Below are 288,358 nucleotides of genomic sequence, written 5' to 3' on the forward strand. Positions count from 1 at the left end.
TTTCTAGTGTCAGGTCCTCAACCTTGCAACTGAATGCATTATTAGGTTGTCAGTTACACGGGAAATTCAATTATGAGGTTATTTGGTGAAGTTGGAATAAGAACAGGGAAAGTCACCTATCTTAATTGTTTTGTATCTACATATATATGAATATAAAGCCCTGTCACCCTCTGTAGGGGTAACCTTGCCTATGGGGTAACCTATGATGCCCATGATGCTTTGCCAAAATTCCTTCCTTAGTGTTGGCCTCAGAGACACTTTTTAGTCCAAGCAGCCTGTATTAGTCACGATTCTCCTAAGAGAACTAGTAGGATAGCTATATCATATATACACACATATATAAACGTACACACATATACAGTTGGCCCTTGAACAATGTGGGGCTTAGGGCTGCCAAAGTCCCACACAGTCGAAAATCAACAAACTTTTTATCTCTGTCTCAAAGACAAAGGAATTGATAGATGACTCACCCAAGGGCAGGAAACTGAAACAGTACAGAACAGATCAGGACTCAAACCCTAGTTGTTTTTTTGTTTGTTTTTTCATAAATTTTTAATTTATAATTTATTTTTGGCCATGTTGGGTCTTTGTTGCCGCGCACGGGCTTTCTCTAGTTGCGGTGAGCACGGGCTACTCTTCGTTGCGGTGCATGGACTTCTCATTATGGTGGTTCCTCTTGTTGCAGAGCACGGGCTCTAGGCGCGTGGGCTTCAGCAGTTGTGGCACGTGGGCTCAGTAGCTGTGGCTCATAGGCCCTAGAGCGCAGGCTCAGTAGTTGTGGTGCATGGGCTTAGCTGATCTGTGGCATGTGGGATCTTCCCGAACCAGGGCTCGGACCCATGTCCCCTGCATTGGCACGTGGATTCTTAAACACTGAACCACCAGGGACGTCCTCAAACCCTAGTTTTTTGATTGTACATACTGTGATCTCTAATTAAATGCAAACTTTTCCCCATCCTTAATTTTAAATATCTGTAAAATGAAACAACAGGTGCTATATTTGTGTTTTAATAATCCACATGCACATGGTCCCATGCAGTTCAAACCCATGTTGTTCAGGGGTCAATGGTATATATATATATATATATAAAAGAAGAGATCTATTATAAGGAATTGGCTTACGTGATTATGGAGGCTGGTGCAAGCCTGATCCATTATCATTCTGTGCTTTCCTTTGCTTATAACTTTCCTGTAAATCTATTCTGAAAATGGATATATGTTCAAAGGCCAAAGTGATGAAATTGCACTTAAAAAAATTTTTAAGGTACATTTTTATGAAGCTTTCTCTCCATAATTTGGTAAAAACCATTTTTCATTTTAGAAGGTAGACAAAACTACCTCTTTTTGGACATACCCAACCAATATTTGAGAAAGCAAGTGATCATCTTTTGACATAACTGCAAAATATTAAACATGTGATTATTTCTATAATTTCAAGATAACCTCAGTGCTGAAGAGGTAAATAGCATTGACTTTTAGTTTCATTCCTCTATAAAAATTGGTCACCTATGACACCTATGATTTTTTAAAAAAATCTATTACATCTTTTCTATCCCTATTTCAAAAATACTAATCTTAAAATGCTAATATTCAACACAAACTTCAAAAGTGGGTTCTTATACTGGTTACTTTGTAAAAAATTTTGACCTTAAAACTGCTACCTTTAGCTGTATAAGGTTAGTTCGATTCCTAGTATTTCACATGTGCTCAGTAGTTTTAAAAATAATGCTGAAAATCTTGGGGTGTAAATTTACATGCAGAGGACTGAGCAACATTGCCCTAGCAAAAGAAACTCGATTTAGAATCAAACCCATGTTCTTCAAATTATCAAAACTTTTATTAATCGCTGGTATTTTAAAATTCATTGCCTGTAAAAATAACCTGATTAATACTGTTCACATGTGTCCCTCCTGAGACCAGAAAATTGCCTTCTCTATATAATTTTGAATTATAAGTGAACAATCAATTTTGAATTTCACATGAAGAAACCAAATTAATGGGAATCATTGGAAAAGAAGGAACTATTCCACTGTCTACCTCTTGATTAGTTCTGAAAGTATTATGCTCTCAGTGATGAAGAAAAACAAGTTGACAATTATCTATGTTTATTTGTGGAAGCACCTTGGAACCCATTGGTAATTGATCAATATTTAATTTTGTATAAAGCTGGGGTATTACAGGGCTGGTATCTGTCAAATATATTCCTCTTTAGGACAAAAGTAACCTATCTTCAAAGCTTTTTGTAAGTATCAATCTAAACAGTTCCCATTAAACCAATTAGATATGTATGTCTTATTGTCAGAACTGTCAGGAAAATAGAGCCTTTGTTTGAGAAACAAGACTGCATTCAGATCATACTTCTGTCATAAGTTTGTGTTTTTAAATATCTGAAAATTAAACAAGGCTTAGAATTGGCAAATTGGCAATCCAAAGAAATAAGTAAAAAAAAGGGAATTAGAGAGTATCTCTATGTGTAGTAAAAATGAACTATGAATCAGTAGTTATTTTAGTACCTAATGGTATGAGGTCTTATGCGTCATTCTATTTGCTTTAAAGGATCACTTAATACCTTAAGGAGGAGCATCTTCTCTTCAGCCTTATCCCAATCGAAAGAGATATAAGTGACTCCAAAGACCCAGTAAGATGAAAGGAGAAATTACCTGGCTGCCTAGATACATAAAAATGCTTATATGCTGTAATAATTTAGTAGTCTTATTCCTTTCTTAACATTTTTTCAGGGAATTCCCTGGCAGTCCAGTGGTTAGGGCTCAGCAGTCGTGGTCTGGGTTCGAACCCTGGTCAGGAAAATAAGATCCTGCAAGTGGCAAGCAAGAGCCATGGCCAAACAAACAAAACAAACAAACAAAAAACACTTTTTCACACTGGCAAAGTCTACATGGATGACTTTTTCTGAAATACCCATGTGAGAGAAAGAAAAATCAAGGCCGCTTCCTTTTAATGGTATAGTGACTCAATTACCCAGTTAACGTTTCTGGGGTCACTTCACACTACCTAATGATGAACTTACAACGAAGGCTGAAGCGTGTTCTAATCCTGTGATCCCATTCCACCGGAGTAGGAACTGAGGTATATAAGGGTAACAGTAATGGTCTCTCACTGCGGTACGTCAAAGTCAGGGCGGGTTTGTTTTTTTATTTTTACTTTTTGGGTGCACCAGGTCTTATTAGTTGCGGCATGTGGGATCTAATTCCCTGACCAGGGATGGAACCCGGGCCCCCTGCATTGGGAGCGCAGAGACTTAACCACTGGACCGTCAGGGAAGTCCCAGGGCGGGTTTTTTTTTTTTTTCGGTACGTGGGCCTCTCACTGTTGTGGCCTCTCCCGTTGCGGAGCACAGGCTCCGGACGCGCAGGCTCAGCGGCCATGGCTCACGGGACCAGCGGCTCCGCGGCATGTGGGATCTTCCCGGACCGGGGCACGAACCCGCGTCCCCTGCATTGGCAGGCACATTCTCAACCACTGCGCCACCAGGGAAGCCCCCAGGGCGGGTTTTTAAGTAGCTACTCCAAATTAGCTAATTTCTCTTTATCGGCCAGTCATTTCATTTGAATATCAATTCACTGAACATTGTCAATTCCTACACGACACCCATCTTGGGCCTACACCTGCTTCTCACCCTTTTATCTCCAGCACCTCCTGCAATTATTTACTTACGGGAGGCGCTTTAGTAAATGTTTGTTGAATAAATTCACTCAAATTCACAGCAAAAACTGACAGTCAGTTAGAAGTACACAGGGGGAAAAAGAGCAAATAAGGCAAAATGGGATCTGACGGCATTCCTAATGAAGAAAACTCAAGGAATTTGGTTTCCTAAGATATCAATGCCAATAATTTGATATGACCTCAAGCAAGCTGGTGAAAAAGAACAGCTTTCCAAAAACTGAGAAGCCACAGACTGAGAGAAAATATTTGCAAAAGACATTATCTAAGACTATCATCCAAAATATACAGAGAACTCTGAAAACTCAACAGTAAGGAAGTGAATGACCCAATTTAAAAAATGGCAAAAGACTTGAATAGACACGATCCACAGATGGCAAATAAACACGGAAAGATGCTCAACATCATATGTCATTAGGGATTGCAAATTAAGACAACGAGATACGACTACACACCTATTAGAATGCCCAAATCAAGACAACACTAAATGCTGGCGAGGCTGTGGAGCAACAGAAACTCTCACTCATTGCTGGCGGGAACGCAGACGAGAACAGCCGCTTTGGAAGTCAATCTTACCATTCCATCCAGGAACCACGCTCCTTGGTATTTCCCCAAATGAGTTGAAAACTTATGCCTACACAAAAATCTACACACGTAGGTTTATAGCAGCTTCATTCATAGTGGACAAAACTTGGAAGCAACGAAGATGTTCCTCAGTAGTTGAATGGATAAATACACTGTGGTGTATACAGATAAGGTGGTATTAGTCAGCCCTTAAAAAAAAAAAAGAGCCATCAAGCCACGAGAAGACGCGTGGAGGAAACAAATGCATACTACCAAGTAAAAGAAGCCAGTCTGAAAAGGCTACATACTGTATGAGTCCAACTATCAGACATTCTGGGGAAGGCAAAACTATGTAGACAGTAAAAGGATCAGTGGTTGATGGAGGCAGGCAGGGGAGGGGGGATGAACAGGTGGATGTTTAGACCGATGAACCTATTTTGCATGATACCATAATGGTGAATATATTTCATTATAAATTAGTCCAAGCCCACAGAATGTACAATCCCAAGAGTGAACCCTGACGTCAGCTACGGACGCTGGGTGAGGATGACGTGTCCATGCAGGGTCATCAGTTATAACAGACGCACCGTCTGGTGAGGACGCCGATGGTAGGGAGGCTGTGGCTCGGGGGGCAGGGGGCACGTGGGAAATCTCTACACGTTCTGCTTCATTTTGCTGTGAACTTAAAATTGCTCTAAAAAATAAAGTCTTTTTTTTTTTTTTTTAAAGAATAGCTTACGATGCTTTAAAAAGAAAAAATAAGTCAGGGAATTCCCTGGCGGTCCAGTGGTTAGGACTCTGCGCTTCTACTGCAGGGGGCCCGGGTTCAATCCCTGGTCGGGGAACTAAGAATCCTGCAAGCCGTGTGGCTCGGCCAAAAAAATAAAAATAAAGAAAGAAAAGAAAATAGAGAAAAAAGTCTACGTAAGACTTGATTTTAGGTGTTTGCAGTCACTCTGCTTAACATAACCATATTGGCCTCTAAAAACTTACAGGAAAAATGGTTCTACCGTCTAGCATCATATTTTTGTGCTTCACACTTTTTTCAATTAAGTTGACCTTCAATCATGCTACTTTATTTTATTCTGCGATAATTTCAGGAAGATGCTGGAGAAAAGAATTAAACGTGGGCGGTAGAGATGAAACATGGTTTTTCTAAGAAGAAAACCACTGAGTTGATTCCAAACTTACAGATTTGGGGGAGGCCTATGAAATTTGTCACGTTTTATTTCTCCACTATAATCAGAGAGGACCGTTCCCCTTATGGAAATTCCTCAGGTCACAAGCACTCGCCCCCATTTACTGACACCACTGCTCACTTCCGTTTATCAAACACCTACTAAGTGCTGGGCTTTACGTCTGACACTCCATATGCATTTTCTGTAGTTCTCACAACCCTGCCGGGACACACTATTTTTGACAATTTATACATTAAAAGCACTGAAATTCGAGAACATTAACTCTCCTGAGATGACTTACCTAGTGTTTCAAATTAGATAGTGGTGGTGCTTGCACAACTTTGTAACTAGTCTGAAAACCACTGAAATGTCCCCTTTAAATGGGTGAAATTGTATGGTGTGTGAATTATATCTCAATAAAGCTGCTATTCTATTTATAGTCTGACTCTTTAAAATGTAATTATATTTACAGTTCAACTTTACTACTTTACTGATGAAAATAGAAATTTAGAGTATATGAAGGATTTCCTCTAACTATATGATTCTAAATTGTCCTATATAAAACACTTTACAATAACGTTCTTTTAATGAAGATAAAAAATCATCAAGGAAACATTACAGAGGAAATAAAAATAACAAAGACAAAATTACATAATTTTGATACTTCATGAGACATAACTAGATTTTTCTGTGAGTTTAGCTAAACAACTATACAGTAATATTTAAATAAATCCATTTGTTTTATACAAAAGAAACACCCTAACACAGTAGAGTCTTGTAATGCCTTCGTGAACACCAATTTGATGCTTTAAGAGTTTAATGTGCTGTTAACAAATTTTCAAACTCAGGCAAGTTTAGAAATGTCTTCATATTGAATTCCTTCAACTCTGCGTCCTTTTAAAGGGCCCTACAAATTAAAATAATTGAAGAAGAGGTTAAGAACACACTTGTACTTACAAGACAAGAAAAGGACACACACTTCTGGATCCAAATTTGCCTTTTTCACATCCCTAAGATACCACTAAGGTAGCTGACAGTTCTACACATCTGTGAATTTTAAAAGTATTCTACGGCATCCTCATCAAGAACTGGCCTTATTTTCTTCAGTGCTACGTGGCATGTGTTATCTCTAGACCCTGTGGCAGAGACTGGCTAGCTGGTCGGTATCTCCTCTGCTTCCTGGATAAAGTCACACTTCCTGGCTCCTCCTGTGGTCAGGTATGGCCGTGAGACGGAGCTCCGGCCCAGGGAAGGGAAGAGAAGAGACGCGGGCCACTTCCGGGCCCAGGCCACGCTCCCTTCCACAGGCAACCCGTCACACTCCCCGCGGCCTGCCTCAAGCCCACGGACGCGGCAGCTTGTCAAAGCCCCGGGTGAAGGTGGTAGAGCCACAAGTCAGAAGGACCCTGGTCTCACAAATCACTCCAAAGAAAAGAGCCATTCCCTGATTCAGAAGACCTGTTCTGGACCTCAAAATGAGAACTTAATGTCTATCATGTTTGTGCCATTATCAGTTGGGGTTTTTTTTTTTTTTTAATAACAAATACTATTTTTTTTTTTTTTTTTTTTTTTTTTTTGCGGTACGCGGGCCTCTCACTGCTGTGGCCTCTCCCTTTGCGGGGCACAGGCTCCGGATGCGCAGGCTCAGCGGCCATGGCTCACGGGCCCAGCCACTCCGCAGCATGTGGGATCCTCCCAGACCGGGGCATGAACCCGTGTCCCCTGCATCGGCAGGCGGACTCTCAACCACTGCGCCACCGGGGAAGCCCAATAACAAATACTATTTTAAGCAATACAAATCCTCATACTGAAACATATTTGTCTAGTTTAGCTGTGACAGGCTGGTCTTGTTACAGAAGAGGAGTCTAAGCTGAAATGTATTTTCTTCTCCCCTTCATATCCAACAAAAAGGGAAAGGGGAAAGAAAACTGGATTAGTGAAAGATGATACCTGTCACAAAAGCTGATACAGCCTGGGAACACAGAGGCTAAGAATATGGGCTCTGGAACCAGACTGCCCAAGTTCAAACCCCACCCTCAGCAGGTGACATAACCCCTCAGTGCCCCATTGTCCCCTAGTGGGGAACAGTAACAGTACCTACATTACTGCCTTGTTGAGAAATATAAATGAGTTAGCACGTATAAAGCGCTCAGAATAACGTCTGGAACATAATATGCATATGAGTTCAATAATTCTTAACTCTTCTTATTAAATCTTTCGGTTAAAATTTGGTCCTCTCCGCTGCAAAATATAAAATGATGACAAAGACTAACCCTGGGCTGAGATTTTAACACTTTTTACCTTCCTTTAAAAAATGCTTTTAAAATCTCTTTCTTTTAATGTACTGTAATGATTACACATAAAGGAAATAAGTTCCCAGATAAAGCATGACCCGGCTTGACTCTTTCATCATCAGATTCAAAGGTGAAAGGTCAATCACACTTCTGTGATAAGAAGGCCAAGCAAGGGATAAAGAAGGGGGCCAGACTTGGGTTGACCAGGCAAGTAGCTAAAAAGCTGGGGCTGGTTTTGAACAATTTGTGAGCTGTTTTAAAAATCTGCTTAATAAATGTGTAAATTTCAAATCTTATGATACTGATACTAAAATTTAAGAGGCCAGGAATAATAAAAATAGGAGAAGCCACTCGAAAAGTTCATGTTGTTCAGGGCGTTGACCTGGAGAAAACATGCGGACGTAGAGACAAGCTGACCGACATGCACAAACCAACACAGATATTTTTAATGGAGGCACGCTGCAAAAGAAGAAGAAAAAAACCCCAAAATTTGCATGTGGGTTTCCTCTCCCAAGAGTACACGCTGCTTTGCAATCAACCGGAAAGGCTGTCCCTGCGGATCACCTCCGAGGTTCTGTCTCGGTCTGGCTCTGAGGGCGATGAAAGCGTTAGAGGGGAAGGTGGAGCTGTGGGTTCCCAGCAAGGCCGGGAAGAAAGCAGCTCTCGAAAATCATACAGACTGGAAACCGAAGGTGTGGATAGAAGCTAGAATATCCTCAACAGTACTGAGTCGTTCTGTTTCCCTTAGATGAAAACGTGAAGCGGGATCTAAGTTGGGTAGTATTAGGAAACTAACAAGTGGAGGAGATTCAACCTGCCAAGGAAATACGAGAGTTTCCATGATCTCATGCTGATTGAATCAGAAAAAAAAAAAAAAAGACTGATTTTAAAAAGAGCTTCAATCTGTTCATGTAGTCAGATTAATAAATTCCCTACTGACAGGTGACATTCCCTGTTCCTTTTTTTCCCCTTAGAGTTTATGTTCATTGGTGATTAGGTTAGTATTTTTAAGGACAGGGAAAAAATGCTTAATTTACTGAAATGTGATTTCTTTCAAATAAGAACCTAAACGGTTTTTCAAGAAAGCTTTCCTGAGACACATATTCTCAAACCAGTTCATAGGTGGGCTCAGGGGACCTACGAACTCCTTAAAGGGAACACATACAATTTGGCAGTTTATGTGCAGCTTCTTGCAGAGAGCCCAAAACTGTCATCAGACTCTTCAGGAAGTTGATTATTCCCCCAAACACTAAAACTTCCTGTACTGGAGATGAAAAAGCCTCTCGTTTAGAGATAAAAAATACACGGTGCAGTAGCGCAGGGATCTAAATAGAATTAGGCAGTTAGGAAAAAACCTGTTTCAGACCCTTCCTTCTGAAGACAGCTCAGGTTTCACTCAGCCTCATGCACAGACCTGCCAGGGGACTATCAGTTCTAAGTCAACAAGCAATTTTATTTAAATGTCAGATTTCTTAAAATTAATTACTTTATTGATCTCTTCTACCTTAAATCCTTTATGAAAGAAAGGAGTACATTAAAAAATATTATTGATCTCTGTGGCTTTTCCCCCATTAACTCTGACTATACATTCCCCACTAATCACACTACGGCAGATTGAGTTTTATGTTAGATGTGGGGGAAAAAAACTGGGATACAAAAAACTATGTGTAATATATACAATTTTATAAAATAGAAAGACTGAAAAAAAACAGACCAAAACATTAATGGAGGTTATCATTTGCCTGGAGGTTTACGAGCAATTTTAAAAATTATTTATATTAAATTGTATTTTTCAGCTTTTATCCAGGAGTGCTGCTAAAGATTGAATGTTTGTGTCCCTGTCAAAATTCGTTCAATACATTCAAATTGTGATGGTATTAGGAGGTGGGGTCTTTGGGAAGTGATTAGGTCATGAGGGCAGAGCCCTTGAGAATGCATTAGTGCCCTTAAAAAGGGATCCCGGAGAGCTCCCTTTCCCCTCCCACCATGTGAAGACACATCAACCAGGAAACAGGCCTTCAGCAGACACCGAATCTGCCTGTGCCTTGATCTCGGACTTCCAGCCTCCACAAATGTGAGAAATAGGTTTCTGTTGTTTCTAAAGCCACCCCAGTCTATGGTACTTTGTTATAGCAGCCGGAACAGATTAAGACACATAAGGAATTTCTTTTGCAATCAGAAAATAAAATACTTTAGTAATGTCAACCACCAGAGAAAATAAGCTTATAGATTTCCAAATATGAGAGAAGGCAAACAGAAAACGCAAACTTAAAACACCAATCCAATGAAAAAGAACCATAGCACATTTTAAAAGCATTTTGAAATTTCTGTCTTTGTGTAAACTATACTTACGGTTTCAATGACTATAGTAGCTGAAAAAGTCTTCTCATTGATGGATTCTAGGGTACCTTCATTTCCTCTGTAGCCTCCATTTAAAACGAGAACTCTTTTTCCTATAACAGAAAAGGGTTAACACTTAATACCAAGAAAATGGCCACTTTCTTCTACTTTCTTACAGCCAAATGCAATTACACTGAATCAACATAGTAGAAAACAAAACTCTTAGAAGTTCTTAATCGTTTAATATCTGTATGATTCTAAAGTACAGTTTGTAGATACTTTGATTAAACATTACAAGACTCCTCATTTTTTTCTACTTATTTGTCAAGGGATGTTTTAATTTTATACCACGGAGTATAAGGTTCTTGGAGGAGATGCCCAGAGCCCAGAAGTAATCAGAAAAGATTCAGCTTACTTTTTAAAAAAAAAATTTATTAATTTGGGTCTTCGTTTCTGTGCGAGGGCTTTGTCTAGTTGTGGCAAGCGGGGGCCACTCTTCATCGCTGTGCGCGGGCCTCTCACTATCGCGGCCTCTCTTGTTGCGGAGCACAGGCTCCGGACGCGCAGGCTCAGTGGCCATGGCTCACGGGCCCAGCCGCTCCGCGGCATGTGGGATCTTCCCGGACTGGGGCTTGAACCCGTGTCCCTTGCATCGGCAGGTGGATTCTCAACCACTACGCCACCAGGGAAGCCCTCAGCTTACTTTTAATCTCTCCTTTTAAGATCACAAGATGGTTGCTAGTTTCATAAAAGCGTAACTACATGCCTGCTATTTGGTTGAGCCATTCTGTCTCTAAGAATTTTCTCAGCAGAAATCATATATCCATACAAAGCTCTGTACGTGAATGTTCATACAGCAGTTTTGTTCGTAAGGGCCAAGAGCTGTAAACAACCCCAATGTCCATCAGTAGGTGACTGGATAAAGAAACTGGCACATCCACATAATGAAATACTTGGCAATAAAAAGGAAGAAAGTATAGATGCACACAACAACGTGAGTGAATCCAAAATGATGTACTGAGTGAACGAAGCCAGACAGAAACACAGCACACGCGGTATGATTTTATTTACGTAAAACTGTAGAAAAGTATGAGCTAATCTACAGTCACAGAAAGCAGACTGGTGGTTGCGTGGGGGACAGGGGAGACAGAGCAGGGAGCGAAGGACTATAAAGGAAGCGGAGGAAACTTTGGGGGTGATGGACACATTTGCTAACTTGACTGTAAGGATGGTTGTCACGGGAGTATGCATGTGTTGAAAACATCAAATTGTATACTTTATACAGATGCAGTTTATGGTAACTGCATCTTACTGCTGAAGCTGAAAAAGAAGTCCACAACTGCTAATCCATAAAATGAATTTTATTTTAGGGAGAAAGAATATAGGATCTGATAAACAGAAGTTTTAGAGACTAACATTATCACCATGCCAGCAATGATACCACCACGAAGAGTCGGGGTCAGAGGCAAACTACCCAACTACAAAAGCATTTATACTAGATATGTGTAAGGCAATTAAGGAAAAGAAAATGCAAAATAATACTGACTTACTTTACCATCTCAAATAGCTAAACAAATATATTAATAATAATCCTAATATGATTGATTTTATCCAGATATGTCTGTGATTTGCTTCTGGAAAGAAAACAGATTCTAGAAAGGGAAAATTTATTTACGCCACAAAATAGCTTTCTCAGAGGACTGGTAAACTACCACCTCACCGAGTCAAACTGGGATTAGTTATAGTGGCGATTATATGTTTCTAAAAAGGAAACTCATACCCAGAACTATCAAGTAACGTCAAAAACTAAGGTTTTAAAGAATGGAATCACTTATTTCGATGGTATATTAAATGGTCTGCAAAAAGATTTACCTGGTGCTGGAATGACTGTTTCTAAATGAGTCTGGTCAAGTTTCAGCTTGTCTCCAGAATCAATCATCTTCACGACAGCTGTGTAATTGTTAATTACTTCCTGCCATGTAAAACCAACACTTTTATCACGGAAGAGAGATGTGAACACAAAGTCCAAAGGACAGAAATAAATGTAAACAATGAAATTCTAACCAAAAGGTAAGAGTAACTTGTTTTAAGAGTAACTCCTTGTATCAAAGGAGTTTATTTTCTAGATGCCATATATGACCTCAGGCTATGGTTCTTAAAGAATTCAATTCAGGGGCTTCCCTGGTGGCGCAGTGGTTGAGAATCCACCTGCTGATGCAGGGGACACGGGTTCGTGCCCTGGTCCGGGAAGATCCCACATGCCACGGAGCGGCTGGGCCCGTGAGCCATGGCCACTGAGCCTGTGCGTCCGAGCCTGTGCTCCGCAACGGGAGAGGCCACAACAGTGAGAGGCCCGCGTACCACAAAAACAAAACAAAACAAAAAAAGAATTCAATTCAAAGCTTAGTTAAGGTTTTCATCTGGAAAGAAAAGGCTGGTGATCTTAGAATAAGGCTTTAAGAAATACATGAGAGGGGTAATTCTGTGTCATTGCAAGCACAGTAGGAGGGTAACTTATGCATGCACAAGGCTGGCTGGGTGCTAGCATGAAACTATACTTAGGAAAAGCAAAAGAAAGGAAAAGACTGGAGCATTGATTTTTTCTTTTTTTTTTGCGGTACGTGGGCCTCTCACTGTTGTGGCCTCTCCCGCTGCGGAGCACAGGCTCCGGATGCGCAGGCTCAGCGGCCATGGCTCACGGGCCCAGCCGCTCCGCGGCATGTGGGATCTTCCCAGACCGGGGCACGAACCCGTGTCCCCCGCATTGGCAGGCGGACTCTCAACCACTGCGCCACCAGGAAAGCCCTGGAACATTGATTTTTAAATTTTAAAATCCTAGAGCAATCAAAAGATAAGTCTCTGAGGCAAACCACAAGGAAGCCCTCCTTGGAGCTCTGGGGCACTATTACATTGCCCGTCATCGACAAAGGGAACGTACCTTACTTACTAGCAAGGTGCACTCACCAAATATTTTTAAGAGGTGCCGATGGGATTTCATACATACCATTTGCTCTAGTAAGAAAGCCGACCAAAGTTAAGTATAAACTATGGTTGGAAATGAAATATTTCTCCAACCATTGTGAAGTCAGCCTTCCTTTCACGGAACCATCAAGAACCTTAGACACACTGCTTCTGTTACTAGGACTTGGTTTTTAAGGAATATCAAAATGGCTTTACTCAGCCACACACCAGCTCCTTCCCCAAATTCCATCATAACTTCATGTTCTTACCTTAACAATCCCCTTTTTCTTATGATATTTCTCTCCAAGTTTTTTCGTTATAATTTTCACTACAATTTCCTGGAAAATAAGAAAAAAAAATAAAGATGGAAGGAATGATATAAATTATCTTTCCTCTTTTGATCCTTCATTTTAAACATTTTCACCGAAAATAATAGTAAAATATTAACTGCTTTGCTAAATAAGACATTTTGGAGTTGGAAGTCTTCCCAACGATGGCAGAACATTCCCTTAGTAATCTTTCATTCCTCTGTCTCTTTTTATTCAACACAGTTGGTTACCAAGAGGAAAAAAACACACATCTCATGGCTGATTTCCATAGTGAAGGTTTCCTGAAATCTAGGACTTTCATCCACCAATCTCAACTCTATTAATTCAGGTCTTTCATAGAGAGCTTCTTTCTTTCTCTCCATTCAAGGAAGAAAAAATGCCAAGGATGTTATATGTTGACGTTCACCGCTGACAAAAAAACTCAGAGAGCAAGAGTCTCACTGGGAACCTCAAGAAACGGCGGCTTTGAGCTAAAGCACAACACTTTCCACAGTGCTCTTTTCTCACGATGTTGCTCTGGATTTCTGATAAGACTGGACTCCTCCAGACTAGCTCCGGCTAAAAGCAACGCTCTTCTGAGCATCTAGTTCTCCACGGGACAGAAATCTGAGTTTATTTCATATTAATGCATTCTGAGTTTGCTTCTTTATCATTGTTTTCCTGATTTCAAGTAGCTAATGGCTGACGATGGAAATTAAATCACCTGACTTAATTCCAGATTCACTACAGCAATTCTGTATTTGCTACTTCAAGTGGATACAGCAGAAGTACTAGATGGTCACAAGTACTTCAATAAGCCAGGCTAAACATTACATTAACAAAAACCTAGTAAGGACTTTGGGGGAGAATATTTAACAGCAGAAAAATATGTTTAAGAGAAGGCTTGAATGTTCTTATTCTTTAAGCCAGTATTCTATTAAGACTTTCTCAGTGAAGCCATATAATACCAACAGCTTCTCTGATTTCTTTTTTTTTTTTTTAATTTTTAATTTTTTTAATTTTTTTATTTTTATTTTGTGGTACGCGGGCCTCTCACTGTTGTGGCATCTCCCGTTGCGGAGCACAGGCTCCGGACGCGCAGGCTCAGCGGCCATGGCTCACGGGCCCAGCCACTCCGCGGCATGTGGGATCTTCCCGGACCGGGGCACGAACCCGAGTCCCCTGCATCGGCAGGCAGATTCTCAATCACTGCGCCACCAGGGAAGCCCCTTCTCTGATTTCTGGGCTAAATTTCTCAAAGGCCCTCATGGGTACACACACTTATAATATAAACTTAATTCATTACTTCATTGTACTACTGACACTTGCTCATAGCACATCTGTCAAAACTTTCTTTTCTGAGTTTAAAAAGTGAAGCTCTCCAATCCATCTCTGTGGGCTGCTGGTTATTTTAACACACATACTGCCCATTTCAAAATGAGACACACACTGAGTCACTGGATCCCTGTTGGCTGATCTTCACTTTTTTTTTTTTTTGGCGATATGCGGGCCTCTCACTGTTGTGGCCTCTCCCGTTGCGGAGCACAGGCTCCGGACGCGCAGGCTCAGCGGCCATGGCTCACGGGCCCAGCCGCTCCGCGGCATGTGGGATCTTCCCGGACCGGGACACGAATCCGTGTCCCCTGCATCGGCAGGCGGACTCTCAACCACTGCGCCACCAGGGAAGCCCTGATCTTCACTTTTAATGTAACATTCTCCAAGAGGAGCTAGGAAGAAAATCTGAATAATTTATTATACCAGAAGATTATCAAACTGAAAATAAAATTTTATTAAAAGTATTGTCCATGCTGGGACTTCCCTGGCGGTCCAGTGGTTAAAGACTTCGCCTTCCAATGCAGGGGGTGCGGGTTCAATTCCTGATTGGGGAGGTAAGATCCCACATACCTTGTGGCCAAAAAACCAGGGCGTAAAACAGAAGCAATATTGTAAGGCGTTCAATAAAGACTTTAAAAATGGTCCACATTCAAAAAAAATCTTAAAAAAAATAAAAGTATTGTCACTGGGAAGAGAACTTTTGGACTAACTAAAAGTGCTTTGCTCTTTTTTTGCTTTTGGTTTGTTTTCTTTTTCCTTTAAACCAATGGTTCTGAACAAAGGTGATTCTAAACATGAGAATCAACTAGGCGGTTAGTGAAAATAGCCATTTCACCCCAGGAGACTGGATAGTGGTAGTATTGAAGAATATATATCTTGGAAAGAAATGGTCTAAATTTTTTTGAATTGTGCTCTGGTTAAGAACTACTGCTCTAAGCAAAATTCTTGATTACACGTTCATAAACAATATATGAAACTACTAATATCAAATGCTAGCTACTCCGACAGGGAAAGCAAACAAAATAATTCATAGATGGTTGCCTCTCTCTAGGTCCTTCCTTTTCTAATCTTGACCCAGACTTCTACTCAGAGACGGAAGTCAGGGAGACTAATGCATCCCAGGAAGTACTGTTTATCAGGGCAGAGTACAACCTAGTGAATCTGACTGCCAGGGAAATCCTAGCTCACCAATTTCTAAATGACCTTGGGGGAATTACTCAAGTAATCTATACCTCAGTTTTCTCACCTATATATAAAAAGGGAATAGTAATAGTAATTACCTTGTAGGGCTGATATGAGAATTAACTGAAATAATTCATATGAAGCACTTTTTAAAAATAGTTTTTCTTTTTTTTAAAAATGAAGTATAGTTGATTTACAATGTGTTAGTTTCAGGTGTACACCACAGTGACTCAGTTATATGTATATGTTTATCTATTCTTTTTCAGATTCTTTTCCCTTATAATTTATTTAAAAATATTGAGTATAGTTCCCTGTGCTATACAGTAGGTCCTTGTTGGTTATCTGTTTTTATACGTAATAGCGTGTAACTGATAATCCCAAACTCCTAATTTATCCCCTCCCTACCCCCCTGCCTTTCCCCTTTGGTGACCATAAGTTTGTTTTCCATGTCAGTGGGTCTATTTCTATTTTGTAAAGAAGCTCATTTGTATCTTTTTTTTTAGATTCCACATATAAACGATAACATATGATATTTGTCTTTCTCTGTCTGGTTTATGAAGTACTTATTTTATATTTAATACAGCAAGGATTTTCATTTTACATAACTTATTTCATGATCTTTCATGTGATCACCAGGCAAATGTTTCCCATTGTATAAGGACATAAACTAAGACATGGAAACAAAATTATTTTTAAGCTCGTGAGGGAATAACTATGAAGATTTAAATTAGAACTTTATGCTTTTTGATTTTCAAATTATTAATAATAATAATAAATCAGAAATTTTCAAATCAGAAATTACCCAAATAATTACTTTTCACTCTCGTGTTATTATTGATCAAGCCAGCTTCCTTAAGGATAACTAAGATACCCTGAAGGTTTTATGAAAACTTCATATTCCAGTAAGTTCAAAACTGAGCAGCAATAAATAAAAAATATTTAAAGTACTGAAATGTTTAAAAATTATTATGCAATTATTATCTTAAAAGAACAAGAAATAAAGTGAAAAAAGTCAGAGAAAGATAAAAACTATGACATCACTTATATGGGGAATCTAAAAAATACAACAAACTAGTGAATAAAACAAAACGAAGCAGACTCACAAATACAGAGAACAAATTAGTGGTTACCAATGGGGAGAGGGAAGTGGAGAGGGGCAATAAAGGGATGAGGGAAAAAAAAGTTATTGCGGGCTTACATGAAATCATGTGTGTGAAACTTCTGAAAACTGGAAAGCACTACAGAATTTAAAGAATCTTTCCTTCAATAAAAAAAATTTTTTGAAGACTTTAGTAAATTAGATTAAGAAAAAATGAAAAAAGACAGAAGAAGCAATAATAAAAAAGCAATAAAAAACAAATCTTTCCTTGAACTTATATAATTAAAACCCGTTTTTAGAAAAGCGAACCCTCTTGCACTGTTGATAGGAATGTAAATTGATACAGCCACTATGGAGAACAGTATGGAGGTTCCTTAAAAAAACTAAAAATAGAACTACCATACGACCCAGCAATCCCACTACTGGGCATATACCCTGAGAAAACCATAATTCAAAGAGAAGAGTCATGTACCACAATGTTCATTGCAGCTCTCTTTACAATAGCCAGGACATGAAAGCAACCTAAGTGTCCATCGACAGACGAATGGATAAAGAAGATGTGGCACGTATATACAATGGAATATTACTCGGCCATAAAAAGAAACAAAATTGAGTTATCTGTAGTGAGGTCGTTGGACTTAGAGACTGTCATACAGAGTGAAGTAAGTCAGAAAGAGTAAAACAAATACCGTATGCTAACACATATATATGGAATCTAAAAAAAAAAAATGGTTATGAAGAACCTAGGGGCAGGATGGGAATAAAGGCACAGACCTACTAGAGAATGGACTTGGGGACAAGGGGAGGGCGAAGGGTAAGCTGGGACAAAGTGAGAGAGTGGCATGGACATATATACACTACCAAATGTAAAATTGATAGCTAGTGGGAAGCAGCCGCATAGCACAGGGAGATCAGCTCGGTGCTTCATGACCACCTAGAGGGGTGGGATAGAGGGAGGGTGGGAGGCAGGGAGATGCAAGAGGGAAGAGATATGGGGATATATGTATATGTATAGCTGATTCACTTTGTTATAAAGCAGAAACTAACATACCATTGTAAAGCAATTATACTCCAATAAAGATGTTAAAGAAAAAAAAAGCTGTTTTTACAACAAAGTACCTAACTGGGTATTCTTATAGCAAAAATTGAAAATAATTCCAGGCTTAAATTCAAGGTGTCCATACACAAATTTGGCATTAAACTCAAGAAACACTACTGGTCCATGAACATGAAGTAACCCTCTAATAACAATACAACCAATACTTACAGAGTAGATGCAAAGACAAGTCATTAAAGTTATAAATCGATCTATAGAATTTACAGATATTTAAGAAATTTAGCCATTTATACCAAATGCCATTTAAATCATTTGCTTAAAAGCACATTTAGAAGTAAGAAGCCCCAGAGGGATACGTACAGGCTGGAGCCAGTAATCTGTTCGGGCAGCTCTTTTCTTCTCCTCTTCAATCTGGAGGACGCATGAGACATTCATAAAATTACCTCTTTAATATCCTCAATTTATTTCAAGTAACATTCAATTTAGCAAAAGAACACCATAAAACACACTTCACAGAAGATCGATATAATTTGCAAGCTCTGATAAACACAAATCTTTTTTGCAATTAGTTTTTGATTGAAAAAAAAAAGCAACTTGGATTTACATTATAAGTGATAGGCAAGTCAACTGACCAAGAAGATAAACTCAAACAACCTCTACTGAGTCAATACTGCAACGCCACCTGCCAGCATTACTCTGCCCTATCCCTGCTTCCTCCCCTGGACTGTCATGAGCTGGACAACAGGCGATGTTTTCAGGGGGGAAAAACATCACTCTTACAGACCGATTTAGCACAGCATAGTTGGGTATACAGTTTGATGGCAAAGAGGAGCTTCCCTGTTTGATAAGGATAATAAAGCCTGTGAATGGAGGGGAAGAAAAACACAACCAGGAGAGAAGTAACTGAAAGGGTGACCCAAAGGAAAAATGTGCCGACCAGCCGACCTGGCTGTATCTCACACCTGTTTCCTTCTCAACTGCTCAGTTAACCATAAGTACCTACTTTCAAAGGGACTGAACAATGTCGCTCTTTGGTTGATTCAAAACCTCATCTTAATTCCTCCAACTTTCCAATATGAACAAAAAATATTCTAAACTTGGCATGCTTATATTCTAAGCAGGTAGATCTGGCTTTCCATTTTACTCTGAATTAAATTCAAACTGGCTTATAAGACCTCTGTGGTGTTGCCCGTTTCTCTCTCCAACCTCAAATGCCACCACTCTTGTGCTTACCAGGCTCTAGCCACCTGGATCTTCCCTTTGGATGCTGAACTAGAGATCTCCCCTGCTAGGGCAGGGGAACAAGCTATCTCCCCACTCCCTGCCCCCAGACCGCCTCAGCACACAGCATTTTGTAATTACTTATCCACTGGTTCACTTGGTCGTGGAATGTCTCCTTCACTAGGGTGAATGCTCCATGACATGCAGGGACTGTGTTTGTCTCCCTACTCTACACAGGCAGGACCTCACATGATGCCCAGCACGTAACAGCAACTCAGTATCTGCTGAATGATGGAATGACCACATCTCACAGCGTACACACGGTATATTATACTCTCAGCTTTTCTAACTGTCCTGCGTTGTGTGAGGACTCAGTAACAGGGAAGACCAAACAGTTACCCCCATCCCTTCACAAATGAAGAAAAGGGATGGGGAGACCAGAGGAAATGATGTTACAGGGAAAAACGTTAGCTTCTTGTATCCACTTATTCTTTCTCCTCGCCTTTTCTACTTATTTCATAAATTTGTTGATAAGGGAAGGTGATGTATTGGAAGGGAGAAAGGAATATTTAGGAATATACTAAGGACCTTCTGCAGAACGGCTCTAGAATTTCAGGTAAATTTAGAGCAAAAGTATAGCCCTAGATCCAGATAATCAAAGGTTTTCAATGATTCATCATATAAACTTGGCCATCAGGTTAAATCAAATTAAAAATATGTCAGAGCTTTCTCTCCTGGCTAGGAGGTGGTAAGTGGAAGTCAGAGGCAACAGGAGAGCCCAGGTTGGTGGAGGCATCCATGGAGGATGCCAATTTCACGAAGCCACCAAAGGTGAGCAGAGCTTTCATTTCTGGCTTCAATTACCACTGAGGTTCTCCTAAACTAACTCTATTGACCGTAATTTCATGGAGTGTTTTGAAGACAGCACTTGAGGCAAGAAAATAAACCTATCTAAGGAGGTTCCAGCTCCATTCAGATGGAACTACATCTAGGCTCTTTCTTCCTAACCTGGTAATGAGCACATTTTTCTCACTTTATATTGATCTCATAATTGGTGAAACTATTTAACTTTCCTTGGTTGGAATCACATAATTCCCCTAACAGCTAGAGTTGACAAGCACTTCACAAAGCGTACCTCCATGATTTCATCGAGTGCAGATTTCTTCTTCTTCTTTTCTTTTGACTGAGCTGAGCTCTGGGAAGATTCCTTCCGTTTCACCGATGCTGCGTTCCCTATTGTCTTCAGAGCACTTGGTCCCAAAGAACTGATGGGAAGAGGAACGGTGCTGTTAACAAAAACTGTGCAAAGACGTAAGCTTTATAATGTGCAGAAGGAACAACACAGAAGAAATCTGTTATATGGTTAGTTTCCAACAGATGAGTCAAAACTACGAAGGGCGTGTCTATCACTTACAGGACTGGGGGCTCCATGAGAACATGGAACCCTTCCTGTCCCTCCCACCTTCAGCTGGTACCACTCTATCAGTGTGGCTGCGTGAGGGACGACAGCATTGGCTTCAGGGTTGGGGCCACCAGGGTTTGATCCTACTTCTGCTGGGACCTTGAGCAATTAACTTTTCTAAGCCTCATTTCCTCACATATAAACAGGGATAATGACGTGACCCAAATCGAGCTCGACCGGCAGGATTAAGTGAGATGTTTGTAAAACAGCTGGTAGAAGTCCAGCACATTGTTATCAGTTCTATTTCTTTAAAGCGAAGATCTCAACATTCAATTAAAATTTTTTTTATCGTCCCCAATTGCCTAACAGCATCAGTGTACATTGTAAATTCCTGAGTGCCATCATAAAATTGTCACCACAGGCCCCAGGATGCCATCCCTGATTTATTATGTATACTTGTCATTCTGAACAATTTGCTATTGACTGAGCCATGCCCTGCGCTTCAAGCTTTTGCAAATCTGCACATGCCTCTTTTATACCTAAAATAGTCTCTCCATTTATCTCCATTTGTTGAACTTCTTTAAGAACCATTCTTCATGAGGCTTCTTGGAATTTGTCATTTTTGAACAGCCATAGCACTTTGGGGCAGGCATCCCACTCCACCTGGTATATAATCATTTGTATAGATGACTCCTCTCTCACAGCAGGGGAGAGAATATATATATCCATATATATATATATATATATATATATATATATATATATATATATATATATATATATTCCCCCCCCGTAAAGTAGCAGTAACTATCTTGTGACTCAGATAAAATAGATGCTCCATTAATATTTGCTAACTCACTGAATATTATCAGTCTAGTTATTTAATTTGTCATACTTGTAAAATACAAAGAACACATATTTGCACAAAGCTACCATGGAAACAAGAAAAAAAAAGTGTGATTAATAGAAAATACAGTAGAGTTAATATTTCCCACTATTTGGACCTTTTCCTTTAGGCATTTAAAGGCAGCATTAGCTTTAGTAGCAGCCAGACGACGGTAAGGACTCCCAGTGGAGCCTGCAGTCAACTGAAATCCCTGCTTCTTACATGGGGAGGCTGCAGGTCAGGACTCGCCCACCCTGTCTTCATGGAAGCTGTTCTCTCTTTATCTAACTGGAAGGCTTTAAATTTACCCTGCGACATTTCACTTACTAGGTTTTGTCCCATAATTCAATCCTCCGACATATTTTTAAGTTCTAAGGTTTGTGACAACTGTAAATAATATATATTGGTTGTGAACAGATTAAGTGCAAATAAAGATAAACTCTTCAATGTGCTACTCCATATAAAGATTCTTTAGATTTAAATGTACTTTGAGCTAGGAATCCACTGAATTTAGCAATGATTCCAGATCATAAACAACCACAATATGTCTATATAAACAGGCACTAATAATCCCAGCAGAAGGGCAGTTAGGATTATATGGTCATTTTGGGGTCTAGTAATTACTTCTTCCTTACATGTTCACAAACCACCTATTTCCTACTATAATCACTAGAAAAAGCTAGCTACTATTGTGTTCTGAAGATTTTTCTCCACTTTTAGAAAAAACATTTGCTTAATTTTCTGCTTTCTGCGTCTTCTCACATTCTCCGTGTTTCCTCAAATGTTATCAACAGTTGAGTCATCAAACACATCTATAAATTATTCAATATTTTGGTATTTGTTGCAGCTTGGAAATTTAATCCAATTTAAAAATGGGCAATAGACAATTCTCCAAAGATCTATAAATGGCCAGAAAGCACATGAAAAGATGCTTAACATCACTAATCATTCGGAAACCGCAAATCAAAACCACAATGAAATAATACCCACACTCAGTAGGATCGCTATTATAAAAAAATACAGAAAATAACAAGCACTGGCAAGGATGTAGAGAAACTGGAACCCTTGTGTAATTGCTGGTGGGAATGTAAAATACTGCAGCTGCTGTGGAAAACCTTTTAAAAGATAAACACAGAATTACCATACAATCCAGCAATTCCACTTCCAGGTAAATACCCAAAGGAATTGAAAGCAGGGACTTGAACAGATATTTGTACACCAATGTTTGGAAGAGCATTAATCACAAGAGCCAAAAGGTAAAGACAACTCAGACGTTCAGTGACAGATGAATGGATAAACAAAACGTGGTCTATATATACAGTGGGGTATTATTATTCAGATTTAAAAGGAATGAAATTCTGATCTATGCCACAACATGGGTAAACCCTGAAGAGCTTATGCTAAGTGAAAGAAGCCAGACACAAAAGAAACACTGTATGATTCCACTCAAATGAGGCAGTCAAATTCACAAAGACAGAAGAGTAGAACAGAGGTAACCAGAGGCTACGGGGAAGTGTAGTGGGGAGTTATTTTTTAGTGGGTTCAGAGTTTCAGTTTTGGATGATGAAAGGATTTGGAGATGGATACCCGCAATGGTTGCACAACAATGTGAATCTACTTAATGCCACTGAATTGAATACTTAAAAATGGTTAAAATGGACCATCTTATGTTACGTATATTTCACCACACAAGAAAACTGAACTGAATAGGAAAAATAAAGTTTTCTATTTAGAAACTTTATTCAGCATTACTAAATGATTAAAATGTGAGAATCACTGGGGAAAAAAAAGATGGACAGAATAGCCCATCAGGATCTCATGATGTAGTGGGAGAACAGATACGGAGGGCATTCCAGGGAGAGAGAACAGTAGATGCAAGCGAGAGTGAGACCACAGAGTGCTTAGGAGACAGATGGCTTAGCGGAGCTGCGGTGCAAATGGCAGGTGGTACACCTGTAAACATAACTAGAGGTTATCATTTAGACGATGGCTTAAATTGCCGAAAGCCTTTAACAAGAGAAAGCCATGGTAAGATTTGACGTTCAGAAAGATCCTTTCTGCTTGTGATATCAACAATCTCTTAGAGGGACTTCCCTGGTGGCAGAGTGGTTAAGAATCTGCTTGCCAACACAGGGAACACAGGTTCAATCCCTGGTCCGGGAAGATCTCACGTGCCGTGGAGCAACTGAGCCCATGCCCCACAACTACTGAGCCAGCGTGCCACAACTGCAGAAGCCTGCACACTTAGAGCCTGTGCTCCATAACAAGAGAAGCCACCACAATGAGAAGCCCACGCACCACAATGAAGAGTAGCCCCCGCGTGCAGCAATGAAGATCCAACACAGCCAAAAATTAATTAATTGATTGATTTTAAAAAAAGACTCTCTTAGAGCTAAAATGAATAAATGAAAAATATAAAGAATGTTGATGAGACATGATGAAGGACAGTATTCTAAAAGATTAATAAAACGGATAATAAATTTGAATACGTAGTTGAAAAGAATATTCTAGAAAAACAAAAATTATACAAATGATCAAAATTGACTCAAGATTAAATTGAAAAACTGAATAAACTAATGACTGAAAAGAAACTGAATCAGTAAAAATTATTCCTTCACCTGCAAAAGACACTAGCACAATATCTTACAGAAAAGTTTTACCTTTCAGGAAGTGATGATTCCATCTTAAAAATACTATTTAGAGTAGTCAAAAGAGAATATCTAAACAAATCATTTTAAGAGTTTACTATCACCAGGAGCACAGAAAAGAAAATTAAACATCAATCTCACTTCTGAACATGAAATTAAAATGCAGAAGAAAATAGCCAGTTTGGTTCCAGCTTTGCTTCGTATGATATTTAACCTTACACCAGCTGCTGTACCAATAATGCCCCTCCAGCCCCAAAAAAGATTCTAGTAGAAAGGTGAGAGATTGAGACAGGGTCAAATGAGGTTAAAATCAAGGCAGGAAATGAACAGTAACAGACTGGAAATGGAATGGAAGGCTTCTAGAACAGCCCTAGGATTCTGCTTTCAGTAACTGGAGTGGGCATGTGTGCAATTAAGAGACAGGGAAGCCACACCAAAGTGGAGTTACTGAGCTGATGAGTTGTGGCCCAGGCAGTGTCATTCATGTGTATGAACACAGCTGGAATCTTCATCAGTTACCTGTCAGACCGGGCCCAGTGCCAAGCCTTCCTGGAGACACGGAGGTGTGTGGAGGCCAGGCTGTGCCTGGAGACGGAAAACCAAAGATAGCGTGTGGCTGATAGGGTCTTGGTGCTCCGGTTGGGTGTCAGGCCTGAGCCTCTGAGGCAGGAGAGCCGAATTCAGGACTTTGGTCCACCAGAGACCTCCCGGCCCCATGTAATTTCTAAAGGCGAGAGCTCTCCCAGAGATCTCCGTCTCAACACTAAGACCCAGCTCAACTCAACGGCCAGCAAGTTCCAGTGCTGGACACGCCATGCCAAACAACTAGAAACACAGGAACACAACTCTACCCATTAGCAGAGAGGTTGCCTAAAATCATAACAAGTTCACAGACACCTCAAAACACACCACCGGATACAGTCCTGCCCACCAAAAGACAAGATCCAGCCTCATCCACCAGTACACAGGCACCAGTCGCCTCCACCAGGAAGCCTACACAAGCCACTGAGCCAACCTTACCCACTGGGGGCACACACCAAAAACAACGGGAACTACTAATCTGCAGCCTGTGAAAAGGACACCCCAAACACAGTAAGTTAAGCAAAATGAGAAAACAGAAATATGCAGCAGATGAAGGAGCAAAGTAAAAAACCACCAGATGAAACAAATGAATAGGAAATAGGCAGTCTACCTGAAAAAGAATTTAGACTACTGATAGTAAAGATGATCCAAAATCTTGGAAATAGAATGAAGAAAATGCAAGAAATGTTTAACAAGGAACTAGAAGAACTAAAGAGCAAACAAACAATGATGAACAACACAATAAAGGAAATTAAAAATTCTCTAGAAGGAATCAATAGCAGAATAACTGAGGCAGAAGAACGGATAACTGACCTGAAAGATAAAATAGTGTAAATAACTACTGCAGAGCAGAATAAAGAAAAAAGAATGAACGGAACTGAGGACAGTCTTGGAGACCTCTGGGACAATATTAAAAACACCAGTATTCGAATTATAGGGGTTCCAGAAGAAGAAGAGGAAAAGAAAGGGACTGGGCTTCCCTGGTGGCGCAGTGGTTGAGAATCTGCCTGCCAATGCAGGGGACACGGGTTCGAGCCCTGGTCTGGGAGGATCCCACATGCTGCGGAGCAGTTAGGCCCACGAGCCACAACTACTGAGCCTGCGCGTCTGGAGCCTGTGCTCCGCAACAAGAAGGGCTGCGACAGTGAGGGGCCTGCGCACCGCGATGAAGAATGGCCCCCACTCGCCCCAACTAGAGAAACCCCTCACGCAGAAACGAAGACACAACACAGCTAAAGGTAAATAAATAAATAAATAAATTTATTTTATTTATTTTGCGGTACATGGGCCTCTCACCGTTGTGGCCTCTCCCGTTGCGGAGTACAGGCTCTGGACGCGCAGGCTCAGCGGCCATAGCTCACGGGCCCAGCCACTCTGCGGCATGTGGGATCTTCCCGGACCGGGACACGAACCCGTGTCCCCTGCATCGGCAGGCGGACTCTCAACCACTGTGCCACCAGGGAAGCCCAATAAATTTATTTTTAAAAAAAAAAAGAAAGAAAGGGACTGAGAAAATATCTGAAGAGATTATAGTTGAAAACTTCCCTAATATGGGAAAGGAAATAGTCAATCATATCCAGGAAGTGCAGAGTCCCATACAGAATAAGTCCAAGGAGAAACACACCAAGACACATATTAATTAAACTATCAAAAATTAAATACAAACAAAAAATAATAAAAGCAGCAAGGGAAAAGGAACAAACAACATACAAGGGAATCCCTATAAGGTTAACAGCTGATTTTTCAGCAGAAAATCTGCAAGCCAGAAGGGAGTGGCAGGACATATATGAAGTGATGAAAGGGAAAAACCTACAACCAAGATTACTCTACCCAGCAAGGATCTCATTTAGATTTGACAGAGAGATTAAAACCTTTACAGACAAGCAAAAGCTAAGAGAATTCAGCACAAACAAACAAGCTTTACAACAAATGTTAAAGGAACTCCTTTAGGCAGGAAACACAAGAGAAGGAAAAGACCTACAAAAACAAAACCAAAACAATTAAGAAAATGGTAATGGGAACATACATATTGATAACTACCTTAAATGTAAATGGATTAAATGCTCCAACCAAAAGACATAGACTGGCTGAATAGATACAGAAACAAGACCTATATATATGCTGTCTACAGGAGACCCACTTCAGACCTAGGGACACATACAGACTGAAAGTGAGGGAAGAGAAAAAGATATTCCACGCAAATGGAAATCAAAAGAAAGCTGGAGTAGCATTTCTCATATCAGACAAAACAGACTTTAAAATAAAGACTATTACAAGAGACAAAAAAATAAAAAATAAAAAAATAAAAAAATAAAAAAAAATAAAGACTATTACAAGAGACAAAGAAGGACACTACATAATGATCAAGGGATCAACCCAAGAAGAAGATATAACAATGGTAAATATTTATGCACGCAACATAGGAGCACCTCAATACATAAGGCAAAAGCTAACAGCCATAAAAGGGGAAATCAACAGTAGCACAATAATAGTTGGGGACTTTAATAACACCCCACCTTCACCAATGGACAGATCATCCAAAATGAAAATAAATAAGGAAACAGAAGCTTTAAATGACACATTAAACAAGATGGACTTAACTGATATTTATAGGACATTCTATCCAAAAACAAAAGAATACACTTTCTTCTCAAATGCTCATGGAACATTCTCCAGGATAGATCATATCTTGGGTCACAAATCAAGCCTTGGTAAATTTAAGAAAAGTGAAATCGTATCAAGTAACTTTTCAAACCACAACGCTATGAGACTAGATATCAATAACAGGAAAAAACGTGTAAAAAATACAAATACAATGAGGCTAAACAATACACTACTAATTAACCAAGAGATCACTGAAGAAATCAAAGAGGAAATAAAAAAATACCTAGAAACAAATGACAATGAAAACACGACATCCCAAAACCATGAGATGCAGCAAAAGCAGTTCTAAGAGGGAAGTTTACAGCAATACAATCCTACCTCAAGAAACAGGAACAATCTCAAATAAACAACCTAACCTTACACCTAAAGCAATTAGAGAAAGAAAAACAAAAAACCCCCATAGTTAGCAGAAGGAAAGAAATCATAAAGATCAGATCAGAAATAAATGAAAAAGATGAAGGAAACTATCACAAAGATCAATAGAACTAAAAGCTGGTTCTTTGAGAAGATAAACAAAACCATTAGCCAGACTCATCAAGAAAAAAAGGGAGAAGACCCAAATCAACAGAATTAGAAATGAAAAAGGAGAAGTAACAACTGACACTGCAGAAATGCAAAGGATCACGAGAGCTTACTGCAAGCAACTACATGCCAATAAAATGGACAACCTGGAAGAAATGGACAAATTCTTAGAAAAGAACAACCTTCTGAGACTGAACCAGGAATAAATAGAAAATATAAACAGACCAATCACAAGCACTGAAATTGGAACTGTGATTAAAAATCTTCCAACAAACAAAAGCCCAGGACCAGATGGGTTCACAGGCAAATTCTGTCAAAGATTAGAGAAGAGCTAACACCTATCCTTCTCAGACTCTTCCAAAATAGAGCAGAGGGAGGAACACTCCCAAACTCATTCTATGAGGCCACCACCACCCTGATACCAAAACCTGTGGCGAGCATTGCCCTCTGAGGAAGGCGCCATTAAGACCCTCATAAGCCTCAGGGCCCGATTGTATTCTCCTTGGTATGCATCCTGGACTTTATGGTATGAATGTAAAAAAGGAGATGTGGCCTTTGGCCAAATCGCTCCAGGGACCTGCTCAGTTACTGGGAGTCCCTGGTTCTTCCCTAAAAGCTAGGAAAAGCAACCCTGGAGGGGAAATTGGTGCCTTTGAGGGAGAAGCCGAGAAGCCAATCAACCAGCTGATGCCGATAAGGCGTGACTAAGCAGAGAAGCCAATTAACCAGCTGATGCCGATAAGATGGTGACTAAGCAAAGTCCCTGCTTTAGGGGTATATATATATCTATGCTTTGTTATTAAACTTGCCTTGCAACCATCAGTTTCTTGTGCCCCTCTGATCCCATACCTTGGTGCGTTCAGTTCCCTACCCCCTCTCGCCGATTGTTGCTGCACTTTGAGGACCCGCCGCGGCTGGCGGCAAGTGGCGCCCGAACAGGGACCTGACAAGAGGGACATCTGAATCTCGGTAGGTGAATCCCCGGAGTGAAGAGTGAAAGTGTGGCCACATAGTAAAGTTGATAGTAACTCGGGGCAATAGTCAGAAGTAAAAAAATATGGGACAAGAAGTATCCAAGAAGCGACCAGAGATCACTGATCAAGAGAAGGAGTTGTCCACCAGTGCTTTCCAGGCTTTTACAGCTGGAAATTATGATGTCTGTCTGCAACATCTTGCCTGCCTACAAAATATAAACAAAGACGATTATAAAATAATTTTGAATACTGCAGTAGCTGAGTTTTTCAAAAGTAACCAGACAACAACAGATAGTTTAAGACAGACACTTAACCAATTGAAGCATCAGGTGCACTCGGCTGTTGAAGAAATGGATGGACTAGATGATCTTGAAAACAGTATGTTGTATTACAATCAAGCAGTCATCCTGTATCATGTCCGACAGTATACAGAAGCCATATCCGTTGGTGAAAAACTTTATCAGTTCATAGAACCTTTTGAAGAAAAGTTTGCCCAAGCAGTGTGTTTTTTGTTCGTAGACCTGTATATATTAACCTACCAAGCTGAGAAAGCTTTACATCTTCTTGCTGTTCTAGAAAAAATGATTTCACAGGGCAACAATAACAAAAATGGAAAGAATGAGACTGGTAATTACAGCAACAAAGATGGGTCTAATCATAAAGCTGGAAGTGGAGCTCTAATAGAAGCTGCAAAGTCAAAGATACTATTTTTGTGTTGAAGTATATGTAGGAGGACAAGGGACTTTACTGGCCGGCCATAGTTTAAAGCTAGTTAAAGCTGTTACAAGTTTGAAGTTTCCCTCCTTTTTTCCTTCTGATTTTCCCCAATCTGATTTTGAATTCTCAAATCTGGTGCACCTTAAATTATAATAATGGTACCATTTTAATTTCTTCAGTTTCTGTTACTAATAATAGTTTGGTTTTTTTATAAGCATTGGGATTTTGGGAAGTTTGCATTGTCTTATTATCAACCGGTTATTACTTGTGTTACACCCTCATATGCCTTGCTAATAGGAGATTTACAGATTGAGTTTACTTCTGGTTCCTTAGGATATAATATAACTTGTCAGAATTGTATTTTTAGTACTTGCATTCTGCCTATGAAAGGAACATTTTCTGTTATGATGTTAAAACAACCTTCCTATGTAACGCTGCCTGTAAATATTTCTGAACCACGGTATCATAGTACTAGCATGCAAGCTTGGCTAGAATTATCTGAAGCTTTAAAAAGACCTGAACGATTCATTGGAATATTAATATGTAGCATATTAGCCTTAGCCGCTTTAACAGCTACCGCCGGTTTAGCATCAAGTAAAACTGTACAACAAGCATATTATGTTAATCAATTGTCTAAAAATACCAGTATTGCATTAGCATTACAAAGTCATATTGATACTCAACTAAAAACTGAGGTTGATGAGTTAAAAAATGCTCTCATAGGTTTAGGAGACCAAATTATGGCTTTAAAATTGAAAATGCGTTTGATTTGCCATGCTAAATATACTTGGATTTGTGTGACTCAACACACTTATAATGAAACTGACTGGGATTGGAACAAAGTGAAAATGCACTTTTTAAGTGTATGGACTGATGGACACATTAGTTTGGACATACAAAAACTTAATGCGGAAATACAAGCAATTTAAGAAGCTCATCTACAAGAAGACAGGCCCCAACAATTAATTCAAGGACTCTTGGATCAGCTTCAATGGTTAAACCCAATGCATTGGTTTCAAAATGGACTCACAGGATTGATTACCGTGGGGTCATGCGTATTGTTGATGTTAATTGCATTACCTTGTTTATCACGCTTTATTGTTGGCCGTCTCGCTGCTCTTCGTCAGGAGGTATATGGGTTAAAACTGCATTATCAAGCTTAAAAAAATAAATTAAAAAGGGGGAAATGTGGCGAGCATTGCCCTCTGAGGAAGGCGCCATTAAGACCCTCATAAGCCTCAGGGCCCGACTGTACTCTCCTTGGTATGCATCCTGGACTTTATGGTATGAATGCAAAAAAGGAGATGGCCTTTGGCCAAATCGCTCCAGGGACCTGCTCAGTTACTGGGAGTTCCTGGTTGTTCCCTAAAGCTAGGAAAAGCAACCCTGGAGGGGAAATTGGTGCCTTTGAGGGAGAAGCCGAGAAGCCAATCAACCAGCTGATGCCGATAAGGCGTGACTAAGCCGAGAAGCCAATTAACCAGCTGATGCCAATAAGATGGTGACTAAGCAAATTCCCTGCTTTAGGGGTATATATATGGCTATGCTTTGTTGTTAAACTTGTCTTGCAACCATCAGTTGCTTGTGCCCTTCTGATCCCATACCGTGGTGCGTTCAGTTCCCTACCCCCTCTTGTCGATTGTTGCTGCACTTTGAGGACCCGCCGCAGCTGGCGGCAAAATCCAAAGATGTCACAAAAAAAGAAAACTACAGGCCAGTATCACTGATGAATACAGCTGCAAAAATCCACAACAAAATACTAGGAAACAGAATCCAACAGCACATTAAAAGGATCATACAGCATGATCAAGTGGCATTTATCCCAGGAATGCAAGGATTTTTCAATATATGCAAATGAATCAATGTGATATACCATATTAACAAACTGAAGGAGAAAAACCATATGATCATCTCAGTAGATGCAGAAATAGCTTTTGAAAAAATTCAACACCCATTTATGATAAAAACTCTCCAGAAAGTAGGCATAGAGGGAACTTACCTCAACATAATAAAGGCCATATATGACAAACCCATAGCCAACATCATTCTCAATGGTGAAAAACTGAAACCATGTCCTCTAAGATCAGGAACAAGACAAGGTTTCCCACTCTCACTGCTACTATTCAACTCAGTTTTACAAGTTTTAGCCACAGCAATCAGAAGAAAAAGAAATAAAAGGAATCAAAATCAGAAAAGAAGAAGTAGAACTGTCACTGTTTGCAGATGACATGATACTATACACAGAGAATCCTGAAGATGCTACCAGAAAACTACTAGAGCTAATCAATGAATCTGGTAAAGGAGCAGGATACAATATTAATGCACAGAAATCTCTTGCATTCCTATACACTAATGATGAAATATCTGAAAGAGAAATTAAGGAAACACTCCCATTTACTGTTGCAACAAAAAGAATAAAATACCTAGGAAAAAACCTACCTAAGGAGGCAAAAGACCTGTATGCAGAAAACTGTAAGACACTGATGAAAGAAATTAAAGATGATACAAACAGATGGAGAGATATACCATGTTCTTGGATTGGAAGAATCAACATTGTGAAAATGATTCTACTACCCCCAAACAAGCTACAGATTCCATGCAATCCTTATCAAACTACCAATGGCATTTTTCACAGAACTAGAACAAAAATTTTCACAATTTGTATGGAAACACAGAAGACCCCGAATAGCCAAAGCAATCTTGAGAACGAAAAATAGAGCTGGAGGAATCAGGCTCCCTAGCTTCAGACTATACTACAAAGCTACAGTAATCAAGACAGTATGGTTCTGGCATAGAAACAGAAGTATAGATCAATGGAATAGGATAGAAAGCCAAGAGATAAACCCATGTACGTATGGTCACCTTATCTTTGATAAAGGAGGCAAGAATATACAATAGAGAAAAGACAGCCTCTTTAATAAGTGGTGCTGGGAAAACTGGACAGCTACATGTAAAAGAATGAAATTAGAATACTCCCTAATACCATACACAAAAATAAACAAAATGGATTAAAGACCTAAATGTAAGACCAGACAGTATAAAACTCTTAGAGGAAAACATAGGCAGAACACTCTATGACATAAATCACAGCAAGATCCTTTTTGACCCACCTCCTAGAGAAATGGAAATGAAAACAAACATAAACAAATGGGACCTAATGAAACTTAAAAGCTTTTGCACAGCAAAGGAAACCATAAACAAGACGATAAGACAACCCTCAGAATAGGAGAAAATATTTGCAAGCCAAGCAACTTACAAAGGATTAATCTCCAAAATATACAAGCAGCTCATGCAGCTCAATATCAAAAAAACAAACAACCCACTCCAAAAATGGGCAGAAGGGCTTCCCTGGTGGTGCAGTGGTTGAGAGTCCACCTGCCGATGCAGGGGACGTGGGTTCGTGCCCTGGTCCAGGAAGATCCCACATGATGCGGAGTGGCTGGGCCTGTGAGCCATGGCCACTGGGCCTGCGCCTCCGGAGCCTGTGCTCCGCAATGGGAGGGGCCGCAGGGTGAGGGACCTGTGGACCGCAAAAAAAAAAAAAAAAGCAAAAATGGGCAGAAGATTTAAATAGAAATTTCTCCAAAGAAGATATACAGATTGCCAAGAAACACATGAAAGGATGTTCAACATCATTAATCATTAGAGAAATGCAAATCAAAACTACAATGAGGTATCACCTCATACAGGTCAGAATGGCCATCATCAAAAAATCTATAAACAATAAATGCTGGAGAGGGTGTGGAGAAAAGGGAACCCTCTTGCACTGTTGGTGGGAATGTAAATTGATACAGCCACTATGGAGAAAAGTATAGAGGTTCCTTAAAAAACTAAAAATAGAACTACCACATGACCCAGCAATCCCACTACTGGGCATATACCCTGAGAAAACCATAATTCAAAAAGAGTCATGTACCTCAATGTTCATTGCAGCTCTATTTACAATAGCCAGGATATGGAAGCATGCTAAGTGTCCATCGACAGATGAATGGATAAAGAGGATGTGGCACATATATACCATGGAATATTACTCAGCCATAGAAAGAAACGAAATTGAGTTATTTGTAGTGAGGTGGATGGACCTAGAGTCTGTCCTACAGAGTGAAGTAGATCAGAAAGCGAAAAAGAAACACTCCATGCTAAACATATATATGGGGGCTTCCCTGGTGGCGCAGTGGTTGGGAGTCCGCCTGCCGATGCAGGGGACACGGGTTCGTGCCCTGGTCCGGGAAGATCCCACATGCCACGGAGCGGCTGGGCCTGTGAGCCATGGCCTCTGAGCCTGCGCGTCCGGAGTCTGTGCTCCGCAACGGGAGAGGCCACAACAGTGAGAGGCCCGCATAACGCAAAAAAAAAAAAAATTAAAAAATAAACATATATATAGAATGTAAAAAAAAAAAAAAGGTTTTGAAAAATCTAAAGGCAGGACAGGAATAAAGATGGAGACATAGAGAATGGACTTGAGGACACAGGGAGGGGCAAGGGTAAGCTGGGACAAAGTGAGAGAGTGGCATGGACTTATAAATATTGCCAAATGTAAAATAGATAGCTAGTGGTTAGCAGCTACATAGCACAGGGAGATCAGCTCAGTGCTTTGTGACCACCTAGAGGGGTGGGATAGGGAGGGTGGGAGGGAGATGCAAGAGGGAGGAGATATGGGGATATATGTATACATACAGCTGATTCACTTCGTTATACAGCAGAAAGTAACACAACACTGTAAAGCAATTACACTCCAATAAAGATGTTTAAAAAAAAGAGAGAGAGACAGGGAAGCCCAAAGGAAAAACAGAAGTGAGAACTGAGCAATCTTTGTTCCAGCAATGGGGAAGCACGGCTTATCTTTGTGCCTCGCACAGCCTAAATTATCCATTTTTGATATCTAGATCACTTAGTTAATTCCGGGTTTTAAATATATAAGAGATATAAATCAACAGGAAAATAAATCCCAACCTCTAAAAAAATATACCACAGTTTCAGAAAAAGAAAACTTAGGTAGTGTCTCCACTGTATTATCTGTGACACTATTTTCACATTATTATAGACAGTTGAGACTGAAGTCACAGAACTTGGTCAAATAAAACTAATGTTTTTACTAACAAAATCAGTTTGGCATAGGGATGTAATAGGCTGAATAGCACACCCCCAAAGCTATCAGGTCCTCATCCTTGGAACCTACAAATGTTACCTTAGTTGGAAAAAGGGTCTTTGCAAATGGGATTAAGTGAAAGATTTTAAAATGAGATTATTCTGGATTATCTGGGTGGGCTCTAACTGCAACCACATGCACCCTTTAAGAGGGAAGCAGGGACTTCCCTGGTGGCGCAGTGGTTAAGAATCCACCTACCAATGCAGGGGACACGGGTTCGATCCCTGGTCCAGGAAGATCCCACATGCTGTGGACCAAATAAGCCCGTGCGCCACAACTACTGAGCCTGCGCTCTAGAGCCTGCGAGCCACAACTACTGAAGCCCGCGCACCTAAAGCCCTAGCTTCGCAACAAGAGAAACCACCGCAATGAGAAGCCAGCGCACTGCAACGAAGAGCACCGCCTGCTCGATGCCACTGGAGAAAGCCCACGTGCAGCAACGAAGACCCAACACAACCAAATGAATAAATAAATAAATAAATAAAATTTTTAAGTAAATTTTTTTTAAAAAAGAGGGAAGCAGAGGGGGATGACACACAGAGGGGAAGGGGATGTGAAGACGGAACACAGATAAACTTGAAGGGATGCAACCCAAAGCCCAGGAATGCCTGCAGCCGCCAGAAGCCGGAAGAGGTGAGGAACAGATTCTCCCCAGAGACTCTGGCGGGGAGCACAGGCCTGCAGACACCTTGATTTTGGCTCAAGGATACTGATTTCAGAACTCTGGCCTCCAGAGACAGAATAAATTTCTGTTGTTTCAGGCCACCTAGTTTGTGGTAACTTGTTACAGCGGCCATAGAGAACTAACATAAGGGCGATCAATTTGGAGCCCAGTGGGACCAATCTCAACATGCATCTACACTTAGGAATAACAAATAATAAAGGAAAACAGAAACACATAAGGGTCCAAAACTATATGGCATGTGTTAAGATATACTCCAGCCTGTCTTCCTGGTCATATCACAGCAATATTTTGAAAAGAAATTTTCTTTGCAAATGTATCATATGTAGAACCCAATTAACCAATTTCTTCATGATATCTAATATAGATGTTACTACTGAAACACTTTGATAAAAGTTAAGACAGTTGGCAAGTCATCCTGAAGCAGTTAGGCATTGCTGACTCAGACTGCCCGTTTCCTTCAATTCTCCTAGACACTTATTTAGCTGTGCAAATAACCACTAGCCTGTAAACTAACCAAAAAAAAAACAAAAATAACCTCCCACAAACAAACAACTGAGGTTAAATAAGCACCATGTAGAATATTAAGTAAAACAGCAAATCACCCAGCTTAAAACTAAATTCCAGTAGATACTGAATATACAGTGCCCTTCTGAATATCCTGTCTGATTTACCTTTTCACCTCCATAACCAAACTGAATGCACTGCACATCACAAGTACTGCACAGATTTTTTTTTTTCCCTGCAGTACGCAGGCCTCTCACTGCCATGGCCTCTCCCGTTGCGGAGCACAGGCTCTGGACGCGCAGGCTCAGCGGCCATGGCTCACGGGCCCAGGCGCTCCGTGGCATGAGGGATCCTCCCGGACCGGGACACGAACCCATGTCCCCTGCATCAGCAGGCGGACCCTCAACCACGGCGCCACCAGGGAAGTCCTGCACAGATATTTGGTGAAAGAATATATGAGAACTGCAAGAGAAGAGAACATGAAAAGTAGATATAAATACCTGACTACGTGCCATACCAGGGCTTGAAAAATTGCAGTTGAGGGCCAGATCCAGTCTGCTGCCTGTTTTTTATAAATAAGATTTTATTGGAACACAGCCAAGCTCATTCACTTATGTATCATCTATGGCTGCATCTTCGCTCTGAGAGCAGAGTTAAGTGATAACAAAGACACATGGCCAACAAAGTCTAAAATATTTACTCTGTGGCTCTTTATAGAAAAGGCTGGTCAAGTCTTGCTCAGTACCACACCATCTAGAAGGGAAGGCAATTATTACTGAGTGTCTACTAATGCACTTATATTCCACCAGGTGCTAAGGAGATAGTTGAATAAGTTAGTCTCTGTCCTCAGAAAATCATAATAGAGCAGGTAAAACAACAAGTGTGTACTCCAGCTAACAAACTTGATAGTGGGCTATGACAGAAAACTGAATAGTATTGCCATAGCACAGAAAGAACTTTTAAGTAGAGAAGCTTTCAGGGAGAAGCTAATGTTTACCATGTGAAGTATTTAATCAAAATGAGCTTTTCCTTAAAAGATAGCATCAGCTCATCATAGGCAAATAAGAAAAAAACCAGTTCCTAAGAAAATAAAACAAAACAAAACAATCATTAAACAAAAAAGAAAAGGAGATGAAAATAACAACCAGAAAAAAATAATTCACAGTACTGCACCTTTTAAAATGTAGTAATCAACATTTCATCAATATTTTCAGGTTCTAAGATACCTGTTCACATAGCTCACCTTGATTTGGAAGATGCTCCTCCTGAACTACATGCTCCTTTATTCAAATTAAATGTAACTGGAAGAAAAGAATTGGTATTCCATATATATTTCAGGAAAATTATAGTAAAACATCAGATATAATAAAACAAAATTATAATAAATATCACAATGCAGCTATGTAGAAATTCATGGACATTTGGAATACATGAGAGCTGGAATGCTCCTACCCAGAGATCATAAACTCCTGTAAAATATACTGGACTGCTGCTTACAGAGCTGGGAAAGACCATCATATGACATAGCAGACAGCCTTGGCCACTTCCCCACCCCACTGCCCCTCTCCCCTTGGTAACAGGAATCCAATTTTGTCTGGGTGTCCCTACCCCTCAGGTATGGCTTGGAGGACGCTCTGGTCTGAAGGTTTGTGTCCCCTCCCAAATCCAAATGCTGAAAACCTAATGCCCAAGGTGATGGGACTAGGGGTGGGACCTATGGGAGGTGATAGTAAGGCTCTTTGGTCTAAACCAATCAAAATAATTCCACCTTCATTCCAAGTGACTGCTTTTGAGGTGGACATGTGATACTGTCTGGTCAATGACATTCAAAAGGAAGTCTGCTGGTGGGAAGAAGGTCTTCTAGGAAAAGTTTCGTTGCTCACAGGGGACTCCAAAGGAGAGAGATGCTCTCTGTCTTCGTCTGGACAATGCTGGGTCTGCATATGATGGCTGGACTGCCGGCAGCCATCTTGTGTCCAGCTGCTGATAGTGAGGCATACGGAACCATGCTACCTCTGGGACTCTTGATATGGCAAGGTATTTCCTTATTGTTTAGGCTCATTTTACTCAGTCTGGTTACTTGCTGCTGTAGGCATTCCATCCAATTCATTGTTATCACCTTTTCATTTTACTGAGGTGAATAATTCAGACAGATAACACCTCTTGCTCCCAAACATGTTGCTAGTTTTTGGCAGAGCCAATACAAAAGCATCCATATTAAGAAAGGAAGGAAGAAAAGTAAAACTACCTTTTTCTTCATCATTTTCTCTGCTTAATTCCGTAAAAACAGGGACTTCCTTTAAAAAAAAAAGTTTGAAGGTTTGGTTCACAACTGCATTTACCATCAATATTCAACAGTCCTTAATTATGACTTGCTACCTAGAATGGTTAAGATACTAACTAAGAAATTGTATGTATTGCAAATATTCTCCAATAAAGAATTATTCTACTGGGGGAAAAAAGTAGCTTTTCTGTACCAAACTGCAGAAGTTTACCTACATTTTTATTTCTATTACAATTTAAGCAGGAAACAACAACATAAAGCAATAAACTCTAGGAATCTTAGCTAGAAGATTACTTCAAACAGCAAAACCTTTCTCTTTTGTAGTACGCTTTAGTGTAATGATAAGGGTCTAAGACTAACTCGAAGAAGACTGTGTATAAAATCCACCTCTGCCACCTATGAGCCTTGTCATCTCGGTCAATCTCATCATCTCCCTGAAGGCTCAATCATTACATCTTTAAAGTAGGGATAACCTACATATTTAGAGTTATGATAAGGGTTAATTAGGATAATATAAATCAAACACTTAGCATAGTGCTGCTGTAGTATTTGATAAATGTTAATTGTTGTTACTACTGATAAATAAGAAGGACGACCTTGAGATCTAGCTAAAATATTTTTGTTAGGTAATGTCCATATAGGATTTCACAAAGGAACACAAAAGAACATGATCTTACTTTGAAAAAATTGATATGTTTAAATGTAGAATGAGGAAGCACTGATCAATAGAATTTCCCCTGCTTTTTTGGGTAAAGATACTGTTTACACCTGAAAAGTACAATTAACTTGAAGGTTTTAGCAATATTAAGCTAAAATGTTACAGAGCAATAATGTTATTCCAAAAAGTAAACCTCTTTCCTCAGTACAAGATGTGAATCCTTTGTGATTTCCACGATAGGAAGTTATAATTTTTTCTCTATTGAAAATGAAGATTTAAATTTTTAAAAAGCAAGAGAATAAAAAGCTTTCAGTTTTAAGGAGTTTAAATTTCACATTTACAGCAGTTTAAGCACTGTTCCTGTTTTAATTTAATGTAGAAAACTCCTAAAAGATTGTGTGACAATATGCATGTTAATGTAAGTAACGTAACACACACTCACTCTCTCACTTATCAGAGTTCAATCAACATGGTACAAAAGTTGATTCACAAAGTGATCCTCACGGATGTCTTAATTCTCATCGCCTGCTACTTCCTGCAACACTCTGTATTCAATGGCTTATACAACACGTGCTCAACAATGATCAGAGCAGCTGTACTCATGATAGCTAAAAACTGGAAACGAGCCACATGCTTCTCAACAGGACAATGGATAAATAAATTGTTTTATATTCGTTAAATGGAATACATCAATCAAAAAAAAAAAAAGAGTGAAGCACTGATAGGAAAGGATGCAGACGAACTACACACACAGAACATTACGGTGAGCTAAGGAAGCCAGACACAGAGAGAACAAACTGGATGACTCCATTCCTACGAAGTTCAAGGGCAGACTAAACTAACCAACAATCAATAGTATATCAGAACAGTGCTTTCTTCGTAGAGGACAAGGAATATTAATTGGGAATGGGCATGAGGGAACCTTCTAGGACACTAGAAATGTTCCATATCTTGATCTGAGTGGTGGCCACACGGACTACCTATCTTTTGATCCATCTATCCCTCCATCTAAAGACACGTACATATGTGAAAGATCATCGAGCTGTAACCTTGAGATTAATGCACATCACCACTTTACTTCATGTGTGCTACACCACAATAAAAAGTTTTTAAAAATCCTAAATGGCTAGTAGTTTCACATACACACTAGGCTGTTCTTTTTTCCTGCTCACACACAACTTCTAGTATGTAAGCTCCTTGAGGGAAGGGATTTTTATCTTTTGTCCACTGGCTGTATCTCCAGTGCCTAGAAGAACGCCTGGCACACAGGAGGTGACCAATAAACGTCTGTTGACGTAAATGCCTTGACCTAGCTACTCTGCCACCTGAACCGACTTTATCATGCTTTCCCTCCCCCATCTACCTGGATTTTACCCATTAATTCCTCAGGACTCCTCAGCCTAGGGGACGTATCTACCTCCAAATATTCTAGGTCCTCCCCAGGCTGGAGCAAGTGCCAGCCCTCTGTGTTCTCACACACTGTGTTAATCCCCAGCACTGCATTAATTATAATCAGTTGAAACGTTCTGTTTATGTCTTTGCCACTAGCTACTGACTCCATTTTAGAGATGAGGAAACTGAGGTTTAGAAGATGCCATAATTACACAAACCTGTGCAGTCGGTAAGTCAGGAATGGACCCAGGTTTGTCTCAACTCCACAGCCTGGACTTTTATACCTGGCTATGCTCTTTCTCCTACAAAACTCCTTCAAGGCTTAAACAAACGAGCCATTTTGCTTCTTCCGGCCTTTATCTATTGCCTCTCTTGATGATGCCCACCTGCTCTCTCCCCTCCAGGCCTCTTCTCACTTGTTCTTGAATAAATTTGGCAGTTTTTTCCTCATCATCAAGGTCCTGCTTCTTCTTCTTCTCTAGTTCCAGCTGCCGGCGGATCGTCTCGGGGTCTCTATCTATATACTGAATATACCAGCCTTTCGGTGTTTCGTCCACTTTGCACAAGCCTTAAAAAAAGTAACGGACACTATAATTTTGAATACAATCAAAGCTGAAAGTACATATAATTGTGGTCTCTCTCTGCAGCATTTACTCATTTCATTCAAATACTCTCATTCAAACACATTCAAATACACAAACTCATACAGCACGTGAATTCTCCATATTTACGGTTAGTGACGTTTAGACTTTAATTGGAATATTTTATCTCTTTAAAGAGGAAAGAAATATTATTTTGATTTTTGACTAGGTTGAGGCAACACATTTAAACAAGGAAAACATTAAAAAAAAGCATTATCTTGCTTAGCAATTATTCAACTGTCTCTAAGTACTTAACATCCACTGAGTACAGGATATTCTGCTAACTTAACCAAGCAGAAATCTTCCCCCAAATGGAATAAAGAAACACACTGAATAACTAATACCTTGACACAAAATTTCTTTCTCTGTTCTCTTCCTGAACTTTCCATCCTATTAGAAATGGAAAAAGAGGCAGCAAATTTAAAAACTGCCTTAAGAAGGGGGTAACAAAAGTTTCCAAAAGTGCAATGAATGTAGGGGGAAAAGTGGAAGAGGACGGGTACTGATCCTTAACCTAACGAGTGGATGCTTCAGTGATATACCTTTGCACTGCTGCAAGAATCACTCCGGCAGCGCGCAAAATCAATCCTGGAAGATTATGCTCCTCTCCACCAGCTTCTAATTGCCCTACTCATCCTCTTTCTCATAAATTTACACAGAAAATATGATCATTCTCTCCCTCCCTGCGGTGCAGCCATAGAACAACTGTTCACATCATGTCTTGCTCTTACCTTCTCTGCCCAGCCACTTAGTAAAATCTGTCAGCGTCTCCCACTGTGTGGCGTTCATGTGGATATGCTCTCGGTGGCTGATGTACTCATTGTAAACGATGTTGTTGTGAACCCTCTTGGTTCCTAAGAAGAAATTAGGACACTGCTGACCCTGAGCAGATTATGAGATTATAAAGTCATTATGTGCACGAGACTTAAGATACTTACCAAAGCGTCTCCTGAGAAGTTCTAGGAAGTCATTTCGGAATTCCCTAATAAAGCAGGGAGGGAAAGAATTAAGGTAATTTCTACAAATACACAGCATCACCTTCCTGAAACTTAAGCCATCGTATAGTTTGCATGAGCACATGATATATAAAACATCTATGTGAATATCTGTTCCGAACCTTTAAAATCTGAACAAGGGAAAAATCCTGAAAGATTATAGCTTTCAAGAATTAAAGTTAAAAGTCAAGTTCGAGCTGGAACTTTTTGTCTTGGTAAAGGTGGCACAACAAAAGTGACCACACATCTTTGGAGAGGATTCTTCATGGAGTCTCAGTGCTACTGAATGTGGCATAATCATCCCATTCTATTGATAATAACACATGAAGTTGGCACTTAATGTGTCCCTCTGAGCTGAGCACACTGTGTTAAGTGACAGATAACCATAGGTGAATAAGATATACATTCTGATCAAGATGTTTACAGGTGAAGGGAAAGAGAAGGTTGTTCCCATCCGGCACAGAGACATGAAAGCATCACTTGATATTTGAGAAATGACAGACATACAGACAATAGTTATTTCAAATTAAGTATTCAGTAGGTATTTTCTCAAAAATAAACAAAGTGAGCCTGTCAGGTCAAGAAAAACAACTGACGGTATTTGTTGCCAATGATAAAATTTGAGCTTTCAAGCAAAAAATGTGAATTCTGGTAAACTAGTATCCGCCACCATGAGTTTGACATACTTCCCAATACTTACAGATGTTTCTGACAGCACTGAGTTGACATTAGTGAATATGATTTTATGATATTGCATAATAAAACGTATCACCATTCAGAATTTCAGAATACCCGGGTAACTCAATGAAGCAATATTTTCCAAATGACTGATGTGTGATGTTACAAAACCATGCATGGGTACAAGATCCACTTAAAGTAAAAGATCACATGGATTTTAATGTCATAGAATACAAAAGGTTTGCTATATGGTTTCTGATTCCACATTGCAACTAATCTTTAAGAAACTACCACGCCATTGTGTTTCAATGTAGTATCATAGAAGAACAGCCAAAATGATGTGAAAAGGCTATTAAAATACTCCCCCCACTTCCAACTACACATATGTGTAAAAGCTGGACTTTCTCTATGTATTTCAACCAAGCAACATTTCAGAAGAGAATGAAGGTAGAAGCAGATGTGAGACTACAACTGTGTTCTATGAAGACAGACACTGAAGAGATTTGCAAAAATGTAAAACAACGCCGCTCTTATTTTTGCGTGTGCTTTTTGTGTGTTGGAAAATATAGTTAATTTTCATGTAAAGATGTTATTTTAACTGTAATAGTCTTATATTGTGATTTTAAATGAATAAATTTTTTTTAATGTCTGAGTTTTAATCCCTAACTTACAAGCTATAACCCACATACACAAAAGTCTTTGGGGTTTAAGACCAAAAGGTCTAAAACCCTGGAAAGAGAGAAAGGGATGGAGGCAAGACTAAATATTAATTGTAATAATAATAATTAACAGCTAATATTAATCGAGTACTGACCACTCTTCTAAACACTTTCAAAGCATTAACTCATTTAATCTTCGCATAAACCCTATGAAGGAAAGACAATACTTGAAGGGTACAAAACCTACAGATGAGGGAACTAAAGCACAGAGAAACTAAGTAAGTTCACCCAAAGTCACACAGCTCCTGAGTGGAGAAGCCCGGGTTTGAAGGACTTAAAGACAAGCAGTCTGACTCCAGACCTGTGCTCTTAGCCACAACTGTTTTAGACTGAGCGATGGTTTTTCACATGTTTGAAGTGAATGGAAGAAAGACTGATTTGTGAGACATACTTTTTTAACAATTCCACACAATGATAAACTGTCAAAACAAAAACTGAGCACAAAGATAATACAGCTATCACATTAATATGTAAGGAATAAACAGAGCTTCCAATATATTAAATATTAAGCATGTATTAAATATCCAACTGAATAAAGTTTACGATATAAGGATGGCTTTGAGTTACTTACTCTGAAAAATAATCCATAAACTGCTGAGGATTTTCTGAGGCCAGCAATAGTTGTCTCTGATGAGATTCGGACATACAATGACACTTAAAGCCATTCTACAAAAATGTAAAGGTAGTGGTTAAATCTTGATTTAGTTCATTATAATAGGCCTTAAATATAAGTTTTTAATTAAATCCTAAAAAGCTGTTCTTTGATGATAAATTGTAAAAAATAATCAAGTCACTGGCTGTAGGCACCCTATCGTTCTAAAAAAATTTTTTTATAAAGTTGAGTTTTGCAACCCTGCTAATCAAAGAATCCCAGAAGATTAAAGAGACAGAAGAATACTCTTTAGAAAACAGACATTAGTAAGAAACATTACAGGGCATAGTAAGAGAAGAGTGATTTTATTTTTTGACGCAATTTAACAAATTCCTATTGGGCACCTACTTCATACAAAGTGTTATGCAAGCGATTCGAGGCGTATAACAAAGTAAAATGGGTCATTAGTGAATTTCCATTAAGGAAATTATTTTCACTCACGTTCCTATGCTTTAGCTCATTACCCAAAATACACTTGCATTTTATACATAAACCTTATTTTATCATACTAAATCTGTATCTTCTTCAGATGATTGTAAAAAACATGCAAGTTTGACTTTGTGTCTATTCTACTTAACATTTGAACCTGATTCTCAACTAGTAAGAGAAATGAAAAATGTGCCTCTCCTCTGCCTCCCCCATCTTGGTGAACAGCACTGTGCTGTACCGTCACCCAGGCCAGGACCGAGGACAGCATTCCAGAGTCCTCCACCTCCACTCAGCACTACCTCTACTCCACCGTCCTAATAACTTACCCAGTCCCTCAGCTCAATCTCATTGCCACTGCCCTGATTTCAACACTCAATCTTGCTTAGAGCACTTTCCTAATCTTCAGGCATCCACAGATGCCTACACAATGCTTGCCTCTTCTGTGCCCTGCCTATGCATTACTCTCCCTTAACTGCGTCTTAAAAGGAAACTTAATATCAGTCTCATAAACGAAAAGCCAGCACCACTTTCCATAAATTACAAATAAATCAGTAGGATGAAAGCAAAATAATGTTATTAAATTCTAGAAACTCAAGGCAGTAGATGGGCAGGAGGGGAATACTCTGGATCTGACCTTCCTCCCCCCAATCTTCCGGTATTAGAGACAGAGACACGGGAGGGGGCTTGTAGGGGTCAGCTTCTCCTCCCCCAGGCAGGGAAGGGCAATGAACAGATGTGAGGGCAAACAGCTCAGAATCACCCCAAGTGTCTTACTCTGAAAAGTAGTAATTAAAAGAGAGAATCAAACGTGTCTTCTTTTTCCCTGAGGAATTCTATTTTAGGATAACATTTGAGGATAACCAAATAACCCTAGTTAATGAGAAAAAGCTCATTTTTACAAAACAATGGTGGTCAACAATAAATGTAAAAGGAACTAGAAAAATAACCACTTTGCAACTTCTAATGAAATAAGTGACTCAAGCAAAGATGTTAAAACACATGAGTAAAAGGCTGATGGGAAATTGGAGCTATGGGCACAATTCCACACTCCACTAGTATTTGTTACTGGTTCCCCCATAGTTACTTGCTCTTGCAAAGGGGAAAATATTACGTTCCAACATTACTTTACAGGCTGTCAACTGTACTCAATTTTCGTAGCACTACCAGACATCATGGGCTTCCTTATTTGATGCAATGTGATATACACAGGGTCACCTATCAAGGATTCTGCTCCCAAATATTTAACCTGAACCTAATCAAGCCTTCAGACCTAAGTTCCAGTTTACAAAAACTACAAGAGTTAGAGAAAGAAGACGAACGACAACCACAAGAAAAGTTAATTGTTAAAGGGGGAATCCTCTAGGGTCATTACTGGCCTAGCCTCTTCAAGTCAATGTCAAGAAAAACAACTGAGGGGAAGGGAGGGAATTCTATTTTAAATTTAAAATTCAGAGATAATTAAAAGTCCTAACACCCGACACCACAGAGATTTTTAGGGCAATGAAACTATTCCATATGATACTATAACGGTGGATATTTGTCATTATCCATTTGTCCAAACCCACAGAATGTTCAACACCGAGTGAACCTTAATACAAACTATGGACTTTGGTGCTAATGATGTGCCAATGTAGGGTTATTGATTGTAACAAAAGTACCATTCTGGGCTTCCCTGGTGGTGCAGTGGTTGAGAGTCTGCCTGCCGATGCAGGGGACATGGGTTCATGCCCCGGTCTGGGAAGATCCCACATGCCGCGGAGCGGCTGGGCCCGTGAGCCATGGCCGCTGAGCCTGCACGTCCGGAGCCTGTGCTCCGCAACGGGAGAGGCCACAACAGTGAGAGGTCCGCGTACCGCAAAAAAAAAGAAAAAAAAAAAGTGCCATTCTGTTGCACCAGGTTGGTGGTCAGGGAGGCTGTACGTGTTGGGGGCAGGGTGGGTAACGAGAAAGATCTGTAGCTTCTGCTCATTTTTGCTGTGAACCTGAAACTGCTCTAAAAAACAGTCTATTTTTTAAAAAGTTCAAATAACCAAATCCAATGCATAGCTTTTGACTGGATCTGGGTGGTTTTTGTTTGTTTGTTTTTGTTTTTACTTTATTTTATTCAGGTATAGTTGATTTACAATGTTGTGTTAATCCCTGCTGTACAGCAAAGTGATTCAGTTTTTTATATATAAATACATATATACATATATAATTCTTTTTCATATTCTTTTCCATTATGGTTTATCACAGGATATTGAATATAGTTCCCCGTACTAAAAAAAACCGTTTTAAGAAGCATTAATGAGAACAATTGAGAAAATGTGACTATGGAGTATGCACCAGATGATATGAAGAAATATTTATTAATTTTGTTATGTGTGATGACATATATTGTGGCTATATAGAAAAACATCCTAATATTTTAGAGGAGCGTATTTAAATACTTATAGGTGAAATATCCTGATGCTTGTAATTTACTTTACATATTTCAGAGAAAAGGAAACATGGCAAAGTACTTAAAATGTTAAGTGAAACTTAAAGCATTAAATCTGGGTGGTGGATATATGGGTGTTCCCTGTACTAGTTTCTAGTTTTCTGTGTAAGAATTTTACCTTGACTAGTAGTAAAGAGAACTAAACAGAAATGAAAGAGAATAACTGTATCAATGTTATTCAACGTGAGGCCCACCTAAAGTATCTCATCCCTCACTTGCAGAAACACTGGATTAGATTATTCCAAGTGACCAGTGTTCTTCCTTTCCTACCCAATTCAATCTCCAGAGAAAAATGTGATCCTGTCACTAGCCTGCTCTCAATTTTTCCAGGTGCTTCATCACCCATCTAAATAATGGGGAAAAGTGTAAACTCCACAGCACAGCAAAGTTTTTTCAAGATCTGTTCAAACACCCCTTGAGCCACTTTACACATAATTCACTCACTTAAAACTCACAACAATCTTACAAGTAGGGCCACTTACTATTCTCACTTTTCAGATAAGTAAACAGGCAGAGAGAATGTGACTTGTCGGCTTCCTAATTCTGATTCTGACTCCAGAGGCCACATCTCACTCGCAGTAACATCCTGGTCCTGGCACATGGCGGTGCTCGATAAATGCTTGTTAGGTAACTAGTGTGCAAGAGCTTAGTTCTCCTTTTTCATCTGATCCCGAAAAGAGGTGTACACCCTGATCATGTCTAAGAGCCACGTCAAGTCAGAGACGCCTGTTACTGTCACTCCCCGGCGTCTGGCTCGGCACTGTTCACCCCGCGTTTCTTTACGACTTGAGTGGGGTCACTTCTCCGAGGGCTGCAAAACCTTTTCTTACTTCATTTCTTTTTTGGGGTTAGACTGGGGAACAATGAGGTGTCAAAGGCCATGGGTTCCCCGCCAGGACGGGGGCTGAAGGGAAGGTCGGGCCTACTGAGTTGAGTCCTTGACTCACCCTGAGCAGCCCCCACGACTAGGGAGGCAGACCCAGGCCCTCACCCCGGCGTCAGGGACCTCAGCCTGCATCTCCAGCGGGGTCCCTCCGGGGAGAGGGGGTGGGTACGGGGCCGCCCCGGGCACGCTTACCTCGTCCCGGCACTGCTTCTGGCACATCTGGCAATACCAGCGCAGCTTCTGAAGCCCCTTGGACTTGATCCTGTTGGCGATGGCCTTAGGGGTAAGAAAGTCTGATTTCCCCATCGCGCCCTCCGCAGCAACAACTTTCCGGAGCCCAGCGCTTGGTTGACCGGAAGCGGAACAGGCTGGCGGGGGTAGGCTGGACAAATACCCTCGACTAGTCAGAAGGAGGTGGGGCTTCGGAAGCCTGGGCCCCAACGCCCCCAACGCTCGCGAGACTTCGTTCCATCCTGCGGGAAAAAGCGAGACTGAATGAGACCACAGGGTGGGCGGGGCGCGTGGGGCAGCTTCCGCGCAGGTGCGGTGAGGCCTGTCTGACCGACCTTCAGCAGGACTGGTATCACCATGTTTTCTCCGGCGGGCCTAGCAGGGTTGTCGGCCTGGGCCGTGCAGCCGCAATGGTATGGCAGCTCGCGGTGGGAACGGGAGGGTTGCGACGGATGGAGGGGCTCAGGCGGGGGGCAGGGGAAGCGGGTGGAGGCGAGTGGGACGGAACCGGGGTCGCAGGGCCGGCCAGGCCCGGGTCCTGCAGAGGCCCAGGAGCCCGGGCTGCAGTAAGCGCTAGGAACCGGGAAGGGCGCGCCACGTCTCCGGAGGCGGGCTGGGGCGGGGTGAGGGCTACGAGGAGTGCTCGTCTGGGCCCTCGAGAGTGGGGCCTTGGGCCCAGTTAATTTCAGGGCAGTCTTGGATCCCCTCAGCTACTAAATAAATGCTTAGGGAGCCTCTCCTGCGCGCCAGGCGGCGAGCCTCTGGGAAGCCTTACCTGGACCCTCAAAGTGGGGGAGGGGAGGGCCCCAGGGAAGGTCCAGAGGAAGATTTAAGGTGTGCTTTTTGTCCTTGACGCCTTTTGAAACTCTCCGGTGCAGAGCGCAGTAACGCACAACGCGAACTAAGGAACGACCTTGCAGCAGGCGCTTTGCTGGGCCCAAGTGAATAAAATAAGTGCCCTCGTGGGTTGCAAAGGGGACCTTAAATATCTGTTGGCGAGGAAGGGGAAGAGACCTTGCACTGTCTCGAAACCGTTGTGCTGAATCAGTAACCCTGCAAGGTCATGAATCGTCCCAAGGCCCCGAGGAGGAGGAGATAGATGGACTTCTTTGCGTCCTCTGTTCACTGCCATGCAAGTTTTAGGGATTTTAAACATTGGTTTCCCCCCACCCCCAGAAAAAGCATCTCAGAAGGCCTAGGAATAGGCAGACAAACGTTGGTTTGTATGGTACCCTATAATAGGATGAGATGTGTTGAAGCTAGACAGAGTCTGGAAGAATTTCAGATACAGTGCTAAAGGGTTAGCTATAGACTGTAGCACTTTCCCGGTTTTACAGTAAAGGAGAATTCTAAGGAGCCACCCCACTAAACTAGATTTTTGTACCTAATTTATGAGAAGGGACTAGAAGGCATTAATTAAAATAGGTATGTGTTCATTAAGCAAAAAATTTATAACAAAAGATTTTCAGCTTAATGAAGTAGTTAAATCTGACGTGAAAAACCTACATACAGATGTTATTGGATTTGCCTTGCAATTCAGTTTCTTTCCCCTAATATTGAAAGAGTATTCATGGGAAGTAAGAAGTCACCTTAGTTGGATTCTCACTGGTATAGGTTGTCCCATTTCTTCTTTTTTTTTTTTTTTTTTTAAATCAAGGCATCAGCAGGGCTGCATTCTTTTTTTTAGATGTTGGGGGTAGGAGTTTATTAATTTATTTTATTTTATTTTTGCTGTGTTGGGTCTTCGTTTCTGTGCGAGGGCTTTCTTTAGTTGTGGCAAGCAGGGGCCACTCTTCATCGCGGTGAGTGGGCCTCTCACTATCGCGGCCTCTCTTGTTGCGAGCACAGGCTCCAAACGCGCAGGCTCAGTAGTTGTGGCTCATGGGCCTAGTTGCTCCGCGGCATGTGGGATCTTCCCAGACCAGGGCTCAAACCCGTGTCCCCTGCATTAGCAGGCAGACTCTCAACCACTGCGCCACCAGGAAAGCCCAGGTTGTCCCATTTCTTAATCACTCAGCGCACATTGTTGGGTGCTTGCCCTGCGCCAAGTTGGCACTGTGGAAAGTGCTAAAATGTGGTGAACAACAAATCGACATGGTCCGGGTGAGCTTTGTGGGACAGTTCCTCACATGCAGTGGTGCTCTGCAAACATGAGCTCTCCTTCCTTGCTTCCTTCCCATCTTGCTGTGCATTAATGTTACCTGTAAATATTTTTAGAACTTTAAGTTATCCAAGTTGATCTTTAAAAATGGACAGTTTCTGAAATGAGGACAAAATACATTACATAAAATTGTAAAAATAACTTTTAAAAAACCTGTAAGATCTTTTGAAGATCTTAAAGAAGCATTTAAGCGCTCGCTGGGTCTGAGACCAACTACTGCGTGGGGTGGGGCTTAAACTGGAACCTCAGTCAGCAAATAAATGTCGAAGTCCTGACCTTACTCGCTTTGGAGTGTTGGTTTTAAATTGTTAGGTTATGAATATTCATCAAACATCAGTTCCACCTTGGAAGGCATACTCTGTCCTCTTCCTTTTCATACATTCCATCACTCTGGGTGCCTGCTGTCTTTCCTGCCTTTTCCCTCCCACTCCCTATAATTGCCTTTTAAATTCAGAAACTAAAGCCATCTTAATGTTTCACATGCCACAGAATTAATTTGGAAGGGAAATATCTTATACTTTTGTCTTTGCAGAACCAGAAAGAGGCATTTCCTTGGTTGTGGTTATTGAAAGCTTTTTAAAATGCAATTTGTTGTTATAGTTTTGGTTTCAAGGAGCTCAGCATACCAACATTAAACATTAGGCTTAATTAAACTTATAGTGAAGTTGTTTTAATTGTTCAAGGTGTCAGTAAAATACCCTAAATTTTTGGAAATTAAACTTTTTTTAAAGTAGTGTTTAAGAAAATGGAAATAAGAAATTTGGGGCGGGGGAAGAGTGATTTTTCTATCTCAAATCAGGAGGAAATACATTTCTATTTCCTAGTGTTCCACATTGTCTAAAATGGAACTATTTTATAATAGGAAACCAGTAGGCCGTAAATTGAACTATGGACACTGAAAAGGGAGAGAGATGGCACTCCAGGGGAGAGAAGAGGCCATCATCTCAGGCTGAGATAGAAGATATTTACTTTTAAATGTGAGGCAGCATCCTGTAGTGTACCCGATGGAGTGGTGCCAAACTGCCCGGCTTTGAATCCTGACCACCGCTCACCTGGCAGTGTGGCCTTGGGCAAGTTACTCGGTGTCTCTGTACCATTTCCTCATCTGTTAAATGGGGGTAATGCTAGTACCCCATTCATTGGATTAGTGTGAGGATTAAGTGAATCAGTATTTGTAAAGAACCAAGGACAGTGGGAAAAATGTGAGGATCCAGATGTATAAGTTGAAAAACGAAAACGCATTTATACATACACGTTCTACATAAAATGTAACGTGAGAAGGTTAGAAGCCTAACAAGACGGGATTGTGTGTCGTGGTTGGTGATAAAGTTCTGGAGAGTCACTTGGTGGAGAGGCTGGGGTCCCACTTTCACCCAGGCATTCGGTGTTAGAATTAGACATACTTCATAATTTTCTTTTCCTTAGGAAAAGAAAATTATGGCTGCTTCTTCCTTAATTTTTATATTATTCAGCATTATACACTCCTTAAAATTCATTCAAGCTGTCTGTAATTTCTTTGAATGATGCATAGTTCACCCACGAACCTGCTGTGTGATCATAGTAGATCATGGTAATCCGCCATCTATCTGTGCGATTTGCCCTCTGCTGTACTTGACGTGTTTCTAGTTTCTCAGATAATCTCCCCAGAATTTTTCAGGACATGATGCAATTTTCCAGAACACAAAACTGACACAGAACTTCCTTTATCTTCTCATTTGCAAAACCTGTATATTCAGTAGAGCAGTCTGTTGCTAGAGAGAGTGCAGATCAGCTCGTGGTTATTCTGCACTCAAATTGCACTTAAAAAATAACTTTGTAACACAGATAGACATGTTTAGAATTAAATGAAGTCTAAACATGAGAGTGCTTCAGAATTGGGGAAATTAGGGTGTGTGCACAGCAGAAAGAATCACAAAAGATCCTGTATCTTCTTGCATACCTCTCACTTGGGATACGTGTGGAGACCCGAACATTCTGTGTTCATCCAGATATGGGCATGCAGTTCAGATTTTGTTCCATATGATGTGCTCTGACTAGAAACCTGTGTCAGTTAAATTGGAGTGCATGCCTAAGACCATACTGTCCCAGTGTCACTCTTTATAGTCTCTAGAATGTCTGGGCAAAAAAGTTGTTATTCTAAAAAAAGAAAATCATCCCCAAAATATTACTTTTCAAGTGCCATGATGAAAAAATGTTTATGGGATGGTCATTATGTCGATAAGTCCGCCCTCTGAACTAGCAGAGCTTGTCAATGTTTGACAGATTTTATCTTTGCCTTTGGGGGATCCACTCTTAAAACCAAACCTAACGTTTTCCAGGTAGTCTCCTTCCTCTTATTTTCTTTATTTTTCTTTCTCCATGGCTGAGTAATACCAGTAATACTTATGTAGTAAGATACGTAAGTCCAGAGATTTTTTAAAAATAACTGTTCTGGTTATGAACTTTCAGACTTACTTTTGTGCACATAAACACATAGAATCGCAAAAATGGCATCATATCTTATAGCCTGCATTTTTAAGTTATTATAGACCTTTTTTAGTCTATTTTTTAGTACAGTTTGAGATTTATAGAAAAATTGAGTAGCACAGAGAGTTGCATATACCCACACCCCACTCTGGACGTTTTCCCCAGTCATCAGCATCTTGCATTAGTGTGGAGTGTGTGCTACAACTAATGAGCCTGTGTTGATGCATCATGAACTAAGGTGCATAGTTTCATTAAGGACACTCATTTTGTTGTATACGCCTGTGGGTTTTGACAAATGCATAGTGACGTGTCTTCCATTACAATATCATGCAGAATAGTTTCACTGCCCTAAAAAATCTCTCCCTAAAATCCTAGCAACCACTGGTATTTTTATTGTTGCTATAGTTTTGTCAGTTCTGGAATGTCTTATAATTGGAATCATACAGTATGTAGCCTTTTCAGATTGGTTTCTTTCACTTAGCAATATGCAATTAAGGTTCCTCTATGTCTCTTTGTGGCTTGATGGCTCATTTATTTTTATTGCTTAATACTGCTCCAACTGTATGGATGCACCTGTCTGTTTTTCCATTCATTCATGTATTGAAGGACATCTTCATTCATTCCAGTTTTTGGCAGTCATGAATAAAGCTGCTAGAGGAATGTGAATGCAGGTTGTCATGTAGATATAAGTTTTCAGCTCAGTTGGGTAGGTATCTAGGGGTATGATTGCTGAATCATATGTTTAAACTACGTTTAGATTTGTAAGAAGCTGTCAAACCATCTTCCAAAGTAGCCATACCATTTTGTATAACCACTGGTGATCAGTGAGAGTTCCTGTTACCCCACATCCTGTCGTCTTTGGTATTGTCTGTTTTTTAAAAAAATTTTAGCCATTCTTTGGGATTTTCTATGTAGTTGATCATGTCATCTATGAACAAAGACAGATTTATTTCTTCCCTCCCAACCTGTATACGTGTTGTTTCCCTTTTTGTCTTATTGCATTAATTAGGACTTCCGTACAATGTTGAGTAGGGGTGGTGAGACAGGGCATCCTTGTCTTGTTCCCAGTCTTAGGGGGAAAAGCTCCTAGTTTCTAACCATTAAATCTTAGGGGGTTTTTTGTGGATGTTCTTTATCAGGTTGAGGAAGTTCTCTTCTATTCCTAATTTGCTGAGAGGTTTTTAATCATGAACCGGCATTTGATTTTGTCAGATCCTTTTTCTGCATCTGTTGATGATACAATTTTTCTTCTTTCGTGTGTTGATGTGCTGGATTATATATTTGAATTTCGAATGATGAACCAGCCTCACATACCTGGAATAAATCCCACTTGGTCGTAGTGTATAGTTGTTTTTAGTACATGGTTAGATTGCGTTTGCTAATATTTTGTTGAGGATTTTTTGCATCTATGTTCATGAGAGATATTGTTCTCTAAATTTCATTTCTTATATAATGTCCTTATCTGGTTTTAGGGTTATGCTGGCTTTATAGAATTAGGACGTAGTCCCCCTGCTTCTCGTTCTAATTCTCTTGCTTTTTCTTTTTTTCTTTAATTTTTTTTTTTTTTTTTGGCACCAACTACCGTGTCTACTGATAGTTACAAATCTGTCTCAAATTCTCAATACCTCATATGTTTCCCGGACCTGGTTAACATTTCCACTCAGTCGCATGGTTTTTTAAACTACATCACATTCAGAATTCATTATCTCCAGGGAGATCTTCCCCACCCAGTTTTTCTCTCTTGGTTAAATGACAACACTGTTCATTTAGGTCATTAAGTTAGAAACCTTTGGGTCAGCTTGCTCTCACATGTGGTCTCCTGTTGCTTTGCCAACCTCTCAGTCCAGGTGCTTGCCTTCTCTTGTCTGGAAGCCCCTTGTTTGGCCTCCATGTCATCAACATTGGGTATAATTTTGTGCTTTTCACTGCCAGCCGAGATACCTTACTGAAAAACTGAACTGATTTGTGGGCTTAGAAACATTCATCATTTTCCCAGTACCTATAAAATAATATTTAAACTTATTAACCCAAGCTATGTCTCCAGCTTCAAAACTACATCCAGTTCATAGAAATGCCCTCCTTAGGCCCTCCTTCTTTATGCACAAATTTATCAATTCTTCATTTCTCCCGTGGAGCTTTCCAGGCCAACACAGGTAATTTATGGACTTAAGAGCTAAAAGATAATGTATATTCAATAACATGTCTTCACCAGTAAGAGGAGGATCCTCTCGTAATTTATCTTTCACCAACATTACTTTTAAGTCATATCATTTTGACTTTAATGCATCCACACTTTAAAGACTGTAGAAAATATTTAATGTAAATTTCATGTAAATCTAAATTTGCATAAATCTTGTTTATGAGATGATAGTATGCTTCTTGTGGTCAGAGACCATGTCCTGGAACAGAGTAGCTGCTCAGTAAAGAACTTACTGAATTGAGTTGAAAAAGTTAAGAATTGGCTTAAATAAACTGTACTTTGACACCGTGTGGTCATATTAGAATGTGTAGTTGACCCTAACGGTTATTTGAAAAGGTTTCGGTGAACTGAGGAAGTCAGGAACAATATAGGCAAAGACATAGGGGTGGGAGTAAAGCATGTGTGAACGCTATTGTGACTTCAGTGGAAGCTTTGTGTTAGATCGAATAGAATGAGATCTTTGATGATACAGGGTTTGGTATCAGTATTGAGGAATATATGTATACACACACACATTCAGAGTCTTATAGATCATTTCTTTATGGGATACTCTTTAAATCAGTTTATCAACTTTGAAAGTTTTTCTCTGAGCTATTTTTCAAAAAACTAAAATGTTTTTCACTAACTTTATTCTCAGGATCCAAGTTCGAAATATGGCAACCTTGAAAGATAGTAAGTACTTTATCACAATATGTGAATTAAGAAAAACTAAATTTTGACAAATAAAAATGTGCTGCTTTAGCCCATTTACGTGTTTGGTCAAAATGGACACAGTGAATCTATGTCATCTGTGTGTGGCATTGAACTTGTTTTGGAAAAGACCCATGTGAGGTGACACATGGTTGTTGATTCTGTTGTCTGTAGAATGATAATGGTATAACTAGAAAAAACTACTGTGTGTGTGTATAAAATGTTATGGAATATGTGGCTAAAGGCCATTTTCAGTACCATTTAGTGTTTTAAATACATAATTTATTGATACTATTATGTTGCTGTTTTGCTTGTCCTGTCCAAGTAGTGCAAGGTCTGAGTTATTGGTACTGTAACATTAAGCCTAGTTTAGCAGCTGCTATTAATTGAAGGTCTAACTGCTAATTATTCTACCTTGCAGTTTAGGAAAATATTTCGATAAATTTACAAATGAAATGATAACTCCTTTATCTTAACACAGCACTTCTATTTTTCAGTTACCAGGCGACTAAAATCAATCAAAAACATCCAGAAAATTACCAAGTCTATGAAAATGGTAGCAGCAGCGAAATATTCCCGAGCTGAGAGGGAGCTGAAACCAGCCCGAGTGTATGGAATAGGATCCTTGGGTAAGAGGAGAGTACAGTCACAATTACGAAGTACCCTTTAACCTAGAGATCACTGCTCATGACTCATCTGTCCTGAGTACTTCCAGGCCCCCATCTATCACAGCAGCCCTGTGCGGGTAGGGACCGTCAGAGCTCCCGCTTTGCAGATAAGAAAAACTGAAGCCCAGTGCAATCATAACTACACCTCTATGACTTGGCATCTGAGCCTCTCTATTTGTTAACCACTGTATGTGATCATGTTCACTTTTAAGATACTCTGAAAAATTTCCTAGATTATTAAATATACCATCAAAAGAACTTGGAAGTTTAGTGCATCAGACTCAAATGCTTGATTTCTTCCTGTTACACTGTGATGTGATCATTTAGGACTGCAGGGTGGGGAGGGGGTGCCCTTCATGGAAAGTGACTGGGTAGTCATGGATATGACTCTGAGTACATGAGCGGAATGTTTAAACATCAACTGTAAAGAGGGAGAAATTTGCTTATTTCCAAATTGAAAAAAGATGTATCTGTATCATCTGTGTGTTAATACCTCTGTGTATTACATATAAATTACCTTGTGCAGTAGTTTTCTTGTGCTCTTCATATTTTTTAAGCATGCATTTATAGCATGCCTTTTTTTAATCAGTGTTTTGTTTTGTTTTTGGCTGCATTGGGTCTTTGTTGCTGCGCGCGGGCTTCTAATTGCAGTGGCTTCTCTTGTTGGGAAGCACGGGCTCTAAGCACACAGCCTTCAGTAGTTGCGGCACACGGACTCAGTAGTTGTGGCTCACGGGCTCTAGAGTGCAGGCTCAGTAGTTGAGGCACACGGGCTTAGTTGCTCTGTGGCATGTGGGATCTTCCTGGACCAGGGCTTGAATCTGTGTCCCCCTGCATTGGCAGGCAGATTCTTAACCACTGCGCTACCAGGGATGTCCAATCAGTTTTTCTATATATAAATTTATTTATTTTATTTATGTTTATTTTTGGCTGCGTTGGGTTTTCGTTGCTGCGCGCAGGCTTTCTCTAGTTGTGGCGAGCAAGGGCTATTTTTTTTTTTTTTTTTTTTTTGGTGGTACATGGGCCTCTCACTGTTGTGGCCTCTCCCGTTGCGGAGCACAGGCTCCGGACGCGCAGGCTCAGCGGCCATGGCTCACGGGCCCAGCCGCTCCGCGGCATGTGGGATCTTCCCGGACCGGGGCACGAACCCGTGTCCCCTGCATCGGCAGGCGGATTCTCAACCACTGCGCCACCAGGGAAGCCCAAGGGCTACTCTTTGTTGCAGTGCGCGGGCTTCTCATTGTGGTGGCTTCTCTTGTTGTGGAGCACGGGCTCTAGGCACACGGGCTTCAGTAGTTGTGGCTCACAGGCTCTAGAGCTCAAGCTCAGTAGTTGTGGCACATGGGCTTAGTTGCTCCGCAGCATGTGGGATCTTCCCGAACCAGGGCTCAAACCCGTGTCCCCTGCATTGGCAGGCAGATTCTTAACCACTGCGCCACCAGGAAAGCCCTAGCATGCTTTTTTAAGCATGCTCTAAAGAAACTTTTGTATGAGAAAACGATAGGGCACTAGGCTTCAGTGGAAATGGCTCCTTGCTTTAAAAATGCCATATTTAGGGAATTTCCTGGCAGTCCAGTGGTTAGGACTTGGCACTCTTACTGCCAGGGTTCGGGTTAGATCCCTGGTTGGGGAACTAAGATCCTGCAGGCTGTGTGGTGCAGCCAAAAAAAACCCAGCCATATTCGGCTTTTCCTAGGAGGCATAATGGAGACTTGCTAGGTTAGGGTTAGCAGTCATTAACAGCCCCAGCCGTTTGCTCTCCTGAGTCCTGTTCTCTAACCAGTATAATACTGAGCACCTAGTTAGCGGCCCAGTAGAGGTTGATAAATTACTCTAGCCTATTTCTATGAAAAGGTGAAAGTCATTTACTGTTCACCTTTCATGCTGAAATGAATAAGTGTAATAAATTTGTTTCCCCTCAAAACTATAACCACAAAACTATTGAATAAGGAAATTGGCTCTGATATCTAATTACAGTATTTGTGGTGTAATATTAAAAATTCAAGTCAAGGCTGCCATTCAGCTTCTAAGTCCTTCAAACTAAAAAAATACTAACTGCTAGATATTAAATGGCTAATCATTTAAAATATTTAATAACTTTAAATAGACATTTTATGCTGTACAATATAAAACATAAAAAGAGACTGAAAAGGAATATTTTCTCCACTTCCCTAAACTTTCAAGTTGAGTATTTACTTCTCTCTGCTTTTTGTGGAGGGTCCTCAGGTATTGAAATTTGAGAATCACTGATCTATACTGAAAAAGGCAATAGCAGGAATTTTGTTGGAGTGGGGAATGTGGCAGCCATGAAGATGTACTTTGTAACTAGAGTGAGCACAGCTGCTGAATCGTCCTGTGTTTTTGCATCTAAGCCGTGCTTCCCACGGGCTGCTCCTGGCCAGCACCTGAGCACAGGTGGGATACTCAGGCGTGTTCTTGGGAGACTCGGGGCTCTCTGACAGCCTCGCTGAACTTTCCCTCAACTGTACAGCGTTCCAGGAAGCTGCCACCCCACCTTTCTTCCCACTGGTCAGACTGGCATCGTGGTGTGATGGCTGTTCTGACCTCCTTCCTAGTTTCTCTCACAGGCATTTCCCCAGTGAAATCCATGTATATTTTACCCTATTTAAACACCTCTTGCCTTCTGCGTCTTGGAAGACCAACAAAGCGAGGTTGTTAGTAATACCAAAAATAGGGACTTCCCTGACGGTCCAGTGCTTAGGACTCTGCGCTTCCACTGCAGGGGACACGGGTTTGATCCCTGGTCCCGCAAGCCACGCAGCCCAGCAAAAAATAAATAAATAAAAAATGAAATGGCATCCATCATTGTAATGTCAACAGTTTTCATAAAAGCTTGCTATGTAGATTACATGAGCATTTCCGTAAATATTTGTTTTCTGCTTTTTTGGTTGTACACTGAAGATCTGTGTTCTTTAGAAATTTGGCAAGTCTAGAGAAGTTGGTACTTCTATAAGTCTGGCCTTTTTTACAGGTTCTCTAAATGTGCTAGCGGTTTCTTTTATTCAGTATTTAAGATAACTTGGCCCTTAGGAATCTTTGTCTTAATAGAGATTTAAACCTTTATGGTTTTCAGCCTGATCGTAAATGAAATACGTGCACAGACACTTGATTATATTGAGGCATCATTTTGTAAATTAGGGATTATTGCTGTATTTAGTGTAATTACACATGCTTTTTTTTTTTTTTTTTTTTTTTTAAGCTCTATATGAAAAGGCTGATATTAAGGTGCCTGAAGACAAGAAGAAACATCTCCTTATCGGTGTGTCCTCAGACCGAGGGCTTTGTGGTGCTATTCATTCCTCGATTGCTAAACACTTAAAGAGTGAGGTGGCCAATCTCACAGCAGCTGGGAAAGAAGTTAAGATTGTTGGAGTTGGTGATAAAATCAGGAGTATACTTCACAGGTAATTTAAGTATATATTGTTTATGTTTAAAAGGCTGCAAGAATGAATAAAGGGAAGTTTCTTTGATAGTTTATTTAAGCAAGGTGTCTTTGTTTTGTTACCATTTTATACACAGAGGTTTGGTTTGGGTTTGAATTTTTTTCCAGAATATAGTAGAATGGATAGATTTCCCCTGTTTTCTATTTATCTTTTGTCTTTCCTTCTTCCAGACCATAAATGGAATACAGTAGGAATATCAGAAGCTTATGGGTTCTCGTTTTTGGGGGCGTTTTTCTGTTTTTTAATGAGGACCCTGAGGAGCTCTCACAGCCTGGAAATGGCAAAAATGAATGACAGTTGACCAGGACTGGAAGGAGGGAAGTAAAGGCAGAGAGAAATGTAAGACAAGAAAGGCCTGATGTTAGTCCTTAAGTTCTTGGCAGGTGCTGAAGGAAAGGGACAATCATCATAACGTAGGGGCACCTTAATTCAGTGAACGCCCCCGGCCCCCCCCAAAAAAAGCTTGATCCATAGTGAGAGTGTTTTTTCCTTGTTCTCTGTTCTTTCAGCAGAAGTATTCTGTTAAACTATTTTATGTGACCTCTTCATTTTCTTGTAGGACTCATTCTAACCAGTTTCTGGTGACATTCAAAGAAGTGGGGAGAAAGCCCCCTACCTTTGGGGATGCATCGGTCATTGCCCTTGAACTGTTAAATTCTGGATATGAATTTGATGAAGGGTCTATCATCTTTAACCGATTCAGGCAAGAGAAATGTTGAAATCCAAGCTTTTTTATGTCTGTGTTCAGATTTCTCAATTAAGTAAATGTCTACTTAACAAGTTTAAAATTATACTTTTGGAATTTACATTTGCTTTTGCCATTCCTAGGTCTGTCATCTCCTACATGACAGAAGAAAAGCCCATCTTTTCCCTTGGTACCATTGCAAGTGCTGGTAAGTAGGTTTTGTATGACAAGTATTTTTCCTATAGAAAGGAGAGATTTGTACATTTTGGAAAACAGTGATTGTCAAGGTGGCTTTTTTTCAGCAGTAACAAAAATGCCGTTGGGCTGTTTCTCTCACCGTCTGTTAGTGGCTTCCATGAAATCATAAACATTTATTGTTTGACAACTCTTACTGCATTCTTTCATTAATTTAATAAATAAATATCCGTTGAAGGCCATCATTAGATATGATTTCTGTCCTTGGAGATTGAAGAACTTAGCTAGAATGATCTATTGGCTTTGCAATCTGTGTGTGGGAGCCCTCGCTAACCACAAAACAGACGCTCTGGAATAGAGATTTGAACACTATTCACAACTAGTATACGTTGAACAACTCGGTTCTCTTGTTTTGCTGTTTAAACAAAGTGATCATTGCTCAGTGATGCATCCTGGAAATAATACTCAGGAACTGATTTTATTTTCCCTTTCTGTATATTATATTTCTCCTGTTCTAGGTGTATAACTTTTACATTTTTAAAAATAAATCTATTTATTTTTTGGCTGCGTTGGGTCTTCATTGCTGCGAGTGGGCTTTCTCTAGTTGAGTCAGGCGGCAGCTACACTTCATTGCAGTGCATAGGCTTCTCAATGCGGTGGCTTCTCTTGTTGCGGAGCATGGGCTTAGTAGCTGTGGCTCATGGGCTCTAGAGCACAGGCTCAGTAGTTGTGGTGCCCGGGCTTAGTTGCTCCACGGCATGTGGGATCTTCCCGGACCAGGGCTCGAACCTGTGTCCCCTGCCTTGGCAGGTGAATTCTTAACCACTGCTCCACCAGGGAAGTCCCTATAACTTTTACATTTTAATGTCTTAGAAGTTGGGATGCTTCTACCAGTCTATGGCATGTCTTTTTTTTTTTTTTTTTTTTTTTGCGGTACGCGGGCCTCTCACTGTTGTGGCCTCTCCCGTTGCGGAGCACAGGCTTCGGACGCGCAGGCTCAGCGGCCATGGCTCGCGGGCCCAGCCGCTCCGCGGCATGTGGGATCTTCCCGGACCGGGGCACGAACCCTTGTCCCCTGCATCGGCAGGCGGACTCCCAACCGCTGCACCACCAGGGAAGCCCTGGCATGTCATTTTTAATTAGCTGTGTTATTTTCTTTCTTCATGGTACATAAAATAGGAGTTAGAATCCACCACATCTTAAATTTGATGAAATCCAGTACTGTCTCAGCACTTTACACTAATGAATGAAGTTTGAAGTCTGCTGCTATGTTTCCACTGCCTAATTACTAAAACCCACAGCAGCCTCTTAACTCTTCCTCTCTTCCACATTCTCAAAAAAGCTTTTCCTCCCTTATTTTCCTGACACTTTCAGATTTCCCCAATAATCAAATGGGATTTTTATATTACACTATACGAGTCTCAGTTCTTTCCTTAATTTCTTTATTGAAAAACGCAGTCACTGACTGTTGGGTGGCTTTGTGCCCAGCACGCTGCTAGAGACCATCCAAAGGATTTGTATCTGTGAAATGTGGTGCTGTTACTTTAAATGTGGACTTCTTGAGTTTTATGAAGTTAAGCCTTTGAAGTAGAATATCAAATGCTTTGTTTACACATCATATTTTGCTGAAAATCTGCAATTATCTGTAGTATGGAAATAGATGAAGCTTTTAGAACTGAGTCCTTGAACCAATCTTACATTGACTTCTCTGTAACTATAAAGAGTTTTTATACTAGGAAGCTCTCTTGATTAAATCAGTCTTTGTGCTGTATCACTTCAGAGAAATCCATGGCTTGTTTTAACAGAGAGCATGAGTATCTATGATGATATTGATGCTGATGTGCTGCAGAATTACCAAGAATACAACCTGGCCAACATCATCTACTACTCTCTGAAGGAATCCACCACGAGTGAGCAGAGTGCCAGGATGACGGCCATGGACAATGCCAGCAAGAATGCTTGTAAGTGCTGAGCAGGTTCCTGAGAGAGTTCCCTTGCGGAAAGCAGCGTGAAGACCCTCACGTCAAAAGGCATTAGCGATTCTGGAAGTGGACCAGGAAGCAGGAGAGCTTGGGTCTAGTCCTGGGCTCTGCCACCGATTCTGTGAGGATAGAAAAATTATATTCTCTGCCTTAAAGGACGTAATATCTTACTTGGTACGCAGTAAGTGTGCAGGTACTTTGAAAACGTATCTCGTGGAAGAAACAAAAATACCTTCATAAAATTTTTTGAGTGGCCAGTTTGGGTACCCAAAAGGAAACAGAATCTTATTTTTGAATTAAGCAACACACGTCTATAAATGAGTTAGTGAAAAAGGTATTCTTTTCTAGTTTTAGATCTTCTTCTCTAATCTTTTGTTTTGTTTGTAGCTGAGATGATTGACAAATTGACTTTGACATTCAATCGCACCCGCCAAGCTGTCATCACCAAGGAGCTGATTGAAATCATCTCCGGTGCTGCGGCTCTGTAAGTAACCGTGCGTCACCCTCAGACTCCTTGTCTCATCTGTGCCTGCTAGCTTAACCTTTGCATGTTGAAGTTTTCCGTTTTTTGTCTGTTAAAGATGAAATGATCCATTGCTTATCTTGTTTCCTTAATCGTAGAACATAAAGTTTGATGAAAATGAGATCTCTGGTGTATTTTGATTGTTTCAGCTGAAATATTCAGGCTTAGTTTCTTTTTTAGAAATTAGTATATTGCTAGCTTTCACTTTCTCTGAGTTTTAGGAATAAGGATGTGAATAATTCAGTGTCATTTATAAAATCTGTCTTTGAAACTTAAAATATTATAAATCAGGCTTACTGAGTTACAGGACTGGTTTGGGGTTTGTTTTTGTATAAATCTGCAGATCACTGAATGGTAGTAAGGTCCAGGAATTTTTAAACTAAGTTTTCTGTATCAGTACTGTCTTACAGTAGTTCTTAAAATACCTCTTTCATCAAGAAAATGTCCTCCGCAACAGGAGAGGCCACAACAGTGAGAGGCCCGCGTAACACACACACAAAAAACAAAAAACAAGAAAAGGGCTTCCCTGGTGGCGCAGTGGTTGAGAGTCCGCCTGCCGATGCAGGGGAGACGGGTTCGTGCCCCAGTCCGGGAGGATCCCACATGCTGCGGAGCGGCTGGGCCCATGAGCCATGGCCGCTGAGCCTGCATATCCGGAGCCTGTGCTCCACAACGGGAGAGGCCACAACAGTGAGAGGCCAGTGTACCGCAAAAAAAAAAAAAGTCTTGGTTGTCTAGCTAGATATGTTAATGTTTGTGAAACCACAGTTACGATAATGGGAATTCTGTTTTAAAAATTATTAAATTGAACACCCATTATATGCCTCATACAGTGCCAGGCACGGTGTTAAAGGATGTGATCCTTTCTTCCAAGGCATTTACGTGCTAATAGGATAAGAAAAAATGCAGATAATTGTGCTGAAAGATAAAATGTGTCATAAATTATCTTTGACCCATTCTCCCTCACCTCCTGCTAATTAGTCACCAGGTTCTGTAAATTTTACCTTCTAAATATCCCTTGACCCTTTCCCCTTTATGCCCTCTTCATGCAGATCCTTGTCATTTCTCTCCAAATTAAAAAATATATTTTTTGAGTGGCACATGTTTTTTTCCCTGAAATGCCATCCTTCCCCTGCACCCTTGATTGTACATCTGACTCTGTTTATCCTTCCTAACGGAGCTGGGGTAATCCTTTCTTCCAGAAATCCCCCCTTCTTGGTTTGAGTGGGGCAGCCTCCTGTGCTTCCCTTCATCATAGCACTTACCCTGTTTTACTAGGAATTCCCCTTTTGTTTGTCTACGTCCTCCTTTGGCTTGGGACAGGGAGTGTCTCATTCAGTCTTGTAGCCCCATCACCTGGCACATACTTCCTCAGTAAATATTTGTAGAGTGAATGAATGACGTGCCATGAATATATATATATATATATATATATATATATAATTTATTTATTTGTTTTTATTTTTGGCCGTGTTGGGTCTTTGTTGCTGTGCACGGGCTTTCTCTAGTTGCAGTGAGCTGGGGCTACTCTTCGTTGCGGTACACGGGCTTCTCATTGTCGTGGCTTCACTTGTTGCAGAACATGGGCTCTAGAGTGTAGGCTCAGTAGTTGTGGCGCACGGGCTTAGTTGCTCCACGGTATGTGGGATCTTCCCAGGCCAAGGATCGAACCCCTGTCGCCTGCATTGGCAGGCGGATTCTTAACCACTGCGCCACCAGGGAAGCCTGCCATGAATATATTAAGACCTGGAAGTTCAGCAGAGAGAGAAGTAACATTTTATTGGGTATGTGAAAACGTGAATCCAGGTTTAAGAATCAGGGAAAGCTTTATCACTATGATGACATTTAAGTTGGTCCTTTTGTCTCTGGAGGGTAGAAATGGGCAGATGCCAGAGACACAAATAAACTGGTTGAGACTGTTTTATAAGTGTTGTTTGGATCCAGCAGCCTTCCTTCTCTTATTTTGCTTTCAAGCGTGAGTTTAAGACTAATCCATCTCTCAGCCTGGTCACTACTGCTCTATTAACATCAGAGTCCAGTGCAGTGATGAGCGGCCCTGCCATTTACCGGCTTGATAGACGTGGTTAAGATAGTCTCCCTGCAACGCAGTTGTTCTCTATGACATGGGGGCTAATACAGGGATTAAATAAGTGTATTATTCATGTCCTCCTTGCTGTACTTCCTACTGCTGGAGCCACGCCGACTTCTTCGGTGGCGTGCACACAGAGGCCTGGGGGAAAGTTTTGACTGCGCTCTCAAGGTCCGGGAGCTGTGAGATGTGGAGAGCCAGGGAAAGAGGAATGAATGCTTAGAATAGACGGAGGCTACAGCCTCTGCAGAATTGAGGACCAGGCTCTTTCTTGATTAGGAACGCGGGGACTTGGCTGAAAAGTAGCAAAAGGAGAGAAATGAGGAGAGGGAGATAGGGACATGAAGACCAAGAATTTTTAAAAGAACTCAAATAACTGCAAATTGACTAGTTTTCGCTTTCTAGAAAGGCAGTCTAAATCCTTTATTGCAAGTTAGCTGTGTAGCCCCAGGGTGGATTATTTATATGAATGGACTTGCATGCTCTGTAACCTGTCAGCTCTTCTGCTTAAAGCCTTTAATACAAACACATTTGGCTCTTTGGTAACAATATAAAAGGCATGAATAAAGCATAATATTTGAGGTACCAAATATTTAGTTGCTAGCCTAAAATTTTTTAATATATTGTATGCTATTTATAGAAAAGTTATGGTTTACAGTATGCTTTCATAGTCCTGCCTACTTGCATGAACATGGTTTTATTGCTTCTAACCAGATTAAAGTCTATGGCCTTTTATAACAATCATTGAATCTGTTTTAAGGGAATATTTTGGTAAGTATTTATGTGATATACTCAAGGTAGTGAGTGAGGAAGTGGGCTTTTTTAGTCAGAAATTGTAAATGATTAACCAGCATGGATTGTTTCTTGACCTACTTGTTTTGTGCTTGTCTTTTTCTTCTAATATAATAACCCAGGGAGTAATGAAATTCGAGTTTCATCCTCAGACAAGAGGTAAAGTGGTAATATTTCACACACTCTCCCCTACCCTGTCAGAAAAGAAACCCAGTCAGATGGAATTGAAGGTAATTCAGCAACAGTGAAACTGATTCCCTGAGAGATGAGATGGCCAGGCCGTTAGAGCAGCAGCCAGCTTGTGGGAGTATGTGGGTGGTGCTAGTGGGCTTTTTTTTTTTTCTTTCTTAGATATATTAAATAAACTGTAAGGATAAAGAATTAGCATTCTTGGGACCTCTCTGGTGGTCCAGTGGTTGGGACTCCACGCTTCCACTGCGGGGGACACGGACTTGATCCCTGGTCAGGGAACTAGGATCTCACATGGCTCGTGGTGCGGCCAAAAAGGAAAAAAAAAAAAAAAAAGAAAAAAGAATTAGCATGCTTTTGAGTTCTTAAATACAGGCTGGTGAGGAGCAGTGGCTCTCAAACTTCCTGGTCTCAGAATGCTTTGATATCTGACTTCACACAGGATAGCTCGGTTCTCTCCATTTCTATATTCATTCTGTTCTGATATTGCATGTCACATAGGCTCTGGAAAACTCTGCCATGTGCACCTGAGAATGAGAATAAAATAGGCAAATGACATTGTTATAATAATAGTTTTGCCCTCACGGACCCCGTGAAAGGGTCACCAGGCCAAAATTTGAGAACCACTGGTGTAGAGTAGCATTTTATTATGTAGAGTCAGTTCTTTAAGTCCCACTGAAATATGTATTATCTCTTGACATGTTTATTTTTCAAAAAAACATTTTTTTTTATTTGTTCTGTACTTTTATTTTTCAGGTAAAGAGGATTCAGCCAGCTGATTTTGTTTTTAGCTTACTGCTGTCCTTGTCAGAAGAAATTGTTGGTCCATTGTTTAAATTAGTAAAGACAGGGAGATATTTGTAAATTATCTTACAATAAATGACTCACCATAAGAAAATCACTGTCTTTTCTTATTATATAAGAACAGCAGTTTTCCAAATGAGATCTTAAAACACTTAAAAATATTAACATGCTACTATTAAGAAGATAGTTGAAGGCTTCCCTGGTGGCGCAGTGGTTGAGAGTCTGCCTGCCAATGCAGGGGACACGGGTTTGAGCCCTGGTCTGGGAAGATCCCACATGCCGCGGAGCAACTGGGCCCATGAGCCACAATTACTGAGCCTGTGCATCTGGAGCCTGGGCTCCGCAACAAGAGAAGCCGCGATAGTGAGAGGCCCGCGCACCATGATGAAGAGTGGCCCCTGCTTGCCACAACTAGAGAAAGCCCTCGCACAGAAACAAAGACCCAACATAGCCATAAATAAATTAATTTTTTAAAAATTATTTTGAAAAAGATAGTTGAAGAGGCTCCTCTGATTTTCTGGTTGCCTAACAGCCATGGAAAGCCTGGCCTCTGTGGGGTCAGATTGGAAGGAAGAGGCACCAGGCCACAACCCCAGCCCAGGCACCCAAGCGCCACACCTTCATAGAACAGCCAGCACAGGGAAGCAATCGCGCTGTCCAGGTCCTCTGCTGTTTCTCACATGCACGGTGTAGAATTTCAGGCATATACTAAATCTAAATAAATTTTTTTTAATCTTTTCCAAGGACTGAGAAACATTTCAGTAGGATATGTACTCCATATTCGCATTTAGATAACCATTAAGATTGGGCACGTGAGCTATTCCACACAGCGAGTTGGCCATGCCAAAGTGTCAAGGTTTTTTCCTATTTATTTAAAAGAGGACTTAGGGTTTTTTGGTTTTTTTTTTTTTGCGGTACGCGGGCCTCTCACTGCTGTGGCCTCTCCCGTTGCAGAGCACAGGCTCCGGATGCGCAGGCTCATAGGCCATGGCTCACAGGCCCAGCCGCTCCGTGGCATGTGGGATCTTCCCAGACCAGGGCACAAACCCGTGTCCCCCTGCATTGGCAGGCAGACTCTCAACCACTGCGCCACCAGGGAAGCCCGACTTATGGGTTTTTATTGCAAAAGTAGTATAGGAATTACAAAAAACTAGAACTATAAAAAAATACAAAACCCATTCTCACTTAACACTTTATATTACTCTTTTAAAAAACATTAAATACATGCATATGCTATTATTTTACCAATAACTTCATAAAAATGAAAAATAAGTAATATAAAAATGGATTAGCAACCACAAACCTGTAAAGGGCAGTGTTGCCACTTTAAGAAGGCAGCCAGGGAAAGATAAACTGAACAGAATCTCAGGGTCATTTTCTAGCTTTCCTGAAATGTTGCAAGAGGCATTTTGATTTCTGAGCCTTTGTGACATTTTTCTGTGAAAGCTCATAGGTCTTTACCTGTGTTGCTCTGAAATGTCACAAGGATAATTGTTAATAAACATCCTTGGGGAAGTCTTTGCACACTTGGATGAGTACTTCTGTGTTCTTAAATTTTGGAAGTGGGATCGATGACTCAAACTGTACATTTTCTAATTTAATAGACACTGCCAAATGGCTCTCAAAACAGATTGTAAATTTGTGCTAACTGTATAAAATTGATTTCCTCTACTCGCTGAGACTTTGTCTGCCTTTTAATCTTTAATGATCTGATGGGTGAAAAAACACTACTCATTCATTGCCCATTTTTTAAGTGAGTTTTTCTCTTTTTTCTCATTGAAACATAAGAGTTCTTTGCATATGAGTGACATCAGCTCATTTGTGTTGCAAATTAATTTGTGTTAGAAAGTTTGCACTTCCACTTCTTTCTTGCAGATGCAGCATGGGGTCTTGAGAAATAAAACTAAACAAGGATTTAACTTTACCAGCCACACAAGTGTTTGATGCATAGAGCAGTGGTTAAGAGCATAAACTTGGGGCAAACTGGGTTGGAATCCCAGTTCAGCCCTTACCAGCTGTGTGACATTGGGCAAGTTACTTAATCTTTCAGTTTTATCATCTGTAAAATGATTAAAATAGTACTTAACCTCATAGAGTTGTTATGAGGACTAAATAAATCAATATTTGAAAAATACTTAGAAACTGATGTGGGACGAATGCTGTATCTGTGATTAAATGTTGCCTGATCTACGTAAGTGACCATCGGTTCAATATCGTGTTTCTGATGTTTGTGTGTGAGCACTCTTAAATTCTGAAGCTACGGTGGTAATAATTACACTTCCCTATAGGAGCTTACAGTCTGGAGCAAAGACAAGCAAATAATGAAGAAAAACGTGGTATGGTTTTTTGGTAAACTGTTACTGAAGTATAGTATATGTATAAAAGAAGGCATAATTCGTAAGCTTATGCCTCAGGAAAATTTGCAAAGTGTAAACACTCTATCTACAATCTAGATGAAGATCTAAAAGGTCCTGTCGTTACAGAAGCCTCCCTTGTGTCCCTGCCCTTTTTGTTATCTCCACAGAAGTACCCACAATCATGACTTCTATCACCATAGATGTGTTCTGATTGTTTTTGAAATTTAAGTAAACAGAATCATACAGATGAAGCCTTTGGGGTCTGCTTTTTCTTAAAATTCAACATTATGTCTGGGAGATTTCACTCACATTTGTAGAGCAGTTTTTTTCATTGTTTTATGTTACCACACATGTTAAATATCTTAGAGTTTAGTAATTCTGTTGATGGACGTTTAGGTTATTTCCAGCTTGGAACAATTATAAATGCTTCTCTAAATTTTCTGTGCACCTCTCGGTTTAAATTTGAAAGAATTTCTGTTATGTACATACCTAGCAGTGGGATTGCTTGGCCATAGGTTCTGTAAATGTTCTGCTTTGGCACTGCCAAACACTTTCACAGAGTGGATGTATTGATACCAATTGATACTCTTTGGCAGTTGTCTACATCCTCATCAACACTAGGTATTGTCACCCTTTTTCATTTTGCCATCCAGGTAGGAGTGTAGTGTTATTAATATAATAATACGTTTAACTTGCATTTCACTGATGGCCAATGAGTGGGGTTAATCATGCATATTGGTGGTTTGGAGCTTAGATATTCTCTTTCCAAAAGTTTCTGAGCACTGTGTGTGTGATTTTTGCTTGTTTTCTAATTGAACATTCTATTGAGATAAGTATAGATTCACATGCAGTTGTATGAAATAATATAGAGCGATCCCTTGTACAGTTGCCTCAATTCCCCTCAATGGGGGCTTCCCTGGCGGTCCAGTGGTTAAGACTCTGTGCTTCCACTGCAGGTGGAGCAGCCAAAAAAATAAGTAAAAATAAATTCCCCCAATGGTAATATTTTACAAAACTATAACATCACAACCAGGATATTGACATTGATAGAATCCAAAAATCTCATTCAGATGTCCCCAGTTTTGCTTAGAGTTGAGAATCTGAACTCATAAGGACAACACTTGTTTAGATAACCTAGGAAAATGGGAGGGGGGAGAATAGTAGCTTAAAATGTTGGGTTAGATTCCCTGAATTCGCTTTTTTTTTTTTGTGGTATGCGGGCCTCACTGCTGTGGCCTCTCCCGTTGCGGAGCACAGGCCCAGCGGCCATGGCTCACGGGCCCAGCCGCTCCGCGGCATGTGGGATCTTCCCGGACCGGGGCACGAACCTGTGTCCCCTGCATCGGCAGGCGGACTCTCAACCACTGCGCCACCAGGGAAGCCCCCTGAATTCGCTTTTTAAAAAAAGAAAGAAAAAAGCCCTAGAATGGCTAAGATAGAGATGATTATATCAAATATGGACTTAAGTCCCATACATATACATGCTGAGAGTTTAAATCAGGATAAACACCTTGAAAAACTGGTCGGCAGTATCTGTTGAAGTTGAACATTTGTATAGCGAATGATCAACGATCTAAAATATATACTCATCAGAAATGCATGCAGTCACATGGACAAGATATTCATAGCAGCGCTGTTCTTAGTTCAGATAACCATGCTTTGAAAAGGGGAAAGAAAGATTTACTTAAAATGTCATGGTAATTAAGATAGTGTGGTGGTGGCTCAAGGATAGAAAAATAGACTAATGGAACACAATAGACTAGAAACAAATACGTATACAGCCACCTGATTTATGAGTCACTGTAATTCAATGTGGAAAAGAATATTTCCAGTAAATGCTGCAGGATCAGCTGGATAGCTCTATAGGAAAAATCCCTGATCCTTATCTCATAGCATACACAATTTTAATTTGAGACCGATCATAGATATAAAAGGTATAATACAGCTTTTTGAAGAAAATAGGAGAAAGGCTTCATGATACTGGGAATCGCAAAGATTTTTTAAACATGACTCAAAAAGAACTAATCGTTTAGGGAATTCCCTGGCGGTCCAGTGTCTTAGTGCTTTCACTGTCACGGGCCGGGTTTAATCCCTGGTCGGGGAACTAAGATCCCACAAGCCACCCAGTGTGGGCAAAAAATAATCATTTGAAAAACATTGATAATTGGGCTTTATTAAAATTAATTATCAAACGACTGAGGGAAGATATTTACAATACAAATAAAGCTTGTATATAGAGTGTATGTTTTCTTAAACATCCACAAATCAGTAAGAAGACAGAAAATCCAATTCTAAAAAATGAGCTTGGGACTGCCCTGGTGGCGTAGTGGTTAAGAATCCGCCTGCCGGGCTTACCTGGTGGCGCAGTGGTTGAGAATCCGCCTGCCGATGCAGGGGACTTGGGTTCGTGCCCCGGTCCGGGAAGATCCCACATGCCGCGGAGAGGCTGGGCCTGTGAGCCATGGCCGCTGAGCCTGCGTATCCGGAGCCTGTGCTCCGCAACGGGAGAGACCACAACAGTGAGAGGCCCGCGTACCGGAAAAAAAAAAAAAAAAAAAAAAAGAATCCGCCTGCCAATGCAGGGAACATGGGTTCGAGCCCTGGTCCGGGAAGATCCCACATGCTGCAGAGAAACAGCCCGTGCGCCACATGAGCCTGCACTCTAGAGCCCATGAGCTACAAGTACTGAGCCCTTGTGCCACAACTACTGAAGCCCACGTGCCTAGAGCCTCTGCTCCGCAACAACAGAAGCCACCGCAATAAGCCCACGCACCACGACAAAGAGAAGCCCCCGTTTGCCATGACTAGCGAAGATCTGCACGCAGCAACGAACACCCAACATAGCCAAAAATAAATAAATAAATACATTTTAAAAATGAGTTTGAACTACTAATAGACAGTAACAAATGAATTTCCAGGGAATTATGCTGAAAAAAAATTCTGAATATATACTATATGATTCCATGTATATAATGGTTTTTATGTGACAAAATTTTAGAAATGGAGAACAGATTAGGGGTTGCCTGGGATTACAGACTGGGGTAGGGGAGTTAATAGGAAAGCTGGTATGGTTATAAAAGGGCAATGGGCACAGATCAAAGTGCTCAGGATACTGAATGTGGTGGTAGATTCTTTTTTTAAATCTATATAGGTAAAAAAATCACAAACATATACACACATAAATGAGTATAAGGAAAGCTGGGGACATCTGAATGAGATGTGTGGAAGGTTATAATTGGTAAGCATGTAGCCCAGTTTGGGTGAAGATGACCAGACTGAAAAGGCATCCTAGCCTGGAGGAGGCGAGGTTTAAACTAGCTCACCAACCGAAGGAGCAATAACCAACAGAAATTAAACGACTGGGGTGACATAAATCTGGAAAGGTGATCTGAGGCAAGACCGAGCACCCGTGCTACGCAGTTGAGACCCATAGAAAGGAGTCCTACAAAGCAAGCTGGAAAGTCTCCCCCCAGGTCACACCCCTCCTCCTTTGCTAAGCATCAGATCCATGCAATAACAATGACAAATGCTTGCATTAGTAAGGTTTACTACATAACATTTCTGAGACCTGTCTAGAGAGTATCTGAAGGGCTAGACATGTTCATTTTAATATTCCGAGATTGGGTTTCCATTGTTATAACTTCTTTTTTGTAATAATTTGTCCTTTAATGAACATTTGTTTCTCTTACTATTTAATATGGGATATTTGCCACTTTCAGAAACATTATTATTACTATTGTTATCGCTGGAAACTCTAAGTTAAGTTTGAAAACTGCAGTTCTGAGCCCCTGGCAACGCCAGCTGAATAAAAAGTGATGCCATTGCTGCGTGGGGGCCCACAGTCCTCACCTAGAAGACCCATTCTCTGCACCGAGACTGAAGCCAGAAAATGAGCCATGGTGGGCCCCCAGTTAGGGTGGGGTCACGGGAGGCCAATAAATGGAGCCTTGGCCCAGGTCCGGCTCACACTGGGTTCCCTGGATTGAGGGGCCCGCTGAGGGTCAATTCCCTGATTCCTGAATATGTAAGTAGAACACACATATGGGGAAGTTGGTACAATCCCCACGCTGGTTCCTTGGCCTCTGGGGTAAGAACTATGGCCGTGGGAAGGCTGAGCACAAACTTTTGAGATTGGCCCTCCAGCTTGGGGAAGGCGCAGGGGGGAGGGGGAGGCAGAAATCAGGGCACCCTTAAAGACCTGAAGAATGCAGGGGTTGGGGGAGGGGCAAGATAGGGAAAAGGGATTCGGAGGTACAAACTTGGATGTAATATACAGCACAGAGAATATAGCCAATATTTTATAAATAATAACTGATGCCCAGTGTGACAGTGTTATAAGGTGGGGCCTTTGGGAAGCAATCAGGTAATGAGGGTGAAGCCCTTATTAATGGGATTAATGCTTTAAATAAAAGAGATCCCACAGAGCTCCCTAGCCCCTCCCACCTTGTGAGGATACAACCTGAGAAATCTGTGCCCCTGGAGAGGGCTCTCACATGACCGTGCTGCACCCTGATCTCAGACTTCCAGCCTCCAGAACTGTGAGAAATAAATGTCTGTTGATAAGTTACCCAGGCTGAGTTATGGCAGCCAGAAGGAACTAAGACAGTACACACTACCATAACGCACTGCTCAGGATTAAAGGCTTCAGTGTTGTGTGGAATTGCCCCTGGTGCACTCAGCTCCTTCGCCCGAGATCACACACCCTTTCCAGGAAAGCCCTCAGGCAATGACTTACCAACAAGGGTCCAGCCCCCTTGTCCCAACTCAGGACAGAGGTGATAGGCCATCCCCCAGTTACAGCTCCCTATGGGATTGCCTGAGGCCCTCCTTGAAAATGCAGTGCCAGCCCCTTCCCTTGCACAGGTGTGGATCTCAGCAGCACTCAATAAACCTGCAGGTTGATCTCCACCTCAGAACTGGAGAACTGAATCTGCTGCGACACATGGTTATGTAGGGGAATGTCCTTGTCTGGGTATATACATGCTGAATTGTTTCTGGGTTAAATGTCACGAAGTTTGCAACTTATTTTCAAACTGTTCTGGAAAAAAAAAAAAGTGTGTGTGTGTGTGTGTGTATGTATACATAGTAAATGTGGCAAAATAGTCAATATTAACAATTGGTGAATCTAGGTTAAGTGTGTACCTGTGTTTATACTTGTTTCAACTTTTCTGTAGGTTTGAAATTTTCCAAAATAAAAGATTAAGGGGTAAAACACACACACAGAGGCAATATAAGAGATGTAAAAGAAGCCTCCAGACCTATTGGAACAGTAGAGAGCAGGGTGTTGTGAGATCCAAGGTACAAGAGTTTCAAAATTAAGGTAGTGTTCAACATTATCAAATGGCTACAAAATGGTCAAGCAAGTCTAGGACTGAAAAGTGTCCCCCAGATTTAGCATCTAGAAGGTCCCTGATAATCTTGAGGACAGAAGTGTCAGTGGAGAAAATATTATAGGCACCCTGCCACCTAGTACCTTGCTCCTTGTCTACAGATTGTCATTTAGTGGAAGAATCATATTTTCCATTTTACTGGGTTTCTGGGACTTCAAAAAAATTGAATATTATGTTCAAAGTTCTGGAATGGTCCCTATAAGGAAAACGTAGAGCCATGCAGCAACTCACAGTTTATTAGAGAAGCATGTAAACTCAAATACCACTGTGATAGGTGCAAGAAGAGGGGAACACAGGAGAGAGAGGAGGGGAAGGGAGGAACACTCCAGAAGCTTTTAGAAGAAAAAAGCACAAAAGGATAGACTGAGTAGGTGAGCCACTGCAACCTGGCTACCCATAGGCTGAATCTGGCTTAACCGTGGGATTAGTTTGGCTTGCAAATTAAAATTTAAAAAATGTATTTCCAATAGTTAAAAATATTGATCGAGCTATTGATCACAAAATCTCGGTGTCCCGCATCTGGTTAAGATCTGGCAACACTTGGCTGGAGTGAGGAGAAGACTGGGGCAGGCAACAGTTCTCCACACAGACTGCTTCGCTGAGTTAAGGACTTTCCGCAGGCAACTGAGTCCTTCCTTTGACAGATCCCAGAGGCTGGTGAAGGGCACATCGGCAAACTCTTGCCCACAAGCATGCCACCCGTTTTTGTAAATAAAGTTTTATTGAAACCAGGGCTGGGATTAGAAAGAAGTCAGTGAGGCCGGAATTCGGGGGCAGTGGTTGGATTTTTTTAAAATTGTATTAAAATATTATTGATCTTGATTACGTTTTCTGCTGCCCCCGTAAGTTTTGCCCGGAGGTCAGTGCCACGCTGGCCACACCCTGCACCCCGCCCTATTGTGAAGGGTTTTGAATGGCATGCTTAACAGCTTGGACCTGATTTAATCTATACAATGGTAAGCAGCTCTTTTTTTTTTTTTTTTTTTTTTTTTTTAGCAGAGGCAAGCAGAGGATTAGATCCGAGTCTGGGAGAGTCCTTAAGTTTCCACGCCCCAAATACCACCCCTGCACTCACAGCCTCTCAGGTTCCCACTCTTCTCTAACACCCTCATTTCAGTTTCTTATCCAGGCTCGCTCTTCGGCCCCTGAACCACTGACGTCCCCTCCTCCTTCTTCTGCGAGCGAGCACCCCGGGAAGGCTCCAAGCACCTGCCTCCTCCGGCGCATCCTCCACAGGCGCTCCGAGCTGCCGTTTCCGGCATCCTTCCAGGCCCGAGAGTCGATGCCGGGACCACCGCTCTGCTCCAACGGGGCGGAGCTTCCTCATCGGCGCGCTCCGCACTCGGCTAGTGCTGCCTCCCCCCGGCGACCATCCAGCGGGAGGCGGAGCGAGTCCAAAATGGCGGCTCTCAGGCTGGCGCGCTCCGTGCTGCTGAGGCTTTGAGGTGGTCGCCGGGGGTCGGGGGGGACGATTTCCCCGCCGCGGGGGCCCTAGAGGATGAATCAGGGGCTCTTCTAAGGTTAGGCGGCGGGGGTGGAGAGAAGTGGCAGCAAGGACTGCAGTGGAGTCCACGGAGCGGGATGTGCGAGAGTTACTCCAGGTCGTTGTTGAGGGTCTCGGTGGCGCAGATCTGCCAGGCGCTGGGCTGGGACTCGGTGCAACTGAGCGCCTGCCACCTCCTCACGGACGTGCTGCAGCGCTACCTGCAGCAGCTGGGACGGGGCTGCCACCGGTACTCTGAGCTGTGTGAGTACCGGGCTGGGTGCGGGAGGGCTGCCTCTGGCCAGTCACGGGTGACACCTTCTCCTTCCCCTTCGCTCTACCGGCGTCCAGGAGGTGTTGGTCCTTCACCCCCACCCCGCGATTGGGTGTCTTCTCGGCCCCTGACGCCCCTCCGCTTCCACTGTCCCTGGAAACTCGAGTCATCCCTTTGGTCCCTCTTCGTCAGCCGCTAACTTATCCCGCCCGTAGCCCGAGCCCTGTCCCCGCTCCCAGCTCCACAGCCTCTGCCCTCCTCTGTGATCTGATCATCAGTCTTAATCATCGTCTACTTTTGGCTGCGTGTAGAACCACCTCCAGAATGTCTTACAGCCTCTGTTACTTTGGTCTTTTTCCTCCCTTGCCCGCAAACTACTACAACTAGTTGTCACAGGCGCTCCGTCTACCGGCCGTTTCTTACAAGCCTGGCCATTCTTCAGCTCCTGACAACACATACTCGTTGACAGCTCTGCTCCGTTAGGGACACTGCCTCTTCTTTCTGTATGTGTTCGTTTCATAGATAGCATCTTTGCTTACTCCTTCCCAAGGCCGACTTAGTCGGTTTCACTTAGATTAACTGTGGCTTACGTCTCAGCCACCCATTGATTTCCTCCTCTTCTATATTATATGTCAGTGGTTATCAAAGTGTGGTAGAGGGATCTTCGGCAATTTACAAGGCTCCCCAGGTCATCTGGGCTACAGTACATGGTTTTTAAGCGAATGTCTGCAAGTATCTATAGCTGGTGGCATTTACTAAGTTGGAATATTTAGTAGAAACAGCACATCATCTCATTGATGGGAAGTCTGTGTGTGCAGAGGGGGAACTACCCCTCATTTAAGTTTCGGGGCATTATTTTCCAGGTGTTAAACTGGAAAACTGGGTGAAGTGTTTCATAGGATATTTTTTGTTAAAGAGGTTGCTCCACTGAAAAGGTGAGACCCATGAACACACTTTATTCCTTAGGCCCCAAATTCCATTCCAGCGCCATAGTGCTGCCAGAATAATCTGTTAATCTCTCCATCATGCAAATCTGGTTTTGTCATTCTTAAGGATATTTCAGTTGGCTACAGGCTTTAAAATCTAAGCTCTCAAGCAACACACACTTCCCTTTGTGAGCTAGTATTTTTCTTATCTTCTTGCCATTCTGTCATCCTAAATCTGCAACCATGCTGAGCTACCTGCCTTTTCCGAAACACTTTAAGCCATCCATTCCTGCATGCATGCTGTTTCCTAGCGTGTCCTTGGCCCCCTGGTCCACCAGTAGTACGACTTCTAGTTTGAGATTCACTTATCACTTGCTTTAGCAGACTCATGATATCTGTTCTCCTAATTCTGTGCATATTTCTGCTATGTTATTGAACACCTTGTTTTGTAATCATCTGTGTATATCTCTCACCCTCCCCTCTTCCTTCCCCAGCAGACAAATTTATTATATTTGTATTCTGTAACCTAGTACAGTGCCATAATAGAATAGGCACCCAGGAAATATTTGTTGAATAAATAAGTGAACTGATAATCTACCACCATAATAACTATTTAGTCATTTCACCTTTTGAGTTTTAAAAATGTGTATTTTTAGGCAGCTTGATTTCATGGATACTTCTAATCTGAATTTGGAACTGCTGAGTAGCTCTCATTCATCTTGATCTTAAAAGTACACCACCAGCACACCGCTGTCTGCTTTTACTTCTCTTCCCTCTATCCTCCCTTCTGGTGCTTGACTATACTGTTACAGCATGCGTAGTCCAGGTTATATTTTTGCTACCAAGTTCCCTAAATGAGGACAGATGTTCTGTACCTTTAGGTAATCAGAATAACCCTGAATAAATAGTTACTGTTCCTGCCTTATACATGGAACCAGACAGGTGCTGGCACTCCAAGCAACCAGGTATTCTGGAGTCATCGGGTGATCCCTGTTTTGTGTTAATGTGAACCTCGATAATAAACCAATTTCTGTAATGATTTTCTTGCTTTTAGTGAGAATAAGATGATCGGGTTCATTATGCTCCATTGTGGTTTGGTGACTTTTTGAAAATGCTAATTCCTGGTATACTTATTAGTCATACACTATTTTTTTTTTTTTTTTTTTTTTTTTGTGGCACGCGGGCCTCTCACTGTTGTGGCCTCTCCCGTTGCGGAGCACAGACTCCGGACGCGCAGGTTCAGCGGCCATGGCTCACGGGCCCAGCCGCTCCGCGGCATGTGGGATCTTCCCGGACCGGGGCACGAACCTGTGTCCCCTGCATCAGCAGGCAGACTCTCAACCACTGCGCCACCAGGGAAGCCCCATAGACTTAAAAATATTCTTTTCTCTACACAATTCTTATTTTGAACCGGAATACTGTAACATCAGGTCACCACTATGCAATCTTGTATTCTGTTTCTTTATTTCCTTTGTCTTTCTGACGCACGTTTATTGAGCACCACTTATGATCTGAGTCCTGTGCTACATGTCGGAGACATAGGATTACTTAGGCACAATCCCTGCCCGTAAGATGTGTAAAAGGGTGTCAAAATGTCAGTAAAAACAAACTGATGGTATTTGTTCCTTTTAAAAAAAAATGCTCTAAAGTTAAAGCAAGTATCAGAAGTTACTATCAATTCAGCACATAATGCATTTGAAAATTTCCCTAAGATAAACGATTTGCCAGAGCATTCAGAGGCAGAAGTTTCTGTAAGCATTGTATTATACATTAAATAACGTGTGTATACACTAAAAGCAGTACATGGTATAGGTATAGGCAGTAAATGCAAAAGGAATACGGTGAAGGAGAGACACATGCACACTCTGGGTTCCAGGGCAGGATTCACTGGAAAGATGAGATTTGAATTGAGCCGTGAAGCAAGGTTGTATAATGTAAGGAGCATGCCGGGTAGAGAAAAGCATAACCTGAGATAACCAAGTGGGAGTAAGTGAGGCGGCCAGCTTGGCATATGTAACCAGTTCATTTGGAAGGTGCTAGAGGAAAATGTTAAATGGAGTGAGATCAGATTAGGGAGGGACTTAACAGAGAGAGAAATTAGAACGTGGTAGGAAACACTGCATACTCTTACGGAGGGGTATTGCGTGGTGAAAGTGATGCTTCAAGACAATTGTGCTGTCGGTTAAGTACAAGAGAGGCGCAAGTGGGGAGAAGTTGAAACTAGGCTGAGACAGAGTAGGAAGAGAGAGAAAGGAAAAATTCTGAAAGCCGAGACCCAAAAGGTTGCAGGGGGAGCACCAGAGGTCTTGGGTTGAAATTGCAAAAATGTGGAAGAATTCAAGAGGACCACATTTTTAAGATTGAGAAAAGAATACTGCTTTTAATAAGAATCGAAGAGTTGAAATGCCTGTCTGTCATTAAGGGAAAGAATGAGTATTCATTTTATTTATCCTCTCTTTTTTCTACATCAAAGAAGTAACCCATACTTGTATAAAAATTCAGACTACAAAGTCTTTGAAGTTAGAAACGAGTCTCCTGCTACAACTCTGCCCTTCCCCTTTTCTGCAGCTTTCAGCCCCGTAAACTGTTACAGTTGGATGTGTATCCTTCCAGAATTTTCCTTGTGTGGTTGTGAGCAAACGTGTCTAATTTTTATGAACTTTGGATTATTCTTTTCCATTTTACATCATGATTTAATTTCAGACAAACTGAGTTTGGTGTGATCATAGGAGATTATAGTTAAAAAATAAGCTATTTATTGGAAATCTGGAACTGGAATTTTCATAGAAATTTTAAAAACTTTTTTTTTTAAGTTTTAAAAAAAGTTTTATAGAAGTTTTAAAAGATGTAGAGACCTTAAGTTCTGCTAAGGGCAGGCAGAGGAGAAACTTCCTTTTGTAAAGAGAATCTCACTATCTCTAATGTTTTATCATTTTATCTCTATCGATTTTATACGGTGTCTTCTAAATACATTTAAAATTTATATGTAAATTACTTTTATGGTCTAAGCCCTTTCAGCATATTTTCTTGGATTTAAAAAATTGATTCAGTGGTATAATTCATTTAACAAAGGTTTATGGAGTGCCAACTATATGCCAACTGCTGTTGTAGTTTTCAGAGTTGTATCACTGAGCAGTAGAGAAAATGGAATGGACATTTACCTAGCTCAGCATTCTATCAATACTTATTTGATAAAATATAATAGTAATATTTATTGGGCATTTACTTTGTGTCAGCCACTGTTCCAGGTGCTGTTGACCATCTATAAGTTACTTTTGACATTAGTTCTGTACCGGCTGATTGTTAGTATGAATTGTCTTTGGTGTTCTGGTTGGTTGTCAGATCATATTTAAAATTGACTTTCAGAGTCAGCTTTCTAATATTTAAACAATATGATGTTCTATTGAAAATCTATTCAATTTTTTCCAGTAACTGGGTCTTAAGTATATAGTATATTTGATTCTGAGCTGCATATTTACCTAATACTTTTTTCTTAATATTTTAAAAGATATTCATGGAATTTGCTTAAAATAATTTGCTTTGCTTTTGACTTTGTTTCAGATGGCCGGACAGACCCAATTTTGGATGATGTTGGTGAAGCTTTCCAACTTATGGGGGTTAGTCTTCATGAACTAGAAGACTATATCCACAACATTGAACCTGTCACTTTCCCACATCAAATTCCTTCATTTCCTGTTAGCAAGAACAACGTACTTCAGTTTCCTCAACCCGGAAGTAAAGATGCAGAGGAAAGAAAAGAATACATCCCTGATTACATGCCACCCATTGTGTCTTCTCAAGAAGGTTTGTGGGGTTTTCTGTTTGTTCCTTGCTCATGTATTTGTAACTATTTTAACGGGTTTTTAATCTTCTTAGGTTTCCTAACTGAATTACATAAAAAGTTATGCTAACATATAAATTCTAGAAATGCAGTAAAAATATTGTAATACTACTTACAAATTATTCTAACCTTTAAGCCAACAAACTTGCAGCAGGCCTCACCAGGCAGAGCCATGGAATCAAGGGTATGTCTGATGAGGCTTTGATTTCCTTTGTAAATTTTAAGTAGGGGAGAACAGAATGTGGCCACAGAGAGAAGTCTGTTGAAGATGTATTATATGAGAATGGGATATTAAGTAAAGGAGAAATCCTTTGAAACAAAGAAAATTGGGGTAGCTCTCCCCCTTCTCCTCTTATTATAAATGTGAGTTGGATAATACTGGAAACAGTGAGTGAGCGAACATTCACTAATATTATGCAGATTTATCTATTTATCTGTTTTGCTTTTTTTTTTTTTTGGCCGCGCTGTGTGCCTTGTGGGATCTTAGTTCCCCGACCAAGGATTGAATCTGGGCCATCAGCAGTGAGAGCGTGCTATCTGCATTTTTATGATGAGTAGAAATGTTTATGTTTGGTCATATAGAATTTTTATTGTAAAATAATACCTAATCAGGCATAGTAGTCAATCCATGCAGAGTTCCTTTTTTCCTGCATGGTTTTACATGTTAATCATTTAGGTTCACTAAGATTCTAAAGAGATACATAGTAATTTGTGGTCTTTAACGCAGGTACAGCATATTTTTTCTTGTTAAAAAATGGAAAAGCTGAAATCTCTTTATTTTTAAAAATTCTAAAGCCATAAATGTGCTTCAGGATAATGCCAATGATGGCAGAAATAACTTTCTAATCTTTTTATTGATGTACAGTTCAGTGGTATTAAGTACCTTCACATTGTTATGTTACCAACACCACTGTTCATCTCCAGAACTTTTGAACCTCCAACTCTGTAACCATTAAACAATAACTCCTCATCCTCTTAGCCCCTGGCAGCCATCATTCTATTTTCTATCTATGAATTTGACTACTCTAAGTACTTCATATAAGTGGAATCTTACTTATTTTGTGTCTGGCTTACTTCACTTAGCATAATGTCTTCAAGATTCATCTATGTTGAAGCAGGTGTCAGAATTTCTCTCCTTTTTAAAGGGGAATGATACCTCATTGTGCGTATTAAACCACATTTTGTTTATCTATTGACTTGTTTATGGATACTTCGGTTGTTTCTACCTTTTGGGTGTTGCATATAATACGGCTATGAACGTTGCAAATACCTGATTCCCTGCTTTTCAGTTCTTTGGGGTCTATACTCAGAAGAGGAATTGCTGTATCATATGATAATTCTATGTTTAATTGTTTGAGGAACAGCTATACTGTTTCCACAGTGGCTGCACCATTTTTCCTTCATTCCCAAGGGTCCCAGTTTCTTGTGGTTCATTTCTTCTAATCTCCAGTTGCACTTTATTTATTTATTTATTTATTTATTTTTAAACATCTTTATTGGAGTATAATTGCTTTACAATGGTGTGTTAGTTTCTGCTTTATAACAAAATGGATCAGTTATACATATACATATGTTCCCATGTCTCTTCCCTCTTGCATCTGCCTCCCTCCCACCCTCCCTATCCCACCCCTCTAGGTGGTCACAAAGCACTGAGCTGATCTCCCTGTGCTATGTGGCTGCTTCCCACTAGCTATCTATTTTACGTTTGGTAGTGTATATATGTCCATGCCACTCTCTCACTTCGTCACAGCTTACCCTTCCCCCTCCCCATATCCTTAAGTCCACTCTCTAGTAGGTCTGTGTCTTCATTCTCATCTTACCCCTAGGTTCTTCATGACATTGGTTTTTTTTTTCTTAGATTCCATATATATGTGTTAGCATACGGTATTTGTCTTTCTCTTTCTGATGTACTTCACTCTGTATGACAGACTCTAGGTCCATCACTAGAGTGATAGACTCACTACAAATAACTCAATTTTGTTTCTTTTTATGGCTGAGTAATATTCCATTGTATATATGTGCCACATCTTCTTTATCCATTCATCTGATGATGGACACTTAGGTTGCTTCCATGGCCTGGCTATTGTAAATAGAGCTGCAGTGAACATTTTGGTACATGACTCTTTTTGAATTATGGTTTTCTCAGGGTATATGCCCAGTAGTGGGATTGCTGGGTCATGTGGTAGTTCTATTTTTAATTTTTTAAGGAACCTCCATACTGTTTTCCATAGTGGCTGTACCAATTCACATTCCACCAGCAGTGCAAGAGGGTTCCCTTTTCTCCACACCCTCTCCAGCATTTATTGATTGTAGATGTTTTGATGTTGGCCATTCTGACTGGTGTGAGATGATATCTCATTGTAGTTGATTTGCATTTCTCTAATGATTAATGATGTTGAGCATTCTTTCATCTATTTGTTGGCAATCTGTATATCTTCTTTGGCGAAATGTCTGTTTAGGTCTTCTGCCTATTTTTGGATTGGGTTGTTTGTTTTTTTGTTATTGATCTGCATGAGCTGCTTGTAAATTTTGGAGATTAATCCTTTGTCAATTGCTTCATTTGCAAATATTTTCTCCCATTCTGAGGATTGTCTTTTTGTCTTGTTTATGGTTTCCTTTGCTTTGCAAAAGCTTTTAAGTTTCATTAGGTCCTATTTGTTTATTTTTGTTTTTATTTCCATTTCTCTAGGAGGTGGGTCAAAAAGGATCTTGCTGTGATTTATGTCATAGAGTGTTCTGCCTATGTTTTCCTCTAAGAGTTTGATGTTGTCTGGCCTTACATTTAGGTCTTTAATCCATTTTGAGCTTATTTTTGTGTATGGTGTTAGGGAGTGTTCTAATCTCATACTTTTACATGTACTTGTCCAGTTTTCCCAGCATCACTTATTGAAGAGGCTGTCCTTTCTCCACTGTACATTCCTGCCTCCTTTATCAAAGATAAGGTAACCATATGTGCGTGGGTTTATCTCTGGGCTTTCTATCCTGTTCCATTGATCTATACTTCTGTTTTTGTGTCAGTACCATACTATCTTGATTACTGTAGCTTTGTAGTATAGTCTGAAGTCAGGGAGACTGATTCCTCCAGTTCCGTTTTTCGTTCTTAAGATTGCTTTGGCTATTCGGGGTCTTTTGTGTTTCCATACACATTGTGAAAATTTTTGTTCTAGTTCTGTGAAAAATGCCAGTGGTAGTTTGATAGGGATTGCATTGAATCTGTAGAATGCTTTGGGTAGTAGTCATTTTCACAATGTTGATTCTCCCACTCCAAGAACATGGTGTATCTCTCCATCTATTTGTATCATCTTTAATTTCTTTCATCAGTGTCTTATAATTTTCTGCAAACAGGTCTTTTGTCTCCTTAGGAAGGTTTATTCCTAGATATTTTATTCTTTTTGTTGCAATGGTAAATGGGATCCAATTGCACTTTAATAGCATTTTGAAGTGTTACTTACTTGTTTCAGAGACTAGCTTTAGACATGAAAGAAGTTGTTTTACAATCAGTGTGTCAGTGTTTCCTCATCTGAAAAACTGGATGAACACTGGCCCTAAGTTGTAGAGATTTATTCTGGATTGGTGCATGGCCATCAGACACTCTGGATCTCGGGGCAGCGGGCTCTACTGAACAGTGCTGGTGCTGTAATCAAATGTGCTGAGGTGATGTGCTGTGTTCATGCTTGGTGATAGGCGCCATGGGTGTGGAAAAACTCACGGTAACCTTTTGGAAAGTTGTCATAGCTTTCTGGTTTGAGTCCCTTAGAAAAAGACTCTGCTTGACAGCTTAGCACTTTTCTGCTTAACATTCTTAGAGATTATTCCTGACTGAAGGCATCAATCAGTTTCACCAGTAAATGTGATACAAAGGGTGCCTTCAGTAAATGTTCTTGAACTCAATTCAAATAAATGTTGTTTATAGGATCTTGCCTGTATAGGTTCCTTGTTTCTCCATTTCTGGCCTAATGGTACATGAACAGCAGGACTTGGAAATCTTGGTCATCCCCAACTTTCCTTAGCAGTTGCTAAAAATCTGTCTCCTCCCCACCTTTGAATTTATTTGTATTTGTAGCCTTCGTTACCTTGGAGGAAATCTTACTGTTTGTAAATCCCTATGTAAAATCATTCTCTTTAAATCCCTCATTCCCCAGTGTCAGTGTTTTTGATCTTAAAAACTTATATTTGTTACAGCATCTCTAAGCATATATTTATTTACTTTAAAAATATAACAAATACGTTCAATATTAAAATCATCAAAGGAGGGTTTCTTGGGCAGAGGCCTGGTAGTAGTTGTATTGAAAAGAACTCCGTTTTCTCGTATAAACAGGTCGAGACTGTCAAGTAGGCCTGGAATGTCCTTCTTTGCTGTTGTCATTGGATGTGATTTATTCAGCATCCTGGACCTCTTCATGAAAGTAGTGCTAAGTCAGTCTGTGATCTGTCCTCTTGTTCTTTAAGAATAATCTTTGTATGGCTCTGAAATTTTTAGCTGAAAGTCCACTTAGAAGTACACAAAATTTGGAATTGTGCTAAGAAAACATGAATGGTAATCAAATGCTGGGGGGAAACTGAAGGCGTTACGTAGGAGGAAACTAAAGGAAAGGCACTGTATATAACTGGCACATCAGTGATCTCAGAAGGATACGAGTTTTATGTCAGTGGGTTAGACAGTGGTAATGTGTAACGGCCAAGACTTATATTTGTTATCAGTTGGCCTGTGATTCAGTCAGAACTACTATCTTCCCGATGTAGAAAGTTTTAGTCCATTTTCTCCGTGTGCTTTGGAGCTTTCTAAATCTGTTTTGTAGTTTTCATTTCATTTGTCTCTTGTTACACCTCCTGTTTAATAGTTATATTGTTTAATTTTTTTCTAGTCTTTTTGAAAATTTGAATTCATATTTGATTAATCTCAGTTCCTGGTTCACGCACAGGTTCATCTCTGGTCCATGCATGGCCTGCATTTATTCATTTAGAGAGTTATTTAATTATTTTTAATAATGTAATAAGCCCTAATGAACTCATTACTCAAAACCAAGGCTAAGACTTTGATTATAATCTATGCTTAACCCTTTTGTTTCATTTTTATGGCACAGTGAAATTCTCTCCAAGTGATACGGTTATCATGTTTAAATACTGCCAAGGAAATGCAACTGAGATAGTAGTTTATGCAGGGTAGTGAAGGAAGTATGAAAAATAATTCAGTGATTTTAGCTAATGACTTCTGTCTGAAATTACAATAGTAAATTTTTCAGTTTCTCTTCTGGATTATTTGAAGCAAAAGAAGAATCTTATTTCATGTTTTCTTCAATAAAAATTATAAACATTTTAAGAGGAAAATAATGTAAGCCTTGACCACTTCTCTTTTCAGCTAACACTTAGGGATTTTCTAAGGAGCAGAGATACTGCTGATTCATACAATATGCATATGGTTCATAAGGATGGTACAATAAGACACTTATCAAAAACTTTTCCCCTTATTCATGGAAAAGGACATAAAATATAGTCCTGTGTACATTTTTAAATATAGCCACACAAGTCAACTTAATAAATCATTTACAACCTGACGTCTTTTTTTCCACAGGCACAGCATGTTAGAAAGTATCTAGTATTCTGGTTAGTGGTGCACAGTGTGGTACAGCTTTGATAATAACACCTGTTCACCAAGCTTTTTTTTTTTTGTTTTTATTTTCCTAAGAGCCACGGACATGGTCAGACTTTGGTCATAACATTTTGTTCGCAAGTACTGTCATGGGACTACCCTCATATCAATCCTTTGTCTTGGTTCTCATCAAAAAAGCATGTGAACGTCTTCTCCACGCACAACAGTCTAAGTCATCTGGTGGGGGTGGAAGCCTAGAAGGCCTGAAGGGGCAGCAGGCTGTAGCAGAAGAAGCTTGGGCTTCGTGGAGCTGTTCAGACGTGACTCAACTAGTTACTGAGTTTACAGTCTCACCAAGTCACTTTACTTTTCCGAACGTCATATCCATCATCCATAGGATAGGTATAATAATACCTGCCATGTGAGTGATGGTGAGGACCAAGTGAGAGATTTTGTAAGACATTTATATAGAATAGTACGGTGCTGAATGCATAGGACACGTAACAATGAATGTTCCATCTCTCTTCCTCTTTTTAAAAATATAAATTTATTTATTTATTTATTTTGGGCTGCATTGGGTCTTTGTTGCTATGCACGGGCTTCCTCTAGTTGCGGCGAGCGGGAGCTACTCTTTGTTGCAGTGCGCAGGCTTCTCATTGTGGTGGCTTCTCTTGTTGCAGAGCACGGGCTCTAGGCATGTGGGCTTCAGTAGGTAGGTGTGGCACGGGGGCTCAGTAGTGTGGCGCACAAGCTTAGTTGCTCCGCAGCATGTGGGATCTTCCTGGACGGGGACACGAACCCGTGTCCCCTGCATCAGCAGGTGGACTCTCAACCACTACGCCACCAGGGAAGCCCTAAAATATTTTAAATTGACTTTATTTTTTAGAATAGTTTTAGATTTACAGAAAAATTGAGAATATAGTACAGAGGGTACCCTTATATCCTGTACCCAGTTTCCCATAGTGCTAGTATGGGATGTTTGTTATAGTTAATGAACCAATGTCGATACATTATTATTAACTAAAGCCCATTATTTTTAGTTCTTGCCTAATATCGTTTTTCTGTTCCAGGATCCCATCCAGGATACTCATTACTTTAGCTGTCGTGTCTTAGGCTCCTGTTGGCTGTGACAGTTTCTCAGACTTTCCCTGTTTCTGATGACCTTGACAGTTTTGAGAAGTATTGGTCAGATATATTATAGATGCCCTTCTGTTGGAATTTGTCTGAGGCTTTTCTTATGATCGGACTGGAGTTATGAGTTTTGGGGGAGGAAGACCACAGAAGTAAAGTGCCATTTTCATCACATCATATTAGGGAAACATCCTATCAACGTGATTGATCAGTATTGATGTTGACCTTGGTCACCTGGCCGAGGTCGTGTTTCTCAGGTTTCTCCACTGTATAGATACCCTCTTTCCTGTCATATTTGGAAAGAATTCCTTAACTGTACCCCACAGTTAAGGAGCGGGGAATTACATGCCCCCCCTTTGAAGGTGGAGTATTTCCACTCTTCTTCAGAAACTATTTGAAATTCTTCTCAATTTGTCTCTTCTCCCCCAGGGCTTATATTATGAAGCTCTTTTATTTATTTGTTTGTTTATTTATTAAATATTGTTTTGTGTGTAGTTTTTTAAAAAATAATTTTTATTATTATTTATATTTTATTTTATTTCGCTGCGTTGGGTCTTCGTTGCTTTGCGTGTGTTTTCTCTAGTTGCAGCGAGTGGGGCTACTCTTCATTGCAGAGCTCTAGGCGCACGGGCTTCAGTAGTTGTGACATGGGGGCTCAGTAGTTGTGGCTCACGGGCCCTAGAGCGCAGGCTCAGTAGCTGTGGCGCACGGGCTTAGTTGCTCCGCAGCATGTGGGATCTTCTGGGCTGGGGATCGAACCCGTGTCCCCTGCATTGGCAGGCAGATTCTTAACCACTGTGCCACCAGTGAAGAAATAGAGATACATGTTTGACTGACAGAACTTCACGTCTTTTTTTTTGTTTATTTTTCGGTACGCGGGCCTCTCACTGTTGTGGCCTCTCCCGTTGCAGAGCACAGGCTCTGGACGCGCAGGCTCAGCGGCCATGGCTCACGGGCCCAGCCGCTCCACGGCATGTGGGATCTTCCCAGACCGGGGCACGAACCTGTGTCCCCTGCATCGGCAGGCGGACTCTCAACCACTGCACCACCAGGGAAGCCCCACATGTCTTTTAAAGTTTCTTTTAATCTACAAGTCCTCCCTGTATTTCCCTGCCCCCACCAAATCCCTTTTTTCCCTTACAGTGTATTCATAGAGGAAGCTGGGTGGTTGGACTTAACAGTATTTCCCACAGTCTGGATTTTGCTGACTGTGTACTCATGGTGCAGCACAATGTGTTTCTTGGAAATTGGCAGCAAGATTCTGAGGAGTGATCAGTACCTCTGGCAAGATAGATGCAGGGTCATTTTCCTTCATCAGGAGGCAAATGTCTGGTTTTCACTCTTTTTTTCTTTGGCTGTGTTGGGTCTTCGTTGCTGCACACAGGCTTTCTCTAGTTGCAGCAAATGGGGGCTACTCTTTGTTGTGGAGCTCGGGCTTCTCATTGCGGTCGCTTCTCTTGTTGCAGAGCATGGGCTGTAGGTGTGCGGGCTTCAGCAGTTGTGGCACGCGGGCTCAGTAGCTGTGGCTCGCAGGATCTAGAGCGCAGGCTCAGTAGTTGTGGCGCAGGGGCTTAGTTGCTCCGCGGCATGTGGGATCTTCCTGGACCAGTGATTCATGTGGGATCTTTCCAGACCAGGGATCGAACCTGTGTGCCCTGCATTGGCAGATGGATTCTTTTTTTTTTTAACATGTTTATTGGAGTATAATTGCTTTACAATGTTGTGTTAGTTTCTGCTGTATAACAAAGTGACTCAGCTATACATATATATATGTCCCCATATCCCCTCCCTCTTGTGTCTCCCTCCCACCCTCCCTATCCCACCTCTCTAGATGGTCACCACCTAGAGGAGTGGGATTGGCAGGCGGATTCTTAACCACTGTGCCACCAGGGAAGTCCCTGGTTATCACTCTTTTTGATACTAGGAGTTTCAGTGCTCAGTACCTAGGTCTATTCATTCGTTGGGGTCACAAGGTACTGATATTCTATTGTTTTGTTTTTATCTCATTCTTTTTTTTTTTTTTTTTTTTTGTGGTACGCGGGCCTCTCACTGTTGTGGCCTCTCCCATTGTGGAGCGCAGGCTCCGGACGCACAGGCTCAGCGGCCATGGCTCACGGGCCCAGCCGCTCTGCGGCATGTGGGATCTTCCCAGACCGGGGCACGAACCCATGTCCCCTGCATCGGCAGGCGGATTCTCAACCACTGCGCCACCAGGGAAGCCCTACCTCATTCTTTAATTGGAATAATTTTGTAAAGAAATCCTTTCCCTCATCCACTGTTTAGTTACTTAGTTCATACAGCAAAAGCAGGATAAATTATTGGTTCTTTCATTTTATCTCCCTAGTCTTTGAGATAATGAATTGCTTCATTGTCATTCATAGGTGACTATTTTTTAAAAAATATATCATTATGAACTCATAGATTTAAAGATGTTTGTTAGATTTCTGTTATTACAGTTCTTACCCTTATTGCAAACCAGATCTTCCCATCTTTTGGCCAGTGGAGGCTTCTTCAGTCTGGCTTCCGAATCCTTATGACATGATGCTAGTGGTCTCTGATGGTGCCCTTGCTACCTGGTGTCTCACAATGTCCTAGCTCATCTTGTATATTCTTGTGCCACACTCGCAATCAGTCACTTTTCCAAGAAAGCCTTGGCTTCTTGGGAAATGGCATTTCCAGTTTACAATCTGGGCAGTTGGGGTACTTACTACAACTGGGTTGTCATTGTTTCTAGGCAATAACTAAATAAATATCTATATCATGTATATACATACAGATGTGTGTGAATACATAGACAGTTAGACAGACAGATAATAGATAGGTGACCTCAGGAGTTTATACAGATATTTCCAATTCAAATTCATGACTCTAGGTGTTTTGCTTTTCATGTTATATCAGTAAATACTTTTGTCTCTAACAAGAATTCTGGTTCCCAGGGATAAAAAGATGATAGAATTAGAACATTCCATAATTACTCATTTGTGCCATATCCTGGATTACACATACAGTATTAAAACTATCATTCATGACTCATGAAACAAGTAAAACTTTTTTTTTTGCTTATGCTATCCTATTAGTCCTCACCCCCAGTTTTCTATGATTGTACCTTGTCAGACCATATAGCTACTTTCTTGAGTTCCATTACATCTTTTGAGTTTTCCTAATTTTGATTTATGCTCTTTCATGCCTTCTAGACCATCTTCAAATAGAACATTACAGTTTTCATCTGTTTTTTGAGTATGTGTTTCTCGTGTACTCTCGTTGTCTGTAGGGATGTTATTTTGGTATTTCATCTCCTTTTTCTTATAGAAATTGTGCAGGCGAGTGTGGGCTTTCGGAACATCTGGAAGGAAGTTGAGGGAGGCTTTTCCAGCTTTACGTGCTCCCTCTTCTGCTGTTGCGGTGTAATGCGCAGACATAGCTTGCTTTCTAAGATTTTCTGTCTCATTTTCTTCCAGCACTTGTATCTGGATCTTCTCTTTCCTTCTTGCCGGCTTGCTTTTCCTTTTCTGCTCGGCTATGACTCCAGGCCCAGCAAGTTTTCTTCTCAGTGGGCTCTGTCCTGGGCAGAGGAGCCAAGGGTCAGGTTTGAAAGCTCGGGGGGCTTGACCCTTCCACCCTCGACATCAATCTCCCCCACCCTCGCTTCCCCTGGCACTGGAAGTGGTCAGACCTTCCCAGCCTCAGCCCCTCCTCTCGTGTGGCCTGCCTGGCCGTCAGTCAGGACCTGCTGGGGTTTTAAGGCTCTCCTTTTTCAGGAGAATCTTCTTTCAGTCTCCCCGTTGCTTCTCACCGTTTGCCCTGGCAGGTGGGTAGTACTCAGGGCTCGTGGCTCTTGGTGATTGGTCCTCACCCCCTGTGTTTTGGTGTCGAGGGGTGTACTTTGTCACCTCATTATAGTGGTTGCTCTATTTTTATGTGGCAATTTGGGAAGATCCCCAAACTGCACTGCCACTGCAGCCACTTTCTTCTAGGATTCCCTTCATTGGGCCTTCTTGCTGCTTTGGTCACTGTTGGGCACCTCTTGAAACGTCTTTTCTTCAGTGACACCGTCCTCTCTTAGTTCTTTTTATGTGACTAATTCACTCTCTGTGCTTCCCATGGGCTCATCTCCCGTGGCTCTTCTACCTCCAGAATGTTGATGCTCCCAAAATTGTATCCTTGACCTGCTGCTTCCCACACTGTACAGCGTTTCAGTGTGTGATCTTCTCTAGTCTCCTGGTCTCACCTGTCATCTGGATACTGATGAGTCCCCACATTTTCCCTTCATACCACACCTTTGAGATTCTATATCCAGGCGTCAGGCGGCCATTTCCACATTTCCCATAGGTACTTCACATTGGCACGTCAAGGGCTACACACAGTATCTCACCCTTGATAACCTGTGTTATCTGTTTCGTTGGTGGCACCATCTGATATCCAGCCGCTCAAGCTAGACGTGTGAGCGTTGTCTTTGGCTTGGCCCCTCTGCTCACTCCGCTCCTTCAGTCCCATAACCAATTCTGCTAATTTTCTTTCCTCAAAATTTCTAAAACACTACCCCAAAATTCCCTTTGTTTAAACCTTTATCTCTCTCCTGAACTATCCTTATCTTCCACGATAAGCTGCTAAATAAAAGTTAAGTCTATCCCATAGTGTAAAACACCTTATTGGCTCTCCACTGCTTACAGGTACAGTGCATGCTCCTTGTTTCTCAAGGAAAACCAAAAATGTCTGTGGAGAGCAAGTTCTTTTTTTCATGCAAGATAATTATAGCTTTAAAAAATTTTTTTGTTGGTTTTTTTTTTTTTTTTTGCGATACGTGGGCCTCTCACTGTTGTGGCCTCTCCCGTTGTGGAGCACAGGCTCCGGACGCGCAGGCTCAGCGGCCATGGCTCACGGGCCCAGCCGCTCCGCGGCATGTGGGATCTTCCCGGACCGGGGCACGAGCCCGTGTCCTCTGCATTGGCAGGCAGACTCTCAACCACTGCGCCACCAGGGAAGCCCCTAAAAATTTTTTTTATGTAAATGTAATTTGATTTCCACTTGGGCCTCTTTTTTAAAAAATATTATTATTGTATTTAATTGAACATTTCCACTTTTTTTTAAATGATTGCTTTTATTTATTATTTATTTATTTATGGCTGCATTGGGTCCTCATTGCTGCGTATGGGCTTTCTCTAGTTGCAGCAAGCGGGGGCTACTCTTTGCAGTGCACGGGCTTCTCATTGCGGTGGCTTCTCTTGTTGCAGAGCACAGGCTCTAGGTGCACGGGCTTCAGTAGTTGCAGCACACGGGCTCAGTAGTTGTGGCTCGCGAGCTCTAGAGCGCAGGCTCAGTAGTTGTGGCACACGGGCTTAGTTGCTCCACGGCATATGGGATCTTCCCGGACCAGGGCTCGAACCCATGTCCCCTGCATTAGCAGGCAGATTCTTAACCACTGCATCACCAGGGAAGTCCCTAATTTAAAAAAAAAAATTTTTTTGTTTTAAATTTTGGCTGCACTGGGTCAAGATAAATGTAGCTTTAATCATTCTAAAGAAAAGACGTTTATTCTTCCAACTTAGATTACTTACTAACTGAATAGAAGAGCGCTAATGAGGAAATTTGAACTGCTTTTAAGTCACTAAAATATCAATATTTGTTTATTTGAAAGTAGAGATACAAAAGTTTGGCAACACATGGCAAATTTATAAATATTATTTCATTTAATCTTGAAACAACCCTAAGGGCAGATGCTGTTATCACTCCCACTTTACAGAAGGAGAAATGAAAGTTCAAAAAAAAATGTTTCAGTTACCTTGCCTTGCGTTACGTGGTGCACTGGGAGCAGGGCTGGATTCGGGTTTTGGTGATACCATTCAGTGCTGCGTGCGTGGATGCCCACAGTGTCAAGTCCTACATGGGGAAGTGGGGTTGACAGTAGAGAGGAGAATAAGGCGTCCCCTCTCCCCACTCTTGGGCTTTCCTTCTGTGGTTGTTGGAAATCTCAGCCTGGGCAGGCCTTCCTGAGTGGAGCAGTACCGTCATCAAGCCCGTCTTCTCAGCGGAAAGGCTTGCGGGAGGTGTCCTGGCCCCAAGTCCAGCCCAGCGGCCAGCCCTGCCCTGGACCCTCTCAGGGTTTCCCCTCCTGACGTCCCAGGGCTGGGGTGTGAAGGTCTGGGCAAAGTTTATTCTGTGTATCCTAGGTGGTTACCTGGAGGCATCGTGTTGTTTTTCTTAATCCTACAGTGTTTAAGCCTAAAGGTTACATCTGAAGTGATATGAAGGGTTGATATGTGGTGACTTGTCTACGATGTTAAGGACAGATTTCTGAGTGTGAACCTTCAGGGCCCTCATGATGAGACTTCTGTCTGCGTTTTCGTATTAGTTTCCTGCCCCTCATTGCTTCAGGCTTTAATCTCCAGAATCATTAACTTGCTTATGTTTCCCCAAATGAACCATGCACCTCCATATCTTTGCTCAGGTTCATCTGGAGTCCCCTCCTCTGCCAGGCTCCTTTAGGCGCCATGTGATGTGTGTCTCCATCATCACCGTCAGTATGTCTTGTTCTAATGATTGGTTTTGTCTCCAGAACTTACACTGGTCTTGCTTCCTCTGCACTCTCTCTCCACTCCTTTTGTGCAAAACCTAAAGCCCTTTTACTCTACCTGAGCGGTCAGTTCGAGACACAGAGAAAGGTACTGACCTCTGTCCTTAGGGCAGTTTGTTCAGAACGCTGGGGAAGCTGTCTCAGAAAGTAGCTTGTCCAGAGTGATACAGCTGCTGAGTGACAGAGCTGGCCCTCGAGGCCCAGCATTGGTCTTAGCCCGGTGTCCTTTGCATTACTTATCACCCTGCTGTTATTCTCCAAGTCCAGGTGTGAAACAGAGCAGCGTTTATCCTTGGGCTCTTCCAGTGTTCTTCTTTTCCTTTCAGATTGACTCTTTCAGTGCAGTTACTTGAAAAAAAAAAAAATCACATTTGGTAACATCTTATTTGATTCTTTCACTGGTGTGAGTTTCTGCTTATTATTATTGTCCCTTTTTTTTTTTTTTTTTTGCGGTACGCGGGCCTCTCACTGCTGTGGCCTCTCCCGTTGCGGAGCACAGGCTCCGGACTCTCAGGCTCAGCGGCCATAGCCCACGGGCCCATCCGCTCCGCGGCATGCGGGACCCTCCCAGACCGGGGCACGAACCCGCATCCCCTGCATTGGCAGGTGGGCTCCCAACCACTGCGCCACCAGGGAAGCCCTATTATTGGCCTTTGAAATGGATTTTTACCTACAGCATAAGTTTTTAAATTAGGTTTTTTAAAAATATGGGTATCTCTTGCTTTGCATTCAGACTAGCAGACTCAGCCCTTAAGTAGAGGTGTATACATTTCACAATGGACAGTAAAAGTACCAGCACATTCTGATATGATAGACCACAGTTTATAGTGGACCAGGCCAAAATTCTCTTCCTTGTTGAAATTTTTTCCCTTTAATTTGTCTGGATTTATAAAAATAAGAGAACACTTCCAGTGTTACAATAAAATAGTTGGTATGTTTCTAAATCAACAAAGTAATATCAAATGCCTTAGAAAAGTTAAGCATTTTGATATTTTACATATTACAACCACCAAATTTTGTCTGTTTCTCCCTTCCAGGCATCCATGACAGAAAAAAATATTTTGTCAGTTTTTTATCAAATTTTAAAAATTTCAGAAGTTAAACATTTCTAATATCCACAGTTAGATTTCTTGGATTAAATTTCCCGGGTGTGTGTGTGTGTGTGTGTGTGTGTGTGTGTGTGTGTGTATGTGTGTGTGTGTGTGTACGCGCGTGCGTGTAGGGAGGGAGGTTGAGGGGAGTAGGGAGATTGTTGTTACACAGTTGACTTGGGTTAAGACCCCAATATTAGTGTTTTTATTGTAGTTAGGATTTATTCTATCTTGCTTTGCTGAATTTGAATCTTATCTGGGACAGTGCAGTAATTGCATTTTATTTAACTAATTATCTGCTATGGCTACATAGAGCTTTTCTGTTTCAGAGAGAATAATATCAAGTTATTTGCTTCAATTTAAAGCGGTTATATATTTATCCTGTACCATTGGTGCTAAAGGCAAATTCAGAATCATGTTTTCATCTATTTATCAAATAGCTATGGAGAGCCTACTGTCAGCCAGGCATGCTGCTTATTTATGGAGATACAGGGGTGAATGAAAAAGAAAGCGCCAGCTTTGCCTTCCTAGAGCTTCTAATCTATAGGAAAGAAGAAAGATCAGACTAATATTTATAGATGATTTCAAATTATTATTTGAGATATTTACCTAGTGTGCTGTACGGATGAGGGACTCGATGGCTGTTAAGTGGCCAGGATAAGATGATTCCATGAGTAAATCTCATGGTGAAGAGGAGGATGGCCTCGAGAGAGAAGACTTGGAAAAGAGCCTGGGTGGAGCATAGTGTGGTCATGCAAGGGGGAGGTGATGGGGACTGAATTCTGACTGTGGTGAAGCGATCAGAGGAAGGACCAGATTGGAGAGGTGCTGAGTGGACAGGATTGGGTGGTAGATAATTATAGAGACTGTGTTAGAGAGAGTAGTGGGGCTTCGTGCTGGGGAGGCTGGGTGGTAATCTCAACATCTAGGTGTCCTGATCTTAAACAGATTGGCCTGATCTGGAGATTAACCTTAGAATGGACTTTCTATCCATCAGGCAATGCTCTAGCATAACCTGTATTTAATTTTTAAAAAGAGGAATCAGGTAGAGTTCAAGATTAAATAATCCGGCATGAACCTGGGACGCCGAGCAGACTACGTTGCTTGTTAAGGGCAACAGATGCACTTGCTTTAAAAAAAAAGGCCGGGTTTGCATATTGTTATCATTGTCATTTTTACTAGTTTAATTTTAGGGCACCTGCTTTGTGCCAGGCCCTGTGCTCCATGTTGGGGGTGCAAAGGCTCTCCTTTCATTGACCTCATGGTGTAGTGAGAATTTTTTTTTTTTTTTTTTTTTTTTTTGCGGTACGCGGGCCTCTCACTGTTGTGGCCTCTCCCATTGCGTAGCACAGGCTCCGGACGCGCAGGCTCAGCGGCCATGGGTCACGGGCCCAGCCGCTCTGTTGCATGTGGGATCTTCCCGGACCAGGGCACGAACCCGCGTCCCCTGCATCGGCAGGCGGACTCTCAACCACTGTGCCACCAGGGAAGCCCTGTAGTGAGGATTGTTGAAGATGGCCCTGTTTGTCATTGTAGGACACTGAATTAATATTCTTTGAGATTTTAGAACAGAAACTGCTCAAAAACACCTCATGTTAGTTTTGTTACAAAAGAGTAAACATTAACCTTCAGTTTATTAGTTTAGGGCTTAAAGTTATAGATAACGCTCGTGCTGCGATGCCTGATGGTTGTTGCTATAGTCATGTGGTATTTGACTGCCAAAAATTGTAGCTTGGCATTTCATTGGGATTTGATGATTTAAAGCCTTTCTTTTTTTTTTTTTTACTTTCTCCCTAATATGGTTATGTCTACTCTTTCCTCTCCTAAGCCCCAGTTCCCACATTTGTAGAACGGAAATAGTAGCCTCCATAGGGTCATTATTATAAGTGAATGGGGGAATTCCCCGGTGGTCCAGTGGTTAGGACTCTATGCTTTCACTGCCATGGGCCTGGATTCAATCCCTGGTTGGGGAACTAAGATCCCACAAGCCACGTGGTGTGGCTGGAGAAAAAAAAAAAAAAGTGAATGAGATTAATGTCATCTATTATTGTAAGTCTTCAACTTGGTCTTTGAGAGCAGGACCACATTTACAATTTATTCCTGAAAATCTCAGCACCAAGTAAGATGGTTGTCATACCATTATATCCTGAAGAAACACGTACAGTACCGTAAATGTACACGTTGGTAATAACACCCAGTCTAATTCTTTCTGATGTGAAAATTCTGGCGGTGTGTGAAGTGCTCGGCACAGAGTAGGTTCTCATCTGCTGGGGTATTTTACCGCCTTCTGGTTGATGGACTGTCCTGCCTTTCCTGTGTGAGCTGCACTGCCAGCCAGCTCAGGTCCACAGACTCACACCTGAAGACCATAGCATCCCTCAGAATGTTACCTCGCTGGTTGGCTTTGAGAGAAATAAATTGAAGATGTGTGAATGTGCAAGTTGTTTGGGCCAGATCTTTCCAGCTACCTTTTCTATTTCTGCATGTCTCTTTCATTGTTTTTGGGTGATAGACTTTAATTTTACTGATCCACTTTCAATAACTTGTAATCAACTTTTGCTAACCCTTAGACATATTTAAGAATTTTATTTTACATAATATTTAAAGGTAGCTATTTGCATCTAATTTTACCACAGAAAAGAAGCAATACTTTCTTTTTTCTTTGTTGTGAGCCTTGTGATGTTACGTTACAGTGTTGATTAATTGTTGATGTTTTGTGCTAATACACTGCCATGTGCACAATTAATGCATTGATTGATTGTTTTTCCTGCATGTAATCAGACTTGGTTTAAAGTTATTATTCATTTTTATCAGGTATTATGTAGTAAAACTGTAATGTTTAAAATACGCTGCTAGTTCATAATGTTTAATTATCCACTTTATTTTTGCTGGAGACTTCAAATTCTGCAGTCTAAATAGGAATATTGATTTCTTTTTTTACTGTGGAGGGGATTACAGTTCAGTAGGTGGCACTCTTTCCTTTTCTGTTAGTGTTAATATCCAATCAAATGCCAAGAAAAGTTTTTAAAGTCTTAAGAAAAAGCATACAATTTAACCATAGATGGCTTGTTTTAGAAAGAAAAACAGCAACATGGTTAATAATTTAGTGTCTCTGGAACTTTGCTAGAGCAGTTACATAGGAATATATTTAAAATTTATTTTCCTTAAGGAAACTTTTGCATCTAGACAAGAATTTGCTTTATCATTTAGCAAAGGCCTATGTTATCGTTTCTGAAACTCTAGATTTTCTTTTCAAAAATTGGAAATTATTATACATGAGTATCTACTTTTCCCTCCGTGTTTTGATTTTTAAACATTATCTTCAAAGTCCCATTAGAAAATACTTCAAAAATGAACACATTTTCCCCACTCTAACATAACAGTCTTCCTTATTTTTCAGTGTGCCCATCCCTTTTTCATTTATGAAGAGAAGTTTTGGTTAATTGACATAGTTAATACAATTTTTAAACCCTTTTAAATTCAACAGTATTTATATTCTGCTTTTTTAAAAATAAATTTATTTATTCATGTATTTAATTTTTGGCTGCATTGGGTCTTCGCTGCTGCTCGCGGGCTTTCTCTAGTTGCAGTGAGCGGGGGCTACTCTTCGTTGCAGTGCGCAGGCTTCTCACTGCTGTGGCTTCTCTTGTTGTGGAGCACGGGCTCTAGGCATGCGGGCTTCAGTAGTTGTGGCTCGTGGGCTCTAGAGCGGAGGCTCAGTAGTTGTGGCGCACGGGCTTAGTTGCATGTGGGATCTTCCCGGACCAGGGCTCGAACCCATGTCCCCTGCATTGGCAGGCAGATTCTTAACCACAGCACCACCAGGGAAGCCCCTGTATTCTGCTTTTTTAACTTAACATTTTTGTCATCTCTTTTCCTTGTTCCTGTGTATCTTATATTTACTCTTTTTATTTTATTTTATTTTTTTGCGGTACACGGGCCTCTCACTGTTATGGCCTCTCCCCGTTGCAGAGCACAGGCTCCGGACGCACAGGCTCAGCGGCCATGGCTCACGGGCCTAGCCACTCCGTGGCATGTGGGATCTTCCCAGACTGGGGCACGAACCCGTGTCCCCTGCATCGGCAGGTGGACTCTCAACCACTGTGCCACCAGGGAAGCCCTATATTTACTCTTTTTTAAAGAGTGTATCAGAATTTACATAGCCATTGTCTTATTTTTAGAGACTTTTAATGTTTTTCAGTATTACAATGTTGCACCGAGTATCTTTGTGCACATTTTTCTTTTATATTATTTCTTTATGATAAATTCCCAGGGTAGGAGTTTTTAGATCAAAGGTATAAACACATGTATGGTTTTTGACATGTATTACACATTGCTTTCCCAAAGAATTGTATCATTTTGCTATGCTGTAATAAATCTGTGATTATACCAATATCCTAGAAGTCTCACTGGAATTGAATTTTAAAGTATATATTTACAAACTTAGGTTAAATACATTTGAGGGGGCATTTTGTTTTAAATTTTTTAGGTAAAAATTGGGAACTAAAACCAAAAATCTCCCACTGGAACATAACCGCTCTTATTACTGTGATGTAGTCCTCAAAATAATTGTGTGTGCGCGCCCTGTTAGTTGTGATAGGGTGTGTGTAAGCAACAATGTGTTTGGAGTAGGGTGTGGGTATGGAGGTGCTGCAAGTGTGTTAAAGATTTTGATTTGCAGTACTTACTTAGTGAATATCTGTTGAGTATATGCCTCATAGCAGTTAGCTGTTCAGCTACAGAGTGATGTTTGAGGGGTCTCATCTGAAATAAAAGATGAAGAATATTATTCCATGTTCCTAGATAGTCTTAAAACCGTCATTTTATTTTATTTTATTTTTTGGCCATGCCATTCAGCTTGTGGGATTTTCAGTTCCCCTGATCAGGGATCGAACCTGGGCCCCGGCAGTGACAGCTAGAAGTCCTAAGCACTGGGCCGCCAGGGAAGTCCCTATAACCATCATTTTAATGACTGTATGATAGGCCATCCCTTAGTCTTGAAGATTTAGGCCTCTTCTAAGTTCTAACTTATATGAATACCACTGCAATATATGCTTTCATTCATGCAGTTTTCTCAATATTTCAGATTATTTCTTATGATTGAATTTCTGAAGTTTAATTACTGAGTTAAAGACTATGGAAGTTAAAAAAATTTTAATGAAATTTCTCTTAAACTATTATATTAGTTTACAGTACTGCTAGTAATACAGAATACCCATTTTATTCCATCTTTCATTTAAAACTGTTTCTAATTTAATAGATGATTTTATTTACATTTAAAAATTTTTAATTTTTCTGGTATTAACATTTAACATAATTTGAGAAAAAGTATTTTTAACCTTTGGTGTATTATTAGAGTTGATTGGCTCTAATTTTGTTTTTGAGTTTTGAGCAGTTCTTACTGTCTGAAAGGATTGGCATTTCATGATTTTTATTCTTTCTTAGATGCTGTCAAAGCACAAAGAGAAAATTTATTTAATTTTTAAAAATTGAATAAAACTCGTTCTGCCTTGCCATTACCATATGGGTCCATTGCACCCTTTTATAAATCTAAGTTACATTATGAGATCTTATGGATCATATTTTCCAGTATCTTGAAACATCTTGCTATTTTATCATTGTAGGTATTATTTTATTATGACTCATCATTACTCATCAGTTATTCCCAAATATGCTTTTAAAAAAAAACTAATAAAATGGAAGAAGGATGAAATCACCTAGATAAGGATGACCCAATAGTGAAATAAATTGTCACCCTTCATTTTTCTAATTTTGGGACTATTTTCTAATTCTGTATTCTGTTTCAAGAATGTATGTAAGAAGACGGGAAACATCATTGTTTACTTTTAGGGTTAATTGAACATAGTTGAAAATGCAGAATTTTTCGTTTTCCCCTTGTAATGGAAAAGAGAAAAAAACTGACATTTCATAATTATTAGACAAATCACAAATAAATGCAGAGATAGCAACATTTCTAGCCTTGTTTTCACTATTCTTTTATTCATATTTCTGTAAATTATATATAAAAATAGCTTTAAAATATGAAGGTTCCATTGAGCCCAGATGTCAAATGGTAATAGCTATTTTTCCCGATATACTGAGGGTGAAAGTAAAAATTATTTGTTGGATTTAATGGCACTATTACATTTTAACACTTCCTTTTTAGTGTGTAACCCTAATTATGTCTGACAGACACAATTGGGAATAGTTAGAAGGAAACAGTAGTTCTGGACCAATCAGTAATGGAATGGAAAACTCAGGAAGTCCCAGTGCCATGGTAAAGGAGAAAAACTCACTTTTCATTTCCTTTCATGTGTGGTGTGTTCAGATTAACTTTAAAGGAGACTGAGGTGTAGGTTGGAAGATTTTGTCTGCAATTCTGTGTTACCTGTGTGTGGAGCCCATCTCAGCAGGCATCGCGCCGTCAACTCACAAACCTTGCCAAGTCCCCTGATAGTGGCTGGGTATCCTATTGCAAGTTAAATGTGAAACAGGGATACACTTAGTTTTGCATTTAAAGGGTTTCTTAAAGTTCAACTTCAAGTGAAGCTGGTAGTGCCTTCATTTTTATTAAAGCTGGCTTTGTTGGGAAGGAAAGGATTGCCAGAACTGTCCTCTGTAGTATTACCAAAAATGCTTTGGGAAAAATTGTTTTAAATGGCATAGAATTCTGTACCTTTACATATCTGTACAGTAGACATTGTAAGTCTTCTTACAAATGCTGTGCAGTTGTCGAACCTGCCGAAGTGGTATTTAACCTACCATCGCAGTGGAGCCTATCAGTAAGCTCGTGTTTATAGTTTAACAAATATTAAATGTGTCAACAAATGTGTCATGGCAGGGTTTTTTTTTTTGAGACTTTATTTTTTCAACCGTTCTAAACTTTAATAGCAAAAAGGTGTAACGCACGGTGAGTTTATATCACACCTTGAGGGACAAGAGACTTAATGCTGGATTTGATGAAACTTGGTGAAAAACAGCAGCACTTAGATGCCCTGACTTAGGTGCCACACACTCTTCTGAGGGCTTTACACATACTAACTCATTTAGTCCTCATCATAACCCTATGAATTAAGTGCTGTTATTGTCCTTATTCTGTAGACGAGCAAACTGAGGTGTAGGGATGGTAAACTTTTAAGATTATGCACTAGTAATTGGGGGACCCAGGATTTGAATCCAGACAGCCTGACTCCAGAGGACTAGTTTGTTTTTTTTTTTTAAGTTACTTGAGCTTTTTTGTGCTTAAATTTATTAATGTGATATTTCCATTTATAAGGTTCAAAGATCCATAATGAAGATTTTCGATACTTTGTGCCACTGGTTTCATCCTGTAGATCTTGGACTTCTGGGAAGACTTGCGGTTATTGCCTGGGTCGTGTGAAATTATATTGCGTAAAGCATCGTATCTAGGCTGAGTAAAAGCACTTATGTGAACATACATGTAACTATATTTTAAATGAGTATAACAGTTGTGGTTAATAACATAGTTTCATTTAGTTCATAGCCGTTTGTTATTATGTATTTCCCTAATTAATGTACACTCAAATTACAGCTGTATTGTTGTGGGCGTTCATATCTTTTGATGTTAAAAAAGGGGGCATTATTTAGTAGAAACGATTGGGAACCATCAAGTGACAGATTTCAGGATCTTCACGTCCTGATGAATCCTCTCTGTCTGGGCCAGGGTGAATTGCTCGGCCAACAACAACAAAACCCGGTGTTATTTTCTATTCTCAGTGATGTAACTATAGATTCAATGTTTATGGTGTTTTAGTTAAGAAGCACACTTGATGGTTACTATTCTTTTCATCGATTTCATTCATTTTATTTTGGAATTGTAGGGCAACTCTTGCTGTCAGTTTGGGGAAGTCACGTGGGAGGCAAAATCCATACCATACGTAAATTTAAAGTTAAAAATGGATATTATTTAAAATATTGGCCTTGTAATACATATTCATTTATTGAATTCATTCAGCACATACTTACTGATCTCTGGTTGTGTGTGCCAAGCTCTATTATGAACACAGAAAATACATGTGGGCAGAATGGACAATAGTCTTCGTCCTTGTGGATTTTACACTTTAGCGGTTAGAATAGACAGGAAATGAAAATAACAAAAATAAGTAAATTGTATAGTATTCGTGGAAGAAGGGGAAAAGTACTATGAGAAAAAGCAGAACATTATGAGGGGTAATGAAAACGCTAGGTTGGGGAAGAAAGTTGCAATTAAAAATGTGGTAGTCAGGGGCTTCCCTGGTGGCGCAGTGGTTGAGAATCCGCCTGCCGATGCAGGGGACACGGGTTCGTGCCCCGGTCCGGGAAGATCCCACATGCTGTGGAGCGGCTGGGCCCGTGAGCCATGGCCGCTGAGCCTGCGCGTCCGGAGCCTGTGCTCCACAACGGGAGAGGCCACAACAGTGAGAGGCCCGTGTAACACACACACACACACACACACACACACACACACAAATGTGGTAGTCAGCTAGATATCATTGAGAAAGGGACATCCGAGCAAAGACGTAAAGGAAGGCAGGGAGTTAGCCATGCAGGACATCTGGGGAAAGAGCCTTCAGCAGAGAAATCTAGTGCAAACACCCCAAAAGGTCATGTGTCTGGTGTGTTTGACCTGCGGGTGAGCATGACTGGTACCGAGTGATGATAGAGGGGCAGAGTGCTAGGAAAGGAGGTCAGGGTGGGGAACACCAGAAGGGATCATCCTGGGAGACCTTGTGGTTGGAGTCTGCCTTTTATTTTTAGTAAGATGAATAGCTATTGAAGTATTTCAATATTTAAACTTTTTTTTCTTTTCCTTTCTTTTTTTTTTTTTTTTTTTTTTTTTTGCGGTACGCGGGCCTCTCACTGCTGTGGCCTCTCCTGTTGCGGAGCACAGGCTCCGGACACGCAGGCTCAGTGGCCATGGCTCATGGGCCCAGCCGCTCCGCAGCACGTGGGATCCTCCCAGACCGGGGCACGAACCCGTGTCCCCTGCATCGGCAGGCGGACTCTCAACCACTGCGCCACCAGGGAAGCCCTCAACATTTTTTATTATAGAAAAATTTCAAACACATAAAAGTAAACAGACTCCAATAATTAAATTCCATGTATCTATTACTCAGCTTCAGTATCTACTCATGACCTGTCTTATTTTATCTATACTCCCATTCATCTCTCCCCCTTCCATATTATTTTTATTTTTAACATCTTTATTGGAGTGTAATTGCTTTACAGTGTTGTGTTAGTTTCTGCTGTATAACAAAGTGAATCAGCTATACATATACATATATCCCCAGATCCCCTCCCTCTTGCATCTCCCTCCCTCCCACCCTCCCTATCCCACCCCTCTAGGTGGTCACAGAACACCTACCTGATCTCCCTGTGCTATGCAGCTGCTTCCCACTAGCTATTTTACATTTGGTAGTGTATATATGTCAGTGCTACTCTCTCACTTTGTCCCAGCTTACCCTTCCCTCTACCGTGTTCTCAAGTCCATTATCTACATCTGCGTTTTTATTCCTGTCCTGCCCCTAGGTTCATCAGAACCATTTTTCTTTTAGATTCCATATATATGTGTTAGCATACGGTATTTGTTTTTCTCTTTATGACTTACTTCACTCTGTGTGATAGACTCTATGTCCATCCACCTCACTACAAATAACTCAGTCTTCCATATTATTTTGAAGAATATCCTTGACATCCTATTAATTTGCCCATAAATGTTTCAGGATATCTCTAAAAGATAAGAACTATTTTAAAGCATAACTACAATAGTATTATCACACTCTCAGAAGTAATAATAATTCTGTTATATCAAATAACCAGTCTTTTTTCAAATGTTTGTCTCATAAATGTTTCTTAGATTATTATTTAATGTTTTTTTTGAATCAGGATCCAAATAACACATTGTCATTTGTTGATGTCTCTCTCTCCCTCCCTTTCTTTTATCTTTCTTTCCCTTTCACACTTGTATATTTGTTGAAGAAACTGAGTTGTTTGTCTTATAGAGTTTTTCACTCTGAATTTTGCTTATAGCATCCTAATGGTTTTGTTTTACATGGTCCTCTCTATATCACATAAATTGGTAGTTGGATCTAAAAGCCAGATCATTGTCGGGTTTGATTGTTTTGTCAACAATATTTCATAGTTGGGATGTCTAATTCCATCTGAGGACATGTCTTTTGTGTGTGTGTCTGTGTGTGTGTGTGTCTGTGTGTCTGTGTGTGTGTGTGAGATTTAGCAAATATTGAACCTTTAAATCAATAGAAGTTGCAAAATGGTGACAAATTCTATCCCTCTTTCTTCTTTTGTTAGCTGAAGTACTTCTATAAGAAAAACTTTTGTTCATCTATTGTTTGTGTACCTAGTGGTACAGTTTATATAGGATAGGCTAGATAAGTGTTTGGTCTCTTTTCTTCATTCATCAGTTTTCAAAATAATGACTTGGTTCTCTGGCTTCTTCCAATGGTCAACTAGTTGTGCCTGTGTTTTCCTAAGTTCATCGTGAACTTATTGTGAGCTCATGGGTTTAAACAACTGTGACGGGTGTCAGCCCATGGCAGCTGTCATCCTTACTTGTATTCAGATTGTCCAGTCTTTGGCACATAGGGCCAGTGGTAGGCTGGAGCTGGCTCATACCCACCTGCAAGAACCGATTGTTAAATATTCAGGAAACTTGTGGGTTGGTTGTTTAACATAGCCTTTATTAAAAATAAAATCCTATACACTTACAATTACCTAAATTGTATTAAATGCAAAGGAACTCAAGATTTACCACATCCTGGTGACTTTACTCTCAAGGTTAAGTTTCTTGTATCTGTATAGTGGAACACTGTCTGATTGTGTGCTACTGTATGTGTCCTCCCAGCTGCACATCCACAGACCTCACATTGGTAGTTTGAAATCAGCCATGACAAGGGTAGTTACATCAAAGTGGTGGTGAAAAGTGTTGAAAATATAAATTCACTTCAAAATGTATATTGCCTGTAACCGTTCCACTGAATGGTACCAAAAAATGAAAACGTATTCTTCCAGTGTTCTAAAATGAGTATATATGAATTACCTAAGAAGTTGCTCACACAGCTGACAAACAAGTGAAGTTCTGACGTAAGCCCCAAGCCCCACTGACATACTTAGAGCTCCCAGCTGTCTTTTTAGCTCTGCTCTTAAACATGAGCAGATCACCAAGGATTCCCAGACAGCGGAGAAAGCTCCTAATGTGAAAGAGAACAAAACAAACAACAGAGCAACCTGGAGGACACAGAATCATGCGAGAGGAAAAACCGGAAGTCGTTCTGTACTGATATCCGAAGAGAGCTAAAAGAACCTATTGTAGTGGTGAAGCAGGAACAGAATACTACTCTGAAGAAGGAGATGGAGGAGAAGTAGAAGCAGCAGAAGCAGCATTCATTCTGAGACTGAAAGAGCGCTTGGAAATGTAAAGTCATGGTATCGGGGACAAAAGAAAAAAACTCAGTAGAGAATTAGAAGATAAAGGTGAGGTAATCCTACAGAAAGCAGAACAAAGAACGATTTTGAAAGAGAAAAGTTTTTTTTACAAATTACAGGACCAGTCCAGGAGGTCCAATATCCAAATGCCGAAAGTTCCAGAAAAGAGGCCATGAAGCCACCACCAGCCCACTAACATCGAGCACCACTAGAACCAGACTGTTGTCTTGAATTTACTTCTCTCTGAAAGCCAGGGCTCCTCAGGAAAATGGCTGTTTCCTAGTCTGGAGTCTTAGTTGCAGTACACAGGATGTTTCGTTGTGGCACGCCGGCTTCTCTCTAGTTGTGGCGCTCAGGCTCCAGACTGCGCGGGCTCAGTAGTTGTGGTGCGCACGGGCATAGTTGCCCCGCAGCACGTGGGATCTTAGTTCCCAGACCAGGGATCTAACCCACGTCCCCTGCATTGGACGGCAGATTCTTAACCACTGTACCACCAGGGAAGTCCCAAGCATTTATGACTTTTGTTTTTATATACTTTAATCAGTTGCAAGCTTATAGGATCTGATTTTAATTAAATTAATTTAATTTTCTCCCTTTTTGTAATAGATGTATATCTGAAAAAAAGATGTCACTCAAATTTTTAAAAATAGAATTTAAAATAAAGCCAAAATGCTCCCTACTTAAAGAATACTTGCCCCTAACCCTTTATAAAGTGATGAATCCTTCTGAAAAGCAAGTAGTGATCTCACTTTCAGATTAACTCTTTGAGGGACATCTATCTGTATATATAATTCAAACCCTAAAAACCAAGAGAACTCTCTTAAACTTTTAGCTCCCTGGAAGGAAGATGGATGGTGCTTTGTATTTAGAATATTATGATAACGATATTACAGTTCCATCACAAAAGACTACGAGGACCCCCGTTAATGTTCTAAAATTTCTTTTGAATTTACTTCTTAATGGAATCGAATCCGCTTCTCTTTTTGTTTGAGTAACGATCAGTGCAAGTAAGCACTTTGTTTCTAAGGCGATATTATTTGGGTGGTCATGCTGGTGCCTAAAATAAATAAATGTGAAAGAAAAGAAGGAAGATAAAGGGAAAAACAAGGGTTAATTAAAATGCAGGATCTTCAGCGAGCCACACGAACTCCTTTCTGATGGTGTCTCTCCTATCACAGGTACATCATTTCATCCCATTAGCAAGTTAGAACTGTTTCTCACCACTGCTCTCATAGGTGATCTGTGTAGGGGAAGGTTCTTTGGAATTGGAGGAGAAGCTGGCAGGATGCCTGCGGAATAGCAATGGGTACTCCCAGAGAGTCGGGGACTTGGTGCCGGAAAGTCTTTGGAACATTAAAGTAGACACTGGATAGTGTATTATTTGGGGGACTGTCACAGTACTCTACTCAGACTTGTTCTAAAGTTTTAAAAGGCATTTTGATTTTATGTTGCTTGAATTCTTCATCCTATTTGTGAGTTATTTCATGAAAGGGTAATTGTATTTTGATTTGAGGGAATAATGACTTTTTTCTTTCACACGGGTATAAATATCATCCAAGGAAAGCTCTTAGCTTCCTCGTAGCTTTTTTACATGATTATTTACCTCAGCATCTTAAGCGACGTTTTGTTAAGGTTAAGAAAGAAAACATAGGAGAAAATTAGAGAAGTTATGAAACTACTATTAGCTTTCTAAATTCATTAGGGGAATACTCTGATTTTCCACCATACCACACCCCAGGGTCCTTTTCAGCATTTCTGAAACATGTTTTTTTTCCTGCCAACCTTAGGGATTTCTCAGAAACTTTATCTACCTGTCAGCTGAATTATTTGGGGGGAGGTGGGAGTAAGGACGAGTGGAATTTGAGGATTTATGGGGTTGACAGATTACGAATAGGTTTAAATGGCCTCAGTAGCATATTAACTGTTGAGCTCTGTTTTATTACAAATGGGGATGTGAGATCATGTAACTCTCCCTTATAGCCTGTCCCCTCGCAGAAGAACTACTCTTTCAAAATAGTAACTGACCTGGCTGTTAAAAACTGTCTTTCCCAAGGAATTTTAATGGTAGAATAGTAAGCTTTTCATCTTTATTCTAAAGCCACTAGTTTAAAAATCATCAAAGAAATGAGTGATATTACAAGGGATTTCCAGTAATTTTGTGTAATTTGGACTTGGATTCTAGTTCCTTCCCTGAATTTTATATTCAGTTTTTTTTTTCCTGGCACTTGGTGCTTTAGAACCTCCTGTATGATGTGATCATTTACGTCCGTGTCAACTGAAAAAAACACACAACCTGAAAGTTGAGAATTATGTTTTATTCGGCGAATTTTCTGAGGACTTAAGCCTGGATGACAGCTTCTCAGGTCACTCTGAGGGACTGCTCCCAAGAGCCCAGGGAGGGGCCAGGATATACAGGAGTTTTGGGAAAAAAGCCAGGGAGTGGGAACATCAAAAGATTACTATTAATTAAAGAAAACCAGACATCTCAAGTTAAGGAATTTAGCACTTTTCTGTGTATGGGAAGACGCAGGAGCCTGTGTCTGGGCTCATTGAAATCGTTCCTTTGATAAGCACCTGAACTGTCTAGGGCCAGTCTCCTGCTTTTCTCCAGCCTGAAGAACCCCCTCGGGGTGCACAGGGTGGCTGCAGTAGCTGGTGGCTTGCTGGCTGCAGCATCCTTTGTTTTCCTGATATGGCAGGTGACCTTTTTCATCCACACCAGCCAAGCTACAATTAATATCATTAACAAAGTTGATTTATTCTTGGATACATACTTAACTAGTTTTTCACGAGTTCTGGTCATTCCTGACTAGTTGGAGAGACTCCAGGCTTTCTTATTCGAGTGTGGTGCAGACTGGAACACAGACCTGGGAGTCAGAAAGCTCTAACATTGACTCCCCAATTCCTAGCTTCGTTATGTGGAAAAAGTCTTAGGTGGTTAACTGAGTTCTGTCTTTTTATTTGTTTTGACCTTCAAAGATACATCTGTTGTTAACTAGAAGTTACTGTAGGGTTGCTGTGAGTTTAATGCATGTGACACACTTGGAACACTGCCTGGAACTAGTCAAGCACCCAGGTCATTAATTGTTTTAATGTCAGCATCATTGCCATCATCATCAGATCTGCTGGTACAGTAAAGGTTTTCTTTTTCACTTTTGTTTGTTTGCTTGTTTAGATCATCCAAGGTACTGCCTTACTTCATTACTTGTAGGACAAAAAAGTGAGAAAGTGTGTGCAGAGTTGCGCCCCTGGCTCTGCTGCCTCTCTGGAACCTGTTCTCTTCAGGGTGGAGAGAGGTGGAGAACGGGGTGTCCTCAAATAGGAAGGGCTGAGCCCTGAGCAGCCTCTTCCCCTGACTCCCCAGACAATGAAAACAGGCTGCTGTCACTGACTTTACAGAGAAACATTCTACCCCCTCCCTTCCTTGTGACTTCTGTTGATAATACTGTCTGACCAAAAATGGCCAAGCCCTTCTGGCCCACTTGTTTCAAGAAATATGACAGCAAAATGCCAGCATTCGCACAAACTTTCCTTAGTCGCTTATGGGTTGTTGTAATAAGACTTTGACCTGCTGTGCCTTCAGCCAGCACTTGATCTTGAAGGCTTGGTCTATCAGATTTCAGGCCAAGGCAGCATCACCCTGTTGCTGCAGCACTTGTGGCATCTGCTCTGTCAGTGGAGCCGGAAGTGGAGTTTCTGTGTCGACAGTTAGGAACTAGCCAACTTATTCTGAGCATCCACCGTCTGTGCTCATTGCCTCAAATACAGCGTCTATTTAATCCTCGTAGCCACACTGTGCGGTAGGTCTGTAATCCTCATTTTAGATGAGAAACTGAGTCCCAGAGAAGTTACTTAATTTCTAAGATGGCAGAGCCAAGTTTGAAAGCCAGGTTTGTAGGACTCTTCATGTATCTGTTTTTAATTGTTTCTTAGTTAATCTTTTATCAAACAAGTGTGAATGATAATTGGGGATGCATAGGGATTCTGAAAGTTATGTTCTTTCTCTCCTGTTGAACTTCAGTGACCTGAGGCTTGCTGATGGGGATGACAGCAGAGCCTTTGCTGTATGTGTGTATATATATGTTCTGTTTTTGTTTTTGTTTTCGCCGCACAGCGCAGCATGTGGGATCTTAGTTCTTTAACCAGGGATTGAACCTGCGCCTCCTGCAGTGGAAGCATGGAGTATTAAACACTTGACCGCCAGGGAACTCCCTATGTGTGTATGTGAGTATGTGTGTGTGTGTGTGTGTGTGTGTGTGTGTGTGTGTATGTGAATGTGTGTGTATGTGAATGTGTGTGTATGTGATTGTGCGTCCTACTTTACCCCTCGCATCCTTACCTTCAGGTCTTTAGTCACATGTCATGTTATTCTTGAGACCTTTCTGGAGCACCTTGTTGAAAATTGGAATCCTCTTCTATACGTACACATCCTGTCTTCAGATCTTACTGTGTGGTTTCTGGGTTCCACAAGGGCAGCTGTGATTTCTGAAACACCTGACATGGGCTTTTCCTGCAGCCCATTCCAGATTGGGCTGTGAGAATAATGGGGACCCGTACTCCAACTTCCCCACTTCCTGACACTGTGTCCAGGGAGAGACTGCTGTTTACTGGCCTGGTCTCACCTCATTCATTCCTTTTCCCATGTCTTTGCCCTTGATAGAGACAAGAACTTGAGACCATCCTCAGCTGAGAATGAGGTAAAGAAACAGAAAGGGATTCGCTTGTGTTTTGCTCCATTTTTTTTCCCCTGTGGTGCATTATGGCTGCACTTTACATGTTTTACCCATTTAATTTGTCTGCCTGCCTCTACCAGAATGTAATCCGTAAGAAGGTGTTTTTGTCCCTTGTATTCACTGTTCCATTCCTAGCGTATCCCCTGGTTTGTTGAACAAATGGCTGTTTCCTAGAGAATTTATTTCGTGACAATTATTGTGTATATTGCCCTAGCATTGTGGTTTTGTGTCTCCCCATCCATCTTATACTAAATATGGTTGATAATGGCAGATACTTAGTCTAAATTCACCCTTTGAAATTTTATTTTAAGAAATGAACTCTTAAGTGTTTGAAGTTTGTTGTTTGAAAAACTGATTTTTAAAAATGGTTGGTGCAGTAGGGAGATATGATCCATGATGCAATAAAATACTGCTTTTTAAAAAATTAAATTGATTTATTACCTTTAAAAGTATATATTAATTCCTATAACTAATTGATAACTAGTAAGAGTAAGTACACAGTGGACTAGTCATACTGTTGATAGCTCTATGCTGAGGCACCCTGGGGTGACACAGTGAGCTCACAGGGGTGTGAGGGGTGCCATAGGATATTTTAAAGTTTCAATGGAAAAACAAAGATACTTAATATCTGTGGGACACTTGCCAACTACTAGCTCAAGGTAGTTTATAGTTTTAACATTAGATGACGCTAAATTCTTCATAATGATGTCATGTATTTACAAAACTAGATTTTTAGTGGTTGCTGTAATTAAAAAGCAAGAACTGTATGAAAACCACTGTAAAACAGCTGAGGGTGGCTGGGTCCAGTCTGCAAGGTTAGAGAAGTTGTGCAGGACTGACAGGTACACAGCCAGTTAGAAGTGACTGGGTTATTTAAGACTAAAAAACAAGTTCTAAAAGAATGTATGTTATTTGATTTAAGTAGCTACTAGGTTGTTAGGATGTAAATACTAACTATTGGTACTTAACAAATGGAATGGTTCTGTACTTCTCTTGGCTCTGGTGGACTGTGAAAAAATGACTGAGACTTGCTAAGGGCACTGTGAACTGAAAAAGTTTGGATACCTCTGGACTAGTCTGGGAAGAGGTAGTGATGCCATCAGCAAGTTTTTTCTGGTTGTTGTTTTTTGTTTTTGTTTTGTGGGGGAAGCAATGGAGAGATTGTATAAGAAGCTTGAAGAATTTAAACAGTGGATTAGATTTAACCAGAGGTCCCTATCAACCTTAGTTTCTATAATTCTATGAACATTTCATATATATATATATATATATGAATTTATATATAAATAATGTTTATGTTATGTATTATAGTTATATTATTGTATTTTAATAATTTGTATTATATATTTTATTTTAAATACATTTAAATGTTTACATTATAATATAATATGTGTAATAAATTTATGTGTATGAATTTATTAAGCTTTGGTTTAAATCTTAAGTAAATCTTTGGTTTAGTGAACTTTTTCCAAGGAGTTTTACTTTATTTTTTTATTTTTTTGCGGTACGCGGGCCTCTCACTGCTGTGGCCTCTCCCGTTGCGGAGCACAGGCTCCGGAAGCACAGGCTTAGCGGCCATGGCTCATGGGCCCAGCCACTCCCCGGCATGTGGGATCTTCCCGGACTGGGGCACGAACCCGTGTCCCCTGCATTGGCAGGCGGACTCTCAACCACTGCGCCACCAGGGAAGCCCAGGAGTTTTACTTTAAAACTGTTCTAGAATCATTTGTAGTTAGCAAACATATGGAAGCCATGTAGATCTTTAGGTCACTATTGGATTCCTTCAGCCAGGTTTGTGTTTTTGTCTTTTGGAAAGGTTTTGCTCTGATCAAGCATTCAAATTTCCATATCCCAGATAAGGCATTGCTAGTGCTGATGTTTTTAAATGGAAAGCTTCTATCTACCTATTTTGAAAGTAGTCTTAGAGGTTTAGAACTGAGAAATTGAAATGACCTGTTAGGTTATCTTGCCCCATACCAATCGCAGCCTCTTTCTGCTTCCAAAGTAATCTCTACATTGATTTTTGATTACATCATTGGAATTATTTTATAAGGAGACACTTCCTCTCATACTATTTGGTTACCCAATGGGATAGTATAAAATATAAAATAAAAGAATAAATGCTTGCTTTTAAAAAAAATATACTCTGTTTTCAAGTTGACAAAGTGATTCATTGTTACCTATGAGGTACCAATTAACGTTTTATATTATTGTGAGCTCATTGATTTAACCATATATAATGGATTTTAATCCATTTCAGTTCTTATCCTTACTGGAGCCCAGTAGCCCAATCTTTTGCTAGCAGAAGTCTCTTTATATTTGCTACTTATTCCTTCTGACTTATCCTAGGGATTTTTGATAGGTTCCTTGCTGTCTGATATGTTAAAATGTTACAGGCTCTTAGGGTAGGTCTCAGTTGACTGCCATTTCTCTTGAGTATGGATCAGATTTTCCTGTTTTTCATACGTCTAATAATTTTTTATTATTTTCTTGACCGTGCTAATGATCCTTTGTAGAGTATGGGTTCTGTTATCCTTTGAAGAGTGTTGATTTTTTGTTTCAGCAGGAAGTTAACTTGGTTCAACTCAAACTCCAAACTGTGTCTCGCATATGTTGGGCAACAGCTGAAATCTGTTTAGTGTTTGATTTTTTTTTTTCCCCCTGGATTATTGTCTTAACTTTTTTTCCAGCTTAATTGAGGTATAATTGATGTGCACTAAGCTCCAAAAGTTTAAAGTATACATTTTGATAAGTTTTGACCTATGTGTATACTTGTGAAATCACTGTCACAGTCAAAATAATGAACGTGTCCATCTCCTCCAAAAGTTGCCTTAAGCACTTTGTAAACCATCTCTCTTCTGTCCTCCCTAACTCCCTCCCCAGGCAACCAGTGATCTGCTTTCTGTCACTGTAGGGTAACTTTGCATTTTCAAGAATTTTATATAAATATATAAATAGTATATACTATTTTTCTGACTTTTTTCACTCAGCATAATTACTTTGAGATTCACCTAGTTTTTGGCAAATATTCATAATTTACTCCTTCTTATTGCTGAGTAGTATTCTATTATGTGGACATATCACAGGTTATTTACCCATTCACCTATTCATGGACATTTGGGTTGTTTCCTGTTTTGGACTATTTTAAATAAAGTGGCCAGGAGCGTTTATGCTTTCGTTTTTCTTGGTTAAATACCCAGGAGTGGAATGGCTGTGAGTAGTAAACGGTTCATCTCTGAGCCAGGAGTCTGGTGTCATCTACCAAAATCCATGAAACTGTGGCAGACTAACTTTTTAGGCTGAAAGTACAGTAGCATTTCAGATGCTTTATAGTACTTGACACTAGATTCTTTACAATTCCATATAAAAGTTAGGACCAGCCTATAAATTTCTACATGAATTACTGTAGGAATTTATATTGGGACTGCACCCCATCTATAGACCAATTTGGAGAGAATTGAAACCTTAACACTATTGAGTCTTTTGATCAGTGAACATGGGATAACTCTCCATTTATTTAGACCTTCTATAATTTTTCTCAACAATGTTTTATAGTTTTCCGTTTACAGCTCTTATACATATTTTGTAAACTTGTATTTGCAAAAATAAATGAGTATTTCACATATTTGATGCTGTTTTACAATACATGGGATTTTTAAAAAGACTTTATTTTTTAAAATAGTTTTAGGTTCAGAGCAAAATTGAGCGGAAAATACAGAGTTCCCAGTTGTTACCTGGGGAAGGCTTGTCTGACATGTGCTGTTCTGCCATTACTGGAAGTTGAACTCCAATCACCAATTTTTCTCTTGGGAAATGGTATTTCAGAACCACAGTCTAGGCTCTGGAATGTCCTTGCTATTGGGTTAGCCTGTCACTAATGGTCTTTTCCTTTTTAAAATCATTTGTTCTTTTTACTTACACGCTCAAAGGATTTTTTTCTTTTTCCTAAAAAGTCTGCAGATTTTATCAGAATATCTTGGCATTGGTTGTTCTGGTTGATGTTCTCAGGTACATTGTGTCCTCTTTCAATATGTAGTTAAAATCTTCAGGAAAATTTTCTGGAAGTATTGCCTTTGTGTTTGTTCTATTCCTTTAGTTTGGTTTTCTTTTTCAGGACTTAGCGTTAGCTATATGTTGGGGCTTTTTTGCCTTTCACCAATATTTGTCTTTTCTTTTTAATTCTTTCTAATCTTTTAATTTTGATTTATAGAATTTTCCTTTTCACTTTCTATTTCTCTTCAGGCATTACTGGGTTTATTTGCTCTTTTCCTTTTTCGAGTTTGGTCTTTGTTTCTAAAATGTTTCTTAAAATTTCTAATTATTTTGCTTCTATCACCTCATTTCTGAATTTTTCTTTCTCATTTATGCATTTTTCATAGCTTATATAATTTTCCAAGTGTTCTTTAGCTTGTTTTTAAATAGTATGTTTCAGTGCTGAACAATTTCTGTTTTTGCCATGTGTTTTTCAGTTTTGCTTTCATTTTTGATGGAGTGTTAATTTGTTTCTCCTTTTTTCACATAGTAATTTAGTTTGGGTTTTGACCTTGATAGTTCTCTGATGCTCTTTTTTTTTTTTCTTAACATCTTCATTGGAGTATAATTGCTTTACAATAGTGTGTTAGTTTCTGCTGTATAACAAAGTGAATCAGCTATACATACACGTATATACCCATTTCTCCTCCCTCTTGCGTCTCCCTCCCACCTTCCCTATCCCACCCCTCTAGGTGGACACAGAGCACCGAGCTGGTCTCCTTGTGCCATGTGGCGGCTTCCCACTAGCTATCTGTTTTACATTTGGTAGTGTATATATGTCCATGCTACTCTCTCACTTCATCCCAGCTTACCCTTCCCACTCCCCGTGTCCCCAAGTCCATTCTCTACATCTGCATCTTTATTCCTGTCCTGCCCCTACGTTTTTCAGAACCTTTTTTTTTTTAAGAGTCCATATATAGGCATTAGCATATGGTATTTGTTTTTCTCTTTCTGACTTACTTCACTCTGTATAACAGACTCTGGGTCCATCTTCCTCACTACAAGTAAGTCAGTTTCGTTTCTTTTTATGGCTGAGTAATATTCCATGGTGTATATGTGCCACATCTTCTTTATCCATTCATCTGTCGTTGGACACTTACGTTGGTTCCATGTCCTGGCTATTGTAAATAGTGTTGCAGTGAACATTGTGATACATGACTCTTTCTGAATTATGGTTTTCTCAGGGTATATGCCCAGTAGTGAGATTGCTGGGTCATATAGTAGTCTATTTTTAGTTTTTTAAGGAACCTCCATACTGTTCTCCATAGTGGCTGTATCAATTTACATTCCCACCAACAGCTCAAGAGGGTTCCCTTTTCTCCACATCCTCTCCAGCATTTACTGTTTGTAGATTTTTTTTTAACATCTTTATTTGGGTATAACTGTTTTACAATAGTGTGTTAGTTTACAACACACTAGTGTGTTAGTTTACACTTTACAACAAAGTGAATCAGTTATACATATACATATGTTCCCATATCTCTTCCCTCTTGCGTCACCCTGTTTGTAGATTTTTTGATGATGGCCATTCTGACTGGTGTGAGGTGATACCTCACTGTAGTTTTGATTTCCATTTCTCTAATGATTAATGATGTTGAGCATCCTTTCATGTGTTTGTTGGTAATCCTTATGTCTTCTTTGGAGAAATGTCTATTTAGATCTTCTGCCCATTTTTGGATTGGGTTGTTTGTTTTTTTGATAATGAGCTGCATGAGCTGCTTGTATAATTTGAAGATTAATCCTTTGTCAGTTGCTTCGTTTGCAAATATTTTCTCCCATTCTGAGGGTTGTCTTTTCATCTTGTTTATGGGTTCCTTTGCTGTGCAAAAGCTTTTAAGTTTCATTAGGTCCCATTTGTTTATTTTTTGTTTGTTTTTGTTTTTGTTTTTTTTTGCGGTACGCAGGCCTCTCACTGTTGTGGCCTCTCCCATTGCGGCTCCGGATGCGCAGGTTCAACGGCCATGGCTCACGGGCCCAGCCGCTCCACGGCATGTGGGATCTTCCCAGACCGGGCCATGAACCCATGTCCCGTGCATCAGCAGGTGAACTCTCAAACACTGCGCCACCAGGGAAACCCCTATTTTTGTGTTTATTTCCATTTCTCTAGGAGGTGAGTCAAAAAGAATCTTGCTGTGATGTATGTCATAGAGTGTTCTGCCTATGTTTTCCTCTAAGAGTTTTATAGGGTCTGGACTTACATTTAGGTCTTTAATCCATTCTGAGTTTATTTTTGTGTATGGTGTTTAGGGAGTGTTCTAATTTCATTCTTTTACATGTAGCTGTCCAGTTTTCCCAGCACCACTTATTGAAGAGGCTGTCTTTTCTCCACTGTGCATTCCTGCCTCCTTTATCAAAGATAAGGTGACCATATGTGCATGGGTTTATCCCTGGGCTTTCTATCCTGTTCCATTGATCTGTATTTCTGTTTTTGTGCCAGTACCATACTGTCTTGATTACTGTAGCTTTGTAGTATAGTCTGAAGTCAAGGAGCTTGATTCCTCCAGCTCCGTTTTTCTTTCTCAAGATTGCTTTGGCTATTCAGGGTCTTTTGTGTTTCCATACAAATTGTGAAATTTTTTGTTCTAGTTCTGTGAAAAATGCCATTGGTAGTTTGATAGGGATTGCATTGAATCTGTAGATTGTTTTAGGTAGTATAGTCATTTAAACAATGTTGATTCTTCCAATGCAAGAACATGGTATATCTCTCCATCTGTTTGTATCATCTTTAATTTCTTTCATCAGTGTCTCATAGTGTTCTGCATACAGGTCTTTTGTCTCCTTAGGTAGGTTTATTCCTAGGTATTTTATTCTTTTTGTTGCAATGGTAAATGGGAGTGTTTCCTTAATTTCTCATTCAGATTTTTCATCGTTAGTGTATAGGAATGCCAGAGATTTCTGTGCATTAATTTTGTATCCTGCTACTTTACCAAATTCATTGATTAGCTTTAGTAGTTTTCTGGTAGCATCTTTAGGATTTTCTATGTATACTATCATGTGTTCTGCAAACAGTGACAGTTTTACTTCTTCTTTTCCAATTTGGATTCCTTTTATTTTTTTTTCTTCTCTGGTTTCTGTGGCTAAAACTTCCAAAACTATGTTGAATAAGAGTGGTGAGAGTGGGCAACCTTTTCTTCTTCCTGATCTTAGTGGAAATGGTTTCAGTTTTTCACCGTTGAGAATGATGTTGCCTGCGGGTTTGTCATATATGGCCTTTATTATGTTGAGGGAAGTTCCCTCTATGCCTACTTTCTGGAGAGCTTTTATCATAAATGGGTGTTGAATTTTGTCAAAAGCTTTCTCTTCATCTATTGAGATGATCATATGGTTTTTCTCCTTCAGTTTGTTAATAGGGTGTATCACATTGATTGATTTGCGTATATTGAAGAATCCTTGCATTCCTGGGATAAACCCCACTTGATCATGATGTATGATCCTTTTAATGTGCTGTTGGATTCTGTTTGCTCGTATTTTGTTGAGGATATTTGCATCTATGTTCATCAGTGATATTGGCCTGTAGTTTTCTTTTTTTGTGACATCTTTGTCTGCTTTTGGTATCAGGGTGATGGTGGCCTCATAGAATGCGTTTGGGAGTGTTCCTCCCTCTGCTATATTTTGGAGGAGTTTGAGAAGGATTGGTGTTAGCTCTTCTCTAAATGTTTGATAGAATTCGCCTGTGAAGCCATCTGATCCTGGGCTTTTGTTTGTTGGAAGATTTTTAATCACAGTTTCAATTTCAGTGCTTGTGATTGGTCTGTTTATATTTTCTGTTTCTTCCTGGTTCAGTCTCAGAAGGTTGTGCTTTTCTAAGAATTTGTCCATTTCTTCCAGGTTGTCCATTTTATTGGCATAGAGTTGCTTGTAGTAATCTCTCATGATCCTTTGTATTTCTGCAGTGTCAGTTGTTACTTCTCCTTTTTTATTTCTAATTCTGTTGATTTGAGTCTTCTCCCTGTTTTTCTTGATGAGTCTGGCTAATGGTTTATCAATTTTGTTTATCTTCTCAAAGAACCAGCTTTCAATTTCATTGATCTTTGCTATTGTTTCCTTAATTTCTTTTTCATTTATTTCAGATCTGATCTTTATGATTTCTTTCCTTCTGCTAACTTTGGGGTTTTTTTGTTCTTTCTCTAATTGCTTTAGGTGTAAGGTTAGGTATTTTATTTGAGATGTTTCTTGTTTCCTGAGGTGGATTGTATTGCTATAAACTTTCCTGTTAGAACTGCTTTTCTGATGCTCATTTTTGTTGAGGTTAGTTTTCTTGAAATTTTAGGAGAGGGCTTGGTTTGGATAGCTTTTCTTTCTTCCCAGAGCTCCCTCTTTTGGCCTCTGCATGTAGTGTTAAAATATACTGTCATACAGAGTGAAGTAAGTCAGAAAGAGAAAAACAAATACCGTATGCTAACACATGTATATGGAATGTAAGAAAAAAAAAAAAGGTCATGAAGAACCTAGGGGTAAGACGGGAATAAAGAAAGACACAGACCTACTAGAGAATGGACTTGAGGATATGGAGAGGGGGAAGGGTAAGCTGTGACAGAGTGAGAGAGTGGCATGGACATATATACACTACCAAGCATAAAATAGATAGCTAGTGGAGGGAGGCCGCATAGCACAGGGAGATAAGCTCGGTGCTTTGTGACCCCCTAGAGGGGTGGGATAGGGAGGGTGGGAGGGAGGGAGATGCAAGAGGGAAGAGGTATGGGAACATATGTATATGTATAACTGATTCACTTTGTTATACAGCAGAAACTAACACAGCATTGTAAAGCAGTTATACTCCAATAAAGATGTTAAAATATATATATATATATGCTGCAGATTGATTTCTGAGGTCATCTGGCTGCTTCTCCTCATCCACTTTGTATGACTTCATCCTTCTTCATCCCTGTTGTCCCTGTTCTGTTCCAGTTCTGGTACCCATCCCAGGGGTTTCTCCTGGTTATGGAGCCCTGTTGTGGGAGGGTGCCCTGGCCTTCACCAGCCCCTTCAGACTTCACCCAGGGACTTGTCTGGTTTGGAGCAGCCAGAACCTCTGCAGTTTTGGCCACTGTTCTCAAAGTGGCCCCTGCACTTTCCTGTGAATGTCTGTTGGTTATTATTAAGGTTCTTCTCTTCTCAGGTTAAGTCCACGGCTCTGTTGCTTTCTTCTACTTTTTTCATAATATCCTGATGATTGACAGGTCATGTGTCTCTTGTTTTTTTTGTCCACAACTGCTTGTATATTGGACTTGTTGGGGATACCTTATCCCTTAGTTTTGTTGTAAATATTATCCATGGGTTTCTGATTTTGTATCTCATTGTTCTGGTGTTATCATGTGGAGATTCAGAGAGATCAAAAAATTATGCTGCTACTGCTTACCACCATTTTCCTGGAATTTTCAAGATAATTTTTAAAAAATGTGAATCATCGCAGTAAGTTTCTTGTGCCCCTTTGTAATCAATTTCCTCCCTTCCCTCCATACCCCACCTTTACACCCCCTCCCCCACAATCACTGCTCTGTTTTCTATCCCTGTGATTTTTCCTTTTCTAGAACATCATAAATGGAATAGTTCGCTATGTAACTTTTTGATTCTTCTGTTACTTAGCATAATGCTGTTGAGATTCACTCATTTTATATGTACCAGTAGTCATTACTTTTTAATGCTGAGTTGTAGTCCATATTATGAACATGTCACAAGTTTTTTATCCATCACCAGTTGATGGACCCTTTAAGAAAAGTTTTCGGCAATTACGAATAGAGCTGTTACATACATTAACATGTAGGTTTTTGTGTAGGCATGTGTGTTCATCTCTCCCGAGTACGTGTCTAGGAGTAGGATGTCAGAGTCACATGGCTTATTTGTCTTTTTATTATTGAGTTCTTTATATTTTCTGATCACCAATCCTTTATCATATATGCACATTTTTTTGGAAAATATTTTCTCTCAGCCTTTGTTTTGTCTTTTCATTTTATTAACAATGTCAAGGAGCAGACATTTTAAATTTTGATGAAGTCCATTTTATCTTTTTTTTAATACTTTTTGTACTTTTTGTATCTTGTGAAATCCTTGCCTATCCCAAGATCACAAAGATTTTCTCATATGTTTCCTTCTAGAAGTTTTATAGTTTTAGGTTTTACTTTTTTGTGTATAGAGTGAGAATAGGTTGAGGTGGTTTTGATTTTTTTTGTTTAGTTTCTTTGTGGGGTTGTTTTTGTGTGTGTGTGTGCATGTGGGTGTCCTGTTGTTCCTGCACCATTTGTTGAAAAGTAACCCATTCTTTATTGAATTGCCTTGAGTCCTTTGTTGAAAATCAGTTGACCGTATGTGTGTGGAGAGATGGTCTTTAATAAGACATTTCTCCACTGTTATGGGAGAATCCTGTAGAAATGCAGAGAGATTCCTAGATTTGGTGAGAGGCTGGGAGGGAGTTCCCAGTTCTTGACTTCTGAGTGAAGCGTGATTCAGGGTGATAAGCGGAGAGTGGTGAGTCGGGAGTGAGCATCGGAAGGTTGAGGAGAGTGGAGACGTAGGAACAGTGGTTCAGAGAGAAGGAAAGCAGGCCGACCAGAAGGGTGCAGTGCGATTGTTGAAGCTGGGTTGAGGGCCTGCTTTGAAGCTGGCAATATTAACAGGCCTGCCTGTGTTGTTTCACTTTTGCTGTCTAGCAGTTTGGTTGCAGGCCCATGGAAAGTGGCAACTGGGCTCATCTAGACTGAGGGGTTTTCACAGGCAAGAGTGAAAGAGAAATAGAAAGGTTAGTAAAGGTATTTGTCTTGAATAGGTGATACTTTCACTTAGCTCGAAAATCAAAACAACATAAGAAAGTACACACTGAGAAGGTTTCTCCCCTGGCTTGCCCTCTCCATTTCATTCCCTTCTGTTCCCTGTAGAGCACTTTTATGTTTCTCTTTGCAGTGTTTATTTATGCAGATAAAAGCAACCGGTGACTCTTGTTTTATCCTCCCCCCATCATTTCCTACACAAAGTGCTGCATTCAGGATACACCGTCCTGCGCCCTGCTTTGCGCTTTGCTTAACAGTATAGCCTCTTGCTCTCTCCCGATTGGTAGTTAAGAACTCTTGAGTCATCTTCGTGATGGATATGCCAAAATATTAATAGCAGTTTTGTTTGGAATGTAAAATAATTTTTAAAATGTTTTTTTTGTATTTTCTAAGTTTCTTCAGTGTGCATTTGTCACCTTTATGATTAGTAAACTTGGAAAACTAAATTTAGCTCTGTCAACAGATGTCTCCTTCATGCCATCACTTTCTGAGCACTGAGGATGTGGCAGCAAGTAGAATAGGCAGAGGGTCCTGCTTCCTGGTGGTTGGGTTCTATCTCGTGTGGCCTAATAGTCACCAAAGAAGAAAAGAGGAAATGATGGCACGTGTTATGTGTGTAGAGATTTAAAAGAAGGGGTATAACTGTGATCCGCCCTGGGATGTCAGGGAAGGCCTCCTTCAAGAGGGGAGCATTTAGGCTGATGTCTCGGTGACCACAAGGAGGTCGTAATCGGGGAAGAAGAGGTTACGAGGCAAGAGCGAGCCGGTGCCAGAGCACGAAAGTAAGATTGGGATTGTTTTCCAGACCCAGAAACGAGACCAGGGCCTCTGAGAGGTAGAGGGGTAGAAGATGCAGCAGGGGTCAGTCCTGACCTGGTACTCAGGGAGAAGAAGCAGGATTTTATTTTAAGTGCAACGGGAAACCCTTGAGGAGTTTGAGAAAGAAAACAGAGCTATAGAAAAGGCTGCAGTTGACAGATGAGTCGGAGGAGAACCTGGGAGGCCCAGTTGGAAGCGACTTTGAAGAAAACCCTGCGGCGTTCAAGGCATCAGGCGGATGCCGAGGTGGAGGGCTGCAAAGAGTTTATTCATTGTTTTTCTGGTGCGCTCTAAAATGTAATCTACCCAGAATGGTAACTCCAGATCTAAGAGATAAATTCAATTTTAGATCAATATACAGTTTAAATTCCAAAGTGAGGAATGCTATTTTTAAAGATGTGATTTCAAGTATACATTTAAAAGCTATTTTATATTTTAGAGTAGGGAACTAGTTCTTAGTTAGTTACTTCTTTGAGAATTATTATGCTGATACTGAGGGTGAAATGCAGTGTTTAAATTGGAGCTCAAAAACAAGTATTTCCTGATTCATTTTTAAAAAATCGCTCTGACTCCAAATTAGCCAGGATATTTGTGTTTTACTGATACTAGAACCACAGTGTATGAGAATATATAGAGAGATTCTGAAGAAGGTACATGCTCATTCCATATGGAGGAGATAGGGTGGCTACTAGAAATTTAAAGGAAAGGGATATAGTCTTGCACTGCTCTGAATAGGAAGGAAGATTGGTGTATTTGTTAGTCAAAATGAAGAGTTAGATTTTTATTATATTGTTTGACAAGTGAAATATTCTAAAATAAAATCATAGAAAATCATGGTCCAATAGTAGTAGGAAGAACAACAGTAGCACAGCTAGAGTGACCACTGAGGGACAGAGGCAGTAACACCGTGGTTAAACCCTAAGCCTTGTGGGCACGCAAGTCTTAGGTTCAAATTCTGGAGTAGCTCTTTGTAGCTGTTTTATTGGATGAGATGCTTAAACGTTCCAAGTCTCATTTCCTCAGTTGTGAAATGTACACCACAAATATACATACCCTACCTCATGGGGTAATGGAGAAGATGAAATGGTAGTCTGGGTAAAGACCTTAGTGCCCTGTCTTCTGGCCCCTAGAAAGTGCTGAGTAATCAACAATAATATAATTAATAATCACTATAATTTTGTTATCTGTTTACTCATAACCCATAAGGAAAGTATTAATACCCTTATTTTTCTGATGAAAAACCCACTTTGAGAATTTTAAGAAATTTTCCTAAGGTCACACACCTAGGAAATGCAGAGGTAGAATTTAAACTTAAGAAGATCTGACTTCAGAATTCATGCTTTTAATCATAACTCCATATCATCTTCTAAAAAGATCCTTTTAAGATTAGAATTCAGATCATTGGATTCAGAGTTGATAGTGTAAACCAACACATCACAGAATGATTCCCCTATCTTGTTTGTTAATCTGAAGATTTCATACTATATTCTCATGTCCTACTTCTATGTTAAAAATAAAAGCTTTATTATATAAGAAAGATATTAAGTAAAAAAACATTTTTTTAATCCATATAGGAAAAGACATCACTTAAAATCACACTGCATAATGGGATCCATCCTGATTTCTCCCCCCGGGTGTGTGTATGTAGGTATAGTTCTTATTGGTTCTTTTTTTCCAAAATAAGAATACACCATGCATACTATGTTCTGATTTGGTTTCCTTCCCGCTTTCTTATTTTATTATAAATGTCTTTCCATGTCTGTAACCTTATCCTAGTGGCAGCTTACATTATTACATTGTTGCATTATATAGGTATGCCGGAATTCATTTACCTAACTCCTTGTTGTAATCATAGGTTGTTTAGAATTTTTCATCATCTTAACAATTCTTTCATGAACACCTTTGGCCATATGTGCTATTTGCACTTTCTAATAATTTCCTTAAGAGAAATTCCTAGTAATAGCATCGTTGGATTGATTAAAGGGTTGTCACATTTTTAAAAAATAAATAAATTTATTTATTTATTTATTTTTGGCTGTGTTGGGTCTTCGTTGTGGTGTGTGGGCTTCTCATTGCCGTGGCTTCTCTTGCTGCGGACCACGGGCTCTAGGCGCGCGGGCTTCAGTAGTTTTGGCTCGCGGGCTCCAGAGCACAGGCTCAGCAGTCGTGGCACACAGGCTTAGTTGCTCCGTGGCACGTAGGATCTTCCCGGACCAGGGCTCCCTGCATTGGCAGGCGGACTCCCAACCACTGCACCACCAGGAAAGCCTGGGTTGCCACATTTTTAAGGATACATGTTCCAAATTGCCCTCCAGAAAGGTCACACCAGTGTGCTCTCCTGTGGCGGCATGAGACTGCTTCTTCCCCGACACTCACCTCTATCCTGGGGGTTATTTTTGATCTTTGCCAGCCTGGTGAAAAGGGCTATATCTTACGCCTTTGATTACCAGTAGGTGTGTTTATGAACTGTCTGTTTTCTTTTCATTGTAAATTGCCTCTTTTTATCCTTTGCCCATTTTATCATGCCTGACTTCTGAGTTTTGATTAGTCCAAAGAAACAATTTTCAGGAGTTTAAATTCTTGGGTGGACTGTATTTGATTTCACTTTACAAATAGTTAAATTTAGGGATTTCAGGTGCACACCCTTTTTATTTTTTTAAAGATCATGAGGAGAAATGACAGATGGTCTATAGTAATATAGGTATCAGAAAAGGCCAAACAACTTGCTCTCAGGATTTGTCTTCTTCCCTCCTACATGTTAAACGGAGACATTACTTTGAACGCATTCTTATGAGTAGGAACTTTAAAAACTCTGATCCCAAGAATGATCGACTGGATCCTTTCCTTTTTGTGATCCATAACTCCTTCCTTAATTTTGAAGATCTTCACAGTCATCGTTGTACTGTTGTGCTTTAAAGTACATACTAGTTCTGACTCTTTCAGAAAAAAATCCTTAGATCCATCAGGATATACTCACTCCATTTTCACGTCTAATGTAATTCTCTGCTGCTTGCATAATTATTTCTGTTTCTTCTCTTCCAGTGTTCAGTTTGAATGCAGTTTCTTTCCTAATTGAAGATATTTTCTGGTGGTTCACTATAAAAGCAGTATTCATAATGTAAATTGTATTTTTCTGTTGACATCCATTATAAAATTAAAAGTTAACTACTACTGAGAAATGGGGGTCTTTTGTTGAAGAAGAGTCCAGTGGTAACTGGTTAAACCATCAGCTGAACTCTTCTCACTTGAAAGTTTTAGCCCTTGCCCAGCAGCACAACTGGAGACATTTCTGCCTCTTCCTCTTTTTCTCAAAGTCTGTTCCTTGAACCTCTCAACAACCCTCCCCCTCTGCCCCCACCACAGACTTTACCCTCTTGCCTGACAGTTTCCTGCTTGTGGCTTCCTTGTTCTCTATCCCTTCCTCTACCCCATTCTCCCTCCCACCTGGATTTAAGTTGCTGAAAGACTGTATTCTGGGCAGCACCTTTCTTGAGTTTCATGTTATATAAAACAAATTGGTTTCCTACACAGTTATGAAGTTCTTGTACTGCTTTTTAAATTACAGTTTCCATAACTTAGATTGTATGTATCTGTGATAGAAATAAATTGTTTATAAGGAAAAACAACAGGAGAGTTTCTTCAGCTCTAGATATAAGGAATAGTTTATTTTTGCTAGATTAAAAATCGTAATACTTTGAGGTCAGTTGATGTACTTGTTCTTAAACTCTTTTTTTAAAGTTTTCTATCTTACAATGTAAGATTCAAAGATTTTAAAGTACATGTAACTTTAAGTCTCATACTGTGATTTCTTGTAAATCAGATTTCATGTGTGGTCAAGTTTTTTACTTCAAATACAAGAACTATAATAGTAACGATGGTTGTTTTGTTATTGAGATCCATGTGCTAAAAGTAAGCATAGATTGTTAATTGTTGCTGAAACCAAGGGTATTCTTACAGAAACACTTACTAGTTTAAGAAACACTAGCTGTTTAAAAGAAATAAGTACGAGAAATAAATTTTCTCTGAATCTAAGTTGATTACTAATAACTATTGTTATCTTGATATTATGACATTTTATGCATGATGGACAGAATTAGGTAAAAATTCATAGAGTGAAAATTTAGTTTATTGTACTAAATATGCAAATTTTAGATTAAGAAATATTATTTACAAATTATCCAAATATTTCTAATATTTATCATTAAAAAAAAACCCATTGTCTTTTACCCAGATGGTATAGTCGTAAAGCTGTATTGCTTAAATTTAGTTATTTCAAAACTCTAAATTTCATTAAGAAGCTTTTCAAATAAGTTAAATATTGATTTGGGTTTCAAGTGACGCAAGTTGAATTTGATTATTTATATTAAAAGAAGGCAGCAAAATTTTCAGTAATTAAAGTTCGCTCCGGCTTTTAGTTTCTGAGTAAAATGTTGTTTTTCTCTGCAAAGTTTGACACTTACCAGTAGAGGGCACTGTTGTAACACGGTAGATGTGTTTTAGTGATTCACTAACTCCCCGGTCTGCTTTTGCAGTTTGGAAAGTGTTTTTAAAAGCAGTGTTCTCTGTGTAATTAAAATCAGTTCCCTATATAATTAGCAATGGAGCCTTATTCTTTGTGGATGGTGGTGTTTTTTTTAGCCTGTACTCTTCTATAGCCAATGCCAAAAACTGTCACCTATTAAAATGCAGAAAGTTATATTGTGGTTTATCAGCACTATATTGTAGATGGAAATATATAAAATCACAGTGTGTTTTATTTAGGTGCTCTGAGCAAATTATTTGATAGGAAACGTTTAAAATTCCTGGTTCTATCTTGAGAAATAGCAGAGTTAATGTGCCATAGTAATAATATCTTGTGTTCAGGTGCCCTGAATAATAATAGAGGACAAGGAATTCTTGCAGGGTTTTAAAAAATGTATCAGCATTAGTGTGCTGCTTTAAGAAACCACTGATCTACTTAGCAAATTCTCTATGTAATTTCTTTTTCGTGCCTTTTTAAAATCAAACTACTGATGTAGATATTTAGCTACTGAAATAGTGAATATTAAAGCACAATTAAAGTTAAACCTCTCTTTCTGAAAGGAACATAAATGTTACATAAAGCGACAGTAAATGTGCATTCACTGCCTGGCTGCCTTGGGAAATGGGGGGGGGGGCAGGGAGGTTAGAGAAAATCCAAGCCTGAATTTGAAGTTGTCAGGGCTGTGATTCATAAAGTCATAATTCATCCATAAATCCCAAAGTAGCTTAAAACACACAGGAATCTTATTTGAAATCAAATTATAGATTACTAGTGATATAATCTTCAGGAACTTAAAAAATTAAGTAATAATTTAATGTGTTTGAAATTAGTTTCATTCTATGCTTTAATATTTGTAAACGAAAAGTATTTGAGAATTAAGACTCTTAATGGTTTAGTTTATTTTTAAATCTTTAGTTGGCAGCCATGTGAAATTCTGGAACTAACTAGCATTTTCTTCAAGTTTTGGGTTTTTTTTAACTTTATGTAATACTCTAGTTAGGGGTCTAATCGACTGTTGAAATTGTGTTTATCTCAAAACAGGCCTTTGTTTTTAAAAGGTGAAGAAGGACTTGCATTGCCCTACTTTATGTATCACAGACTTTGAAAAGCTGAATAGGTGATTTAATGTTGATTTAACCATTCACTCTGACAATAAAAATGCAGGGTAAAACTTGAGAGAGGAGTAAGACGGTTGAGGGGAGCTACCAATGTAATTTTAAAAAAAAATTTAGAATTATCTTTTATGCATTTTGTGGTCACCATATTAGAGGAATTGGAACAAAGCGTGAGCTGAAGATTGGAATGCGCCTTGAGAAAGCTCTGTCACTTCCCCCTAAATTCCCCTGACGTTACAGATGTCAGAAGACCTTCTAGTTTTCTCCCCTTCCTCCCATCAGTCCCACACTCTCTGTGCTTTAGGTGCGTCAGGAGACAGATGAGACCAGGTGTTTTGAAGAAGCAGCCACATGACAGAGGATATATAGAAACTGTAGTAGATTCTTGTTAGGCAACTAAAATACGTTAGGTCGATTAAAGGAAGTAACTTAATGCTATTTATCCATAGATATAAAGCTGTTGTCTTCTCATTGCTTATGACCACAGTGAGAGTAAAACAAGTGTTCATTTTGTGGAAGCCTTTGTATCGAGTGCTTACAGTTCCCGTATCATCCTGGTAATGATTATTGCTGTGTTTTCCCCCTGGAGAGGCCATCACAGGTTTTAGTTGAGGCTATTTGTATTCAGCAAGGTCAAGATAAGTTTTATCTCTCCAGATAAGTCAAGTGCATTAGGATCGATAAGTAATTGTAAAATGCACTGAAAATATTATTGCCACGCTCTTAACGAATTTGTAAAGCTGTAAGCTTGTCATATAAAATATACCTCTTACTGTTTTTATTTATTTGTATGGAGCTCATGAGTGCAATTAATTTTACAAGCATTTTAAAGAAGAGAAAAACTGAGGAACAGATTAATGTTTTTAGAAGTCCTTAATTGCTCTAGATTTAAACCTGTACTGCCGAAGTTTTAAGAGGCTAATTTTTTTAAAGAAGTGCAAAAGAATAAGTATTACAAGGCATTTATAAATTACATATATTAATTGAGTTTACTTATTAAGATAATCATTTTTATGAAGTTATATATATCTTTACCTCTGGACTTTCCTGCAGAAATCAGATTTCTGCTTCCTTGGTTGGGGGATGGTGGTAGGAAAAAAAGACCTTATACTTTTCAAGAGATGATGGTGAGTATTGCATTATTTTGGCACTTCTATTCTAACCCAAAGATATAAATAAGCTCTACGTGTTTAAAGACAAAAAGGATTTGTTGTTGTTTTTTGTTTTCTTTCTTACAGGAATACTTTTATGACATGTTCATGAATATATTAGAAAACGTAGGCTCTAAAATGTTACGTTTTGTCTTAATATTTTTTTTTCAGTTAATTTTCTATGGGAAACAAGACTACGATGTTAGCAGAAATGTCAATTGAAGTAATTTTCTCTCAAGGTGCAGATTACTTGGAAGAATTTTCCCCAGATTACTTGCCTACAAATATCACGTTAACTATCGAGAACACGTATACTAAAGAAGTCATATACTGAACTCGAGTTCCTTTTCCTCTTCAGTAGTCTTATTAAAAAGTAAGCCTTTCTGAACTTCATGGGTTTATAGTTTGGAATCACGCTGCCCCTGCTTGCGTTCATATTTCTTAATTCTCCAAAATGCACTGATTTTCCTTTAGCACTCAATTAAAGGTACCAGTTTGTAAGTTTTCCTTGTTTTAAATGAAGCTTGCTTATCTGAGCCATTAATTGAAATAAGGACTGAAAGCAGCCTTCATGTTGATTTTAGGTATTATTTATCAGTCGGTATTTATATGGTAGTAAATAAAAAATGCTATTGCTGTCATAATTGTCCCTCCTTACTTTTTCCCCATCTCTCCATACTTCACACATTGTTTATTTATTTAACCATTTAAATTGAAGGTAATGTAAACATCTGGCACCGTTTCTGGAAATTGTAACCATTTTCTTTGAAAGTTCCTATAAATGATGGTCTCTGAGCCTCACATTTATTAATCTTTCTAATATGGGTCTACATTTCTACCTACTTAGCCATTTCTCCTTCTGGCTGAAGAATGACACTTTTCCCTTAATGTTAGGTCGATTTGTTTTATTGCTGGACTGGCTAGATTGTGTTATAACAAAGAGAAAATCCAGAGGTGTGGAGGAAGGTATGACCAGCTCCACTGAGAGCAGACAGGCTGTGTTGTAGGGTGAGTGGGGCCAGGACAGCGGCTGGCCTCGAGGGGAAAAGCAGTTTGAAATAGAAGTTGACTGTTTCTTCAAAAGTTATCTTTGTATGGTGTTCCTAATGCAATATTAAGAAAATTAGAGCCTTAAAAATAGAACAATGGTCCTTTTAAAATATATCTAATTTAGTAAGTTTGCCCCCATCTCTGGTGTCTAATTACTCCAAACAGAAGAGAAAAAGGAGAAATCCTATCTACTGACAGAAAAGTGCATTGCAAAAAGTGGCACGTTTTTACTTCTTTTCATGGAGAACATTTTAATTCTACTTTAATCAGGAGGGCAATAAAAGCAAACTTGGTTTCAAAAGCAAATAAATTTTTTTCCCCTCATAGAACTGTTTTACTGACAGAATATAGTCAAACTCCAAAGAAGTGATGGTAATCTATATTACTCTTAAACTTTAAAATTTATATTTACAAAAAAAAAAAAAAGTTTTTTTCTTCCTTCTTACTTACCGTTTGTTTCTCCTGTATAATGAAGGGAGACACCTAATGACCAAAAGGTAAATGTTACATGTGTATAAATTAGTTGGTGAAGTGATTGATATATTTCTTTTCTTTGTTTCTAAATAGTCAAAACAGAAAATTTCAACAAGAGAAAGATGAGACTGTTGCTTAGGGTTAATTTCCTAAAATAATGTAAAGTGCTTTTTTTTCTTTTTTTTTAAATTTAGAAAGATTGTTACTGGAAAACAGTGCTTTACCCACAATGTTCAGGAATCTCCGTATTCCTGATTGTGGACCTTGTCATCTCTAAATTTAATCATGAACAGTCATCTAGAGGTATTTTATTTTGAATGAAATGGGCCATGTGCAGGTATTTTAAAGTGCAGATTGCTTTCGAAAAGTTTTCCTGTTGGTTGTGTAAGAATTAAGTTTGAGGAACGACTTATTTATTGTCACAGTAGCTACTGAAATGCTGTTTGTCAGAAATGCGTTTATCGTACAGGTGGGAGGGAGAAGCCAGTGAGAGTCTCACATGTTCATGAATGTGCGAGCTGTGCACAAGGTCATGGGTATTAATTGTTACATCATGTTTTGTGCATTTAATTTTAATTAGCTTATTTGAAAATATAAATGTATTGTCCTAAAAGTTGTAAAAGCTCTTTGGTTACTTTCTTTACCTTTGGAGTATAGCCAAAATCAATTATTTTACTGAAATCTTTATCTACACTTTAACTTTTCTGCCACCTATTAAAACTATTTTTTCACCTCCCCCAACAGCTTGCTTAAACGTTGAAAGTGCATGATTCTTCCTCCAGACTTTTTCCTTGTACTGGAAGTAGGACGGTGCTAAACCTATCACTTTTACTTTGATTTGCTTCCTTTATCTTTAGCAAATCTAAATAAAACTGTCATCCTGATTTTCAGATCTCTCTTTGAACTTCCTTTACCCAAATTGCTCCCTTTCCTATCGGCTCACTACTTTTTTTAAAAAATGGAGATTCCACATCCGATGTTTATTTTTTCCTGTTACTATCCTTTTTTGTTTATTTTTAAAAATACTTTTACTTTATAACTTACTACTTGTTACTTCCTTTTTGTAACAACAAAATTCATTGAGAATCTTACAGAAAAATGAGAAAATTATCAGCCTCTGAGTCTTTAGGAGTAATTATTACTGACTTTATAAATGTTTTAACGGTACCTGAATTTGTAACCTTAGAATTCATTGGTAGGGATTGAGGAGGTGGTAAGGGTGTGGATACCTAGTAGGTTTTTTTTCCCCCACATTTGAATGTTTTTTAAGTAATTAATTTCTCAGTATTTTAAAAACTTTCAGTAAAGTAGGTATACACACTTATTAGCCCAGAATAGTCAAGAAAAGTTTTTTTTTTTAAGTTGGAATTTCTTGCTCAGTTAAGACACACAGAAAAAAATTAAACTGCCTGTTTACTTAATTCCTAAATATTCAGAATATGAATGAGAATATAATGAGAATATAGCACAATGTATTATTAGAATTTTTGAATACTCTTAATAAAAAATAGAAATACCTTTCTTTTATCATTATTATCTTACAGTAAGAGAGTCTAAGAATCATAGAACTGGAGAGACCTCTGAGATTACAACCCTTCAAGGTAAAAAATAAGGTGGTTCAGGCTCATAGTGATAAAGTGACCTGACTAAAGTCTTAAAAGCTAGTTAGTGACAGATGGAGATAGAATGAGGTTTCTTGGTTCTTACTCCACTTTGTAAAACTGCATGATAAATTCAGCGTCCCTCTTTCCCCTTCACATGCCCCTTATACACCACGTATGTTGTTTTGAGAAGGGCCTGGCTAGAGAGGTAGTGCCCGTAGTGTGATGACAGTTCAAATGTGAAAAACATTTGAGCTAATGTTTCTGTCGTCTTACCTGTCACGGTTTCCTTTCAATGACTTTTATTGTACTTTCCAATTTGGCATTTATTCAGTAGACATTTATGAGTACATACCATGTGCCACTTTACTGCAAAACGACAGGTCACAGATAGTGTGCCTCTGACCTTACCAGGCTGTTCGTTGTTCTAAAACATGCCTTTAAGAAGAATACAAGACCGTCCTATGGATATACCCAGGAGCAGATCTTGGTTTTGTGAGGCTTAAAGCTTATACAACTCCGGGAGCCTTCTTTAAGAAAGTAATATAAAATAACAAATACCAAAAAGCAGATTCAAATTCCTATTGATGGTGGAATACATACACGCGCGCGCGCGCACACACACACACACACACACACACACACACACACACCATGTGGAATATTATATGGGAGTGAAAAATGATCTCCAACTACAGACAATATAGACAAATCTCTCAAACATAGAGTCAGTGAAAGAAGCCAGACCAAACACAGCACTGCTTCTGCTCTTAAAAGAGCGTGTGATGGTGCCCTTGTAGAGGGTAGGAGGGACTGGAAGCATAGGATGCTGGTAATGCCCTTCTCTTGATCTGAGCAAAAATTCATCAAGCCATGTGCTGTAATATATGTACTTTTCGTATACTTACTATATTTTAATAAGAAATTTAAAAAAATTAGATATACAGCCTTAGGGAAATCCAAAGGCCATTAGCTTCATGGTAAACCCCCCTCTAGATACATTGTAATAAATTCAACCAATTTACTTTTTTCAGACATTTAGGCTGCTTCCAATACAGATATCCTTGTGAAGTTAAAAGTTTAAACATTTATAATTTTATGAAATGTTAAATATGTCCATGTTTGGGTTTTTTGTTTAAGTACTGTTTCCAAATAGCAGAGTAACAAGGAACTTTTATTGCCTTTCTCCATTGTCATCCTTTTTATTTTAAGAAGTTATACCTTCGGCATAAAATTACCTTGACCAATTTTAAACATTAAAATGTACAGTAGATAACTACTTGCAAACTTGTCTATGAAAGATTTTTGGAATTATATGCTATTAATGAAATGCAACCTTGCATTTCGCTTGGTTACATACTAATACATATTTGATTATATATATTTATCTTGTATAGTTTTGAGTCAGAACTACTTTCAGTTTATATTAAGTGAAATGACGATGCTCACCCTTATCTTTGTCACAAGATTAAGATGAACAACAACAAGGAACTGTTTTATTTGGAAAATGGCACAGTTATTATTTTAGATGATATTTAGAAATTTATTGTATTAACGAGCCACCAAAGGGACTCCTAAAAGAAATACGGCGTGTAACTACAGGCTTTTAAAAAAGTAAGGTAATTCAGACAGCATTCGAAATAATGGGAGGTGTTTTCAGGATATTTAGTTTTCTACCTCTACCTGTTAGGTAACTTGCTTTGTCCATCTAATGGACCATAGTTATTTACCTTTCTGGCTTTATGTGTGGCTTTTCAACTATTGTTTTAATTCTGGTTTTGTTTCTTAGTTTTAGTCTTACCAACGTGTATCATTACAGATTAAAAGGCATGTAAAGAAAAATACATACTTGGATTTAAAAATTTTATTCCTTCTCCTTTTAGGGAAAATAAAACCTCAGTTTCGGAGAGTGCCTTCATTTGAAACATTTTTGCACATCTGAAAACAAAAAATATTTTCTAGTTAATGTGATCATCTGTATATGAGGTCTGGTGAGGGTCTGGAGGGAATTAGTGGATGTGGGAAATCAAAAATATACAGTTATTCCAACCAATACCCCTAGCACTATAAAGCAATGCTTAAGAGAACTTAAGTAAACAGTTGAGTAACAGAAGCTATGTCAGAATTTTCCTATATTGCCCCACCCTCTTGGATTGTATGATAGGTATCATCTTGCTGCCATTAGTTGCCTTTGAGAGCAATTTCTTATAAATGCATTCATGTTTCTAGAACAAGCTATTCTACACAGAACAAATTGTTTCTTCCTGTGCTTTAAGTCCCTCTTCTGTGTGCATTTTCTGAATGGTTTCTGTTCCTGCTAGCAAGGTTACCAGAAGCAACTCCTTACTACTCATCACCGAGCTATTTACATTGTAATTTGGCAAACATCATTGTTGATGGTGAGTAATATAGAATGTCTAACGTTTCAACTGTATAACCCATTCATATTAACTTATCTACATTTCTGCAAATCCAGCATATCAGTGTTCACAGGGACAAAGATAAATTAGGGCGAAGTTATTCACCTCACCAAAAGATTTCCCTTAAAAAGTTAGGTCTTTGAAGATACTATTTTCCCACCATGTGTTGCAATACTGTGGCGTACCTTAAGAATCTTCAGTTATATTTTAATACCCTGGGTCCCTAACCTTTAAGAGTTGCCTTTAGATTCCATATATATGTGTTAGCATACGGTATTTGTTTTTATCCTTCTGACTTAAAAAAAAAAAAAAATGCCATGAAGAGATTAGTGGTAGGATGGGAATAAAACACAGACCTACTAGAGCATGGACTTGAGGATATGGGGAGGGGGAAGGGTAAGCTGTGACGAAGTGAGAGAGTGGCAGGGACATATACACACTACCAAATGTAAATTAGATAGCTAGTGGGAAGCTGCAGCATAGCACAGGGAGTTCACCTCTGTGCTTTGTGACCACCTAGAGGGGTGGGATAGGGAGGGTGGGAGGGAGGGTGACAAAAGAGGGAAGAGTTATGGGAACATATGTATATGTATAACTGATTCACTTTGTTGTAAAGGAGAAACTAACACACTATTGTAAAACAGTTATACTCAAATAAAGATGTTAAAAAAAAAAATAAAGAGAATAGAATTGCAGTTTGAAAAAAAAAAAAAAAAAAGAGTTGCCTTTAATTAGCACCTCTGTGTCAGCAGTATATAAAAATTCCAGAATTCCCTTTTAAAGAACCATATGTTTTATAAAACAGGGTGATCTAATAATTAAATTAGGAAGGAGATAAACAAAAGACTCTTGTCTCTCAAACATATAAAATGGACCCAAAAAAAGAATAAAATGGACGGTGGGTTTAATGCAAAATTTAGCAATGAAGCATGAACTTTATAAATAATTTGTTTTTTATATCAAATATGTTTATATATGTTTTACAAATAAAGAGAGCAAGACACACCCCATTTCTAGAGAGGTCGTCAAAACGTGGTAGAGTAACAACTGTGTGTTTAAATGTAATGAAAAAATTATCCTCAAGGAAGCATTCCAGGATCAAGTTGGCAGAGTGATAGGATACAGTAGAAAGAGCTCCGACCGGGAGTGGAGGGGAGTCGGGGGCAGGTTAGGCTTGAGTTCTAGTTCCAGCTTTAAATCTAATTCACTGTATAACTCTGGATGAGTTCCTTACCTCCTCTGCCCTAGTGGACTTTTTTTTTTTAATTACAGAACTGCATTTTGTGATTCTTAGGCAGAGAGATACTATCACTAGGGACTGTTTATATTAGATGTTGATTGGCTTCCATAGGAGTTGTTCCTGTAACTTCACAGGTGTGTCATAGGATGAATAATGGAAAGAAATAGTAAGGTCAGTCAAACAGCTATCGATTGGGTACTTACAGTGGGTTCAAAACTATAAATCAAGCAGGTTTGATTTAACCACAAGTCTTCACAAAAACAGCTATTTCCTAAAGTGGTGGGTGCATTATATATTTTACTGGATTGCAGGGAAACAAAAATTTATTCAGATTTTGGAAAATTAGATATAGCGTGTGGCATTGCGCAGAGATCCGCTTACTGGAGAATATCACAGAAACATTGGCCTTAGCATGTTGGATTTGGAGGTTTGGTGAGTCCAACATGTGCATTCGGATATACCATGTGTCAGTGGCAGGCATACAAATACTCCACAGTCCTTGCCTCTAAGAAATTCACAGCCTTGTGCTAGGATCTGAGAGGCCATCTAGTCCACCTGCTTCATTTTATAGTGGAGGAAATAATATAATTAAGAGACTGAGAAAAGAAATCTTCAAAAGCAAGAAAACGAGAGCAAGAAGTTTGGTCTCGGAAAAAAAAGAACATGTTACCATTAAACCTAGAGTTGGTAGAAAGCTTTTTAAAGGATTTAGGGAAATAAGACTGTAACCACAGGAAAAGGCACATAGGGTTGGTAGGTGAAAAATACACAGGGCCTAGATTGAGACTCAGTATAAGGAAGAACTGTCTAACAGTTACAGCTGTCTGAAGACGCAGTGGCGAGTCACCGGTGGGCTTTTGGGAACTGCCCAAGAGAGCACCTGAGGTTCTTGCAAAAATATTAAGCAATAGCTGGTTTAATACACTGCATGATTTTGTTTTACTTTCTACTTGGAGATAATCTTGGACTTACAGAAAAATTGTAAGACTAGCAGAAAGAATCCCCCATATAGTCTTTATTTATATTCCCTAAACATTAACATCTTACTTCATTTGCTCTGTCATTCTATTTCTGTATGTGTATATATATATATATATATATATATATATATATATATATATACACACATGCTTTCTTTTGTCTTTTCCTGAACAGTTTGAAAGTTGCCAACAAGATGCCCTTTTATCCTTAAATATTTCACTATGTATTTTCTAAAAACAAGAAATTTCTTATATGTAACCCCAATACAGTCATCAGAATCAGGAAATTAACATTGATATAATGGCATTATCTAATTTACAGACCATATTCAAATGGCATCAGTTGTCCCAATAATATCCTCTACAGCAGAAGAAAACAGAAACGTTTCTGGTCCAGCATCCAGTTAGGAATCACAGGTTGCGTTTAGTTGTCACGTCTCTTTAATTTCTTTAACTTCGAACAGTTCCTCAGTCTGTTTTTGCCTTTCAGTGACCTTGCTGTTTTTGAAGAGAATAAGCTACTTATTTTGTAAAATGTCCCTCGATTTGGGTTTGTCAGATACTTCCTCCTGAGATTCAAGTTATGTGTTTTGGTCCAGAATCCCATAGAATAGTGGTGGTGTGTTCTTCTCGTGGGCCGTGTGAAGAGCCCGGTGGTGTTGATTTCATGTTGACTTTCCTTGGTTAAGGCAGTGTCTGCCAGGTTTCTCCACTGTCAGGTTATTATTTTTCTCTTTGTCATGGCTAACTTTCTTGTGGGGAGATGCTTTAAGGTGATGTAGACATTCTGTTTTTCACCCAGTTTTATCCACCACTTTTATTATCCACTGATGATTTTCACCTGGACCAGTTATTACCATTATAGTTGCTGGATGATGAATTTCTAATTCTGTCCTTCCTTCTACATTTATTAGTTGGCATTCTACTCTAAGGGAGCTTTTTCCTTCTTTCTCACTCATTTATTCATGTATTTATATCAGTGTACACTTGTGGATTTTTTTTTTTTACAGCTGTGTTTTATTTTATTTATTTATTAATTATTATTATTATTATTTGGCTGCATTGGGTCTTTGTCGTGTTGCGCGGACTTCTCATTGCATTGGCTTCTCTTATTGTGGAGCACAGGCTCTAGGCGTGTGGGCTTTGGTAGTTGCGGCACGTGGGCTCAGTACTTGTGGCACACAGGCTCTAGGGTGCGCGGGCTTCAGTAGTTGTGGGTCGCGGGCTCTAGAGCGCAGGCTCAGTAGCTGTGGCGCACGGGCTTAGTTGCTCTGTGGCACGTGGGATCTTCCCGGACCAGGGATTGAACCCGTGTCCCCTGCATTGGCAGGCGGATTCTTAACCACTGCGCCACCAGGGAAGTCTCCACTTGTGGATTTTTATCTTAGTCAGTGGTTATACTCCATGACTGTCGTCATTTATTTTGGTACTTAAATTGTCCCTGATTTGGCCCGCGCAAGCCCCTCAAGCTGCCTTGGTGTTCTTTGGCGTGTTTCCATCACTCTCGGAGCACTTCGTTACCCTCCGGCCCCACAAGGTGATCCATGTCTTCTTGTACTTCCCAGTTCTAGCCCAGTAGCCAGCGATTTCTCCAGCGCCCTGGCTCCTTTTTTGGAAGAATGGAATTTAGAACCCAGGATCTGGGCACTAGGCCTGACCACTGCTGCTACGGTGTCCTTGCTATTAGGTGCTCTTAGCAGACAGAGCTAGGAAATACATTCATGTGCGCGCACAGACATCTGTATCTGTTTCCCTAATTCTCTCTTCAGAGTAGTAAGAGCAGGAGTTTATACTGCCAACTCCAAATTGGATCCAAAAGCACAGAGTTTATTCTCTTATTTGCTTAACTCTAGAGTATGTGGAAAGGAGCTTCAGAATTGCTGACCCATAGCAGTGTGGGAAACAATCCTACTAACTAGATTTCAGTTTTTGTTCACAGTTATTTTATTTTTTTAATCTTTAGTTTGAAGGTATGTAGTCAAAATTTTGTGTTAAAAGTTACTGGAAGGGCTGGAGGGTTATTGCTTGTTTACCAGCTCTAGAATTTCTGTTTGGGGTGATGGAAAAGTTTTGGAAACAGATAGTGGTAGTGGCTGCACAACATTGTAAATGTAATTCATGCCACTGAACTGTACACTTAAAAATAGCGCAAGTGGACTTCCCTGCTGACGCAGTGGTTAAGAATCCGCCTGCCAATGCAGGGGACACAGGTTCATGCCCTGGTCCGGGAAGATCCCACATGCCACGGAGCAACTAAGCCCGTGCACCACAACTACTGAGCCTGCACTCTAGAGCCTGTGAGCCACAACGGCTAAGCCCATGTGCCACAACTACTGAAGCATGCACGCCTAGAGCCTGTGCTCCACGACGAGAGAAGCCACCGCAATGAGAAGCCCGCGCACCGCTGAGAAGAGTAGCCCCCCGCTCGCTGCAGCTAGAGAAAAGCCCACGTGCAGCAACAAAGACCCAACAACGCAGCCAAAAATTGATTAATTTTTTAAAAAAGTACCTCATATAAGTGGAATCATACTTTAAAAAAAATAGTGCAAGTGGCAAATTTTATGTTATATATATTTTAACACACACACATCGCTTGGATTGGTCCCCTTTTCTCCTATCAACAGTACAGATATGTGTGTTATTCATTGGAAATAGAGTTAGGTTCATTTGTTTCTATTTATATTGCTTTTTAGGCTTTTCCCCCATCCTTGAGGGTTTTTTTCCTTATTAAAATATTAACATGGCTCCAACAAATTGGAAGTGTCCTCAGAGAAGTGTCGCTCCCTCCTTTTATCTGCCCCGCTGCCCCACCCCCCGTCCTTTCCTCTTGTTGCCACCACCCTGTAGGTGACACTGGTCACTCATCCCGTTGGTGACCATTCTCGTGAGCTTCTGGCTTACCCTTCGTGTCTTGCGTGTATTCACTTCCTCCTTTGTGTCTCCGCCTTTGCTCTTGTTCCTCCCGGTGCTGTATCCACTCTCCCCCAGATGACCCACCTTTCTTCCCCACGAGGAGAAGCGCACCTGTGTTCTCTCCCATCAGCGGGCGCCCCACCTTCATTAACACCTTTTCTCTACGAGGAGCCGCTTTGAGCTGAGCGCTGTCATGGGCACTGCCCCAGTGATTATTTCTGATCACCTGTCCTCAGGTTTTAAGTTTGAAGAACCCCGTCTAGGCCAGATCTTCCCCCCGTTGATGCTTTTGGACGAATCGGCCACATTCAACATGACCAGCCGCCCCTCCCCTCCTGCCGCTGCCCCCTCCCTCCCCAAGTGCTGGCATCACCTGGAGCTCCGGTCCAGCTTCTGTTTCTCAAGCAGTTTCTTTGCTTTCTCCTGCCTCTTTCCTTTATTACTGTCCTGGCATATAAACCTTTTAATTTTTTTCTCCCGAATATGTAACTATTCCCGTCTTCTTTCCTCACCATATATAATAACCGAAGTAAAGTGTGGGCTTTGCACTCCTAGACCTGGCCGAGAATTCTGGCCTTGGCCCCTCAATAGCTGTACGGTTCTCTGAGCCCCTGTGAACTCAAGCTTCCTTATCAGCAAAATGAGGGTAATCATATCTCACAGAGTGCTCGTAAAAGTTAAATGAGATAACGTATACATCATAGCACATAGCAGACATCCAATAAGTGTTCATCTCCTTCCCAGTTCCCCATCTTAACACTAATATTCACTTTACTTTCAACACTTATAACCTGATCTCTGCTCTCGAGTAACTTCTGTCAGTCTTATTTAGGAAGTGAAACTTACACTCATGACGTGAATAGGAAAATAATATAGACCGGAGTAGTCACATATTGAAATTATTTTAAATATGTTCTTTAAGAGTATCTTTAAATTTTGTTTGAAATGTTCTCTTTTCTGTAAGGGATACAAGCTGATGGAGGAAATGATTAGGGAAACAGAATCTAAAGCAGCTTCTGGACAGATACCATTGTTAAAGGGGTGCTAAGGAAAGTGAAGTTACACCGGGACTTGCCTTCTTATGTAAAATACTGTAGCTCTGAGGCTGGCATGAAATGCTGCTTACAAAATTGTTGCGAGTGTGGAGAGAACTTTTTGTGATCGCACAGAGTCAAGAAAGGCTTTATCCTCACAGTGAAAAGACTCCGTGTGTAGCTCTTCTCTCTTTTCCTCTCTCGCTTTCTCTTCTTTTTTCTTTCCCCACTTCTGTTGCTTACAGGGAGAGGAAGCAGGAGATCAGAGAGCAGAGTAGATGAAAATGCAACATAAGACTTTTCCCAGTGATAACTGTGAACTGTTTAGGAAGATGAATTGACTGCCTGGGACTGAAACAGATAAGAACCCCAGGAGCGTTTTGATGCTGAATCATCTGAAGTCTGAGAACAAACCTCAAGAAAGGCTTTTCAATCCACGCTAGAATTGGGGGTGATAAAGACAAAGTTAAGGATTAGAGAGGAAGATACCTGATTGTACCCTTAGGTTATTAAAATTCTTTATAATTTTAATTGGCCATTGAAAACAGAATGCCAGAGGAAATTATAGAGTTGAAAAGTGAAGCATTTAAGTCTCAGATACCAAATCCTCCATGTGAGCTCTTGGCCAGTGGTGCCAGCTCCTTTCCACAGAGCCGTAATAGAGTAACTTGGGAGGCCTTTTTATTTTTAATTTTTATTTATTCATTGAATTTTTAATTAATTAATTTTTGGCTGCATTTGGATCCTCGTTGCTGCGCGTGGGCCTTCTCTAGTTGTGGTGAGCGGGAGCTTCTCTTGTTGCGGAGCACGGGCTCTAGGCCCTTGGGCTTCAGTGGTTGTGGCTCACGGGCTCTAGAGCGCAGGCTCAGTAGTTGTGGTACACGGGCTTGGTTGCTCTGCGACATGTGGGATCTTCTCGGACCAGGGCTCAAACCCCGGGTCCCCTGCATTGGCAGGCGGATTCTTAACCCCTGCACCACCAGGGAAGTCCCTGTTCACTGAGTTTTAAAATTCAACATCTGTTATGGAAAATTGTTATGAAAAGCCAAGTAGACTTAACCGCATTTCGAAATCAGATTCGTCTCATACATCTCAGTACTAGACAGGCCTGCAAACTTTCAACTTTTACATTTGTGCTAGTTTGGGGGACTTTTTTTTTTTTTTTTTTTTTTAAATTTTTATTTATTTATTTTTTGGCTGTGTTGGGTCTTCGTTTCTGTGCGAGGGCTTTCTCCAGCTGCGGCGAGTGGGGGCCACTCTTCATCGCGGTGCGCGGGCCTCTCACTATCGCGGCCTCTCTTGTTGCGGAGCACAGGCTCCAGACGCGCAGGCTCAGTAATTGTGGCTCACGGGCCTAGTTGCTCCGCGGCATGTGGGATCTTCCCAGACCAGGGCTCGAACCTGTGTCCTCTGCATTGGCAGGCAGATTTTCAACCGCTGCGCCACGAGGGAAGCCCTGGGGGACTTTTTTAAATAGAGATTTCTAGGCCCTCGAATCCACCTTTTAGAATGCTGATGCTGTTGTGGTGAACTGACTCACCTGGCCAGCGTCAGGTCCGCTGTTCTGCATCCTGTCACCTCTCGTTTCCAACTCTTTCTCTCCATCCCCCCTTCCCCAGCCTGCAGACACGCTCAGATCTCTCCCACCTTAAGAAAAACATTGAAAGCCCTTCTTCAGCTGTCTTCCTCTAGTCCGAGAGCCATGCCGCTTCCCTCTGGGTCTCCCCCGTGTCCATGCTTGTTCAAGGGCCCCCATCGTCCATCTCATTCCCATGGTAGAAGCCCGTGGGGTCCTCATCTTCTCTTTCGCACTCTTCTCATCAGCCCTCTCTCGAATTCTTGTCATTTCTACCTCCTAGACATGAAATCCATATTCTTTTCTGACCCCAAGGGCTCAGTTCTAATTTCACAGCTACCCTTCCTCCCTTCTCTGTCCACCGTACTGGGCTAGAGCAGTATTTCTGAAATAGAGTTCTGGTTACTGGTCTACTTGAAGTTCTTCAAATTATTCTGCCTTCCCGATAAAAATCAAAGCCTTGGCCGTGGCAGGTAGGATGAGCCTCACCTTCCAGCAACCCCCTTTGCCCTTTACTCACAAGCCTGCAATGCACCGCCCGCCTTTGTTTTCTCCGCTCCAGAGACCACTTCTTTTTATCTGCCTGCTGAACTTCTATATCCTTTTTAGGATTTAACCCCTTTCAAGTTCTCTTTGACCTCGCCTTGCTAGCCAGGCCTGGCTGGGTGCACCGAGCATCCTGTTCCTGTGCCGGTGCTGGTGCCTTATCACTCATGAGTGAGCTCCTGCATCTGTGCTCCAGGTCCCAGCTGAGTCCATAGAAGCTCTTATCAGACCTCAGCTGGTCAGTTCATCACAGAAAAGAAGTTAAAGCGGAGAATTGTTTAAAGAAAAGATTCATATATAAAAACCGTAACACTGGATACTCAGTTGAGACATGTAAATGTCCTTCCACCTGGCTCTCTCAGTGAGGTCAAGGCTCAGTGAGTGTTGGTTGTCTGGTTGGAATTTAACATGACTTTTCTTGCATCAGACACCCTCTGGTACATCATCTGTGATCTCCAGTTTTACTTTCTTTAAACTGAAGTTAGAACTTTAAAACCTTGCAAAGTAATCAGTGCAGAATCCTTCTGGATTTTAACTTCTAATGCTTCTAGTTTGTTTTTTATTTTTTTTTTTATTTTTTATTTATTTATTTATTTTTGTGATACGCAGGCCTCTCACTGTTGTGGCCTCTCCCGTTGCGGAGCACAGGCTCCGGACGCGCAGGCTCAGCGGCCATGGCTCACGGGCCCAGCCGCTCCGCGGCATGTGGGATCTTCCCGGACCGGGGCACGAACCCGCGTCCCCTGCATCGGCAGGCGGATTCTCAACCACTGCGCCACCAGGGAAGCCCTAGTTTGTTTTTTAAATCCTTGCCCACACTTGTTATCAACAGACATTTTCCCCCCAGTGATGGGTCTATATTGAGTCTTCCCGAAGCGTTCAATTTAGTTTTTGTTAGAAACAAGACACTTTTTGCACTCATATCTCCTCGGTTAATATTCAGTCAAGCAACATAGCTGCAGTAACAAGTACAACTGGCAAGAACTAGTTTGAGAACAGCACAGCTGATTTTTGGTGAACACATAGCTCAACTAATGGAGGCCAATAATTATGGGACTGATGGAGAGTAGCTCCAGGCTTTATTAGCTGCCTGCTTTCTGCAGACTGGGAGTGTCAGCAGATATGTTTTAGAGGAAAATTGAAGAGCATTAGTTAATCTAGTGAGTCACTTAAGTGAAGGTTGCAGGCTTTTGGTATAAATGAAGTTATTTTTCTTTGGTTGGTTGCTGGTCATAATTTGTTATTTTTTAGCTGCTTTTATGGTTTTACCCATTTTGATACGTTGGCATAATTTTGTGAAGAGCTTTAATCTTTCATCTTCTATTTATTATTTGTACCACTAATTACTTTTAGCAAAGACTTGAAGATGCTTATTGTAAAAGAAACAGATACAAATTACATTTTGTACATGCAACTGTTTAGAAAAAAAAAGGCCCAGCAAATTATATCAGTTTCAAAAAACTTAATATAAATTTAGTTATTTCTGATTATTTATGTGCTAACTGGTAATGCTGTGAACTAACCAGTAATGTATTGAAAGGCATGGTTGATTCTTATGGTGTACTACTTACAGAAGAAGTTACAAAAACATGTTTTTTTCCCTAAAAATATCAGGAAGCTTAAAAAAATATTTTCTTTCCCCTCTTTTTTCTCTTTACCCTCTTCTCTATATTCTTGTTAAAAAGTTTTTTCCTTAAGATATTTGATTATGGTATAAGGCAGCTAATTTAAGCATCTGTTTATCACTGCCTGGCTAGACTGGATGTAAAATTTCAATTGAATTACCTCCCAAGAGGGCTTTGAGCTCTTAGGGTATAAAACACATCATTTTCTCTTTTCTCTCCCGGGATTTTCAGCAGAAAGAATTCATCTAAATAGTTTACATGCATTTTGAAAATGTTGTATCTACTGGACTTAGCTCTGTTGTTTGCGGAACATTGCCAACATAAATGGAATAGCTACTTTGCTTGTTAACTCAAGCACAATGGTGTTATGTGGTCTTACAATATGCATATAAATTGTAGCAGTGAATGACTTTTGCTGATAGTTAACTATAGCCAGTTTTCATATTAACAAAGAAGAGATTTTCCTCTTTTAACAATTTGTTTTCAAAACTGGATTGTTTTGAAACATGGGTCATTCATTCAGTCATTAAATATTTATTGAGCAATTTCCATGTATACAACTTTATATATTACAAAATTCAGATATACATTGTAAATGCTTATTTTGCCACTTTTCTCTGAAAGTTTTGGGTTTTCTGTGCACTTTCATCTGTTTCGTAAGGGCTTGGTTAAGAACTAATTGATTGAACTGAACTAAACATATCAATAAACAAATTCAGTGTATTCTGTCTGTCAGCAACTATAGCACAGACAGATGTGTCAGCTGCTGAGCTTTCAGCTTGGAGAACTCTTCATTCCTTTTTTCAGATACTACTTTCATAAGAAAGCACCATAATTTTCTTCTCTTTATTCTACTTGATTGCAAAAATTTTGCAAATATAAAAAAAGCAGATGAAAACTCGATTGCTCCAGTTTTTCTTCTTTTACAATAAAAATGATTATTTTAAAAAGCAGCACAGGGCTTCCCTGGTGGCGCAGTGGTTGAGAGCCCGCCTGCCGATGCAGGGGACACAGGTTCGTGCCCTGGACTGGGAAGATCCGCGGCTGGGCCCGTGAGCCATGGCCGCTGAGCCTGCGCGTCTGGAGCCTGTGCTCCGCAGCGGGAGAGGCCACAACGGTGAGAGGCCCGCGTACTGCAAAAAAAAAAAAAAAAAAAAAAAGCAGCACATAATATTTCAAAAATTTAAAAACTGTGTTAAAATATTAAATCTTAACATGGTAAAATAGACTATATTGTCAGATTAGTAAAACAAAAATATTTGTTATCTCTAATCATTAGTTCTGCTATAAAGTTTAGGTTGGTTTTTGAAACACATTGGGTTTTTGTTAGTTTGTTTGTTTTTACAAAATTCCAGCAGAATATGTATCTGGTGGTTGATCCTTCAGTTGGTCATTTATCCATCTTTGAAATGTCAAAGAATCTAAAATGGAAATCATTCTTTATTACATTATTTCAATATATTAAAATTTATTTTATAAGTAGGCTTTAAAATACACTTGAGTATTTGAGATGTATATTGAGAAAGTTGCTAATTATTTTGTGAACTCTCTATCTTTTAAGAGAATAATGTCAAGGCCTAAATTACTGAAAGAAAGCTTTGTTATTTAACAATGAATTAGTATAGGCCTTAGAGGAGGTTTGTCTTAGAATGGTTTGTCTTTGGTTTTGAATTTATCATTTGAAATGTATATGCCCTTTAAGATGAGATAAACATGTAAGAAGTAGGGAGGAGCCATTCAGTGTGTAAGTTTCTGCAAGTTGTTCTGTGAGGTGACCCAGCAGAATCCCTACAGAGCCAGGAGTTCACTTTACTGGACCAAACTTTCATCTTCCCAGGTGTTTTCCTCTGTGCTTTGTGTATCTCATCTGGCTTTTGTGCCTTAGATGCTTGTTTCCCTTCATATCATTGATTGTATTTGTCACTTCTTTTCACTCTGTAGCCGGGTCTTTCCTGGTCGTCTTCTGCTCTGACTGCTTCCCCGCCTTCTCATTGATCCCCTTGCTCTCAGCACTGTCCTAGCCTATCTGATGTGAGTTTACCACAGTCATCTCCTGCCCGTCCGCCTTCAGCTGCTTACCTCTCTTTTGCCCATATCAACCTTTTATCAGATATTCTCAATCCTTCTTAGGAGCTTTCTTATATAAATTCATCCTCATAATTAAAATACCACCTCTTTTAATATTCCTGTATACCCCATGCCTATTTAATCATCCTTCTCAAAAGAACTCTTGAAGAAAAACAGAAAGAAACAGGGTCAGTTGTCTTCTATCTGTAACCGAATGTTTTGCCCAGCAGAGTAGGTACAAAGGCCAAAATACATCTCTTCTTTCCTCCTGTAATTGTCTGCCCTGTATCACCAAAGGAATCGCACATTTTATTTTATTTTTATTAGGCCTAAATCCTTACCCTTTTCCATTTTTATGTTGTCTTGAAGTAAACTCTCAGTTGACAATGAGCTGTTCTAATGGAAGCAATGGAATGTAATCCAAAGTTGTAGTTACAGCTATATTTGCCTTGGGAATGTTGCACATTTTAAAAACTTTCCCTTTCCCTAACCAGTACACACTCTTCAATGTCATAAATACTGTCCCTACTGCCAGCAGGGGGTCTTAGCCTTCAAGGTTCATAAGAACAAATAAGAAGAAGATGACCATATAGGGTAGAAAACAGTAAGAGAGAAAAACAAAAACAACCAGGTAATTGTTGCCTGTGTCACATCTCAATGCTGTCTGGTTTCACACGTAGGAGAGGAGGTATCTGGTCATCCTGGCAAGTGCGGTGTGGTGTGTGAGTGAGCTCCTTGGTTCCTGTTTGGCGAATGTACATTGAACTGTTGAAAGTGGAAACATGATTTTCTGTTGGTCAGTGTTTTAAATTGGAGTTCATTTCCTGGAAACCTCTTTTCTATTCATTTATTCAGTCACTTAATGTTTATTGAGCACTTACTATAAAAATGTCAAAATCATCTATGAACATTTTATATATGTTTATTGAGTATATAAAATCAAATATTTAATATGGAACTATTTTAGTGTATTTTTCTCTTAGAGACTTTTTCTTGATGGGCTGGGATATAAGCTAAGACTATTTAAATATGAGCCTGATGATGTTTTAATCAAAAATACCTTCCTCTTTTGCTCTATATAGGAAGCCTTCATTGCTCCAATAACCTTCAGACTGTACTCAAAGTAAGGTCTTTTGCTCTTGAAACATTTCATTCTTTCTTTGATATGCTTTTAAGCTCCTACCTTTCTTCACATGGTAAATCCTAAACAAGGGGCGGCTTCCTTGGTGACTGCTTCAGTGAGCCCTTGCTCCCTGTTCTGTCGGCGCGTTAGATATCTGCCCAGAATATTTGTGTCTTCCTTTTCAGCGATGTAAGCTGTTTTGGAAAGTTCTTGATATATCTGTAATGGCTTCAGTTTCCCACTAAAGTTAGAGTTTGTGACAATTATTTCTCTCCTGAAGCTAGCAGACAATTCGTACTTGTTTCTTAGACATTTCACAGCTCTGCCTTAAGCATTTTGAAGAGATGCTTAAGACAGATACTTTTCTTAAAATCAGTGCATCACATTTCTTACTGATCATTGACCGACCTGTCAGCAGTCATTACTTTAGGAGTCTTATTTACAATAAAAAGGAAAAGAGGATAAAAGCAGAGGGTTCCTGGTTGAGTCTTGGTAAATTGGGCCATGATTCTAATTGGGGAAAAAAAAAAACAAATGGGCTTCAGAGTGAGATTTTTCCAGTGCATACATTCTTTCACTAATTGTGTGGCCTGCACATTGTATAGAACCTGTGCTTTCTCATCTACAAGATGAGGATGACAATACCTCCTTCGTAGGCTTGAGGTGAAGATGAAATGAGATGATTCGCACAGGTTTCCTGGCATATGGTGGACATACGCGGCGTTGGTGTTGCAATCACAAGACAGGGGCCGACAGTGCCTTCAGTGAGTGTGCGGCTGACTGTGTGAAGGTGGGAATATCCAGTTGGGCTAGTAACTGGACTAGTAAAGGAGTCGAGACTTGACTTGGGCTTAGTGGGCATGGAAAGCAGAACAGGAGCGTCGGGGCAAGAAAAGAAGAGGCGTGAGGTTGCTGATGGCAGATGAAAGCAGGTCCCAACTGTTGCTGCTGATGGATCCTCGTGCTTAGTTTACCTACCCCTGGAATCCAGTGTGGAACCTTGCTCTATTCCATTATGTTATAATATAAAGCCTTAAAGCTGGGTCAAAAGCAAGTCTGTTTCAACCTTCCGACTTTCTAAGAAAGTAATAACGCTTCTCTCTATTGTTTCTCCCAGATCTTTTAATGTTGTGCTTTGGTGAATGGGGGCGGGGGGGTGAAGAGCAAAGCCAATTCTTGCTGAACCCAGCCTCATCCTTGGTATGGGGCTAAGCTCTCATGCTATCCTGTGACTGTTCCCAAGGAGGGACTCCTAATACCAGGGCGCAGGCAAAGAGGGGGCTCATACAACATTGCATCTTAGACAGTTTCTCTAGGTCAGAAGTCAGCTTGGTTTTCTCCTCAAGCTCTTACAAGGCCGGAGTCAAGATGTTAGGCAGCCTGAGCTTGGGACCCCTTTTCCAGTTTTTCTGTGCTGGCAGATTTCTGTTCCTTGCAGCGGTAGGACTGGGGTCCCAGTTCCTAGCTGGCTGTACTGGAGGCTGCCCACGTTCCTTGTTCCCTCCCCTCCGTCCTCCGGCCGGCAAGGGCCCATCAGATCCTTCTCATGCTTTGAACCCCTGGCTTTCTTTTCTGCTACCAGCCAGAGAAAACTACCCTTTTAAAGGCTCGTGCCATTGGGTTAGGCCTCGCTGGCTCCCCTCGGTTTTGCGTAATCATAAGAGCGGAGATCTCCTCGTGCTGCCCGTCTCGCTCACACTCAAAGCGGAGGGCGCTGGACACAGCGAGAGTCACTTTCAGAACTCCGCTTACCACAGGTCGTTTGGTTGAATTAAAAGTTCTAAACTGATATTTATTTTCCTATGGAATTTGGAACAAATGACTCCATTATCTCAGAGTTAAAAAATATAGTCAAGAAATCCTGTACCATTGGGAATCCCAGTCATGCAGATCCTATCAGTATCTTCTCTCTAGCAAATTTAGATTTTAGAATTTCACTCGGATTTGCCTCCGTGGGGGTCTCTTTTTTTTGCTTTCATTGTACTGCTGGGCACTTGGTGGACTCTTTTAACCCCGTTCTCTGATGAGAAACCTCACGTCTTCTGCCAGAGTGAAGAAGGAGTAGGTGCCTGGACGCTTACGTTGGGAAGGCCATCCGGGGGCTGACTTGTAACCCATTCGACCAGCCCCCCTCTGGTAGCCCCCTGCCCGTCCTCCAAGGGCCCTGGTGCCTCTGATTCCCCAGCTTTGCCCTGTCTGTCCTGGGGAGCCGTGGGTTCACTCATTTGCATTTGCAAGTACTTGAAATATCAGCTTGTCCTTTCCCTGCACCCGGCCACCCCTTCTCCATCTGCTAAAAACAGCGACATCTCCACCTGTTATTTTCTCTTCTCCTGCTTTCTTTAGCATTGTAGGTTTAATACCGTTTTAAGTTTCTTTAATAACTTTTTTGGGGGGAGGGCAGGAGAATTGGATAAGAACAGAAATGAATCCCCTCTTTCATTCTACCATCTTGCTTCAGAAATTCTGCCTTTGATTGTTTAATCGTGATTATTTGTCTTGCTTTCACTATAAAATTCAGTTTTGTGACACAGAGGACCAGCTTACAACATAGTTCTTTTTAAAGTTAACATGTAAATGTATATTCCGTGTGCAGCAGCGGGCTAAATGTTGGGAAGGGAAAGCAGACAAGAAAGGCAGGCTGTGGCCTCAGGACGCTTCCGGTCCTGTCGATGTTGAAGAACACAAAGGAACACAGAGGGAAAAAAATGGAGGGAAAACCTAAATGCTCAGCGGTGGGGACATGCTCTGGACTATAGCGTTAAGTGAAAATGGGATGTAAACTGTTTAGTATGATTTCCGTTATACAGGAAAAAAATAGAAATGTGTGTAGAAAAAAGTAAGAGAAAACGAAAACCCTAATTATATTAACAGTGATTTTTACCCCCTAGATTGTGGGATTTGGGTAATTTTAAAAGAAAAGTACCTATAATTAGGATTCCCTTTTCCCCTCATTTTCTTCAACTGCCATATTAACCAGCATCTACTTATGTTAGTGCTTCTTTGTTTGCCTCCCCATTAATTGTCTACTAGAATATTTTGGAGAGGAGTAGGTATTTGTATGATGGTGTAAAACTTACTGCCAGAGTAAAATCCACTGACTGGATAACTTGGCTAATTATCCCTGCACTCTTGCCTTTACCTAAGGGTTTCAACACCAGGAATTTAGCCACTGCTTCCCATTTTCCCCATTATTTCTTATTGCCAAAGTAAGTCTTCTGTTCTTTAAAAAAGCCAAGAAATGATGAAGAGTACAATAGTCTTATATACACGTTGATGAATTTACACTTTTAAGAGAGACATTTGTCTCAAAATCATGTTAATGGAGAAATAACTAGAATACTGTATCATTTCTTGGGATTTTCATTGATTTGAGGAGCTAGAATGTTGCTGATAAAGTGCATGACTATTTTATATGTAACTGCTTGGAAGGCTGAACAGGGAGCCAGGGAGCCAGCTGCTATTGTGTAACTCTGCCAGGAACCGGGAAACAAGCACAAACACTGTATAACGCTGGGATCATTGAAAACCTGTGCCATGTGGACCATGAGATCCAGTCTTGGAAAATAGAGTAGAAAGTTCTGGAATGGTTCAGATTCTTTGAATTACTACAACAGGAAAACTTTTTATGGAAATTGTTACATATAGGATATAGTTAAGAAGCAATTTTCCCGATTTTCAGAGAGATTTCATAAGGAAGGTGTTACACAAGCAAGGCACACCTACTTGTAGGGTCTTGTTTGTTTTTAACTTATTCTGACTTACAGAATTTTTTTCTCTTTAGGATTCATATTAACAAAGATTTTGATTGGGAGCATGTGAATTTTATCCTAAGTTAGCAAGAAATCATAAGTTTTTAAATCATAGCAAATTCATCACAAAATAATTCACATTTAGGATGCCATATTAATCTTTAAAATTATTTCTTAAAGTCGTGCTTCATAAAGTAGTAGCGTATATAAATATTTATAGTTTCTTTCAGCAGGCTTATGGAAACTTTCCACATGTTCAGTTTTTTTTTTTTTTTTAACCCAGGACAATCATCCCAAAACAAATTTTTAGCTTACACATTTAAAGTTACTGAGATCCATTACATTTGATTATAATTTACTTAAGAATGCTTCATATTATATAAAACCTGTTTTCTTTATGAGGATTTACTTAGGCATATACTGTCAATGATATTATTAAAGCTATTTGTAATGGAGTTTAAATACTATAACACTTAATGTATATCCTTAAGGTAAAGAAAAAAAATACTAGAAGAAGCAAAATTTTAAAACAAATAAAAACATTCTTGGAATGTTTCCAAACCTAAGCATAGTCCATGTCACAAAAGTAAGAAGTCTTTCTGAATGAAGTTAATTACCCACAGGGTGCATGTTGGTCACTCTTTAAAATTCTTATAAAAACAAAGAAATTAATTATCCAGTATAAAAACGAGTCATACTCTTCCTGGCAAACATTCAATTAACTTTTTAGTGCTTGCTACTTAATGTTGTTTTTGACCAACCAACCATTGAAAACGACTTTCCTTTGAAATTGGGCTTGAGTGGAAAACAGTGTTGCATGTAGCTGTTTAGATGGCCGGTTCCATCGGATTGTCAGCTTCTTTCCCATGATCTGAGAATTCAGTGGCTCGTTATGTTTTAGACTCACTGTGAGGCTTGCATGGAGCCCAGTTATTTTGTGTGTTTAGTGTTTAACAGAGTTAACCTCTATAATCTATTGGGAATAATCAGGAAAATTCCTAAATTACTATTTCATATTAGAACATTCCAAAAATGTCATAGCATTAAAAAATTTTCCATCTGATCAACTAAAGCTGGTAAAAGTTACATTTAATTTTTTTTTCCAGATAATAAGTGCTTGCATTGCTTTTCTTTTTGATACTTTGACTGATAAATACCTTTTGTTTTTAAAAGCTATATTGCAAATTTGATAATTTTAACAGTTTGCCACATTGGCTTTTTTTTTTGAACACACAGATAGGTACGTGTGCACACACACACACACACACACACACACATACACACACACACACACACACACACACACATACACACACCCCAGGCTTTATTTTCTGAACCATTTGAGAGTGATTGCAGATATTATGACACTCATCCCCTGTGTATTGATACTTCAGCATGTTTTTCCTAAGAACAAAGACATTTCTCCTACATAAACACAAGTTAACACACTTAAGGAAATTTAACATTGATGCAATATTATTGTCCAATATTTTATTTTCCCAATAATGTTATTTGTAGCTATCTTTTTTTACCCCTTAATTCAGGATCCAGTCAGAGATCACACACACTGTATTTAAGTTCTATCTTTTTAGTCTCGAACAATTTCTTAGCCTTTTTTCCTCTTAAATCTTTCACTGTAGTGATATTATTGAAGAGTCCAGGCCAATGTGGATTGTTTCCTCATGATTAAATTCAGATGGAAACATTTTGGCAAGGATACCTCATAGATGATGTTGATTCCTTTTCAGTGTGTTACATCAGAAGATGTATAATGTCTGTTTACCAGTTTGGGGTTTTTTGGTAATGATGCCGGATGCTTTTCATTGTAAAGGTGACTTTCCCCTGATGAGTGTTAGGGGGAAGAGTCTGAGAGTGTGTGAATTTTCTCTTCCTCAGCATTCGTTTAGCATTCATTGATGATTACTGCTTAATCAGTTATTATAATAGTGGTTGTAAGGGTTGATTTTCTGTTGTTTTCATTTCTTATGCATTGGAATTCTGTCCCTCTCCCAGTTTTATCCCCCTTTTAAGTTATTAGGCAGGACACAGGATTCTTTTTTTATTCGATGTGTGATAATCTGTTCCTGTCATTATAGCTCTATACAGTCGGCCCTCCATATCTGCGGGGTCCATGTGTGGGGATCCAACCAAACAAACATTGAAAATACTTGGGAAAAATTTTTTTAGAAAGTCCCAAGAAAACAAAATTTGAATTAGCTGTACACTGGCATCTATTTACATAGCATGTACATCGTGCTAGGTAATGTAAGTAATCAGAGATGTTGTAAAGCATAGGAGGAGGTAGATTATGTGCAAGTACTGTGCCGTTTTCTATAAGGGACTTGAGCATCTGCAGATTTTGGAGATGGGGGACGGGAGGTGGTTCTGGAACCAGTTCCCCTCAGATACCAAGAGATGACTGTTTATCTTCTTCCCCTGTGAGCATTGGAGTTTGAGGCCCCTGAGGTAGACAGTCCAGAGCTGACACCTGTCAGGTGAGGTGATAGTTGGGAAGAGGAAACGGTGACAAGTACGCCCTCAGAGAAGTGGGAGAGTCGAGAGAAGCGTGTGGTTAGCGGGGAGCCAGTGATTTGGGTAGAGTTTTTCCTGATTTTAACTCAAAGCATTGATTATTGTCTCTCTTTTAGACAGAATCTGTTTATCTTCATATACAATGAAAATATATAAGTATCCCTTACGGTCCAAATTCATTCACATTTTGAATTGTGTTAGAAAGAGTTCATATAGCTAGAGATGCTTGTGTTGCAGTCTATTTTTGAATGTTTTTATGAAGTTTACAACTCAAGGGGTAAAACTATTGCAAGGCAATAACATTACTTTAGAAACTTAAAATTACGCAAAGATTCTGCCTTATAGAGTTTGTACTTTCAAAAGTTGTGGTAAAGGCTCCAATTTTAGGTAGAAAGTTATATCCCAAAAGTTTTTTGACAACCGCAAATCAGGCAAAAGGGAATTTAATATGATGGTGTTTAGTGAACTACATCACAGGTCATTAAAGATGCTCCCAGGATAGGAGCTGATGCTCTGAAGAGACTCTTCTTTGGCTGCTTGAGTACTTTAGAGTATATATGTTATGCTTCTCCTCTTGCTGTCGAATTCTTTTCCCCCAACTTTCCTTTAATTTTTCCTACTGAAGTTATTGTTTCATGGTGTCTTGTCTTTAATTTGAATATCAGATGGTAACATTCCTCTCCATTGCTGGCACATAACCAAGAAGTAGAAAAAAGCAAGATACCTGAGAATGCCCATGTTTAAATAGAGCAGGGTTGGATTAGTCGGTACCCCTTCTGACAGAGCTAGCAGAGACAGGTGGTAACCACAGCTACACGATTCTTATTCAAAGGAGAAACCTTATGTTTGCCGATTAAGATTACCATTCTGAAGTTCTTGTCTCCTTTCAGAGGTAAACTTTGAAAAAAAACAGTAAAGTTTGGAAGGATTTAGGAAGGTGGCTGTTTTGGGAAAACTTAAAGATTTCTGCTGAGCTGCTTTTAATTTGCCCTATGGAACCAGGATGGCACCAACAAAAACATGGTATTCTTTTGTGGATCTCTTATAGCTGTTGACACCCCTAATCTAATAGCATGTTTCATTTCTGACACTGCACACATGAAGTCTAGCCTTTCTGACACTCTGGACTTTCTCCCTTTCATCTTGGGCTGGAATTTAGGTGACTGTCCTTGGGCAAACAGTGTTCATTGGACCAACTGGCTTAGCCTTCTGTAGACTCGAACAGCTTGAATAACTGTTAGCAGTCTTGGCGCTCTGAACCCCAGGCTCTGGCACATGCAGGGCACCACCAGTGCACACGGAAGCTCTGGGGTTAACGCCGAGGTACATCCACATCTCTGGTCGGTCGTCGTGTTGTTGCCTTAGCACTCGGAGCACCCGGAGACCCAGCGGTCCTTCAGGAGGTCTGACACTGAGACCTGACTTAGAGCACAGAATTGTCGTGCTCGTGAGATTGTCTAAATCCAGTGTTTCCCGAAGTGTGCGGTGCACATCCCTGCTGGCAAACAAGGTGATGTTAGGTGACAAATCAGCGTTTAAGTTTACTTTTTGTATTTTAACGTATACTACAAAAACATAATTAACACAAGGATCTGGTGATTTCACAGGTATTATTGTTTAGAACAAGGGTAAAATGGGATGTAAGTTAACAATTACCTGAATTTTAAGAGAAATAAAGGGATAATAATCCACACTTTATGCCAATATTGAAAAAAAATGGTAAAGGTAAATATACAAATGCCAGAAGCTTGGGAAATACTGCCTCTGTTGAACCACAGAAAGAAAAATGAAAAGTGAAATGTCTTTCCCAAGGTCAGGTGGATGATTTGTAGTATAGCCTTGTAGTGTCTTATCTTTTGTATTGCCTTTTATTTGCTAATTATACCTCAGGAGAAAAAATACAGTACGTTACTAGTACTGCCTGTTTTTTCGGAGTGCTGCTGTTTCAGACAGCCTGTCAGGTTTCCGTCTCTCTCTCTCTTCATGAGAGGAATACTAGTTTTCTGTTCCCCACACTTTATACATGTTGTTGTGGTACATGTTGGTACAAGTTCCTTTATACATGTTGTTGTTGCTGTACTGTTTAAATTAGAAAATGGATTGCAGTCAGCCTGACCCCTGGTTGAGTATCTTCTTAACACCAACTCCTTTTCTTTTTCCAGAATATTCAGCATGTTAATTATTTTTTGTTAGTTTGAGTATATGGGTGGTTGTTTTAGTTTTTTGTTACTTTGGGGAGAATAGAATTTTCCTTGAACTTAGTACGTTTAGTTTATCACTGGCTTGCTTTCTAAAAGGGTTATAAGTCTACATTAGAAAAAAAAATAAAACACAAATCAAACTGTATTAATTAAAGATAAGATTAAGCTGCAGTCCTACAAAGGCCAAATAAGCAGTGGCTTCAATAAGACAGTTCAGTCCTGCAGCTACCAATGTGGCTGGCCTAGGCTTGCAAGACAGCTGTCTGCCCTGAAGTCCTTCAGGGACTTGGGTTTTGCCATCGCGTTGCTGAGCTGTCCCCTAGAACTGTCCCAGTCTACTTGGGGGAAGCAGACTTCCTGCCAGCTGGTGTCGCCGAATCCCACGAGGCTGTTTTGACTTGGAGGTGACCCACGCGCCATTCGTACCCACTCGGCTCTCCTCTGGCACACGCCATACCTGGGTTCGAGGGAGGCTGCGAAACGGCACTTCTAGCTGGACCACCCGGGAAGAAGGTGAGAACTAAATTGTAAGGGACAATTAGAGCAGTTTCCATGTTCATCTTTTTAATATATTTATCGCCCAGGTAAGCTTTTTCATTAAAGAGAAGGTTCTGTGTCTTAGTTTGAAAGCTGCTATTATAATAATGTGGGACCATGAAAGGTTTTTGGCAAGAAGGCAGAATGATTAGATTTGTATTTTAGAAAGAACATTCTTAAGGCAGTGTGGAGGTCGGACTGAAGCTGGAAAAGACTGCAGGGAGGGCTTCCCTGATGGCGCAGTGGTTGAGAGTTCGCCTGCCACGGAGCGGCTGAGCCTGTGCTCCGCAACGGGAGAGGCCACAACAGTGAGAGGCCTGCGTACCGCACACACACAAAAAAAAAAAAAAAAAAAAAAGACTGCAGGGAGGGAACTAGTGCAGTGAGTTCTGCAATGATCAGCAAAAGTTGGTGGAGACTTAAACTCAGTCAGTGGCAACAGGAATAGACAGAAGGCGATCGGTTCAAGAGATGCTTAGGAGTTAGAAATACTAATGATTCACGGTCATCTCTAGGATTTGCCCTGTGCCCACACGGGTTGATGATTCTCCGTCAAAGCCTTTATTTCTGTGTCCAACCTGCTTTAATTCCGTTGTTCCCTTTCTTCCCCGTCCCCATCCCCTCTGTATATAAATAGACATATACTTTTTTTTTTTTCAAAGCAGGTGCCACAAATTCATGCCTTCCAGTACCAGGAATTAATGAAAATGATGAAGGAGCCTGGGGGTCGGGGCGGAACCTTTGAACTGGAGGGCACCTTTCCTGTCGGAAGTGGGTGGCCTGGGCTGCTGCTGCTTATTAGCCCAGCTGATTATCCTTGGGCAGGAATGCAAGCTCTACATTGCAGGTTGTTCAGTTTTAAAAGTAGAAACCTGAAATGTCCTGATTTTTAAATGTTGGTAACTTTAAATACTCTAAATTCTAACAATAGCGATGTCATGGGGTGGCCACAGAGATTAAGTGGGTTCATAAATAAGATCTTAGAATAGTACCTAACACCTTGTGAGTGTCACCTGTGCAGCATCACTGTCTGCATCCCCATCTTCACGTCCACCTTCTCTCCTACTCCTGCGTTACTGAGAGCTGCTAAAAAAAAGTAACAGTAAAGCATCCAGGCTACTCCATGCTTCCAGAGTCACAAAGCACATAATGAGACAGAAGGGAATATCAGACGTTTTTCAAGCCGCGGAACCCTTTCTTCGACAAATGCTTACATGGAAACCTGGTATATAAGAAAGATTAATTTAGATATGTTCTGTTTGAAGTGTTTATGGGGAACTGAATAGCGCAGTGGTTCTTCAACTCTAGTTTAGGTCAGAATCACTTAGAAGGCTTATTAAAGCACAGATTTCTGGGCCCTAACCCCAGAGTTTCTGAGTCAGTGGGTCTGGGATGGGCCCAAGAGTTTTCTCTTCTAACAAGTTCCCAGGAGATGCTGCTGTTGCTCGTGGTGTTCTAGGGGGACCACACTGAGAACTATGCTTGGAGGTTACATGTTTTACATCACGAGACTTGCTTTGAAAGGAGAAGAATCTGAGGAAGGTGTGTTACTTCTCAGCCAGGGCTGTGGCCGTCCCCTCTTCCCTGGATGCCTGTGGTCCAGAATGTGTCCAGTGGTCCTGACAAAGCCTGGCCCACTGGCCAGCAGCATCAGCATCCCCTGGAGCTTTTTAGAGATTCAAGTTCAAGGGCCCCATTCCAGACCTGCTGAACCAGAATCTCCTGGGAGCCCAGGATCTGTGTTTTTTAAAAGCTTTCTGGTTGATTCTTTTACATGCCGAAGTTTGAGAACTGCTGGCCTTACTCAGGAGTTGGGAACAGCTTACAAAACGCCCACGGGTAGAACTCTGTTCACCACTTCCACGACTTGGCCTCCACCACTGTCTACCCCTCAGAGCAGCGCTTGTGTTAAATGAACGGCCCTGACTCCCCCAGGAGCTTCCGTGGCCTTCACTGTTCTGGTGTCATTGGCTAAACTGCTGCCTCGGTTCACAATTTAATTTCAAAAAATGATTCAAATTGTAGGAAATGAGATGGGATGACAAGCCAGTTATGTAGAAAGGGTGATGAATTAAATTTTAAAAATATTATTTGTGGTTGATGGCTGCAAATTTAGGGCAAAAGGAAACTAACATCGTTTATTAGTCTAACATATGCCAGATGCTTTACTAGGCCCCATTTAGTTCTCATAACAGCGAAGAGAATTACCACTGCAAAGCAGGTAAGGGTGTCTTCATTTGCAAGAAGAGGAATCAACTAGGAATTGGCAGAGGCAGGATTTGAACCCAGGTATTTATGGCGCTAAAACCTATGCTCTCGGCACTCTGAGCTCCCAGAGCCCTTAATCTCCTCCTTGTGCTGAGCACTTACAATTTGTAACCACAGAATGTTTCCTGCTGTATTTGGCAGGACCTATCTAATAAAAATCTAATGTGTAGTACGATGTGTTGCAAATAGGCAGCACTAACTACTGCAGCAAAAACATTCCTGAATATCAGGGCTTTTGAAATTACTTCTGTATTTTATAAATTTTAAACATGTTTCTGAGTATAATAATTCAGTTAAAATTACTTTTCAGGAACATTAACCTAACTGCCAACCAAAAGCTAGGAATAATTTGGTGGATCCTGACCTGAATTTAAATATCTGTTTGTATATGGACTCATGAGCCGGGCCAGAATTTTAAAAATATATAGCAATAAGTTCAAACCAGGAATAATGCATACTTTCTTATGTGGGACATGATTTTCATTCATCCTGCAGATATGTGTTGTTGGACTTCCACAGTGTACTTAAAATCTTTTCTTTTGTTGCCAACATTTTTAATTTGGATAAGTTTTCCACACCAAATAACTGGTTTTTAGATCATTCCTTAAAATTTGGAAGATTTGGGAACACTGAGCTTCCGTCCCTAATGGCCACAATGACCTGGAGCAGAGACTCCCCTCTCTAGTGTGCTCTGCGGTCTGCAGCGCCTTCATGTGGTATATCCGGCTTGCTTTACTTGTAGACCACACTTTCCTGGCCCCTAAAACATCTGGGCTTGGGACCCCTACTTTAAACAATGCCTAGGCTATTACAAGGAGTCACATTCACTCTAATAATTTTGTCATCCAGAATTCTGAGATCAGAATTATTAGTGATTTACGTATTCTTTTTATGTACGTTTGTTTCGGGAGCGCTTCTTTATATGTGATAGGAAAGATATTGCGCTCATTACCTCATCATTCAGGAAACATGTGTCTTTGAGGAATTGAAATGGAAAAATAGAGAGCCCGTAGATGCAATAAAATTTGAACTTGAGTTTATCTATGAGAACCAAGTACAATTAGGAGAAAAATTCTTAAATCGTAATTTTTATGAGTAGGAAACAACATGGTGTAGTGGAAGAAAGGAACAACACTTTGGGATACTTTCGTTCTGGGACTAATTAGTTTTATAAGTTCAGTAACTTCAGTAGATCTTGATTTCATCTGTAAATTAAGACTGAATAACCTAACCCTTCCAGGTGTGGAAGTTACGGTTTTCTTAAATTTGGAAATACATGGTCATTCCGAGGGGAAAATCTACCTTCAGCTATCTTTGGGTATTAGCAGGTGCACCAGTCAGAAACTTGAGCAGACAGTAGAGTTAATACAAGTAGATGAGTTAACATTTTCCCCCCAATCCAAATCCCATCCCGCAGTTACTTGCCAGTGGCTTGACCTGTCAGCCCAGGTCCTCTGACCTGAACAAATACTCATTGGAGAGTGAACTGCATCCAGGTGCTTTTCTGTTCCTTTCTGAATTGGACCTCAGGATGCCCTCTGCTCGTTACTTTTTCACCTATTGGGTTTTTAGATAGAAATGAAATAAGAGTAAATAAGGGGTTTCTTTTAAATGCGGGTTAAAGGTGAGAACGTCACACAGCACTACTTACGCTATTTGTCCCTGCTGCGCCAGGCAATACCTGGCACCCCTTTTCTGCCTTTTTCTCTCAGAAATAATAGAAAGAGAGAAATCAGAAGCACTTCCCACTTCTAAAAGGTTGCCAACCCAGTTATGCCATAGGTTTTAAGATTAGTGTTTAAAATCCTTTTCAGTGAGGAACTCACCACCCAATTTACAAACCTATGTGTATAAATGCATCTTCTCCATCTTTATCTTCCAAAGAGTCTTCCTTGCCTCTTACTTTCAATTCCTCAACAACACACGGTTGCCCCTATGCCAGGGACACTCTTCTTCCCTCTCTTCACATCCTCCCAGTGACGAATTGTGACCATACTAAAAGTGGGACAGCCAGACATACGTGCCTCTAGTGTGACACAACAGGAAGCACACTGCATCACCCATGAAGGGCTCCTGCCAAGCAAATTGAACTTGAATGTAATTAAGACTTTAGATCCAGCTACATGCTTACAGGAAAAACAGAGGGTAGAGGAACAAGTGAAACAGTACCATGAGGAGGGAAGCAGCTGAGCCCAGAGTGGGACATTCTGCCAAACGAACGACCCAGCAAATGAACAGCATGAAAAGGAGAGGAAGGCGAACTGATATTGCTCAGAAGAGACTTTATGGGTCATAGCAGCTAATTGCAATGCATGGTCCTGTTTTAGATGCTGATCAGAGAAAGCAACTACAAAAACACATTTTTGCAATTTTTGAGGAAATTTGAATATGAACCATGCATTTAAATTCTTACTATTTTTTCTAGGTGTGATAATGGCAGTGTGGTTATACATACTTTTTAAATGTCTTTTCTTTTAGAGATACGTATGGAAGTAGCAATGTTTACTGGTGAAATAGCATAATGTCCGAGATTTACATTAAAATACACAGGGAGGGGAGAAGGGAGGTAAAATACACTGGTTAGTTCCTTGTCCTTTAGGTCTTGACTTAACGTTACCTCCTTGGGCATCCTTGGCCAGAGCGGGTGTTTGCCCCATCCCATTATTTTTGACCATGTTGTTTATTTCACCGCATTTATCATAAGCGGTAATTAAGAGTTTGTGTTTATTTACTTATTGTCCTTCTTGCCCCCAGACTATAGACTCCAGAAGGACAGGAACCATCTCTGGTTTACCACTGTATACTCAGAATGGCACTCGGTAGGCAGTCAGTGAATATATATCAAAAGAATAAATGAAGGAAAATCTGATTTCATACAATGTTTGCATTTGAGTGTTTCCAAATTTGGTCTTGCACTGTAGTTTGTTATAGTCTATTGTAAATGTCTAAAGCCTCTTTGCTTACCTTTTTTTGTTGAGGGTGGGGAGAGACAGTAAGTGCTGCCTAAGCTTTTGTACTTAAGAACTCAAATATGAGATAAATATGGACATTTTAAGTAGTAGTCTCTTTAATAGTGGGCACCTTGTCGTTAGCATTGAAGGTGGAGCAAAAACTTTATCATTAAATCATTGACCCATTAGTCCTTTCCATATATGTGATAAACATGTCTTTACAACATGTACCTATCATACCTGTGTATCTCACGCTTTCCCCACTCCTCAGTGCTTTCACGAGAACGCTGTTGCTCTTACCTTTGTTCTCACTTTCCTACAGGAGTGTGAATTCCTGTTAGAGTATAGGAAGAGGACTTTTTAGGCTCCTAAAGAACTGTGTCATCCTAAGATTAACGCGGTGTAGCTTTTAAAGCCCCAGTCTCCTTAAGAGTCTAAACGGTCTACTGTATCTGTTGTATCTAAGTAAGTGACCAGTTTGTAAATTGTTTCAGTGTAGTTCTTTCACTTAACCTCAAAGTGTTTAGTTTGGATGCTACCCCGTAGTTACTTGTTAAAGTACTACACAGAATAGAAACCTTGTTTTCAGCCAGGTAGCTAGTTGCCTTTGTTAATGGATTATTACATTATGTCTTTGTCTTCAGGTAATTAATGTAGGTATTCCAGTTTTGACCGTGTTTTTAAGTTGTATGTACACGGAAACTAAGTATGGAATATTCAAAAAATTTTAAAAGGTTTTTTGTTATGGAAAATTTCACCCGTATACAAAAGTAGAATAGTGTAATTAATTAATTTCATGTAACCATCACTCAGCTTCAACTCCCATCAACTTCATATGTGGATCTTAGCTATAAAATGTGATAAATATAAGAAGTTAATTAATTTTAAGAATATAAGAACTGGATTAATTCTAAAAATGTCAGTGTATCTGTTGATATATCTACATGTATCTCAATTTTAGTAGAGTTTGTTTTAATAACGAACACCACATCTATTACGTAATTTTCTATTTAACATAACCTCCCAGCTAGCTGAGCTTGTAAAAGACATGTCTTTCCTATCAGGTGAGATTTTAAAGTATGCAGATTTAATTTGTAAATCCCAGTTTAACTGCAATTAAAGGAATCTTTTAAAAACTCAGTTTTATTTTTGTATTTATAAATTTGAACTGTCATGTATCTTGTTGCTTTAAACCAACCCAAGAGTGTATATAGTTCTCTTTTTTCAATACTGGTGCCTTATCTATGTTGTTTACTATTTGAGGTATATTCTTTATCTTAAAACATCATGAATAATTTTGAAGTAAGTTAATGGACTGACAAAAAGTAACTGAATTGGGCTTATACTTATTTATCTAATTTTCTTGAGAAATATAGGCAGTATGTTGTATCTTAGAAAGAACTTAGGCTTCAGAACGATAGGGACCTGGGTTTGAAGCCTCTCTGCTACTTACTGAGTTCATTCATTCAGCAGATATTCATTGCATACCTCCTATGTGCTCTACACACATAAGCTCATTTTTTGACATGGGAAGTATATACATCAATATACATACATCAGTGCACAAAACAAACAGGTAAATCCTCTAGTTGTGCCCGCATTTTAGTTGGGGAGACAGAGAATATAAAAGTAACTAAATAAACATTTGACAAAATTTCAGATAGTCGTAAGTACCGTGAGAAAAATAAAGCAAGGAAGGAAAGAGTGCGGATGGGGAATCAGGCGAGGCGGTACTTTGGATGGAGCAGTCAGGGTGGCATCAGAGCAAACCTGATCAAAAAAAACCCAGGTGGATGTTCCCCCCACCAACCTTGTGTATGTTTTAGGTAAAACTATTTCAGGCAGAGGGTGCAGCAAGTACACATGCTCCCACACAGAAGCAGACTTCACACATTTTCTAGGCATAACAAGGTATTCTGTGGCAGCACAGGGCCTGGAGGAGACGGTAGGAAATGAGCGTGGGGAGGTACGGGGATTTGAGAGGCTGGTAGGCCTTGGTATAGAAGAGTTTGGATTTGCTCTAATCTAAAGGGGGTTTTCATCAAGGGAGGGGCGTGATCTAATTTGTGCTTTGACAAGCTCCCCGTGGCTGCTCTTTGGAAGGCTAGCAGGTAGGGGTAGGGCCAGGAACCTGTTACCAGGCAGTGGGAGAGTTGGTTTGCATTACAGAGGTGGCGGTGGAGGCGCCAACACAGGGACTCAATAATGGATGGGGTGTGGGGTGTGGGGTGTGGGGAGAGGAGAAGGCGCAGATGCCAGTGAGGAAAAAGGCAATTAAGAAGGAAATACTTTTGAGAAGTTACAGAAGAGGAAAACTGAAAATGGCCCCGTGGCTTTGGCAGGATAGAGGCCGTTGTTGGCCTCTACGAGAGCAGTTTTGGGGGAGGCTTGGGGCTGACAGTCTGATTGGAGGGGTTTGCAGAGCAGACGGGAGGTGGGCAGTGGAGACGGCGAGCAGGGCAGTGTCAGAGTGTGTAGACAGGACAGAGCAGACACGTGGGAGAGTGGCGGGGCCGAGGAAGGGTCTTGTGTTAGTCTAGTTTTGCTATTCAGATTGGAGATGGCATGGTGTCCGCTACTAGGAAAGTTCCGCTTGAGAGGAGTCAGCTGCTGGGTACAAGAGAGCCTCAGTGGAGGAGCGGCGTCCTCGAGTCAGCCGGCCGATAGAGGGGCAGCAGGCAGTGCTGGCTGCTTCCACTGGAGGCACAGCAAAGTAGGAGGCCGTTAGGGGCCAGGAGGGAGAGAGGGAGAAGGGGGATGTTGACAATTTGATTAGAGAGGAGAAGGCCTGAAAGAGTCTCCAAGAAAGATAGGAGAGAGAATTATCTAGAGAAGTGCAGGGTTGCCAGGCAGTGCTCTGGGCCCATTTGAAATGAATGTTTCTGTGTTCAGAGAGAGTCCAGATTTAGCCAGTTGGGTAGAGACTTAGGCTAAGTGAAGAGCTGGATTTAACCAGGACTGGGACTTGGCCAGGTCCACACCATGATGGGAGAGAGGAGGAAGAGTGTCGAGAGACTGCAGAGCGATTCAGGTTTGGTCTGAGGTGTCCAGCCTGGGAAAAGAGGGGACTGAGAGCAAGGGGGTGTGTTGGGTGCCGAATCTGTGGCGGGCCAGACTCTGTGATTGTCCTCCTGCTACAGACAAGGCTCCGGGGTGGTCAGGAAACACGCCCACCAGGAAGGGGTACACGGAGCTCAGCTCTTGGCATTCAGCCTTTGAAACCACTGCACTGCTATTGTTTGGGTCACTTGAGTAGAGGTGGAGAGAACAGGAAACTGGGGACTAGAATCTTCCACAAACGAAGAGGACTAACCCCTTGGGCCAAAGATGAGCGCGGCGAGGAGAGCGGTAGCGATGGTGCCCGCTGGCGCGCGCGTCACACGGAACACAGCAGAGCGGAGGGTGGCCGAGAGCACGACGAGGAGCAGGGGCTAACCTCCCCTCGGGACGGCCTGGCACGGGGTACGTGGGGGAGAGCGGCTCCAGTGGAGGGCTGTCCTGGAAGTAGTATCCTCAGAGGTTTCACAGAAGGGGAAAGGAGGCCTTGGCAGAAGACCCCGGACACACAGGTTGTGAGTTTCGGAGGCAGGTTCTGGGCAGACGGGGCTGGAGAGCCGTGCGGGAGTGAGGCGCCTGGTGATGATGGATGGCCAGCCTGGGAGGCTTAGCTTCTGCGAGGAGAGGAGACGGGTAATCGGGGATGTCCAGTGAGGCATCAGCCTTGCTCTCCTCTGAGCAGTCATGTCTGCTCTGTGATGGGGCCCTCCTGGGGTTTGCCTTTTCCGTACCTGGCGGCAGCGAGGTAGACAGTATTGAGCCTGGGAGGGGCGGCCCCACCAAGAACGCAGTGGTCCTTGCTTCCCTCTCGCAGAGTGCGCGGTGGTTACTTGGATTAATTGTACACGTGAGCAAGTCATATGGCCTTCCCAAGCCTCAGTGTTGTCACCTGTAAAACGGAGATACGTCCAGGCTTGCAGGTATTTAAGATTTAGAGATAATGTATATGTGGAACCCCAGTAAGGTCTGGGGATATAGCAGATGCTTCATGACATTTCCCCCCAATATGTGCATAGAAAGTTATATATATATATAAAATGCCTGGGTCATTTGTTGGGTTTTCTCCCCCACTAGATGAATGCTGTGGGAATTGTGTGATCCCAATCTCTGTTTATAATGTTGAGGTTTTCATGCTGTCCATTTTGTTCTGAGATATAAATGATAAAGTGTATTTCTAGCAGTCTTATCCTCAGTAAAGTCATATTGATTTTTGTGTAGCATATAATGAAATAGAAAATAATCTCCTGGTGTCTATTCTGTATTATTCACAGAAACAATTTCTAAAGAGCAAGTCTGCATTTGTACAATATGAATGCCTTATCTTGTTTACTTGACATAAACTGTCATTTTTGAATTCAGAACAGAGGTAAAAATCGCAGTTAATTGTTGTCCTTCTTTAACATAATATGGCTCAACCTGAAAAGCTTTTTGATTTGCAGGTAAAACATTTCTGAAATAAAGTTTATATTTTTGCCAAATACTTTAAGGAAACTTGGTAGCACTGAAATAGAGTGAAACTGTTTTGTCAGTTTAGCAAGTTAATAATTTTGTTAACAGTGATTTATACTGTAGCTAAAAAGCTCTTGGTAGTTTCCCAAATCTTAAAGCTAACTGACCTTGCATTTGAACCCAGCTGTAATGTAAACATTTTCTTGAGATGGTGAGGGCTAGGGCCAGACAATCTGGAGGATATTAGTGGTATTCTGTTTGAGGGAAGTTGGAATCCCCAGATAATTCTCAGGAGCCCTTTTTTAGGTCAGAAGCTGTCTTAGACATTATATATTTCTTAATTCTTTCTTGGTCTTGTTAATAATGCATACTGTTCCTCTTGGAAATCTAATTAGTAAAAGACATACCTTACGCTGAAGTAGGATGGTAAATGTAGTTTTATCTGGTAGTTTTTCTATCCTTTCCACATTATTTAGTTGCTAAAAAAATATAGTATTGAGGTTACCGAGCTTGAGGTTACTGCCCTACTACCTTTAAAAATTCTTACTTCTTAGTATTCGGTTACTTATCCAAAATATTTTGTTCAAAACTAAAACCTACATCAGCTGCCTTTGACAGCTCCCCCCTTTTATATATTAAAAAAAAAGATTTCCAAGATGTACTGAGCAGTGTTTTTCCAACTTCAGGTCATGACTCATTAATGATTGTTAAATCAGGTTAGTGGGCTGAAAACAGCATTAAAGTTTTTTAAAATAGAATTCGTCACTCATAGAGAGGTTAGGTATTGTCTCATGACACTTTTGTTGTACTTACACATAGATGTGTGTGTCTATGTATAAGTATGAAAATGTAAAGTATTTTTTACTGTGGGCTGCTGTCAAAGTCTGGAAACATACTACAGAGAATATTTCAGGTAAAGGTTTTATAGTCTTTCTATGCAAGTTTACATTTTAAAATCTTGAGTTTTCAGCTAAATGGTTGATACTGTTGTTCGTTGAATATTTTAGAAGTTTAAAAGAGAGCACAGTTTTTTTTTTTTTTTTTTAATAAATAAATAAATAAATAAATAAATTTATGGCTGTGTTGGGTCTTTGTTTCTGTGCGAGGGCTTTCTCCAGTTGCAGCGAGCAGGGGCCACACTCTTCATCGCGGTGTGCGGGCCTCTCACTGTCGCGGCCTCTCCCGTTGCGGAGCGTAGGCTCCAGACGCGCAGGCTCAGTAGTTGTGGCTCACGGGCCTAGCCGCTCCGCGGCATGTGGGATCTTCCCAGACTGGGGCTCGAACCCATGTCCCCTGCATCGGCAGGCAGACTCCTAACCACTGCGCCACCAGGGAAGCCCCCAATTTTTTTTTTTTAAGTGATTTTTATTTTCTAATTCTGACATTATCATATGATCAGAAGCTGAAATGCCAGAGCTAAGCAAAAACCATGCTTCTCTTAATTCAAGAAACATTTAAGGATCTCGTGCCAGGTAATAGACATATTTGAACTATATAAGGTACAGTCTTCCGTCTCCAAGAAATCACAATCAAATTTTTGTCAAGCCTATGTTGAAATATATATGTGTTCATATTTGTTTTATTTTTTCTCTTTAAAAATGGTGACCTCTTAATAAATTCAACTCTTCAGCATTCAAACTCAAAGGAATTTTTAAAAGGACTATTTGCCTCTGGAACCTTGTCAGATTTCTCCAGGCTCTAATTGAGTACTTCTTCCTGCTTGAATTTTTTTTTCTGCTTATTAAATAAACTATCATTGAACTAATGTTAATTGTTAAATGGTTTGGACTAGGTTTGTATTGGGGTCCTAATATGGTGGATATCTTTATTGCTTTTTCTGGAATCAGGGGAGGACCGATTTGTGAGTTTTAAACTTGTGTGATTTTTCCATTGTGATATTTGTACTATCTAATCTCATCCCTTAATTTCTCCAAACGTCTCTTTCCTCTTCAGTAGGCTGTAAATGATAATCAAGTTGTACTCCAAATATCAAGCAGATGCCTCAATATCTAATTTAAAATAATCTAATACTCAAATCCCCAAGACATTACAAATGACAGTGTGCTGATTAGTAAGAGGGGGGCTTGGTTTTTTTTATGTCAAGTACCTTTTGGATAAAAGTACAACATAACTGAGATAATAACTGAGCCAGGCAATTAAGACTTGATTGTTGACTCAAAACAATTGTACTCTGTCCTCAGATAATCGCTTTTTAAAGCAGATGGCTAGCAATCCCTCGATCATGGTTTATTACTTAGTTATTCATGTTTCAATGTGTATTTTGACTACTTACTGCCAGTTTTATGTACTGGCACTTATAAAAGGTATTCTATTTTAAAGCAGTGTTACAGAATAATAATGCTACTCCTTGAAACATTAAGAAACCCCTAGGAGTTCATTTTATCTCAGCCATATATCGCTTTAGAGAAAACAGAAGCAGATTACAGTTCATAATTGGGGCACTGTATTGGTCTGCCATAAATAATAGGTTTATTAGAAAACTCGTGTCTCCTAGCTTATACATTTAAACTACTTAGTAACATTAGGTTCTTTTAATATGTATAATCTTCTATATAAAGATTTCTGGTCAGCCTACCAAACAGTTAATTTCCCCATACTATCTTTATTAAAAGTTTTTTCTTTCTATGTGAGTAAACCCAAATCATTAAAATGAGCAGCTATGTTTAAATCCTGTTATGATTATGACAGAAATCTCCAATAGCAAAAGAGTTCAAGTCGAAGGCTGACATTTTATATCCGTGATTCATGGTGTGTGAACAAAAATAGAGAGTCACAGGAGCAGAGTATCAGATGTAATTGAAAATTGCTTTGTGTCACATCTTAAGTAATAATATATGGTTTATGTGTCTGTTTATTAACCTTTTTGTCATGGATTTTGTGTGTATATGTCATGAAAATGGACCCCTGTGTACTTTGGAGGAGGGCTTTGTTTATTATCTGTAATCTGTAATTTTACTTGCATGAAAACTAATGCTAATTTTAATTTTTCCAGTGTTTATCACATCTTTATGTTGAAAGAAAGCAGTCAAAAGGAGCTTAATTATTCTGACTTTATTTTTGAAGTTAATAATTACTGTGTTTGCTGTATAGTAGAAACAAGTCTTTTCTTTTTTTCCTTCCACCTCTAGTTGTCACTTAGTCCCCAATTGTCTTGATGTTCATCCTGAATTAAATACCGTAGTTGATGCATGATGACACTTTTTTTTTCTTTTTAGTGAAAGGGCTACTTGATTGATTAACTGATTTTTAATTTATTAATTAATTTATTTTTGGCTGCGTCGTTGCTGTGTGTGGGCTTTCTCTAGTTGCGGCAAGCGGGGGCCACTCTTCGTTGCAGTGCGCAGGCTTCTCATTGCAGTGGTTTCTCTTGTTGCGGAGCACGGGTTCTAGGTATGTGGGCTTAAGCAGTTGTGGCTCACGGGCTCTAGAGCGCAGGCTCAGTAGTTCTGGCGCACGAACTTAGTTGCTCCACAGCACGTGTGATCTTCCCGGGCCAGGGCTCGAACCCATGTCCCTTGCACTGGCAGGTGGATTCTTAACCACTGCGCCACCGGGGAAGTCCGATAAATATTTTTTAAGGAGTACCTTCCTGCTTTAAATATAAACAAAGCATGGACTCTGTTCCCCAGTTTTTTGGATTCACTGTACAAATACTGCTGTAGTTGACGGTCCATTGAATTTGAATAAATGGGAAAAGAATTAAATTTTTGCACACATGATTGACTATATAAAAACCAAGGTTAGATATCTTGAATAAGAAATTTATAGAGCTAACATTTGAAGTGAAGTAATAGCGAAACTTTATTTTCATTATGAAAATAAAGGACTTGGGCTTCCCTGGTGGCGCAGTGGTTGAGAATCCGCCTGCCGATGCAGGAGACACGGGTTCGTGCCCTGGTCCGGGAAGATCCCACATGCCGCGGAGCAACTAAGCCCGTGAGCCATGGCCACTAGGCCTGTGCGTCCGGAGCCTGTGCTCCGCAACGGGAGAGGCCACAACAGTGAGAGGCCCGCATACCGCAAAAAAAAAAAAAAAAAAAAAAAAAAAATAAAGGACCATTCCAAGGTATAAAGTATATTTCATACTTGAATTTTATGAAATTTGTTAGAAACATTAAAACTAGGACAGTTGGGGCTTCCCTGGTGGCGCAGCGGTTGAGAATCCGCCTGCTGATGAAGGGGACATGGGTTCGTGCCCCGGTCCGGGAAGATCCCACATGCCGTGGAGCGGCTGGGCCCGTGAGCCATGGTCGCTGAGCCTGCGCGTCCGGAGCCTGTGCTCCGCAGCGGGAGAGGCCACCAACAGTGAGAGGCCCGAGTACCGCAAAAAAAAAAAAAAAAAAAGCAAAACTAGGACAGTTGAACTATGCAGTTCACAGTATTTAGGCTATAATTTTATTTTAAAAATTCTTTTTGAGCAGCCTCATACCATTAAAAAGAGAACGTTCAGCCCTTTCCCTATCAACATGAGTAAGTATGAGTAGCTCATCCTTAGACAGTGTTTATTACTTCCTGTTTTGTACCTGGTGCCAGGATGTTTGAGAGGCAAGGAGAAATGGAGAGCCAAAGCTGATTTTTTTGGTACACACAGTCTGTTTCATTTTGTGCTGACTTGATGAGAAAATATATTGGTATAAAAACATCGAAGGAAGTGACAGTTCTCTGCTGGTGTGTTCTGATTTTAAAGTACATCGGAGCAGTCTGAGCGTTTTGTCCTGTCAGGAAGCCAGTGTGACTTAGTGTCTGTGCTTCATTGAGAAGTTTGAAATTTCCTGCCTATCAAACCATAACAAACACAGAAGTCAAGCATGTAAGTCATTCACACGGCTTCATGGGACTACATCTTCCCTTTTCTCTTTAACCTTTCTCAACACAAACTTGTTTCTTTTGGTGGAAGTTATAAGTTCACTCTCTTGGTGGTGACCTTATAAGTGATCAAGTGTTCTTTAAAAATCTATTCAGGTTTTTTTTTCTTTTTAAATATGCACAACATTAAAGAAAAACTGGAGAGTAGAAAAGAAAAGCACCCATAACCTCACTACCCCAGTGCAACTATCTATGCTTTTGGTGGGGCAAGAGGGGCAGAGGAGGGAAATCACTTTTAAAACTTTGAGGAAAAGTCCTAGTTCTTTAGTTGTCACATTCGTTTCCTTCTATCAAAGGACACGAATATGTCCAAATCTCACTTAAAAGATATGTTACTCAGAAATCATAGGTTGCTGAATAGTCTGCTTTTTGAGTAATCATGTCAGTTTACTTTCCTGATACTTTTAACTTACTACTGTTTCACTCAAACTATATAAATAATTTTTTCAAAATTCGCTTGTTTGAATGTGTAGGGCATCCAGTTTTACCCCGAGGAGACCACCAAGGTATTAACTAATACTGGCAAACTAGCAGGCTTCCTGTGAAGCTTGGGGTAAAGCACCTCTTATTTTTGATTCATTTTAAACTTCATAAATGTATAATTAATTGCCTAGAATTGTAGTTCTTTATTGATCTTTGGACAAATTGTGTTCCTTATACGTTTGCTCTTATAAGGTTGAACAGGAAGGTCCATGTTTGCTCATGTGTGTGACCCTGTGGGTTGCAGGCCAGGAGAGCAGCCACATGTGTCCTCTGCTTCTTCACCGTTATGTCCCCAACACCTAGAACAACAGTGCCCGGTATGCAGGAAGCGCTCAGGTGGTTGTCGAACGAGCTAACTAAAATAGTTACAGGACAACAGAATTACCCTTGCCCTACATCTTTAGGTAACTGGGGGAGTTATGGATTTTCTATGAAATTTTACCTTTCGAGTCAAAAATGCCATTTTAATGCATTATGGACATTTTCAAATTGTGTCATCAATTTTATTAATTTCTTAACTGGAGTACTCCAAACATACTTCATCTACTGACATCTACAAGGGTGTCATTATGAATAATAATTGCTGTAATTCCTATGTGGGCAAGTGAAGCTTGTGGGACTGCCTTTGTGTTAATAACCATGAGCTATTGTGCTGGTGATTTAGAACAGATAAAAACTAATATTCTGGGGCTTCCCTGGTGGCGCAGTGGTTAAGAATCCTGCCTGCCAATGTAGGGGACACGGGTTCTAGCCCTGGTCCGGGAAGATCCCACATGCTGAGGAGCAACTAAGCCTGTGCGCCACGACTACTGAAGCCAGTGTGCCTAGAGCCCGTGCTCTGCAACAAAGACCCAATGCAGCCAAAAATAAATAAAATAAATTTTTTAAAAAAACAACTAATATTCTAATGGCTTTTATAAGTCCTGCCTACCTACAGTTATCTAGGTAATAGCCTAAGACTGGCTCCCTTTCTCTTATCAAGAAATGCAAATGATCTTTTTGGCAGATAGTTATTATTTAGTAGCTTTTGTTTTCAGGTTCAGAGAACTGTCTGGAAAATCTGGAATATCAAGAGTTTTTTTGATGCCTGACCTCTAGAGAAGTAGGCATATTATAAAACTAGGTTACACCATGTAGTTGAGGGCATGTGCTTATGATAAAATTCTCATCTTCAAAGCAGAATTGTTTTTTAGTGTTTCCCATTTGTTTGCACTGTTTGAAATGGTTAGTTATCATAAACAATCTTTAGTTACCATAAGCAAAACTCTCATAAACTTGAATTTAATGTAATAACAATATTTGTTCCGCAATGCATAGTCGTGTTTTAAGGGAGGTTTTTTTTTGCCTTTCAGATTGTTCTCTTTCTGCATTTTATTCCACTCAGAATGATTTAATTTCTAAACGTTAGAAAATGTTTTATACAGAGACAGGTCTTCCTATAACTAGAACTACAAGAATCTCTTCATTTTCATTAATTGAGAGATGTAAATTTTTTCTCTGTTTTTGATAGCAGTCTTCCACAATCTCTGTTACTGTCATCAATTCAGTGCTTTCCAGTTGAGGATGATTGTGCAGATTCATATGAGGACAAGGAAGCGGCTCCTCCGGGACCTGTGTTATGTGTGGCGTTTTGTTTTGCTTTGTTTTGTTTTGATGTTCCACATTGCTTCTCTGTGTTCTCTACTTTTTAAAAATAATAACCCTGTATTATTTAAACAGCATTACCAATAAATAAGAAGAGGGCAGAATACTGTTTATGTTCATTTAAGAGTTGGGCTTTACTCCAATTTTATAGTGGTTCTGAAGTAGTAAGATGCAAAAACGAAAACCAGAAATGACAAGAAAGGGGAAAAATAAGTCAGAGTGATAAACCCAAGTAAGAAATTAAATTTCTGTGTAAATATAAAGGACACAGCTTAAGAGAGATCCTAATAGGCAAGATAGATTTTTAAGTAGGAGGTGGGTAGGTAGAAAAGAAGACAGACAAATATATACTTATCTGAAGAGATACTTAAGGTAAATATTTTATTATCAAATATATTTTTAATACATTAGCTTTAATTAGACTTCATTGGCATATTTATAAGTTCACCTCTGGTAGTTCAGGAATTTTTTTCAGCTGAAAATTATAATACTTTTTTTTCCCAGCCAGAAACATTTTTAAATGTATTTATGTATTTGTCTGATACTGCTTCTTGTAGATAACAGTACCATAAGACGTTCTTGTTGATGCACCTATAAAACCATAAGCTTTGCCTTTCTTTAGTTAAACCAAGCTCCAGAGAAAGCTTTAGGGAATCTAACCAAATCCTAGGTCATCACCGACTGAGAAGATCCTGGGGTAGGTCTGTCTCAGACTTTCCAGTGAGGGTTGCAGACGCAGATCCCGAGAGGAGCTGGGGGACATGGTGACAGTAAAGTGCCCCCCCCACCTCTTGTGGGCAGCCTCACTCTGCCCCAGTGGGTTCTGGCCTCGTGGGAAGGTGGCTGTGGAATTTTCGATCTTCTGATGTTTTTTTAGTAAAGGCAGAAATTTTAGATTTTTAGATTTTTATTTTTTGACATTTCTGGATTCTTAAATCCTGGCAGTTAACTAAAAATGTTGAAAAACATTATGCACCACCTCCTGTCTACTGTCCCCCTCAAAAGACACTTCTAAGTCTTGGGTCGCCGGTTGGAATCTTCTGATCTTAACAGGAATTTGACCACCTCTCACGGTCTCCCCTGCCTGGTGCAGGCCCCAGACACCTCTCCCCTGGGCCACTGCACTCACCTCCCATCTTTTCTCTGTGCCCCTGTTTGCTCCCCAAAAGTCTGTTCTCAACCCGGCAGGTCTTGGGATTCTGCTGAGATCACATGTAAGTCAGGTCTCATCCTTCCTTTTTGCCCCACAGGCCTGCTGAGCCTGCACTCAGGCTCTGGGCCACGGCTTTTGCAGGCTCAAATGTCAGGCTCACCTCTTGGTTCTTCTTCTGGATCATGCTCCTACAGTGCAGGCTTCCTGGTGGCTCTCTGATGCCGTCAGAGAGATGGAGAGAGCCGGAGAGGCGAGGCGGGAGGTGGAAGAGGCAGGGAGCCAGTGCTCAGGTCTTCTCGTCATTGTGTGCACGGGCTCACCTGCAGCAGCCTCCGCAGCCCAGGCCCGAAGCAGGCCTCCTCCCTCGGGTCCAGCTGTGGTCCAAGGTCACTTCCAGAGCCTAGAGACTTCCTGAAGGGGAGAAAAACTGGAAGGAATGTATATAAGAAACATCCAAATAAAATGTTGACTAGAAGGAAGGTATGATGATGAAGGTAAAGAAAAGGTGGAGAGAATTCAGATGTCCTCCCTCAAAAAAAAGGAGAGAAAGAAAGACTGAAAAGAGTCCCAGCATGAAAAGCCTTAAATGCGAAAACTGTATTGCCACACACAGAAGCTGCCACTTAATGTCCCTTAAGCTAGAGTGTCCAAATGAACCATCTTGAAGGTATCGCTTACTCAGCAAGTAAGGCCTCCCTGACAACTTAACATTTATTGCCTGCCTAGAAATACAGAAAAGACGCTTCCCCGCCTGTGGGCCTGCCATGTGACACAGGCAGCTGGAAGGAGGAGAAGGCAATCAAGTTGGCTGAAAATGGATGGACTACTTTGCTTTCTCCTATTTCTTTCTCTCCCTCTCTCTCTCTTTTTTTCTCTCTCTCTCTTTGTCTCTCTCGTTCTCTCTTTGTCTCAGCTGAATTCCCTACTCTACTGTTTAGCCACAGCAGTATTCAGAATATAAAATCCATATGGTAATGATTTTAAAAAGTTATAATCAAAAGTATTTAGTGATAAAATGACAGGAAGACAAATATTTTAAAAATAATTCTCTTTAGTGCACCACGTTAGGTCTTACAATGAAGGATAAACTCTGGAATTCTGTTAGCACAGGGTGTCTGGATTCCCATTCTCCATTACTATCTAATTATTAAAACACCTGAATACAGGTGTCCGACACATACACATGGTCTCTGCTGTACGTGGATGAAAACACCCTTGTCACCTCTTCCCCATTTATAGCCGCATGCCTCGTCACTCTGTCCCTTTATCCTGCCTTTGTAAAAAAATATCATGTATATTTGAGTTTTTTGCTCTCTATCCCAGTGAAGGCAGGAACTCTTTCCCAGTGCTAAGAGGAGTGCCAGGCATACAGTAGGCATGCACATGGTTGTTGAGTAAATGATTGTTGTAATGTAATAATTTTATTGAGAGGTAATTCACACATCAGGCAATTCACCCATTTCAAGTGTACACAATTCACTGGTTTTTAGTGTATTGTATTGTGCAACCATCACCACAATCAATTTTAGAACATTTTCACCTTCCCCCCAAGTAAACCCCATTCCCATTAACAGCCACTCTCCATTTCCCCCCAGCTCCTACCAGTCCTAGGCAACTGTTAATCTACTTTCTGTCTCTCTAGATTGCCTATTCTGGACATTTCATATAAATGGAATCATATAATATGTGATCTTTTGTGACTGTCTTCTTTCGCTTAGCATAATATTCAAGGTTCATCCGTATTGTAGGATATATCAGAACTTCATTCCTTTTTGTTGCTGAATGATATTCCATTGTATGGACATACCACATTTTATTTATCCAAGAATGAATGACGTTTAGTAGCAGGTATAGCATTCCAAGTTGATGTCTCCTACTACAGAGCATATTTCTGACCAGTGTACCCCCCCCAACTGCCATATAGTGAAATCTCAGCAGATACAAGTAATTTTCATATTCATCTGGAATAAACATAATTATACTTTGCACATCCTGGGAAAGTGTGATTCATTTTAATTCAACAAAGATTTGTTGGACCTGATGCCTGTTATGTCTCAGGTACTGTAATCCCATTATGTGGCTCACATTTTATTTCTATTGGATGGTGCTGCTCTTACTATTTGTTTCTGAGAGCCTTAGCACTCTGCCCTTTTTTTTTTTTTTTGCGGCAGTGCCGTGCCCGGCTTGTGGGATATTAGTTCCCTGACCAGGGATCGAACCCAGGCCCCCAGCAGTGAAAGTGCAGAGTCTTAACCACTGGACCTCCAGGGAATTCCATCTGCTTATTTATTATTATTGCAAACTACCTCATTTTTTAAAATAAATTTATTGTTTTTTGGCTGTGTTGGGTCTTCGTTGCTGTGCGTGGGCTTTCTCCAGTTGTGGCGAACAGGGGCTACTCTTCATTGCGGTGTGCAGGCTTCTCACTGCAGTGGCTTCTCTTGTTGTGGAGCACGGGCTCTAGGTGCGTGGGCTTCAGTAGTTGTGGCACATGGGCTCAGTAGTTGTGGCTCGTGGGCTCTAGAGCACAGGCTCAGTAGTGTGGCGCATGGGCCTAGTTGCTCCGCAGCATGTGGGATCTTCCCAGACCAGGGCTTGAACCGGTGTCCCCTGCATTGGCAGGGTGGATTCTTAACCACTGCGTCACCAGGGAAGCCCCAAACTACCTCATTTTAAGTGATACATGTGTTTTTCAGTTTGTAACTTTCCCATAGGTGAGCATTTTGAGGGTCTTTTACTTATTTGAGTCCTTAGCTCCTGGTGCCCAGCACATAGTAGGTGCACAACAAACACTGTTGGAATAGAAGCCCCCCCTTTTGTTGACCTTCTCCACGTAGCTTCCAAACCTTACTCTAATCTTCAGTGTCCCTGCCAACACCCTGCTCGCTGCCGGGGGTGTCTGCAAGCTACCAAAGTTGGACACTGCCAGACTCAAGCTTAATATGGCCACGAAGATTAAATACTTCCCAGTTTTCTCTGAGGTCAAAGCTGGCAGATGGTAGGTGCTCAGTAAATATTAAACGCACAATTTGTGCCTCTTGGTTTTTTTTTCTTTCTGGTGCCAGCTAGAGTTCTAGAAGGAGCTAAAGGTAAGCAAAAATTAGCTCTGTAGATTTTCAGCTTTCTTTAGGATGCATTCCAAAGCAATTTCTAGTGAATTTGGAATCACTATCTCTGTCATTTCCATTTATTAGCAAGAGAAGTCAAGAATTGAGGTAACTGGTTTGCCTTATTTGGAGGATAAGCAATTAAAAAAGAAAATACATTCCCCCTTTATAGACTGTGTTTGAGCAGCTGACTGTCCTAGGGTTCTTTGTACTTTGAAAATGGGATGGGTTTTCTTGTTTTGTCTGCAACTGATATTAAGGGGAGAACAAAACTATGAATCCATTCATGAAATGTGCTTTTAAAATTATTCATTCCTGGGCTTCCCTGGTGGCTCAGTGGTTGAGAGTCCGCCTGCCGATGCAGGGGACGCGGGTTCCTGCCCTGGTCCAGGAATCCCACACGCCGTGGAGTGGCTGGGCCCGTGAGCCATGGCCGCTGAGCCTGTGCTCCACAACGGGAGAGGCCACAACAGTGAGAGGCCCGCATACTGCAAAAAAAAATTATTCATTCCTTTTTTTTTTTTTATGTTGGTGTGTGTATGAGAGAGAGAGAAAGAGAGAGAAGACAGAGAGGTAAAGAGAGAAACTAACTTATTTAGGCACGATTGTTAATTTTCTTTTATTTTCTGTCTACTTACTGCTTTGGATAAACAGACTGGAATATTGCCAAAATTCAGGTGGCTGAATACTAATTTTGCTGAAATTGGCAGGAATCCCCTGCCAATTTTCTGTCTGAATTATGCAGAAATCTGACTCTTGCAAGACGTAAGTCTGGTCAAAAATAGAGTCCTAATTTTCTAGTTAGTCAGTAACACCTTCAACTGACTAATTCTTCTTGTTTCAGCTTTTACTTTTCAGGTAGGAAAAGAAATCCAAGAAAAATGAAATGCAGTGAAAGTTCCTGGCCATATTTCTCATGTGACCCAAATGTAGATTTACAGTGTTAAAGAACATGACATGCACAACTTGTCGGGTGCAAAGCAGGAGTGAGCCTCAGAAAACAATTAGTGCATCTTTCAAATGTACGGTAGTTATTGAATAATTACTCAAATAATGGTCAGTAATGGAATACAAAGGGTTATCTCTTAGCTAATCCTCAAGTAATGGAATTGGTGTATCTCTGATTTTTCTGTTAGCCTTCCAAGGTTTAGAAGAATGAGACAAAAGTGATTGTGGGAACTAGTGGAGCCACTGGAGGCCAGCAACGAAAAGGAGACCTTATCTTAAGCAATTAATCAAGAAACTCATATTGTGGGACAATTATTCAGAGCTAATTCTAAAAGAGCTTTAGAGCCCCAGGTCTTGAGATATTTTTTCCAGAATTTTGTCAAGGTCATTTCGAGCATGGTGACAATCCTACATGAGAATAAAGGTTTGGTTAAAAAGTATGTATACTCTGTACCTAGAAGTCTGTGCAATGTAAAAATCAGTCAACTTAAATGTAGTTTTTTACTTTATTTTTATTTTTATGGTAGCAAACTGCGCAAAACAGAATAAAGTATTATCCCAAAGACAAATGTCCTATCTCGATCCACTTAAAGTGTGTTGCCCTCTGGCACGTGTCTGCTTCACTGTGTAAAAGTGGGAGAGCAGTGCCGATATGCATGCTCAGTGACTTTTTATATGTGTGTAATTTCATATAATAATTGATTTCCTATTGGTGTGGTTGTGTTAAATGAAGCCAGTCCTTTAATTTCTTTCCCCATGAGTAGACTAAAGAACTGTTACTTTCTGGTTCTTTTGTTCGCCTTACCTAATAGCTGGTCTTGTTCACCCATCTGCACAGTGAGCATTTTGAGACCTCTCTGTAGCAATCTTTCCTACCTTCCTCCGTCTTTTCCACTCTTCTGATCACGCTTCCCGTTGAGCTCAGACACAGTCCTCCACGCACTTCGACTCCAGCCAGCCGGCCTTTCCTCCTGTTCCCACGGCATGGCCTCGCCCTTGCCCTCTCTTCCCTGAGATGCTTGTTCAGAAGATCACCCCATGCCTCTAGCTTTCTCACGAACCTGGTCTCAGCTGAAACATCACTTGCTCAGTGAACGTTCTGTTTAAATTAATAGCCCTTTCCCTCCCCAGATAGGCGATCTTGTTTTATTATCTTCCTAGCACTTAATCACTATTAATTATCTTTTGTATATATCTGTTGCCTGTCCACCCTACCAGCGTGTACAGTCCATGAGAAGGGAAACCTTGTTTTTTGTTTACTTAATCTGTATGGCCTGTTGTATATAGATCGTAATAAATATTTGGTCGGTGAATGGATGGATGGATGGATGGATGGATGGATGAATGGATGAATGAGGCGGTCTTTACTTAGTGATACTTTTCCTTACCCTACCGCCCTCCAGCTTTTGCCTCCACCACTACTAAAGCTGTTTACTCAGCTCACCAATAACCTGACTAGTATTCTTTACACAGCCGCTGGAGTCATCTTTTTCAAGACAGATCAAACTATTTTAAAACTATCACTGACGTCCCATCAACCTTTCAGTAAAGCCCTGTCTGCCTCTGCAGCCCGTCCCATTCTGTCTCCCCCTCCGTGACTCACTGTCACCACACAGGCTTCCTGCAGAGACCCCAGCACAGAAACACGGCTGCTCTCCGTGCCGTCTCCTGTGCCCAGGTCGCTTTCCCCCTGGCCTGCTTCTGACTAGCTGTTCTAATTAGTCACATCTCTGTTTAATTAATCAGTGTTTAGATTGTTTCTCCATTCCGTCTAAGGAGGCAGCATTGTACCTTACACTACCTCCCTGGTTGTTATTTTCTATTACTTTATCCTGTTAATTATTTCATAGCTCTTATCATGGATCATAATAATACTTTTCTTCTGGCTTATTTGATACTTTTCTGATCTTTGGCACAGTTGAATACTCCCTACTTGTTAAACATTCTTACGCTTCCTTCTACATTCTCCTCTTCTGACTTATTGGCTAATTCCATCCCATTCTGCTCTGCCGCTACTTTACATTTTGCTGTGTCTCAAAGTGTCAGTTCTCTGCTCTTCTCACTCTGTGTGTTTCCCCATCGGCCTTTCTTAAACCCATGGCCTCAGCCACCACCACAGGGAGGATAGTGTGCTCATGAAGAGCTGTTGCTCAGCAAACAGTAAGGGCCTTCCCTGGGTTAGCTGCTGTTTTAGGCACTGGGAATATAGTCCAGAAGATACAGTTCCTGCCCTCAGAAAGCTTACATGTTAGTGGGTGAGACCAAAAAATAGCTAAGCAAATCAATAAGACGATGTTAGGTAGGACTGAGTGCAGTGGAGATAAAGCAGGGCATGGGAGTGTTGGGGGACAGGCAGGGCACAGGGGGCTGGCATCAGAACAGACCTCCTTGCCAAGGCGACACTGGAGCTGTGAATAAACTGAGAAGAGAAGCAGAGAGAAGACCTGGAGGAGGAATATTCCAGGGAATCAGCTTGGCAAGTTTGAGGAACACTGAAAGACCAGTGTGGTTTGAGAAGAGGAGTGGTGAGTGAGGGCCGGGGAGATGGTGTGAGACCTGATGGGCCACAGCGAGGGTAGGATTTTACTCTAATTGTGATGGGACAGGACACCATCGGAGGCCCTCAAGCAGGGAAGGCTCTGGTTTAGCATTTGGAGTTGGAGAGAGTCATTTCCAGCCTCATCCGACCCGTGGCCTTGATAGAACAGACAGCTGTCTGTATCAATTTACATTCCCACCAGCAGTGCAAGAGTGTTCCCTTTTCTCCACACCCTCTCCAGCATTTATTGTTTCTAGAGTTTTTGATGATGGCCATTCTGACCGGTATGAGATGATATCTCATTGTAGTTTTGATTTGCATTTCTCTAATGATTAATGATATTGAGCATTCTTTCATCTATTTGTTGGCAATCTGTATATCTTCTTTGGAGAAATGTCTATTTAGTTCTTCTGCCCATTTTTGGATTGGGTTGTTTGTTTTTTTGTTATTGAGCTGCATGAGTTGCTTATAAATTTTGGATATTAATCCTTTGTCAGTTGCTTCCTTTGCAAAGATTTTCTCCCATCCTGAGGGTTGTATTTTGGTCTTGTTTATGGTATCCTTTGCTGTGCAAAAGCTTTTAAGTTTCATTAGGTCCTATTTGTTTATTTTTGTTTTTATTTCCATTTCTCTAGGAGGTGGGTCAAAAAGGATCTTGCTGTGACTTATGTCATAGAGTGTTCTGCCTATGCTTTCCTCTAAGAGTTTGATAGTGTCTGGCCTTACATTTAGGTCTTTAACCCATTTTGAGCTTATTTTTGTGTGTGGTGTTAGGGAGTGTCCTAATTTCATACTTTTACATGTAGCTGTCCAGTTTTCCCAGCATCACTTATTGAAGAGGCTGTCTTTTCTCCACTGTGTATCCTTCCCTCCTTTATCAAAGATAAGGTGACCATATGTGTGTGGGTTTATCTCTGGGCTTTCTATCCTGTTCCATTGATCTATATTTCTGTTTTTGTGCCAGTACCATACTGTCTTGATTACTGCAGCCTTGTAGTATAGTCTGAAGTCAGGGAGCCTGATTCCTCCAGCTCCATTTTTCGTTCTCAAGATTGCTTTGGCTGCTGGTGGGAATGTAAATTGATACAGCCACTATGGAGAACAGTATGGAGGTTCCTTAAAAAACTACAAATAGAACTACCATACGACCCCGCAATCCCACTACTGGGCATATACCCTGAGAAAACCAGAATTCAAAAAGAGTCATGTACCAAAATGTTCATTGCAGCTCTATTTACGATAGCCAGGACATGGAAGCAACCTAAGTGTCCATCAACAGATGAATAGATAAAGAAGATGTGGCACATATATACCATGGAATATTACTCAGCCATAAAAAGAAACAAAATTGAGTTATTTGTAATGAGGTGGATAGACCTGGAGTCTGTCATACAGAGTGAAGTAAGTCAGAAGGAGAAAAACAAATGCCGTATGCTAACACATATATATGGAATCTAAGAAAAAAAAATGTCATGAAGAGATTAGGGTAGGACGGGAATAAAACACAGACCTACTAGAGCATGGAATTGAGGATATGGGGAGGGGGAAGGGTAAGCTGTGACAAAGTGAGAGAGTGGCATGGACATATATACACTACCAAATGTAAATTAGATAGCTAGTGGGAAGCTGCCGAATAGCACAGGGAGATCACCTCTGTGCTTTGTGACCACCTAGAGGGGTGGGATAGGGAGGGTGGGAGGGAGGCAGATGCAAGAGGGAAGAGATATGGGAACATATGTATATGTATAACTGATTCACTTTGTTGTAAAGCAGAAACTAACACACCATTGTAAAACAGTTATACTCCAATAAAGATGTTAAAAAAAACTGAATCCTTAAATTTCTTAATAAGATACTATTTTTTGGATACAAAAAAAAAAAGAACAGACAGCTGTCGTATTTAGCCTTTTCTTAGTCAAAACTATTTCTTTGTAAAGTCACACAAGGGCAATATTGTAATGACATTCATCCCTTAGGCGCTGGGACTCCCTGACACGCCTTTTACCGAAGAAAATTTAAATGACGTTCCAAGTCATTTCAGTGTTAAAAATCAGTACCTTTTGCTTTTGATTTTTAAGAATTTTTTAATCCGTATCTCATGTGTGTGGTAACTTTCTGTTACTCACAGACTAGTTAACCTCCGTGCTCCTCCCCCTACTCCCTATTCATGCCAGGAAAGAGTTGATTGTAATTTCATAGCATTTTCTAGTAATTTTTATGCCGTTGTGAATTGCTTGTTTTGTGGCTTGTATGAGAATGGATTCTTAGGGTGTTTTTTTGTTTATTTTGAGTCACCAAAGTTTGAGAGGCCAGCAGCAGATTTTACAGGCTGTCTTGTAAATACGAGGATCTTTGGAGTTAACAGAGTGAGGCAAGGATAGACATATAAAAATCCGAAGCTTAAATACTGAGTTTATTTCCCCCTATTAAATTTACCATTTGGTACTGAACTAATTAATGTTCCTCTTACCATTTCAAACTAGAGTCATCTGAAATTTGGTCTTCTTTCTAATCTTGCTTTGATAACAGCCATTGTGTAATTATACCAAGCTTTCTTTTGAAATGATTTTGCTAAGATCTCTAGGATTATACATGCATAGTTGGGGGGAGCTCACTGCTGGAGCAGCTCCTCTGGGGGATTGGCTCGGCAGCCAGGGTGGGCGGGGCTGCTGGTTGGGTGGAGGACGGTGGCAGTGGAGGGTCTCGGCTGCTGCTGCCGCCTCTGACACCAACTTCTGTCTGAACAGTTTTCAAAATGATTTCACGTTGAGCTCGTGCTGACTGCGCACGATAACCCCGGGAGGTAGGTAGGGCTGGCATTATTTTGTGTGTGTGCAGATAAAGAATCTTGTGCTCATTGTCACAAAGGAACGTGGAACCCGGGTCGTCTTCCAGTCCATTGCTGTTCACGCTGTAATGAAACGCTGCCTTGGTAATAATGTGTGGCTTGGAATAGAGCCTGCTCCTAAACACTGTCCCCAACGCAGAGGTCACGGGGCAAGTTAGTCTCATAGAAAGGACTGTATGCACGATCTAGTTGATGGGGGGGAGGTCTTATGTAGGTGGGCACAAGAAGGGGAGGAAAATGGAGAGCCCTGGGCGACAGCCAAGCTACCACTTACCTGAGCCATTCCCTCTGAGTCGCAGTTTGCAAGTTCTCGTGGGTCTTCGTGGACCCTTGGATTTCAGGTGTGTCCAGTTTAATGGTACTTTAATAACTAAAACAATTTCTCTGTATTATATAGTAAGGAGCATAGTAAACATTTAATAATAATTTGGAACGGCTATCATATTTCACTGATCTTAAGACACCATCAATCCTAAGAAGCACCATTCTTTTATGTGCCACTAGGGGAAAAAAAACATGCTGCCAATTAGTCTTATCATACAGATGTGTTTCTTTTTTAACTGCCCAGAACTGAAGAAGAATATTTCTTCTTCATAATTTTAAATTGTTTGTTGACTGAAACACTGATGTCCAGTCATGCTACCAGGAATGATGGTCAGGTTCACCCAGGGGCAGGCAGTGACTCCATCACTACTGTCCCTCATCCAATAGAGACAAGAAGATGCTACTGATTGTTCTAAAAATAGCACTTCAGAGACAGACACTTCTTCATATTTTGACGACTTAGAATCAGAAAAAATATGGTAAAATAGTTTTTCTTACTCTTCTAATAGTAATGCTGCTGAAGGAAATATTGATTATTAGCCATGGGTGATTGCTTTGCAGCCAAGGGAAAACATGGTTAGTGAAGCTTAGGTGGGGAAATAGATTTTTAAAATGCACTAACAATGAAGCAGTTACAAATTGTAAGTCATTTTGGAGATAAGGCATGACCAGGGGATACTTCTTTGAGAAGTGCTTAAGCTTAAGACTTAAAGGGGGAGAGACGAGCATGGAAGTAACAAAGGGAAGAGTGTTGCTAGTGGAGAGGAGCGGAATATGTGGGTATAAAGACCCTGAGAAGGGAAGGAACTGGGTATGTTCCAGAAAGTCAAAGAATGATCATGTGGCTTGAGCAGAATGTTCTGCACATAGCTGCTTCTTTGAATTTCAACTGAAATACGTCCCAGTTTGGATTTGGGAAAATGTCTTGCCAGGTATAATCACAATGTTATAGTTCATAAGGCACTTTTCATCTTCTTATTAAATACCTTCTGAGGCCTGGAATTACTTTTCAAGTAAAACCTTTTCTTTTAAATCAGTTGTTCATAAACATACCTGACGTTGATAGGTTTGTGTCCATTTAATTATATGTAGCCGACCCTCATTATGCGCTGGTTCTGTATTTGTGATCTCGCCTGCTGGCTAGAATGTACTTGTAACCCCCAGAGCAGAGCGGTGCTTTCACAGTCATTCACGGACAGGCGCAGGGGGGCGGGAAATTTGAGTTGTGCACATTTCTAGCTGAGTCTAAACAAAGTGACACTCTGCCTTCTTATTTCAGCTCAGACTGTCGACAGGTGTATTTTCAGTCTATTTGTTGCCATGCTTTTTGCATTTTTTGCTTTTTTTTGGTGATTCTGCTATCTAAAGTGCCCCCCAAGTGTGACGCTGGGCGACGCTGGCTGGTGTTCCCAGGTGCGAGAGGGCTTGATGTGTCTTAATGGAAAGAAGAGAGCAGCTCCGTGCAGTACTGTTGGCCGTGAGTTCACTGTGAATGAATCAACAGTATATATTAAATTAGATGTCTTTAAGCAGAAGCACACATAAAACAAGATTCTGTATTGATCTGCTGATGAAAATGTTGTGACCAAAGCCTCATAGGAACCTAACCTTGTATTTCCTTTGGGAGCAGTGGTTTTCACTGACTCGAGTGTTTGCAACCCCTTTATAGAACATGATCACTCCAAATAACATGAATCCACTGTACACGTACGTGTGAACACATGGTTAACATGTTGCTGTGTAGCAAGCCACCCCAAAGATGAGTAGCTTAAAACAGCAACTGTCTACTGGCTCATAATCCTGGGAGTTGGCATTTGGGGTTGGCTCAGCGGTGCAGTCCTTTTGCTGGGTCTGGCTGGGCTCGGTTGGACATTTGCCATCAGCTAGTAATCGATGGCGTCACTCATATGTCTGACGGTTTGGCTGGGGCTCTGAGCCACGCAGTTTTCATCACCCAGCAGGCTAACCCAGGCCCTGGGGTGGTTGCAAGTCTCCCATGAGCAGCAGGAGGGCAAGCCCCAGTCTGCACGTGGTTTTCCGTCCTGTGCTTGTATTGCTTTTGCCAACTCTGACCCATCAGCCAAAGCAAGTTACCCGGCCACCCAAATCAAGTAGGCTGCACCTCTTGCTGAGATCTGGTGGAAAGGGCATCGATGCAGGGAGGAAAAGGATTCCTCTTACTGTTACTTAAAAGCCAGAGAGGAAGTACTAGCTGTTAGCCCGAATGGGCATAAAAGGAAAGGAAAGTTCAGAAAGATTAAGCAACCACACAGCCAGTAATTGGCAAAGGCGGGTCACACATGTCTGCGTGATGGCAAAGTTTTTATTCTTTCTCTACTGTTTTGCCTTCTGATACACGAATGGCTAATTTGCCTAGTTTGTCTAGTTCTGGAGAGGACAAAACAGCAGTAAGATTAGTCTCATCAATACAAGAGAGAAACAACTGTCATGTCTGTCTTGGAAAAGAAACCGTATTATCCTATGTGCAGTCTTACTGCTGTGGTGAGTTTAAGAACATCATGGTGGTAGTGATTTGTGAGTGTGTGGGACTCGAGCATGAATTTGATTTGCACAAAGGACTTACATCCTGGATATGGGATCTTAGTTGTAATAGAATTTATTCTGAAAGACTTAAAGGAAGATGATTAAAATATTAGAGATATTGACATTGTCTGAAGAGATCTCCTTGTATTTATTTCTTTTAAAAAATCCACAATATTACCATAGCCAGACCCTATTATGCTATTGTAATCATAGTTGAACTAAGAAGGGTGATTAACGATAGCAATTTATTGTATCTGAGGAGGAGAGGAAATGGGAGATGTTGTTGTTATCATAAATCATATCATAAATAACCAAAAAGAAGCACTCAGAATGCTCGTGTAGTGTCAGCAGCCAGCCCTTTCAGGCACGCCAGCCCAGGATGTAGCCATAGAAACCCCAAAGTCATACCGTTATCTTAGCCTTGCTGCAGTTATGTGATACAACAATATTAACATATAGATTAGGCCATTTATAATACTAGGTGTCATTTCAGGTTGGCTTGCTTATATAGCATTTTAGTTTTTTATTGTGCAGAACGTTAGTGAAATGGTGCTTTTCTGCAGGTCAGTGTATATATAGGTATTTATAACACATCAGCTTCACTCTATTAATTGTGTTATTGATTGGTTGTACTGTATGAATTGTCATTGCCTAATTGTCTTGTCTTTGCTAGTCATTTCATTTTTTTAAGTAAATAGGTTTGTTTAGAAAATACCTACACACTTATACATGTTGAGTTGTGTTTCAAGGGTCTAAAATTTCAGTCCCATTATAGACAGGACAATTTTAAAAATATTTTATGAAGGCATTTAGATGGGATTCGAAAAAAAATTTTGGCCTCATTTGGAACTAAGAGATAAAATGTTGGAATGGGTTGTTTTAATATTGCTGCTCTTCCTGCATTTCCCAGGCATCCAGTGTCTGCCTGTCATCCTCCAACTGCCCTAGACACGCCCCCCAACAGCAAGCAGCAGCCCACCAGAGCCTCCCCCTCTTGGCAGCACCCTGGGTTCCAGACCCAGGGTGCTGGGTTCCAGACCCTCTCCATCCTCAGCATTTCGTCAAATTACTTCACTGAAGTACCATTTACTCAGAGTCTCCTTACCTCGAAAAGTAGGATAGAATCATTCACAAGTCAGCTTTACAGTTTTAAAAATATTTTGGCAGCAACATCTTAAAGATAGTGCCCTTATCCAAGACATAAATCAAGTGGTCGGAATGCCAAGCACTGTAGCATGTGCTCAGTGAGATATTTAGGGGCAGAAAGAACTCTGTCCTGCCCTTTCGATCATCCCCCAGCATGTGGAGATGGCCCTAATATTAGAGACCTTCAGTTCTTCGAAGCAGAAGTCAGATGTCAATACGTGTGTGTGTGTGTGTGTGTGTGTGTGTGTGTGTGTTTTACTTTTATTTTTAAAATTTTTTATTGGAGTATAGTTGATTTACAGTGTTGTGTTAGTTTCAGGTACACAGCAAAGTGATTCAGTTATACATATACATATATCTATTCATTTTTTTTTTTTAGATTCTTTTCCCATATAGGCCATTACAGAGTATTGAGTAGAGTTCCCTGTGCTTTACAGCAGGTTCTTATCAGTTATTTATTTTCTATATAGTAGTGTGTATATGTCAGTCCCAATCTCCCAGTTTATCCCTTCCCACCCCCTTCAACCCCCAGTACTTCTGTTTTGCAGATGGGGAAACTTAGGTCTGAGAGAGTAAATGGGCTATGCTAGGTCGAACTGTGGCTCTGGTAACAGACCCCAGATATAGTTTCCATCCACTTCCTCTCTAGTTGACTTTGGGATTTCTGTCCTCGTATCCCTGGATATGGCTACGTACGTACCTTGTACCGACCCTTGCCACAGCACTTGAACTGATGGCCGCCAAATGTAGTTGATTCTTCAGGGTAGGAAGTCATGTCTTATTTGACCGTATGTTCCTAGGATCTAACCTGGTGCTCCCTGCACTGGTGTTCTCGAGGCACTCGGTAGGTGAACGAATGATTGAATGATGAGTGAGGAGTGAACGAATGAATGTAAGTAGTATGGAGTCACTTAAAGTAAGTGGTTGTAATAAACATACCTAGTATAGAAAGATGTTGTTTGAAAAATGTGTATTTTAAATGAATCCTTTCATATCTGTTATAAAAACATCAGTGTGCATAAACTAATAAGACAGTAGGAAAGTTCATGTCATCATTGCTAGAAATTAATTTCTGTATGTGCATTTCCAAAGAATTACAGGAAATCTAGTTTTAAATACATTTAATTTTTGGTGAAATATATGCAGTTAGCATTTTATTGTCCCTACAAAGTTCAGTAGCACAAGTATATTTTCTGCTTAAGATCATGAATCCGTGTAGTTAATAAGATAAAAAGCTTTCATGCCTTTGCAATTTCCTTTTTTTCCTAATGTCCATGAGCTTTTTAGATTATAGTGTTTCTTTTCTTTTTTTTGCGGTACGCGGGCCTCTCACTGTTGTGGTCTCTCCCGCTGCGGAGCACAGGCTCCGGACGCGCAGGCTCAGCGGCCATGGGTCACAGGCCCAGCCGCTCCGCGGCATGTGGGATCTTCCCGGACTGGGGCACGAACCCGTGTCCCCTGCATCGGCAGGCGGATTCTCAACCACTGCGCCACCAGGGAAGCCCGATTATAGTGTTTCTTTAAAGGCATTTATTATTCTAGTTAAAAAGATTTTTTTTAAGATATTTTATTCTGAGTCAATATTTACAGTAGCTTAGAACTAACCCCTAAAAATCCTGTTGGTGTGTTCAGACCATATTGCCTTGTTTCGGTTTTGTTCGATAAGTTTGGTAAAGAAGTGTGTTTTGCTCATTACTCCTCCGGGAAATGTAGGGAGTGTGGATTACTTATTTGTGTCATTAATGAAGGAAAATTGGAATGGGGTTTGTATTGTCTCCCTCCACTCCTCTCAATATTTGTGAAGTTTTAAAAAAAGATGGACATGGGACTTCCCTGGCGGTCCAGTGGTTAAGACATCGCCTTCCAGTGCGGGGGGTGCAGGTTCAATCCCTGGTCGGGGAGCCAAGATCCCACATGCCTCGTGGCCAAAAAACCAAAACATAAACCAGAAGCAATATTGTAACAAATTCAATAAAAACTTTAAAATTGGTACACATACAAAAAAAATCTTTAAAAAAGTAAACATATTTAAACAGTAGAAAATAATTTCTTAGTTCTCTGGAAATAAAAAAAATCTTTAAAATACTCCTCATATTGTAACATCACTCTTTTGACTTTCGAGCACAGCTTTTATTCTTGTGTCTATATTTGTGTTAAATTAGAAAGAGTTTGTGACTCAAAAAAATTTTTATACTATTTTTTACACCTTTATATAATAACATGTCAAAAGATCAAGTATCTTTAATAGTAAACTTCTGTTAACCAAATTATATGCTATTTTATAGTAAAACTGTTTTCATGGATAAGTATAGGAAAATGCTAAAAACCATTTTTAGGATATTTTACAGATTTTTGGTGAATCGTGCTCATTATACACATACACACAAGGAATACTTCATTGCTGTTCACCTGTAATCAAACTGAGATTAACCTTCAGGTGGGGGTTTGGGTGATGGTAAAGAATAAACCATTCAGTAGCCATCACATATTTGTCTTACTCCAAACTCTTAGAACACAGAATTAAAATAACTCATGTAATAGAAAGCCAGACACTCGTTATGCAAAATCACCAATTAAGTCTGTGTTTGAGCAAGCATAAGCTAGATCAGTTGTACTCATGTTTGCATTTTGTAATATTTTAAAAATAAAATATATTCACTCAAGTGGAAAACTTTAATACTGTGGAGAATGGATTAATAAGCGTGGTACATTTTTACAACAGTGAAAATGAATGCACTGCAGCTACCTGAATGGGCATAGCTGATGCTCCGAAACATAATGTTAGGGGCAAAAAAGCTGAAGAACGTTATAGTATGATACCACGTATATAAAGTTCAAAAACAAGTCACTGCATGCAAATGTGGTAAAACTGTACAGGAAACAAAGAAAGGAAAGATATGAAAAGACGAGTAGTTACCTGGGGGTGGGGGTGGGAGTGGAGAGAGGAGAGGATGAATCGGAAAGGAAGCACGGGGAGCTGTGATGCTGCCGCTAATGCTGTCTTCCGCAGTCGGCAGTTGTTTTACAGGTGTCCATTCATTAGTATGCTTTATGCCCTACCTGCACATCACTTACACGCTCTGCAACGTACCAGATAATTTCTAATTCAGAAAATTGTTTTAAATATTTTCACACTTTAAACATTTCTCACCTGTTCTTACTAAAGCTTAAGGCTCTCTCTTCCAGCAAAATTCCCTTTTCATTTTGATTAATTTTGATGCTGCAATTGAAGCTTTCTTGTAAAATCTTTAAGCGTAAAAGAATTGTAAATTAGAAGTAAACATTTGTATATTTAAGTATTCCCAAAATCAGCTCTTGTAATAGTTTATTTTTATAATTCATTTATATTCCTCCAAACCACATAACGCTTCTTGAGGCATACAAGTTAACAGGGACTTGAAATAAACAAACAAAAAAAAAGAAACCGTAAAAATAAAATAACAGAAATGGAGTAATCCCTCCTAGCTTGTGGAGACCGCTTTGAATTAAGCTTTATGTTAAATTTTTCTCACTTAAATGTAAGCAACAACCATTAATTTTTAAAATATTTTTCTGAGGTACTTGAGCTCCAAATTCTAAATGAATCAGTCTGTTTTCTCAAGTGTTTGCTGGAAAAACAGTCCAGTTTTCCAGAGCCCAGTGTGACACACATCCTGCAGTTCAAATGCCCGTGTGGTAGTCATCTTGCCGGTTCAAATTTGATAGAATTACACACTGGCGAAGTGGTACAGTCTTGAACACGACGTGCAGAAACCCAGTGCTGAGTTGAGCTAACAGTAGCGATGGGGAAAACACATGAAGGGAAACAGAATAGAAAACAGTTCACAAGTCTGATCTGGAGAAAGAGGGGAAAGTACAATAGCAGCATGGAGTGATGTTTCTCACTTGGGTGACTGGATGGATGACAGTATTATTCTCAAGTAATGGTAGCAATAATTGTGTCTCCAGTTTGTCTTGTTCTCTGTAGTTCACAAAGCGCTTTCACGAACACTGCGTCTTCCCCCCTTAGTGTTTCTGTTGGAGGGACTTCCGCTGTGAGCCTTTGTTCTCGCTGCCCTCGTAAGCATTTGACTTTGTTCCTGAGTCCTCCCCTTGAAAACTGTTACCCCCTTGATCTCTTTGACATCTCCTGATTTCTCTAGTGCCTCCTTTTCTCTTTATCCTTAGGATATCTAAACCTGACTACCCTGATTGCTCCCTTGCTGACATTATCCATTATTGTGATTTCATTGAGCACAGCAAAGATTTCTCTAACACCCTGTCCTGTTTTCTGAACTTTAGTGTATCTCAAGGATTGAGCTAATTCATAATCATCTTCCTTCTCTATTTCTTTACTTCCTGTTTGTATGAATGACTGCATTTCTCACTCACCAGGGCTCAAAGCCTTAAACCTGTGTTTGAATCCTTCCTCCACTTGGCTGTCCTCAAGCCAGTGGAATAGAAGACATAAATAGGGTATGAATTGTGTCCAGGTTGGAGATTTACATTTTCCAAACTCCAATAATTAAAATATGTTATGAAGATTCTTTTTAAAAGTATTCTTTTCTGTCATTTCTGAGGAAAGTAGTCATATAATAACCCATCTCTTGATTTTTAAAATATTTATTTTATTTATTTATTTGTTTATTTTCCTTATTCTTTTGGCTGCGTCAGGTCTTGCGGCACACGGGATCTTTGTTGAGGCATGCAGGATCTTTCATTACGGTGTGTGGTCTCTTTGTTGCAGCACACAGGCGTCTCTCTGGTTGTGGCGTGAGGGTTTTCTCTCTCTAGTTGAGGCGTGTAGGCTCCAGTGCGTATGGGCTCTGTAGTTTGCGGCACGCGGGCTCTCTCATTGAGACTCGCGAGCTCAGTAATAGTGGCGCTTGGGCTTAGTTGCTGTGCGGCGTGTGGGATCTTAGTTGCCTGACCAGGGATTGAACTCGCATCCCCTGCATTGGAAGGTGGATTCTATACCACTAGACCACCGGGGAAGTCCCCCATCTCTTGGTTTTTAGAGGTGTGTGTGTGTGTGTGTGTGTGTGTGTGTGTGTGTGTGTGTGTGTGTGTGTGTGTGTGTACGTACGTACACGTGTATGTAAGAGGAGGGGGAAAACAGAAAGGCAGTATTTAGTCAGGTTAGGAAAAGAATTAATTAAGGAAGCAGAGGGCAAATGGGAAATCCTTAGCAAACTCCAGATCCTGCATTTAGAGCCACACCACTAGAAAGGAAAACAGTTTGTATATCTCCTGTCACTGGTTGCCACTCTTCAAAGCACGACAGCATGCAAGTTTGGAAGGTTCTAGAAAACTTACCACTTTACTCTCTAACAACTGTCAATAATTTCCTTTCTTTCTTAGAAATCATGTTTGAAGCATTGTTTTTATTTCTTAGGTTTTATATATATGTATATTCTAATAGCACTTCATTTTTCATCCTTTACCAGAAGAAGAAGAAGAGCAGGTGCCCACCGATGGGGGCACATCAGCAGAAGCCATGCAGGTTCCCTTGGAAGAAGATGATGAACTGGAAGAGGAGGAAATTATCAATGATGAGAACTTCTTGGGTAAGAGACCGCTGGACAGTCCGGAAGCTGAAGAAATGCCCACGATGAAGCGGCCACGCCTGCTAAGCACTAAAGGGGACACCCTGCACGTGGTGTTACTGGAGGCTCGAGAGCCACTCAGCTCAATAAACCCCCAGAAGATCCCACCAATGCTGTCCCCCGTCCACGTCCAGGACAGCACGGACCTAGCTCCTCCGTCACCAGAGCCACCAATGTTAGCTCCAGTGGCAAAATCACAGCTGCCAACCGCAAAACCGTTGGAAGCAAGGTCGTTTACACCTAAAACAAAGACTAAAACCAGTTCTCCAGGGCAGAAGACTAAATCACCCAAAACGACTCCGTCACCAGCAATGGTCGGAAGTCCTATTCGGTCTCCAAAAACCATATCCAAAGAAAAGAAGTCTCCTGGACGTTCGAAGAGCCCCAAAAGCCCCAAGAGTCCCAAGGTCATCACTCACATTCCCCAAGTACCCATCAGACCCGACACCCCTAACAGGACTCCTTCAGCTACAATAAGTGAAAAAATTAGCAAAGAGACCATTCAGGTGAAACAAATACAAACAGCCCCCGATGCAGGGAAACTGAACCATGAGAATCAGCCGAAAAAGGCCGTCGTGACTGATAAGACCATAGACGACTCTATTGACGCTGTGATTGCACGGGCTTGTGCCGAGCGGGAGCCAGACCCTTTCGAGTTTTCTTCTGGATCCGAGTCAGAAGGAGACATTTTTACCAGCCCTAAGAGGATTTCAGGTTCAGAATGTGCTACCCCAAAAGCTTCCACTTCCTCCGGCAACTTCCCCAAGTCCGGGTCCACCCCTCTCCCTCTTTCAGGCGGAACTTCAAGTTCTGACAATTCCTGGACGATGGACGCATCCATCGACGAGGTGGTCCGGAAAGCCAAGATGGGGACCCCTCCCAGCGTGCCCCCCAGCTTCCCTTACATCTCCTCCCCTTCAGTCTCTCCTCCCACCCCTGAGCCGCTGCACAAGGTATATGAGGAGAAACCCAAAGCGCCGACCTCCACGGACGTCAAAAAGAAGCTGAAAAAGGAAATGAAGACGAAGATGAAAAAGAAAGAGAAGCAGAGAGATAAGGAGAGGGACAGGGACAAAAGCAAGGAGAGAAGCAAAGAGAAGGAGAAAGGGAAGGAGACCAGCAAGGAAGCCAAGTATCCCTGGAAGGACTTTCTCAAAGACGAAGAGGCAGATCCCTACAAGTTTAAGATAAAAGAGTTTGAAGATGTGGATCCAAAGGCAAGATTGAAAGATGGAGTGGTGAGAAAGGAAAAGGAGAGGCACAAGGACAAGAAGAAAGATAGAGAAAAAGGCAAAAAGGATAAAGAGAAGCGGGACAGAGAGAAAGCGAAAGAGAAAGGCCGAGAAGAGAAGCTGAAGGCTGCCCCAGCCCCCCTGGTCCTGCCCCCCAAGGACGTGGCACTGCCCCTGTTCAGCCCCGCGGCGGCCGTGAGGATCCCAGCCATGCTGCCCTCCTTGACACCCATGCTTCCCGAGAAGCTGTTCGAAGAGAAGGAGAAGCCCAAGGAGAAGGAGAGGAAAAAGGACAAAAAGGAGAAGAAGAAAAAGAAGGAGAGAGAGAAGGAGAAGGAGAAGAGGGAGAAGGAGAGGGAGAAGGAGAGGCGCGAGAGAGAGAAGAGGGAGAAGGAGAGGGAGAGACACAAGCATGAAAAGGTAAGCACTGTATCCTTGGGGGCCCTGTCTGATCCAAGTTCTCTTGAAAGCGCAGGTAAACACAGCCAGCAACTGTCTGTCTTTTTCGGATGTAAATCACCCACAGCTTAACTGGAAACACGTCTGTAATGTGTTTACAAAATTTAATTTTAATTCTCAGACCCATAAACTTGTCATCAACCCCCTGATACACTGGAAAACGTTAAAAATTCATAGCCTAAGAGCAGTCTAATCACAGACCATCAACTCTCTGTTAACCACACTAATCTCTGGCAGTTTGAAAAGATCTGTAATCTTCAACAGTGAATAATATTTCTGTAATTATCAAGTCTGCAGCATACTAATTTGTACCCAAATATTAGATACCCGGGAAAGGCAGCACCCAGTTTTCTAAGAACAGGTAAAACCATGGCGCTGTCCTAAGAGGACAGCAAGGCCCATGGAGTCCTTGCTCACTGACTCAGTTTTGTTTGGTGAGCCAGTTTTGCAAGTATTTAAGGTTATGCCTGTCTTCTACTTTCTGTAGCATCTCTTATCCTATTTTCTGCTTTTTTTTTTTAAACAGGATTTTTTAAAATTAATTAATTTATTTATTTATTTTATTTGTGGCTGCATGCCGGCTTTCTCTAGTTGCGGCGAGCGGGGGCTACTCTTCGTTGCGGTGCACGGGCTTCTCATTGCAGTGGCTTCTCTTGTTGCGGAGCATGGGCTCTAGGCATGCGGGCTTCAGTAGTTGTGGCACGCGGGCTCAGGAGTTGTGGCTTGCAGGCTCAGGAGTTGTGGTGCACAGGCTTAGTTGCGCTGCAGCATGTGGGATCTTCCCGGACCAGGGATCGAACCTGTGTCCCCTACATTGGCAGGCGGACTCTCAACCACTGCACCCCAGGGAAGTCCCTCTTTTCTGCTTGAATAAGATTAGGACATGTCTCTGAGTATCTAGCTCATCTGGCAGCCTGATTGGTGGGTAGAAACTAATTCTAAGTATTTTCCCATGTAAGTAAATCAGGCTTCCGTAGATTATAGCCAAAGAAACTGATGTTCATCATGCACTTTGTAGCAACCAGGACCTCGATCCTTTGGGCACAAGATGCGACCTCTGCTTTTATAGCTTTGCTCTCTGTCCACAGTTCTTTGGGTTATAGTGGTTGACTTGTTGATGGAGAAATTTCTTTTAAACTTTCTTAAAAAGTGTCTAAGTGTCTGGTGCCATATATACAGATCCTCAGATAGCCTTTCCCTGCCCTCTGGAAGCATTCCTCTTTGAGGGTGGCTACAAAATCATACCTAGTAATTTTTTCCACATGATAAAATACGCTGTATTTGACCTACAGCAACTCCATTATCCATACTTTTGCAGTGTTTTCCATTTCAGACTTAACTGGGAAGATTAGTTTAGCTGACGAGCTAGCTAACCTCTCACATTTTTCTGCCTAACTTTTTTCTTTCTCTGTCCCCCTTGGCTATTATTCCAAAATACAAGGCAGTAGAATGGAAATTCTGATATTAATAACTGAACATCAGCAAGTTAACAAGACACAGAAATCCAACTCTTTTTTCCATTTTTGAAATCACTTTATCATTGTGTTATTTTTCCATGGTACCCGAAAGATTTTAAAGCACTTCCACGTACCTTAGTTTCTCCCCCGACACACCCATGACACAGGTCCAGCAGGTATTATTATCAACCTTTATGGATGAGAAACAGCCTGAGTGACTTGTCCAGGATCAAGGTCACACAACCAGCAAGAGGCGGGTCATTTACACACAGACTTACTTCCCGTTTTGAAATGTTTATGGCTGGTGATCCTGCCCGGCAGCGATTAGCCGCTTACCCATCGGGTACCTAGTAACTTGGCAAATGAGCCCTCAGCACATCAAAGTACTGTTGCTTTCATCACCATCTCACCTCTGGAAAGTCAGTCAGAGGCCACTGTGAACTTCAGTAAAGCCCATCCATCAGGTTAGCTGGTGACAGCGGCCCATGCTTTTCCTCAGCACCTACCTGACTTTGGGAAGGACATGTCTCCCAGACCATCTTTTTTTTTTTTTTTTTAAATTATTTATTTATTTTTGGCTGTGTTGGGTCTTTGTTGCTGTGCGCGGGCTTTCTCTAGTTGCGGCGAGCGGGATCTACTCTTCATTGCAGTGTGCGGGCTTCTCACTGTGGTGGCTTCTCGTGTTGTGGAGCACGGGCTCTAGGTGCACAGGCTTCAGTAGTGTGGCTCACGGGCTCTAGAGCGCAGGCTCAGTAGTTGTGGCGCACGGGCTTAGTTGCTTCGCGGCATGTGGGATCTTCCCGGACCAGGGCTCGAACCCGTGTCCCCTGCATTGGCAGGCAGATTCGTAACCACTGCGCCACCAGGGAAGTCCCCAGACCATCTTGGCTAGAGGCAAAGGGTCAGTTATGAGTCACACAGATTTCACCTAACAAAGGAATACAAGTCCTTGTATCAGTTTTGATGGTTATGGATCAGTTTTTAAAGATAAAAACTTACAAACGTCAGCCATCAGGGCTCTAAAAATAATAAATGTTATTGTCTCTGGAGTTAAACCTGAGTTCCCATCCTGACTTTTTCAGCCCTGTGAACTTGGGCAAGTGGCTTAGGTGAAGATTAAATGAGATAACGTCTGAGACCTGCTTAGTACCATTTCTGGCACATAAGTAAATGCTGAATAAGTGGAGAAGGCGGTGATGGTGATGGCGAGTGTTATTATTCCATTTTGAATCAACCCCTAAAACACAGACACCTGAATAGAGGCGGCTGCTCCATGAGACCCTGGTGACTGACCTGTGTGTGACAGGGTGAGTCAGCTGTGGTTCCAGCGTTGAAAAATTATGTCTGCTTCCTGGGCATTCTTTTAAATTTTAGCCCTTTGCTCAGCTAGGAAAGGGTAAATCTATTGTAACCCGTGGGATGCCATTGACAAGGAGTAGAAATTGAGATATTAACTTAAACATTAGGACTTCTCTTTTTTCAACCCCACTTAATCCCCCTAAGTATCAAGCCATATGAGTAAATGAAAATAGACCTGAAATTGGGTTGCATACGATCTAAGAATTTTCTTACATATGCACAGAAGACAAGAGTAAATCAAAACAAGGTGTATATAAGCTGCCCCGAGAAAAAGTCTGCAGTCAGAAGGCCGAGGGCCGTAGTTTCCTTCCTCTCGCTCCTCCTCACCAGCACACAGAAGCAACTGTCCTGGACATTGACCTGGACCAGCAAGCAAGGGCATTGTTTTTAATTAAAAGAAAAACCTCCCCGTATTTACTTTACCTACCTATAGAGTTTTTACCAGTCATACCCACTTTATCAATACAAGAACCAATAATTAAACGGGAATCTGCATGGTAGTTAGAAGGAGCCTTGGGCTTTGGAATCGGGCAGATCTGAGGCAGGTGTTTTAGTTCTTTAATCCGTAGGCATTTCATCTTTATTTTTCATTTTATTTTAATCTTTTTGGCCGCACCGTGCGACATGCGGGATGTGCCCCAACCAGGGATCGAACCCGCACCCCCTGCAGGGGAAGCATGGAGTCTTAACCACTGGACCGCCAAGGAATTTCCTGGCATTTCGTCGTTAAAGTGGGATATGATAATAACACTTTTTAAAAAACTGCAGACAGTAATAGTTAACATTTATTGAGTATTTACTGTATGCTAAACACCGTATATAAGTTTACTTCCTTATCTCAACTCTATCAGGTAGGTAGTGTAATTATTGTCACTTTAAGATAAGAATCTGAGGCTTAGAGAGATGAATAAACTTGCCCAGGATCACACACCCAATAAGTGGTTGAACGGGAACCACAGTTTCAACCCAGGCCATCATCAACTGCTATAACGAATGTTCTTAACCACTATCCTTTCCTACATTTAAATTAAAAATGGATTAAGTGAAATAATTTATGGCACCTGGTTCAGTGATGCACCCTCAGAAGGAAAAATCGTTTTTCTAGCAGTGGTAATAATCCAGAGCATGGCGATTTATGCACAGTCCTCTAATTCCCCTTTATGGGCAGTCATGTGCATCAGTCAGGGTTAGGAGTGTGGCCTTTCATCTGTTTCAAGTAGAACCAAAGTAACTCTTTATGGAAAACATACTAAGAGCAACGTGTTAAACGGTCACAAACGTGGCCATAATAGCTTTAGCTGTGATAAACCTAATAGAAAATGTCAGAGCAGCTTAAGTTTTTATTATAATTTTGTGTTTGTGTTTGTGTCGATGTATTACATGACTTTATTTCAAACCATGGCTCTTTTTACTTGTGGTATTTTCAGTAAAAAAAATAAATAAGAAAATGTCTTGTTTATGTTAGTGGAATTGAAGGTTCATATAACCTTGTATAGAAGACAAGGCAAAATCCATCTGTCGAACTTGGAAATATGTCTTCATGCTCTTATTGGAGTATGATCTGAGAAGACCTGGTAGAGTTTCACCCCAAAACGATGACGTCACAGACTGTAGATAAAAAGGCCCAATACTGGTCCTTGAAGAGCCTGGGCTTTGGCAGTCAGACTGACCTGGTTTTTTGTTTGTTTGTTTGTTTGCGGTACGTGGGCCTCTCACTGTTGTGGTCTCTCCCGTTACGGAGCACAGGCTCCGGACGCACAGGCTCAGCGGCCATGGCTCACGGCTCATGGGCTCATGGCCCAGCCGCTCCGCGGCATGTGGGATCTTCCCGGACCGGGGCACGAACCCGCGTCCCCTGCATCGGCAGGCGGACTCTTAACCACTGCGCCACCAGGGAAGCCCTGACCTGGTTTTTGGTCTCAGCTCTGCCACTTCTTAGTTACTCGCCAGCCTCTCCTAACCTCTGACCCTCTGGTTCCTTCCCTCTCTCCCTCCTCCCATTCGACACCGGGAAGAGACTGCATCATTATAAAGTATGCTTTCCCTCTGTTTAAAAACAATAGTTTTATGCGTGCTCTAAGAATATTTTGGCTTAAAAGGCTTTCTCTTCTGCCTTCTCATAGGAAACACTGAGTGAAGACTAGTTTGTGTCATTTAAGATACACGGACTCCGACAACCCAGTTTCTTTACAATAACCAATAATGCTGATAATCAACCCAGAGATAATTGGGATCTGTTTATAATGGAAAGCTCATACTTCTGTAATGGAGCGCCCCCCACCCCCCACCCCCCACCCCCCGTTTTTCTCCTGTTGGCTGATGAATTGTTTTATTTGAGCTAACATTGGCAATTGAGTGAACTAACCCAGATGGTAAATGACATCAGCACACACTTGGTATTTAATGAGTGAGAACGCTTGGTCCTTGTCAGGCCTGGCCGACAGCTCTGACGGGGTGAGACCGTTGCTCCTGTTCCTTAGTTGAGAAAACTGCACAGGGAGGTAGGGTACCTTGCGGACAAGCTGTGACATGACCCAGGCCTGTCTGGTTAAAGCCCGTGGGCTTCTCAGGCCCACGATGGAAGCTGGTGAGGGGGATGAGAATGGCTCACAATCTAGAGTAAAGGGCCCTTGTGATTTTTAGAAAACTTTAGTCCCTGATCAGCCCATAGGGAGCTCCCATTCAGCTGCCATATTTTAAAGGACAGGCAGTGGCGGTCCTCAAAGCTTGAATGATTTCAGTCATCAGAGCAATGAAAACGTCTCATGTTTCTCCAGTCTATCCCCAAATCCCTTAGCATCTGCCCCGAAATAATCTTTTATTGAACTTAAACAGTTTGTTTTTTAGAGAATGAGAAGTGGTCTTCCTGGTTTGTGCCTTTGACAGGAGGTCTCCATCGTCTTTCCTTTCTACGTAAAGTACTGTTGACTCGTTTCCAGCCTTTTCTCATCAGCGTTCATGATTAACTAGTGAAATGAAGGGTTTTCAGTAAATAAAATAACCCCAGCAAGAAGGGGGAAATATTCCCTCCTGTTTCTTATAACTGTTTGTTCCAAGGGGAAGCCAGTAACTTAACGTTTAAGTGGGTATGTTTGAATTCATCGAAGTTTCCTGAAGTCCATCCCCAAGGCTTCAGAGGAATGAACTGAACACTTACCGAAAGCCCGAGTTCTGTTTCATTGTCCTCGCGGCGTCCCACTTGTTATACTTCACCACAACCGTACGTCTTCTGTCTGTGGAATGTTTTAAACAGTCTATCAGTGTTAGACCATGTTTCTGAATGGAAATAATGTACAGACATTCATCATCAAGAAAGACAACAGGATGGTTACCATCTGTCATAGTGCAGCATCTCAAATATTCGGTTTTTAAATTCAGCTTTTCACCAGTAGTATTTCTGGGTGTTTTTCTGACATATTAGCATAGATAGACATCTGAACTAGTGCTGGCTGAACTTGCTGCCACCCTACTTAGCACACATACATAGGTTTTTGTTGTTGTTGATGTTGTTTTAATGAAAGAAGTTTAACATTTAAAAAAATAGAAAGTAAAACTTGGCCAGATTATATTGACAAAGCTGCCCATTACCTTTGCAGAAAGTCCCTGTCAGAAGATAAACTTTAAAGCTGGAATGCATGAAAGAGTTCCAAGATAGAATTTAAATTTAAACTGATTCCTTATAGATAAGCTTTTTAAAAATCCACCTCTTTGCTTCAAGTCAGGATTTTAAAAATAAATTTCCCCTTTAAATCTCTTGAGCGATTTTCATTTTTTGCAAGGCCGCACTGCTGGTGTCCCGGAAAAATGGAGAGTTAGAGCTTTATCAGTTGGTGCCCTGAGGTATGTGGCAAAGAAGCTAAATCCTTGAAGATTAGCAAAAAAAATGCAGCACATGGCAATAAGGGGCTTATATGACTACTAGTATTAGTTCAGGTGAAAGAAGTATTGCTTATACATAAAACTGGACAAATCCACTGACAATGTATTTTTAGTTAGCTACAAAGGAGTCTTATATTACTGGACTTTGCCTCTTTGGTGAATTGGGAAGCTTAGTAATCCACTGTAAATGCTCTTCTGCGTGCCCCAATTCTCAGCATCGCTCTAAAGTACTGTTCTTTTATTTTAACCCTTACAAGCTCGTGTTTCCCCCCAGATTTTTGCTTCATGCCATTAAAAGATGGCGGTAAATAATCAAAGTCATTGTCATCTAGTTTGTTGATTGCTGGGATGGACACATGGGAAATTATTTCATGATTGTAGGAAACATCCCTGTGTTTTTATTTGGGTGGACATTCAGATAAAGTTAACATAAAAGTCTGGTGAGAAATTTTTATTGAGAAACTGTACTTTCAATATCTACATTGTTAGCATCCTTATTAGTCTTTTTCTATGCTTGCTTGAATTTTATCTTTAAGTTAAATCAGCTTTAGCTTCTTTAAGAATGAAATTAAAGTATTTAACTATTTTTACATAGGGTTGCAATATGTCCTGGTTTTGCCTGGGACAGTCCAGTTTACACCTGTTATGTGGTGTAAATAACACAGAGAAAAAAAAATATACTTTACAGTGTACCCTAGACATCTCACAAGTATATGTCATTCATCATAAAAGACATTGACAAAGAAACTAAATAGCTCCATGCAAGACATCAGCATTACCAGAAAAAAGGACTCAGAAATGTTTGGCAAAGAGTCACGAGTAGTATGGTAGAACGGAGGATGAATTTGGTGCCAGGAGAACTGGATTTCAGTCATTTACTTACTAACTTTGTAACTGGCCAAACCACTTAATCTTTCTGAGCCCTTAGTACATGTGAGTAATAATAGCTTCTACACCTACCCTATAGAGCTGTGAAGATCAAATTGGACTATGTATATGGGACACACTTTGTGAAGTGCTATACAGGTAAGTTATAATTGTGTAGTGTGGTAATAGCAATGGACCAAAATACAATGTGAAGCATAATAATAGTGAAGAAGATTTTTTGAAAGTTAGGGCAAACAGCTTTATTTTTTAATAAAGCTTAAGAAAGTTTTATTTAAGTGCTTCAATAATATTATTGTGGGTTGAAGGAACATGGAATATTACTCCCAGTACTCAGGCCAATTAGGAGTGTTTGACCCTCAAATTTTTTAGAATTGAAGAAATATCGGAACTTTATATAATTTCTCATTCTCTGAATTAAAAAAAAATTGTATTCAGTCCTAGTTTTGCTATTTTTGTGACCTGAAAACAGAAAAGGAGAAAGAAACAGGAAAGAAAGGAAAAATGGTTGCTTCATGTATGATCAGTTTCTCTGTAAAATGGAAACCATACCCCCACCGGTTTGTTAAAGAACCTAAATGAGAACATCTGGAAAATAACCAAACACAATGCCTGGCAAACATTAAGTGTTTTATAAATGTTTGTTTTAGATATATTTGTTTATTTTGCCACAGATACACAGAATGGTGAGAAAAATATAGAAGCCTTAGTAGTTTACAAAATAGGCTAGACCACTGTTTTTCAGATTTGTTTAGATATGGAACCCTGTGTTCAAAAAACAGAGGAGAAAGTGAACACAAAAATTTTCCACGGGTCTGGCTCTGCCCCCTCCCCAGTGACCCTTGACCCCCGAGGCCTTGAGGGAAAACCACTGGACTAAGAATTGGGCAAATAAAAGAGACATCTGCCAAAAGTGAGACCATTTAGAGGAGCAGGTTTTCGAGGGGGAGTTGATAAGATTTAGATGCAATGAGATGAAATCCTTATAGGATATTTAGCTGGAAATGTTCAGTGGGCAGCATTATGTTTTGGTCTTAGTTCCAAACAGTGCTGGTCTAGAGAGGGAGATTTTGAAGACATGCCATATTGAAAACTTAGGGTTGAGGGAATTCCCTGGCGGTACAGTGGTTAGGACTCGGTGCTGTCACTGCAGGGGGCCCGGGTTCGATCCCTGGTGGGGGAACTAAGATCCCGCAAGCCACGTGGCACGGCCAAAAAAAAAGTTAAAAATCAAACAACTTAGGATTGAAACCATGGACATGGATGAGGTCAGTGGAGAAAGCATGGGATGACGAGAGGAGAGGACTTTGCTAGGGACAGGGAAGGAGCGTGATGAAGACCTCAGTGAAGAAACAGACGGGACATTCAGAAAGATTGAGTGTCTAGGAGTGGTTTAGTGGCGTGGTTGGGCCAGAAAGTAGAGTGGAGTTGGGTGAGGAATGAAGGAGAAATGGAGAAATGCAGGCGATGAAGTGAAGACTAGAAAGCGTTGAGAGGTCATCAGCAAGAGGTTGAAGGGGAAGTAAGTTTTTTAAAGGATAGAGTTGAGCGCATTTGAAAGCTAGATGAAAATAATGAGTGGAACTGAGAAGTTGAAGATGCTACAAATAAGGAGGAAGTCTTTCGAAGACTGGAGGAGATGGACTCTAGTGTAATTGTGAGTGCAGAGAAGTTTGTAGGGAATTGAAGGAATTCTGCTTAGTGGCCTCAGTATTTTTTCCTGTGGGGTTTGAAGGGCAAAAGAGGAAGGAACTCATGGGATGGGTCTTAAAAGCTGTAAATAATCGCTTCCTATTAATTTTTGAATATATCTTTTTTTTTGCGGTACGCGGGCCTCTCACTGCTGTGGCCTGTCCCGTTGCGGAGCACAGGCTCCGGACGCGCAGGCTCAGCGGCCATGGCTCACGGGCCCAGCCGCTCTGCGGCATGTGGATCTTCCAGGACCGGGGCACAAACCCGTGTCCCCTGCATTGGCAGGCGGACTCTCAACCGCTACGTCACCAGGGAAGCCCTGAAATATATCTTAAGCACTTAAGTGTCAGACCCGACAGTAGGCACTGGGAAATAGCAACAAACGGAACAGGCATGGTCTCTGCTCTTAACTAGTTTAGCTGGGAATCCAAATAAGCAGATAGTATTAAAGGCACAGTTGAAATTGGAGTTTTGATGGCAGAAGTTTGTACAGTTTTAAATATTTTCTTTGGAATTACTCTGTGCCCTAGAGAATGATTTTAGATTGGTCCTGGATGAATGGTGAAATGACCGAGAGGCAAGGGAGTTGAGGGTGCTTGCAGGATAAGTGGTTCATTCAGCAGACATTGGTTGAGTACCTCCTGCGTACCATGCACTGTTCAAGAGAATGATCTAAGTCATAGATCTTGATGTGATGATGGGATTAAAAAAAAAAAAACTCAAGGGGGGACAGGTAAAAACATATGAAAAAAATGATAGATTTGATCAATGTGCAATGTATTGATTATATGATATACTGTACTGAGCACTACATTATAAATTCCTTCTCCTTTAGAACCACTGCAGTGTTCTGTTATGATTTAACTCATGAGCTTGAAATATATAAATCAGTGGTTTGCACTAGTTGTCACGGTGACTAGCAGGCCTACTGGCATGTAGTTGTACCCGAGCCAGGGATGTTAGACATCTGGCCGTGCCTGGGACCACCAAGGAACCGTCCCACCAAAAATGCCAGAAAACTCTGATGTAGATAATAATTTGAACTGCACATCTCTTGTTCATTTTGTTCACTCAAAATGTCAATTGTTCTATATAGGATCTTCAAGCCAGAAATTGTGGAGAATCCCTTTAACACCATACTTAATTTGTGTATTCCCTTTCTGATTATTAGCTCAGATATTTGTGAGATCTTCAACTTATTCAGCAGTTATTGCCTTTGCCATACATCCTTTCTAAATAAATATGTTTTGTCTCATACAATATTTTAGATCATTTTTCTACTAGCCAAAAAATGGAACAGTTCAGTGCTGTAATTACACTTGGTGTGTTGGTTTTCTTTTATGACATTGTAAACATGAGATGAGTTTAATGTTTTTCAAGACCCATAAGTAGATTCATTTTATCTTATAGTGAAGCTATGACTGCATTTTTTTCTGTTTTTGTGAAGTCTGGCAGTTACTTAAACGTTCCAGTGAATGACCCAGGTGACAGTTTCTGTTTAAAAAGTCTAACAATAAAATCCAAGAAATTAGTCAAAACTAAGAAAATGCAGAAATAACTCCCATATTTACCAGAGTGTTTAAAGTTTATGGAATTTCCCATGTTGCCTGGTAGCCTTCAGTTGTTGGGAAGCGAAAACAAAATAGCCCCGTTTATCTTTACATCTAGCATTTTAGGCACATTTGAAACTTAAAAGCTTATCGAGTTTGTGGAGATGAGGAAGTGAGAGAAAAGGGAGAAGGTACTTTTGTTGAAAAAAATGTATTTGACTCTAACGTACTATCTTAACAGATAAAAGTGGAGCCAGTGGTCCCAGCCCCAAGCCCAGTGATCCCCAGATTGACCCTCAGAGTTGGAGCTGGCCAAGACAAAATGTAAGTACAGACATTTCCAGTTTGAGTGCCATAGATGGAACTTAACCTTCACTGCTCTTTCCTAGTGGATTTAATTCTGTAGAGCTTTTCCCAGTGTGAATATGTAGTAGGGTCAAGCTGTATTTTGAGAAGTCTTCATTTTCAAATTTTTATTGGTTTCTTCCTCAGAGTTAATACTTACTGCTTTATTCAACATATAGGATACTTTGTTTTGGGGGGGTTTTTTTCTGGCACTTTTTCTTTTTTGTAAAGACTAGCACAGGACGTTGTTTCTGCATAGTTTGTAAGGCTCTGGTCATCTGAAAAATAAGAAACTGTGTATTGAATGGACTGACTGCCATGTGACACCCAGGTGGATGTAACGTTAAACCTTCTCAAGTGTGTGTCCTCTGTCACCAGGACAACAAATGAAGATTCTCTTCTTGCTCAAATGGCACATGGTTTTATTCTGTGCATGTAAAACAAGGATACTGCCAGAGGCTTGGTGAAACAGTATATAATAGTAACAACTGAAGTCTGAATTGTCTGCTCTTTTTCTTTTTTTAAAGAGAGAAGTGGAAATGTAAACCCCATGTTTACTGTTTATTTTCTTAATTTTCATGGAATCATCACATCCACCCACCCTTCTTCAAAGTAAATTAGTTGGCTATGTTTCTTTTATTCATTTTGAGGGTATGAATTAAGGCCTACAGTGCTATTGTATAATCCTAACAGGGTAATGAAGCATTGATTTTTTTTTTTTTTTTTGTATATCATGTTGAAAATCATTCTTCTAAAAATCATATTATACATCATTTAAATGAATTTTACTAGCTCAAAGTACAAGTTTACAACCTTATTTTTTACCAGTAAGCCTGAAAAAGGATTAGTTTACATTGCAAACCATCAAATATTATGTAGAAAATAGGCTTACAAGGCATTTAACTTTCATTCAATTTTTAGCCATAAAAATGAAAGTAGTAGCCATGAACTTATTTATTTAGTAGGTAGAGTAGACAACAGGAAATTTGCTTTGCATTCTCATGGCTCGTTCCATCTTAAAGTTTGTGCGTAGCGTGTATTTTACGCAGCCGCTGCTTCTGTTAGTTCTAAGTGTAATCAACGAAAAATCCCAGCATCATTCTGATGAGTGGTGGTGTAGGGCAAATGTGGCCTTCTAGGAGAGTGTACATTCTTCTGAATATTGAAAGAAGAAAATCCGAATAGTTTGTGCTTTTCTAACCTAAATTATCTGCGTAATTTCCACGTTACTCGTTTTGGTTGTGCCAGTAGAGGCCTAGACAGTAGGCGGTAGTATTGCTGACAAGCTTAGAAAACGTAACAAAAATACTGTAGATTGAGCTCTTTTTAAACCAAATATTGGTGCTGGTGCCCTCTATCTTACCTACAGAAATTTTAGTAACATCCTTCTCCCTCCACCCTCAGAGGACAGAAGGCTAGTTAACAAAGAGACCCAACCAAAATAACTGTACCTACCATCTCCCTGGAAATCCTGTACTTGGGTTCACTACTCTATAAAGGGAAGATGTTCTTATTTATCATTGGACAACTCCTTTTCTCCTACCCGTTCGTATTTATTCCGGTTTTCTCATAACTCACCATTATTTCATCTTTCCTTTCACACAGAAGTTTGGCTTGCTTGTTCCTTTAGAGAAGTAAGGTTTGTAAAAAGGCACTGATAATCATGTTCATCTCATCTACCCTTAAGCGTCTTTCAGTTGTTCTGTTGAGTAATTTCTTTTCCTCTCGATAAATCACTCATATACCTAAGATATTGGAAGATGTGAGAAATAGATCCTATGACTCTGGAACAAAATGTTCAGTATTATGGAAATTATAGTACCCAGACATTCTAGACAAATTGTCCTTGAAAGTATAACTTTATGTAACATGTAAACTTTTTGACATTTAGGTAAATAACTCCCATATCATATGAATAATTAATCACTTGACCAAAGTCAGACACAAGGAAATACTTATAATGAACAAAGGAATAACTTAAGTGAAATATATTACATTTTAAACTTAAAAAATGAGAGAAAAAGAGGCCCAAGTCACATAGCAATAGGATTTTATATAAAATATAAGTTAATGAGTAAGGGGTTTGTTTTTTTTTTTAACGTGTTTGTTTTCTGTTTTTTTGTTTTAAATCTAAATCAGGGGTCAGCAAACTATGGCCATGGGCCAGTCCATCCCACTGTCTGTGTTTTATGACTCACAAGCCAAGAATGGTTGAAAAAAAATTAAAAGAAGGATGATAACATTTTATGAACATGAAACTTACATGAAATTAAAAGTAATCTTTTAGGGCTTCCCTGGTGGCGCAGTGGTTGAGAGTCCGCCTGCCGATGCAGGGGACGCGGGTTCGTGCCCCGGTCCAGGAAGATCCCACATGCCGCGGAGCGACTGGGCCCTTGAACCATGGCCACTGAGCCTGCGCGTCCGTAGCCTGTGCTCCGCAACGGGAGAGGCCACAGCAGTGAGACGCCCCTGTACTGCAAAAAAAAAAAAAAAAAAAAAAAAGTAATCTTTTATTGTCGTAGCATAAGGATATGTGGCTTATTCCTTGGCAGTAATAGTGGGAAAGAGATGGTAGATTCATATAAATGTGCCTTTACTTAGTTTGTATACAGCCGGGGGGTGTAATGATGCTCTTTTGAAGTGGAATTAATGAGCAGACTAGCATTGAAATGGGGGAGTTTGAATAGTCTAGGGGGAGGGGTTGTTTACTGCTAAAGAACAGGCAGAGAATAGAGTCTTTTGAAACTACAGGAAAATGAAAAAGCTTTACAGGGTTCAAATTATACACTCTTGCTGGAAGATCTTTAAGACAATATTTAGTTTCTAAATCTTATAAAGAAATTATGCCTTTGACCCGTGATCCAGGAAGGTACTTTGAGGTTAGATTATTTCCTCTATTCTCTATTATTGTCCCTTGAAGCCAGACAGAGGGCCCTTGTTTTCCCCTTCATTTAACCTGCCTGGAAACTGGATTCTAAAGGGTCTGTGGTCAGTCCAGTGCCTCCTTCTGATAGTGTTAAAATTCAGGGTGACTTTACAAGGACCTCAAATTCCTGTACTAGGTCTCCCAGTAATGGGGACCCAGAGTTCCTGTTAGTCTGTATTGAAGATGAAACGAAAATACTAACCCTGAAGTTGCAATCTCAACATCTGTAGTTTGTGGGGGTGATATGAATGGGGAGAAACAACACATTCAAATAAATCATTAAATAACTGAGTCTGGCCCAGCCGTCCAGTTTTGCCTTGATGCCGAGAAAGCGGGCAGGTCTCAGCTTGCCCAGGAGCAGCACCTGGAGCCATATTGATCAGGGTTTTGAGGTCCCCCTGGACTTGGTGACAGAGTCCAGCGCATGTAATGTCCACTATGGGATGGGCAAGTGGCAGCACAGTCGCCAGTTATTTGTTATCCCAGTCTTGCCATCCCTTTATTTTGAGCAAGTGTAGGAAAATTGGGCTAACTTTGGGCATTTGTTCATTTATTCATTTCTATGAAGGATATAAATAGAGCAGAGTAACGTGAGGAAGGGAGTACCGTAGGGGTGGGACTGTTTAGATAGGATTGTTGGGAAAGACATGGCAGAACGTTAAATGTGTGGTTATATTTATAAAGCTCAAAATTCTGTTAAAGGAGCTTCTCATTGAAAAAGATAACTTTAGGTATTGGTAAAGTATTAAGAAAAAAGGTCAAGGTTTGTAAAGATTTGGGGGTGAATAATGGTAGTGCTTAGGGGGTTAAGCATTCTTTCCCCCTCACATTGCTCAAATGTGTCTTTAATGCTGTCGTCTCCCTGGCACTGGGGAGGCAGCTCTGTCCTTTTCTCCATCTGTTCCTTGGCTCTTCCGAGGGCGGAGTGACTCTCCCGCCAGGGAGCTTTGGTCTGGTCGCCAGGGTTACTGTATTGGAGAAGTTGGGAGCTGGTCCTGCTCTCAGGACATTGCTGCCCTTATTCAGTGAGCTCGCCAGGGAGGGGTTAATGAATTGGGCCCCTCCAAAAATCCAGTAAGGCTCAGTTATTGTCCCAGTTAGATACTGTATTTGATCAAGTGACACAGAATCATCTATGGTACCTTTCAGGAAGACAATATCATTATCATTAATAATCCTAAATTTTCTTTTGTCTGAGAGGTCACAATAAGTATTCTCTTTCACAAGTTTAATCCTTTTCCCAAAATACACAAGTTACGCTGAGGTAATTTTCAATGGCCACTTCACTGCTGGAAATTACAGTTTTCTTTCTGCTAACATTTTATCACCACAGCTATGAGTATTATAATACTCATGGTATTATGTATTTCTTAGAATTCAGGATGTTCTTTCATTAATCTGACCTCTCTTAGCAGAGGTGCTGAAAATTGGACTCTTTTTTTTTTTCATGTAAGTAATTCAGTTTTTTTATTGCAGTTTATAGAGTTTAGTTTATGCCTGGGAGGAGCCTTCTTAATACTTGTAATTTCTAAATTATTTATATATGCTATAAAAATGGGAGTTAAAACTTCGCTCATTAATCTGGAAAAATAATGTTCAACCTTTAAAAATGTAAAATAGGTACAGGTATTTGTTGTCTTTTTTGTGATCCAAACTTTTCTGATTAACTATTTTTTCTATTTGACTGTTTCTTACACCAACCCCTGATCCAAGGATGTAACATAGACGCACACTCAGTGAAGGTGCCTCTGTAAGGAGTCTTCCCTTCCCTAGTTGAAACACTCACGTTCTCTTTGTATTAGTCAGAACTGTTGGTTGCAAGTAGCAGAAACCCTAATCAAACTAGCTCAAAGAAACTGGCTTTAGGCAAAGTGGTAACAAGGGTTCAGAAAGCGTCATTAAGACTCTGTTCACTTTGTTTTTCTCCGTCTAACCTCTGTGTGGTGGCAAAGATGGTACAAGTTGCTCTTGGCTGGTGTGGTCCTTAGCGCTCACAGGCTGAACTGCCCACCCCCCGCTCTTTCACAGCATCTGCTGTGGGTTCCCATCCAGGAACCAGCCCCAGTGGGAGCGGGGAGAGCCCTGTTGGAAGGGGAAATGTTAGGTTCCAGAAGGAAAGAAGGACTCTCCTACCAGAATAAGGGATGAGGGGCAGGCAAAAACAATTGATATGTTTTTATTTTATTTAGGGAAAGGCAATCAGATTCATATTTTTATAAAAGTATACTGAGGAGGCAGAGCAAGGAAGCTTATTGGTTAAAAAAAAAAAGATCCTTTAGAAATAAAGTTTAGGAACATTTCAGACCATCATCCTGTCAGATTTGGAAGGGCTTTTGTTCTTCTATTTTTAATTTGTTTCTCTTCTGATAAAACTGTCTGCTTTGATGTTTTTTAAAAAAGAGAGAGAGAGAGAGAGATTGAAAAGTGTTGATAGTTTTCTTTGTTTTGCCCTGGTTAACTTGCCACTGATGCTGAAACATTTCCTAGGTTATTTTGCCTATATTAGAAGCTAACTAACAAGAACAGTGACACCCCCCCCAAAATAAATAAATAAATAAGAATAAAAATCTTCAGTGACTGTATTTAAAATTTATGGCAAATGACTTTTTTTTTTTTTTTTTTTTTTGCGGTATGTGGGCCTCCCACTGTTGTGGCCTCTCCCGCCGCGGAGCACAGGCTCCGGATGCGCAGGCCCAGCGGCCATGGCTCACGGGCCCAGCCGCTCCGCGGCACGCGGGATCCTCCCGGACCAGGGCACGAACCCGCGTCCCCTGCATCGGCAGGCGGACCCTCAACCACTGCGCCACCAGGGAAGCCCACAAATGACTTATTTTTAATGCTAGTGAAAGATGGTAACATTACAAATGAAACTTCCTAGCAGCTGAACAATGAGAACACAAATTGTGGGTGGTATACATTATTCTTGCTACCTTTTATACTTATAAGTTCAACAGACCCAAACCCATATATCTCAGTTATAATTCCAAGAGGAAGCAGGTGGTTAAAAGTTTTCTTACTCCGGTCTTCAGCCCTTTACTGATTTTTCCAGACTAGGATATCTTAACCTCCGTATATCACTCTCTCATTTTTACTGAGCTAAAGTTATGATGGAATCCCCGAGTTTAATTTCTTCCTCTGGCACATGATGGTTTGTTGATTAACACCAAAGATGCAGTGTATTTAAGAGAAGAAAATAGTATGCTGTCAGAAAAACTGGCTTTAGGTTTTGGGAAATGTTTTTACTACCCAGTAAAACAACTGGAAAGATTATAATCAAAGCATTTCCATCTTACTTGTAAACAATTACAGCAGTCCTTACATGGATGCCACATTACAAGACTGGGGAAAATTTACTGGATTCCATTCTAATGCAATTAGAGCTAATTTTGTTCTTTAAATGAATAAAAGGTCAGCTAGTAAATCTAGCTTATCTTGAGTCCAGACTTCAATAAATTGTTTTATTTAATTTGTTGTAAAAGATCTTATCCTTAATGGGTCTAGGTCTTATTAGTTCACTTAGGTTTTAAAATATTTATGACCACCTTTTTAGATATGATTTGAATGATAGTTGGAAAGTTTCTCCCTGCAATGTTATCAAGGCCCAAGATCACTAATTGAGTGAATATAGGAAGGTACTTAAGATTTGTTATCTACACAAAGCTGATGCGGACTTCCAGAATTTAAATGTTCTTCAACCTGTGACAGGCAGAGGTAATTTAGCTATATCGTGGTAACCTTTTGGATACTATCTGACTATAATTTCCCCTAAAGATCAAACTACTCACACTTCTAGTGTTTAAAGAGAATGTATACCTAGCGATGAGAACACTCTTACTAGTACTGACACAGCAACATAGAAAATTTAAATTCTTTGCATTCTGTTGTTCCCTGTCTTTTTAGGGGCTATAACATTAAAATACTTGCACAGAGACCTTAGAGGCGTAGTGTGATGCTTCTTCCTCCCTGTTGCCACTCCAGCCTTCGTAGCTCGTGAGATGGAAATTTGTGTCACTGCCCGACCTCTGTGATTTAGGACAGGGGTCCCCAACCCCCAGGCCGCGGACTGGGACCAGTCCACGGCCTGTTAGGAACCGGGCCGCACAGCAGGGGGCGAGTGGCGCGCGGGCGAGTGAAGCTTCATCTGCCGCCCTGCATTGCTTGAACACCCCCCCCGCCCCCCCACCCCCCGTCTGTGGAAAAATGGCCTTCCACGAAATCAGTCCCTGTTGCCAAAAAGGTCGGGAAGCGCTCACTTAGACTATTGCAGCCTTTTTCAAATGTGGCTGCTGTAGTCTGAACACGAGTTGGGTTGAGGGACACGTCACCATGGGGACTGACTAGCCACGTTACCCCATTTGGATTTACTCTTCTGGGTTCCAGAACTGCATCTGTCCTCACGGCTTGTCCTCCAGAGTCCAGCAAGGAGCCCAGCATCCCTCCTGATCTTCAGGACCAGCTCCTTCTCCATCCCCGCCTTTCCTGACCCCGCCCCCCCGCCCCCACCCCCACCCCCGGACCCTTCGTTATCTCTTCTCCTCTGTATCTTTCTCTCCTTCCTTCTGGTATCTTCCCTTCAGCCTTGGGTTCTACCATCCTAAACCTTCCCACCTTCACCAGCCTCCCCCTCTAGATGAGGGAAAGGCCATGTAACTTCCTCTTCTCACTCTTTGCTTCTCAAAGCATATTCCTTGTATGTACGTTCTTCCAATTTTTTTTTCCAGTTTTATTCCTAAACTCCCTACGCTCTGGTTTCTGCCCTGGAGACTTTTCTGAAGCTTCTCATTAAGATGATTAAATGCGTCCCAAGGCGGTGCTGCAGGCCTGTGACTTCATCCTTCCTGCTTTTCAGATAACCTTTGTTCCCACCAAGCTCTTTATGAAACTCTCTATTCCTTGTTTTTCTTGATACTACATGCATCTGATTCTCTTTCTCCATCGTTGCTTCTATCTTTCTTTGATCACTTTTTCTTTCTCTTCTTGCCTTTGTCCTACTACTCTGTTCTTTCTCCCTAAAGTTTCTTTTTCACTCTTTTCAAAATTAGGTGTTGGGGACTTCACTGGTGGCACAGTGGTTGAGAGTCTGCCTGCCGATGCAGGGGACACGGGTTCGTGCCCCGGTCCGGGAAGATCCCACGTGCCACGGAGCGGCTGGGCCCGTGAGCCATGGCCGCTGAGCCTGCGCGTCCGGAGCCTGTGCTCCACCATGGGAGAGGCCACAGCAGTGAGAGGCCCGTGTACGCAAAAAAAAAAAAAAAAAAAAAAAAAAAAAAAAAAAAAAATTAGGTGATGATGATTCCCAAATCTTTACTTCCAGCTCAGATTTATCCCCAAAATGCAGACTAGTCTGCCCAGTTACCTGCTCTAGCAGGTAAGTCTGGAAAGTCTGGAAAGACCAGGGGCACCTCAAACATGGCCTTTCCAAATTGAATACACCACTATTCCCCCAACCTTGTACTCCTTACGCTTTTTATTTGTTGATGATGAGATCAGAGCCTCCATTTTCAAGCTGTCTGAATTTCTAGAGTAACTTGAAATTAGACAAACACACTCTGACTGGGAGAATTGGGAGATTTTATTTATGTCATATCACCAGACAGGACATCTGAAAATTAAGACGTGAATGTCTCCCAGCTCCAAAAGTGTTGTTTTGAACAAAACTTAAGGAAAGAGAAAGACCCTTTCCTGTGAGGTCTCCTTTGAACGTCACCTGAACTCTCATACCTCCCAGTCACCATCTTCAAATTTGTGTCCTTCCTCCTTGTCTTGACACAAGTAGTCATCAGCACCAGAGGAGGAAAGATGTTGCTGCCTATTTACAGGCCTCTGGAACTGCCCCGCCCCCGTGCCCCACCCAGCAAAGATGCCTTCGGCTCGGAAACACAAATGCCCTTAGCTACCGGAGCTATTTTGCCTCCTAGAGAGAATAACGCATTTTTCAGTTTTCCACTTTTCAAATCAAGTACCCAGCGCCTATCACCCTACACCCATCTGAGCTCTAAGCTCTACCCTCTAACTGTAAAAGCTCCAGCATCATAGAAACCCAAGGCAGGGGGATACCTCCCTCCCTTACTCCCAACCCCTCACCCACCCGACAACCAACCAGTCCCCAGCCCCTCCCCGCCTTACCGACAGTATTTGTCAATTCCTTACCCTCTTCTCCTTTCCTGCTGCTTCTCAGAACTGTTCTCCATACTTAGTCCCTCCAGAGCAATCTGTCCAGTACACTTATGCTTTATATGTTGTGGCGCTTCCAAACTGCTTGCGGTTTCCCATGCAGAACAGGATGCTTTGCATCTTTATTCCTTTTCTCAGGTTGTCCCATCTGCCTCAAATGCCTCCACGCCCTGCCTCTTCATCGGAGTCACTCGTATTCATCTTTTTTTTTTTTTTTTTTTCGGTATGCGGGCCTCTCACTGCTGTGGCCTCTCCCGTTGCAGAGCACAGGCTCCGGACGCGCAGGCCCGGCGGCCACGGCTCACGGGCCCAGCCGCTCCGCGGCATGTGGGATCTTCCCGGACCAGGGCACGAACCCGTGTCTCCTGCATCGGCAGGCGGATTCTCAACCACTGCGCCACCAGGGAAGCCCTCGTATTCATCTTTTAAAACTGTCACTTGGGGCTTCCCTGGTGGCGCAGTGGTTGACAGTCCGCCTGCCGATGCAGGGGACGCGGGTTCGTGCCCCGGTCTGGGAAGGTCCCACATGCTGCGAAGCTGCTGGGCCCGTGAGCCGTGGCCGCCGAGCCTGCGCGTCCGGAGCCTGTGCTCCGCAACGGGAGAGGCCACAACAGTGAGAGGCCCGCGTACTGCAAAAAACAAACAAACAAACAAAAAAAACCTGTCACTGGTCATTAGGGAAAGTGATCACAGCCCACCTTCCCACCCCTACCCCAGGCTAGCCATCCTTCTGCCAAGTGCCCAGAATACGCTGTTCTCATCCAAATTGTTCAACTTCGTATGCTTTATCGATCTACCTTTATGTGACTGTCTTCCCCCGTTTCTTGGAAATTGAGGGTGTGCCCCATTCACTTTGAACCCAGCCACCCAAGGGTAGGAGACGTAGTAGACGGGCGATAAATACTTGTTGAGATGGATTCACGGACTGAAACAGTCTCTCATCTGTTGAACCATAGCACTGATTTTCACTGTTTGAACAAGCTTTCATAGATTTGAAGTGGTATCAAAATAAAGTTTAATTGAGTTATTTTTCCAGAATGGCTGTAACATTAGGAGTTGGTTTTATCAAGTAAAACCCCTTAAGTAAAAGGGCTGAAGGGGATAGAGGAAGCTTAACGTTAGCCCTGGAGTACAATGGGAAGGCTACGTTTGGTCTTGAAATCTTCTGTCAGAGATTGCTTCTCCTTCCTAAACTGTGACTCTTGGTATTCTGCCTCACTTTAGAGGTCCTTTGAATAATAAGAGGATGCTGAAAATAAGTTGCTTAAAGGAATTGGAAGATCCTACAGATGGAGTGACTAAGTTTCCAAATGTGTTTTATTAAATAATATAAAGCCGGTCATTCTGTAGTCTATGTAAAAGGGAAATGTGGATTTTTTTTAAGACTTGCATTATCTATCTAGTAACAGATGCACCTCTCATATACTCTGGATAGATGAAAAATGACACCCCTCAATTTGAATCTACTTTTTTTAAAATCTGGGGGTAGCTTTTCTCGCAGAGCACACTCACTGATTGACCATCCTTGGCTCTCTATGCCATATGTACTTAGGATTTTAATCAATTACTTCTGCTTCTTTAGTCCACAAAGGTGAAAAAACATATATGTGTGTGTATACATCTCTCTATATATCACATGCTATAAATATTTTTTTTCCATGCTATTTACTGAGGAAGATAAAAATTCATGTTAAGCATGGTGATTTTTGGTGAAGACACAGCAGCTATTATCAAATTTTAATATATTTTAAAGTAGTAGTGTTGGGTTTTCCAAGCATGACTTCAGTAATAACTGAATATTATAACACTACAGTGAGATACAAATCTTAATCACAGTCCTGTTCATTTTTCAGGTTCACTGAATATCATCTTAATGCTTTTAATGTTTTCAAATAACTGGGATGTTATTTAATCCTAAAATGAATGAATGAATGAGTGAAGGTTTATCTTTTATGGTTAACTTGCAACTTTAGCATATGTTCATATAAAAGCATCTCATCCTCCTCTGTAGACTCCAGGCTCAGAGAGTATTAAAAGTGAAGTTTCATCAATGTTGAATGTTCAGTTTCATTTGGTTTTGCTTTTCCTTACTAAATGTACCCTTTCTTTGCTGTAGAGAAGCAGAAGCTTTTCTAAAATCACAAAATCTTTCAGAAGTTCTGACTCCAGGGAATTTGGTTTTTGAAAAGAACACTGACAGTGCTCTAGACAACACCCTCATGGTTTTACATTTTTAAAAAATTGTTTTGCATTTGAAAAATACTAATTTTGATTATATACATAGTAAAACTGTGTCGAAGGAGATACACTTGTGCAAATGGTAAATTTGAATCAGATGTTGGTTCTTCTCTCAGGAACGTAGATGTAAACAATCATAATAGAGGCAGAAAGTGTTCAAGTCTATAAGAGATCCATCTCAGATGATGCAGAAGTTCAAGGTGATTGCTCCCAGCAAGGAAGGACCAGAAAAGACTTGGGTTGAGCAGAATCTGAGGAGGTCCAAAGTGCTGACCTCCTGAAGTCACCTGAAATAATTCTGTGTGTGTGGTTGTGTCACCAACATGATATGCATTGAGGTTCCTTCCTTTCTGTTTATTTTTGACTTGTAGGCAATTTTATATATTTAATTTTCTGAATATGTAAGACATTTACTTGCCCCCAAAGTTGAAACTATGTAATATGTTCAGAGACGTCTTGCTTTCCACCCTTTCCCTCTACCTTTATCCTCCTCGACCTATAGGTTACCGTCTTTATTTCTGTTTTTTAATTATCCTTTTGTATATCTGTTTGCAGAAATGAGGAAATATGCATTATTTATTATTTATCTAAGTATTCATGCCCTTATAGGGTATTTTACAGATTTTGAACATTTGACAATAGAAGTCTAATCATTTGGGTATCTTCTTTGGAAATGAAGATTCTACAGTGGCTATATTTTCCTCTAATTACTTCATGCAATCTGTTTCATTTTTCAAATAGGTCATGCCTGAATTAAAAGACAAAATGTTTGCTACTTGGTATGTACTTGGGCTATGACAAGATAAGATGATGTAAATATTCAAGAGGCAAGCCATGAGCTTGAGGAATTAAATCCATTTACAGTTATGTGCTAATTATATGAATGCTGAAAGTCGAGCTGTGAGGCTCAAGAAGAATAAGGATAATGATTGATTTGAAGAATCAACATAGCACTGATTCTCATAATTGTCTTTGTTATTTGTTCCTTTTGATCACATGTGAAATATGGAAATGACTGTGTTACACTTTGGCATTTTAAGTACCGATGCTCTAAAGTATAATTTCTCCTAAATTCTGAATATTTGTTTATGTACCTAAATGCGATAAATTAAATACTTGGTATATTAATTTTGTATTCCCACATATAACAAATGACCCCAAAACTTAGCAGCTAAAGCAATAAACGTGCTACTTCCTAGTTTCCCCTGGGTCAGGAATTCAGGTGGTTCTGACTCCAGTCTCTGTCAAGCTGCTGCCCAGGGCTTCAGTCACTGGAAGGCCTCACCAGGGCTGGAGAATGCACTCCAGGCTCACACATGGCTGTTGGCAGGAGGCCTCAGTTACTGGTCACACGGGCCTTGTCCTAAGGCAGCTGCAATGTCCTCATGACTTAGCCTCTGGCTTCCGCAGAGCAACTGATCCAAAAGAGAGCAAGGCAGAAGCTGCAGTGTCTCTTATGACCTAGCTCGGATGTCACACACAGTTGTTTTCATGATATCTTGTTAGCTGTCCAAGTCAGAGCCCACCCAGGCTGCGAGGACACTCCACCAGGGTGGGAGGAGGCTGCCTGACATGCTTGGGCTTAGTATTTCCAGGACTTTTACAAGAAAAGTAAGAGAGCAAAACTGTGATGTTTTAGATAACCACAGACACAATGATCCGGTTTTATAGTAATATATAGTGAAATCTTAGTTTACAATACAACATGGGAATCTGTTTCATGTGTATCTCAAAAGGTGCATGGTATTTCTGAGATTGATCAAAGTTCTAACTCTGAAGAAGAAAATCAAGTTGTGGCTTGAATATGTGTGTGTGTGTGTATGTATATATATATTTTTTAATCAAAGTAGGTTTTCTCCCAGACATCAAAGAGCTTCCCTGTTGAGAAGTTTATATAACATTCATGGAGGTGCTTACAGTAGTCTTTACCTGTGGCATCTTTTTGTCACCATTTAAAAATGGCTGTTGGCTTTTGAGGCAAGTAAGTGAGCCATGTGAGGGAACTTTTGAACTTTGTGCAGTTCAGTAGCCAGTCATACGGACTTTGATAACTTTGATGGCCGGCTTCACAGTGTTTGCACACAATCGCTGACTAATGAGGATCATTAAACTCCCCATGTAGACATATCCAAATGGTGTTTGCCTCTAACCTCCGAGCCTCTGCGTGGCTGGAGAGGTGAGGACGGGCCCTTTGTTGACTTGTCAAGCTGTTGAGTTTGCATTACAGGCCAGGCAGCGCATGACCCACTCTATTTATTTCACTGTTTTGTGCTGGGGAAACAGGTAAAGAAATCCTGCCAAAAATCCTCCTTCTGCATGTTTTTATGAATAACACCAGTGTTTATAGCAGCTAGAGCCCTCTGATCAAATCCTCCAAAAGATGTAATGTTAGCAGCATGGAGCCATTGTGAGACCCAGCTGTGGGCGGTGTTGGTTACTCTGAAGACATTGCTTATTCAACAGAGAGCTCTGGAGGAGAGCTTACTATGCAGTTAAAGAGGAGGGAAAGTGCCACTAAAGGGAAGAAGTACAGAGAAAGTGCTGTTTAGAAGTAGGAAACAATAAAGATCGGCGGTGGAGGCCAATAGGAATCCAGAATTATTTTTACAATGATTATATTAGGTTGAGTAATGATAGTTTATCTCACAAGTGATGAGAAATTAAATCATGTGATACTGTTTATGTATTTTTTCTGTAATGTTCAAAAGTAAAGAGATAATAAAATAATTCTTCTCAAAACTGTGCCTCCAGTTACCACAGAAGTAACTGAGCAGGTAGAATCAAGTAACTTTCAAACTCTGTGAATTTTCTGGTGAAATTCAAAAGAGTTGGGAAAGACAAGTCACTTTAGAGCCTATATAATACCAGTCTAATCTCTTGGAAGCAGAAAATTAGGACATGTTTTGTCTCATCAACACTGAGTGCCCACTTTTATTTTTTTTCCTTTTGCTACTTAGAAAATTTAAATGAGAAATACAAATATATATATCAATACATACCAAATTTAAAGGGGAAATTTAATTGAACTGGAGGAATATTTGGCATTTTGGAAGTATTATCTTTATTATGTTATTTTCATTAAAAGACCATTTCTCTGAATTGAAAAATAAGATTTGTACAAGTAGGTATATCTGAGATTTCAGGTACTGCCCCATAAATTGATCAACAGTCTGTTTACGTCCATTGGCTGCACTGCTAATGCTAAACCATTCTCATGGGCACCATTCACAGGCCTTATAGGAAAGGGAGAAATCTAAGAAAAATAGAAAGAGAATGAAAGGGGATTGAGAAAGAGGCAAGGCAAATAATATTCATTACAGGTTTGGTATAGCTTAAAACAATTTAAAAGCATTTCACATAAAAGAATGAAACCTTCATGATGTGTTTGTACCTTGCATTGGTGTCGTGATCATTCTTGGTCTAAGAATGAGTAGACAGATGAGGAATTAGAATCCATGTTGGCAAATAGAAATCTCGGTGGTCTTGGGACTCATTAAGTAGTGTGGAGGGAAGGTAGGCAGGAAGGAAAGAATAGAGGAAACTGACCTATTTTTAAATATTTTAAACAGGCAAAAAATATTCAAAAGTAAAATAATTATTCTATAGGAGCATTCTTCCTGTAATATTAGGCATTAAACGTATTAAAGTTGATGAATATGTATCAAGACACTGTGTTTAATACTGCAGATAATTCAAAGACAAATAAATAGTACATACCTTACTCCTAAGGAATATACCACCTAATTTGAGTGATAAAGACAGATACGCACACAATTAGGATACAAAGCAGCCATGGATGTTGTATATTTTTGAGAAGGCCCAAGACTGTTATTTCAAAGAAAATACCTGAGAGCATTTGTTATAGATGATAAAATTCAAGCGTTTACGTGAAAGTTAATTTTGGAAAACATATTATTACAAATTGATGGCTCCTCAACAATTTAAGAAATTTTTGATGAGATGGATGGTAACACCAACAAATACGATTTTTTTATTTTTTATTTTTTTTTAAATTTTTTTGTGGGCCTCTCACTGTTGTGGCCTCTCCCGTTGCGGAGCACAGGCTCCAGACGCGCAGGCTCAGCGGCCATGGCTCACGGGCCCAGCCGCTCCGCGGCATGTGGGATCTTCCTGGACCAGGGCACGAACCTGTGTCCCCTGCATCGGCAGGCGGATTCTCAACCACTGCGCCACCAGGGAAGCCCCAAATACGATTTTAAAAAATATTATGTAATGTATAAATATTTGAAAGATCTGCATAATTCAGTGAACCAATATTCCAGATCACCAGTGCATGATGTTATAAAATCATGCATTGGTAAAATATCTATTCAAAGTGCCAGACAGATCAATGGACTTTAATATAACAGAATATGAAAATAGAATTTCTTTTAGTAAGGGTCCACTGGTGGCAAATTCTCAGATTTTGCTTGCTAGAAAATGTCTTTATTTCATCCTATTCTTGAAAGATGTTTTTGAAGACAAAATTTATTTGCCTTTAGCATATTGAAGATGTTATTCCACTGTCTTCTAGATTTTAGCATTGCTGTTGAGAAGTCAGCTGTCACCTGTTTCTTCTTTGAAAGTAATTGTCCTTTTTTCCTTTGGGCTCTTTTCAGACTTTTCTCTTTGCCTGTGATATTTTATCTTTTCACTCTTATGTGTGTATGTATAGATTTCTTTTTATTTATCTTGCCTGGGATTTGTTGGGCTTCTTAAGTCTGTGGATTAGTATCTTTCATCAGTTCTGTAAAAGTCAGATATTCTTTGTTAACATTTTACTCTGTTTCATTCTCATTACCTGCAGATAATTTACAGTTTTGCCTTTTATTTTTTTAAACACTGTAAGCAGAGTTGTTTTGTAGTTGATAATTGTAGTGTCTGTGTCTTTATGGGTCTCTTTATACTGTCTGTTATTTCTTCTAGTTCTCCCTGTTGCAGCCTTGCTTCCTTATATGTTTATCTTTGATTCTGTGCTGCTTTTTTTCTTAAATAATTGTCTGTATTAATAATATGAAGCCTAGATTTTAAGTTACTTCCTATCAAGATGATTAGTGCTGGGTACCTAGGTGCATTACAAGTCCAAATTACTTTAAATATGTTGTCCTGGACCACCAGAGTTGAGAATTCATGAGATCTGATTCATTCTTACCTAACTGGTGTAGCCTGTTGGTAGTCCTTAATGTGGGGAGGGAGTTCTATTAGACTTTCCACTTTGACAGGCCCTGGGCTGTGAAACCTGTCCCCTGCATCAAAACCAAAGATCAGATTCACCTTACACACAAATGCCCTCAGAGGGAAACATCTGTGTTCTACTTACCTCTCCGGGTTCCTGCTTTTCCTTTAGTTTTGGTTCCAGCACCCTTGTTTTATTTTATTTTATTTTATTGTTAATATCTTTATTGGAGTATAATTGCTTTACAATGTTATGTTAGTTTCTGTTGTACAACAGAGTGAATCAGCTATAAGTATACATATATCCCCATATCCACTCCCTCTTGAGCTTCCCTTCCATCCTCCCTATCCCACCCCTCTAGGTGGTCGCAAAGCACTGAGCTGATTTCCCTGTGCTATGCAGCAGCTTCCCACTAGCCATCCATTTTACATTTGGTAGTGTGTATATGTCAGTGCTACTCTCTCACTTCATCCCAGCTTCCCCTTCCCCACCTGTGTCCTCAAGTGCATTCTATACATCTGCATCTTTATTCCTGCCCTGCCACTGGATTCATGAGTACCATTTTTTCAGATTCCATATATGTGCATTAGCATATGCCAGCACCCATATTTTAAACCATTATGGGAAACTGCCTCCCAGAACAGTGTTTTTAAATTTTAGTCTAACCATAAGAATAAGGAGTGCTTGCCCTATGGATATAAATGCCATAGTGATAACCTGGACTTCTCATCTTACGTGTAAGGCAAACCTCACTCAGTAAGCACTGAGAGACAGCAGAGTGTAGTTGTTAAGATCACGGGTTCTGGAATCAGGCTGCCTGGGTTTAAATCCTGGCTCTGCCACATGGTAGTCTGTGAACTTGTGCAAGGTACTTAATCTCTGTGCCTTGGTTTCTTCCTCTACAAAAGGAGGATAATATCAGCACTTGTTACTTCATTTGGTTGTTATGAGGGTCAAGTGAGATAGGCAAGTAAACATTCAGCAGGTGCTGGCCTGCACTTGGCTTTCCAGCACTCACAACAGCTGGGAACTTGGTTAGTACTGGATAAATATTCACTATGAATTACGTTAAGCATCTATTGAGTGTCTCCTAGACAAACAGCCCATGTTAAATTCTCCTGGTCTTTGGCTACATTCGAGTTAGGAAGGTGATCACACTCACGTGAAACAAGTGGAGAGCAAGTGACAGCACTGTTTCTTTGCTTGTATAATGATGGAATTTTTGAAATACTGTTTTATAGTCTTCTGACCAGAATAGCAAAGAATCCAGTGCTTTGTAGGGGAGGTGTTTTTCTAAACAAGGACTTTGAGAAAGAGGCCCTGTGTGGATTGGTCATGACAATGCTGAGGATGACATGAGCAATGGCCATGACACTTCACATTTGTACATAGTTCTTGATGTGTTCCTCGCTATTCAGGTTCTCCCCATAGCCCGCACAGGCAGCTATCTTTATTTATACTTTGTTGATCAGAAAAGCAAGGTCTAGGAAGGTCAGTGAGGGATCGTAGGAAGAGGTAGGTCAGTGCAGCCTATTTTAGAGAGCAGCTCCGGATTCCTAATAAAGGTGAAACTTAATGTCTAGGAATATAGCCCAGGGAGATTCATCACCATATTTACGAGTTAACATGTAACATTTACAAGGTAATATGTACAGTCAATAGGGCAATGGGCAAAAACCCTTTGACTTATTCATACTATGGAATACTATATAGCAATTAAAATAAGTAATATATATTGATAAATCAAGAGCATAAAACTAAGCGGGCAACTAGTAAACAAATAAGTTCTAGGGATCTGATACACAGCCTGGAGATTATAGTCAACAATACTATATTACAAATGTCAAGGTTGCAAGAGACTAGATCCAAACAATTCCCTTCAAAAAAGAAATGGTAATTACGTGGTGTGATAAAGGTGTTAGCTAAGGCCACTGCAGTAATCATTTTGCAGTTTACAAATGTGTCAAGCTGACACATTGTGCAAACTTACACAATGTTGATTATATCTCAGTTACAAAAAAAACTAGGTGAGGAAAGCTGGTTGCAAGCGATAAATATAGTGTGAATTCTTTATATACTTGAAACACATAAAACAACGGTACGATATGCATTGTTTATGGGTATCTGCAAAGGCAGAAAAAGTTCAAAGAACAAAAATTTAGAAACACAGCTCCCAGCTGGAGGACAGTGGTTCCTTCTGGAGGAGGGAGGGAGGGAGACCAGCAAATATGTTTTCTCTAAACTTGAGATGATTTACTTTTTTCCCCTCAAATAAAGGCACTTTGTAAAAAGAAAAGAGTTTTAGAATTAAACAGACCTCGGTTCTAAGTCTGCCACCCATTTACCCAAATTCCTTTCTCTCTCTAATCCTGTTTCCTCATCTATAAAACGGGGTCACTATAACTTCTTTGAAGTTGTTGTGAGGACCAGATGAGGTGATCTGTGGAAAGCACCTAGTATAACACCAGCTGCTTAGAGGCACACAGTAACTAGTACTTTTATTTTTTATTTTTTTTAACATCTTTATTGGAGTATAATTGCTTTACAATGGTATGTTAGTTTCTGCTTTATAACAAAGTGAATCAGCTATACATATACATATATCCCCATGTCTCTTCCCTCTTGTGTCTCTCTGCCTCCCACCCTCCCTATCCCATCCCTCTAGGTGGTCGCAAAGCAACGAGCTGATCTCCCTGTGCTATGTGGCTGCTTCCCACGAGCTATTTATTTTATGTTTGGTAGTGTATATATGTCCATGCCACTCTCTCACTTCATCCCAGCTTACCCTTCTGCCTCCCCGTATCCTCAAGTCTGTTCTCTAGTAGGCCTGTGTCTTTATTCCTGTCTTGCCCCTAGTTTCTTTATGACCTTTTTTTTTTTTAGAATCCATATATATGTGTCAGCATACGGTATTTGTTTTTCTCTTTCTGACTCTGTATGACAGACTCTATGTAGGTCCATCCACCTCACTACAAATAACTCAGTTTCATTTCCTTTTATGGCTGAGTAGTATTCCATTGTATATATGTGCCACATCTTCTTTATCCATTCATCTGTCGATGGGCACTTAGGTTGCTTCCATGTCCTGGCTATTGTAAACAGTGCTGCAGTGAACATTTTGGTACATGACTCTTTTCGAATTATGGTTTTCTCAGGGTATATGTCCAGTAGTGGGATCGCTGGGTTGTATGGTAGTTCTATTTTTAGTTTTTTAAGGAACCTCCATACTGTTCTCCATAGTGGCTGTATCAATTTACATTCCCACCGACAGTGCAACAGAGTTCCCTTTTCTCCACACCCTCTCCAGCATTTATTGTTTGTAGATTTTTTTTTTTTTTTTTTTTTTTTTTTTTTTTGTGGTACGCGGGCCTCTCACTGTTGTGGCCTCTCCCATTGCGGAGCACAGGCTCCGGACGCACAGGCTCAGTGGCCATGGCTCACGGGCCCAGCCACTCCGCGGCATGTGGGATCTTCCCGGACCGGGGCACGAACCCGTGTCCCCTGCATCGGCAGGCGGATTCTCAACCACTGCGCCACCAGGGAAGCCCTGTTTGTAGATTTTTTGATGATGGCCATTCTGACCGGTGTGAGATGATATCTCAGTGTGGTTTTGATTTGCATTTCTCTAATGATTAATGATGTTGAGCATTCTTTCATGTGTTTGTTGGCAATGTGTATATCTTCTTTGGAGAAATGTCTATTTAGGTCTTCTGCCCATTTTTGGATTGGGTTGTTTGTTTTTTTGATATTGAGCTACTTGAGCTGCTTATAAATTTTGGAGATTAATCCTTTGTTAGTTGCTTCACTTGCAAATATTTTCTCCCATTCTGAGGGTTGTCTTTTTGTCTTGTTTATGGTTTCCTTTGCTGTGCAAAAACTTTTAAGTTGCATTAGGTCCCATTTGTTTATTTTTGTTTTTATGTCCATTTCTCTAGGAGGTGGGTCAAAAAGGATCTTGCTGTGATTTATGTCATAGAGTATTCTGCCTGTGTTTTCCTCTAAGTTTGATAGTGTCTGGCCTTTTGTGTATGGTGTTAGCGAGTGTTCTAATTTCATTCTTTTACATGTTGCTGTCCAGTTTTCCCAGCACCACTTATTGAAGAGGCTGTCTTTTCTCCATTGTATATTCTTGCCTCCTTTAACTTTTAAACGACTTACCCCCGGTCACATGCCGGCCTGTGGAAGACGTAGGGTTTGAACTCAGATGTCCTGGCTCTATGCCTAGTTCTTCTTCCCTGGCATGGGTTCTGTGGGTAAGACAGTGTTAATGAAGAGAGCAGCGCGCAGCTCTAATCACGACTTGGCGACATCACCAGGGAAAGAGCTGGAGCCTCACCCCCCTGCCTGACATCTCGGCCAGCCGTGACCGTGACCGAGTAAGTGGAGAAGCAGGTTGGGGAAGGGCCTGTAACCCTGAGCTCCGTCGCTCTCTGGACTCTCCAAAGTCTTTTGCTGCTAGAAGAACCAAGTGATTGTGCGATCATGTTTTTAGCTACCTGGCTTGACTCAACTATGTGTTTTGACTTTTCCTTTTCTCTCTTTTGTTGACAGTGTCATCAGCAAAGTGGTCCCAGCCCCCGAGGCTAAGCCGGCACCTTCTCTGAACAGACCCAAGACGCCGCCGCCCACACCGGCCCCTGCCCCTGTCCCCGTGCACGTGACCCCCGCCCCCGTGCCTTTGCCCCTTCTGGCCCCTGCCAGCACGCCCCTCACCGGGGTGCCCGCTCCGGCCGCCGCCACCTCAGGAGCTGCCAGTTCCAAAGCCCCCGTCCGGAGTGTGGTCACGGAGACGGTCAGCACTTACGTGGTGCGCTACTTTCTATTTTTGGAGTATTTAAGAAACAGCCACTTAAGAGCTCACTCTTTCCTCATGAAAATGTTTTCAATTAAAAATGCAGTGTCAGATGAAGCATTATTGAATTTCAGAGGCAATTCTTGATGACTGGAAAGGCATTTTCAGTGCACTTTCAAGCTTTCAGCTGAAAAGTATCGTTAGGATGTTTGCATATTTAGTCTCCATAAATAATGTCAGAGCATTGTTTTTTCTTTATTCGCATTGTTTTGGAAGACGACTGTATACCTATATACAGCACAATCAGTGTATAAATATAGAGGTGAATAGTGATAGTTAAACCCCTCATTGACTTTCTTGATCAAGCAGTGATTCACTTAAGAGTATAATTTGTGTGATATACACACGTCTGGTGGGCCATCTGCTGTTTCTGAGCAGCAGCTCTAATTATAGTAACTCATTGGCTAAGGTCCAGGACATACCAGGGCCTGCAGACTGAAGGGAAATGAACTTTTAGACACACAGCTGCCTGAGCCCAAGCCTGTCTTCAGGTGGAAAAACTCACCTTGATGAATGAGTTCGCACGGTTGTCATGGAACCGTTTTTACGTGTTCTCCCCATTCTTACTAGTATCAGATCTTACTCAGGCCCTGAATTCAATCAAGTAATAAAGCACTTACATAAATATGTTCCTTGAGCTCTGTAGAGTGACACATAAACAGGCGACAAAAAGATATCAGGCACATGGAGGTCCTAGCTGAGCTGGCACAGCCGAGATCACCAGTATGTAGACTGAGATCTGTCAGCCTAGTGGTGGTTCGGGACTTTCTGAATAGATGGGACTGGAGGGTGGGGGGTCAGACTCCTGCTGTTGTTATAAATCGTGCAAGTATTACATCTCTATAAAGGCATTTGGGAAGGAAATTTCAATGAATCATTAAGTATTTGAGGCACTATAATGATACGAAGGATAAGAAGAAAATCTCAAAAACCTTCAGAGAGGATATAAAGGCATGAAATATTAACAGGAAGAAAAAAATTGGCCATTCAAGACAAAAATAGAAGACATGATACAAAAATCTGTGATCATCAAATCAGTCCATTGAAGGACCAGTTGCTACGGGTGTTTAAATTGAGGCCGCATCACCCCAAGATTGGTTAATCGGGGAGGATTTTACACTTAATCTCCTCGGCCTCCATTTCTTCAGGTGTAATTAGGGGGTTGATAGACTAGGTGGTCACTGATTTCTGATTCTCCAGTGGATTTTTGAGTTAACTCCCTGGAGATGGATCAGATTTGCATAGACAGCATGGATGAAAAGCCTTCTGTCTCCTCGGAGACACTTTGTAAACAGAAGACAAAATGTGTGAATTGAAGGAAAGACACAGGCTATACAGCAAAAAGGCTGATTTTGTCACTGCCCAATCTGTGACATTGGAACTGTCACTGACATTCCCTTAGCTCCAGTCTCCCCATTTCTAACCTAGCCAAGCGTTGTTTTAGGATGATGAAACCAAGTAAGACATTTGAAAGAACTTAGTAAACCGTGAAGGGCTGGGCGTTAGTTATTATGGGTGCTGTGGCAGATTTCTCATGTCACAGGGTCACGGCCTCCTAATTTCAAGAAAGGTCAGCCAGCAGCAGGACTGGCCATGCATGTCAGCTTCAGGGCCCAGGGCGCTGGGCCAGCCTTCGCCCCAGACAGCTGGCACGTGCTAACTGGTGGTCTCTCCCCTTGAATCTAGAGAGGACCGAGTCAGGGATGTAGCTGCCCACAGATTTGTTTAGCAAGCCTTCACATCAGCATCCTCTGCCTCTGTAGAGACTGTTTTGAGAATGGTCAGCCTTAAAGTAGCGCATCAGTGGAATGAAATATCTCTGCCCCCCGTACACCCATCACACACAGAGAGAGCCATCTCTCCTGCACATCTCGTCAGTGTTGTGTTTTAACGTACCAGAAGAGGCTATAGCTTGCAAAATAAACTGAATGAAATTATATGCTGTGTGATTGGAAAAACTTTAGAAAATTATCATTCGTGGTTTTGAATGCCCATCATAGAATTGTTTCTTCCACATCGGTCTCGTTCATGTGGAACTTGAGGAAGTTGTTCAGTTAGGGATGATTCTTATTTGGAACTGCTAAGTTAAGTAAAGCAAAGTTCAGAGCACAGTGTTATTTGTTGCAAAATAACATGAAAATGTGTGGCTCTTTGGCCTCCCGCGCGTCCCTTATTTCATTTGCCCTTTAGTTGATTGTACTTTACTGAAAATGTCATAAAGGGAATGGAAAGTTACTTAGTAACAACTCTTTTATATCCTTGATCTTATCAGCTAGTTCAGGAGAAGGGTTTGGCTAATAAGTAATAAGGTGATACATGCACATTGGCCGTATTTATTAATTCCAGGCCTGTGAATGCGATGGAGGAAACAACATTGAGTTGAGTTCAATAGCTTTCAGAAATATTCGTCATTACTTCCATGAAAACCCCAGTCATTCAGGATGTGTGTGTTTACAGTATTTCTTTAGATAAAAATGGCTGTAGGTCATATGGCTCACAGAAATGATTATTATAAAAGGGTTTGTTTTTATGAGTTACAAAGGAGAGTTTAAAATATTCACTAGAAATGTCTTGGGAGTTCCCTGGTGGCCTAGTGGTTAGGATTCTGGGCCTTCACTGCCGGGCCCTGGGTTCAATCCCTGGTGGTGAACTGAGATCCTGCAAGCCGAGGGCCAAAAAAAAAGAAAAAAGAAATGTCTTATCATTGAACACTTAGTAGCCATTTGCTTTTTCAGGTGATCCCAGGATAGTGATGACCATGATCACAGCTTTACTAAATTGCTAACTACTGGGTTTTTTGTTTTCGTTTTTAGTTTAATCTGTCGGTGTATTAGCTTCGCAGTGTGAAGTAATGATCCTTATTGTGCCCTTTTTTGGGTACTTCTTCCTCAAAGCATCTCTGTTTTGCTCCCTCCCCTGCAACCCCAGATCCGAGACGAATGGGGGAACCAGATCTGGATCTGTCCCGGCTGCAACAAGCCCGATGACGGGAGCCCCATGATTGGCTGTGATGATTGTGACGACTGGTACCACTGGTGAGTCCCCATTGTGGCCCTGGGGGGAGGGGCTCTGCACGCGGGGTGTGGGGATGCCCCTGGCCCGTCCTGGCTTTTCTCCCCGGGCAGTTCCTCTCCGGAGAGCAGTGTGCGGAGCAGAGTCACTGCCAGGAGAAAGGCGTCCGTGTGAATTACAAAAATCGCGAGTCTTGGGACTATCATTATGCAGCCTAAATTCCAAATGTGTTGCTTAGCTTATGACACTCCTGCTTTAACAAAGGAAAAGGAGCTAGAGGGCGTTCCCTTTCCTCTCTTGCCAGTCGTTTTCTGTGGCAACCGCAGTGCTTGACGGCATCGCTAAGGGAACCCCCGTAAACGTGTCGCACGGTGCAGAAGTGAAGGGACAGCTTGTGTGGTTTCTGCACCTCTTCAGCGCCCCCCGCGAAACCGAAGAAACGCCATCAAAATGCATGCAAACAGCCTTCCCGTTTTATCTTGAAAATATCAGATATAAAAAGATAGGAGTCCCCTTAGTCACGTGCTATATGATATCTCTGAGATAAAAACAAAGCCGTGGCTCAGAAGCATTAGACTATTTCTGGCTGAAAGGATGAATGAGCTAATTAATTTCTCCAGTGGGGCCTGGAGAGGGGCTTTGTGTAAGGTGATCACCCACACGCCCAGCAGTAGCGCAGCATCCGTCAGAGCTATGTGACTTGGATTTCTGGTAAATACACCACAGGCTTAGGACATTATTTAATGACTTGAAATTCTTTAAAAACACAGGAAAGGAACGTGTGGATAAATAAAGCTTGTTTGTCTGAAGCCTTTTCTTCCTTGGTAACCGTGCAGGCCTTGCGTCGGGATAATGGCTGCGCCCCCGGAAGAGATGCAGTGGTTCTGTCCCAAGTGTGCCAACAAAAAGAAGGATAAAAAGCACAAAAAGAGGAAGCACCGGGCGCACTGACGCCCCGGGGGCCCCTGTCCTGACGCCTTGGGGGAGGTGCCGTGACCCTGCCTCCATGTCACCTCCCACCATGTTCCTGCAGTTTATGAACCTCGCAAGACTGAGGACAGAAACACACCACCCGCAGGGATTTTCCTTCTGGAACACCCCGGCCCGGGGCCACGTGGTCGTGACCGAAGGAAAACACGTGGAGGCGGGGCACCGGGGCCACCTCGCCTCCATTTTCTATTACCAGTGACAAGTATTACTAATAAAAAGACCATAATCTTCCCTTTCGATTTTCTTGATTCTCTCCAGGGCCTTTTCCTTAAGGTGTTAGATGAGGAGATGGCGTGTGGCCTGCCTTGACTGTGACTGAGGGTGACGTTGGTAGTCTGTCTGCGCCTCCAGCCTCCTTCCCTCTCTAGTGAGATAATCATAATCACATAAACGAAAACTCCAGGTGGAGTGTCGGTAAATATTTTTGTGATGAAAAATATATGAAGCTTCCCCTCCCTCCCTGTTTTTAGTACTAACATGTAAAATGTTCAGGCTTTTTGTGAAATACCTTATATTTTTTAAGAAAAAGGTTTCTATCATGTCCTGTTGGCTTTTGTGCAAATTATTTTTGTTGACTCTCACCTATTTTCTGTCTCTGTTGCCTCCCGACTTTGCCCATTTCTCTAAACTGCTGGTGTTCTTCTCACAGCTTATCCATTTCATCAACTTGTATAAAAACTCTTCAGACCAGAAGATCTCCCCTAATGTAAATAATAAATATTTATGAAGTAGTTATTTTTAAAATTTTTTTATCGTGTTTAATTCTGGCTTTCTCTGAAATCTGCTGTGATTTCAGCCATGTCTGTAATTATTGCTGTACATAAGCAAAGAAGGCTAGAAAAAAAGAGCCATGCATAGTTCAAAGTTACCTACCTTGAGCTTGAACCCATGCAGTACCCAAAACACTGGGGGAAAGGACCCGAGCAGTTGGAAGGAAAACAAGGCAATTTAAATCTATGGTTTATGATTTGAAATTGTTTTGTTATCTCGTTTCTGTAAATTTCTTTGACTTCCTTTTGTTTCAAAGGACATGTAGATTCCCCGAAAGTTAAAAAAAAAAAGAAATATATATATATATATATATATATATATATATATATATATATATATATATATATACTGTAGCATTTTGTGTTTATATTGTTTTATTTCTGCAAATCTGTTCATTGATATTGTGGTTTAAGGCTGAAATGAAGTATATTACGAAATTTTTTTTTAAAGAAAACTCATCAAATCTCCGGGTATCACAAAACTTTATTATATTACTATACTGCCCACTATTTATTATATGTTATAGATGTCTGAGAGATAAACCAAATATTTTATTTTTAATGTAAAACATCAAATTTAATTTTATTAGCATATTTTAGCAACTTTGAAATAAATATGGACTTTTACTTGATTTTGAAGTAATCCCAACTTGGGCCAGTGTAATGGATATCTTGAATACTAGAATATGGGCTTTGAACCTAATACAAATATATTAATAGAAATTGTGATTTTTTTTTTAATGGCAAGTAAATTGATTAGTGTATGAATCATATTTTAAAACATATTATGTGGTTAGAGAAATGAGGCTTTCTGCCATGAATGTTAAATTGCAAATCAGTGGAAATGGAGTTCACCCTTTCAAGACTGCAGTATTTCATTGCCCTCCTTGTTCTAGAAGTCAAAGTTTTTCTATCCCTACAAAGAAACAAAGCATCTATGTTGAGACACGTGTTTTTTGTTCTATTAATTTGAGATCACCCTAAATACTTTATACAATATTTTCACATGCACAAATCTACCCATTAGTGCTTTTTGGAGAGGGATGGGGGTGGGGAAGTGCAAAATAAAGATTATTGGCTGTTTCATAGTTTGCTTTTCCATTTTCTTTATTTAGGATTTAGTTCCTCGAGGCATGGTCAGTGTATCTGACGTTGCCATGTCTAAGTGACCTGGTCATGCCACTGAAATAAGAATGGAGGTGCCGATATATAACCTTCCCCCAATCCTACTGTCTGAGAGACTTCAGCCCAAATGACATTGAAGGAATTTCAATCAGTTTGTTGTCCCTTGCTATTTCATGGTTGCTTTCCTAAATCCAGTTCATGATTTTATAAATGGCCTTTGCAATAATAAAACCAAAGAATCATTTTCAGGGGGCTGGAGAGCTCAAGGGATTAGTAATGGAATACAGAGCCTTTCACCTCTAGGTCAGTGAGTTGAATCCAGTTCAGGTCACCAGAGACCCAAAGTTGTTACCATCTTCTGACTGTTCAGTGGCCTGTATGAAACGGGCTGGTGGTCTCGGTCTCTACTGCATGCCTGTCCGTACACCAACCAAAGGAAGTCCGAGAAACTGCAAAAGGAAATGTGGATTAGAAAATGAAACCCTGTTGTTCCAAAGCAAAGTTAGAAAGTTGGGCGGAATCATCCTCCATAAAGTCACACTGAAGAAAAAGAGAGTAATCTCAAATGCCACAGACATCACAAAGAGACTGGAGATGAATTCACTTGGCCTAAAGAAGTTGAACTAAACAGGGAAAGGAAAAACCTGTGTTGGACCAGAGGGGAGAGGGTTACGTTGGGAAAGATGACAGTTTAATTGGGAGAAAACCTTGAGGGGACCCACGCAAGAAGAAGAAAGTGGGTTTTGGCTTTTGAGGGAGAAGGAAATCATAGAGCAGCAGACATTGGAGGAACTACCGGAGCTGAGAAAATTCGATGCAGAGGCACCAGGAGAGTATTTCCCTAGGGAGCACCATATTCTCCCAGGGGTCGGGAGGCTGGTGGACCATTGTCACTTATGCCAGCACTACCATCTGACCTCAGCACTGATGATGCTTCATGAAGAGAAGTAGTCTGGAAAAAAATGAGCCAGGCTAGTGATTTAATTGGAGGGGTTGGTATTTAAGAGAGAGAGAGAGAGAGAGAGAGAGACCCCTCCCTCCCAGGAACCCCATTCCTCGTGTGAGCTGATCTGCCCGCGGAGCCCTGACGAGCTGGCCAAGCGCGATTTCTGTGACTGGCCCACTGTTTGTCTTCTAAAGGTGTCTGCACTGAAGCACAGTGAGGGGCTCTATCCTCCAGCTGATTTGTGGCTCCAAATGTCCTGCAGAAAATCAGAGGGCATCAGAGCATTCTGGCTCTGTCGGGCTTTTTGCAAAGATAAAATATAGTGCCTTGCCCTACTGTGTCACCTAAACCTCCTTTGTTCTCCTTTGAATAGGACGATTCAACAAAGACCTGGTAACCAAACTAAAGTATAAAATGAACACAGATATGGAAACCTGGCCAGTGAGAATGCTAATGAATTAAGTTCACTAAAGGCACACGGGCTAAGTTTTCAATACAAATAGTTTTATGGCCAATCTCTTCAGATCGTAGCCGTTTTCTTTAGAAGTTCAAGTCTAGAAGTAGATAGTCGCCCCCCAACTGAAGAATGAAACAGATAATGTTCTGAATAACGTTCTCTCCACAATAGTATCAGTCATTCTCTTAGGAAACCGTTTCTTTGAGAATCTTGCATTCGTTGTGGCCTAAAACGTCTAAAGTAACTATTAATCCCCGCGTGCCGGCCAGTGGTGACACTGGAGATGAGATATTTAGGTGGACAGCTGAACGTTTTCTTCTTCCTATCAGGGAAACATAACATTTAGTTTATGTGCGAAGTATTAAAAGAACTGCTGGTTACCTTTTTCATCCCGGACAACTCAGCTTTTAGTTTAGTTTATAGAAGGACAGTCTTAAAACACTTTGATTCGTTCACTCGACGTTGGCTGGACACACTTCATGAAAATGGCAAAAGTGCATTAGCTCCACGTTGAGTTTTCCTGCAGTCTGGCCTCCACCGTTTTGTACTTGTTCCCACCATATTCTGGTATTAATGTGTGTTTCATCGAAATCTAAGCCCCTTCCTTACTAGTTTCTTCTCCATTTTTCTCCACACCATCTTTCTATCTACAGTGGTTTTTACTGTGCAGTGGTTTTTAATGTGGATATAGCTTTATATAGTTGAAGGGCTCATATTTACAACAAAATATTGAAAAGCTTAGCGAACGGTTACATTAGCTATCCTGGGAAGTAGCAGAGTTGACAGTATATGAATAAATGCATTTATACGTAAACGGATGGATGCCACAAGATGTAAATGTGCTGGGCTTTCAGAACAGAAGTATATTGGGACTTCCCTGGTGGTCCACTGGTTAAGACTCCATGCTTCCACTGCAGGGGCCACAGGTTCGATCTCTGGTCAGGGAACTAAGATCCCCACATCCTGCATGCCACGCGGCATGGCCAAAAAATAAAAATAAAAAAGAACAGAAGCATATTTTAGGTACTCTGTCCTAAGCAATCATCTCCTACTGTATCCTTGGAACCTAGTCAGGATTTTGTTAACCTTCTGAAGTTTTGTGGGAGTTTTTTTTTTCTTTGTGGTTTTTTTTTTGGCTTGGTCTTGTATTTGATTAGTGAAACGCTTAGGATGGGACCATCTTAAGCAAAAAAACACAAAACTGAACATTGTCATTGTTACTGTTCTTCGTGAGTTAACTATTGCCCAGTTCAATGGTTTGAAGCAAATGTCTGTGCTGCTTCTAGGACCTCATTTAAACCTCTAATAAAAGTAGTCATCAGAGGGAGTTCAAATCATCCAAAAATATCATCAGGTTATATTCTTGATTATTTCTTTTCTTATGCCATTTGGAACGTTGACTGAGCTCTTTTGGCTAGCTTTTAAAAAGTGTGGGCTTCCCTGGTGGCGCAGTGGTTGAGAGTCCGCCTGCCGATGCAGGGGACGCGGGTTCGTGCCCCGGTCCGGGAAGATCCCACATGCCGCGGAGCGGCTGGGCCCGTGAGCCATGGCCGCTGAGCCTGCGCGTCCGGAGCCTGTGCTCTGCAACGGGAGAGCCGCAACAGTGAGAGGCCCGCGTACCACCAAAAAAAAAAAAAAAAAAGTGTGAATTCTCTAGAAGACGGTTTCTAAATGACCAATTCCTCTTCTCTCCTTCATTCTATTACTTTTTGACGTGGCTAATTTACAACATTCACAAAAACAAAGAAGAGGCCCAGAATGTTCTGCACTTAACCACATCCACACTCTTCCCCCAAAAACCATTAGGCGTCTCCCCAGGCCACGGGGATGCAGAGATGACCCGAGACACGTGCCCGGTGTCACAGAGAGATGACAGAGAATGACATGAGAGACGTCCACATCTCAAAATGGACCCAAGCCAGAGTGCACGGAAAGATGGTCAGTGACTCCTGTCTGACCAGTTTTCAATTTTAGGTCCTTGAGACCAGGGGACAGCTTACCACAAAACGCTGTAAACCAATACAGACATCAGAATATATGTAGTTTGAGTCCTTGTATATAAAGTCAAAAAAGGGCAAAACTACACCACGTGTTTCAGGCTGCATACAAAGGTGGGAGAGCAAGGAGGGACCCTCATAAAAGTAAGGATGGCGGCTTCCTCTGTGGGGACAGAGGGGAGCGTGGATGTGAAAGAGGCAGCATAAGCAAGCTCGGGCTGCTTCCAGGTACAGGCAAAGTCTGATCTCCTGACCTGGGAGGTGGTTATACAGACACCACTTGATAGCCATTTGTTTAAACTGTATACATAAGTTTTAGCTATTTTTGTGCTTGTTCTTTTCTACAATTAAAAAAAAATCTTAATTAAAAAAAAAAAAAAAGCAGGAAGTTGACAAAATTATAACATTCCCAGGAAGAAAGATTGGATCTGAAACCGAATAAAATCAAAAAATTGAGCCTTTCTAGAAAGATCAGTCTACTGAAATAAATGTATTCCTGAGGCAATAGGTGTAAATCAAATTTTTGTTAATCCTGTCATGTTAAATGCCAGAGGAGAGTTTTGCTTAAAGGAAAAATATGGTGAATTCTCACTAAGGAAGTAAGGTAAGAGGGGGAAAAGCATTTATAAGCACCTGTATGTTTTTTTAAAAAGTATGAGGAAAAACTTTTATTTGACTCTGAAGTCTCAGTGAGGCCATCAGAGCTTCCCAGGAAGGCTGCTGCGGAATGCAACCTTCTAGAAGCTCAGCTGACACCCTCTCAAATGTCATTTTCCACAAAGACCCCACATGGAAGTAGGCCTGTGGGTGAGGTTGCTTTGTCGTTTGGTTTCATTTTGGGGAGAGTGTAGCACAGGGCTGTAAAAATTTTGAATCTGAAAACCTTTAGGCAGACCACACGGTGGCCTTCCTTGTGACACGGGTGGGTTACCTGCCTGACTCCTAGGGTTGCACGTCAAGCCAAATATTGTTTGAAGTGTGATAAAAATATTTTTGGCTTACCATATTTTCACCAATTAAAAAAAAAATTGAATTGGCCAGACCTAGGCCCCCATTAAAGTGCATACAGGGTGTTTGATGAGCTTCATGCATTAAATTGATATTTTCTGCTTTATAGGTCTTCTTTTCACATTGCATTTAGATCTTTAACTAAATTTGAAGGAATCTAGACAGCAAGATAGTAGCCAAGAGCACACTTTCTTTTAGTCAGAACCTGGATCTGACTCCTGACTCTGTTGCTCAACTGCTGAATGAACTTCAATACAGAATTTAATTTCTCTAAATCTCAGCTTCCTTCTCTGTAAAAGGAGAATAGGACTGTCTTCTTTGGGTAATTGTAAAAATTGAATAAGATCATATGTAAAACATTTAACACATGGTAGGAGCTCAACAAATGGGAGCCATAGTATCTATTGTGGTTTTTTTTTTTAACTTTAATTTGTTAATAGGTACTATCTTGCTCTTCCAATAATTTTTCAGTGCTCTATAAATTCTGAATTTTCTATGAGACTCAGATTCTGGATTTCGACACCCCATCAAAACAGCGACCTTGGCCAGCAATCCCACTCCTGGGTATATATCCTAAAAAGTTGAAGGCTCTAATTCAAAAAGATACATGCACCCCAGTGTTCATAGCAGCACTATTTACAACAGCCAAGACATGGAAGCAACATAAATGTCCTCTGACAGATGACTAGATGAAGAAGATGTATATATACAGTGGAATACTACTCAGCCATAAAAAAGGAATGAAATAATGCCATTTGCAGCAACATAGATGGATCTAGAGATTATCATACTATATGAAGTAAGTCAGAGAAAGATAAATATATAATATCACTTATATGTGGAATCTAAAAAATAGTACAAACGAACCTGTTTACAAAACAGAAACAGACAAACATAGAAAACAAATTTATGGTTACCAAAGGAGAGGGGAGGGGAGGACTAAAAGAGGAATTTGGGAGTAACATATACACACTACTATATATAAAATAAACAAGGACCTACTATATAGCACAGGGAACTCTACTCAATATCTTGTAATAAACTACAATGGAAAGAATTGAAAAAAAAGAATCTAGATAAATACATGTATATGGGGCTTCTCTGGTGGTGCAGTGGTTGAGAGTCCGCCTGCCGATGCGGGGAATGCGGGTTCGTGCCCCGGTCCAGGAAGATCCCACATGCCATGGAGTGGCTAGGCCCGTGAGTCAAGGCCGCTGAGCCTGTGCGTCCAGACCCTGTGCTCCGCAACGGGAGAGGCCACAACAGTGAGAGGCCCATGTACCGCAAAAAAAAAAAAAAAAAAAAAAAAGTATATGTATAACTGAATCACTTTGCTGTACACCTGAAACTAACACGCTATTGTAAATCAACTATGCTTCAATTAAAAAAAATGTTTTTCATTTTAAAATGAGCAATGCTCTTTTGATGCTACAGTCGAGGCTGGAAAGATGGACAAGACATTAGCCAGGCGATTTTATTATCAGGCTATTTGATTACTGGACACAGAAGGTCACCGGGAGAAAGACTTCCTCCCAGTGCCTATTTTCTTCAGCTCAATTTTACATCCATCTGTATGGTACCCAATGGTGGAGAGTGGAGGGAGAGGTATGCCGCTGTCAGCAGGCCTGGATGACCAAGGTTAATAGGCAGCAAGTCAAAGTGCAATGGATTTGGCATTGGCACTTTCTGATTCTTAGGCTGAACAATCTCAGACAACTAGATGAAACAGTAAATCATGGAGGGCAAGCCCTTGCTGGGCTTCACCCACATTCAGCAGGCACATGGTTGCCTGTCCATTCCTGAACAACCTCAGGCCTCAGTGCAGGAAAGGGATCAGATCTTGAAGGAAACCTAATTTACACTTAAGGAGGAATTTCTCAAAGCCTTCTGAATGTAGTCCAGCTGGAGGGATGCACTGGAGTCTAGAGCACCCCCTAGTGGAGGAGCTGCCACTGCACCACCACCCCTTCCCTATGTGCTTAGGAATCCTTTCCACACGCAAGCATGTGTGTTCTGGAGTCACTGCATTCATCTCTGGGCTCAGGCCATGAGGATGGAAATGTCCCGTCACTTCTGCTCCGGCCAATACCGGGGCCACGGCCACATGGACTATGAGCACTCGAGATGCAGCTACTGCAGCTAAGAAGCTGCATTTTAAATGTTGTTTAATTTTAACTAATTGAAAAACATTTTTAAATAGTAATTTAAACTAATTGAAAAATTTTAAAATGATAATTTTAACTAATTGAAATGTAAATATCCACAGGTGGCTAGTAGCTAGCACATCATTGCAGTTCTAGGACAGACACAACTGTAGGTGTTCTTTGCTCCTTAGCTGTAGCTCTGACCAGGAAGCACTGACATCACAGCCTCACTTCTAACTGTCTGCCCAACTCTCCCAAGGGCCTCAGCCCCTTCATTTTGAAACAAAGAGATCCCACGAGATCTACATGCTTCTTGTAGCTCTCACATTCTGTGCTCGAGACTTCAAACGTGATAAATAAATTAGTTCCGTTTCAGAGGTAGCAACACGTCAAATCTATCCGATGCCTGTTAGGACGTCAGGTCCATAGGTGAAGGGATATGTGTGTGTTGTGTGAAAGGAATCCAATCAGAAATGACTCACCCTCGACATTTTTAAAGTGTGGATTTCATTGAAAATAACGTTAAAAAATAGGCTTAAAGTTTAAAAACAAATAAAATCAGGATACGAAAAGTAGGCACATCCTTTTCCAGTTGTTTACTGCTTGTAAGAGCACATTTTTAAGAAGAACAGCAGAAAGGCATCTCTCCACCAGGTACAATGTCTGTAGCAGTGGTGGGGTGGTGGAGAGCTGCTGACGGGGTTGATACATTCCCTAACATTTCCTGCATGGGAGGGTATCTTTAACAACATAGAGGCATTTATATTGCCTTATTGTCAATAGATGGAAGAAGGCAAGAAAACACAAAGAGTTTAATGTTTTCAACTTACTAACAGTTTTTCATTAAGTCCACATTTTGTATATCCAGGAGCCTGCCCCTATCAGTTATCAGTGGTTTGTGTGAGATTGTAGTGAAATTTTTCTACTGCACTGATTCAACCATTAATAGGAACACACGATGTACTTGTTCATATACATACACTGAATCTATGGACTTGTGAACCATTTCCATGCCTTTTCTAGCATCTTGGATATAATATAAACCCTTTCAACATCTGCTTCATTTCTTGGATGGCTAGTTATTTGTTCATATGTTTTTATGGACAAATCATTGTCACTGAACTTTGTTTCAAATCACTAAAAACAACAGAGAAGCTCTGCTTATTGATTACAAAATACCAAGCCCTTACTGGAGGGCTTCAAATTACCAGACCGCCCAAACTAAGCTAGCCCACGTTTCAGTTTGTAGTCACGGACAATACAGCAATTTAATGCAGCAGAAATCCTGACCGAATTCAAAAGATGGTATTTCTGCCATAAGAAGTGTATTCACCTCCTTTCCCAAGCAACTGGTTGACACTGACATCTGACAGTGGCCCACTTTGTCTCTGAGAAGTTTGTGGACACAGATTCAGCTGAAGGATGTTTATATAAAAATACATGGCGTAATGAAGACCTACAGCTCACAGCATTCCCTAAGTATATGTTCATGTATGATTTTTGCAATTATGCAGTTTACAGACACAAAGGTCACATCACATGGCTATTATTTTTAATACATATCATGCACTTAGAAACAAGAATCTGGCTTCATTTAAGCTGTTAATCATGTTTCGTTGGTGCTCAGAGATCAGAAGGAAAACAGAAGGTTTGGAGAAATAGTAAGGAAGGGCCCAGGTGAGCTGTCTCTGCCCCAGTCACTGCTCAGGTGTGATGACAGCCCATGTCGCTAAGACAAACAAACCTCAACCCTGCCGTTCGATGGTCTTGGCTGGCATTGTCTGAATTTTTTTTTTTTTTTTTCCCCACAAGAAAAGCTGGTCTTTCATATTAAGTGGAGTCATGTCAGAAATTGGACAAACAGTATATTCAGAGCTCAAGTGGAGACAGTGCCCTTTATGTAAAGAAGCGGCGCAAGGTTTAAAAAGTGTGCTAGGGTTTCAGTAACTTGATTGTTTAGACTCAGGTGAGAGCACCAACACTTCGAGCCAAAAAAAAAAAAAAACAAAAAAAACAAAAAAAAGGAAAGAAAGAAAGATTAATCACGTTGTACCTAAGCCAATCCACTAATCACGAATACAAAATATGGTGCTAAGATATGAAGGCGCTCCAGACATGCCACCAAAAGCTGGATGTGAAAGTAAACATTCCTAATTCCCTACCCCCCCTCACAGCTAATCTGATGGAGCCACCCAATGGCTTTCCACCAGGGTAAAGGGAGCCGGCTGCCTCTGAGTCTAGGCAGGCTTTGAAATGGCCTTCTATTAGAAACCCGGTAGAAGCATCTCCTGGGATTGCTGCGGTGCTCGGTTGCCGCCCGTCAGGTCGCCGCAGCCACCCCGCAGCAAAGCCCATGGAAATGGAAAGCACCACGTGACTGCCCAGGTCCACCCCGTCTCTGTTTTCAAGGTCTTTCCTGAAAGTTGGCCACACAGATAACCTGGTTTCCATGCTATTTATTGCCCAGGAAGGAGGAAGGGTTGAGCCCAACCCCTTGGAGATGTGAACTTGCGGTTCCAGGGAGTCTAGGGGATCAAATCTGATGCTTTCAGGACTGAGCTGCCCCAGAGAGTGAATCCAACCGCAGCTTTCTCTTAGAACCAAAAGGGGAACCGAATTACAATAGCTCTTTCTTATTTGTGACACATGGTGGGGTGGAGGGGGGGGAGAAAAGAAAAGAAAAGAAAGCTTTCGCTAGTACTTTGGGACATATGTAACCTGTGGCTTTTGCAAATAGTCGTTTTTCTACATTGAGAATGAATTCCTCTTAAAATTCTCTTTATTAACTGAAACATCATTTCACCCTAGATCCCCACTTACTGGTGGCAAATCTGGGTCACTTTAGAGACCCAGGATCACTTCTCCCATCAAAATTACTTAGTCAGCAAGTTAGCGCAGATTCTATGCTTGGGTCAAACCCCTTGTCCTCCTCCTTAGCGTTTTAGCAAAGATCAAATCCAGATGATGTTTTTAGTAAAAAAATGATTGCCTTCTTGTAAAAGATTGCACTAAAGACAACAGCGGAATGATCTTTTTTTTTTTTTCCAGCAGCACACAAATTTGGTCTTTGGAACTGGATTTATGAAACAGCTGCCTTTGATGTACTTTGAGGCTTTCGTTTTGGGTGAGTTCTGGACATAGCCTGACTTGGGGACCCATCTAGGTAAAGGATGATGTATCTCACCAGGCAAGACATCGGAAAAGACAGTGAAAAACTAACCTCCTCAGCTTTGAAAGATAAATGTTTATGCAGCCGTCAGTTTTGGATAAGACTCCGCAACTTACAACATGTTGATGGGTTAGTCATCTCTGGCCACCATATTCCTCACAAGTATTGAAAAGCACATTTTTACCTGTTTGTAGCGGCTCAGAAGATGTTTGTGTTGATTTCCCAAGGGTCTGCCACTCTTGTTTTCAGGTGTTTTTTGTTTTGTTTTGTTTTGTTTTCGCGGTACGCGGGCCTCTCACTGTTGTGGCCTCTCCCGTTGCGGAGCACAGGCTCCGGACGCGCAGGCGCAGCGGCCATGGCTCCCGGGCCCAGCCGCTCCGCGGCACGTGGGATCCTCCCGGACCGGGGCACGAACCCCGTGTCCCCTGCATCGGCAGGCGGACTCCCAACCGCTGCGCCACCAGGGAAGCCCTGCCACTCTTTTGAAGACAAGATTTCACTCTGTAAAATCCAGTTCCTCAGACCTGCTCGGCTTTTGTGTGGTTGGAACAGCACACCCTGAAAAGGTATCAAGGGTCAACTTGGTTCAGATGTTCGGCTGACGGTTTAAAGTTATTTAGAGAAAATCGGGCCCTGATGTGCTATGACATAGATGTACTCAGACACAGAAAATACCTCCTCCTCATTCAAAGGAGCTAAAAATGTAGGCCCCATTTCTGGCACGTTAAATAAAGTTCCCTGTTGCAGGATTATTTATCATGGTTAGCGGTTGCCATCAGTCATGAAAAGTTAACGAAGACCTATTGGGTTTATCTATAGGCAGCTAAACAAACATATCTTGCTCTTCTGTTATCTTCTTGTTAACAAAGCCCTATCAGGGTGTTCTCAACATCAGCATTTACTGCACAGGGGCCCTTTATCTGGGATGATATATAGGGAGACCATCAATTAGTGTGAGAGTTTGTAGATACCTGCCATATATTCATGAGGGCGCGCGGCTTCCCCGTCTCTTGCTGTCACAGACACGGTGCAGCGCGGTTTTCTAGGTGGTGTCACTGCTCACCTTCTGGGCTTTGGCTGATTTCTGTCGCGGCCATGAAACTGTCAGAGTGCCTTTGGTCCAGGCAGAGCTGTGACTGCAGCAGAGCCCGCGACCACGGCTGCTGTTCTCAACACGCTCTCAACACACAAGCCCAGAGGACCAAGGTCCCCTGCAGCGATAGTGAGAAAACACACAGAGAAACGGGAGCCTTGGTGTAAGTGTTGCTTTCGCCTAAGCATTTAAAAAAAATTGTTATTACCCCGTCGCTTTATACAATTGGAAGTACTGAAGCAGACACTTTAGTTCTGGGCGTGTAGCTGAGGGAAAAGGGGAGACTGGTCACCTGAATGGCATCTAGAATCTCTAACTTCACCCATTCTGACCCTGCTGTTCCTCTGCATAAAGACCATCGCTGGTTCCCCAGTGCCCACAGGACAAAGCCACGTAGCTTGACTCCATGACACTTCGCTGCCCTGCGTCCCTACCTCTCCCACTCCGCCCCTGCTCGGCGAACTGCCTTTCTCATCCTTTATCGATCTCTCCGGACCCTTTCCCCACCCCGGTGCCATGGAACTTGCGTGTTCACTTCTGCAATACCTCTTGCCCCCTGCACCACTCTGAGAGCTCATAAGCATCTGGAGAGTCAGATCAAGCTTCCCAATCTGGTAAACATTCGAAGACACTCCCAAGCATTCTGTCCTCTGGGCTCACACAGCAGGCATTTCACAGAGTGTTTATTGCATCTGAATGATTTATTTGTTTGTCCTTCTCCCCATTCTACCCGTGCACAGAGACAGCTTCCTCCTTTGTGGTCTCAGAGCTTAGCGGGGTGCCCATTATGGGGACACAGTGTTAAAGGAAGGAAGGAGGGATGCATGAAGAAATAGAAATGCTGGTAACCTCACCGATCATCCGCAGCGCGCACTGAGGTCTTCTGGAAGGAAAGAAGTCCCAGGAGCAGGGATGAGGGCTGGTCACGGCCAGACAGGATGCATCATCACCTGTAAAACAGGGATAAACCTATCTTACAGGGTGTTCTGAGTTTAATGAGCATTATCCTGTAACTGATATATTTTAGGATGGATGCAGTCACTGTTATAATATAACCAGGTTCTTATTGTTATGGCCTTTGGTGTAAGCGCCCCAGCTTCCTGTAACCTGGACGACCCTTTCCTTAGAACAGAGTTTCATCAGTTTGGTTTCCCCAAGATAACTCAGCTGCCTGATGAGTTGTGTGACACGTGGTGCCCTACGACACAGGGATGGCAGATTGTCACACCTAAAGCTGACTCTCGGCAAAGACTCCCGGGGCCACCGAGTGTACCAGTACTCTTGTCACCTCCACTTACCAGCCCAACTGCACAGGGAGCAGGCCCCCGAGGCCCCCTGCGGCCTTTCTCCTCCCATTCCTCGGGTGCCCCGAAACCACGCTCAGCCCCCCCACCCCGAGCCAGGCGTGTTCCCGAGGCGGCAGGCCGTGTCACCTCCGTGGCTGAGCAAAGCACCCCTCGCTCTGGGGACAGGAAGGAGCAGGGGTCACCCGTGCAAGTGGCATCCCCTCGGGCCTTCGGTATCGCCGGTGGGGTCGTGACAGGCCGTGGGCAATTCCGGGCGCAGGGAGGGAAGTTGACCCCTCGCAGCCCCCTGGAGCACCTGCACCTGCTGACCTAAGAGCCCCCGACCTTTGCCCCGCCGCTGCACGGCTCTGCGTCCCGCTGGCGTCTTCAGGGCAGCGAGCCATCTCTGAGGCCTGGTCCTGACGGGAGGGGGGGCGGAAAGGGGGGGAAGCGACAAGCCGCAGTGGGGGCGACCCTGGCTGTGGGTGAGGCAAGCGCGTCCCCAGGGGTCCCCAGGGTCCCAGGGTGCAGGGGTGGCGAAGGCAGTGCCTGGGGCCTGGGGCTGGTGGAGGCCAGGCATTCCCGGGTCAAGGTCACAGAGACCGCTCTGGAGCCCCGAGACTCACTTCCTGAGGCCCCAGTGGGTCCTCCCATGAAAAACAAAGACTGGGAGGGGCGAAAGGGAAGGAAAAGTCAGGAAGGAAGGGAGGGAGGAGCTGGGAGAAGATGGGAAATAGAGGCCATGCCGTCCTAGGCCCTCACGACCGCCCTTGGCTTTGGGGGCCTTGCAGGCTGCGAAGACAGATGTTTGCCGTGCTTGCTCTAACGGAGACCGTTCTCGGGGTCGTGTTCTTGACTCACTGCCCCAGACGGTCGGGTGCTTCCACTCCCCACCTGCCAGCCCCAGCCCCAGGCCGCCGCCGCCGCCGCCGCCGGAAGCCTGGGGACCCAATCCATCCATCTCCGAGCCTGCGCCCCCCTCTGGCCCTTTTCCTGGCCAAACTGGGAACCGAAACCTAAGCCCCGTGCGCTCCCGGCAGGTGGCTTCTCGGGAGCCAGGGCGGCCAGCGCGCCCGGAGGGGCCGGCGGGCTCAGGTCCCCAGGAGGGGAGAAGAAAAGGGGTGTCGCCGAGGGAACACTCCGAGAGAGGGGACAGCGGGTGACTCTACATAGGAGGGTAGACAACGAAGGGGCCTGGAAAGCCGGTTCCCGTCTGCACTTCGATGCTGCCCCCGCTTCCTATCCCCGAGGTCCCAGAGGTAGCGTCACAGAAGACCTCAAAGGGCAGATGGGGAAGAGGGGGGCGGACCTCTGGCCCCCGCGCGACGGTGGAGGGTGAGGCGTGTCCGCGCGGGGCCCACGCACCTGAGAGCAGTTAGTGCCAACACGGAGCAGGCCGACGATCCCCCCCCCCAACCCCCGTACAAGTGCAAACTAGTTTCTGTGTTGGGGGAAAAAAAGAATAAAAGTTTAATAAACGTGTGCTGTGTTGTGAACGACTTTGTGACGACCTCTGTTGCCAATGGCCTATGCACGCGGAATAATGGTCTCCTTGCAGAGAGGGAAATAGCTTAGCGCTATCATCGTTGCCTCGGTAACCATCAGAGTCCGCATCTAGCAAGAGAGAAATGAGTTATGAAAAGGCTTGAGTGAAGAAGGGATTAACACATGATCCCAGGGACAGTATGTCAATCAAAATCAACTGAGAAATTACACTGCTCTATTTGAGAATTTCTCCGGAACCCGCATGGTAGTGGAGTTGGGTGCGTATTTTCTCTCTCTCTCTCTCTCTCTCTCTCTCTTTTTTTTTAATTTGAGAAAGAAGGGGGAAAGTAGCCTCGTGATTAGTCTTCGCAACTATCGCTGAGAATTACACTGAGGAGAGGGAAAGACTCACCAAAAGGAGGGTTAAGTAGACACCCCCCCCCCAGCCCACCCGGCACGTCCGGGCACCTGGCTCGTGTTCCGGCCCCCGCGCTCCTCCTGTACGCGGCACTCACCCCCCACTCCGCAGGCACCGGACCGGAAGGCTAGAAGCCCGGGGGCCAGGCGCTCGGCCTCGGACGGACCCCGAGCTGCGCCCGGGCAGGCGGAGGTGGGGAGCGGGGGACTTGGGAGGGGCAAGGCAGGAAAGACAGTGCGGACCCGGCTCCCGGTCCTGGAGCCTGAGCGGCAGCCTCCGAACCACCCTCTTGCCGGCTGCCGACTGGCTCGACTTGATTTTCGACTCAGCGTTCGGCGAAATGAATCGTCGAGTCTGGTGCACACGCCCCCCCCCGCCCCCCCCCCCAACGACCCGCCCGGTAGCCGCCAGCCCTCAGCTCCCACCCCCAACCCCCCAGCTCCTGAGGCTGGCGGCCGAGACGCCCACAGATCAGCGCGCGTGCAAACACAACCCCCCACCTTGCTTGCGCACCGGGACCTGGGTCTCAAAAATTAAAAAAAAAAAAAAAGGAGCGGCCTTGGGTTAATCGAGTTCTAACCCCGCGCTCGCTGCGCCTGCAGCTCCGCTTTGCGCCCAAAGGCTGCGTCCGCTTGGGCTTCCGCTCCGGCTCTGGAGTCGGGAATTTTGAAGGAAACCTCAATCCGCACCCCCTCCCCTCCCCAAAAGAGGATGCTCTCTTTGGGAAACACTTGAGAGGCACAAGACTGCGGGAGAGAGAGCGCCTAAAGAGTCTGGGTGGGCTGGAGCAGGGCACGCGGGACTTCCCTAGACGGCGACCCCGAGAATAATCGAGAATAACCGCCGTTGCTCCTGGAGGCCGAGCCCGGGGCGGGGCAGGGGTGCGGAGGGGGAGAACCCTGCAGGCTGGACTGGGGGAGTTTGAAGCTCTCGCTGCTGGAAGTCTGGCCAGCGCCTGTGGCCCAGATGTGTGGGGGGGCGGGTACCGGGGTCCCCAGGGCGCATTGCGGTCACCTCGGGGACGTCCCCCTCCTTATAAACCGCTCTGGGCCCGCAGCGTGCTTTTTCCGCAAGAAGAAGGGACCTTGGCCATCCTCTGGTCTTACGCCCTCAATTAGCAGGTGGGGAAACTGAAGCCTTGAGGCAATACAATGACAAAAGGTACCCGTTGAAGCGCTGGAGAAGCGCCCAATTTCTTACCTTCGCTTTAGAAAATCGGCCTCATTATATAAAAATAAAAGTTTTAAGGAACTTTCCTCCAACTGAGAGCCTTGCTTTGCCCTGCGGGGGCGAGGAGGTACGTGGAGGCGCTCTCAGCCCACGTGTGTCTGGGCGTTCATTCCTCATTCATTCATTCATGCATCATTCATTCACTGGCCTTTCCTCCACCCGCCTTACTCCCCCGCGAGTCCCACACAAGTTTCAAGTCCCGAGCGCCCTGCGCGGTTAACTAAATCGCCTTGACCCCGGCGCTATTTGATATTTGCCTCCTTGACACTCATTTAGGGGCCTGGAGCAGCGACGCAGACATTGGACAACTCCAGCCTGAAACCGAAGCCTTACGGAAGGGGGGGACGGGGAGAACCTGATAGCTGGAAACTCGTTTTCTCCAAAGGCTTTCGGGACATTTTAGCCCGGCTCCAGGTCCTCGGAGCGCCAGGGCGCCGCCAGTGCGGGTGTAAACGTTAAATGTTAGCTATTTGTTCCGATGATTGGCATGGAAATCGACTCTTTCTTGTCTTCTTTTTTTCCTTCTTCTGCCTCTTTCCTTTCCTTTCTCTCTCTCCCCTCCGGATTCCCACAAATACTAATTCAACCAGTGGCTCCTCTAATCCGCCTTCCCTCCCGGCCCCGCCGCCACCCAAGTCAGAAGACTCCCGATTTGGAGAAAACTAACACAACAATAACAACCCCAGGCGAGGCAAGGGGCCACTTTTCTGGTTTCGCTCCACTTCTGGAGGCGACACTATTCAGTGCGACGGACTCCTCGTCTCCTTTTTCTTAGTCCCTTGTATCTTTTTTTCTTCTCCTTTTTAAAAAAAAAAAAATTTTTTTTTGGCCTTTCATTTCTTTTAAACAGCGCTGGAGGGAATAAAGTGTTGGTGGCATATTAGAAATTCAGGAGCGCTGTGGTCTCTATTAACAGAGACAAACAGATGACCAGATAAGGGTGTCGCCTGGTTTCAAAACTTGCAGTTTCTGCTAGAAAGGAGCAACCCAACAGAGCTTCTTACTCGGACCCCGACCCGGCAATGACCGGATGCCCAGAAAGGGAGGAAGGGCCACACAGTTGAGGCTGGGTGCCAAAGGCACTCCTCCAGCCCATCCACGTTCCAGATCTCAGCCCAATCCCCCCTACCCCACCCCCTAATTCTCTAAATAAACCCATTCATGCCAGACTCCCCCATTTCTAGAGGCTCTTTCTACCCCTCCCACCCCCTCCTCATCATAATTCTCCAGTTCTCTTATTTGTTCTGTCACTACCTATACCTTCTGCCATCATAACCTTTTCAATCTCTGATTAGTGAGGCTTTATTCGCCTCACTCACCCTTTCCCCCCACACCCCTCTCTCCCCTTCTCCCTCCTTCTTAAAAGATTTTGGAGCTGAGAAGATAAGATATGCAATCCTCTATCGGGAATCCTGTAATATTAAAGATCAAACGTGGCATCAATGGAAGACCAAATGCAGAGAGAAACAAAAGGGAGAGGCTAGGAGATGCTCATCAGCTAATTACAGCTGCAAATATTATGCAAATTTATCTTGGCACAGAAATGGAGAAAGCGAGTTTAAGTGTGGAGATAATGCCGGAAAATTGAATGTTCATCTGGGCATGGGAATTGGCCCAGCAGGCTCCATTGGTCTGTTTCATCTAGGGAAGCACCGTTTTTATACTCCTATCAGATCATCTGCTCTTCACCGGTTGGGGCTGAGAAATTAATATTACTTATAATTGATACTTGAAATTCTTGGAGTGATGTGTCCTAAAGAGCGGGAAAAGAGAGGAAAAGGGAGAGGGGGAAGGGATGAAAAGGAGGCGGGAAGAGAGAGAAAGAGAGGGGAAGGAGAGGCAAGTCCTACAATATTGGACCCAGAATTGGAACTAGACGTCTTAAGTCCACTGAACTAAGGCCAAAGTGAACAGAAAGAGAAAATATCCCAGAAAATCAATCAGGTCTCTCTCTCTCTCTCTCTCTCTCTCTCTCTCTCTCTCTCTCTCTCTCTCTCTCTCGACCACCCCCTAACACCTGAAATAGCATTATAATTGAGATTCAAGCTTTTAAAATCTATAATGATTTGGCTGCCTACTTGGCTTGAGAGACTGAAGGCAGGATCAGGAGTGGAGACTTGAACTCCAGATAGCTGGGAACCTATGGTGGTCCCAGGAGAGGCTGCAAGATGGGTAGAAGTGACCTAGTGGGACTCTTTGCAGATCTAAGCAGAGGGAGGAAAGTAGATCTGGCTCTATAGACCCTCACCCTTGCTTCCTCCCCAACTGTTCCCCCATTTCCTCCATCTTTACCGGCCTGTATTCAACTTTCTTCAACTTACTCAAAAACTGCCTGGGAAATTATATTCCCAGGAAACAAACTCCATATGCTTACACTTCATAAGTTAATGTTCTTAAGCGTAGGGAAGGAAGGGAGATAATAGAAACTACAGTGAACAGAAAAGAATTCTTAAAAAAAGAATCAAGTCCTCCTTCCCCCTCCCAGTACAAAGTCTACTACAACCTAGAGCAAACGTAGAGAATGTCAGATGAACATTATTCGGGTGCAAGCCATCCAATTACCAAGAAATTATGATCTGACGTCAGGAGGAACAATTGGAGAGCGAATATGTATGAATCGCCTTTCACTGGTTTGCATATTTGCAACGATTGTTTAATCCACGCAACAAGAAAGAAATCAACAGGCACAAAAAGCTTGAAGAGCAAATTACTAGTGACTCCTGCCCCTTCTGCTTCCTGAAGCCAGGAGGTGGCTAGTGCTGTCAGGGGTAGGGAGGGGACTACAGGTGTAGCCTTGGATTCTGAAATCCACCCTGAAAGAGGCAGAGAGGAAAGCCTGTTGCATTTAGATGACTTTTGTTCCATGGGCGTTAGGGCAAAAGACAAAAGAAACAAAAATGCCAATTATTGTAACTAATTAACCATTAAATGAGATGTGTGTCCTCTTCTCTCTAACTCTAAAGGAGGGAAGATGATGAGGGTAGGTGGGTGGGGGGCTCTGGGAGAACAGGCGGATCCACCCACCACTCTGCTCTGGGGGAAGGAAACCTGTACAATTCTGCATGTGTTAATAGACAAAGCCAGAGGAGCTGAATATATAAAAAAATATATACACTTTTAAAAAGAGAGCAATGAATACCAAAGAGGAACCTGGAATTGATTTTTTTTTTTCTTGTGTACTTGGAATGGGGCTGGAGTGGGCAGCGGGCAGGGTGGGAGCTGTGTTGGGGCAGGAGATGGTGAGGAGAGAAGAAATCTCAGAAAAATTAACATTATTGGTATCTTTCTATATAAAGATGCAAATGGCATTTTATCTCAACTTGGCTCTGTGCTTTCGTCAGTGTTTATGATTAATTATCTCTTTTTTCATAAAAATAAATCATGTTAAAAATTGGGATCTTGGTGCTGGGGAGAAACTAAGCGCTGGTTTCAGGTCGATCTTGTTAATTTCAGCCTGAAATTGACACACTAATTAAAGAGCAGAGCGGTAAAGCACAAGCAGGCAAGATTATACCCAGCTCTTTTTTTTTTTTTATCAGATCTACCTTATATTTTCCCAATTAAAAACTGCAAAAAGCAGTTTCATTGCCCCGGGATAAAAAATAAGGGCCCCCTTTCACAACGTTGGCCATCACTTTCTACCATCAGATTCATTGTGATGTATTAGATGCAATAAATTATCCCATGTAACAAAACATTGGGAGCTGAAAGGCAGATAATCTGGAAAGCGGAGATAAGGATTCATTATTCCAAATCATTATGAATCCAACGTTGCCTCTGACTTCTTTCTTAATCAGCTCCTCTGATCCTGGATATGTGAGCAGTACAGATAAGGAAAGAGTCGTTTATAATTCTCCACCTCGTCTAATATTTTAAAATAAAGTCAGAGGCAAGAAAACGCCATAAAACACTGGTGAGCAGGCAAGCGCCGAATGAAAAATCACTTCCATGTTATTATATCCACAGTAAGATTTAATTAAAATTCTCCACGTCCACGTGCTTTATTTTCAGATAGGATTTTTTCCCATCACGTAATAATTGATAGGAATTTGCAAACGGGGCTACTTATTTAGGGCGCCTGGGTGGAATAGGTCTGATTTTTTTTTTTTTTAAATTTCCAGTCATTGCTTTGTGAAACTTTCATTTGAGACATCCATGGTTCCACACCACCCAGCACCCCCCCACCGCCCCCCGCCCCGCAGTTTTGGTTAGAGAAACACAGGCAAAGTACCAGACCAGAAACTTGAATTTAATAAAAATGTTCTGTTAAAAAGAAAAAAAAAAGAAAAATGAAAGAACTGTCCCCACCCTAGAGGGCCGTTTACTCCCTCTCAACACACCACCCACCCTACTCATTTATAATAAAATAAATCTCAGTGAGTGTGCTTGAAAGATTGGAACTTTTAAACCAAGGCTAATCTGGGTGTGCGTTTTCGTCTGGCAGAGCGTGAATTTAGACGAACTAAGCCAATCTGAGGGTATATAAAGGACGGTAGAAAAATGGACAGGAGGAATGACGCTGTAGACCGATGCACAGGAGAAAAAAATATTACCTGTGTTTTACGGAAAACAAACGGGATGTGGGCAACCCGGAAGAATAAATATATGGTCCTCCCCCCCCCCACCCGCCCTGCTTAGACCAACTCTAAATGGCGGCACATTCTTAGTAAGATTGGAGATTCTGCCAGCGATTATTTCTTCCTACAGGGTCTCCTTTTTCTTTATCCAACAGGTGAAATTCCTATCTGCGCGGCCATCGCAGAGATCCAGGGACACAGTGTTTCTATTATCATCTGTTAGTCATTTACTGATCCATCTTCTACCTCACATGCCCAGCGACTTCCCTTTATAGTTAAAATCCAATCAAACGCCTTAGCTTGTGGGACTGCGGTCAGACGCACCACGGGATTGAAAGCAGTCGACGCTGGTGACAGTGAGGATGGTGTGATTGCCTCCAGGAAGAACCCAAACCCAGCTCAGTCCCCAGGCCCTGGAGCCTCAGAACAGTTCTCTACGTGGTTCAGCCTCTGAATCCAACTCGGGGAAGGAGGATAGCCTGCCCAGGGTTAAGGCATTAAAAGGCCTGTGGTTGGTGCTGGGGGTGGGGATGGGGAGAGTCAGGGGTGCGGGAACAGGTGGGCCGCACCTGAGTGTCCTCTGTATGTGGTGGGGAGCTGGGTCCCTGCCTTCTGGCACTGGTGCTTCAGGCGCTCACCAAGCAAGGATTCCTCAATGAAAAGGCTCACTGGAGAGTCCTGAAACCTTGGGGGTGAAGTCACCCTCTCCCCATCGGACTTGTTAGGACGGGGCAGCTCTGAGCACCCTGGAATCCGTGGCCCTTCAGCGTTTAACATAGTCGCCCCCGAATAAGACAGGGTCTTTTTTTTTGCTGTCTCTCACGCGCAAGTACATACACGCACACACACGTGCAGAGACCTGAACCACGAATCAGCGAGCCAGGGTGGTAGGTTTTAAAATTCAGAAAGCGACTTGCAGCTTCATAAAAGCAACGTCTTTACCGCGTGCATGGGCCGGTGTCTGCGAATCTCAAATAAATCTTTGGCCCGTCTGGCTAAGCGACCAGCGTCTTTCCTTCACTTTGTTTACTTCTCAGGATAAATTCTCTCTTTTCTTCATCCCCCCTTCCCACCCACCCCCCATCAAATCTCCCCCAACCCTCCTGGAATAATTCGCTCCTGGACCCTAATTAGCAGCACTTTCCACCGCTAAGTCCATCAAGATAACAAGAAATGGCCAGCTGGCATTTCTTCTCTGAATCGAACCCCTTTCTGGCCATTAAATTCAAAATCAGTTGTATTTTAATTAAGTCCTTTGGATTTTTTTTTTTAAAGCCCGAGTGTCTTTGGCAGTCGAATTTCCTTAAACTAAGCCTTCCTTTACTAAAGGTAGAATTGGGCGATGGGGGAGCGGTGTGCACGCGATCAGATTTCTCAGTCCCTTAACCAAAGAGTCACTTTAGACCCAGAGACAAGCAAGTGCCCGCGTCAGCAGAAAAGGAACGGGGACAGGGGCCGCCAGACCGGCCGGAACCGGGCGGAGGGTCGCGGGCGCGCGCTGGGGACAGGGTGGCGAGGGTGGGGGTGGGAGGGGTGGCGGAGAGGGAGCCGGCCTGGAGTTCCAGGGGGTGCAGGGCAGGATCCTGATTCTACGGGGAAAGGGCTTTCAGGTTGGAGGTGACTCTGTGGTGGGGGAGGGAGGAGGAGGAGGGGGAGGGGGAGGGGAGGAGGGATGGGAACCTCCAAAGGACCCAGAAGCCGGAGGGCAGCTGGAGAAAGAGGCAAATGGCCCCACGGGCCTGGTGGACCGCGAGGCGGGGGTACTGCTAATATCCAGTTTAAGGAGACAACTACCGCCATCTGGGTGATGGATGACCCCTCCTGGGCCCCGGGGTCCTACTCTCCACGAGGCAGCGAGCGAGGAGGAGCGAGGCAGCCTAGGCACCCCGAAAGGCCCGGAATCCCCGCGGCCCAACCCTTGGCGGCCCTCCCGGCACAGCCCACAGCTCCCCGAGATGCGCCAGGGCAACAGGTTGGGGGAAAACTGTCAAAAGAGTGACCTTCTCCCCAGAGATCTCGAAACGCGCGGCCCTGCGTACTCCGCGCCCTGGCGCCGAAGAACTTGGCTCTGCCACTTGGTGGCGGAAGGCGGGGGCAGAGGGCAGCAGGGCAGGGGAGGGGCTGAGTCGGAACGCGAGGTGGACTTTGGGGCTTCCTCTGGGGCAGGGAGACCCCCATTCCTGTCCTGGCCAGGTCGGCAAACGATATAAGCCCCGTTCTCCAGCGGCTCTCGGCTTAAACCTGGACCCGGAGGGTGCTGAGCGGGGCGCAAAGCTGTCGGTGCTGTGTCTGAGTTCAGGGGCCTTGAGCGGCTGCAGGCACGCTGGGCTCCAGGGCGGGAGCAGCAACCCATCCCCGATCTGGATGCCCGCCACCTGGGCAGCGCTGGGTACCTGCTCTCCTCGACCCTCCCCCACTTCCCCCCGCGTCGCCGCCCCACCTCTGCCCACTCGCTCTGACCCTCCTGACCAATGGCCTCGTCCTCCCCCCAGGGGACAACCACCCCTGAACGCTTGGCACCGTCAGATCGGGCCACTCCTTCCTACCGAACTGGTTCCAGCACAAGAAACTTGTTGACTTCCTGGCGCAGCGTTGGACACATTTTATTTCTCCCCGAAGATTGATTTATTTTTAAAGTCAGTCTCCATATTCTTATTGTATAAATATTGTGAAGGGAAAACTCTACCTGTCAAAACAAATGGATGCTGACCTTTCTACCCCAATGTTTATGGAGTTTCATTTTACTCTTGCCAAATTTATTCATGGCAGAGTCCCTCCTTGAATTATTTTGACCTCCCACCAGCAGAAGTAGGGATGGTGCAGGAGAGGGGGGTTTCGAAGGGGAGGGCTGGAGTTTGTTGGGTCCAGTGGGTGGACGAATAGGATCATTTTCTTTCTGACATTTTTATCTTCAGAGTGACCTCTGATTCTTGCTCCCTTATCTCGCTCTCCTAGAAGGTTAATTTCCCCTAGAAGTCTTCTTGAAAGAGCTTGGGAACCCTAGAGAGCCCATCCCCAAACCTCTACTTAGTGGGTGCACAGGTATCGCTACCTCCAAATGTTTTTATGGTGACCATGAGGAGAGCCAAAGAGTAGCAAGCGAGCCCAGAGCTGTCACTGGCCACCCTACTTTTCCTTTCACTGGCCAGCCGTGGATGCAAGTACCGGAAGGTAGCGTGTAATCATTTTTGAAGCGTCAGCATATACAGAAAGGGGTGGAACAGTCAGATGGGGGGGGAGGACCTGAGGGGCAGAGACCCTGTTAATGGTGGCCGAGAGTTTTATTCCTAGATGCTCCCACTGGGTCCCCACTTCCTCCCAAAATGGGAGGGAAACTCTGCAAAAGCTTTTATATCTATGGTAGCTAATGACCCAGTCAACGTTACTGGTGACATTTATAGTGTTAATTCCAGCCCTGCTAGAGACAGTGGACTTTGTAGGTGCCAGGGGCTTGGTCACATTTCAGGCAGTCTTTCCCCATCCCTCAACTCTGCCAGTGTCACACACTCCTGATGTGCGGTTTGCCTGTTTGCAAAAAGGGGTGAAATTCATTCCTCCCTCAGTCTTCCTCCCTCCCTCCCTCCCTCCCTCCCTTTCCCCCTTCGCAACCCGGAAGAGCTCCGCTCTCTACAGTGAGCAGGCGGGGGAGGGTGTTCCTAGGAAGGATGCACATCACCCAGGTTTTACTTCTCGCTGGAAGCCCGCGTGAGATGCCGTAAGCAGCTGGGGCGGTGAGGACCGCAGCGGCGACAACAGTGGCTAAGTCTGCCTGTCATTTCTGCCTTCAGACCTCCAGCAAGTCAGGAAAAAATAAAAAACAGCTGGCCGCCGAGAGCAGGCTACCCAGGTCAGTGAATATCACTATCTTCTGTCTCTAACTCTGCAATGGCTTTCCCTGCTCCACGTGGAGAGAATTAAGAGGAGGTATCCACTCCAGAGAGACAGATGCCCCTGGAAGAAAGTGAACTAGACCCCAGTTCTTATTGTTCTTTCTGGTCCCTGGAAATCTTTGGCTTTCTGCAATGACCTTGAGCGCGCGTGGTGTGTGCATCTGTTTATGTCCTTGTTTGGAGGAAAGAGCCAGTAGAACTAGGCATGCAAAGAAAAACTAAACAGAAAAATAAGAGATGGTGGGAATGCTTGGGAAGGGCTGGACATACATTTTCCACTTCAGGGAGGGCAGAGGGTTGGGGAATAGAACCAGTTTGAAGGAGCATCTCAGCCTTCTCCCCAAGGTGGCTGCAGGGGCCAGTGTCAATTTCATGTTTATTTCCCTCTGCCTACAAGTGAAGGTTTAGGCTCATTGTCTCTGCATATGATTAAAGAAACAGCTGTGCACTGTGGGTTGAAAGTTGGAGCCCAGATGTGTGGGCATCTGGCATCCCATGGGGAGCTGGTGGCTGGCAGGCACCTTAGCTTCCAGGAGCACCCTGAGGTGGGTGAGAAAACCGCAGCCTGGGAGGGAGGGTGTCCAGGGTCCTGGGGAGTGGGAGGGGGACAGGAAACAAGAACTCTACTTTCTCCGGGACATTGGGCCAACAGACCTCCAAGAAGTCACTCAATGAGAAGCAGTTCCCAACAAAGACAGATAACATTAAAATGCAAGGGAAGTTGAGTGACTCTGAGTAGGAGAGTTGTTTTTACTCACCTTTCCTTCCTCTCAGACTCCTCAGGGTGCTTTGAGGAAGTCGACATGAGTCTGTCCAGGGCAGGGGATGGAAAGGAGTCTAACTCGGAGGATCTCTCCTCTGCTTGGTTCCCAGTTCACCTGTGCTTTTCTCTTGTTCTGTCATCCACATTTACCAGGGCACTGGGGTTGTGGGTGGAGGATGAAGAAGTTTAAAAGGACAGATAATAATAAAGTAACATTTGCAGCCCTCCCATCCATTAGCGGTTGTGGTAGAAAAGGTGTGTATGGGGGGGGGGCTGTTGGTTGCATGACAGGCTTGGGGCAGGGGGTCCCAGTCAGACTGGTAGAGTCAATCGAGGTGGAGTCCTGGATAGGAGATGCTTGCAGGGCCCCAGTGGCTGGTTGTGAGGAGGGGGCCTACCCTTAAACCTTTAAAATGTGTGATTCTGAGGGAAGGACTTGCTGCCCGTTTGAATCTGGGGTGGCATGCATCCAGGTCAGACAAACCAAGACCCAGGTGGGTGTAGACCCAGGGTCTTAGGGGCTCCCATATCGATTTTGCCTGGGACCAGGCAGAAGGCCCAGCTCCCAGCAGAAGCCGTACCAGGCCTAAAGTTCCTGGCTGGAGAAGGCAGCTGGGGTCTGAGGAACCGGCTGAGTGGTGCTCCCTACACTACCCCCGCACCCCACGGGCCCCCCTCCCTTCCACACAGAATCTCCACCCACCCCGCCCTCCCCTCCACCCCCGCGAATCAGAATCGGGGTTGGTCTTTCCTGCCCAAAGCCCAGAGACAGAGGAAGCTGCATTTTGCTTTATTTGTTATGTTCATCCTGCCTTTTTGCCAAGGATACAGGAGGTGGGGGTGAGTTGGGGGATGCAGTGAAGGGGTGGGAGTGGGCGACCCTGGGTGGACGCCCAAGCAGCGCAGGGCCACCCTGAGAGACTTGGGAAAAGGGCAGGTACGCGGGAGCCGGGTGGCTGAGGACCCCTCTTCTGAGGTTAAGGCAATTTGTGCCAGGAACCGAGGGAGGTAGCAGGGAATTAGAGATGGAGATAAGGTAGTGGGGGCAGAGTCCGAAGGCCCAGTGCTCTCTGGCAGCCGGTTATTCTAACCATTTCGGCTGCGCTCAGGTGTGGTCTCCTTCTCGGTGTTCCAGCCCTTTCGCGCAGAAAAGTGCATTCCTTTTGTGGTGTGTCTTTGTGTGCGAACCAAATATTTCTGATCACCTCTTATTCTTAATGGTGGGAGTAACCGAGCAAGCGGGCCAAGGAAGCTCCGGATCTGGAGTCCGAAGCCCGCTTTTTGTTCCTGGCCGCTGGGCAGCCCGGACTAGAGGTGGTGGCGGGGTGCGGCGGTTGGAAGGAGGAGAAAGAAACGTGGCCCAGGGCGCTCGAGCGGAGCTCTCCCTGGGTGTGCGTCGCTGCGGGTGTGCAGACACACGTGTGTGGTTGCTGTTTTGTTTTATATAACAAATTGCTTGGGGTCCGCGAGGTGGCAGGCGGCGGAGAGCCGGGCGCGAGCCGGGGCCGCCGGGGAGAGGCGGCGGCCGGGCGCAGTCCTGGAGGGAGGGAAGGGCGAAGGGTGGGCGCCTCGGAGCCTGGCAGATCCACAGATTTTACCGTGCGCTCTCCAGCGTGTCCAAGGAAGACACAAACACTTCGTGCCTCTGCTGTCTGCTGATCGGATCGGAATTACCTTCCCCCATTTCCCTCTCCCGGTCGTGAAGTCCCCTGCCCTCGAAGCTCACTGTCATTGTCCAGCAATCGACACCCCAGTTTTTCAGGCTAATCTAGAGAAGTAAAAACACAGTAGCCCCAAGAGAAAGCCCTCCTTCTCCTGAAATGCCAAAGTGAAGTGGCCGGCGGAGAGTCGGCCGCGGCGAGCGCTGGGGCTCGGGGCTGGCCAGGGGCCTCTAGAGGTGCGCGGCAGTGAGGCGGCGGGCGACAAACCGGGGGCGCTGGGAGGCTAAGGGAGAGTGGAGCCGGTGCCCCACGTGCACCCCTCCTGCCCCCCAAACGCGAGGGCCTGTTGTTCACGTGGGTGAATCCCGCACTGCTGACTCCTTTCCTGGCTGCGGTGGCCGCTCCCTTCCCTGGGCGTCCCGGAGGCTTCAGTGGGGCGGCCTGAGCCCCCCCCCCCCCCAGGACGAGAGCCTCGGGTGAGGCGCGGCTAGCCCCTTCCTACGACAGTGGTGCCGCCGGGGCGGGACAGATGGCCTGTGGCCGCGGAGACGCCTCGGGGACCCGCTGGAGCACCTCCATCCCTTCCCTTCTCTCGCGGCTCCACCTGTCCCCCAGGCCCCCAAAGCCAGGAGGGAGGGAGAGCTCGGAGGGGCCCCCTTCCTCCAGGGTGACTCGCATTCCTTTCAACTGACCCTCAAGGGGAAATCTTTCTCCCCTAGCCAACCCCGGGGCTCCCCCCATGGCCAACCCTCTGACATGTGCATTGTTAAACTCGAAAACAGAAATCCCCTGTCGTCTCCCTCCCCCTCCCTCTTTCCGCTACACCCTTACCTACCCAATTTTTATCTCGCTACCATCAGGGTTTTTCTCTACGGGGGAGAAAAGGGTAGCGGCAAAGGGAGGGCCAGGATCCCTTGAAGCTGGAGGTCCCGGCCGGGCGGTAGGGGCGGATTGGGAGGGGGTAATCTCCGAGGGCATCTCCTCTCCGACGTCTCTCGCCGCTCTTCCTGGCCCGAGCGGGTTTCCTTCCGAGTTTTAACCGGTGATAGATGAATAAGCGAAAAAAAAAAAAAAAAAGTAAATCAAACCACATACCACCCCCAAAGTGCTGGCTCATTTTCCAGGGCAGGTAGACCCTGGGCCTGGGCTGTTGGGCGTGGGAGCCGGGAGGGTCTGGGCGTGTGCCGAGAGCGCTTTTCGACTGAGTTCCCGCGGGTTTCCCCCTTGCCGTTTCCACCTCTAGCATCTTCCCTTTGCCTGTGAATTTTGGAGTCCCCTTTATTCTGCGTCCCCACCCCCCAAGTTCCCTGCTCGCTGTATTTCCTTTGAACAGAACAGTCAGCACTGCCCACTGCCTGCTTCTCTCTCCTCAGCTTGTGATTCCGCTCTCCACTTTTCGGCATTTCAACTCATGCGGGAAAGAGAAAGGGGGCTTGGGTGGGAACTGCAGAGATACAGTAGAATATGTGTGTAGCCTGCGCTGTGCCGGGACGCCGCGCCCGAGCGGGATCCCCCGCCGTTTCGCTCGCGCAGCCGGGGCCTGGCGGTGGCGCCTCCGGCCGTGTCCCCGGCGTAACCCTCTCGCCCGGCTGCCAGCGAGCTGTTTATACAGCTTTACCTGTGCTATTCTCGTAGCCAGTAAAAATCCTCGCCCGGCCACGGTAACATAATCCGAGGGCCGAGGCAGAGGAGGGGGTAGCGAGGCTGGCTCGGTGGAGAGGGAGGTGTGTACGCGCCCGAAGGGGGTTCTCTCCTTTGCCCCTCCTCCCCCAATGGGAAAGAAAATTGGGACGGTTAGGGTGATCGAGGTGGGGGACCCAGGGCTAAGGAGGAAGGAGGCCGGTTTCCACGTCCCTGTCCTCTCTGCTTTTCTCCCTCTAACAGGCACTGGGGACCGGCGCGGTGGCCGCAGCTCGGACGCGTGCTGCCTGCAGGCGCGGCGGTTCCGGGGGCGCCCCGCGGGGCTAGCGAGGCCCAGGACGGGTTTCCCCCCCGTCCAAGACCAGGACCAGGACCTGGTTGCTCTCACCCCGCTTTCAGCTTGCCCCTTGAGAACTCCCACACCTAAGACAAAACCGGCAAGGCAGGGATCCGACACTTAACCAGGTCTTCCCTCCCGGGCCGGCCACTTCTTCCAGAGCGCCCTCGTCCCGGCCGCAGCCGGCGCACGGAATCGAATTAAACGCCTCTTGGCGCTTATTGTCTCTCGCTAATTGCTCCAACAATGGCCACTATAAAAATGGAGACACCCAATTAAAGGCCCCGCCGGGCCTCCCTCGGCTCCCGGCGACTAACTGGTTGCAGACCGCCCGCGCGCGAACCGGGCTGGTGCGGGGCGCCGGCGCCGGCCTCGGCACCTCTGGCCTCCACTTCCTCCCCAGACACACAGCGACTGTGGTCGGTTCACACCATTTTTATTGACCGATCGCAGCCAAGGAAGATTGATCGAGCTGGAATGGGAAGGGACTTCTCCTCCAGCCCCAGCTCGCCAGAGCCTCGGGGCCGCGCTTCAATTTCTGGCCTTTGCTGTGGCTCTGCGCCCTCCCCGCCCCCAGCCCCGCGGGTCCCTGGCTTCATTTCTGTCTTTAACTGCGCGGCCGGGTACGCCCAGGCCGGCGCCGCGGCTCCGGTGGGAGGGACGCGGCGGCGCGGCCCGGCTCCGCTTCTTTCTCCCGCCTGCAAATATTTGCTGCCTCGCTGGAAATCCGACTATTTCGCGCGCGCTCCGCTTGCAAAGTCCTTAAGTAAACACGCTCAAATGACCGCCCCAGGCGGCCCGAGGCACGCTCACTCCCCCTGCGCTGGATTAGTAACTTTATGACTTCGACCCCGAGGCTCGGCTTTTCTGGTTACCCTCGGCGGGCAGCGCGCGGGCGCCCGGGGCCGCTCGGCCGGCACCTCGGCCCCGCGGAGCTCGCCTGGACGCGCCTGTCGCCAGGCTCGGGTGGGTGACGCTGGCCGCGTGGATCTCCGCTCTCTGGGTCCTGAGACCCCAGGGGTGAGCCTGGGGGTACACTCCTCCCCTCTTCACCACGAGCTCCGGTTCCTTTGCGGGACTGGGTTCCCCACTTGCATCCGAAGAGAGCGTCTGAGCTCCGGGGAGGGCGGTGGGAGGGACCTGAACAGGGGGGCATGTGTTTGGGGTGTGTGTATGTGTGTGTGGGTCCCAGCTTACCCCAACCCAGGAGAGAAAGTAAGGCTCCATTTCTTACCCTTTCCCCAAGAGGGCACACACACCCCGCTCAACTTGACGCCTGAAGCAGCCGCCTCGAGGCCTGGCGTTTCAGATAGGCCAACCCGCTCCCGCCGCCCCACGCACAGCCCAGGTACCAGCTGCGGGCGGCGGGGGATGGGCGGTGGCTGCGCTGTCGCCTGCTCGGCTCCGGGATGCTTGCCCCCAGGGTCCCAGGCATCCAGACCTCGGCCAGCCCCTTACCCTGGTGAGGGAGGCCTCGCGCTCGGCAGGAGCCCGGGGCCCTGCAGCGGTGGCGGCGGCGGCGGCGGCATCCTCCCAGGTCTCCACCTCTCTTCCTCCACCGGAGCTCCGCCGGCCGCTCCCGGGGAGAAGAGGGGACTCGCTAAACCAGGCCCGGCCCGGGGTCCTGGGTAGGGGGACCTTCAGGTCTGTAGGGGGGCGCTGAGGCGTCTCCGCAGGAGGCCAGGATTAGCTTTGCGAGCTAAGGCTGAGGGGGGCTCAGGACCACCTTTCCCCTCCTTTCGCCGGGCCTCGAGCCCCCTCCCCTCCCCCGCCCTCCCTCGGAGGAGGAAGCCCGGCCTTCATTCGCCGGCGAGGCGGGTCAGGCCGGCGCCTGGCCTGGCCCAGACCCCCGCGGCCAGGCTCTCTGCCTCAGGCCACGCGCCGCAGCCTCTCTCCGGGCTGGCTCCCTTCCCCCTTCCTTCCCCCTGGGTCCCGGGGCCGACCTCGGCCCTCCCTCCCCGGTATCCCCCTCCTCTCCTTTTCCCTCCCCCCCTGCTCTGTGCTCCTGGCTCTGGGGCTGGGCCCGTGACGTCAAACCCAGTGTGGCGTCGGCGAGACTGGCCGGCGCGGGCCATCAAAAGAGCAACGTCCTCTTTCCCAATTACCCACTGTCAGTCCGGGAACAGGGGCGGACCGGCTGGGAATTAAATGTTAAATACCCCCTACAGGCTGGCTCTATTACACGGGGCATCCAGCCGCAGCCCCCCACCCTTCCCTGCCAGTTCCAAACCACCCAGACCAAGAGGGGCTTCAAGATCTTTTATTTTTCCAAGGGTTGGGGGTGAATCTTGAGCCTACTGCAGCCCGACTCGGCGCTTGCGATTTAATTAAAATGAATAATGCCCCCACCCAAAAAAGTTTTGCGTGTTATCAGAGAGGCGCCGCTACACCGGAAGGCCTCCTTCTCATAGATATTTTTCTCTTTGTCTTTTAAAATCGGTCTAAGCCTCGGGAGTTAACATTTTCAAGTCCCGGCGTCAGCAGTTTCTCTCTCCGAAGATGGGTCCCTTTTATTTCCCGGGCTTTCAGGTCTCGGCGTAGAGGACCAAAGAGCTACGTTTGGGATTTTCCGCGTGGCTTTGAACTGGGGTCCGGCTAGTGTTGCCTGGTTTTAGACCGACTCGCAAAGATGCTCTTTTATTTTTTTCGCCTCTGCTGCCATCCTTAATCTTAATCTCGGGGATTTTAGCAAAAATGTGTATGCGTTCGTCTGTCCTTGTTTATGGAGCGGTTTCCGGTGAATGTTAGAAACTAAATAATTAAAAGGTTTGCAGAGCGCCGTGAGCAGGAGAGGCTGGCAGCTTGACTGGCCCTAGAGAGACGTGGTCGGAATGAAGGAAAATCGATGCTCTTTTACTGGGCCGCCCTAATAACGAGGACTAAACGGGCTCAGGAGAAACATGAGGGAGGGGGGTTAATTTAGGGATTTTCTTCCTGTTCCGTATCTAGAAACTCAACCCTGGTTTCTAACGAACATGAGATTTATGAAGACGGGAACTCAAGAGAAACTCCAATTCCAAGTTGGGAGAACCCACGTTTCCACCATTTCTTCCAAATAAAATTTACTAGTCTTTCTACTAGGATTGTATATTAAAGCAGGACACACACCCCACACCAAGTAAGGCTGAGTATTGATGTTTTTCCTTCACCGCACTAAAGGAGTCCTCCAGAACTTACTTTTAGGGACGGTCTCTTCTATGTCGACTTTTTTGTGTGTGTATTTGTAGGGAATTTTTATGGGGCAGAGAAGCGAAGAGGGAATAATGCCTTCAAATAAAACCCGAAATCAAGCTCTTAGTACCGTCCGTGGGAGAGCCTGCGGGAGAACCCACACTCTCTCCTCGCACACATTGGGGTGAGCCACGGGTGGAACCTGAGTCTTCGCTTCCCGCCTGTCACTTGCACACCCGGGCCGCGCGTTCTGGGGCCGGGCGGCTGCAGGAGTCTGAGCGCCGCTAGGGGATGCAGTGGCTCAAAGCACCGAGAGAGGCCGGGGAGGTTGGAGCCCGCGGGGCCGACCAATCGCGGCCCGGCCGCAGCCTCGCGCGCTGATTGGCCCCTTCCCGGCCACGCCCCGTGCGCCCCGCCCCCCCTCGCGGGGCTGTCTCTGAGACCCGCTCCCTCCGCTCCGGGCTGCGGGGCCGAAGCCGGCGAGTCCCGCGTTCACCGGGGCCCGGGGGAGGCCGCCGCTGTCCTGCCAGGCGGCGGGGTTGGGGGTCGGAGGAGGGGGCGAGGGAAAAACGCCGGGAGCGGGAGTAAGTAGGGTCTTGGGCGGGGAGAAGTGAAAAAGTTGGGTAACCGAGTGAAGACCCGAGCGCTTTCTCCCCACCCGCTCTCTCTGTGCTGGGGGAGACAGAGCCTCTCGCCTCCTCTCCTTTTCATCCATCACTATTGTCACTCAAGTCAAAAAGCACACATTGATTACAAATATTAGGTCTGGAAAGGACAGCTGCAACAGCTGAAACATTCGAGAGGCTTGTTAACGCAAGAGGCTGGAAGAATGTTGACCACGACCACCAAAGTATCACCGACATTTCAATCAAAGACAGATTTTTCCCCCCAATTTCTCAATCTCTTAGGTGAGAGAGGCACATCTCCAAGTACTTTGACATTACATTTTTTTTTCCTGATCACTTTTACTTGCACAGAGACCCCACATCAATAAACTACCCCATACCCTGGACTGAATGCAAAAAAGTGTTTGCTCATTTAAAAAGTCTGAAAAAGAAAGACTGCCTGTAGAAATAAACTTTATGAATGGGACAGGCCGGTTTCCTCAGCACGGAATAACCTACCGAGCCGGAATGAATTGGCAGGAGCTGGAGCCACATTTAAAGGGCCAGAGCGCGAATTCTCTCCTGCCCGCCCCCTCCGCGCCGAACCCGGGTGCGCCTCGCCCACCCGCCCAGCCGCCCCTCCGCCCTAGCCGCCCTAGCCGCCCTCCGCGGCGCCCCTTTCCGGTCAGTGGAGGGGCGGGAGGAGAGGCGGGGGGGTGGTGGCGGTGAAGTCCTGAGCGGGTTTGGGTTGCAGTTTCCTTGTGCTGGTGATCCTGTCCCCTCCTCGCCAGAGCCAGGCTCCTCCCCCGTCGGCGCGGATGACACTAGAACCTCCTTAAGTTCCGTCGCGCCACAGCTGTCTGCGAACACTGAGCTGCCTGGCGCCGTCTTGATACTTTCAGAAAGAATGCATTCCCTGTAAAAAAAAAAAAAAAAATACTGAGAGAGGGAGAGAGAGAGAGAGAGAGAGAAAGAGAGAGAGAGAGAAGAGAGAGACGGAGAGAGCGCGAGACAGAGCGAGCCACGCAATCTGACCGGGCAGTTTCTGCTCTCCCAGGTCACACGCCTCCTCCTCCTCCTCTCTGCTCCTCGCTACCCAGGTTGGTACCGGCGACATTTTTTTTAAAGTTTGATTTGTTTTCTCTCTCCATTTGGGAGGACTTTAAAACATAGAAAACTCAACCCTCCTCTTTTGGAGAGTTTCTGGAGGCTGGAAAGTAGGTCCTGGGACCTGGGTCCCTGGAGGGAGGGAGTTGTCGTCCAAGTTGGAACCGCTCAGTCAATCCCGGGTTCCCGGGAGAGCCGGGCTGCTGGGGATGTATTTGGGAGTCATTCAGTCCCCCGCTGCCTCCCGGTTTTCCGACCTCCGGAGGGGGCGTGCGCTTGTGCGCGCGTGTGTGCGTCGTGTGTGCGTGTCCCGGGGGCTCGGGCGCGGGGCCGGGCGGCTCGGGGGGAGGTGGTGCCACTTCATAAACTCAGGTGCTAAGCACTTAGGACCTCATCCAGGTCTCCCCTTCTCTCCTTTGCAGGTGACCCGGGAGAGACTCAGTCTTGGAGCCGCCGAGTAGCACCCGGTGCAGAGGAGCCTCACTTGCAGAATTCCAGCCAGTCTTCGCCCCCCTTTTACAATTTGATCCCCCTTTATACTTCCATACCTAATTTTTGGAATTTCTTCTTTCTTCCTCTTCTTTTCGCTAAACTACCCCGCAAAGATTTTTAAAAAAATCTCATTTGCTCACCTTTCCTTCCTAGCTTTCCCGTTTCCCAACTGAAAACAAATCTTTAAACGACCCCCGCCCCTCCGACGGCAGGAGCACCTGCAGAGCCTCGTAGCCCCCGACCTCCCAGCCCGACCGCCCTCCCTCTCAGCGCGCGGGTTCCGGGCCCGGCGAGAGGGCGAGAGCGCAGCCGGGGCCATGGAGGTGACGGCGGACCAGCCGCGCTGGGTGAGCCATCACCACCCCGCGGTCCTCAACGGGCAGCATCCGGACACGCACCACCCGGGCCTCGGCCACTCCTACATGGACCCGGCGCAGTACCCCCTGCCGGAGGAGGTGGATGTACTTTTTAACATCGACGGCCAAGGCAACCACGTCCCGTCCTACTACGGAAACTCGGTGAGGGCCACCGTGCAGAGGTACCCTCCGACCCACCACGGTGAGTCCGCCCCGGGTGCGGGGACCTCCGCCCAGCTGTCCCGGCTCTCTCGGGTCGGAGAGGCAGGGAGGGACCAGGGGGTGGGGATACCCGGCCAAAGCCCCCAAGTGCCGTTGCTGCTTAATTTAAAAAAAAACACACACAACAACAACAAAAAACTGGGGCCCGGAAATGGGCAAGGAAGGCGTCTCGATCGTCGCGAGAGTCTGTTTTTCAAAACAGTCGCAGTAGGCGCCTCTGCGCGGCTGCGGTCCCCTGGGCCTGGCGCTCACCTGGCGGGCGCCGCGCTGCAGCCCTCTCTCCCCGGGCGGCCGCTGGTTCGGGGGCCTCCGAGATCTCGGGAGCCGGGAGCCGAGCCTCTGCCTCCACCGGCCACCGCTCCCCCGACCGGGCATCCGGTGCCGGCCAAAGCTGGCTGGGGCTGGGTTCTTTCTAGGGGCTTCGTTCCCCCCGGTTATCCCCTGGTTCTCTCTCTGGGGCTGCTGCCGGCGTTCCTCGGTATGTTTCTCCGGCACATTTCCAGAAAGGCCCGAGAAACGTATTTATTCCCACTGCTGTGTTTCGGCCTTTCCCCAAGGCTAGTGCATTTGGTTTTTAGGCACATCTCCTACCTCTAGGCTCTGAGGAAGGGAAGTCTGGTGCTTGACCGGGTTTTGGTGGAAAGACTCCCGTCTTAAGTTTGAGACATTTGGGGTTTCCTAGATTCCCGGCTGCACGGAATTTTCCTCCGTCTACACTTTTTGGTTGCCTCATTGCCTGCGCCCCGCAACTCTTGCCTTGCTCTCTCCTTCGGCCCTACAACAGACCTATTAGGCTCCCAAAGAAGATTTGGGATCCATCAGGGTTTCCTTTTATGGAGGAGCGATTCCAGTTGCCTTTTCTTTTCTTTCTCTTTTACCTTGAGGAATTCAGGAGAGTTCTGAAATGGTAGAGAGAAACCCACCCCTATGTAGTTGGGGGGTAACAGCTCTTAAGGCTTTCCATCTGTAAAGCCTGTTCCCAAAAAAGAAATTGCAACATTTCAGGCGGAGGGACTGCGAGGGGATCTCAGTTGAGATCTGCCCTGGTTCCCCGACTTAGATCCCGGGGCTGGGGCCGGTGACAGAGCCCCTAGGGCAGCAGGCGTTCTCCTCCCTGCTGTCACCAGGTTTCAAACAATTGTTTCTGCGGATGGGGCGCTCTTTGCCCTTGTTCTGTGCAGATCAGCAGTTAAGTGGAAATGCGGTAGATGCAGCCTTAATATTATTTACTATACTACTTCCTGCATAATGTGAAGCTTGACCCTTGGTGTTCAGAGAGCTCTCCTTCCCCCTCTACTCCCCTCCCCTTCCTTTCTCTTAAGATTTTAGTTTCGGTATTGTTCTTAATGGTTAAATAGAATGTCAAACGCTGAGACAGGTACTGGATTAAAAGATCAATAAGTGTGTGGATTTGTACTTGCGGTTTAAACTTACCCCTCTCAGAGCCTCTTCTGGTCTGAGTTACAGCTGCCTTAAAACTCTGCATTTCAAACGACAGCTCTGTTTACTGTGTGTGTGAGTGAAATAGACACAGAAACTGGAATTTTTTGAGTCTCAGGGGCTCAGGTGAAAATTCAGATATTGCACTGGTGGAGTCACAACTCTGGGGGCATATGGGCCCGTTTTATTTTTTTTTCCAGTAGGATTTGGGAGGGTGAGAATGGCAGATAAAAGTGCCATCCCAGAGTCCAGGCTTGGAAACTTTCTCCGACAGCCTGAGTGGTTCACTTCCCTACAAATCCCATTCCAGGCCTGGCCAATTTCGAGCAAGCAGTGAAGTGGGGTTATGTGCAAGTAACCCTAAAATGCTCCCTCTCCTCTCTTCCAAGCCCTCTCCCTGCTCTGGGCTTGGGGACCTGGCTCTGCAGCTGGGCCTCTCTTAGGGTCCGTGTGTTCTCCTGGCTTTGAGCAGTTGCGTGGCTCACCCCTTCAGGCCTCATCCTTCCCAGCCCACCCTCTTATCAGGCTGCCTGGGATTAGGTCTGGGCTGGGGGCCGCTGGGCCATTGAAGGAAACCAATAAATCAAGTCAGGTTACAGAGAGGGACCTCAGGGCTGAGATTCAGAAAGTGTATCTGGAGAGGCCAAGGAAGCCAGGGCCCTTCTCGCTCCATGGCAGCACCTCTTGGGTGTCAGACACAGGCCCTTAATTCCCTAGATTTGATGGGACATTGGTGGGGAGATAGGGGTGAAGGGGGTGTGCTGGCCCAGGTACTGCTGGGGCCCCCCCGGGATCAGGGAGTGTGAGGTCCGGTCTGTGTGGGGATTGTCTTGCCAGGGAGGCTGGAGTGGAGGGGGAGGATGCCCAGGTGCCTGAAGGCCTCTGGGGGCTGCTCTCACTCGCCTGTCTCTCTCCCGGGTCTTCCCCTTTACCCACGCAGGGAGCCAGGTGTGCCGGCCGCCTCTGCTGCACGGATCCCTGCCCTGGCTGGACGGCGGCAAGGCGCTGGGCAGCCACCACACCGCTTCGCCCTGGAACCTCAGCCCCTTCTCCAAGACGTCCATCCACCACGGCTCCCCGGGGCCCCTGTCGGTCTACCCCCCAGCCTCGTCCTCGTCCCTGTCGGCGGGCCACTCCAGCCCGCACCTCTTCACCTTTCCGCCCACCCCGCCGAAGGACGTCTCCCCGGACCCGTCCCTGTCCACCCCGGGCTCAGCCGGCTCGGGCCGCCAGGACGAGAAGGAGTGCATCAAGTACCAGGTGCCCCTGCCTGACAGCATGAAGCTCGAGTCAGCGCATCCCCGCAGCAGCATGACCACTCTGGGAGGGGCGGCCGCCTCAGCCCACCACCCCATTACCACCTACCCACCCTACGTTCCCGAGTACAGCTCCGGACTCTTCCCGCCCAGCAGCCTGCTCGGGGGCTCCCCCACCGGCTTCGGGTGCAAGTCGAGGCCCAAGGCCAGATCCAGCACAGGTAGGAACCTTCTCTCCCCTCGAGACCTTTCCCTTCGCCCTGCTCCCTGCTCCCTGCTCCAAAATCCGGGACAGGGACTAAAGCGTGCCCTCCGGCCCCTCCCGGGGGCTGGGTGGCCGTTCAGACCCTTCAAAGATTTAATATCTTCCCATTCTTCCAGCGGGGAAAGAATGAGGTGTTTCCTCTCTCATTCCTGTCTTCAGAGCAGAGGGCAAGTGAGATCTGATTTAAAAGCCACCCGCAAGAGCTGGGGAAGGAAAAAAGACAAACAAAAACAAACCCCCATCTCTCCTGCCTGTCCTGCCAAGGAACTTCTGGGTGCTGGCAGTAACCTTTAGTCAGTTTCCAAGCGCAAATGGAAGGGGAGGGAATACATCTTTGGTGTTTAGTGCTAAAACGAAACCTCCTGAAACCCAAACAAACACAGGTCCCTCCTCTGACCCCCCTGGCCTCTACGTCCTGACCGTTCTCCTCTGCTCAGCTCAGAGGGGGTCATACAGTCACCAGGGGACAGCCCTTGACACAGACATGTATAAATAAAGCGTGTGTATATTTTTCGCCGGGGGCGGGACCGTGGCAAAGACAGGACACACATTCTCTGCGTCGAAAAGAAGTCTCCCATCCTGACTTCTGGGTGGAGAGGTGGGCTCTGCCCTGGGGAGGCAGTTCAATGGAAGTCAGAAGGGCTAGTTAACGGCAGTATCTTCTAGTGCCGGGAGCTCAGGCAGGGAAGGAAGGCATCTTACGACCTACTCCCCACTTCCCGACTGATCTGAAGCCAGAGGGGTTAGGAAGGATGGGATGGAAAAGATTCCCCAGGTGTGTCTCTGCTTCCTCTCTCAGAAAAGCACACCCCAGCTAAAAGCGAGCCGTATTTTTATTCTCTTGGTGTAGAGGCTGGCATGAAAAGAAACAGTAGAGCCCACACAAAGTATTTCTGCTTTAAAAATAAAATAATCCACCACCGATGTCGAAGCAGCTGAAACAGAGTCGGGGAGCCTCTGAGATGAGATTTCACTGTATTTGTTGAGATGGTTTTTGGGGAAGATTGGCACGTCTCCTTGGGGGTGTCCATTTCAGGGTGGGCGTCTCTGTCCTGCTCGGTCCCAACTGGGTACCCTCTGCTCTCTCTCTGTAGAGACTCTGTATACACAGAAGTGGTGGAAATCACTTGTCTTTGCTGGATGAGACAACCAGTCTTGAAACAGAGCCTGCAAAACCGGGGTTTAGAAAACTTCCGAGGGAGGGCTCTGGGTGCCCTGTGACCATGAGATCAGTTTCCAGGGTTTTTTTCCAGGGTGACATTCACTCCGACTGCCTGGGCAGGACTGTCTCTATTTAGTTGATATGTTTTAGCTAATCCAATTATTTTCAGACTGCTGCACGCGACAGTTGCATTGTTTATCCCGAGCCAGGAACTTTAATAGAGCCCGGATGCGGTTAGGCTGACAGAAAACTCAGACCTGCGTGTTCAGTACATGAAAGTCCGCAGAGGGAGAGGGAGGTAGGCTCGCTGGTGGAGCCGAAGAGAAAGCAAGAGGAAGGGAGAACAGGGCAGGAAAGTGGCCTGGCTGCCTCGGCGGCGAGTGGAGGGTCCCCGGGAGGCGGGGTACAGATCTGCTCACAAAAGCGGGGGCGGGGCGGAGGGGGCTCGATCGAGGTTCCGAGGCTGATGGCAGTAAGAGAACAACCTTGTCCATTTTGAAGTCGGGGTGGGATTTTTTCCGGAAAGTTCTCTCTTCTGGTAGGGCTAAGAAGTTGGGGGCCAGATGATGGTCTCTGAGGCTGGGGTGGTGGTTTGTGTAGGGAGGGGACAGAGTGACTTTTCCAAATGCCTCTCGTCCTCTGCCCTCATTTCCGCATTTGATCTCTCCCCCTCCGTCGTGCACACCTTCTGTCTTCGGGTTTGCCTGGCTTTTCTGTCTCTTCTTCCCTGGGACATTTGGGGAGGGGGAGGGCGAGGGCTGCGGTTTCCCTAAACCAGAGCCAGGGGTACCTCTATACCTATTTTCTTTTAGTTTTTTTGGAGAGGAGAGGAGCCGGTTTAAATTTGGCTCTTGACTTCCTCCTCCTTATTCCTTTCTCACAGTCAGAAAAACCCAGAGCAGCACGCACAACTGGGCAGCGAGAGAGCTGGCACTTTCGGGAACGTGGAGCCGTGCAGGGCAAGTTTCGAGGCTCTGTGAAGAAGGGTGGAAGGAGTGGGAATTCCTGAGAAGGGGATTCTCTTGGTTTTAGTGGTTGCTTTTCTGTTTTTTTTCTTTAACCTCTTTGCTATCGTCCAAAGGAGGAGCCCAGAGAAGGGAGGGTTGTTGCATTTTGGAGAAACGGTTGAGCTGTGGTTTAGAGCACCTATTGCTTTTTTAACGCCCGGGCTGTCTGGGCTGAGATGTGTCTTTGCAAACAAGACACCAAGCCTTGTGTGTGTGTGTGTGTGTGTGTGTGTGTGTGTGTGTGTGTGTGTGTGTGTGTGTGTGTGGCGGGGGGGGGGACCATTTCTTAGCTGCCCCCCTCCCTCCACCGTGGGCATCCAGCTCCCCCTTTTTCTCTGCAGCCTCCCTACTCCTTCAGCGCAGCCTCCGTTTCAGGATTTCAGTCGGAGGCCAAGGGGTGTTTGAAAATGGCTGTTGAGTGTTAGGAGGCCTCCTGGCGCTGTGGTTGTCACCTAAGAGCGAGGTGTCTGTCTGAGCGGCTCACAGCAGGCGGTGAGCGAGGAGAAAGAAAGCAGGAGACAGTCAGGGCCTCCGCTAGGAAAACTGCTTGTTTGCTGAAGTCACAGATGAGAGGCAACAAGGAGAGAAAAAAAATAAAATAAAATAAGAAAAAGCCACGCAAGGCAATCACAAACTTGCCGAGTGAATCAAGACAGAAAATTGCTCTAATGTGCAACTGCTGGAGAGGCAACTGTTGCTGGCTTTCAAGGTCCCTCGGAAAAGGAAGCTGTTATCCTCCCCACTGGCTGACAAAGGAAAGGAAATCAGACTAATCGTGTCAGGCAGGGAGATCCCCCGGCCCAGGTGCCCAGGAGCCGGGCCCGTCCAGCCCGAGCTGCTGGGGATGGAGGGGACTTGGAGCCTGAGAAACCCCCCAGAGGTCTGGGACAAAACGGCTGGGAGCCCGAGGCCCCTGTCTGCGCAGGATGGGGAGCATGCCAGCCCAGGCCAGTGTCCCCAGAAGAGGCTGACACAGCGCCCACCGGGGGCACCAGGACTGCCGGGCCCTGGCTCTGCCTGCGGCCACACGTCCTCACCCACTCGCCCTCTCCTCCTCTCCGTGCCTCTCCCACCTTCAGCAGCTACATCCCGAAGGCTTTTGACCCCAAAGGAGAGGAATCGGGATGTGATTCAGCCCAGAGCCTACTCAGAGCTGCTGGGTGCCTAGCAAATGCTTCTGGCCCATGAGGGCCACGTTTCTGTGGATAATCTCAGGGGCTCTTGGAAGGCACTCTATAGACCCCGGGTTAAGAACCTTTTGGAATTTGGAGCAAGAAATTGAAATCTCTCAACTCCTTAACTTTTTTTTTTTTTTTTTGAGAGCCTGTCCCTGGAGAAAAGCCCAGGCTCAGGGGTGTAAATTCCTTGCCACCCTCACCTCATACTTGGTCTGGGGGTTTCCTAAATCTGAGCAGGTCCCCGGGCCCTGGGCTGGCCTTGCCCTCCTCCTGGGGAGTCAAGATGCCCAAGCGTCCTGCCTGCGGGTTCCCCTCCTCCACCCAGTCTTCCTAGTAGTTTGGGATCAGCTGATTAACCTCTTAAAACAACTGGTAGGGGCTCATCTTTCTCCCCTACCATCCCCAAGCCCCTTCCCGGCCCCCTTAAGACCCTTTCCTGACTCCTTTTCTTGGGGGCACCAGCTCTGGTGAAGCCACTGGCCCTGCAGGGTCAGGGGCTCCTCCTGGGTCCCTCTCGGTTGGCAGTGGGGCCGGTGCGTCCTCTCCAGGAGAATGAGACCCCCCAGGAGCGGGGCAAGTTCTCCCAGAAACCGTCCTGCTCTTCTTCCTCGCGAGGAAGTTGAGAAGAACTCTGTGAGCAAACTCCCCTCCTCCTAAAATGGTATCTGGAGGGATTCTCTCCGGGGCCTTTCCCTCTACAGGTGGGTCCCTGTCACTCCCCAGCCCCTGGAGTGAGTGCTGTTTCAACCCGGCCTGGCCGGTTTTTTGTTGATTTTGTTTGTTTGTTTTTTTTGGAAAAAGAGCAACTGCAGGCAAGTCTTGGTTAATGAGCCAACCCAAGGGCCTCCCCCCAGAAACGGGCCTCTTCTCCTGACTCTCCCCCTCCCAACACTTCGCCCGGTTCTGTTTCCCTCCCTCCCCATCTCTAGCTTCCTTGCCTTCAAGATTGCTCTGCATTTCCCTCCAACCTTCAGACTGGGGTCTCAGTGGCTGCAAAACCACAGAAAACCTTGTTGTTTTCTAGAGAGTAAAAAAGATGAGGAGGGAATGAATGAGTGGACCCTGCTGGGTCTTTCTTCATCTATTCCTTGGCAGCCAGGGACATTTACAGTTTTATTGGAAGTAAAATCTAAGGCCCTCGGTGCTAAAAATCAATCAGCCGATCGATCCATCTGTTCATCTGTTGATTATCTGTTTCTCTATCTAGCTATCGATGCATCTCTCCTTTGGCCCCATCCTAATCTTCATTATTTAATCAATCCGCATAGACCTGGTGACGATAATGGATCATCTTTGTTTTCCTCTGAGGGAAGCGAATGGAATGTTGTGCTTTCACCATCGACTGACCGGGGCTCAGGGTTTTCTCAGGGAACTGTTTCAAGTTGAAATTCGCCTTCCTCCTTGGCTCTGCCTGACCTTCCTCATCAAGTCAGGCAGGCCCAGGACAAGGCTCTGCTGCTACCGATTCCTGTGCTGTTTCTTGGGCCGGGAGCTGTGTGTGCGTGTGTGTGTGTGTGTGTGTGTGTGTGTACGTGTGTGTGTCCACAGGGAATGGTTAGGCCATGAAAGGGTCACACAATAACTCTTTTCCACTCAGGAGCCACGTTCAAGGGAGCTGGGGAAGTTCCCCCAAAGAGGAAAAAGAGATAGAGAAAAATCTCCATTTAAAGCTTTCATTCCCTAATTCCGCTGGCAGCTGTTTTGTGAGTTTTCCTTCCATAAGTGACTTATGTGTGATCTTGTTTCCAGAAGGCAGGGAGTGTGTGAACTGTGGAGCAACGTCTACCCCGCTGTGGCGTCGAGATGGAACGGGGCATTACCTGTGCAATGCCTGTGGGCTCTACCACAAGATGAACGGACAGAACCGGCCCCTCATCAAACCCAAGCGGAGGCTGGTGAGTTGTCCTTGGGAAGCACTGGCCCGACGCCCTCCATTTTGTGTCTTTAACGTCCCCTCTTCAGGAAGAAGAGCTTTCTGCTGGAAATTGGCAGGATGGCTCAAAATCACCTTGCTTGGGATAGTTTTTTTTTTTTCTTCTTTGTTTTCTGTTTTTCAAATTAGATATACAGAAAGGTCCCCCCGCCCCCGCCTTTCTCCCCCTCCATGGTTCTTAAGTCACTTATCACATTTTTAAGGATGCTGACTTCTGGGTTATCAAATCTTAAGTGTCTTCACTGATAGAATGATTGCTTTAACAGGACCAGGGGGACTGATTTAAGATGCATTGATAGTCACGGTTTCACGGAGGAATTCCGTACGGGGGCTGGAGTGTCCCAGGTGCCACCCAGAACTTGTTTCTGAAGTCATACAAGTGGGCTCCTAGGAAGTGATTACCATCTCAGGGTTGCCTTAGTGCCACGGATGAGATCTCCTGTGCCAGGGCTTATTAACTGAATTTCGCAAACAGCAGCCATTGGGCTTAGTGGAGTTTTTCTTCTTCCTTGGTCTGAAGAATTGAGGAATTGCCACAGGTAATTCCTATGGGGAAAACTGTGTGATTCCTGTCCTGCTTCTTGGGCTCCCCTAGTGTCTGGTCTTATTTTCCCTTTGAACTCCTGCGGGGTCAGGTGATAGTTTCCTCTCTCCACGCTCTTTGTCCCCTTCTTAAACCTCTTGACCCCTAGGAATACTTGAGAAAACCTGGCACTGGCAAAAGCATTTATAAGGAAAACTAGCCTGAGAGGTTCATTTGCAAAGTGGTCTTTGGAATCTCAGGCCAGATTGAATAGCAAGTGTATGTAACAGACAAATAAAAGCAGGCTTGGCAAATGATAACTGTAACCACAGTCAAGAGATCAAAATGCTTTTTGTGGTGATTCACCAAGTAGAGAGGGGAGGAGGGGAATTTCCCCATGCAAATTAATGGATGAAGCAGCATCCCTCAGATTCTAAGGTGGACCCTTCCCAAATCCTCTGCATTCTTTTTAAAGAATTATTTGTCTTCTCCATCAGATTTTAGTGCAAATCAACACCTTTCACATCCTCTTCAGAAGAAGGAAAATCTTTCTAGGGATGGCAGTGCCCACGCGACTTTAATTTTTTGGCAATCCTAGGTCTCTAGGCTTTATTCTTTCTGATCTTTGCCCCCTTCTCCAGCTCTCTCAACCTTCCCCCGACTTGTCCCCATGCTCTTTGGTACTTTTTTTTTTTTTTCCTTTCTCTCATGTGCAAAGCTAACTTCCTAGGAAAAAGCTGCCGGATATCTGAGATCTGGAGATAACTCATAAACAACAACTCAGCTTCCCCAACCTAAACATCAAGATGTTTGAACGTATCAGAACAAGACGTGTTTGAAAAAAAAAAAAAAAAAAATGGCTGGAGATGTTAGCACAGAATGAATATGATCGCACCACAAAAGAATGTTCTGAATCACTCAAAACCTGGCCTTAGGAAAAAAAAAAAAAGAGAAAAAAAGAAAAGGAAAGAAAAACAAAAGAAAGAAAACTAACAACAAAAAATTTCTTGTTAAAATAAGTCATGGTACCATTATAATTGGACTTTTTTTTTTTTTTTTTTTTTAAGGTAAAAGTAAAGAAGGAAAAACAGCAGTAAAGTGTCAGACCCCGTAGTTGTCTGGTTGATGAGCAAGAGTACATTTGACATTTTCTTGGGGTTTCTTCTGTCTCGGGAGATTGTACAGGAGGGCTGGACTTGCATTTTGCATAATTTTGTCTTCATTCACCTTTCATAAGAAATCTCTAGAACTCTGAGTAATAATTACTTTTAATTCTAGAGTTCCTTTGCTGTCACATGTGAAGCTGCCTTCTCTTTCTTACTCATCTCTTCTGGGTGTTTTTTAATTTTTAGTTCCATAGAATTCACATGCTCCAGAGAAACACTCGGGGCCCATTCAGGATATATATATGTATATTTTCAGCCCTTAGATGTATTTGACTTCTGAATACCTAGAACTTTCTTTTTGCTCTTTCCTATATTTCCTGTCCCTCCTTCCCTGCTCTGTCTCTCCAGTTTGCTGCTTTTGCACATTTGCAGACTTGCTGAAGACCACCCTGCCTGCCCCCTCTGTGTAGTCAGCTCTTCCATAGATGCATATCTAACACTGAATAAACTCGTGCAGGAAATAGAAGGGAAGACCCATAGAATTTTTTTCCTAGTGTTGCAAGATTTTCATAAGTCTCACAACTAGCTTGCTTTATTAATATACTTTGTCTTCTGCTAGTGACCCAAACAGTGTGACTTATAGAGGTTCTGTATAAATTCTCATAAAGTCTAAGCCTGTTTGGATTCATGTTACCTTCAATACACTGCAAAGGGGGGCTGCACCATGAGCATGGTTATTTGGAACTCTTATTTTATCGGTTGGTATTGTGCACTTGTACCATCCCTTCCCAGTTGTTGGGCTGGGAAATCCGGTACTTGAGTAGATATTAGTCTATTATATCCAAGTATTTCTTTTAAAGGGGGAAAACCAGTCCAGGACTGTAATAATAATCACATGATAATGTAGTTGTCAAAATCCTTAAGCGCCGCTTTCATATTATCACTTTCAAGAGTACACAAGAGCAACGGTTAAGTCTTAAATTATCATGTTTCATAAAGGCAGGTGGACCAGAGGCATATGGGATAAGAGACAGCACTCTTGGACCGCCGTGAATGATTTTCCAAATGGACAACTCAAAAGTAGAACCTTCTCGGTTATGAGGGAGAAGGACTGTTTTTCCTTTCTAGTTCCTCAGAACACAGAAACTAAGAATTACTAAAAACAAACAAACAAATGAAAAAAAGCCACAGCTCTGCTATTTAAACCTGTGGGAAGGGGCAGCATCTCTGTGGAACAATTGAGTAGCTTTGAAAGGAAAGGAATCAGCTTGGTTCATTCAGAATTGCCACTGGGTTTTCAATATCTGACCTCTTCGGGTGTTTGGCCCAACTTCTTGCTGGATAACGTACTGATGGAAAAACACACCCTGATCCCTGTCCTTTTGTTCCGTGCTTTCATAACCATGCCAGAATGTTCTTGATCACAGATAAAGACCAGTCGAATTCTTACTCCTTCTCTTGCCTTTGATAATATTTTTTGAGTCCCAGGGACCGAAATAATTTTGCAGTTGAAATTTTCTTTTTATGTTGCAAGGGGGTGTGAGGAGATGAGAGATATATGGTTACAAGTGACCCAACCTCATTTCCTTTTGAAAGTTTTTGAGCTTAAGTTTTCTTTTCTTTTTTAACGTATGGACATGGGAAATAGTCCCCTTATACATTTAAGTGTGTCGAAAAGCGAAAGAAAAATCTCCCTTTTAAAGGAAATGAAGGCAGTGACACAATCAAATAATGAAAATTCAGCTTGGGGCTGACATCTGACCTGTAACCATTTTGCTCTGTGAGCAGCAGATAGGAAGCACCTACTTTCAAGAGGGTGAAATGAAATGAAGTTAGGAGCGGGGCCAGTGTTCCTGGTGGATTGCGAAATTCCTTGTTCCTCTCAGTTTGTCTCGCTAACTGAAAGCCACCTAAAGAGGATGAAGATGGCTGTCACGAGTGACCACATCTGAAAGCATGGGCCGTGCACATTTGGGATGCCTGCGGACTGGCTGGGGTGTTGTTCACGTAGGATGTCTGGCTTGGTGCTTTCTCCGTGGCCTATCCCGTGTGCCGGCCACACGTGCGCAGACGTTCTCTCATTCTGTCAGCACTCTGCCCTGCTTATCATCCAGCGTTTCTTTATTTGGGATCTAGAAAGTGCTTTTGATGCTTGGGTTTGTTCCTCCTTGGCTGTTGATCTATTGTGATGACCAGTATCCTTGTTGAGAACTGCTTTTCTAGGCAGTTGCTCTTGAAAAAGACCTCCTGTAGGCCTGGCGAAGGAAGCCACTGAGAGCCTGGTACCCAAACTAGTCTGGTGAATTCAAAATTGCTACCCATAAAAATGAAACATCTGGCAAACTTTGTGGGAGAGGGAGGGGGACTCGTTATGTCGGCGAGGTGATGTCGGCTTTCTCATCCTCCCGAATCCTTCCCCAGGGGACAGCAGGCTATGTGCTGACCGCTGGACTGTGGTCTGACCTGCTCCTATGCCAGTGGATTGGCTTCATTTTTCTTCTTGATGCAGCTTTTGGAGAACTTTATTACTTTCATGTGGGCCACTTGCTAGTTTTGATTTCAGTGATAATTGTTTTTAAGTCGGTCTCCGTAGTTCTGCAAACCCATTTAACATTTGTTTTGATTTTTATCCTCCCCTCTCTTCCCGCTCCCCAGTCAGCAGCAAGGAGGGCAGGTACGTCCTGTGCAAACTGTCAAACCACAACCACGACTCTCTGGAGAAGAAATGCCAATGGAGACCCTGTCTGCAATGCCTGCGGGCTGTACTACAAGCTGCACAATGTAAGTGTCCCGGGACCCCCCCCGACCCCGGAGTGGCCCCCTTCGGATGATGCCCAGTGCACAGCATCCCCCTTCCCTGGTCCCCTTTCTGATTTTTTTTTTTTTTTTTTTTTTTGTGGTACGCGGGCCTCTCATTGTTGTGGCCTCTCCCGTTGCGGAGCACAGGCTCCGGACGCACAGGCTCAGCGACCATGGCTCACGGGCCCAGCCGCTCCGCGGCATGTGGGATCCTCCCGGACCGGGGCACGAACCCGTGTCCCCGCATCGGCAGGCGGACTCCCAACCACTGCGCCACCAGCGAAGCCCTATATATATTCTTTTTCAGATTCTTTATCCATCTAGGTTATTACAAGATACTGAGTAGAGTTCCCTGTGCTCTACAGTAGGTCCTTGTTGGTCATCCATTTGAATCGCCCAATGACAAGGCTCAGAAAAGGCATTGCAATAGGACCCAGTGTAGGAAAGGACTCGGCACAGCATGGCCTTGCTGAGATTGAAGGCTTTAAAGCAGATGACCCAGCCCCTTAGCTTGTATTGGAAACAGTACGCGTGGTGGGCCTGGTCTGGGTTTTTAAGGGGAGAAAAATCTTTCTCTTGGAAAAACCAAAGTCACCAGTCATATTTTGATGTTTCCTTGAGTTTTTAAATGTTTTGCAAAAAAAAAAAAAAAAAAAAGAAAAAGAAAAAGAGAGAATGAGCCAGTGAAAAGAGAAAGGTAAATAGGATTGTAATGCATGGCGCAGGAGTTCAGGGCGATTCAGTTACTGAGGGGTAAAGAGGCTTGGTGAATTTTAAACGGATTCTCTGAATAAAAGATACCAGATGAAATGGCTGAGAGATTTCATCTGCTGACTTTGTCCTCACCAGGAGAACTCTTGCAAAGCAGCCGATGGAGGTTATCCTTACCAGGGAAAAGAATGCTTTTCTCCTTCTAGATCACATTAGCAGAATGATAATTGTCAGTCAGTCACATGGGTTTGGCTGTGTCAGTTTTAACCTTTCAATTTGGGGGTCCTCCCATTTTGCAATATGTTTACCTTTAAAAAAAAAATTTCAGCTTTTTTTTTTTTTTTTTTTTTCCCTGCAGCAACTCTGGCTGACAGGCCATGACCCTTATGAGGCCAGAAGTTTATGTTGATCCCAGAGAAAGAATTTTCTCTCTGTCTGTCTGTCTCTGTCTGTCTTTCCCTGCCTCTCTCACATCATCTCTCTGGCTCTGTCTGGTTCTCCTGAAGTCTCTTGACCAGTCTGATTTTGGTAATGTCTGGGAGTGAATGGGGAGAGGCAGAGGGCTTTGCTCAGAACTATTCTGGCAGTCAACGCGTCTTACCCAGAAACACCTGGGAATTGGGGAGGAAGCTTTTTTGGTTAGAGTTTTTGAATCACAGGAGAACTTCCCAGGGGGACCCCAGCAATCTAGTCCTTTTGTGCTTCTTGGGAATGAGTTGATTTGATTCCCGGGGACCCCCGTAACGCTCACCTCCCTGCCCATATGCCGTCCGCTCTCGAGAGGAGGGGCCCGGCGCTGACGGAACTGGGGTCTTACCACAATCCATCGTTTCTCTCCCACACATCCTCAGACTGTGGTCTGTGTACATTTATCAGCAATGAAACCCCTGGCCCGTTTTCACTCTGGGGAATTTCCTTGCTCACTGCCGTGGAGAGAAGCAGATTTGTGATTAAAATCTGGAAGATTTGGGGCCTTAGGGTTTATGAGCTACCCAGTGGTTGGTACAGCTGATAAGATGATTTTGGGGTTGTGATGTATGGTTTTGCAAAGAACTTTCATGTTACTTGATTACATTTGAGCCTCAAAGAGTCCCATGATGTAGACAGGGCAGAAATTATTTTGATTTCCCTTCTACTTGAAGAAATGATGACTCAGAGAAGTAAGGAACATGGCTGATGAAGTAGAAGGGCCAGGATGGATTTCTGAATTGCGAAAGGCCTCGTGGGGAGATCAGTAACCTCAGGACTAATAGGGAGCAGAGGAGAGTAAGCACCTTCTAATTTTAGAATATACCAAAGTTCTGTTCAAAGTAATGAATTGTGTGTGTATATATACTTCTTTCCTATTTCCACAGAAGTATAGGAATTATGAGAAATGAATCAGCTATAAATTTCTTTGACTACTCAGCCACAGTAAGATAGGCTCTCAATTGTGTCCAATCGAAGAAAAATATCTATTCCTGAAGAATACGAATTTCTCATTAAATCAAAGACAGGTCAAGGACCCTTCTTCCCTCCTCACTCCCACCCTATTCTTAGTTAGCTCCCAACTTCATGGTCGGGCCCCAGTGGCTGGGAGATAGAAGCGTGCTCATCCACCAGAGTGGTTCTTCTGCCTTCTCTGGTTTAGTAAGAATTCACAGGAGGAGGCGGATTTGTTGTGTATTTAACAATAAGAGATAATAATCTATTAACATTCTCCTCTTGTTGTGTTTTGCTCTGCCCATCGAGATACCATGCACGACCCGAAGTTAGTTCCTGTCTTCTTATCTAGGTGTGTAGATAACTACCTATCTCAGTATCAGTGTTGGGACTAGTTATCTGGCTTTGTGTGGCTATCTGTGTAACTAGATATTATATTTAGATACCTGGCTCTGTATATCTAGATATCAGCGTAAAGAGCCGTGTGTCTAGGCAGTATCTTGGGGGAGATTCGATGTGACAGTAGATTCCTATCGCCTCTGTAGGCTGCATCTTTATCTTGATTATGACTTTGAGGAAGGAACCCTGAGATGTTCTCTGGGCAACGACCTTTTAGGTCCTCCGTCGTCACTCCCGTGGCCTTCCTGCACAAGGGGGAAAGCAGGTGTCGGTCCCACGGAGTGGTTCTGTACCCCTCTCCAGGCGACCACCTCAGGCCCAGGAAGCTGTGGGTTTGCTGCTCTCGGTAGTGTTGTTGGAGCCTGGCCTTCTTGGCTGCTAGATTCTCTCTTCCTTAACTATCCCTTTCTAGCTTTTGGAGCAAACAGGCAGATCCTAGAGCTGTGAAATCTTCTCTTCCTCCACCCTTGAGGACCCTGGAGGAAGGAGTTGTTTGTTCCCCAAGGAGTCAGGAGTGACCGAGACCCCGACCTTCCCTCTTTGAGTCCCTTTGCCTATTTCCCCAGAAACATGGCCAGATGTGTGGTTGGTTTGCTCTACGGGGCAGATGGCCGCTATTGAGGTCAATCTGATTCTGACTTCTCGTGGGGAATGATATGTTTGCTTTATCAAGTCCCCTCTCTTGATTCTTCTCCCCACCCCCCTAAAACAAATGTGTATTCAAAACAAAGCACATGAGGCTTATCAGAAAGGGAGCGATGGTCTGCTGCCCCGGAGACGGAAGACTAGTGCTTGCCTCTGTCTCTTTACTCAACTTCAGGCCTGGTCTTTGATTTTTAGGAGGAGAGTGCTTTCAGGCTAGCACAGGGCTCTGTACCCCGTAAGTTGATATTAAATTCTTGTGGATTGGTTGTTTCGCTGTTTGTCTAGTAAGAAGTGGATAGTCAGGACCAGGTAGAAATTGCAACTTTCAATCATCACAGTTGCTGTGGCGTGGGCAAGAGCTTAGGTTTTGGGAAGACACTTCGTATTAAATTACGACCCCAGAACTTACACGTTTCAGGGGAAGATTTTACAGCACCTCTTGTTTAGAGAAGTTTGTCAGAAGAGAGACGACCAGACATTACTTTGAAGAGGGAAGCAGTCCTAGCTTCTCAAGGCAGAGACAGACAGTACTTGCCTTGCAGTACTTGCACAGTCCCAACACAGAATTTGGACCAGTGGACAAGATATTATTTCCCCCTTGAAAATCCCTCCATTGCCTCCATGCTCATGAAATAGCCTAAGGTCATTCTAATGGAAGAAAACAAGTTATTATTATATTTTAGTTAGCAGAGAAATACAACCATCTTGGGTGGGTCTCTAGAATATGGCCCTTGGAGACAGAAAGTTCCCTGAGGCAAACTTTCCCCCAAATGATTGGTGCAGATGAACGTAATGCATAAGCCCTGCTTGGAACACCTTACCTGTGGCCTCTTGGTTTCTGAAATTGATAGAGGCTGACAGACCCCCCACCGCAGAACCCTAGCCTGCAGGACTCTAGGTCCCTGGGAAGGAGGCAGGAAGGTGGGGAGGAAGCGGCCCCCTGAAAGCAGATCCCTGATCTGGGGCAGTCAGAGGAACCCGGGTTGGGGTGTGAAAGTCTGCACTATTTCAGAGCCAGCCAAATAAAGTAAAAAAAAAAAAAAAAAAAAAAAAAACCATTGATCTCTGTTTAGATTAACAGACCCCTGACTATGAAGAAGGAAGGCATCCAGACCAGAAACCGAAAAATGTCTAGCAAATCCAAAAAGTGCAAAAAGGTGCACGACACGCTGGAGGACTTCCCCAAGAGCAGCTCGTTCAACCCCGCCGCCCTCTCCAGACACATGTCTTCCCTCAGTCACATCTCACCCTTCAGCCACTCCAGCCACATGCTGACCACACCCACGCCGATGCACCCGCCCTCCAGCCTCTCCTTCGGACCTCACCACCCTTCCAGTATGGTGACCGCCATGGGTTAGGGTCCCTGCTCGATGCTCAAAGATCTCCAGGCGGGAGTCCCTCCAGCCCCTTCTACGTGCATTTTCGCAGGAGCAGTATCATGAAACCGAAACCCGATGGATCTATATGTTTTTGCAGGCAGAAAGCAACACGATGTTTGCCACTTGGACAGAGGAGCCCACTGTGGTGTCTGTGTTCTCACTCCCTGAATCTGGATACCATTTGTGAATAAGCCATTCAGACTCATATTCCCTATTGAACAGGGTCTCTCTAGTGCTGTGAAAAAAAAAAAAAATCGCTAAACATTGCATATAACTTATATTGTAAGAAATACTGTACATTGGAAGAAGACTTTACTGCCTCTGTCAGGAAGGCACAAAGGACACCATGCATTTAAAGGATGATGGAAGAAAATAAAGTGTGGAAATTAAAAAGAAACTAGATCTGATATCCAAATGGACAAACTGCCAGTTTTGTTTCCTTTTCCTGGTCACAGTTTGATGCATTAAAAGAAAAAAAAAAAAAAAAAAAAAAAAAAGGAAGAAAAAAAAGAAAAATGTTGTAGGCGAATCATTCGTTCAAAGCTGTGGGCCTCTGTGTAGGAAATTCTATCACTCCGGGCAACACGTTACACTCCCAGATTGCCATGGAGGGTTCAGTTAGACTTTCCTAGGCCTCCATGCTTTGTGAACAAGTCCCTGTAATTGTCGTTTGTATGTATAATTCAAAGCACCAAAATAAGAGAAGTTGTAGATTTATTTCATCATATTATACAGACTGAATTGTTGTACAAATTTATTTCCTGCTAGTGTTAAGAACTGCTTTTTTTTGTGTGTGTTTCCGTTTTAATATTTTCCTTCTCTCTCAATTTTTGGTTGAATAAACTAGATGACATTCAGTTGACCTGAGGCGGTTGTGCTCCACAGGGCTGATTTTGTTTTTCCTTTTTGTTTCTCAATGATATTTATTAAATAGCTTCTAAGGGTACAAGAGCATCTGTCCTTTGTCACTTCTCCTGCAGCCTGTGCTATGAGGGTAGCAGTGTATGAGCTACCCGCGTGCATGTCAGCGGCTCAGGCCCGACAGCCCGGGTTCTGAGAGCAACCTGGCTGAATGTTAGCACCTGTTGTGTTCTGTGTTAGTGATCACTGCCTTTCATGCAGTCTGTTGGAATAATAATATAAAAAGATAATAAAGTTAAAAAGATTTAAAAACAACCACATAACATGGTATCAAGAGTGGTGGCCAAGCTCTTCTAAAATCTGGTAGCTCTAGCTAATTGAAGCAAAAGGAGTTTAAACAAAACAAAACAAAATAACAAAGCCCAAACTTTTTCAGTTATTCACTAGGAGATAAGGCAAACCCCAGATAGTCGACATCAATTCATTTGGGAAACTGGGCATCTTTGGGGCTCATGGGACGCAGCCCAGAGGAAGGCATCCCCAGGCTGGAGTAGGTTCTGTGGTCCTCTGAGCTGCCGTTCCCTCCTCCTTGTCTAGCCTCAAGGAGACGAGACGATCTCCTAGCAGGAGAAACAGGAAGATTTCCTCGTTGGGATTCTTGGGTGGATTTGCAGTTGATGGATCTCTGCAAGATGGAAAGGAGCTGGGCTTCACGTCTGTTTTGCTTTTCTACTGTTGAATTGAATAACATCACAGTGAAAGGTTGATTGGAATGTTTGCGAAACATGAAATAACCATTTTGTAACCTACGCTGTATAGTTTCCTTTTACTCTGTTGACAGAATGTGTAACGCTGGCACACATTTGAAAAATCTCTGTTAATCGCCTCTCTGCTTTCTTAGCAAATATTTCAAGCCTAAAGCTCAATGTTGAAATAAAGAAGTAGAGGATTACTGAGATGCAAATGAAGATCTGACTGGCTCCTAATTCGGATGTGGTTTCCGGTTACTTGTGAAACACCCAAGGCAGTGGTCGTCTGTTGCCATCTTAAACTTGGGCGCTGTTATTGGAGAGTTCCAATGTTTCAGGATTTGCCACTTTTTTCCTTCATACAGATTTGAGTGAATGCCCTTTCACCTTAAGAACAGGAGTTCAAATTCTTGACATTCTTGGGGGTAGGAGAAGGGCGGGCAGGGGTGGGGGGCACACGTAGCAAAATCCCAAACTCAACACTCCAGCTACATTTTGTTTTAGGTGCTATAGCGATAGTGGCACATTTGATCTTATTCCTGCCTCAGACAAATGTCATTTTATCATTCTGTACATGGATTTTACATTCTAAGATATTTTTGGAGG

At 42.4% G+C, this 288,358-nt stretch overlaps 4 protein-coding genes and 1 non-coding gene across 12 annotated transcripts; 4 read left to right on the forward strand and 1 right to left on the reverse strand.

The window, feature by feature from the left end:
• Nucleotides 1-4,970: 4,970 nt before the first annotated feature.
• KIN (Kin17 DNA and RNA binding protein) lies at nucleotides 4,971-48,207 on the reverse strand. 4 transcript variants are annotated; one of them, XM_059055956.2, is made up of 13 exons: nucleotides 47,959-48,207; nucleotides 43,892-43,986; nucleotides 41,867-41,910; nucleotides 41,660-41,782; nucleotides 40,674-40,855; nucleotides 38,202-38,250; nucleotides 37,197-37,254; nucleotides 20,356-20,485; nucleotides 18,360-18,410; nucleotides 13,288-13,356; nucleotides 11,930-12,029; nucleotides 10,070-10,170; nucleotides 4,971-6,330 (listed from the first exon to the last, which is right to left on the reverse strand). In XM_059055956.2, exons 1-13 carry the CDS (start codon nucleotides 48,070-48,072, stop codon nucleotides 6,268-6,270), a joined length of 1,179 nt encoding a protein of 392 aa, XP_058911939.1. In that variant the 5' UTR covers nucleotides 48,073-48,207; the 3' UTR covers nucleotides 4,971-6,267. The 4 variants fall into 4 exon arrangements, with proteins under 4 accessions (XP_058911939.1, XP_058911940.1, XP_066886331.1 ...); XM_067030230.1 differs by lacking the exon at nucleotides 4,971-6,330 and adding an exon at nucleotides 7,002-8,531 and having other exon boundaries at nucleotides 47,959-48,192; XM_059055957.2 differs by lacking the exon at nucleotides 41,867-41,910 and having other exon boundaries at nucleotides 4,972-6,330; nucleotides 47,959-48,110.
• TRNAR-UCU (transfer RNA arginine (anticodon UCU)) lies at nucleotides 5,018-5,090 on the forward strand. Its single transcript has one exon. It is a non-coding gene; the product is annotated as a tRNA-Arg (tRNA).
• A 29-nt stretch (nucleotides 48,208-48,236) lies between the features above and the next one.
• ATP5F1C (ATP synthase F1 subunit gamma) lies at nucleotides 48,237-66,999 on the forward strand. 3 transcript variants are annotated; one of them, XM_059055958.2, is made up of 10 exons: nucleotides 48,237-48,410; nucleotides 55,462-55,496; nucleotides 56,012-56,143; nucleotides 59,403-59,607; nucleotides 60,206-60,349; nucleotides 60,475-60,539; nucleotides 62,332-62,487; nucleotides 62,896-62,992; nucleotides 66,035-66,071; nucleotides 66,858-66,999. In XM_059055958.2, the coding sequence occupies exons 1-9, from the start codon at nucleotides 48,355-48,357 to the stop codon at nucleotides 66,039-66,041; spliced, it is 897 nt and encodes a 298-aa protein (XP_058911941.1). In that variant the 5' UTR covers nucleotides 48,237-48,354; the 3' UTR covers nucleotides 66,042-66,071; nucleotides 66,858-66,999. The 3 variants fall into 3 exon arrangements, with proteins under 3 accessions (XP_058911941.1, XP_058911942.1, XP_058911943.1); XM_059055959.2 differs by lacking the exon at nucleotides 66,035-66,071 and having other exon boundaries at nucleotides 48,254-48,410; XM_059055960.2 differs by lacking the exons at nucleotides 66,035-66,071; nucleotides 66,858-66,999 and having other exon boundaries at nucleotides 48,293-48,410; nucleotides 62,896-62,996.
• Nucleotides 67,000-76,023: 9,024 nt separating this feature from the next.
• Nucleotides 76,024-233,204, forward strand: TAF3 (TATA-box binding protein associated factor 3). 2 transcript variants are annotated; one of them, XM_059055950.2, is made up of 7 exons: nucleotides 76,024-76,399; nucleotides 80,897-81,139; nucleotides 194,583-196,393; nucleotides 207,496-207,578; nucleotides 228,665-228,920; nucleotides 231,894-232,000; nucleotides 232,814-233,204. In XM_059055950.2, exons 1-7 carry the CDS (start codon nucleotides 76,234-76,236, stop codon nucleotides 232,926-232,928), a joined length of 2,781 nt encoding a protein of 926 aa, XP_058911933.1. In that variant the 5' UTR covers nucleotides 76,024-76,233; the 3' UTR covers nucleotides 232,929-233,204. The 2 variants fall into 2 exon arrangements, with proteins under 2 accessions (XP_058911933.1, XP_058911932.1); XM_059055949.2 differs by having other exon boundaries at nucleotides 76,036-76,399; nucleotides 194,586-196,393.
• A 34,167-nt stretch (nucleotides 233,205-267,371) lies between these two features.
• GATA3 (GATA binding protein 3) lies at nucleotides 267,372-287,964 on the forward strand. Of its 2 annotated transcripts, none has more exons than XM_059055951.2 (6): nucleotides 267,372-267,840; nucleotides 268,270-268,897; nucleotides 271,298-271,834; nucleotides 276,975-277,120; nucleotides 281,443-281,568; nucleotides 285,837-287,964. In XM_059055951.2, the coding sequence occupies exons 2-6, from the start codon at nucleotides 268,657-268,659 to the stop codon at nucleotides 286,119-286,121; spliced, it is 1,335 nt and encodes a 444-aa protein (XP_058911934.1). In that variant the 5' UTR covers nucleotides 267,372-267,840; nucleotides 268,270-268,656; the 3' UTR covers nucleotides 286,122-287,964. The 2 variants fall into 2 exon arrangements, with proteins under 2 accessions (XP_058911934.1, XP_058911938.1); XM_059055955.2 differs by having other exon boundaries at nucleotides 267,569-267,840; nucleotides 276,978-277,120.
• The last annotated feature ends 394 nt before the right edge of the window (nucleotides 287,965-288,358 follow it).

This window comes from Kogia breviceps, chromosome 3, assembly GCF_026419965.1.
Source record: "Kogia breviceps isolate mKogBre1 chromosome 3, mKogBre1 haplotype 1, whole genome shotgun sequence".
Lineage (NCBI taxonomy): Eukaryota > Metazoa > Chordata > Mammalia > Artiodactyla > Physeteridae > Kogia > Kogia breviceps.

What these genes read in the sequence shown, in the direction of transcription:
- KIN (XM_067030230.1), bottom strand. Translation starts at nt 48,072, where the DNA reads ATGGGGAAATCAGACTTTCTTACCCCTAAGGCCATCGCCAACAGGATC. An exon ending in TTTATGGATTATTTTTCAGA is followed by an intron (nt 41,911 to 43,891) that starts GTAAGTAACTCA and finishes CTGCTTTATTAG; the next exon opens with GGAATTCCGAAATGACTTCC. An exon ending in CAGATTACTGGCTCCAGCCT is followed by an intron (nt 13,357 to 18,359) that starts GTACGTATCCCT and finishes CTTATTTTCCAG; the next exon opens with GAAATTGTAGTGAAAATTAT.
- ATP5F1C (XM_059055958.2), top strand. Translation starts at nt 48,355, where the DNA reads ATGTTTTCTCCGGCGGGCCTAGCAGGGTTGTCGGCCTGGGCCGTGCAG. An exon ending in TATGGCAACCTTGAAAGATA is followed by an intron (nt 55,497 to 56,011) that starts GTAAGTACTTTA and finishes TCTATTTTTCAG; the next exon opens with TTACCAGGCGACTAAAATCA. An exon ending in CAATGCCAGCAAGAATGCTT is followed by an intron (nt 62,488 to 62,895) that starts GTAAGTGCTGAG and finishes TTTTGTTTGTAG; the next exon opens with CTGAGATGATTGACAAATTG.
- TAF3 (XM_059055950.2), top strand. Translation starts at nt 76,234, where the DNA reads ATGTGCGAGAGTTACTCCAGGTCGTTGTTGAGGGTCTCGGTGGCGCAG. An exon ending in CCACCGGTACTCTGAGCTGT is followed by an intron (nt 76,400 to 80,896) that starts GTGAGTACCGGG and finishes ACTTTGTTTCAG; the next exon opens with ATGGCCGGACAGACCCAATT. An exon ending in AGAGACACAAGCATGAAAAG is followed by an intron (nt 196,394 to 207,495) that starts GTAAGCACTGTA and finishes CTATCTTAACAG; the next exon opens with ATAAAAGTGGAGCCAGTGGT.
- GATA3 (XM_059055951.2), top strand. Translation starts at nt 268,657, where the DNA reads ATGGAGGTGACGGCGGACCAGCCGCGCTGGGTGAGCCATCACCACCCC. An exon ending in GTACCCTCCGACCCACCACG is followed by an intron (nt 268,898 to 271,297) that starts GTGAGTCCGCCC and finishes TTACCCACGCAG; the next exon opens with GGAGCCAGGTGTGCCGGCCG. An exon ending in TCAAACCCAAGCGGAGGCTG is followed by an intron (nt 277,121 to 281,442) that starts GTGAGTTGTCCT and finishes CCCGCTCCCCAG; the next exon opens with TCAGCAGCAAGGAGGGCAGG.